The sequence below is a fragment of the Myxine glutinosa genome, chromosome 2 (genome assembly GCF_964187855.1).
Source record: "Myxine glutinosa chromosome 2, kmMyxGlut1.1, whole genome shotgun sequence".
Taxonomy (NCBI): Eukaryota; Metazoa; Chordata; class Myxini; order Myxiniformes; family Myxinidae; genus Myxine; species Myxine glutinosa.
This window is the reverse complement of record NC_136262.1, coordinates 99,816,898-100,105,255: the sequence shown is the minus strand read 5'-3', so window position 1 is coordinate 100,105,255 and position 288,358 is coordinate 99,816,898. Positions and strand designations below refer to the sequence as shown.

Below are 288,358 nucleotides of genomic sequence, written 5' to 3'. Positions count from 1 at the left end.
GCAATGGCAAACCATTCAGTATAACCCTTGCTCAGGAAGCTGCTTCGGCATGGTACATCAAATATGAAGTAAAAATAACGGCTGAATAAAGAAAGTGGAAAAAACCGGAGAAGGAAATTAAAGCCGTTTAAAAAGGATAGAGCGTGGACATATAGGGAGGGGGAAGAGGAGGGTGGAATGGGAAGTGTGGGTAGCGAAGGAAGTGGCCAAGAGGGAGGCAGGGAAGAGGAGAGGGTGGAGAGAGAGGAGAAGAGAGTTGGGAAAGGAGAGGAAGTGGGAGAGATGCTGAGGGTGAGATGGGGAAAGGGAAGGATGGGGATAGGGAGGAAGAGTGAGGGGAAAAAGTTTCGTTCTCTATCCATCCTGTCCACTCCATTCCCCCACACCCAATGTTTGTCCAAATGTCCCTCTATTTTGTCCTTCAACTCCACTGTTGGTGTACCCCCTCTCTCTGCTGTTCATTTTGTCCTGTTGCGTCCTGATCCGTTCCGTGCTCTCGCTCTTCCACGAACCTTGACTCTGTATACAAAAAAACATCATAGGTTGGCAACCGTTGTGCAGGCTTGATGGGTCGAATGGTCTATTTCTGTGTTCAAGTTGATTGGAAGGGCAGTCGTCTATTATATATTGTGAACTGTGGTGTCTCTCCATGCGTTTGGCTGTCTCCCGTTTATGGAGGCCGCTTCCCGTGCTGCTTTTGAAAAGCTGAACATTCACTGTTGACATTATGGGAGAACAGGCGTGAATAATGTTGATACCAAATTTTATTTCGCAAGATGGATATTTTGCCCTCTTTTTTATACAAATTGAACCTCCGCTGCCCGATGTTGCACCACCATTTCATGGTGGGCGGTATAAATAGCTCAGAGCTTTGGCTCTAAGTGAAACCAAAAGTGTTACACGAATTAACCTTTTAAAAGTCCATGAAATTATTTAAATTGATAGATTAACTTGAACTGTTCCCGACACTGCGGAGTGTGACTTTTGCGTCTTATCCACACACAATTTACTTCATCTACCATTTACTTATGTTATACCTATTTATCATTTACTTGATCTTCAACAACATGCTGCACATGTTTTTATAATCAACTTAGATATCCCTTTTCAAATCTTGGTATAGAATTTAGCCAGAGTACCAGCACACAACGCCCTACTCATTTTGAGATACCCAGGGATCACAAACACGCACACCTTAAAGGCCTACCAACCTGTTGTTCCACAAGCCGATATTTTGTATGGGACAGCCGCCTTTATGTTCCCATTCAAAGGACTTGATGATGCAACGGCCCCTGCCGTCCAAGTTGATGATAGCATCATTGATAATTCATAATCAACTGGAAAAGCTCTCAGCCCACGGCTTGATGCTCTTGCGAACATCTTGCCATTGTAAAATATGGGTTCTGAAAACGACATATTATTAATATTAAGGTACATATTGAAGTATTTAAGCATGATTCTGTTTCCCTTAGTACTCAAAGCCAGGCTCATGGTCACCGTCTGTACGTGCACTGGAGTATGTGCCGGACGGAGTACATGGTGGAGTATGTGCCAGAGTACGTACCGGACGGAGTATGTGCTGGGGTACATGCTGGACGGAATAGGTGCCAGACGGAGTTCGTACCGGACAGAGTACGTACCGGATAGAGTACGTGCCAGACGGAGTACGTGCCAGACGGAGTACGTACCGGACGGAGTATGTGCTGGAGTACGTGCCGGAGTACATGCTGGACGGAATACATGCCAGACGGAGTTCACGATGGACAGAATACGTGCCAGATGGGGTACGTGCTGGACGGAATACGTGCCAGACGGAATACGTGCCAGACGGAATACGTGCCAGACGGAGTACGTGCCAAACGGAGTACGTGCCAGACGGAGTACGTGCCAGACGGAATACGTGCCAGACGGAGTACGTGCCAGACGGAGTACGTGCCAGACGGAGTACGTGCCAGACGGAATACGTGCCAGACGGAATACGTGCCAGACGGAGTACGTGCCAGACGGAGTACGTGCCAGACGGAATACGTGCCAGACGGAGTACGTGCCAGACGGAGTACGTGCCAGACGGAGTACGTGCCATAGTACATGCCGAACAGAGTAAGTGTCAGACGGAGTACGAGCCAGACGGAGTACGTGCCAGACAGAGTACGTGCCGGACAGAGTACGTGCTGGACAGAGTACGTGCTGGAGTACGTGCCGGACAGAGGATGTGCTGGAGTACGTGCTGGACGGAGTATGTGCTGGAGTACGTGCTGGATGGAAGAGGTCCCAGACGGAGTACATGCCAGACGGAGTACATGCCGGACGGAGTACGTGCCGGACGGAGTACGTGCCGGACGGAGTACGTGCCGGACGGAGTACGTGCTGGACGGAGTACGTGCTGGAGTACGTACTGGATGGAATAGGTCCCAGACGGAGTACGTGCCGGACGGAGTAAGTGCCAGATGGAGTACGTGCCAGACGGAGTACGTGCTGGACGGAGTACGTACTGGATGGAATAGGTCCCAGACGGAGTACATGCCGGACGGAGTAAGTGCCAGATGGAGTACGTGCCAGACGGAGTACGTGCTGGACGGAGTACGTACTGGATGGAATAGGTCCCAGACGGAGTACATGCCGGACGGAGTAAGTGCCAGACGGAGTACGTGCCAGACGGAGTACGTGCCAGACGGCGTACGTGCTGGACGGAGTACGTGCTGAAGTACGTACTGGATGGAATAGGTCCCAGACGGAGTACGTGCCGGACGGAGTATGGCTAAATAAAATACGTTCTCGTCTGCTGGCCTTGAGTGGCCACAAGGTTAGTATTGGGGTTGGAACTAGAGATATCGAACCCGTATTGTAACTTCTACTTAGACCCAATAACTGTTCAATGTCAATTTTGGAGTTTCAGTGACACCCGTGCACGTTTGCTCCATTATGGTAATATTTATATTTTATTGATAGCTTCAAGTTCGAGGCTGCAGAAATGGTCCAGCTTTGTAGATTTTGTCACCGGACACGCCGTTTATTTGTCCATTTTTGCCTGTATGTTTTTTTCCAGGTATGTTTCAATACGATATAATCTAAATACGTCACATAAAACCCTCCATGGCTTAGTCTCTGTCCTTTGCACTTTGGCGATCATTTACCTTTAATATACATGCATGTGTCACGACCGATCTTCCATTCCTCCGACCTCCCTGTCAACCTTTTACGACAACGTCTTTATTACCAGGTGAATTAATAATGTGACCATTGCAAACAGTGCTGTGCATTCCCTCAATTGTAGAGTAGTCTATAGGAACTAGCACCCCTATATCGAAATTATATATCAGCCACAATGATAATTCATGGTTGAATGCCCGGTCAAATACACATTCCCTCAATTAATTAAATCAAAACCTCCTGAAACCCTTTTGACCTCACCTGCTTCATCACATCAGCCCGTTTTTGCATCAGCAATGCTCCGCCCATTTCCTTTACCACGCCCAGTTACGCCCAGTTACGCCCACACTTCACATCTCCCCGCCTAACGCATTTGTTCATTGGCGTAAAGCAAAAACCTTCAGCCACGTGCTCGCACTGCTTACAGGCGTCGTCATGGGTACGGCTCACCCATTGGCTGATGGGACGAGGCCAGCTGCTGACGGGGAATACTGATTGGCTGGAGGCTCCGGCAGGGCAAAAAGGGCTCCGTAGTACGACGGGTACGCGCACAAACGGGGTTCGGATGATGAGACCGGCGCATCGCCGGAGCCGGCAGCCAGTTGGTGAGTTATCCATAAAGGGTCAGCCCGTTATTGGAGGTGAGTGAGGTTTGTAAAGATCAGCAATTGTTCGGAATCGAATACATAATGTTGAAATAAACCTGGAGTTGTGCAAAGCAGAATTCTGTGACGGAATCATATCGTTTGATGTGAAGAAGATTAAAATCATGAAATCGCATCGGGATTGCAATAAGGTCTGATAGGAGTTGAGAAAATGATTAAATGTGGTATTAATTTGGGAATTTGATCGGGGATGGCAATATTATTGGAGATGGCAATATGATCAGGGATGGGAATATGATCGGGAATAGCAATATGATCGGGGATGGCAATATGATCGGGGATGGGAATATGATCGGGGATGGGAATATGATCGGGGATGGGAATATGATCGGGGATGGGAATATGATCGGGGATGGGAATATGATCGGGGATAACAATTTTATCGAGGATGGCAATGTTATCGGGGAAGGGAAATTTGATCGGGGATTGGGAATATTATTGGGGAAGGGCAATATAATTGGGGAAGGACAATTTGATCGGGGGTGGGAATATGATCGGGAATAGCAATATGATCGGGGATGGCAATATGATCGGGGATGGCAATATGATCGGTGATGGGGATATGATCGGGGATAACAATTTTATCGGGGATGGCAATATGATCGGGGATGAGAATATGATTGGGGATGGGAATATGATCGGGAATAGCAATATGATCGGGGGATGAGAATATGATTGGGGATGGGAATATGATTGGGGATGGGAATATGATCGGGAATGGCAATATGATCAGGGATGGCAATATGATCGGGGATGGCAATATGATTGGGGATGGCAATATGATCGGAGATAACAATTTTATCGGGAATGGCAATATGATCAGGGTTGAGAATATGATTTGGGGTGGCAATATGATCGGGGATGGGAATATGATCTGGAATGTCAATATGATCAGGGATGGCAATATGATCGGGGATGGCAATATGATCGGGGATGGCAATATGAGCGGGGAAGGACAATATGATCTGGGATGGGAATATGGTCGGTGATTGGAATACGATAGGAAGTGGGAATATGATTGGGGATGGCAATATGATCGTGCATGGCAATATGATCGTGGATGGCAATATGATCCTGGATGGCAATATGATCGGGGATGGCAATATGATCGGGGATGGCAATATGATCGGGGATTGCAATATGATCGGGGATGGCGACATGATTGGGGATGGCAATATGGTTGGGGATGGCAATATGATTGGGGAAGGACAATATGATCTGGGATGGGAATGTGGTCGGTGATTGGAATACGATAGGAAGTGGGAATATGATCGGGAATTGAAATATGATAGGAAGTGCGAATATGATCAAATGGATATTGACGATGACTATATGGTAAAATCTGGTTGTTGGGAGATGAAACAGCATCACAGGTGAGAATGTGATTGGTTGTGACAATGTAATTGGAGGTGCAAATATGATTAAATTGGCTGATTCTGGATGGAAATATGATCAGTAATGAGAATATGATCAAATGGATATTGACGATGACAAATATGATCAAATCGCGAGTGAGAATATAATCGGTGGTGACAATGTGATTGGGGGTGACAATGTGATTGGGGGTGCGAATATGATTAAATTGGCCGATTGGGGATGGAAATATGATCAGTAATGAGAATGTGATTGGGATTCAAATGGGGAATTTGTATGGTTGGGAATGAAAATGTGCTCAAATGGGAATATAATGATCGGGGGTGAGTATATGATCAAATGGGGACATTGCATGGGGCTGGGAATATGATTAGGGATGACAATAATAATATAAGCAGAACAGGATGATTTGATCAGATTTGTGATGAGAATATGATTGGCAGTGAGATTTGAGATCTGGAAATCTCTTCAATATTGATAAGATGAGCACTTTGCACACTCCGTGCTGCACATTCCACGCAGTTAGAATCCATGCAATACAGACATGTTCAGCATTCTCCATGCCACCCACATTGTGCAGCACACTCTGTGCACACATCCCGAGCACCTTATCCAGAATGGTGTACTCTACTGCACAGATTCATCTTCAAAATATTTCTTAAATTCGCTTACGACATTTTTTAAAGTTTTCTTTATTTATTCTTGTGAATTTGGTCAATATTCATAAAAACACATTTCAAAGATGCCTTAATTTCTGTTTGAATGGCCCGTCTTTGCTTCATCATCCTATTGCACTTTTTTTTTTTTTTAAGCTTTTAAGATGTCTTTTTCTATATAATCAAAATGCTTAAAAGGATGTTTTCCGTAGATCAATAATCACGGTCTGTAATTGTGGAACATATCACATGGTTCGTGTACGAATCACAAGCAGGTGTTTACGATACGCTTGACTCTATGAACGCCCGTTCAAAGCACCAGAATGACCCGGCTTGATCAGTAAGTGCATGGCCTGATCTCAAAGTAGGAATTATTGCTCAGTTAAATCTAAAAGCTAAAACTCAGATCTAAAAAGAAATTATTACTCAGTTAAAAAGGTGAAATTATTGTACAAGACATAGAGTGGGTATTAAAAAAAACAGTTTTGTCCTGTGTTAATCACACTTGCTAATGTCAGACAGAGGACCATGAGTGTATGAGGTGGGTCTGCATGGACAGCAATGAGACACAGATGCAGGTTTAAATGATGTTTCATATGTTCACATGTATATATTTGTATGATTTGTGCATGATTCGTGTGTGTGTGTGTGTGTGTGTGTGTGTGTGTGTGTGTGTGTGTGTGTGTGTGTGTGTGTGTGTGTGTGTGTGTGTGTGTGTGTGTGTGTGTGTGTGTGTGTGTGTGTGTGTGTGTGTGTGTGTGTGTGTGTGTGTGTGTGTGTGTGTGTGTGATAATATGTATGTGTGTATATACAGTATATATATAATATATATATATATTTTTTTCCGAAGCTTGGACGAAGCTATCTTTATCTTTCCACACAAAATTAAGGTTTATGAACTGGAAAGACATTGTTTTCAGTATAATGAAGACAATGCTACCAAATAAATATGATTTTAGGATACAAAGTCACATGACAGGCTATTTATCTGGAATACATCATACATGTATGAAGAGGACAGACGCAAGTCCGTAGGATGTGAGTTTGAATACTTTAGAGACAAAGTCTGATTCCTTGTGATGCTCACGAAGATGTGCAGATTTTACATCGTTTTGTTTTGAGCTCATTCATCCCGTGCTGAGATGAGTATCATGCTAAACCACGGTTACATGATAAACCTGGTGTCCTAGTGTGTCCAAGATGTGGTCTCCAGCTGCTTGGTGCCCTGGAGGTGCCCTCTAGTGGTCTGTCGCAATTATAATTGGAACATTATTTCATCACCGAAGTCCCGTGGAAAACACAGCTCACCTATTTGCGTAATGTGTAGATGCCCCCAAAATGTTTGGTGATGGCACGGCATTATAGTGGGCATTATAGTGGGCATTATAGTGGGAATTATAGTGGGCATTATAGTACCTTAGTTCCCATCCTTGACTTTACCCCTTTAATTAATGTCCAACTTGCGTCAGGTGAGCTAGAATATTCATATTTCCAAATTATCATTTGATTCTGTTCATAAAGTTTATGAATTTGATGAAGTCTGGGAGTCGGAGCACAGACACCTCAGTCCAGCAGAACTAACCCTTCTTACAGAAAGAGTCCTGACACCTGATAACTAACACCTGTATGAAATAGCATTATCTGTCCATGGAGGAGCTGTCCATATATTCATTGATTTAATTACATGGTAATCTTCTGCAACCCACATCGACATTCTTTTACATACAAGAACTGCCTGAATTATTCACCACAGAATTATCTCACGCAAATATGCATGGACACGCGAATGCAAATCGACACATACACGGATGAGACAAAACATACCGACAGATACTCGTGAGCCTGAAAATGGTATTTTATTAAAGCCCTTGATCCTCCATAGCAATGTCCACCAAATGTCATCGAGGTGTATTGATAAAACTAAAAAATAGAACGGTGGTTGGAAATATTCGACGTAAATCCTAGAATATAGATTTATTGGGGAACCTGATTCAACTATGTCGGCTGCTGTCCAACTGCTCTGCAGGCCGGCGTTGCATCACAGAGCATGACCGACTTCAAAGGTGACGTGAAACATGTCGGTCATCACTGTGTGTCTTTTCTTGGATGAATTTCTAACTGGGCGTGTCATCTGCCAGCATATAGTTGGTCGACATGAACGATACCACGGTATCCTTTGCGAGGAGTAGGCAAGTTATTGTCGGCAACATGAACAAATTCCAAATTCCTGTCACCTTCACCCAATGTCATGCCTGGAAAGCTGGTTCGTGAAAGACTTAGGCCAATAACGTTAACTGACTGACCTCATAAGCCACGGCCACATAACCTATGTTACCCCCCAGACAAAGTTGTATTTGTACCCCGAGTGAAGTATATAAGTGTTTATAGCTGGAGTACCCGGCGTTGCTCAAGCGAAAAAGAAACGGTAACATATTTGAAATTAGGGCAAATATAATGGATAAGCAATTATATCCAAATCCGAATCCATCACAAATGTCAAATCATCAATGTACCGTTGATCACGTTTCTGAGTTAAGTATGATGACATTCACGAAGAAGAAGCAAAAGCCTTACCACAAAGTTTGACCGCTTCTGGAATCATTTTATTATTTAGGTTCAAATGTCTGGTGATTGTTTTGTATTTATTTATGCGAATGTGTACTTGTATATAACTGTCATTAATCAAAAAGGATTCGGCACTATAGAGCCAAAAAAAAAAAAAAAATTCAAATTTTTTTCCCAAAAACAATCCCAGGCACTCACTGATGAACCTCTGAAAGTTTGATGAAGATCCGTTCAGCCATTTCTGAGAAAAATGGCGACACACACAGACCAACTGCTTTCTTATATAGTAGATGTATGTGTATATATATATATATATATATAATAGGAAAGTTAAGGGTGAAAAATACACGGTTTTTAAAGAAAAAAATTTGGTTCTGTTAAAATGGTGTATTTTTTAACACCCTTGTCTTTCTTTTATATTTCACCAACGCAGATTATCTATTATATATATATATATATATATATATATTATATATATGAATACATACATACACACACACGTTTTTTGTTTTTTTTTCGTTTTTGTTTTTTTTGAAAGAAGAAAGTTGCATCCAACCAAAAAAGTAACTCGATCTACTCGGTAATTTAAGTAATTAGCCAAAGCAGACCTGGCTGGTACCCGGTGACGTTTCACGCACTTCTCAACAAGCGTCCTCAGGCCAATAAACCCCGCGTCTCGGCATGTGTCCACTTTTATTACCCAAGCGACCACTCACTTCCGGTCACTTGCACGAGGTCAATGAAGGAGCGTTTCTATTTTGCCAAACCTCTCAAATTAACGTCAAATCGCATCATTCACTGGCTGTTCTGATCTTTTTACAAGTATTACTGACTCGTGATCTGGTGTTGTTTGAGTCATTGTGAGTCTGCTTGTTGTTTTTGTGTTTCCGGGGTATGAACATGGCTGGTTTCTACTCGGGGTTGGACATGATGAATGATGATGAGTGGGTTGCTTGATTGGCGGAGTGGGTGTGGTGTTAGGGACCGAATGCTGTTTTGTTCCTCACCTTATCCAGTGGCTTGCACCATCCATCTTTTGCCATTTGTATCAGAGGTGTTTATTTGTGTGTCCACAGCAGCAAAGCAGCCTCTGCATCAATGATGCGATTTGACATTTATTTGCTTGAGGTTTGGCAAAATAAAAACGCTCCTCCATTGACATTGTGCACCGGCACATCACCAGGAATGAGTGGTCGCATCGGGAATAAAAGTTGACATGTGCCGAGACACGGTGTCTGTTGGCCTGAGGAAGCTTGCTGGGGAGCGGGTGAAACGTCACCTGAGACCTATCTGCTGTTGCTTATTACTTAAAGCGGCACAGTACCTGCCCTGTGGGCGACCTTGTTCCAAGCATGCAACTGCAATCTTGTTCCAAGCGTGAACTGTAGTAAGGATTCATGGAGTAGTTCTCGTTACCTTTTTGGTTGGATGCACCTTTCTTTCTTTTTAAATGTACAATCCCAGTTGTTGCAATGTTATATCGCGCGCGCGCGTGTGTGTGTGTGTGTGTGTGTGTGTGTGTGTGTGTGTGTGTGTGTGTATTATATATATACACACACAGAGCCTATATAAAGTCTACACCCCCTTTCAAAATTTTCACATTTTGTTGCCTTTTAGCCTGGAATTAAATTGCATTAAATCAGACTTTTCCACCGTTATTTACACATCGTAACCCACAACTTCCAAGTAAAAAAAACAAATTCTACAAATTTCAGAAAATTAATTAAAAATACAAAACTATAATTTCTTGGTTGGATAAGTGTCCACCACCTGTGAGGCTGTTGGGATAGGTCTCCGCTATCTATACACACTTTGATTGGGCAATGTTTGCCCATTATTCTGTACAAAACTGTTCAAGCTCAGTCAATTTGCATGGGGAGCGTTGATGGACAGGAATCTTCAAGTCGTGCCACAGATTTCCGATTGGATTTGGGTTGCGGCTCTGTCTGGGCCACTCAAGGACATTTATCTATATGTTCTTTAGCCACTCCAGTGTAGCTTTGGCTGTGTGCTTCAAGTCGTTGTCATGCTGGAAGGTGAACTTCCCTCCCGATTTCAACTTTCTTGCAGAGGGCAGCAGGTTTTCCTCTAGGATTTTTCTTTATTTTGCTCCATCCATTTTCCCATCTATCCTGACAAGTGCCCCAGACCCTGCCGATGAAAAACATCGCCATAACATGATGATGCGCCAAACATCCCCATAACATGATGATGCACCATGGGTTTGTGCCAAACATAACATTTTGCATTTAGGCCACAAAGTTCCATCTTGGTTTCGTCAGACCACAAAACCTTTTGCCATTTTTTTATGTTGAAGGCTACAGTCACGGACCATATAGTCCTCATAGAGGCCAAGCCTTAAATTAAATAACTGCATTGATAAATGTGAGGAAAGAGAAATAAAAGAGAGAGAATGTAAAGGGGAGGAGTGAAACTGAGTAAGAAAAGTGTATGTTTGTTTGCAAGAAGAAGAGGTTAAAGTTAGTCCGGTAGCTGTAGTTTGAGAAACCCTTTGCCGAACAATTAATGATGATCACATCAATGCTCGAGTCGCCGTTAGTCTAGTAGGAAGACTAGGTCCCCCTATACCCCCCGGAGATATACTTCTAATCAGTGTTTCTAGATTGGAAAAAATGTGTAGAAAATGACTAGCTATGGCCCCAAGCTGAAAAAATGTCCCACATACCATTTTTATGCAAATTACTGCTGCCATTATCAAAAAAACGATTTTTGACATATCTCAGCCAATATTGCAGATAATTGAAAAATGAAGGTGTCTAGACCCATGTTTTGAAGGGCATAGATCATGATAGAACTATTCATAACATGATTACATGTGTCTATGGTATACTAGTATGCTAATTAGTGCTTTATTTACAAAATAATCAGTTTTACGAAATAATAGACTCATATTAAGGTCCGTCTACACAGACGTTAACACAAAGTTTTATTTTTCTAAATATTACAACTGTCAAAATAGTCCTAGCACTCAATGTGACCACTCTTCTCTTGCTTGTTTTAGATAAACATCATTAGCATTAGTGATTCTACACTGAGTCAGTCATCATCATTTTCATCGAAATCGTCAGAGTCAAACTCTTCTTCTCCTTCCTCTTCCTCCTCCTCTTCGTGCTCTCCTGTGTTCAGAAGATCCACCAGTGAGGTTGGTAGGATGGGACCACTGGACCACATTGGTTTCAACAGTCCTTCATCAGTCCTTATCCATCCTTGCTCCTCATAAGGTTTTGGCTTTTCGATGATAGGTTGATCGGCTCTTTTGTACAATGCTACGCGGTGGTTCACACGCTGGATGTGCGGCTTCAGGGCAGACTGGCATGGAGGAAGGCGAGCCAGATCAACCTTGGACTTGGATGTGAGGGTCTTGTCCTCTCCCACCATTTTTCGTAGCAGCTTGGCACGGACAATGTCCACTGATGACTCGCGACTCTGGCCGTACATCACACAGGTGAATTTTTCTAACTGCCTCTCCACCTCAGGGTTGGCATCCCAGTTGTCACCCAGTTCACCGAATGCCCTGTGAAACCTGGGATTCTTCTCCAGCTTTTTCAAGGGCCCGACTTTTCCCTTCCCTTTGAAGGCACTGGTGCAGTCTTCTCCGCTGAACACATAGTTGGTAGAACACAAGACCAGACGCTTCACCTTTTCTGTCTCGATGCCCTCCTTGCCAGTCATTAGCACGCTGAGAAAGCGGACAAGGTCTGGAGGTAGGATGTCTTCAGGATTGAGCTCCATGTCTTCAGCTGTTGGTGGCCATGGTTGGTCTTTACACTCTCTGAAAGCCTGTAGAATACCCTGGCGAAGTTGGAGGGCAACATTTTGGTTCTTGTTTGTGCTTCCGAGTGTGAATGCTCGTGCGAGAGCATTGGAAACTGTTATGTTTGAGCTGTGCACAAGCCAGAAAGAAATGACATCACATTTGTCATGATCAACCTTCGTGAAGTGGATATGCTCCTTGATTGGGTCATTCTGTAGGCGTTTCAGTAGTTTCTCTGACCGATAATTTGAGTTCTCATATCCATTCAGTTTCAGTTCCTCGACATAGAGCAAGCGCAAGGAAGAAAGCTGTAGAACTTTATTCTGCTGGATGACCTGGGTTTGAATGTGTTCCAGTACTGAGTTGAATGCCTTTTCATGGGCGGCTGACATGCAAGCCTGCTCCTTTGGTGCTTCGGCTCTGTGAATCGCACGCTCATAGTTGTAGAATGCTGTGCGGAAAGCTTTAAAACATGACGGATGGTGTTTGGCCTCACATGCAAAGAGGTCTTTGTTTTTCACCTTTCGATGGAGTCGATAGAGACCCATTTTCTCAGCCCGTGTTTCGATTTGCTCCCATGCATTTTCTTTGTTTTTAAAGGATGGGAAGGTTGTAGGCCTCTCAGTATTGCGATGAGCATCTTTGGTCTCAACTTTCTCACAAAATATACACTCTGGCGGGAAGATGGGTTCAGCAGAACCTCCTGGTTTACGAGGAGAGTGATGCCATGATGAGGTTGATGGCCCTGGTTCTGTATCATCTCCCAGACGATGAAAGTGGCGGACAAAGTGCTTATAACACTTGCTGTGATATCCTACTCTTTCTAGGTCATCAGGAAGAGTTGCCGGGATCTGATCACATACTGATTGCATACGACATGGGGAGTCATGCGGTTGGTTGAGACGTCTATCCCGGATCTTTTGAAGCAGTTGCAGTTTTTCTGAAGCAGATCCTTTAATTTTACGGAGGGGCGTGAAATCCCCATGATCAGACATGGATGGTACATGAAGGATGCATGTAGGAGGAGAGCTTTGGGCTGCAGGTTCTACACTCCGTTTTCTTTTGGGCATGCTTGCTGTCGATGTCTACCATCACTGTTAAATGACAAATAAGAAATCACGAATGATGTTAAAAGTGCCTGTGAAAGGAGGCTCTGAGTTTTCAGTGAGGTAACAGAGGTTCTGAGTCATGTTCTACACTAGGGTACTTTTTAGCTGACTAAACCATGTTTAGTGGCATCAAAAGTGCTAATAGCTAAAACATCTAAATTCTTCCACACTAACGTTAGCTATCTAGGCCAATGAAACATTGTGCTAAGTTACTGTAGCTAGCTCAGCTGTCGTGCCTCTTTCTGGTTCAATTCATATACAGAAGTCAACAGATATGTCTCATGTTTGGCATTAACAAAAGTTTAAGTTACACCGACATTAGGAACATACTGTACATAGATGAGGCTAGCTTTAACGTTAGCTAACATGGTGCTAGCTGGCTCAGCTGTTATTCTGCCTGTTTATGATTTCATGCAGAAACTGAAGTCAAGAGTGTGAGTAACATTATAGTTAGCATCTTACCTGGCTAGATTGGAGGATGAATACCAAGAACAACACACAGATGGAATGGAAGACTGAACTTTCAACTGAGGTATTCAATAACATCAACGTTACCAATTGATACGAGCGCGCGACATTACCAATTGATACGAGCGCGCGAGCGCGCATGTTACATGGATGGAAATGTAAAATGGCAGCTATAGCAGCACTAATTTGGATCTCTAGTCTGTCATTTCTGCACTGTGATTGGATAACATAAAAAAATATGTTTGGGAGTTAACAGCAGGAGTTGGTAGATTTTACGTGGGCTGGGTGAGAAACCTTTAAATAAGCAAGTGAAAATCTCTCGCAATACAAAGTCAATGGTGGGAAGAAAAGTTGAGTGGTACCAATGTTACTGCCAATGTCCCGCCCCTATGCAAGACTCAGGAGCATCTTGTTGACATTTAACCTTGAAAATACCTGGGTTTAGACCCCTTATGTACCATGTTAAGTTATCTGCAGTATTAACGTATCCTTATCATTTGTAAAACTGATTATTTTGTAATTACAGCATTAATATGCATACTAGTATACCATAGACACATGTAATCATGTTATGAATAGTTCTATCATGATCTATGCCCTTCAAAACATGGGTCTAGACACCTTCATTTTTCAATTGTCTGCAATATTGGCTGAGATATGTCAAAAATCGTTTTTTTGATAATGGCAGCAGTAATTTGCATAAAAATGGTATGTGGGACATTTTTTCAGCTTGGGGCCATAGCTAGTCATTTTCTACACATTTTTTCCAATCTAGAAACACTGATTAGAAGTATATCTCCGGAGTGTGCAGGGGGACCTAGTCTTCCTACTAGACTACGTGCACATTCTTTAAATGCTTGAATATCCACTGGAGGAACCTCTTCCACAGTAAAAAAAAAAATCAATAACTGTTGTCTGCATCGTACTCACACCTATCGGGGCAGCCATTTTGAAAGTGTGGAATGATGTTATCATGTGATCAATTACAATACTGCTCAAATTAAAATGGGTGGATGATACAAACCTTTCATTGTGATCTTATGTAGCTTTCCTACTACGCTTTGGTTACAAACTGAAAAATAAGCGGCGTTACCTTCGTACCGAAGTGTGTGTGTGTGTGTGTGTGTGTGTGTGTGTGTGTGTGTGTGTGTGTGTGTGTGTGTGTGTGTGTGTGTGTGTGTGTGTGTGTGTGTGTGTGTGTGTGTGTGTGTGTGAATGCGCGGGGAAATGCGCAGCACACTGAGCAGCAAAGCATGAAAATTCTTTATTGTTGCCTGACTTTTCAAGAACATAGTAGGTCCCTTCCACAGAGGTGGTAATTGCAGTGTCAGTGTGACATCACGCTAATTTATGATGGGAGTGACAGCGTGTTGTGAATTGATCGATGTCCACACCAAGCATGGTGTGTACTTCTTGTGTTTGAGTCCTTGTGTCCTGGTCCGGTGTTGTGAACGTTCTCTTGCAGTGATGCAACATTGATGCCAGCAGTGTCTGTTCATTTTGGCTTTTGTTGGCGTCAATGATGTTCAGAACATAGGAACTCAAACACGAGAAGCACTGTGATTGGTGTGTAGATGTAGACCAATCCATGACAGTCATTCCCAGCGGAAGTTAGCGTACTTTCCACCTCTGAGGAAGGAACTCGTCTGGTCTTGAAGCATAGGTAACAATACAGAATTATTCTATACCACTCAGCATGCTGCTTTTTCCCACAAGGATATATATATACCGTATAGTTTTTTTTGTGTTTTTTTTTGTCGGGTAGGAAATCACAATTTCTGACCTCATTAATCGAAGAAGAAAGCCGAGTTGATGTTTCACAGTAAGCATTGTTATATGAGTGGACTTACCTTTGCATCTCAAGTCTATATTTCAGCATTTTAACTCGCTCCCTCCTTTTCCATTCACTCCTCATTTCTCGCTCAGTCTTGCATCCTTTTCTAAAGGAGATAAATGTACTACTCTTTTCTTCCCCACCCCTCTTTTTAAAATAAATTTATCTTTGCAACTCTGTAATAATAACAATGTATTATTAGTATTATAAATGCGTATGACAGCCTAGAGGTGTGTGCACCTGTCTCTGGGCTATCTTGCCTGGGTTCCAATCTCGATCCAGCTATAAGCTTTCATCCTGGTGTTTAGCAGATAGGGCGAGCCATCAAAGTGTGCATCATCTCTCAGATGGACGAAACAGATTTTCCCGTCTGCCAGTGTTAGTTGGTGGACATTGATGATTGCACGGTATCCTTCGTGAAGAGTAAGTGTGTTATCACCGGCACTCTGAACAGATTCCAAATCAACGTCACCTTTGATCGAATGCTCGGCCTTTATTTTTATTGTATTTTTTTTGTATACAAGATCGAGGCTCGTGAAAGAGCTAACATTAATCACACAAAAAGTCAAACCGACACATACAACACAAAATAAGGGGAGCGGTAGACAAGATGGGGACAGAGGAGGAAGGACACAAACACAACATTTGAGAGCAGGGACATCGAGAGAACTGGGCGAGGGAGAGGGCTTGGGGGGAGGTGGGAGAGGTCACGGAAGTTCGGGGGAGAAGGGAAAAATCTAAGAACCAAGCAAAAATAGCGAAGGGAGGAACTTAAGTGAACAAACTTCGACGGGGGAAGCCTCAGGCTACAAGGCCGCACATGCGGAACAAACAGAAAACGATTCATTTATTACGAGTTACAGGAAATTCAAACCAAAACGACCTAGAAACAAACAATAACGCATAGACGATAAAATAACGAGTGGAAATTTGACAAACACACGAATGAAAAAATAACAACTTTGGATGCCCGGAGAGAACAAAAGTTACCACCTCGATCGAGAAACCGGAAGCGGAAGACCAACGGCCTGGAAGAAACCGGAAGCGGCCTGGTCGACTGGTTCCTGAAACCCCCTGGCTGGCCAAAAACGGTCCCCAGAAGACCTCACAATAAGTTGGAAATAATTGGGCCCTTTAAAGAAGCGGTAGATTGAAAATGCTTTGTTGTACTGATCTAACCAATCAGGGTATAATTGTCTATCACAATATCGGTGATGTACTGCATTTTGCAAGAAGCGAAGGACCCGTGGAAAAATAGAGTTGATCATTGTGGCAGGAGCATCATGCTGTTTGACTTTTATCATATTTTTTGGGCAATCCAGCAGCGTTTCAGGACTGGAAGGTGATTCCATGTAATTTGGTGTAAAAAAAAGAAAAAGAAAAAAAAAAGGCTGCTGCCACTGAACAGTGATGAGAAGAGCAAGAGAGAAGAGTCCATCTGTACAACAACATATATTAAACTTGGCCTACTGATTTAACCACAAAACTTTCCTCTAGGTCTCGGGGTTCATTGAGCTTGAACATTAAGCTTGAAGCATCGTGTTTATTGCACTTCAGAACCGGAGAATAAGGGATGGTTTTAGACGTCCAGGTCGATTTTTCCTTATTGATCAATTGCTGAGTTGTTGCTCATGACATTGGCAGGAGTATGAAATTCCAAAATGAATGTAATTAATGAAAATCAATATACTTATCAAAAAGGCAACAAAAACACACTTGAAAAGCACCCATTTAACCAATCACACCTCAAAGCATTTTTTTTTTTTTTTTTAGTTTATATCAAATTTTTCGATTTTCAAATGGAACAGCAATACTGACTGTAAATAAATAAATATATAATCTGTCCACAGCTTTGTCCCATGCATTGCGTGCAACAGGCAGTGTGAGTGGCTGTATCATTGTCGTGCGTGTTTCGCACTGCTATTCATCTGTAAGTAGTGATTGGCAGGGTAGAGGATCCTAAGCCGTGATTGGCAGGGAAAGGATCCATGACGTTGATGAACTGAATGTGAGATGGGGAGATGTCTTGCAGGTTGTTATTTCGCGTGTCATCCCTCTCTTGCACGCTCGTTGTAGGCTTATAGCTTGTCTTCGCTAGAACTACTATTTTAGGTTTACTCCCAGCGTGCTCTTCGACATGCTGTAAACACCATTAGGAATCTCACAGGCAGAGAATTCTGGAAAAACTATACAGAATTTACAATGAGTTATATACACATCCCCGCCACCCACCTCCCCCCAACCCCCTCCTCCCCCAACCTTATCTGCTTCTGCCTCTTCTTGTTTTTCTCCGATTCCTCCCCATTTTATATCTATTTTAGGTCATCTTATCTCGATTCTTGAAGAGATTAGCTTATAAAATTGGTCGTGATGTCCGGATGTCTGTCCGTGTCCAGTCGTCTATCTGTCCGTCCATCCGATAACTTTTTGTTATTTTTGCTACTCCCCCATTATCACCCGGCTGATTGTTGTGAAACTTGACATGTGAATACAAGGCAGTAGTCCGCACAATTGCTCAGTCTTCGATTTTTCGATTTCAGATCAGGGAGCTCCCAGGGGCGGTTCCCCCAAATCAGCAGATGTATGAACTACAACCTCAAGCGATGACCGTCAGCCCACTCAGAGGGATTTTTATTTTTTATTATTCTTCCTCTATTGTTATTATCTTTTTATTGTTATTCTTCCTAATTTTCTTATTAGTATTACTGTATTATCATTATTTTCCTCTTTAAAAATATTCTTCCTTTCAAAAGCCATCCTTTGACCCTGGGTCATGCAAGCACAGCTGAATTCCAATTGCTGGTCTAATCCTGAAACTGTAGTCTGAAACCAGTTATTGCAAGCAATAAATAACAAGAGAAAAATGACCACAGTGTGGTCACAAGCTGCAACATGTAGAATCATGAGGATATCCGTTGCAATATGCGCTACCAAATTCGACCAGTCATTAAATTATACACATGCACTAGCGTCTTTTTGTCTTTCAGCTAAATTTATTCTGGTTTCTTCAAACAAATCGCAATTTTAGTGTGCGATGTTCTTACCTCATACCAACGCACGTCCGAGTGTATGCGCATGCGCTATTCAATAATTACACCTAATTTGTGTCAAGTTCTGTGAAACGAGATTGATTTGAAAACATTCATGTTGTCTTTGTTGCTAAATTTATTCTGGTTTCTTCAAACAAATCGCGATTTTAGTCCGCGATGTTCTTACCTCATACCAACGCACGTCCGAGTGTATGCGCATGCGCTATTCAAAAATGACACCTAATTTGTGTCAAGTTCTGTGAAACGAGATTGATATGAAAACATTCATGTTGTCTTTGTTACTAAATTTATTCTGGCTTCTTCAAACAAATCGCGATTTTAGTCCGCGATGTTCTTACCTCATACCAACGCACGTCCGAGTGTATGCACATGCGCTATTCAAAAATTACACCTAATTTGTGTCAAGTTCTGTGAAACGAGATTGATATGAAAACATTCATGTTGTCTTTGTTGCTAAATTTATTCTGGCTTCTTCAAACAAATCGCGATTTTAGTCCACGATGTTCTTACCTCATACCAACGCACGTCCGAGTGTATGCGCATGCGCTATTCAAAAAGGCACCCCAACAACAAGAACAACAACGCGGTCCTCTCATAGAGCTGGTCGTCGCAGCTAAAAATACCGGTACTCAAAACATAACTGAGTCATGGACTCTTTTATTTATTTATTTATTTATTTTAAAATCCGATTCAAGAATGTGATTCATCATCCATCACATGATTTAATATTGGTTGCAAAACAAAAGCTACACTGGGAAACTACCCAAGCATGGACCCCTTTTGCTATCGATACTTTTAAAAACCTTTTTTTTCCATTTGTCTTTCTAGTTTATTATTTACCTGCTTGTTTATGTCCCTATTTTTTTTTTCTGTCTTCCTACCTGCCTGTAGCACGTGGCCACCTGTTGTGTTTCTAAAAAGGCATTCATTGCACGGCAGGCCCATGAGATCGGTAAATAGATGCTCGGTCTCATTATACGATAAGGGCAAACATTACTTTGCAGGCCTTTTAGCTATCTGTTGACTGTCAGGCTAATTGGCCAAGTGGTGTTGGCAAGTCCTGATGGCTCTGCCTATCACCAGCACGTTGTGGGAAGTGCGTTTGTGTCGCACTGCGATGTCATGTCTTTCCCACTTTACTCCGCTCCGCTGACAAACCGCATGCCAGATATCCGCGACCGACCTACAGTGTACCTGGAGTAAATGGCTTTCACTACGAATTGCTTACGGCTCAGCGCAACTCCAAAATTAGTGCAGTTCGCTAAATGCCGTTTTTTCTTCAACCACGATCAAGATTGAAAACCGCACACCTTGTGCTGCCTTTTGTTTGCTGTTGTCCATGTAGGTAAACATGATGAATGTTAATTTGGAAGATTAATGCTATGCTATGCCTTTGCTCGACAGTTGCCACCCCGACATGGCAGAACGTGCAATATGATTTGGAGAGATTTATTTATTTATCTATAATTAAATAAATACTGCTCAACATGCTCCCATTACATCATGCACGAATGAACTGCTTTACCACCATTCTCTACACCTTGCTGCTCACCACTCTCTGCTGTTCACACCACTTACTGCTCATCACTTTCTGCTCACCTGCACCATTCTCCACTCACGGAGTCACGGTACGTGAGCACAACCCCATTTATGACTTACAAGGTTTCAACATTTTTGCAGTGAATTAGGTCTGACCTTGGCACTGAGCTCTGAACAAGTGGGGGCAGTTGTGGTTGAGTTCAGTCTTTTGACAGAGTGTTGGGGCGCTCAAGACAAGTTGTGAACACTTTGAGGCTAGACTTAATCCTTGACAGGTCACTATTCTTTCATAGAAAGTGGGAATCAAACTCAAATTAGTGAGTGCAATGCAACAAGACTTTACCCATTCAACCACCAAGCCTTTTTGGCCAGGATAAGGGAAGTTGGTTATTGAAAGGCCAAGCACTTGCATAAAAATGGTGATATTTTTTTCTAGGTCTTATTTGCTAACCAATATACAGGGAGGAGGGAAAATAACTATGGGGTTGGAAGTAAAAAATAATAATATTTGATTCAAAGGAGAGCAATATTGATGAGGTAAAGGCCACATATTTGTTATCTACAGTAGATATGATGACCCAGATAGAATCAACATTGAAGTTTCAGGATTGTTTTCCTTTTTGTTTATTTCAAGATATCCCAGTCACCTGTAAAATGGCTGAGCATTGTGCCAGTGCACATACTGGGCTTTTAGGCCATTAGTAAAGAAACATGTCGCTAGGGTGATGAAATGACTAGGCAGGCATCACTCACTCGCTTGCCAAAGGGGGGTTGGAGCAAGTGGATTGTAGGAAATCGTGAAAGTGCAAGCATTGGCCAAACCGTCTTAGGCTGGTTTAAGTGGAAAGTCATTGTGGGATGAGATATGCTACAGGCAGTTTGTGTTCCAGTGATTTGAGCAACCTGTGTAAGACGATTAGATAGAAGCGATAATGGGATCTGAAAGGGAAGGAGCTGGTTCGGCGCTATTAGCCCCTTGTATGAGATTGCATTCTAATTTAAGGACTCCAGCTTTTTGAGGAGAGAGAGAGCTGTGCTGCACTCATATTGTGTGTGTGTGTGTGTGTGTGTGTGTGTGTGTGTGTGTGTGTGTGTGTGTGTGTGTGTGTGTGTGTGTGTGTGTGTGTGTGTGTGTGTGTGTGTGTGTGTATATATCTCTATATATAAAGGAGGAGTGTCTGTCTGTCTGTCTTGATGTCCGCTTATAACTCAAGAACTACACATCGGAGAAAAGTTTTAGACACAGATTCGGAATCAGCATAAAATCCTGGTGGTTATAGGCTACTTTTTATTTTAATATCAAAGGTTTAAAAAACTGGGCCAGCTGCAATTCCGTGGTGTAGTTTGTGGCGGCGCTATTGCCCCTTTCCGATCCCATGATGCATTGCGATTCCGATTCGCGATGAGGTCTATGCGCTATCACCGACACTTTTCCACCTTTTCCATACCTTTTAATCAGATTTACCTTGTCGTCCATCGTAACCACATTATGCTTGGAAACACTAGCATTATCCTTCTTCGGACCCATGGCTAACACAGACAGAGTAAAGGAATACTTTACGTCGCCTCTGTTGTCAATGTGAAGCAGCGGTTGCGCGTACGTACAGTATACTGTACGTACATATTTATATATTTTTAATGTGCTTTTTATTGTATTTTAAATTGTTTTTTAGCTTCTTTTATTATTAATTTATGTACTATTTTATTTATTTTAAATATATCTTTAAGGAAAACAAATGTTTTCACGTCCGTAGGAGTGACGTAAAGTCGCACATAATGACAAAATGCGCGCCATATTTTCGCGCCAAGAACGAATAAACGGTTTTTTTTTTTGTTGAGATTTTATTCGAATTAAAATTTCATTAAATTCCAACTGTTGGAAACAATAATTATTTCAACTGTTGGAAATATTTTTTTGGTTAACCAACGACGGTCGATTTAATCTCGACCTTCCCCAAATGCGGAAGAGTGTGGCGCTGCAGGAGCGCAGGTGAAACCCAGGAAATGCACGTTGGTGTTCACAGTGGAAATGCCCATGGACGGCATCGTGGTTAACGGCATCGTGGTTAACGGCATCGTGGTTAACGGCATCGTGGTTAACGGCATCGTGGTTAACGGCATTGCTACGAATTCCTTCTGGGAATCTGACCCAAGCCACAATCTCCCAAACCCATATCCGTGCAAGTCCTTCTCTCCCAGACACGGTAATGACTAACGTACCCTCCGACCTCCCCTCATCCTGCTTCCAGGCCCTGGGCTCCTCTGGCTTTGCCGATTGTGAGAGTCCAAAGCTTTTTAGCTCCAGTCAGAGCTGACTCGGTGCTGCAAAGTCTGCCATTTCAATAGTTGTGGGACGGGTCAGGTGTTGTGGGACGGGTCGGGTGTTGTGGGACGGGTCGGGTGTTGTGGGACGGGTCGGGTGTTGTGGGACGGGTCGGGTGTTGTGGGACGGGTCGGGTGTTGTGGGACGGGTCGGGTGTTGTGGGACGGGTCGGGTGTTGTGGGACGGGTCGGGTGTTGTGGGACGGGTCGGGTGTTGTGGGACGGGTCGGGTGTTGTGGGACGGGTCGGGTGTTGTGGGACGGGTCGGGTGTTGTGGGACCGGTCGGGTGTTGTGGGACCGATCGGGTATTGTGGGACCGGTCGGGTATTGTGGGACGGGTCGGGTACTGTGGGACGGGTCGGGTACTGTGGGACGGGTCGGGTACTGTGGGACGGGTCGGGTACTGTGGGACGGGTCGGGTACTGTGGGACGGGTCGGGTACTGTGGGACGGGTCGGGTACGTGGGACGGGTCGGGTACGTGGGACGGGTCGGGTACGTGGGACGGGTCGGGTGTTGTGGGACGGGTCGGGTGTTGTGGGACGGGTCGGGTGTTGTGGGACGGGTCGGGTGTTGTGGGACGGGTCGGGTGTTGTGGGACGGGTCGGGTGTTGTGGGACTGGTCGGGTGTTGTGGGACGGGTCGGGTACGTGGGACGGGTCGGGTACTGTGGGACGGGTCGGGTACTGTGGGACGGGTCGGGTACTGTGGGACGGGTCGGGTACGTGGGACGGGTCGGGTGTTGTGGGACGGGTCGGGTGTTGTGGGACGGGTCGGGTGTTGTGGGACGGGTCGGGTGTTGTGGGACGGGTCGGGTGTTGTGGGACGGGTCGGGTGTTGTGGGACGGGTCGGGTGTTGTGGGACTGGTCGGGTGTTGTGGGACGGGTCGGGTACGTGGGACGGGTCGGGTGTTGTGGGACGGGTCGGGTGCTGTGGGACGGGTCGGGTACTGTGGGACGGGTCGGGTACTGTGGGACGGGTCGGGTACTGTGGGACGGGTCGGGTACTGTGGGACGGGTCGGGTACTGTGGGACGGGTCGGGTACTGTGGGACGGGTCGGGTACTGTGGGACGGGTCGGGTACTGTGGGACGGGTCGGTTACTGTGGGACGGGTCGGGTACTGTGGGACGGCTCGGGTACTGTGGGACAGGTCGGGTATTGTGGGATGGGTGATGTTGAAGCGATCGTCAGAACGATGTTGTATCGAGACCAGAATCCCGCTCGGTTGACAGTCACACTGCCAAAGATAGGCAAAAGTGTCCTCAAGAGGCGGCTGGGAAATCACACCTTCGGGTATGGACGTTCAACGGCTCCCAATCGACGAACCGCAAATTCCCACTCAGAATCCACGTTACACACACACACCAGATTAACGTCTGAATGGTTGTGGAAATGGTTGAAGCGAGGTGAAGAACCTGGAGCGATGCGAAATCAGGCGCGAGACAAAACGGCCAACGGTCCGTTCTCGAGACGTAACGGCACTCTAATGATTCTCTTCGGAATCGACCGCAAAACCTGTCACGCAGGTTTATCTGTCACAGCGATAACAACTCTGTCGCAGGAATCCCTTTCCCAGGAAACCCCAAAGTTAACCAGAAATGTATACCAAGAGGTTTTGAGAAATTGAAAATTGACAAAACGTCATGTAGGCAATGTACTGTGATATTGCTCTAAAATATACATGTTCTTTTCATCATATATTTGTCTTATTCTTATTCAACCCGGGCGAAGCCGGGTACCTCAGCTAGTATATATATATATATAGACACTACATCACCAAAAGTATGTGGACACCCCCTTCTAATTAGTGGATTCGGCTATTTCAGCCACACCAAATTGCTGACAGGTATATATAATCAAGCACACAGCCATGCAATCTCCATAGACAAACATTGGCAGTAGAATGGGGCGTAGTGAAGAGCTCAGTGACTTTCAATGTGGCACCGTCATCGGATGCCACCTTTCCAACAAGTCAGTTCATCAAATTTCTGCCCTGCTATGGCTGTCCTGGTCAACTGTAAGTGCTGTTATTGTGAAGTGGAATGGTCTAGGAGCAGCAACAGCTCAGCCGCGAAGTGGTAGGCCACAGAAGCTCACAGAACGGGACCGACGAGTGCTGAAGCGTGTCGCACATAAAAATAGTCAGTCCTCGGTTGCAACACTCACTACCGAGTTCCAAACTGCCTCTGGAAGCAACATCAGCACAACAACTGTTCGTCGGGAGCTTCATGAAATGGGTTTCTATTGCTGAGCAGCCGCACACAAGCCTAACATCACCATGCGCAATGCCAAGCATCACCTGGAGTGGTGTAAATCTCGCCACCATCGGACTCTGGAGGAGTGGAAAAGCGTTCTCTGGAGTGATGAATCAAGCTTCACCATCTGGCAGTCGGACGGATGAATCTCGGTCTGGCAGATGCCAGGAGAACGCTACCTGCCCGAATGCATATTGCCAACTGTAAAGTTTGGTGGAGGAGGAATAATGGTCTGGGGCTGTTTTTCATGGTTCGGGCTAGGCCCCTTAGTTCTAGTGAAGGGAAATCTTAACGCTACAGCATTCAATGACATTCTAGACGATTGTGTGCTTCCAACTTTGTGGCAACAGTTTGGGGAAGGACCTTTCCTGTTTCATCATGACAATACCCCCGTGCACAAAGCGAGGTCCAAACAGAAATGGTTTGTTCAGATTGGTGGAGAAGAACTTGACTGGCCTTCATAGAGCCCTGACCTCAACCCCATCAAACACCTTTGGGATTGATTGGAACACCGACTGCGAGCCAGGCCTAATCGCCCAACATCAGTGCCCGACTTCAATAATGCTCTTGTGGCTGAGTGTAAGCAAATTCCCGCAGCAATGTTCCAACATCTAGTGGAAAGCCTTCCCAGAGAGTGGAGGCTGTTATAGCAGCAAAGGGGGGGGGGGGGGGGGGGGGACCAACTCCATATGAATGCCCATTAATTTTGAATGAGATGTGTGATGTTCGGGTGTCCACATACTTTTGGTCATGTGTTTGTCCAGAGGTCAACATTTAATTATCAGGCCAAGATTGCATTAACTACACTCCAAGTCATGCAGATGAACAGTCCCTTCATCACAATATCTCAATCTCAAGATGATGAGTTCCTTCAGCACAGTCTCTGAATTCTGAAGCCAGGAGCAGTGGTCATAGTGTGTGAGCATTTTTGACATTACATTTTTGAACATCTAATGATAGACTTGATGGTGCAGTGAGCATTTGCAGTTACAAGAAATTTATAACTAGTACGGCACTCAGTAGAGCGCATACCTCAGCCAGGCTGAAGTTTATGTTTTTTATCCCACTGATAGGCCGGATCTGGATTTGGACCTGAACCAAAATCTAATCAGCTTGTTCTTGTCACCTAACCAACTTATCCACCAACTTTAGTCATAACTCGTCCACAACTTTTTGAAATATGTTATATATTGCTTTCACCCGATCTCTCAATGGTGAAGAATCACTTCAAAAAATTAAATAATTCTCGTATGCGAATCCATATTCAGATCTTCACCAAAATCGAATCGATTCGTGCTTGTCACACACCCAACCTGCCCAACCAAGTTTTGTCCAAATCCGTCCATAACATTTTGAGATATCATGCTATACATCGGTTTTAGTCCGATAAGTCAATGGTGAAAAATCACTTTAATAATTCTACTAGCCGGATCCGAACCAGGTGAAACGGTCGTAACCCAGGCAGGGGTGAAAGCATAACCTGCATCAACCTTCGGTGGTGGAGGTAATGAAGGCACTTGTGAAGCAAAGGAGAACGCTGTGAGCAGATATGGATGTTATAACTTGTGAATCATAGTGATGCTAAAAAAAACTCCTTTATTTAGCATTTGTTTAGAAAGTGTCTGTGTTTAACACAATTTACAAATAAGAATAAAACTAGTAGTTTGTGAGGCAGAAGTGCGGAGGCGGATGAAAGTGAAGGGTTTGATGGCGGCCAGGAATATATTGAGGATGTTGAAAGGGAAATTATTGAGATCGTGGGTAACGCCACACCTATATGGTCTGGAGACAGTGACGTTGACAGAGCAGCAACAACAGAGGCTGCAGTTCTGTGAGAACAATTGTCGAGGATTGCAGGAGTGAAGAGGGTGGATAGAAGGAGGATAGCCAAACTGTGATGATGTGATGAGATTGGTGTGCAGATGAGCTTGACGCGAATATTGGTAAAGAGCCAGCTGAAGTGGGCAGGCCACCTGGTACAGATGGAGGAAGGTGTATAATTTCAAAGGGAGCTGATTTGTTGAAAGTTCGAGGCAGAAGAAAAAGAAAAAAAAAAGAGATGGGCCGTTGAAATGGGAGAATTGTGTGAAGAGGGGTGTCAGAAAGGTGGAGGTGGATGGAGAGTGGAGGAAGATGTATGGCTAGTGATAGAGGGTGGTGGAAAAGTGTTGCGGACAGAGCAGAGAAGCAGTTCAGTACCAGTCGACTTCCCTGTATTAAAGGGATTTTAAGGAAGAACGTGTATCCAGGCACTCCTCGTTATACGCACTCCTGGTTAATGCATTTTTGCTGATACCCAATGAATAAAGAAACGAACACTTTTCGCTATACACCGCATCATTTCGCTGATGCACATTTTTTCCCACCTTCTCACAACTACATCTAAAGGGGTGCGACCGTGATAATGGAAAGGGAAGCTTATGTGCTCTCGATGATGACGGAAAGTCATTATTTCATTGTAATGTGTAGGGTATGAATATAATACAATGCTATTGTATTGTAAATTAACATCAATTAAATAAATGGAGTGCCATTAAATGAGTTTATTTTAATCTGCACGTAGCTCCTTCTTCGTTTTTAATCCGCACAACGTACTGTACATTTCAGACTGCACTGAAAAACATATTTGGACGTCATAATGGAGTGGTATCAAGTAACTTTTGGCATCAGTAATTTTAGTAAAACTTTCCCCAAATCCCACAATATGAGTGAAAAACGACCTGCATCTATTCCATCAAGCACTCATGGTAAGAGGTCTAGTCACTCTATTACTTTAGCTGTGAAATTAGATGTGGTAAAAGGCATGAGTGTGGAAGTGCTAGGTGGATATTTGTCGTGTGCAAGGCCTCCATCGACTGTACGAACAGTTCTCAACAATGGCTGCCACCAAGAATGCAGATGTCTTCAGCCAAGGAAGCAGACAGTCCTAGCCTCCCCACCTCCCCCCCCCCCCCCCCCCCCCCCCACTTCCCCTCCCACTCTCCACCCACACATCTGCAGGTCTTGACACACTATCTCTTCTCCTATTTATTGGTGAGTACAGTACTCATCTCTTTTTCTTCTATGTTGATGTATTCATTCATTCATTCATTTAATCACATTTAGTGATGCTCTGTATTGATTTTCTGAGTTTTAATGTCTTCTGTACTTAGTTAGGTTAGGTTTGGTTGCACCAAATTCCATCCAAATCCGTCCACAAACCTTTTGAAATATCTTGTTCACAGACAAACAAACAGATGTAATGGCTGAGGTAATAATCAGTGTGACCCCCTTTTGTTTTGAGAACTGCTTCAACTCAATTTGGGATTGATTTAATTAGTTTATGGATTATGTTTGGGTCAATATTTTCCCAACAGTGTTGCAATGCACTCCAGCGCATAGTCAGACTGCTCACATAAATTTTATCTTTCTCTCGAACTTTTATTTTTATTTGTATACAAAGTCGAGGCTCGTGTAAGAGCTAACACATAAAACACAAAAGCATAACATAAACAGAAACACACGAACAATAACAAAGGGAGAAGGAGACAAGAAGGGGAGAGAGAAGGAAGCACAACAACAGTGGAGAACAGGGACATCAGGAGAACGGTGGAAGAGAGAAGGCTTGGGCGGGGTACATGGGATAAACAAGATGGACACTACAGGGACTTTCAGGAAAGAAGTCAGAGATTGAAAAAGGTGGATTTTGGGTGTATTAACGGCGGTAGAAAAGATCAAGGTTTTGGATGGGGGAAGATAAGAGATGGTGGTTAACAGCTGTTTTGAAGGCCTGGAGTAGTAGGGTCATTTGCTTGGAATCCGTGACCATTTTGTTCCTACCTTTTTCTCTCGATGGATTTGACAACCTGAACCATTTTAAAGGAAAATTAGCTCCTATGCCCCTCTGAAAAATGACGGCTAACTCTGCTAGAGCCCAATATTCAAAATGGCCACCAACGCCATCTTGAAAAACATGAATGAGATGCACTAGAAGTAAGAATGAGGTTTTTTTTTCCACTAATGTTTGCATGACACTCACTCATTCTAAACTACATACTAATTGTACATACTAATCTGCCACTTCACTGTCACTACATGATTCACTGTATGAGCCACTATCAGAATCACTGTCCTCACTTTCACTGCTATCATCACTGTTGTTCTCTGCCTGCGGATTTGTAGGTAGTGGTATGGATGGGGGAAGTGGGGGCTGGGTTGAACGGACAGGCAGACATAGGCCATTTACAAGATGCCATCCATGGCCGATCGGTGAGGGGTGACTTTGGAGCTGGTAATGCTTTTGCAAATATGCAAGATAGTTTGCACGCTCCAAGTGTGGACGGAGACTGTCCAAGTCAGGCACAAGTCGGATAGTGCTTTTTTTCTTCTGAGCTCTCCACTTCGCTGCCCTCGCATCTCCCAGGGTCTTGCTTTTGGTATCACCATAGACATATCGAATGACAAACCGCTCCAAATCACTGATGACCTGTTCTGTGACTGGGAGCTGTGTACCACATGCTGCTAGCAGGTCGTGTGCCTCTTTAGACTTCTCCAGACGATCTGTGATGAGCTTCTTGCTTGCTCCATAGAAGCCAGAGTTGTGGTCACACCCAGTGAGGACATGAAGTTGTATGATGGATGCAGCCATTGCCTCACTGCACAAACATCGGGCATCGATACGCTGCCGTTTGCGTTTCACACACAGGATTCCTGTTGTCTTCTGAGCAATATATGCCGCTTGCATGTAGTTGTCTGTGTCCTCTGTGTCAAGAACGACAGCTGCTGTGTAGCTGTCTGACCGGAGCACACTATATAAGCCGTGGTCCCAACCCGCCGTACTTGCAAGTGCATGCTGTCTACTTGCAAAAACGTGGGCAAAATTTGGGGATCCGTACGTGGTGAGTACCACCTCAGTACGGATTTGTGAGCACGCAGACATGCCGTAGCACTTTTAGTGCATGAGGAACTTTTGCTGCGTTCGGGATGCGGTCGGGCTACGGATTCACCCCAGTACGGGTGACGCGCGTGCCTTCTACAGCCAATGAGCGCACAACGCACTGACTCCGTGAGTCTTTTAAATTTTTCCCACGGTCACTTGCTCTACAGACGGCGCACTTCCACGCACTTACAACATGCGAGTGAGTAAGGCACCGTACGTGAGCAGCACGTGTAAGTACGGCCTCCGTACGATAACGTGGCAATCGCACAGAGATCGTACGTTGTAAGCAAGTTGTAAGCACGTACAACTCACTTACCACGTGTGCAACGTACGATGCACGCAACCGCTCACGGCCAGGCGTGGCGTGCGGGCCACGTACTTACACCTTGCGCAACCGTGCGAGTGACGTGCGTTGACGTACTCTCTCCCTACTCTTGCCACTCCCTCCCCACGTTTTCGGAAAAACGTGGCGGCCGTGGCCTCCCCAAAAAACGTACGGACTAAAAACACGCACGGTGGGTTGTGACCGGGCCCATATGGTGAGCATTGCCGTATCTGCCTCTGCATGGGAGCATGTGAGCTCTGGCACAAGCTTGCCTGTGGTGAGATTCTTTGCAGTGCTGCCAACTACACAGCAGATGATCTCGGTGCTAGTTGTCGCTGCTGTTCTCTGGAATTCCATTTGAAGAAATGCCTGAAGGCGGATTTTGTTCTCAGGTTTACCCAGGAGAGCATGGAAAACTTTACTAGAAGGAAATGTATCTTCTGTCTTCATGAAGACGTTGCTGATTGGCAGGTTTTTTTGGCGCAGTATTCTCTCACTGTCCTTGATCGTGTAATTCTGATCATATGAATCATTGACGCAAATGATGCGCTCAGCATGCTTGTGTCTCGTTAGAACGAAGTGCACCAACTTCTCTGCATAATCTCCCCAGGTATACTTGGTACCGTCTCCCTTCTCTCTGTCTTCTATGGTAGGAGTTGTTAGGCGCCAGATGAGGCCCATATCAATAAAGACGTGTATACATCAGGCTCTGGAATGACAGTCATAGTTAGTTTTTGTTGAAGCTTGCTTTTCTGTGCCTTACGGATGGTTCCATTGACGTTGAAGATGGAAAGGCACTCGTCTGTAACACGATGTTGCAGGAATTATTGAAGTTTGAGGGCACCACTCGTTTCAACCAGTCCGAGAACAGAGGCCAAGGCATTACGCTCCATTTCCTCAGTCTTTCCCTTCAGGTTCTCACCATCTGCTTTCTTCAATTCCTGAGTTGAAAAGTTCAAACGCTTGCTACGGGGAACTCTGTCGTTGAGAGACTTGGTCTTGGAATACACTCTCTCATTCAAGAACTGCTTCAGTTTGCTTGTGCCATCCTCCTTTGCCGATTTCAAGTCGGCAGCGAGAGCGTCTGAGGCTGGGATTCCTGACTGTAGGGATCGAAGTGTCTTGTTTGTATGGTCAAATGGATCACACTTGAATTCAGTGAGACATGCGCTTATATCCTGTACAGCTTGTTCATCCTTCTTCATTTTACTCGACGAGCAATCAGCATGCTTCCCTTTTCCTTGTTTCTTGCGATTAGCATGGCGATGGACCTTTGTTCTCACCCGATTGATGTTATTCACATTCCGAGTGTTTGAAAGGAGCTGCTTTTCATTGTTCAGAATGGCCAACCAACCAGACTTCAGCTTAGAGCCCTTATTCATTGTTGACTCAATCCATATGTCGAGGGCGACACACGAATATGGTTTTCCTGTCATTGACTGTGCAAACATACCACTCTCCATGAATGCAGCCTGATCGACAGGAAGGGTATCAAGCACTGCGGTGAAATCGGGGAGATGCCGACCATAGTTGTTATTATCATAGATTTGCATCAAAGGAAGCATGAGCTTGAGTGAGGACTTGAACTCAGTCCAGTTGCTTGTTCTGATTGCATGGATATTTTGAGTTAGAACCTCAAACATTTCCATGAATGACATCCAGTATTCTACTTGTGGGGCACCCTCAAAGTCCTTGAAGAGAGCATCAATGAGGTCCTTCAGCTCAGCATTTCTCTCTAGCTCTGCATGTTCATCTGCAAGTTCCTGTGCATCAATCGGATGTCGAAGCTTGGCAAGGGATGCCTTTACTTCTTCAGATAGAGGGGAATCTTCCAAACGTTTGTCTATGACATGGTGGACCAGAGTCTCGTAGAATAGTCACAAGCAGCGAACCCCACGCTTAACATGTTTTCCACAAAGGGCCTGATCAACAGACCCGTCTGCTATAACACCAGCTGCCACCAACACATCTGAGATGCCAGATCCCTTAAACCTCTTGTATATAGTGTAAATGAACGACATTTGGATGTGGAAGGGTGCCATGAATGGTAATATTTTGCTGAACAGCTCAGCATTCTCACTTTTCAACTCTAGCATGAGCACGTAGACAGGATGATCACCAACAATTATTGCAAAAGGCATCTTTTTTTCTTCGATTGGTTTTGCAAGCTTACACATCACATCATTGAGAATTGTCTTACTGGGTGGGTTGGGATAGGTCATGTGGTGTATTGCTCGACTCTTCTCATCTGCATTTGACATGCTGGCGTGAAACCCTGAAAACCCAGGCACAGTCTGTTCTTCTGGCTTAGGTCTCGTTCGGTCATCTTGCGCCCTGGCCAATGCATGAATCACACCACGAATTATTTGCACCGATGTGTCAGGAGGAGGAGTACTTTGTTAAGCTGGTGGCTTCCTGAGAGGTGGTTCCCCACGCTTCGCTGTCTTGTATGGGTTGACTTTTTGCATTTCACTTCCGAGCTCTTTGAGAATTGTCGAGAGGTTTGATGCAAAGTTGGCACCGGGAACTGGTCTATCCTCGTGATTCTCGGAAGGAAGTTCTGTATCAAATGATTCTGGCTGCACAAACATGACATTAGTGCGGTGTGACTGGCCAGCACCGGTCAGTGTGTCGCTCTTGAAGTCATCGTTGTCGACTATAGCGATAGCAGGCTTACCCTCAGCTAGTTCGAAGGGGCAATCAGATGAGCACTTGAGGTCATTGACCACCCAAAAATCTCGCAGCATAAGTACGTCATTGTAACTGATGCCCAGTCCATCTTTGTGCATTATGTCGACTATCTCCCTACTCTTGGTCAGTCCATGTAGCAAGACAGAGATATTTATCTCAAATGCAGTGCGTTTTCCAGTGATGTAGCTTGTGAGGATAGATGCAATCGATCGGACGGATGGACTGTCATCAATTGCAGACTTATTTGGGTGTTTCAGCCATGTGAGCAGCTTCAGCAGGAGCTCACTGAGGTCTTCTTCTCTCTCCAACTCGTGTATATATGGGAGCCAGGGAATAGTATTTGTCCTGATGACTTGCTCTTTGAGTCGTGCCGCAACATTCATCACCAACTGATCATTGCTGACACCCAATGAAGATATTGCCGCCTCGATGTATGTACCTGCTGCTGTTGTATCATATACCAGTTCACTCACATTCTTTTGAATGCGTTCATGAAATCCGATGTCTTCCCCAAATTCATTGACGAGAATTTCCTTTAAGTAGCTGGATTTTACTACTGAGTTATGTCCGTGATTTGAGATAATGCGCTTATAGTCCTGCAGCAGGCCTTGCAGTGTGCAAATTTCATGGTCTTTGAAGATGACTTGACGAATATGATGAAAGAAGAGAGCTTGGGTCTCTCGGAGGTTTACACGCTGCAGATGTTGAGTGCTTTCATCTGAAAGGGGCTTGTGGTCGCTTAGATATTTGCGCCAGCATGCACGATGGTAGCGGATTTCCAACCCAAATGCTGTTTGACTATCTGGGATGGATGCAATCAGAGTGTCAAGTCTCAATCTCATGACCTCATCTTCCAGACGGACAGTATGTAACTTGAATTTAGTCCAGGCATCTACTGTTGATAGGAGTAAAATATGCTTGTCACGATCACTACTCTTGTATGCCCCTTTCATGCACCACACACATAGAGTCTTATCGTGAAGGACACCCATACTGGAGCGGAGCCTCTTAGGTGCACTGGCCTCTGGGGAAGGGTCTTGTTGATCTGATGCTTCATCTCTTTCAAGACGTTCCTCGGATTTGTGTTTGCGTTTTTCGGCTTGAGAGAGCTTGCGCTTGCTGGATAATGATGCGTAACAAGTGCTATGCATGTGGTGACCCTTTGGTCCCTTCTCCCAATCCACATTTTCATGTATATGTTGAAACTTATCAAGTTCTTTCCATTGTAAAGACTTTTCCTGGATGGATGCCCACTTCTCAGGTGTAATGTTTTCCAAACGATCATCTGCGGTACATGGCTTACCACAGAGTAAAATGCACTCGTATTCATTTAATGTCTTGTCTGGTAACTCTTCACTCTCTCTTCTATTATCCATTATTTCGGTCACTTCACAAGTCTGCGATTTTCATCAGATGGGCATGCGATGCATCTGAAACAGTAAAAAAGTAATATTAGATATACACTAGATTTTTTCCCCACTTCGCCGTATCGTGGGCATGCGATGCATCTGAAATAATATAAAAAGTAATATTAGATATGCTAAAATTAGTGGAAAACAACTCACATGCCCATCTAGCTTATCTTGTGCCAGAGATATTGAAGGAGCCCGTGCTCCAGCATGAGACGGACAAAATGACGGGCAAGACACAAACTCGTCCGAGAAGATATTTATTGTAAAAACCAACTCGGGAACTCTAAAAAGCCCGTTTATCGGGCTGCATATATATCACAACCAGAAAACATACCCGAAACCGAAAGCCACGCCTCTCAGGCGAGGCGTGCTTCGGTGGTCACGTGACCGACAGGTGTAAAGGATTATAACCGCACGCGCGGCACGCTTTGGTGGTCACGTGACCAGCCACCCCGGCGCCACGGTTCCCCGCCGGTGACGTCACCGGCTGGAGCAAGGAGATTCTGCTGCTGGTCTCGCTTGGGGGACCCATGGGTCGCTACAATATTACATTTCATGTTTTTCAAAATGGCGTTGGCGGCCATCTTGGATTTAGAGGTCAGAATGATCCCTAAACTCTACAATAACCATTCCAGTGGATTTGTAATGCCAGAATTAGTGAAAAAGGACACCTCATTCATCCTTGTAGCTCATCTGATGCCAGAGATATTACATTTCATGTTTTTCAAGATGGCTTTGGTGGCCATTTTGAATATTGGGCTGGGCTCTAGCAGAGTTAGCCGTCATTTTTCAGAGGGGCATAGGAGCTAATTTTCCTTTAAAATGGTTCAGGTTGTCAAATCCATCGAGAGAAAAAGGTAGGAACAAAATGGTCACGGATTCCAAGCAAATGACCCTACTAGAGGGAGGAGTGGGATTGAAGAGAGTGTGGGAGTTTGTTCCGGAGGAGCGAAAAAAGAGGAATGAAAGAGTGAACGTAAGCAGAGGGTCTTGATTTTGGCAGTTTCCCTAGAAGAGGGTTACTACTGCCAGGTGTTGTGCGTCCTGCAGGAATATTAGGGGGACAGAGCACAGACAGAGCAGGCAGAACTAGGCCGGAGAGGAGTTGGTAGAAGACAGAAAGACCACCAACCTGCCTGTGGTGAGAGAGTGAAAGGCGCTCAGAATCAACTTCATCGCGGGAGATTCCAATGATTCTGAAAGCTATGGTTTCAACAGCGTGAAGCCGAGCTAGGTGTGAGGCAGGAGCACCAGCCCAGAGGGGAGAGCAGTATTCCATCAAGCTGCGGATGAAAGCTTTGTTTGTGGTGAGGAGCTCAGAAGTGCCAAGAAAAGACTTCGTATGACAGAGGATGCCCAGTCGGTTACTAGCTTTGGAGGCCAGATTTGAAATGTGGTTTTCCCAGGAAAGATCATGGCAGTTAGTGAGACCCAAAAGCTTGAGTGACAGAACATCTTTGAGAGGACTGTTGAGAAAGTAGATGGGTGGATTTTCCAGACTGTCCTTTTGGAGAGACATAATGAGAGTGTGAGATTTGTCAGGATTGAAAGACTTGTTCCTCTTGTGTGACCAGTCTGTGATGTTATCCATGTCTGCAGAGAGTGAAGAGCCTGCAGCCTGCTGATCTGAGGGTTGAGATATGGAGTGGCAAAGGGTGGAGTCATCAGTAAACAAATGTTTTCACCCTTCATTTATTCTGTTAATACAAAGTGTCAATAAATAATAACTATAATAAATCGACGAATATGGATACATATCTTGAATATTATGACAAATTGCTTGAAATAATGATTTGAGATACTTTGCCATTTATTCAAGTGGACTCGTACTTTTGCAACCCACTATACGTATATATACTGTCACTCCTCGCTATACTAACTAGACATTTTACATGAAAGTAGTGTGTATAGCAAAAAAAAATTCCCATAGACATGGTGTTGTAAATCAAAGATATGATCCCAGAGGAGGGGAGAGGGTGGGGTGGGCCCTCAAACCCCCATGTGAGGCTGCGGCTGCATAGTCTATGTTACCCCAAACACAAAGTTGTATTTGTACCCTGAGTTTAGAGTTTGTAACTTAAAAGATGTGGCCATGCATCAAACACATAGAAACACACACACACACACACACACAGAGAGAGAGAGAGAGAGAGAGAGAGAGAGAGAGAGAGAGAGAGAGAGAGAGAGAGAGAGAGAGAGAGAGAGAGAGACACAGACAGAGAGAGAGACAGAGAGAGAGACAGAGAGAGAGACAGAGAGAGAGAGAGAGAGAGAGAGAGAGAGAGAGAGAGAGACAGAGACAGAGACAGAGACAGAGACAGAGAGAGAGAGAGAGAGAGAGAGAGAGAGATGGAGAGATGGAGATATATATACTTTAAAAATACACCTGGTTGCAAGTGTGCCTCGCTGACCGGGTCTTCAGTCAAAGCCCTCAGCATCATCCCGTTTCGGCCCTTCAACATCGATGCGGTCAGCTAAAGTCGGCAAGCAGGGGCACATACGTACACCTTCACATTTGCAGAAACTACACTTGGATGCGTACGTACCTCCAAGCCCAGTCAGCAAGAACACAAACTACAACTACAAAACACCAGCTTCCACTCGCATATGAAGTTTGGTTAAAAAGGCATTTTAATGATACTGCAGGCATGTGGAGAAAGGTTTTTGTGGACAGACCAGCCAAAAATTTAACTTTTTGGTCTAAATTCAAAGCTTTACGTCTGGCATGACCCTAACACTGAACATCACCCAGTCAACACCATCCTTACTATCGAGCATGGTGGTGACAGGATCATATTATGGGGCTGCTTTTCATCAGCAGGGATTTTTTTTTTTTTTTTTTTTTTTTTTTTTTTGTATACAAGATCGAGGCTCGTGAAAGAGCGAACATTAATCACACAGAAAGACAAACAGACACACAAAACAAATAACATTGGGAGCGGTAGACAAGATGGGGAGAGAGGGGGAAGGGCACAAACACAACATTTGAGAGCAGGGACCGAGAGACATGGAGACATCAAGAGAACTGTGGGAGGGAGAGGGCTTTGGGGGGAAGGCATGGGAAGGGGGGGGGGGGGGGGGTGGGAGAGGTATAAAACATATGGACACTGCCAAGACTTCCAGGAAAGAAGTTGGAATTTCAAACAAGGTGGATCTGGGGTGAATTAGTGGGGGTAGAAAAGATCAAGGTTTTGGATGGGGGAAGATAAGAGATGGTGGTGAACAGCTGTTTTGAAGACCTGGAGGGAGGAGTGTGATTGAAGTGAGTGTGGGAGTTTGTTCCAGAGGCGGGAGAAAAGAGGAGTGAAGGTGAGCAGAGAGCCGAGATTTCGGCAGTTTAACCATCAGAGGGTGGCTGGCAGATCTTGTGCGACCTGTAGGAATATTTGGGGGTCAGAGCACAGAGAGAGCTGGGGGAGCAAGGCCGGAGAGGAGTCGGTAGAAGACAGAAAGACCACCTACCTGCCTGCGGTGAGTGAGTGAAAGGCCCTCAGAGATAGCTTCATCGCGGGAGATTCCAATGATTCTGAAAGCTTTGGATTCAACAGCGTGAAGCCGAGCCAGATGTGAGGAAAGCTTGTCAGGATAGAGGGAACACTGAACCATGCAAACTACTGAAGAAACATTGATGAAAGACTGCTTGAGTCAGCCATGAATTTGACACTGGGTAGGAGATTCACATTTCAGCACAACAATGATCCGAAGCATTAAGCTAAACCACACTGGATAAGAAGCTGAATAATAAGAAAAAATGAATAAAAATATATATTAAAAAAAAATATGAAAAAAATGAATGAAATTGCTGAATAAGAAGAAAATAAATAACTTGAGTGGCCTGGTCAAAGTCCTGACCCGAACCCAATTGAACATTTATGACGAGCATTTATCCAACCTCAAGAATGAACTTTTTGTTTCCTCCTTTAAAACCTGGTAGTTCCTTGTCAAGTCTGTCTCTGGTGTATTAGTCAGGTTCACTATGTTAACAAATATAATTTCGTTCAAAATTTTGGTAGATTAGCAAAACTATACATTTTTGGAATATTCAGAGCATGAGGAATCCAAAAATTAATGTTTACATTTGCGTAGACACCTTTGCGAAAATGACACTCAGGACAGTGATGAAGATAGTCAGGTTCACGATGTTAACAAATATAATTTCTTTCAAAATTTTGGGATTAGCAAACCTGTACATTTTTGGAATCTTCAGAGCATGGAGAATCTGAAAATCAATGTTGGCATTTGCACAGACAGCTGCATGGCCGCCATTTTGGATTTTGAAAATGGCCGCCATAAAATACATATTTTGCGCGATCTCGGCTTCTAGTCAACCTAGAGACTTAATTAAATATGCTAATCCTATGTTTTCTGGGTCGAGGAATCCAATAAAGGCCTCAAAATAGTGCTCAGGATTATAGAAAAGCAACAAACAAAGGTAATTGAAAACCATTGTCTTTATATTTGTGATATAACTGTATTACATAATACATGATATTGCAAGTCCTTTGAAGTTATAGGTTGTTATAGGAAGTTATAGGTAGTATCAGATTGAACTATAAGTCCTATACACAGGATCTACGAGGTCTATACCGTTCAGGAATATGCTTTTACAGATCTTCATCACTGTCCTGAGTGTCATTTTCGCAAAGTTGTCTACGCAAATGTAAACATTAATTTTTGGATTCCTCATGCTCTGAATATTCCAAAAATGTATAGTTTTGCTAATCTACCAAAATTTTGAACGAAAAAACATAGTGAACCGGACTATATGCTCCTCTACTATTCATTCCTTCTCTTCAAATGACAAAGGGCAACAGCCGACTGTGCTCGTAAGAAGGCCAAATGCCTCAATTCTGTGTTTGCTTCCAAATCTTATGTCCCCAATCTTTCTGTACCAATCCTTCCCTGGCGTTCCCAACTTTTCGTGGACTTAACTCCATATCTTTGCACCTGAGAAGGTGGAGAATATTATTTCAACTCTCTACTCTGAGTCTGCAACTGGACTGGACGACATCAGCTCACCTGTTCTAAAAACCTGCCTGCTGCTCTTACACATCCTCTGTCTATCTTCTCAACTTATCATTTACCCCAGATCATGTTCCATCCTCTTGGAAATCTGTCAACATCGCTACATTACATAAAAAGGTGCAAAAACTGATCCCCTTAACGAGAGACCGATTAACTTGCTTCCAATCATCAGCAGCGTCATGGAATCTATCATCGCAGTGTTCATATGCAATCCTTCCTTTTCTCCAACAACCTCGTCTCAGATCATCAATTTAGTTTCAGATCAGATCACTCTACCGTGGACATGCTGCTTCTACTCACCCAACAATTGATGGAGGCCCTCAATGTCAGAGATGAGATCAGGACCATCTCTCTGGACATACACTACATGACCAAAAGTATGCGGACACCCCTTCTAATTAGTGGATTCGGCTATTTCAGCCACACCCATTGCTGAAGAGAGGGACCAACTCCATATGATATGAATGCCCATTAATTTGGAATGAGATGTGTGATGTTCATGTGTCCACATACTTTTGGTCATGTAGTGTATCTTGTGCTTTTGACACAGTCTAATATCCTGCCTTACCCTCCAAACTTTCTGCCTATGGCATCCACGTTCATTTCCGAGCATGGCTTCCTGACTTCCTTTACTTTCATAGCCAATGCTTGGCTCTCAACGTAATCCTTTCATCTCTTCTCCCTGTCAAGGCTGGAGTGCACCGAGGCAGTGTTCTGGGCCTGATCCTATTCCTGATCTTCATCAATGATCTCGCTGACTCTCTGGAAAAATCCCCTTTATCTATTGGTTGATGACTTCGCCCTCTGCCGTGAAATCCTTCATCCTTCAGACAGGCAGGCTGCAGTCTCTTCCCTCTCTTCAGACCTTGACAAAATCACAAGCTGGTCAAGGCCCGAGCCTAGATGTACTGTAAACTATATACCCCACAGAGGATAATAACATAACTCTTCCTGCTTTTCCTGTTTGGAGTGGGTGCACTAGTTACCTGAAACCAGACCCAGCTGTCCGTCAGACTCGTAATTGATATTGAACCAAACTGTGAAGACCCTCAGAGTGGAATTGTATAATACCTTCAACACCAAGGATGAGGAAGTTGAGTGGACAGAGGAGGTGAATATATATCGACGATGTGTATATATATATATATATTTCATGTCGCAGGTTGTGACCACAGTGCGGTCATTGTTGTTTCTCCAAGTTTACAACAAGACAACTTCCTCGATTCTATCGAACAAGGCCTTCGGGTGTTTCAAATATTCATCTCGTGTATCATTATACACCAAGTCATCAATAATGTAAGCAGCACAGCTGTCAATTAGTTTGGTCAGGCTGCCTTTTCAAGTTTCTGAACTTTTGCCTGTATGCCTTGGACACCACCTCATAAGTCATAAGCAATTAAAATAGCACCCAAAACAGTCTGATAGTCAAGTGACTGCTCTTCAGAGATTTAAACTTAGGATACTTCCTGAGCCTTCCCTACCAACACTTTGTAACAAAAATCATGTAGTATTTTACTGGCCATTCTAATTTGTTAGCTATTTTCTTAAATAACAAAAAATAGATTGGAACCTCTTTCTCTCTAAACCATGGGACGGACCACACACACATTCCAAGCTTGGTCAAAATCAGGGGATTCACGACATGGCTTACCACCTGACCTAAGCTCATTCACGTAACCTCAACTCAAGTTCCATTCTTAATTTTATTCATTCAAAATGACTTTGCCGTTCTTCCACCTGTAGCTTTAGTTTTTCCCTTGCAAACTCCACCTAATCACTCACACAACTATGGACTTCTTCCCTTAAAGGGGAACCCAAATGCATTTTTCCTGAAAACCAATGAAAATCATTAATCACGGTGTAATTTGAAGGAAAACGAGTACAAAAAGTTTTAATTAAAACAAAAGCCGCGTCGATGTTACACAATGCCTAGATGCAGCTGTGCCTATAACGTCGATGTTATAGGCACGGGACATTCCTATTGATTCGATTACTTGATGTTATTTTTGTGCAAAGTGAAAATATATCTCGGCAATTTCCCGTGTGTGGCGACGAATTTTTAATATATCTCGGCATTTTCCCGTCTGTTATTTCAGGCGGTGTATGACTGACCATGCCGCGATTGAAAAAAATATATATCTCGGCAATTTCCCGTGTGTGGCGACACGTGAACGAAGCTATGCTCCTCTCTCCACATTATTGTGACGACGTATAAATTAAATATTTCATCGTGACGATTGTCATCAAATGGACGAATTTTTAATATATCTCGACATTTTCCCGTCTGTTATTTCGGGCGGTGTATGACTGACCATGCCGCGATTTAAACAAAATATATATATATCTCAGCATTTTCCCGTCTCTTATTCCGGGCGGTGTATGACTGACCATGCCGCGATTTAAAAAAAAATATCTCAATGGACTTGAAGTTACAGGCCTTTGAGAATTCATTTCGTTCTATAAAGGGCAACTTTCATCGGATTTTCTTCCCGTTTTTTTTCAACCGAGTCTAAAACTACGTTAGCGACTGTGAAAAATGAAATGATATATCGAATTTGATTTGAAATAAAACTGTGTGAGAGAGGAAGACACCACGGGCCTACAAAACAGGCCTCAAAGCTATGCGAGTTAATAAAATGGTGGATATTTGTTTATATGAAGGCTCTCCCAGAATGGGTGGAGCTATGGTTCCCAGAATGGGTGGAGCTTTGAGGTTTTGTCTTCTCTGCAAGAACAAGAAGAAGAAGAAGAACAACAACAACAACAACAACAGCAGAGGGCACTCTATGAGCAGCGTCTGCGACGTGGCTAAAAAGAATTGAATTTTTTTTTGCCAATCACAAAGTGTCGAAAAAGCCCGAGAATTTCGATTTTCGATTTTGCCAGTGACGTCACACAATGAACTCACCTTGATCCAAATGGTGGTTTTACATAGAGAAACGGTGCATGTCGAGCTCGGATTCTGATACTGATTCCTCCATCATGCGCAACTCTAAAGGTGCTCAGTATGTTGAAACTGATCAGTGGGATTGTGAAGAAACTATTGGAGACAAAATTAGTGATGGAAATGCTTTCGGGGAAATTGCAGAGCTTTATCGTTTTGAGGCTTGTGTGAGCGATTCAGACGAACATTGTGTTGGTGAAGATTGCAATATTAAGTTCATAGGCAGTCGCATGTTCACTACAGAATTGGTGGGTTTTGTTTTTACCTTCAATTGACGGTTTATTAGGGATTTTATATTACTTGATAAATCAAAGGGAGGCACAAAGTGCCCCTCCCTTTATATAAGTGATCGTTTCTCTGTATGCAGTTTTAACATGGGGACTGAAAATACTGAAATTTGGAACATATTACCTCAATGTACAAAGCATTTATTTCTGAAATTTGCAGCCGATTTCATCCAGTAGAAGTCGAGAAATAAAGGGGTGCCCTACATCTGGCAAATAAAATAAATTTACTTCTTCATGCAGGTTCTTCATGATACGGTCTGGCACCCCGCTCTGCTCACTAAACTCTCCTCCTATGGCATCCATGGAAATCTCCATGCATGGCTTGCAGACTTCCTCTCTGGTCGTAGTCAACGTGTGGAACAAACTCCCTCACTCTCTTCAATCCCACTCCTCCCTCCAGGTCTTTAAAACAGCTGTTCACCACCATCTCTTATCTTCCCCCATCCAAAACCTTGATCTTTTCTACCCCCGTTAATTCACCCCAGATCCACTTTTTTCAAATACCAACTTCTTTCCTGGAAGTTCAAGCAGTGTCCATGTGTTTTTTTTCTCTTCTCCCCCTCCCCCCTTCCCACGCCTCCTCCCCCCAAGCCCTCTCCCTCCCACAGATCTCCCGATGTCCCTGCTCTCAAATGTTTTGTTTGTGTGCTTCCCCCTCTCTCCCCATCTTGTCTCCCGCTCCCTTTGTTATATGTTTTATGTGTCCGTTTGTCTTTTTGTGATCAATGTTAGCTCTTACACGAGCCTCGATCTTGTATCCCTCCCCCTCCCGCCCCCCCCCCAAAAGATGAATGAATCAAATTGGTGCCCCCTTTATATTAACTTTTCTAGAGCATTACTTGGTTCCTCCTAAGGACACAAGGGTAGTACAGCATGCACAGGAGATTTTTTGAATGTCCCTTCTTTTCTATTGTTCGACATTTTCTGCAAGCTATGGAATGTCCCTTCTTTTCTCTACTTTGCCACATGGCACATACCCTTATATAAAGGGGCCTTTTCTATGCCCCTTGCATTTTACCCAAGAATCAATATCAAAATTCAATATCAAACGGTTGAGTGCCGTTTCATGTCCGTGCTGTTGCCATGCCATGCTGTGTTGTGTCTGTCATGTCGGTGTCATGTTTGTGTCGTTCCGTGTCATGCTGTGAGATGCTGTTACCATGCTATCATGTCCGTGCCGGGTCGTGCTGTCATGCCATGTTGATGTCCCGCCACATGGGAGTTTGAAGTGGTGCTATGGGGGAGGGTAGGTGTGGGGTGGTTGTGGGGATTCTTAGCTATGGTTATGGTTGATGGTGGATTGCAGAAGGGGGAGTGGTGCTGGCTAGTCTTACTTTTGAGCGACGGATGTTTCTTATTTTAACATGAGGGTGGAAACCTCTTTCAATTGTGGTAGACAACCACAATATATAGCCATCTCTGTTATTTCATAACAGTGCTCTGTAAAATATTCCAAGCACTAAAGCAAGCGTTTTGTAGGCCCGATCCACACTCGGGTATTTCGTACAAAAAATTTCGTCCAATTTCTGGCAACCTTCGGATCTTTCGGCCATTGGTGTTGCATGAAACCGTCTTGGTTTGTATTCGGACAACCACCAAGGACACATCGATCCAGCATAGGTGGTCTGAGATCCGGTATATGCAGTAGATCCGGCATAGTGTCGAGGTGGTCTGAGAGTCTGGGTTCCCCTTTAAGACCCATGTGGCTAGATGGTGCCTAAATTGTTTCGTCTTTTGTCATGCTGGATGTTATCCCGAGAAGTACACCGTCTGTGATGACTGCTTAACTCGACTTTCTTCACTCTTTATGCATAAACAGTCGTGGCCAAAAGTATTGGCACCCTTGCACTTTTTTCAAATAACTCACAATTTTCTCTAAAAATAAGTTGAAATTGACAAAAGTATTTGGTCTCCACAATTCTTTATTTCACTGTTAATATTACAGAATCTTTGTTTTCGATTCAGAACTTAATATTTCCTTTTAAATCAGAAAATTAAAAGAAATTTGATTGACAAAATTATTGACACCCGAGACTTCATATTTGGTAGCACGGCCTTTGGACAAAATAACTGCAGTCAAGCACTTCCTATAGCCATGAATATGCTTCCTACACCTCTCCACTGGCAGTTTGGCCCATTCTTCTTGTGCAAACTGCTCCAGTTCTCCCAGATTTGAAGGGTGCCTTCTACCAACTGCTGTTTTCAGATCTCCCCACTGGTGTTCAATGGGATTTAGATCTGGACTCATTGATGGCCACTTCTGAAGTGGGGTCCTCCATAGAACCCATTTTCATTGAGTTGGCGACGTATGGTGTGAGTTGAAAATGTCATACCTTGTGTCTGAACGTCAGCTTGAATCTGTTTGCCAGTTGATTGAGGTGCTTTCTCCACCATTCGAACAATCCTTTGCTGCAATCTTCAATCAAGTTTTCTCTTGCAGCCACATCCAGGGAGGTCGGCTGCAGTGCTATGGGCCTTAAACTTCCTGATAACATTGCGTACGGTGGACACAGGAACATCTAGGTCTCTGGAGATGTGCTTGTAGCCTTGAGATTGTCCATGCTTGGCTACAATCTTGTATTTGATCTCCTCAGACAATTTTCTGTTTTTCTTTCTTTTCTCCATGCTCATTGTGGTACACACAGTGACGCAAAACAGCAGAATGACTCCTTTTCTCTATTCAAACTGGTTGAATGAGTGATTTTATATTGCAGGCACCTGCAGCTCACTGTAGGTGAGTTCAATTCCAATGTAAAGGAGAATCACCTGCTTGAAATCGAATTATTTCTAACAACTTCTAAAAGGTGCCATAAATGTTGTCCAGGCCATTTTAGGATTTCTGCGTGGAATAAGCTAAGATTTAGCATTTTTTCAGCTTTTTTTGTTTTGTTCCACTGCAAACCAAAGAAATACAAATGTGGATACCAAAAGATTTTTTCATTTCAACAATTTTCTGGAAGAAATGGTGCATTATTTGAAAAAGTGCAAGGGTGCCAATATTTTTATCCACGACTGTATGGTTGGAGAGATCTTATCTTCACCAGAAGTATCGGCCTCAACTTCAAACTAATTAGCTATAATATACACTGCAATAGTAATTTCCACAATTGTGAAACTTTGCTTGACTAAATACACTGTGAAAACCATAAATATCCTGGGCAAGCCCCCCATTATGTTGCAGTACAATCCCGGTAAAAAAAATACCACAATCACAACACATGCACAAAAATACTACATCACGTGCCAACTTGGGTATAATATGAATGAATGAATGAATGAATGGGTATAATATAATGTCGATAAAAGCAAAGATCAGTGATCAAGCCAGTATACAATGATACAATGGGTGCTAAGTAATCGCAAGTAATTATACGAGGCATATAATATGATACAAAAGAACTGAGACACTTGTGTGGGCATTGGTTAGCCTTTACAATATTTGAAGGTGATGCCAAGAGTATACTCAGTGGGTTTGTATGGTCAATAACCAGTCCACTGGGTTTGATGCAGTGGATTAGTTGAACAATGAAACTTAGGCCTGGACTTTGACTCAGACTTGTACATTAGGCACATCAGAGCAGCTGAACTGAGTTTGAAGCCAGAGATCCCATGCAGTGCAGTGGTGCTGAAGAGCAGGTGAATTATTCAGCCCAATCCTAAGCCTGAAGCGCTCCATGCAGGTGTGTCATAGTCGGGGATCCCAAAGTGCCATGAGCAGATTCCCGATCAAAAACAAGGACTCGTATATTAACTAAATTTACCGGACTTCGAGCAATGAAGTGGGCAAGTACCGAGGCTTATCACAGCTGGGGATTGCAGACAATCACAGATGATGTACCTGACATTGGTGACAATAGGTGTTTCAATCGCCTGGCTTCCTGTTCAATCTTGGGGTGGTAATGCTGAACATGTGTTTCATCTGTGGTGGTGGTACACAAGAAAAATGCATCACCTTCCTCTTCGTCTTACTGGAGAAGACTCAGGGTATAGATGCAAATGCTTGCGTGTTCATCAGTTGGTGTTTTTGAAAACCACCTCGCACTCTTTGGGGAAACCTAGGTTATTATATGTATTACTGTGTGTACTGTGCTATCAGACAGACCTGCGATGGCAACTATCTCATCACATGTTCCTGTGCGGTAGCAGATGCTGGTCACTCAGGCAGTTGTTCATCGCATACTCTTGTGCGTCCTTTATTTTTGAAACCCTTTTGCACCATTCGTACACATTATTTTCTGTGGCACGCCGTTCATACCATATCATTCCACTATGATTGTCACACAATTCGACAACATCACAATGCGGCCTTATCATTGCTCCATAATGGGCATCCTTGTAGTGGGGCAGCCATTTTTATAGCATGATGACTAGCACCGCGTGCAGGGAAGTCATAAACTAAGTGGTCATCAAATGATTTACACTTTTCTGTAATATCGCACACTTTACAATTGTATTGCGCATTTCCATTATGTGTGTGTGTGTGTGTTGGTTTTAAGCCACCGATTCCCTCAGTTCGATGGGTGGAAAATCCTCACGACAGTTTTGCAGAAAATGGATCGTCGTTTGTGCGCCGCTACGCACGGTTGCCATCTGTCATTCCAACCAGGCTGTCAAATAGGCCGCAATTACAGAGCGAGGATGCAGCTGAAAGATTACAAAGCCCAGGCACCAGCTTGAAAAATTGACTCACCAATTAGCTGCTGAGTGACCACAAATCAACATTCGAACCCTGAGAGAAGAATTACTTGAGTAGCCCTGATCAGTGGGCGATGGGCTGGCAAAGAGGTGGTGTTTTGGATGGGCACCCATTGGCCTTCATGTGTAACACTGTCAGGTGTGTTTGCCTCAGAGAGTTTCTGATACGACTCTTCTGTCACGTCAACATTTGTGATCTGTTCCTGCTGGACTTTACAGTATGAGATAGTCATGTATGGGATATTGGGCTGGCACGACCACGCATTAGTAGCATACTCACCTTTGAGCTGTCCAATCTGAATTTTATTTCCAGCCCGATTATTAAATTGTCATGTGGTGCTTTACAGGCAGGGTGTGTGTGCCTCCAATGAGTGTGCCTTGTTTTGGAGTGGACATTAAACCTTCTGTCCCATCAACTACCATTTTCTGGCGACCCTTAAATATCCCACCCACGGTGCCTTTCAAAAAGAACACCATGTGCCGGAACTTCGAACAAATGATAAATTAGTGCCTTGTCCTATGTGTACATCTAATATATAAAGCTCTTTGTAACCACTGAATGACTGACTGATATTAATATTTGCTATCTTCCGGAAACCGAATCATGGTATCATAGAAAGCTAAAATTTGGCGTGTTGATTGACATCGAAGCTGCTACACTGGAAAACGTCACATAATCATCGGAAATCGTCCGTAAATGAAAATGTACATTAAAAAAAAAACATAAACGCATATGTATAAAAACCTCAATGTCTAGCGTTTGAAAATTGTATTTTCTTTAAATATAAACTGTGAAAAAAACATGACAATAATGTCGGTAAATGAAAATAAGAAAAAGGTGTCCGTAAATGAAAATTTACGTTAAAAAACCATAAACGCATATGTATTTTTAAAAACCTCAATATCTAGCATTTGAAGATTGTATTTTCTTTAACTGTAAACTGTGAAATAAACATGACAATAATGTCCGTAAATGAAAAAAAGAAAAAGCGTCTGTAAATGAAAATTTACGTTAAAAAAGCCATAAACGTGTCCGTAGTAAAAAAACCTCAAAAAAACCTCAATCAATATGTAGCAATTGAAAATTATCATTTCTATGACTATAAACTGTGAAATAAACATGACAATAATGTCCGTAAATGAAAAAAAGAAAAAGCGTCTGTAAATGAAAATGTACGTAAAAAATGTAAACGCGCCCTTTAAAAAATATGAAAAAACCTCAATATGTAGCAATTGAAAATTGTAATTTATATCTTACGATAATTCACCAAATGTCCGTCTGTCTGTTCAAAGGTACCGTAAAAACTGCTGAACTGATCGCAAAGATATTTTGGGTGGGTAACCCTGGGACCCCTGGGAGTAAAATAGGCTATTTAGTTTTCCCAATTTCAACTTTGGTCCCCAGCATTCTCAGGTTTGGACTCCCGCATAACATTCGCGTTCGCATAACGTTCATTGTGACGATGTTCTCATTGTAACGATCTTACTATAATTCACCAAATGTCCGTCTGTCTGTCTGTTCGAAGGTACCGTAAAAACTGCTGAACTGATCTCATCGATATTTTGGGTGGGTCCAAGTAAAATAGGCTATTTAGTATTCCTAATTTCAGCTTTAGTCTCCAGCATTCTCAGGTTTGGACTCCCGCATAACATTCGCGTTCACATAACGTTCATTGTGACGATGTTCTGACGATGTATATGTTCATGGTAGTGTTTGACGTGACAGTGTGAATGTAATTTGGTAATGTTTTTCGTTTCATAATCCTTTAATGAACGTTTAATGTTTAATGAATGTTTAATGTTTGATGAACGTTTAATGCCCTTCGATGTTCGGGGCCGCACGCACGCTACACTGGACGGGCCAGCGTGTACCTTGCCCTTCGCCGTCAGGCTCGGGTAAACCGCTGAGCCCCATCCATGATGGGGACTGGGGCTTGAGACAGTGTCCCACAAACGAGGAATTCCCAGTAAGCGCAGGTCATCAGCTCACGTTGATTAAGTCCCTGCCCACCGCCCGTCGCTACTACCGATCGGACGGTTTGGTGAGATCCTCGGATCAGCCCCTGCACGGGCCGTTCTCGGCTCGTGCCGGTGCGCCGAAAAGATGAGCGAACTTGACTGTCTAGAGGAGGTAAAAGTCGTAACAAGGTTTCCGTAGGTGAACCTGCGGAAGGATCATTATCGGGACAACATAAGAGCGAGCGAGACGCAAGAAGTAAGTGGTACGTGATCGTCCATGTACTGTTTAGTCATGTGCTGTTTAGATTTTGATGATTTGCGTGTGATATGATTAAACGGATGTTTATATGAATCGTTTAAAATAAAAAAAGCCTTCAATTTCTGATATTTTACCTTTTCATTTGGGCTTCCCAACTGAAGCCCCGCCCGTAGGGCGGTTACCGTTGCTAGTTACTATAAACTGTGAAATAAAAAAAATCTCAATTATAGCAGTAAAAATGTAAAAACAGTAAAGCATCTGTAAAATAAATAAAGAAATAAATCTAAATTGATATCTTGCAGCAGGTCGTTAATGCTTGCCTATAATCATAAAGCTTCTATTTATTATGTACCTAAATACGAAGCACGGTTTGTTATTGCTTACACAATGTGTAAGCATATACCTAGAGTATATTAATGAATGTGCAGTCTATGTATGTACCCAAACGTACTGAAGATATCTTTCCACAATTTAGAGGACCAAGCACGGATGGCCATCACAGAGCAGTTATGAATGGTGCGAAGATGTGCTTTCAACTTCCTTTGGAGCCGAGTAAGAACATGTCTTGCAGACACTTCATACATTCAATTGCATAAAACCGTGTGTCGAAACGTCCGGGACGTGCTTGTGGATATGTCAGGGCCTAGTTCTGCCTATTGTGGTTCATCTCTCGTTAAGCATCCTTTCAAACTGTGACTTTCTGTTAGAAATGTAGTGTTATTGATTTTTGGCCAGAGGTTCAGCCATGTGGCATGTCCGCTCAGGGGTTGAAGGCGTGTCTGTGCACAGGGGAATGAAAAAAACACACTCAGGAAAAAACAAGAAAACGTGTTTGCCGTGCAAATCTCGCTGCCATTTCAAGCCTAAGCAATGTAACCAGGCCACGCCAGGAAGCTGTGTTGATTTTAACAAGTTTCTAAGCCTCGTAGAGGAGCTTTCATATTATTAATTTAGGTGTAGATAAATGGACATAAGATTGTACTGTACCTATAAAAAATTTTCGCGATTCTGATTTTGATGTGACATATTCTGTTACAGAGCATCGCTGCTGCCGAGGCAGTTTCTTAACAAGTGTTATACTGGGTGTTTGCCATTGCCTTTCCAGCAGTATTTATGGCATTTAAGTATCACCAGTCGTAAGGAATTTGGAAGTAGTAATGAATTTAGTTCAATTCAGCAGTAGTAATGAATTTGGGATTTGTTCATGGTACTGGCGATAGCTCACCGACTCTTAGCGATGGACACCGTAGGATCTTTAACATCCACCAACTAATCTAGTGAAACACCTGGACGACAGTTTGGAGCTGTGTCGGGATTCAAACCCAGGATAGACAGCTTGGAGGTTGTTGTGCGTACCTCTGGGCTGTTCTGCCAACCCTTTTCGCTAATAATAAGTATAAATCTTACTATAATTCACCAAATGTCTGTCTGTCTGTCTGTCCGTCTGTTCTCAGGTACCGCAAAAACGACTGAACCGATCGCAACGAAATTTTGGGTGGGTAATCATGGGACCCCCTGGAGTAAAATAGGCTATATTGTTTTTCCAATTTTTTTTCGAATTTACAGTTTTTCCAATTTTCCAGTTTTTCCAAACACTATGGAATAATATTTACCAATATGAACAGTGATGTGGCTTTTATTGAAATTCTACAAATACTGTTTAGATTTTGATGATTTGCGTGTGATATAATTTAACGGATGTTTATATAAATCGTTTAAAGTTTAAAAAAGCCTACTATTTCTGATATTTTGCTTTTTCATTTGGGCTTCCTAATTGGAGCCCCGCCCGTAGGGACCGTAGGGCGGGTACCGTTGCTAGCATCATTTAAAGCACAAAGTTTCTTTCTCCACATGATTATTACAGGTTTGTACATTGGAAATGGCAAATAGCAAGACGGTCTTTAGAGGGGAGTGGAAGGTAATTTATCAACAGTAAAGCAAACGGAGTTTTCAATGCCAATCCCAGAATCACTCTGAACAGTTGGTCCACAACCGTGTGTGTGTGTGTGTGTGTGTGTGTGTGTGTGTGTGTGTGTGTGTGTGTGTGTGTGTGTGTGTGTGTGTGTGTGTGTGTGTGTGTGTGCGCGTGCGTGTATGTGTGTGTGTGTATATATGTGTGTATATATACAGTGTGTATCAAAAAAAAGGTAATCCGAATTCAAGGGGTTAATATGCAAAGGTTATTTAGTTTGACAATTCACATGTGGTTTACCAATTATGATGAGATCCTCAGCTTTCCATTGATGCCTTTCATGCACCATTGCTGTCACACATGACCGAGTACATGTTCATTGCAAATGACAAGTTCAAATCGCATTTTTACAAGTTTGGCTAATCGGTGCAAAACAGTTTTAAATGGACACATTACTTGTCGACTGCCAAGTTGATTATGGAAAATTGTTAAGCTGGTCTGGTAATCGTCTGTTGCGTCATCCTTTGTTTAAGATGGGTATTTAAGATGGGCCTACAGTGAATGAGTTTAGAGACAGTCTGAGTCATTGAAAAGATGGTTCAACTTGCGACTGTACAGCGGACCTTCGTGGTTACAACCTTTCACCAAACTGGAAGTTTGCAGCGAACTTTGATGCGTTCAGGGAACGTTTCCCAGAACGGGAGCCTCCAGCAGCCAAAACCATCTGGGCGAATGTTAGAAAATACCAAGAGCAAGGCACTAGCCTCAACCCGCAACAAGGAGAATTCTGGTAGGAGGCGCACTGGGCGATCGGAAATGAACATTGCAGCAGTAAGGCAGCAAGTTTTGGAGCATCTTAGGGATACCAGCGCAAGACGAAATGGGACGGGATTGCCTTCGGCAACATTCAACCGAATCACAAGACTGGACCTCCACCAATATCCATATCGGATTCACATCCGGCATCAACTTACGCCAGGGGATTTTGCCAGGAGACTGGTGCTTGCTAGATGGTTGATAGCACGTTGCGAAGCAGATGTCAATTTCCTGCGGTATCTCGTTATCGGCGACGAAGCTGCTTTCGCCATGGACGGCAAGGTCAATACCCATAATGTTCTTGAATATGCACCGACAGGACAACCCCCGGAATTTAATTTTGACACCAACATGAATCGACAAAAGTGGACTGTTTGGTTGGGACTTTGTGGAAGTGGTCAGGTGATCGGACCATTTTTTTTTCAAAAGAATGTCAATGGTAACAGGTATCTGCAGATGATCGATGATTAAGTTTTACCGCAGCTGTAGGAGAACTTTGAGCGACAGGTTCGTGGTTTCTTCAGATATCTCTGATGGGCCCAAGACGGCGCCCCAGCACATCGTCTTATCGCTGTCCGAGATCGACTGAGGGAACTCGTTGGAGAACGAGTCATCGCCCTCAACCATGCAGTGGAATGGCCGCCAAGATCACCTGACCTCACACCATGTGATTATTTCCTTTGGGGACATTTAAAGAACAAGGTGTTCGTAACTCCTCCCCGTGATCTTGACGAATTGCAGGGCCGTATTCGACATGGTGGATGTTTTGTACAATGACCCGGCTATGGTGAGACGAGCAGTTCAGGGCATGCTCTGCCGCTGTGAGCTTTGTGTTGAAAGGGGAGGTGGACATGTTGAAGGTGTGGTGCATAAAAGCCAATCATTCCTGAGAAAAGTTCACATCTGACATTCATTTTGCACCATTTATCCTGACTTGCATCGATTAGCCAAACTTGTAAAAATACGATTTGAACTTGTCATTTTCAATGAACATGTACTCGGTCATGTGTGACAGCAATGATGCATGGAAGGTATCAATGGAAAGCTGAGGATCTCCTCTTAATTAGTAAACCACATGTAAATTGTCAAAATAAATAACCTTTGCATATTAACCCCTTGAATTCGGATTACCTTTTTTTGATACGCACTGTATATATATATATGTGTGTGTGTGTGTGTGTGTGACAGACAGAGACAGACACAAAAGCCATAAAATGCGAACAAAATGGAGTACTTTTTTCCGTGTAGGTCGCTCCTCAAGAGACGGAAAAACATGTACGGGCCAGGTGAGAGCGGTCCAGGCTGCTGTTACGTGACAAGCACTGATTGCCACGGGCCCTTTAACCCACCGAGGCAGGTCTGGGAGATGGGGGAAAACCCCAAGAAGAGTGGCCTCTCTGTCACGGATGTGACCAAGAGATGAGTCGATCATCGCAAAAGGTCTCGTCGCCAGGTGAGCGCGGAACACGCCGGAAAGTTTTATGCCCGAAAGCACATCATTTTAATGAAAGGTTCGTTGTTCATTGAAATATGTGTGTGGTTAAACGTGCAAACAACCATGCGTTTATTGTTCTGTAAACAGTTCTCGTCGTGCTGTTCAAATGAAATCTATTCGTGGAGCTTCATTGCTTCATTAGAAGGCCCTGTTATGGCTCGGAGATGTTGCCTATCAAAAGGTGTGTAATTTTAAAACACACACAAAAGGCAGGACAATTTTCCGGATGATGACCCTCCCACCACCCCCTTACACCATCCTCCCTACATTTGCATACCATTTCCTTAACCTCGAACCTGATCTGCTTCATGAATCCCAAACTGCTTCTGCATCACAAGGCAAATAGCTCAGACCCGGTGCTGTTGTAATGAATGTGCCTTTTGATCGCCTAGGCCCTAGGCCATCGTATGTGCCTTTTTCGCACTTGTGTGATCCCACTCCTCCCTTAAACACCAGGAAACAATCTTCTTGTTAAAAAATCTCCACGTACACTGATTTGAATACAAGGACCCATCAGGCATAGTGGATTATTTTTTTATTAATTATTTTTATTATTATTTATTGACATCTTGTGATTATTTTTTTTAATGGCCTGATTGTAAGTTTTTTACTTTACCGCGGTAGGTTTTCTGAAATAAGATGTTCTCCTCCTCTCCCACTGCGATCTAATTGGGCTCATCAAATTGACCATGAGGTGGACCTTTTCATATCTCGTGTACTGGCGGAGGACTTTAAGAAAGATCAGTGTCATTTAACATGAATTGCAACGATGCTGGTAGACAATGAATGCATCCAGTAGCGTATGGGATTCGAACCTGGCATCATTGCTCAGATGGGAATGGCAAACAAGATGACTATCTCTGGAACCATATTGGGTCTTTGTCTTATTGGAAGAAAAAGACCAATATGGTTCCAGAGATAAGTTGAGGAGCCTGTGGCTAAATTCTTTCAAGATCACGCCAAGCGCACGCTTTCACTCGCACCATCATGTTCCCAATGTCTCCGCTCTTATCGCAAAAGGAATTCCATTGAATCCCATTTTCTGGTGCCACACTAATGGGATGCAGCATTGTAGGTAAGAAAATGATCCAAAAGAGCAAAAAGACAAGGACAGATTAGAACATGCACGAGCACAACAGAATTTGGTTCTCTGTGCAATGATGGCCTTGTTTTCAATCAAAACGTTTTCCGCTGATTGGATCTTCTTTGGAACGTTGCAGGTAGCATATGGTGGTGTAGGGATGCAATCATGTGTAGGCACAATGAAAACGGTGGATGTTTGAACTTCGGTCTTTGGTGTGTGGGTGACCTTTGGGTGCTTGAAGGTGCTAGCTGTGCCTTTGGTATCAAGTTTGTCTGTGATGTGTATTTGGTGAAGAAGAAGAAGAATAGGAAGAACATCAACAACCACAACAACAATTATGTCATCAATCCAATACCTCTTTTTCTGCAACATGATCTTCCAGCACCATCGTGGCCTTTCACAACCATCGTGATGTTGCACCACCAACGGTGCCTGGGCTTTGTCACATGTTTGCTCACGTGCAGCTGTGTCACATGTTTGCTCACGTGCAGCTTTGTCACATGTTTGCTCACGTGCAGCTTTGTCACATGTTTGCTCACGTGTAGGTTTGTCACATGTTTTCTCACGTGCAGCTTTGTCACATGTTTGCTCATGTGCAGCTTTGTCACATGTTTGCTGACGTGCAGCTTTGTCACATGTTTGCTCACGTGCAGCTTTGTCACATGTTTGCTCACGTGCAGCTTTGTCACATGTTTGTTCATGTGCAGCTTTGTCACATGTTTGTTAATGTGCAGCTTTGTCACATGTTTGCTCATGTGCAGCTTTGTCAGAAGTTTGCTCATGCGCTGCTTTGTCACATGTTTGCTCATGTGCAGCTCTGTCACATGTTTGCTCACGTGCAGCTTTGCCACATGTTTGCTCATGTGCAGCTTTGTCACATGTTTGCTCACATGTAGCTTTATCACATGTTTGCTCATGTGCAGCTTTGTCACATGTTTGCTCATGTGCAGCTTTGTCACATGTTTGCTCACGTGCAGCTTTGTCACATATTTGCCCACGTGCAGCTTTGTCACACGTTTGCTCAGGTGCAGCTTTGTCACATGCTTGCTCATGTGCAGCTTTGTCACATGTTTGCTCACGTGCAGCTTTGTCACATGTTTTCTCACGTGCAGCTTTGTCACATGTTTGCTCATGTGCAGCTTTGTCACATGTTTGCTGACGTGCAGCTTTGTCACATGTTTGCTCACGTGCAGCTTTGTCACATGTTTGCTCACGTGCAGCTTTGTCACATGATTGTTAATGTGCAGCTTTGTCACATGTTTGCTCATGTGCAGCTTTGTCAAATGTTTGCTCACGTGCAGCTTTGTCACATGTTTGCTCACGTGCAGCTTTGTCACATATTTGCCCACGTGCAGCTTTGTCACACGTTTGCTCAGGTGCAGCTTTGTCACATGCTTGCTCATGTGCAGCTTTGTCACATGTTTGCTCACGTGCAGCTTTGTCACATGTTTTCTCACGTGCAGCTTTGTCACATGTTTGCTCATGTGCAGCTTTGTCACATGTTTGCTCACGTGCAGCTTTGTCACATGTTTGCTCACGTGCAGCTTTGTCACATGTTTGCTCACGTGCAGCTTTGCCACATGTTTGCTCATGTGCAGTTTTGTCACATGTTTGCTCACATGTAGCTTTATCACATGTTTGCTCATGTGCAGCTTTGTCACATGTTTGCTCACGTGCAGTTTTGTCACACGTTTGCTCAGGTGCAGCTTTGTCACATGCTTGCTCATGTGCAGCTTTGTCACATGTTTGCTCACGTGCAGCTTTGTCACATGTTTGCTCACATGTAGCTTTATCACATGTTTGCTCATGTGCAGCTTTGTCACATGTTTGCTCACGTGCAGCTTTGTCACATGTTTGCTCACGCGTAGCTTTGTCACCATCCACACACCAAGATGTGGTTGGTTCTGTTTTCAGAAAGTGGACCTATTGGAAATATCCTCAATTACAAGATGCCCGAGGCGACACATCTAATGAACATAATTTGAGTGAGGGAATATGGGAGACTGCGGGATGCTTTGCGAGGGGATGGACATGCCATTTATTCGCTGCAGTTAAATATGTGAGCACAACTCGCCCAGGTTTATCCAATCAACCTGATGATAATTCTTGTGGGAAGTAGAGATTGATTATTTTAATATCGTCCCTGCATTCTTTTAAACTGCAGGCTTTGTGTGAAAAACCTTGGGATTTTCTCCTCCCCTATTCCTACACGTCCCTTGACCTGCCCTTCCTTTGTCTGTTTGTATGCATCCAAGCCCTCCTTCAACTTTTCCAGTGTATCTAATTTGTAGATCATGCCTTAGTGAGTTTGAGCTTTTGTTACCTGTGCCACGGGAGGTGCACGGAGGTTATGTTTTCACACCTGTCTGTCTGTTTATTTATTTTTGTCTGTCCGTAGATAGGATTTCAAAAAGTTGTGGACAGTCGGATGAAATTTGGTGCACATGTTGGGTGTGTGTGGTGCTAACTAAGTTTTTCGATTTTGGTGAACACCCGGATATGGATACGATAATTTAAAGTGATTCTTCACCATTGAGAGATGGGGCCAAAAACGATATATAGAAAGAAAGAAAGAAAAATGATTTATTGAAAGCATGTCTGACAGCGAATGGCTGAATCACACATGCATACATATTCATAATTTGCAATTAAAGATTTCTTACAAGATAAAAAAATATATAATTAAAATGGTGAATTCGCAAAAACAATGTAAAATTAAAAAACAAACATGGCATGTTTCAAACAGAAGAAAAATATTAAAAAATAAAATTAAAATGAATTGTGACTAAATATTACAGACTATTAAAAATACCAATTAAAAATCGCAATGTAGCAGGAGATCTAAAAATGTTGTGGACGGATTCAGCCGAAACCTGGTGGAGAGGTTGCATATGCGACGAGGAAGAATTGAATAAATGTTGGTGAAGATTCAAATCCGGATCAGAATATTTTTTTAACATTGAGTGATATGGCTAAAACCGATGCATATAGCACGATATCTCAAAAAGTTATGGACGGAATTTGACGAAACTTGGTGGACAGGTTGGGTGTGTGACAAAGATGAATTGATTACATTTTAGTGAAGGTTCAAATCCGGATCCGGATCGGAGAATTTTTTAAGTGATTCTTCACATTTAGGCGATCGGGCTAAAATCGATACATAGCACGATATCTCAAAAAGTTATGGACGGAATTTGACGAAACTTGGTGGACAGGTTGGGTGTGTGACAAAGATGAATTGATTACATTTTAGTGAAGGTTCAAATCCGGATCCGGATCAGAGAATTTTTAAAGTGATTCTTCACATTTGGGCGATCGGGCTAAAATCGATACATAGCACGATATCTCAAAAAGTTATGGACGGAATTTGACGAAACTTGGTGGACAGGTTGGGTGTGTGACAAAGATGAATTGATTACATTTTAGTGAAGGTTCAAATCCGGATCCGGATCAGAGAATTTTAAAAGTGATTCTTCACATTTGGGCGATCGGGCTAAAATCGATACAAAGCACGATATCTCAGAAAGTTATGGACGGAATTTGACGAAACTTGGTGGACAGGTTGGGTGTGTGACAAAGATGAATTGAATATATTCTGGAGAAGATCTGAATATGGATTCGGATACGAGAATTTTTTTTTAAGTGATTCTTCACCATTTAGAGATCGGATGAAAAGCGATATACAACGTGTTATTTAAATAAAGTTATGGACAAGTTATGACTAAACTTGGTGGACGAATTGGGTAGGTGACAAGAACGAGCCGAATCGATTTTGGTTCAGGTCCGAATCCAGATCCGGCCGATCAGTGGGATACAAAATGTAAACTGTTCGCCAGGTGGAGGTGTGCTCTCTACTGAGTGCCCTTCTAGTTACCTATGCATTTATCTCAATAGTTATTTGAACATAATTTTAAGGTTTTTTGTGCATTTGTGTGACAAACGACCTCATTCCCAAGCACTCCCTTTTTCCAGGTTATTGTGATACCCCCCCTCCCCCCCCCCCCCCCCTCTCACGCTCCTCCTTTTGTTTGTTAGTTGTCGTTTGGTTTGTTCCCTTTCTGGTTCATCTCCGCTTTCCCCTTTCTCTTCTTACTGTGTTTCGTTCAGCTTGTGTAAAGCTTGTTCACCCTCATGTGTCCTTCTCCCCCTCCCTTTGCTCTCACTCTCACTGCCACTTCCACTCTGCTGTTGCTGTTCCCCCTTTCAATTTTGTTCCATTTCCTTTTTGCTCTAGCTCTTCCATGAGCCAAAATCCCAACAAGCCTCGGTGTTGATGTGTGACAGCCGGCTTGCTGTTTGTTCGTTTTTATACCTGCACTGATTGCATTAACACCAGGATATCTTAATTCAGCGTTAGCTCGGCATGAGGTCATCATATTAATGCATATATATGCCTCCAATTCCACTGTCCTCACCCGAAAGAGCGCAGTTAAGCACGTCGCTAGGGCTTCAAATGAAATTTGTACTGTGGAAAAAAAAACCCCTTCCATTATTTCCGCTTCAGGTTTATTGCGTTAAAAATGCTGTTGGCTCTAGCACAATAAACTTTCATTGCTTGCGGGGCAAACGCCGTTCCGTGAATGCTGTAACTCTACTCGGCCTTTCCGTGCAAAGTCCTTGTGTCCAGTCTACCCTCCACCCCCTATTCCTATCCCTTCCCAGTTTCAATGGTAAGAAAGAAATGTTGAACAAAGCCTCGTCCTCATTTTTTGATAAACCTCCTCTTTGTAGATTTCTGCCTTCTCCGCAGACATTCCTACCTCTAACCATAAACGTGATGCCCTTGTTCTTGCTGGAATGTCATATGTGAGCTTCTTTGTGAAGCTTTAGTCATTGTACACCTGATGGACATCGCAATACGTCTTTGTCTTTCCTTGCACAGGTAAATGTATATGTAAATAAAGATTGCTTTTGCCCATGCCCACGTATATCTAACAGGTGCACTGTTCTCCATCATTACACTTTACCCCGTAATATAGGATTGTTTTTTTGCCCGAATCGATGCCTACGAGCACGAATAATGCTACACAGGGAATCGGTGCCAATGTAAAGGCTAAGTTCCCAGGGACCCCTCACTCACATTCAGCCCGAGTCCTTGAGCGCACGAAGAATAATGCGAGACCCTGCTCTCTGGGGCTTCGACACCTTCGAAGCATCTCCTGTTCCGGTTGTGCTGTACTTTGTGTTCCGTGCAGTGTGCGTGCTGAACTTGCAGCTAAAAGAGTACCGTGACCTCGTTAAAGCATTGCATCTACTCTTTTGTGCGAATACACTACAGTTCTGAAGGACTCGTTGCGAATACTGAAAGTCCCAAATTTTTTTTTTAAATATTGCTTCTGTTTGTGATGACGTCATCAATGTCATCATGTGATGACGTCACCACTTCTACTACGGCCAAAGCTGAGTATTTAAAAACGATTTGCATAACGAAATTCAAAAAAGAAAAATCATTCGCTTTCAGGCATGACGGGACAACAATTTTGGTTTCTTATTAAAAAATGAAAAGACCAATGATGTCACAGTATGGCCGATGATACTATGCTAAATGCATGTCTCGGTGTTGAAAAACCGGGTTCCAAAACAAATTATGCTTTATTTGCAAATCTTAAATCTATTTATTCATGATTGCTTGTTCCTGGTTCTCCTTTATAGGGAACAGGTGTATGTTTTATTTAAAAATTATTTTAGATCTGCACACTTGCAGGTGATTTGCAGGTTAAATTATTGTTAAATCAAGAATATTTCCATCCCCGAACTTTCAAGAAAAAATGTGGTTATCCTATTATCCTTCATGTTTTGTGTAATTCCAAAGTTGCTAGACTATCGTCGTTTTCCTGCAGATCATGGCATGTGGTAAAAAACGTGGAGGTTTTATATTCCAGACATACGTGCGCATGTTGTACAATCCCGGAATACATAACATTCTCCAGGGCAATCAAAATGAACTGACATCGCTGCCTTTAGAGACATATTTTGCATTATTCATGACTTTAGAGACACATCAGAAACACCATCAGAAGACGACTTTTTGTCATCTAAAATCGGCTTTTAAATCACCAAAACTTGGCTGCATTGCGAGCAAAAGACGATATTTCTCCTCCACTGAAATGTTCAATAAGATTTTATTCGGGGCATGGAGGAACAGTGAGGTTTGTTGAGTTTGTTTGTTGAAAAAACCACATATATATATATACATACATACATACATACATACATACATACATACATACATACACACACACATACACACACATATATAATAAATTAATTCCTCCATAACTTGGTGAGGTAGTGCGGCACACATCAAGTCCCATAACATTAAATGCTGCATGACCTGTTAGCGACAAGCATTGTCTCCCACACAAATGTATGGTATCTGCCCTGCTGATCACCAGCTAGTGGGTGAGGTTGCGGTCAAGCAAGATAAAATAAACCAAAAATGACTCTTCCGACCCTGAATGTGACATGACGCTGACATCACGCTGACAATGTGACATCACGCTGACAAATCAGAATAATGTCGCATTCAGAGTCTGAAGATATATATATATATATATACTAGCTGAATGCACCCGGCGTTGCCCGGGTTCTTTCTGAATGAATTTAATCTTCTGTACATAGGTCTGACGCGAGCCCAGTATCAGTTAGTGCTCAACCATTCCTTGTTCTTTCTTCTGTCGGGCCCCGCGAGAGAGAATTTTGAAAGTATGTGATGCAATCAGTCAGATATTCCTATTAAGTGCAAAAGTTGTCTTCAAGAGCATTTTGAATGAAGAAGAAGAAGATTTATTGCGAAATGGGCCGAGCCTGGCCAAGGCGGCCTCGACCGGCCTCGCCACCTTCCCGGGGCCCTTCCCGACATTTTTTGTTTCAGAGGTTTCCTCCTATCTTTCAGGGTTCAGGAGATTAGCGCGTGCAGACAAACAAACAAAAACTTTCATATATATATATATATATACATACACACACACACACACACACACACACACACACACACACACACACACACACACACACACACACACACACAGACTGAATCCTCTAACTTGACGAGGAAGCAAGGCACAGATTGAGTCTCACCCCAGCAATTGCTGCACAACCTGTTAGCAACAAGTGTAGCCTGCCATGCAAATTCATTGTCTCCACCCTACTCATCTATATTGGTATAATTTATGCACATGACGTCAGCATCATGTCATTGGGTCAGCGTGCTTCTTTGGTTGAATATATATATATATATATATATATATATATATTGCAATGTTTGGATGTGAATTGTTCATCGCGGAAAAAGAAGATTGTAAATTCTGAAATGTTGTGTTGGAGAGGAATGTTGAAAAACCCTTGGACTGCAAAAAGAACAAATAAATCATCAGTTGAATAAGTTCGACCACCATGTACAATGTACATTCAAAGCGCTGATGCTAAAGCAGAAACTGTCATACTTTTGACACATCCTGTGTGCAGAAAACGAAAGTCTAGAAAAATCACCCATGCTGGGTAGGGTTGAGGGAAGAAGCGGAAGATGCAGGCCTTGTGCATGGTGAATGGTTGCGGTAAAGGCTGCAACTAAGCCCACTCCCTGCCAGCGATTCAGGAAGCAGTGCAGGATACGGATGTTTAAAGAAATCTGATCATGAATGTCACCAGAAGGCGGCCTTGACTTGATGGAAGTAAATAACAAGAAAGACCAATCAGAGATTGCAGACCCTTGCCAAGATGTGTTTGTGTGGTTTTGTCCTTTGTGGATTTTGGGTCCTTGGGGTATTTTGGGTCCTCTGGGTCTTGTGGGTCTTTAAGGGTTTTAGGGTTATAAAGTATCTTCGGAGTCTTAAAGGATCGAAAGGGTCTTCAGCATCTTAGGGTTCTAAAGGCTCTAATGAGTTTTCGAGGTCTTTGGGGGTCTTTGTGGTCTTTCGTGTCTTTGTGGTCTTCATGGGTCTTGGGGTTGTAAAGGGTCTCTAATTTAATTAATATGCATACATTCTGTGTGGACAAACAAACAAACAAGAAGACGTCATGCGGAGCACGATACTTGCAAAATCCGCCCCCCCCCCCACCCCCAAGAAAAAAAATTTCATTGATACAGCAAATTGTCCATTTCATCAAGATTAAAATTGACAATCTTGATTAAAGCTTGGGTCAACAGGAAGAAAAGTGACGATTTTTCAGATGAAAAATGATGATTTTGTAAGGTTGACCTTGAGTTTACCTTTGACCTTTTGACCTCAAAAATATTTAGTTTCCCTATTTAGTGACTCGATGTGCAAATGCTGTTCAATTTTCAAGTCAATCGGATGAACTTGGCCTTTGTTGCTTGGAGGATTTTAGCTTGGAAGATCTTGGAGGATTTTAAAAACTTGGCCTATGTTGATCTTTTGGCCTATGTTGACCTCAAATATACTTGGTGGTTGAATTCAGTGACCTGATATGCAAGTCCTCTTCAAATTTTAAGTCAATTGGATGAAAATTGAGGATTTTAGAAATTCGGCAAAGTTGGTGACCTTTGGCCTATGTTGACCTTTTGACCCCAAAAACAATAGGCTTCTCAATTGGGACGACCTATACAACGTGGTGAAGTTTCGTGACGATCGGTTTCGAATTGTGACCTGTAGGCCGGTGACAAACAAACAGACAGACAGACAGAACCACAAATGCAACCGACCAATATACTTGAAAAATCTTCGATTTTGCATGTAACAAGAAGGCGTCATGCATAGCACGATACTTGCAAAATCGCCCCCCCCCCCCCCCCCCCAAAGTTTTCCATTGATACAGCAAATTGTCCATTTCATGGAGATTAAAATTTACGATCTTGATCAAAGCTCGGGTCAACAGGATGAAAAATGATGATTTTAGAAGTTTGACCTTGAGTTGACCTTTGACATTTTGACCTCATAAATAGGTGGTTTCCCAATTCAGTGAGGCACTACACAAATGCTGTTCTATTTTCAAGTCAATCGGATGAAAATTGATGGGTTTTCAGATGAAAATTGATGATTTTGGAAGTTTGACCTAGAGTGGACCTTTGACCGACTGACCTCAAAAATAGTTGGTTTTCCTATTTAGTGACACAATGTGCAAATGTTGTTCAATTTTCAAGTCAATCGGATGAAAATTGATGGTTTTTCAGATGAAAATTGATGGTTTTTCAGATGACAATTGATGATTTTGGAAGTTTGACCTTCAGTTGACCTTTGACCTTTTGACCTCAAAAATAATTGGTTTCCTAATTCAGTGAGGCAATATGCAAATGCTGTTCAATTTTCAAGTCAACCAGATGAAAATTGATGGTTTTTCAAATGAAAAGTGATGATTTTGGATGTTTGACCTTGTGTTGACCTTTGACCGACTGACTTCAAAAATAGTATGTTTCCCAATTTATTGACTCGATACACAAATGCTGTTCAATTTTCAAGTCAATTGGTTGAGAATTGACGGCTTTTTAGATGAAAATTGATGACTTTTAAAATTTGACCTTGTGTTGACCTTTGACCTTTTGACCTCAAATGGTTCATTTCCCTATTTATTTACTCGATATACAAATGTTATTCAATTTTCAAGTCAATCGGATTTAAAATGGCGATTTTAGAAATTTGACCTCCAGGTGACCTTTGACCTCAAAATCAATACTTCTCAATTGGGACGACCTAGACAACTTGGTGAAGTTACGTGACGATTGGTTTAGAATTGTGACCTGTAGGCTGGTGACAAACAGACAAATGAAAAATCACTCACAGAGCGACACTTGGAAAAACAGAACAAAGTGGAATGGCACTCAGTAGAGCATCCTTTTAACCTCAAAAATAGTTGGTGGTTGAATTCAGTTGGCTGATGTGAAAATTATATTCAAATTTCAAATCAATCGGATGAAAATTGAGGCTTTTAGAAATCTGAAAAAGTGGTTGACCTTGGGCCTATGTTGACCTTTTGGCCTATGCTGATCTCAAAAATAGTTGTTGGTTGAATTCAGTTGACTGATGTGTATATCCCATTCAAATTTCAAGTGAATCGTATGAAAATTGAGGATTTTAGAAATTTGAAATTGTTGACTTTTGGCCTATGTTTCTCTTTTGGCCTATGGTGATCTCAAAAATAGTTGGTGGTTGAATTCAGTTTGCTGATATGCAAGTCCCATTCAAATTTCAAGTGAATCGGATGAAAATTGAGGATTTTAGAAATTAAAAAAAGTGGTTGATCTTTGGCCTATGTTGACCTTTTGGCCTACGCTGATCTCAAAAATAGGTGGTGGTTGAATTCAGTAAACCGATATGTAAATTCTATTTAAATTTCAAGTCAATCGGATGAAAATTGAGGATTTTAGAAATTTGAAAAAAGTGGTTGACCTTTGGCCTATGTTGACCTTTTGGCCTATGCCGATCTCAAAAATAGTTGGTGGTTGAATTCAATTCGCCGACATGTATATCCTATTCAAATTTCAAGTCAATCAGATGAAAATTGAGGATTTTAGAAATTTGTAAAAAAAAAGTGGTTGACCTTTGGCCTATGTTGACCTTTTGGCCTATGTTGATCTCAAAAATAGTTGGCGGTTGAGTTCAGTTCGCTGATATGTAAATCCTATTCAAATTTCAAGTCAATCGGATGAAAATTGAGGATTTTAGAAATTTGAAAAAAGTGGTTGACCTTTGGCCTATGTTGACCTTTTGACCTTTTGACCCCAAAAGTATATACGATTTTGTCGGACCACGAACTTTACCATTTGGTAAAGTTTCGTGAAGATCGGTTTAAAATTGTGACCTGTAGGCAAGTATAAGTGAGCGGACAGACAAACAAACCCACAAACTGGAGTGATCAACAGTAACCTAAAAAAATTTTTTTTACCAAGTAACAAACAAACAGACAGACAGAACCACAAACGCAACCGACCAATATACTTGAAAAATCTTCGATTTTCCAAGTAATAAACTCGATGGTATTCATAGAATACTTACCCCACACACTTGACAAGGACTTGGTGCGAACCAACTGTTCTGTTTTTTAAGGTTTCTTCTTTCTTTGATACAATATGGCTGCCAGACCAATGATTGATTATGGCACTTTTATCGAGCTATATTTCCCATGGGTAGTTGGTCAGTTAGTTAATGTTTCGCATTAATCGGTTAAGTGGTTACAGAGAAGAAGATTTTCGAAGATTTTTGCTTAGCTCTAATATGGCTGCCCAACCACGTGACCTATGACGTCATAAATTTACACTATATGCAGCAATCGTGTCAGATGATATTTGGAAAGTTTTGCATCGATAGATTCAGCTGTTTCAGAGAAATATATAAATACTGCATATTTTTTTCCTTTGTTCCAACATGGCTTCTAGACCATGTTACCTATGATTTATTCATGAACACCATGGTATCCCCAAGACTTGGGAAACGTGTGTGAAGGTTTTCCTCGTTCTATGGTTTTAGAATGAATGTAATATGGCTGCCAGACCATGTGACCTTTGATTTATTCATGGACCACCCGATATTCCCCAAGACTAGTAGTTCATCTGCATGACGTTTTGCATCAATCTGGTCAGCCGGCCGTTGCGGAGAAGACGGTTTAAAAAAAAATTTTTTTTTTTCAATCCAACCCCAAAAAAATTCATACTGATCGGATAAAGCATTGTACTTGTCGAATTATGACGTCATAATGCAGGTACCAATGACATCATCATTAACATATCTTATTCCTCATGGGGAGTACTTGACAATGAGCCACTTAAAAAAATTAATTTTTCCACGGAGCGGTTTCGGAGATATAGAGGTGCAAAGTTTTTTTTAGGGTTTTTCCAAGATGGCGCCTGTACCATGTGACCGATGACATCATAATTATTATTTTTTAAATTCTACAGGAAGAGGCGCTCCTATGGTGAAAATTTCGTGTCAGTCTAACTAACGGTTCCCCAGAAAATGAATTTTTAAAATGCAGACACGTACATATGTACAACATATGTACATACGCACCCGATCACTTAACTCCTCTTTTCACTTCGTGAGTGCAGGGTAACAAACAGACAGACAGGCAAACGGACCCAAATGCAATACCCTCTCCTCTGGCGAGGGTAACTAGATAAATTATATTATTTAATGGCCCCAGTTATTCCCACCTCTTTGTGGGATAGGCTGGGGGGGGACGTTTTGAGCCCAAGTCTTTCACGAACCTAATGACCAAGCCTGACGTTTTGCTTGAAGATGACAGGAATTTGTTCATTGTGTCAGTGATAATTGATCGACCCACAGGAGCACAGGGCAGCACAGGACACCGTGGAATATTTCGTGTCTACCAACGTAATGCCTGCAGACAGGACACAAAGTTTTATATCTATCTGAGGGATCTGATGTGTATCTGGTGCACACATCGATGCATCGCCGTGCATCAGAAACACCGAAGTTTCATTTGAGCCAAGATTCAAATTCAAACCCCGACTAGATAGCTCTGAGGTTTGTGTGTGGCTGCTATCTCCACACGTGGGTGGGTTTCAAGAGGCCCATTATAAATTTGGCACATTATACCAGCACCATATTCACACCTTTACACTCTGATGTACTTCAGGTAGTGTTACTTGCAATACTAACCACAAACATGGAAGTTGGCCAGTATCCAAACATGCAAGGGTTATCCGTTATTGAAAGATATTTAAAGTGCAGCTGGGACAGCAACATTTACGTCTCCAATCTCCATCTACGTTTACTATATCTTCCGAGATGCAGCATCCCCTGCAGACAAGGCAATTCTATGGCGAGCGTTTTACCAACTGAGTTATCATGCAATTTCAAAGACAAGAACAGTACAAAGATTATACAATTGGTAACAAAGTCTACACATTATTCTGATAATTCCCTGGTATGGTGAAATCCTACTCTGCTGTGTCACATTTTGGGGCTTGTAATGCTTTCATTTTTTTTCGTTTTTCAATCTCCTTGTAAACTAGAACTGCACTTGGTGGAGCACATACCTGCGCCAGGTGATAGAGAGCATACCTCCGCCAGTTTACGTGTCGTATTCCACTGATATGCCGGATCTGCATCCAGACCTTAACCAAAATCTAATCGGCATGTTCTTGTCACCTACCCAACTCATCTACCAAGTGTTGTGGTAATCAGTCGATAACATTTTGAGATATCGTGCTATATCCACACATGGGTCGGTTTCAGGGGATGGAACGGAGACCGACCAGGTCTCAAAGTGTGTGTGTGTGTGTGTGTGTGTGTGTGTGTGTGTGTGTGTGTGTGTGTGTGTGTGTGTGTGTGTGTGTGTGTGTGTCTGTGTGTGTGTGTGTGTGTGTCTGTGTGTGTGTGTCTGTGTGTGTGTGTACACACACACAAGTTATTTTATCATTTTATTCATAGTTTTTATTATCATGCTATTTATTGTTTTTGTCCCATCTCTCAATGGTGAAGAATCGCTTAAAAAATTCTCTTATCTGGTTCCAGATCCGGATTTTCACCAAAATTGAATCGATTCGTCCTTGTCACACACCCAACCTGTGCACCAGATTTTGTCCAAATCCGTCCATAACTTATTGAGATATCCTGCTCACAGACAGACAGACAGGGGTGAAAACATAACCTCTGTCCACCTTAGGTTACAGCGGTAACAAAGGAAGATCATAATAATTATCAATGATGTAATATATAAGTAACTAGATGGTATCCATAGAAAACGTACCCTGCGCAGTCAACTTGTTGCGAGCAAACTCTTCTGTTTTTGAACATTTTTTTTCTTTGATCCAATATGGGTGCCAGATCACGTCAGTGATGACATCATAATTTTATATTCTCTAATATAATTGTTGCATAGATCACGCTCAATACATTTTAAACTGATCAGACTAAGCGTTGTCCCTGTCGAATTATGACGTCATAATTATGGTGCCAATGACGTCATTGTTAACAACACCTATTCCCCATACGGAGTTCTTTACAGTGAGCCATGTTTCAATTTTTTCCATGCAGCGCTTTTGTAGATATAGAGGTGCAACGTTTTTCGATTTTTTTCCAGGAGGCGTCTGTACCACGTGACCTATGACGTTATAATTATCATTTTTAAATTCTACAGGAGCCGCACATATTCTGAAAATTTAGTGTCCATCGGACTAACAGTTGCAGAGTAATTTTTGTTTTATTCATACTGATCAGATCAAGCATTGTACTTGTCGAATTATGACGTCATAATTAAGGCACCGATGAAATCACCATCAACACGCCTTATTCCCCATGGTGAGTACTTGACAATGAGCCATGTTGGGGAAGAAGACGACAGCCTCTCTACAAGTCCAAGTAGGACAGAGCCTTCCCTACAAGTAACAAGTATTGTGAAACTAATGTCGCCACACAATCATCGAGCTGGCAGGCCAAGGTACAAGCCAAGGTCAAGGTCAAGACCAAGGCATAGAACGTCCTTTTCAGCACGGGTGGCCATTCCGACCGTCGAAAACCAAGGCCTGTCAGTGCTCCAACTCAATGTCGAGGGCCTCACCACCTTCAAGCTCAAAGTCATACGACACCTCACCGACTTCAACAAGGCAGCAGTCGTTCTCCTACAAGAGACACACTGTGCAGCTGACGACAACCTCAAGCTGCTTGGGTTCCTTCTCGCTGGGTCCATCCACAGTAAACAGCACGGAATGGCAACCTTCGTCAGGACTGAACTAAGCTGGACAGCCATTAGCCAATCTCCACCAGGCTCCAACATCGAGTGGCTGGTCACCAAAATCCAGGAAACATCGGTCGTCAACGTATATAAGCCTCCTCCATCAGCGCTGATGGCATCATCACTCCTGTCCGTTACTGCACCCGCCATCTATGCAGGTGACTTCAACTGTCAACACACAGACTGGGGTTACAACTACACAACACCAGACGGAATGATGCTGAGCGACTGGGCCTCCAACACCGATACACTGCTGCTGTTCGACCCAAAAGAGCCTCCAAGCTTCTTCTCTGCGCACTGGAACACCTACACCAATCCGGACCTGGCCTTCGCCGTGTGCCGTACCAACGACCCGAAGCCTGAGAGACACGTCATTGACAGGTTCCCCCGCTCACACCACCGACCGTCCATCATCAAAGTGCCATCACTGGTGCAGCCGGTCGGTAGCGGGCAGACCTGTCAAGAGATGGAACTTCCGGAAGGCTAACTGGCAGTCGTTTGCTGCAGAGACGGAAAGAAGAACAGCCGGTCTCCCGAACCCAGAAGCTGATGATGTGGACGCCGCATACACAGCCTATTGTAAGGTTCTCCTAGGTGCAGCAAAGAAAAACATCCAGCGTGGCTTTAACAAGAACTACATCCCGGGTTGGGACGAGGAGTGCAGCCATCTCCTGCGTGACCATCAGCAGGCTAGCTCCAGGGAAGAAGTGGACGCGACTGCAACAGTACTACTCCAGAAGCTGGATGCCACCTGTAGGACCAGATGGACTGAAATAGTTGAGTCGATCGATTTTACCCACTCTAGTCGCAAGGCGTGGCAGACCATCAACCAGCTGACAGGCAGAAATACAATGCCATTCAGGTGCCCGGTGACAGCAGACGCCATTGCGTCCCAGCTCCTGAAGAACGGTCGCTTCCCGGATGCAGACAAAAATTTTGCCCGCCTGACGTTGCGTGAGGTGTCTTCTCTATCCAGGGCGGCCAGCGCCGATGCCAATCTCTCTGGAGACTTCACAGCAGCCGAGCTCCGTGCGGCCATGAGCAAACTCAAGCCGGGTAAGTCACCAGGCCGTGACAACATCCATTCGGAGTTCGTCATCCACCAGAGCACAACAACATCTGGTTGGCTGTGTTCGTTCTTCTCGTCGTGCCTCCGGAGGTCCAAGCTCCCAAAGACTAGATGTGGATGCCCTAGAAGACTAGATGCCCGGCTCAGGCGCCATGCTTCCGTCATAGCCCTGCCGAAGCCGAACAAAGCTGCGGAATATCCCAAGTCCTACAGACCGATCTCGTTGCTCTGCGTCCCATTTAAGATTCTGGAGAGGATGATCCACAGCCGCATCGACCCAGTGGTGGACCCACAGTTCCCGCGGGAACAAGCCAGTTTCCATCGTGGCAAGCCAACAGTGGACCAGGTAACATTACTCACACAAGATATCGAAGACAGCTTCCAGGACAATGAGAAAGCTGGCGTAGTGTTCCAGGACCTGACAGCTGCATACGACACCGTTTGGCACCATGGACTCCACCTGAAGTTGCTGAGGACAATCCCGGACCGGCATATGGTGAACTTCATCATGGAGATGCTGTCAAACCGCAGCTTCGTCCTACAGACCAGCGACGGCCAGCGCAGCAGGCTCAGAAGACTGAGGAATGGTGTCCCGCAGGGTTCTGTTCTCTCGCCGATGCTGTTTAACATCTACATCTACAGTCATGTGAAAAAGTAAGTACACCCCACATAAAGTTTTGACTTTTTCAACATATTTCAACATACAGCTATTTGATCTTCATTTCAACAATATTGATAGATAAAGGTAATATAATATAACAAATATCATGAAACATTTACATTTTGTAGTCCATTGTATAATTTAAATAAACATAAATGCAAATTTCACGTGTGGAAAAAGTAAGTACACCCCTACATTTATCACTACTTCAAATACCTAAAATTAGAATCGGGTGCACCAGCTCAGGTGCAAATGATTAGAACATCGTTAGAGAGGATCTTGGAGGAACCTGTCTTATTTAAAGCTCAGACATTTAGTTTGGTTTGCTCTTTGTTGTTGAAATGTGTGGCGTCACCATGCCTAGATCAAAAGAGCTCTCTGAGGCCTTCAGAAAGAAGGTTATAGATGCCTACGAGTCTGGGAAGGGATTTAAAAAGATCTCCAAACAATTTGAAATCAATCATTCGACTGTCCGGAAGATCATCTTCAAGTGGACAAGATTCCAAACAACTGCCAACTTGTTCAGGCCAGGCCGCCCCAGCAAGTTCAGCCCGTGAGCAGACCGCAAGATGCTGAAAGAAGTCTCTAAGAACCCCAGAATGGCATCACGGGACCTACAGGTAGCTCTTGCCACTGTTGATGTCAAAGTGCACGAGTCTACCATTAGAAAGAGGATGCACAAATTTGATCTACATGGGAGGTGTGCCAGGAGGAAACCTTTACTGTCCAGAAAGAATATCAGGGCAAGACTAAAGTTTGCCAATGAACACCGAGGCAAAGACCAGCACTTCTGGAACAATGTGCTCTGGACAGATGAGTCAAAGGTAGAGCTATTTGGCCACAGTACCAGAAGACATGTTTGGCAAAAACCAAAGCCAGCATTTGACCACAAGAACCTAATACCAACTGGAAAGCATGGTGGTGGAAATATTATGGTTTGGGGCAGCTTTGCTGCATCAGGGCCTGGGCAGCTCACCACCATATAATCCACTATGAATTCTTCATTGTACCAGAGGGTGCTTGAGGATAATGTGAGGCCATCTGTCGGAAAGTTGAAGCTCACCCGAAGATGGACCTTGCATCATGACAATGACCCTAAACATACCAGTAATGCCACCATGGAATGGCTGAAAAGAAAGAAATGGAGGTTTCTGGAATGGCCAAGTCAAAGCCCGGATCTAAATCCCATCGAGATGTTGTGGGGGGATTTTAAACGAGCTGGGCATGCAAGAAACCCCTCAAACATCGAACAGCTGAAAGAATTCTGCATGGAGGAGTGGGCAAACATTTCTCCCATTCGATATCAGAGACTGGTAAACACTTATAAGAAACGCCTACTTGAGGTTGTTTCTGCCAAAGCGGGCAATACCACCTATTAGAGCCAAGGGTGTACTTACTTTTTCCACATGCGAAATTTACATTTATGTTTATTTAAATTATAAAATGGACTACAAAATGTAAATGTTTCATGATATTTGTTATACTAGGGCGTGCCCGTACGTGGGTGCAAAAAAACATGCGTGCAAACAACAACAACAAAAAAAAACTTTGAAACCACGTGGCAGTAACGACCACAGAACCCCCCCCCCCCCCCTCTATTTACATGAAATGGTTTGGTCCATTCGCAAAGCCAAAGCGAACGGCTTGCGAGTACGGTAGAACCCCCCCCTCTATTTACATGAAATGGTTTGGTCCATTCGCAAAGCCAAAGCGAACGGCTTGCGAGTACGGTGACCATACCTTGGGAACCACTTGTCCGATTAATTTCAAACCTTGAAAAGGCACATCCTCGGGTCCCCAGCAATATACCTGGCAAGTTTCAAGTATATCGGACCCGTGGTTGTCGAGAAACAGCGGTCACAGACAAACACACAGACACACACACATACACACAGAGATTACTGGAATTATAGATAGATTATATCACCTTTATCTATCAACTAGGGCGTGCCCGTACGTGGGTGCAAAAAAACATGCGTGCAAACAACAACAACAAAAAAAAACTTTGAAACCACATGGCAGTAACGACCACAGAACCCCCCCCCCCCCCCTCTATTTACATGAAATGGTTTGGTCCATTCGCAAAGCCAAAGCGAACGGCGAACGGCTAAATCGCCATAGCTCGGTAACTACTTCTCCGATTAATTTCAAACCTTGAAAAGGCACATCCTCGGGTCCCCAGCAATATACCTGGCAAGTTTCAAGTATATCGGACCGGTAGTTGTCGAGAAACAGCGGTCACAGACAAACACACACACACACACAGACACACAGAGATTACTGGAATTATAGATAGATATTGTTGAAATAAAGATCAAATGGCTGTATGTTGAAATATGTTGAAAAAGTCAAAACTTTACATGGGGTGTACTTACTTTTTCACGTGACTGTACGACCTGCCGGATACAACATCCAGAAAGTACGGTTACGCAGATGACCTGGCCATCATGCTGCGACGACCAGCATGGAAGGCGATGGAAAACGGTATCAACCAAGACATGGGCACCTTGGTAGCCTACCTCCGGAGGTGGCGTTTGCAGCTCAGCATTGGTAAGATAGTGTCAGCGGCATACCATCTTAACAACAGAGAAGCAAAAAGGAAACTGGACGTGTTCGTTGACAACAAACGCCTGGAGTTCCAGCAAGCCCCAAAGTACCTCGGCATATGCCTAGATCGGATACTGTCCATCAAGCAACACCTAGAAGAGGTTAAGGCCAAGGTGACATCAAGGGTCTCGCTTATCCGACGTCTTGCTGGTACGACCTGGGGAGCCTCTGCCAACACCCTACGAATATCTACGCAAGCCCTGGTCTTCTCTGCAGCCGAATACTGCGCCCCAGCCTGGAGCAGAAGCCCACACGTGAGAAAGGTTGATGTAGCTATTAACAACGCCCTCCGCATTGTCGCTGGTTGCTTGAAGCCCACCCCGGCATTCCACCTGCCAGTCTTAGCGGGAATCGCCCCTGCCGGCCTCCGACGGGAAGCTGCTACCCTCGCCCTGGCAACGAATGCCCAGAAACATGACTGGCACATCCTACACAACACCACAACGATAGTGGCGCGTCCAAGCAGACTCAAGTCCCGCCATCCCTACAACAAGGCGGCACAAGAGATGCTCAGTTCTATCCCTGAGGACCTGTCTAGAAGCGCATGGCTGGTGGCATCTTGGAAGCAGTTTAGTAGTTGTGGGATAGTTGTGGGATACGGCCGGGCACATCCGCATCCACCGCTACATCTGGGACCCAGGAGGTGGCGTCGTAGGAGAAGAACTACCATGCCTGCAATGGACCTTGCTGAACCGTCTACGTACGGGCGTCGGCCACTTCAAATCATCGCTGAAGATGTGGGGCCTGGCAGACAGCGCCGCGTGCGAATGCGGCGAGCCTGAGCAGGCTGCCAAACACATAATTACCACCTGCCCCCTATACAGACCACCTTCAGAAGCCGGCCTCTTCGACGTAGGACCAGAGACGAGGGCATGGCTGCACGACACTGAGCTGGCCATCTGATGATACACGAAAGAAGAAGAAGCCATGTTTAAATTTTTTCCATTGAGGGGTTTGGGAGATATAGAGGTGTAACCTTTCTCCAAGATGGTGTCCGTACCACGTGACCTATGACGTCATAATTATGACTAAATAAATTATACAAGCGGAGGCGCTCCTCTGGTAAACTTTCGTGTCAAGCAGACCAACGGTTGCCGAGAAAATGATTTTTTTTTTTATGCAGACACGTACGGCACACACACGTATGGCACACACACGTTTCGTAACTGAATGCTTAACCCCGCTTTTCGCTTCGCGAGCGCAGAGTAATGACAGATGGAATGGGAAAACGATTTTTTTCATATATATATATATATATATATATATATATATATATATATATATATATATGTATATATATGTATGTATATGTATATATGTATGTATATATATATATATATATATATATATATATATATATATATATATATATATATATATATATATATATATATATATATATATATTTCAACAGTACAGTATAAACAATTGTCTGCCTATTATGACAAAGTTCAATTATCATTTCACATAAGCTGTACAAATTATGATCAGGTTATAAATGCATGTTTGGTAAACGACAAGATTTAATAAACGACCAGATAAACATGAATGACCAGACTAAATAACCAATCTAAATTCAAACTTTCGTTCATTTTGAGATGTCTCCATGCTTTAATGAATTTATAAATAGTTTTCTGTACTCATCAAAATGCTCAACCTGGGTGTTGGCTTAGCGGTTAGGGTGCCGGCTTGGGATCCTGGGTTCGAATCCCGGTCGATCGCTGAATTAACGCCAGGGGGGTTGACTCAACCTGTCATCCTTCCGAGGTCGGCAAATTGAGTACCAGCTTGCTGGGATGAATGATTACGGTGTGTACCCCAATTTAGAATAGGTACACCGTATCCCTGTGCATCGTAAGAGGCGACCAAGGGTTGGCGTCAGGAAGGGCATTCGGCCATAAAAACATTGCGTCAAACAGGGAACCATGATTGTCATGGGGCCCGCAAGGCTAACCCCCGCTCGAGCGGGGAAAATGGCCTTAAAGCGATCATTCATTCATTCATTTTCACTCATCAAAATGCTCGTGTGCACAACATTCGATGGCATTGGTTCAAACAATTGTATACTTGTGAAAGATTAGACATTTATTCGAGCTCGGCCACGTCTCGCTATTTTACGTCGAGCGATTGATTACTTGAGTACATGATGTGAATATCTCGTAATTTCGAACTGTAGTATCCCGTCCATCTTATAATTTATTTCCACATTCTATACATCTTATTCTATTCCCTTTGCATCTTTGTATTCTGAAAATAAGGAGAAATTAAAAACCAAACGAGTATGGAGCTGGGAGTGCGGATTAGTTTGTGCAAAAGAGAAAAAGAAAAACAATTTGATATGCCATTCTTCATTTGCAATTCTTGATTCAATTCGTTTATTCTCCCTCGTAATTTGATTTGTCTTGCCTAATCATGTGCACACAATTCGGAGATAAAATATCAGGGAAATAATAATAGGGAAAGTTTTCACCGCACAATTGAAAAGCAGATTGTGTCCCAAAGGTGCGTTGTGTCAATGCATGATCGCAGCCAAGCAAGAGAGAAGTTTGAAGCCTCCATTTCCAAGGCCACAGTTGTTGCTTGCCAATAAGTCTGCCGAAAGCAACTAACATTCCGTCTGTTCTCACTTCGTGGACTGCAAAGCTTATTTTACTTTTCACCATTTTCTTTCTGCACATCCTTCAAAGTCCTTTTCACGCCAAACCAATCTTTGGAGCAGCCTTGACTCAATCATTCAGCAACATGTTTACATCATCTCATCTCGTTTCAAGAATGCTCTTTGCACAGGGCCATTCTTCACTCTCATCCTCTTTTTCTGCTTTTATAATCCTTCATCCTTTGTGCCCCTTTTGCCACATTTATATTCTCACTTTTGTCTCTTATTGGTATTCTTCTAATGTTTCCAGATAATGATTGTGTGAGCGTTCTTTGGAGATGTTTGTCTTATTGATCATAGCAAAACAAAATTGCTTTGGACATGTATGCACTCGTGTAATGCAACTCGCGTAATGTAATGTAATCGGCTAGCAGGATGGCCTAGAGGTATGCACGCTCACCATTCAGCCGTCTATTCTGGGTTTGAATCCAGACCTAGCTATAAAGTGTCATCCTGGTGTTTCACAGGCAGGGTGATTCATCTACGTGTGTTCTGTCCCTCGGATGTATGTTCAACTTGGTGCCCCGTCTGCCGGCAGCATTAGTTGGTGGACATTAAAGATCCCATGGTGTCCTTCGCTAAGAATAGGCAAGCTGTTTTAATCAATCATTTTGTGCTAACACCTTCCCCAAACGAATTGATTGTGTTAGCAGCAGCTACCGTGGTTATTAGGACGAGGGAAGGAAAGATAAATAAATGGGGAGTTAAAAGGGGGAGTCCCCTGCCAAGCTTATCTATGGACCTGGCAATGTTGGAGTGGGGTAGAGGGGTTTTGTTTGCTTGTCGATTTTAAATAATTAGGATGATATGTGGAAGTAAAAATAAAAGGATGAAATGCATATTTGATAACAAAATTGAAGAAATAGCCACCAATTTAAAGAAATAGCCACCAATCATTTTGAATTTCACTACGGTGGTGGCCATTTTTGCTGACATATGGAGGTGTTCCATATTGCAAGCAGTTTGCATCCATATCCATTCATCTTTTCCCCTTCTCCCAAACATCTTCCATCTTCCTGAGTATGTTGTCTCATGCTCTTCCTTCCAGATCTTCTGCCTCCTGCACACTAACATGTCTGTCTCCTGCACACGAACATGTCATGGTCTTTCCCATTTCTTCCTGAGATTTATTACAATTGTTATGACCCTGTTCTCATTTCATTCACAGCTCATCTCCCCATGGATTGATGCATCCATATGTTTGGCTTATCCTCCTGTTTGCACCCTGTATTTCATTTTCTATGGACATCACATTGATTGATAAGGAAGAATGTACAGGATATGGTCACAAATGTTCAAATCATAATTCGTCTAATATATCTATCTACACTATAATACAGTGTGTCTGTCCATCCATTCAGGAGGGTCTTCACCCGTTCAGGGAGGGACTTCAAAATTAAATCTCCAACATTTTGTTTGCTCCGCATAGTTCTGAAACGGAGGTCTCATAAGCCTCTTTTGTAAGCCTCGTGCTTTCTGACTCTCTCACAGCTTTATCTCAACTCTAATTCGATATCTGATTAAAATTGTCATAGTCACTAAGATGGTTTAAGACTTAGTTGCAAATAACGGGGAAAAAATTGGACAAAGTTAGCGTTTATAGACAAAAATGCATTTAAAATTAAGTTAAGCCCTGTAATATAAAAGTCCAATGAGACTCCCTCACAGCTTTATCTCGACTCCAATTCACCTGATTGAAGATCTACTAAGGTATATATATACCTCACAAGGTTTAATAACACAACCCTTTCTGCCATTTCCATGGAGTTCTTCCAAGGCGTTTTTCATGGCATTTTTCCAAGGCCACTTCTTATTTCAAAAATAATAACCACTGATTGGCTGGACCTGCATCTAGTCCTTCACCAAAATCTAATTAACTTGTTCTTGTCACCTACCCAACTCATCTACAAAGTTTTGTTATAATCAGTCCACAACATTTTGAGATATCATTTTTGGTCCTATCTCTCAATGGTAAAAAAAATCGAACAGACAGGTGTGAAAACATAATCTCCGTCCACCTTCGGTGTAGAGGTAATAACTTTGATGCCAAATTTTATTTCGCAAAAACAAAATCAACCTCCATCACCGATGTTGCACCACCATTCCATGGGTAGCGGTACAAGTAGCTCAAAGCTTTGGCTCTGATTGAAACCCAGAGTGCAACACAATTAACCTTCTTAAAGACCATGAAATAATTTATATTGATAGATTCACTTGAACTTTTCCCATCACTCAGAACCGACACTTTCGCTTGCTCTTTCCATCACTGGGGTGGGTACTTTTGCTAGTATCCTACAATCTAAATATTCCAGCTATCTATATCAAAATCTATCAACCACCCAATTAATTTTTTTTGGCAATTTTGATTGGCTCCTGCCTGCAATTTTATTCCCAAGATAATTATTCACAAACTTAATGCACCCTGGTCCATTGGCGATGGTTTTGAAGTTTTGTATTGATCAGATCTGCTGTTCAAGAGAATATCTTTGAAATTATTTTGAAAAAATTATAATTCATAAATCCAAGATGGTCACCAAGACTTTGGACCAATCGGGTTCACTGAAGGATCAGATGATTTGGAACTATCCTGTGAAGTCAGGTTTAATGCTGTAGTGGTCCCTGAGAAATAGGATAGATGACCTTTAGTTCAAACAAAACAAGTCAGGAGACGACGATGGTTCACGAGCAGCGAGCGGTATTCAATGACAAAGGACGGACTATACCCGAAACAGGCCCGGACAGGCCAGGCCCGGAAATGTCAAAACGAAGGTATACTGACCTTGAAATGAGATATAAAATAATGTATAATCAGTTATGAGGTTAGTTAGCTACACAATACCGAAAATTCGGTGAAAAATGAAATGAAAAAAATGAAAAATGACAAATCGAGCTCCGTGGGGCTAGACACATGACATTGGCCGAACCAAATATCGAAATCCCTGTCAGATTCCACCAACTCCCTCGGAGAAGATGCAGCTTGAACTCGATTACCCCCTAAAAAGACATCTTTTTCGGGCGTGGCTCCGCCCACAATGGGCGCAATACGCCCACTCTAGGCAGGACACAACTCGATCATGACATCAACCTCCCACCCAAGTTTCATCAAGATCGGATGATATCATCGGGTAGTTATGCTGCGGACAGACACACACACACACACACACACACACACACACACACACACACACACACACACACAGACGCACACACATGACGAATATAGTGGTCACTTGATAACTCGTGAACCAATAATAATAATCTCAGCAAGAACAATGGGTTTCCAGGTTACAGCAGATAAACTGAACGTTTTCATACATTCACATCCTCCTTCCTGGTTAAATCATCATCATAGTAGAGTTCATAAAAGCCTGGTGTTGGCTTAGTGGTTAGGGTGCCGGCTTGGGATTCCTAGGATCCTGGGTTCGAATCCTGGTCGATCACTGAAATAACGCCAGAGGGGTTTACTCAGCCTGTCATCCTTCCGAGGTCGGCAAATTGAGTACCAGTTGACTGGTAATTCCCTGCGTGTTGAAAGAGGCGACTAACAGGGTTGGCGGCAGGAAGGGCATTCGGCCGTAAAACATTGCTTCAAAAAGGGGCCCACGGTGCCCCCAAAGAGGCCAACCCCCGCCCTGTGGGGAAAAATGGCCTCTAAAGGCAGTTCCATAGTCGAGTTCATAAAACACCTCACTCCACACAGCCTTGAGAAAAAAGGACATTGGCGGGGCCTGCAAGCAGCAAATTTAATCGGTCGAGATGATGTAAAATGCTGTAATATTTTGTCCAAGAACTGCTGAGCTAAAGATTTTTGAAAGTGTTAATGCGGTGATTTGTGTTCCACAGTGGTCAAGGATATAAGTACATTGAAATTAAATTAGGATTTAAATAGGTTGTCGATTTTTTTTCCGGAAGTTTACCGCCGTTGATGCAGCGTCTTTTACACCACCTTATTGAACGTGTTTTATTAGTTTTTCGGGCCTGTCGTTTGTGTCGACGTCCTTAAAAACAGGAAATTTCCTGTTTGGATTGTTTTACAATTTCGCTTGCCTCCCAGACAGGCAGACATAGTAAATATAACATTGAATTGAAATTTAGTTGGTCCTCGATCATAAACTGACATTGGTACACAGAAGGACTAACAGAGGTGATGAGATCATGTGACTACATTAGGACAGCCAATCATGATGACTGGTACAACACAACCATTCAGCAAAAATTATGGATGCCACCACTAAAAGGAAAATTTTGGAGGCCCATGGGATTATATGTAATATAACATTCAATTGATATTATGTTGTTCCTCGATCATAAACTGATGTTTGCGGACAGACAGACAGACAAAGTCTTTGCTTTAGTCAATTGCTTCACTCAGCTTGCTTTTCACTTTACGTGTCCGGGGTAAAAATACGCAATTTGGTGTCTGTCTGTTTGTCTGCCATGATGTATTCAGTCGTTACTTATCCAATTTTAACGAAACTTGCCTGGGGGGGGGGGGGGGGGGGCAAAGGGTCCTACAATGAAGGTTGTAGCGACTTGATTTGCTCCCCCACCCCTAGGGGTTTTCCGCCATGGACAAACTCCATGTGAAGGTGTATAGATAACTTATCATGGCGTTTTGTGGGGCACACCGACCAGAAGTAAAATATATATATATATATTATAACCACAAATTATTTAGTTAATTCCGTCAACAATGAATTCTTTTTCGAACAGATGCTAGTATACCAAAGATACAACACACAACCATCTGCACCCCTCCCATTTTCCTCCACCTTTCGTTGTTCGTATGTAGTAAGGAGATGGATGTCCAAGATAGCATTATACACATACTGTCTATTTGACTTTCAGTGTTTCGGCTTCAAGCAGATTTTAATTTATTTATTTTTTCTCTTTGAATGTTTTTGTGAGATGTTTATGAACCATTTATATGCAAATGGTGACGGTGAATGGAAATGCGTTTTTCCAAGTCATTTTGAATGTAACCTGTTCAGCAATTTTACAATCTGTGTTGCTCGGTTTCCTCGACGATGTCTGCGTATGTTCACTGTCCCCCATAAATGCTTTTGTGTTATTTCCCTATTGCACTGAAATCCACTCCCAAATCACCACCACCTCACTCTACCCCATCGCGATTCACACAAGTCTAGCAATTTGTGAAATGGTCCTGCCAGTTGCTAACTCTGGCTCTGCATGGTTAGTTTGTATATAAATTATTTAATCTTGTATCTCATGCTGTTCTCGTGAAAATTTCAGGAATTCGGGAGCGGCGGGCTCTTATCGTGCCTGCATCTGCTGCAAGTGCGCTTTGTCGGAAACTTGCCCACCCTTTATGTATGCTTGAGCTGGCAGGATGGCCTAGAGGGACCCACACTCGTCTCTCAGCCATCTACCCTGCTTTTGAATCCCGGCCCAGCTATTAACTATCATCGTGGTGTCTCGCAGGCATGGAGAAGCATCGATGTGTGTGCTGTCCCTCAGATGCACGTTCAACTGCTTGCGGTAGAAAGGCCACAGTAGTAAGGTAAGGGTCTTTCACTCCCACTGCCACCGCAGGTGGCCGGAGGTTGTTTTCACCCCCTGATTGTCTGTCTGTGAACAGGATATCTGAAAACGTTAAGATGGATTCGGACGAAACTTGGTGGACAGGTTGAGTGTATGACAAGGACGAATTGATTCGATTTTGGTGAAGATCTGAATACTGGAATTTTTAAATGTAATTCTTTACCATTGAGAGTTGTGGGTAAAAATGATATTTAACACAATACCTCAAAAAGCTTGGGATGGGTTAGGATGAAATTGGTGGATGAGTTGAGTAGGTGACAAGAACAGCCAGATCCGGATATTATAATTACCCCACCCACGCAAAGCGAAAAGCGGGGTTAAGCAATTGCTTCAGGTCCGTCTGTCCATCTGTCTTGTAAGTTTATGATCAAGGAACAACTTATTTAAATTGATTGTTATATTTTGAACTTGAATTGGAAGACAAGTTTGAGGTTTTACAGTACTTTGGCTCTGAATTTGGCCCGATCGCACAAGTGCAGAGAGAACTTTTACTTTGTGCGCCCACCTGGCTGTCACGCAACATTGTAAATCAATCAAACAGGAAACTTACTGTTTTTAAGGACATCTTGCATGAAGGACATATGGAACATTACGAATAACTCGTGCAACATGTTACATGGGGTGGTGTAATAGACTGTAAAACGGTGGTAAAACCCGGAATTGATCTATTTATTCGCTGTTAAACCTCTTTAAACCTTTATTTAATATATCATACATACTTGAACACTGTAGAACGAACAGAAATCACCTTCTTAATACTTCCAATAACCTCCAGGTTTTCAGTACTTGGCCATGTTCTATAGGGTGGTGTATAAGTGTGGTTGGTGATAAGACTGCTTCAATAGTGATAAACTTCCAGATTTTTAGCCGCGTCGCAAGACGCTGGTCATAGAGTGCCCTCTGCTGTTGTTCTTGTTCTTCTTCTTCTTGTTCTTGTTGTTCTTGCAGAGAAGACAAAACCTCAAAGCTCCACCCATTCTGGGAACCATAGCTCCACCCATTGTGGGAGAGGCTTCATATAAACAAATATCCACCATTTTATTAACTCGCATAGCTTTGAGGCCTGTTTTGTAGGCCCGTGGTGTCTTCCTCTCTCACACAGTTTTATTTCAAATCAAATTCGATATATCATTTCATTTTTCACAGTCGCTAACATAGTTTTAGACTCGGTTGAAAAAAAACCGGAAGAAAATCCGATGAAAGTTGCCCTTTATAGAACGAAATGAATTCTCAAAGGCCTGTAACTTCAAGTCCATTGAGATTTTTTTTTTTTAAATCGCGGCATGGTCAGTCATACACCGCCCGAAATAACAGACGGGAAAATGCCGAGATATATATATTTTGTTTAAATCGCGGCATGGTCAGTCATACACCGCCCGAAATAACAGACGGGAAAATGCCGAGATATATATATTTTGTTTAAATCGCGGCATGGTCAGTCATACACCGCCCGAAATAACAGACGGGAAAATGCCGAGATATATTAAAAATTCGTCCATTTGATGACAATCGTCACGATGAAATATTTAATTTATACGTCGTCACAATAATGTGGAGAGAGGAGCACAGCTTCGTTCACGTGTCGCGGGAAATTGCCGAGATTTTTTTTTTTTTTATCGCGGCATGGTCAGTCATACACCGCCTGAAATAACAGACGGGAAAATGCCAAGATATATTAAAAATTCGTCGCCACACACGGGAAATTGCCGAGATATATTTTCACTTTGCACAAAAATAACATCAAGTAATCGAATCAATAGGAATGTCCTGTGCCTATAACATCGATGTTATAGGCACAGCTGCATCTAGGCATTGTGTAACATCGACGCGGATTTTGTTTTAATTAAAACTTTTTGTACTTGTTTTAAATGATCTTTAAAATCATTATTGTGTTAAAATTGAAGTATAAACTTGAACACTGCTTGGGGTATCAAGTTCTATTATTTTTCTACTTTTTAAAGTGGTTCTTCACAATTGAGACATCGGGCCAAAAACGATATACAGTGCAGTAGTTTGAGTTTGGGTTTGATATACAGTTTGATATACAGTGCAGTAGTTTGAATTTGGGTTTGATATACAGTTTGATATACAGTGCAGTATTTTGAGTTTGGGTTTGATATACAGTTTGATATACAGTGCAGTAGTTTGAATTTGGGTTTGATATACAGTGCAGTAGTTTGAATTTGGGTTTGATATACAGTTTGATATATAGTACCGTTTTTTGAATTTGGGTTTGATATACAGTTTGATATACAGTACAGTAGTTTGAGTTTGGGTTTTTGATATCCAGTTTGATATACAGTACAGTAGTTTGGGTTTGGGTTTTTGATATCCAGTTTGATATACAGTACAGTAGTTTGAATTTGGGTTTGATATACAGTTTTATAAAGAGTACACGAGCATGATATTTCAAAAAGTTGTAGACGAGTTATGACAAAACTTGGTGGATGAGTTGGGAAGGTAGATCATGCTGATTTTGATTTTGTTTCAGGTCTGAATCCAGATCCGATCTATCAGTGCGATCTAAAACATAAACTGTTCAGCCTGGCGGAAGTATGCTCTCTACCGAATCCTGTTATGGTCTTTATATGGAATAATGGTCTCCCTGGAAAGGTAGTGGCAGCAGAACAGTAGATCAGTTTAAATTGGAACTACATCGGTAGCTCTCAGCATTGGAGATAGGGGTACAGGGATATTGGTAGGATTTGTGGGTGGCTTGAATATGGATGGGTGATTGTGAACATTTGTGCTGCTGTCTGTGACAGGGTCTCGTCAGTGTTGTATATTCTCCACCCTTTTTCCAAACCTCCCCCTTCCATCCTCCAAAAAAGACGAAGAATAATTTAAAAAATCAATTTGTATTTTTAACACTAGTGGTGTCCGTGAGCATGCCATACTTTTATCATCGCCACTCTTCCCACCCATCCCCTCAATGAAATTGAGTCATTAGCTTGACAGATTTGTATAATACTAGCAGAAGTACCCGGTGTTGCCGGGCAGGGCAGGGGAGGGGGGGGGGCGAAGAGGGGAGAGGGCGGAGGGGGGGGGGCGAAGAGGGGAGAGGGCGGAGTGGGGACGAGGAGGGGAGAGGGGGGGGGAGACTGGAGAGAAAGGTGGTTCATATATATGCTGGTGGGTGAATGTGGCGTTCATCACGTTTCGGAGTTAAGTGTGATGCCGATCAGGAAGAAGAAGAAGCCGTACTACCAAATTCGTACACTTCCGGAATTGTTTGATTTATATGTATTCAAATGTCTGGTGATTGTTTTGTATTTATTTATGCCAATGTGTACTTGTATATAACTACCATTAATTTTAAAAGGTTTAGGCACTATCGAGCGATTTTTTTTTTTAACTCCAAAAAAAATGACCTTTTTTTTTCCAAATTTTTTTTCCTTGTTGTTGTTGCCTAAAACACTCCCAGGCACTCACTGATGAACCTCTGAAAGTTTGACGAAGATCCGTTCAGCCATCTCAGAAAAATGGCGACACAGACAGACACACAGACCAACATCTCTCTTATATAGTAGATGGTGTTGGTGTAGTGCAGGCATGATGGGCCGAATGGCCTCCTCGTGTAATAAATTTCCTTGTTGTTAACTGGGTGTCTCTTCTCCCAGCATTAGTTGTTGGATGTTAAAGATCCCGCGGTGTCTTTCGCGAAGAGTGGGTGAGCTATCGCACCCTGAACAAATGACAAATTTCTGTTCTAACCTACAGGGGGCATTGATTCAGCAGCACAGCCGCACCCTCAGCCACTGATGCTATCCCGAAGCCTTGCGTTGCATACGGAAGAGGAAGAAGAAGACATTCTTTCCAATCTGTCGATCTGAAATCCAACATGTAGATCATTATGCTACTCCCATTACAGCTTCTTTCCCAGGCCCATTTATTATCGCCTTGTCATGGAGTCTGCCAGGGGAATGCCCCTGGCCAGGGTCTTTCATGAACCGGAAGGCCAAGCCTGACATCCGGCTGAAAGCGGTAGGAATTTGGAATTAGGTGCAGGGTGCCGGCGACATACGAAGGGTGATCAGTGAGTCTGTGGTAGAGCACAGGTAAAAAATAATGTGGGAAAAGCAACAGTTTTGCGAATTGGCTTCTTTCACCAAGGTCCATCTTGCCCGGTTGCTTAGTTTGGTCAGACGGCCAAGTCGAGGTAGAGTCTGGATAGTTCCATATTCTTTCCATTTCCTAATGATGGAGCTCTGTGTGATCTTGGGAACTTTCAACATTAGAAATTGTTTTATACCCTTCCCCAGATCTATGCCTCCTCATAATATTGTTTCTCAGAGTTCTACTGACAGTTCCTTGGACTTCATGGTAGAGTTTCTGCTCTGACATGCACTGTCAACTGTGGGACCTTATATAGAAAGGTGTGGTTTTTTTTTAAAATCATGACCAATCAATTGAATTTGCAACAGGTGTACTCCAATCAAGTTGTAGAAACATCTCAAGGATGATCAAGGGAAATTGGATGCACCTGAGCTCAATTTGAAGTGTCATAGCAAAGGGGTGAATACTTATTGACTCAACACATTTCAGATTTTCATTACCTCCACCACCTGGCTTAGCGGTTAGCGTGCCGGCTTGGGATCCTAGGATCCTGGGTTCGAATCCCGGTCGATCGCTAAATGAACACCAGGGGGGTTGACTCAGCCTGTCATCCTTCCGAGGTCGGCAAAATGAGTACCAGCTTGCTGGGATGAATGATCCCGGTGTGTACCCCGGCCTAGAATAGGTACACCGTATCCCTGCGCATCGTAAGAGGCGACCAAGGGTTGGCGTCAGGAAGGGCATCCGGCCGTAAAAACATTGCCTCAAACAGGGAACCATGATTGTCATGGGGCCTGCAAGGCTGACCCCTGCTCGAGCGGGGAAAATGGCCTTAAAACGATCATTCATTCATTACCTCCGCCACCAAAGGTGGATGGAGGTAATGTTTTCACCCCTGTCTGTTTGTATGTTTGTCCGTTTGTTTGTGAACAAGATATCTCAAAAAGTTGTTGACGGATTTGGACGAAATTTGGCAGAGAGGTGTTGTATGTGACAAGAACGAAATGATTAGGTTTTGGTGAAGATCCGGATTCGGATCCGGCTATAATAATTTTTAAAGTGATTCTTCACCATTGGTAGATAGACAAAAACGAAAAAAAACAATACATAGCCAAAAACAAAAACAAAAGCCAAAAACAATACAGAGCAGGATATCTCAAAAAGTTGTGGACAGATGTGGACGAAACTTGGTGGAGAGGTTGTATGTGTTACAAGGAAGAATCGATTAGATTTTGGTGAAGATCTGAATATTGATTCGGATATGAAGTTATTTAATTTTTTTTGTGATTCTTCACGATTGAGTGATCGGGCTAAAACCAACATATAGCAGAATATCTCAAAACGTTATGGACGAATGTGTACGAAACTTGGTGGACTGGTTCTGTATGTGACACGGAAGAACCTGTTTGAATTTTGGTGAAGATCCAGATCCGGCTCGTATAATTTTTGTCCCCCGTCGCACCGCGGAGCGAAAGGGGGACTATGGTTTTCCGCTCCGTCCGTGTCCGTCCGTGCGTGCGGGCGTGTGTGCGTGCGTGCGTAAGCGAAGGACCGCATTCGAATTTGGTGTGTGGGTGCAACCCACGTCAAAATCCAAGATGACCGCCGCCATGTATGTCTGATGCCATGTATGTCTGAACCTTGTGAGCGGAATATCTTTAAAAATAAGCGAAGTACCAACTTCTAATCTGGTGTGTGGGTGTATCTCGGCATCAGGAAGAACCCTATTGAAAATTGGGTCGCCACGTCAAAATCCAAGATGGCCGCCGCCATGTACGTCTGAACCTTGTGAGCGGAATATCTTGAAAAATCAGCGAAGTACCAACTTCTAATGTGGTGTGTGGGTGTATCTACACATAAGGAAGAACGCTATTGAAAATTGGGTCGCCACGTCAAAATCCAAGATGGCCACCGCCATGTATGTCTGAACCTTGAGCAGAATATCTTGAAAAATAAGCGAAGTACCAACTTCTAATCTGGTGTGTGGGTGTATCTAGGCATAAGGAAAACGCTATTGAAAATTGGGTCGCCACGTCAAAATCCAAGATGGCCGCCGCCATGTATGTCTGAACCTTGAGCAGAATATCTTGAAAAATCAGCGAAGTACCAACTTCTAATGTGGTGTGTGGGTGTATCTACACATAAGGAAGAACGCTATTGAAAATTGGGTCGCCACGTCAAAATCCAAGACGGCCGCCTCCATGTATGTCTGAACCTTGTGAGCGAAATATCATATCATAGCATGTTTTCTGCGTCTTCCACTTTGTCAACTCACATCACTTCCCCGACAGGGGACCTAGGCGTAACGCTCGTTTTAAGTGATTCTTCACCATTGGGAGATGGGGCCAAAAATGATACAAAGCAGGATATCTCAAAAAGTTGTGGACGGATGATTTTGATTAAATGTGATTGTGGTCTACTCTGGGTATTGTGATTTTATGGTGAACTCTGGGAACACGAGGTAATTGGGTCCAGAACACGAGGTAATATTTCCAATTTTTTTTCCTCCTCCATTTAGATAACATTCCTCCAGGAAGAAAAGTTTGAAGTCGTATTGCATTGATGGGTTGAATGTCTGCCTTGATGTAACTGAGGTTGTGGATCTATTGATCTAGGTAATCTACTGATGTGGATCCATGACCGAGGTTGTGGATCTGATGTTTGGAGAGATCCTGGGCTGAAAGGATCGAAACCTCGAGGAAGAACGGTGTCCAGCTGATGATCCGTGCAGTCGGGAAACCAGTGAATTGCTTACTTTAGGTAAGGGAACTATGTTTTGAGGTTTACAATTTAAATAAAGTTGAATATAGGATGTTGTGAAATTATAAGGATGAATATAGGATGTCCATCCCTTCACCCTTTAGACCTTTTATACCTTTTATAACCCTTGAACCTTTAGACCCCTTACACCCTTCAGACCACTCCCTTTATTTATTGTATGTTTTATGGGTCTGTGCCTGTTCTCGTGTGTCATGTGTTAGCTCTTACACGAGCCTTGACTCTGTATACAAATAAATAAATAAAATTTTTTAAAAGCACCTTACCAGTGAAACACCAGGATGACAGTTTCTGGGTCGAGATTCAAACTTAGTCCACTACACGTAATGCTGGGAGACAACTTAACGGCGAGTGTGTGACGTACCTTTAGGCCATCTTGCCAAACCTCAGATATAGTGAGATTAAAATGGTAAATTGGACATGGGTTTAAACTCTCGTCTTGGCCAATGATGTGCCGGCATGACTGAGAAGAGGAGGTGAAGACAAGATACACGAGCTAGCCCTTGTGGAAGACTAGTGATTTTGTTGTTGAGAGCAGAACGACAACAAGTCACAGTCTCCTGCATGGCCCAGCCCACGTCGTCTGCATCGATAGGATAGCACGCAGGATCACCAGAATCAATGAAGGAGTTTGTCAGTTTAGCAGCTGTTCGAGACTCATTTTGCCATGGCTGTGTCATCAGCCTTTCGACTTTGAGTGGTGCAAACCCACAGTGAGCAGGTCTTTGATGTCAACCTTGCATTCCTTTTAAAAAGACGTTTTATTGGGGGGAGTTGTTGGGTTGGGGAGAAGCAGATCATCTTTATATCCATCGCAATTAATGTTACAGCATTGCTCGAATTAAATTGGATATTGGCGATTGTGCGCAATTGTACGGTATATATATATATGAATGAATGATCGGTTTAAGTCCATTTTCCCCGCTAGAGTGGGGGTTAGCCTTGCAGGCCCCATGACAATCATGGTTCCCTGTTTGAAGCAATGTTTTTTTTTTATGGCCGGATGCCCTTCCTGACGCCAACCCTTAGTCGCCGCTTACAATGCGCAGGGATACGGTGTACCTATTCTAAATCGGGGTACACACCGGGATCATTCATCCCAGCAAGCTGGTACTCAATTTGCGGACCTCGGAAGGATGACAGGCTGAGTCAACCCCCCTGGCGTTAATACAGTGATGACCGGGATTCGAACTCAGGATCCTAGGATCCCAAGCCTGCACCCTAACCGCTAAGCCAATTATACGGTATGTTGCAGGCAAAGCGATTGGACGGGTATGTCTGCCTTCTGCCATTATGAGCGTTGGCATAATTGCATCCCTGAAATAAAGGAAACCATCTTTCTTTCTCCCACTCCCGAGATTCGATTCACAAGTTACTGCATGCCTGATCTCCCTTTAATGAAACACACTCATCTCATCCGCCAGACCCCCTGCTGCTCTCGCTGTCTCCTCGAACAATGATTGACACGTGCCTGGCTCGCACACTGTAAAATAAGGTCACCGTGGCTCGATGCGGGTCACGGTGAATGCAAATGAGGAAGAGGCGTCGATTAAATGGACTTTGAAGCCGACATCCTTATGCCTATGAATACTTCATACCTCTCAAATGCCGTGTACAAGATATACTGGCATCCCGCGACACGTCAACCTGTACTCCGCTAGGTTCCGGGGAGTGGTTTAGGCCACGTTTTTCATCTACCTTCTTGTTTACCTGCAACCAGCGTGCTATTGGCATAGAGCGAGCACGTGGTGTATCCGCTAAATTAGTGCAGAGCAGGTTGACAACACGATGCGGTTGCGCACAGTACAGTCTTGCGACGTTTTCTTTGTCGCGTTTTTTCTTGTAACCTTCCCGTGTGATTCCTGCCCTACGTTTATATCCATGTGCAATAGCCGGTGCTTTAAGGCGCACGTGATGCCTTCGGGGAGAGGCAATAACAAGGTCGAGTGTTTTTGCTTTGCCAACGGGAGTCTGCGGTCAGGTGGGCAGGAAGATGAGCGGGACGCGATTCACACCTGGGACGCCCTAACGTCCATTAGCAGCAGATGTCTACGTTCAGCTTGAGGTCATTGCGATGTCTTAGTGAGATTTGGTCAGTCGTGGAAACCTGACAAGCCTTGCTGTTCCTTGGATGAACTGTTTCAAGGAGCAGCCTTGCAAAAATCCTTTTGAACATTTCCTTTTATCTCCTTTACAAGATGGAGATGCATGGCTTTATTAGACCACCATCCAAAATGGTGAGTTTACAGGCTGAAAAGGCCACAAACTGACAGTGGGACAGTTGTTTGGACACCATAAGCAAAATAAGGAGAGAGAGAGAGAGAGAGAGAGAGAGAGAGAGAGAGAGAGAGAGAGAGAGAGAGAGAGAGAGAGAGAGAGAAAGAGAGAGAGAAAGAGAAAGAGAAAGAGAAAGAGAAAGAGAAAGAGAAAGAGAAAGAGAAAGAGATTGAGAATTTGAACACTGTTTATTTCCAGAAAATGCACAAGCAGGTCAATCCATGCAGCAGAGGGAAAATCAGGAGTGTTTACAAGCAGGGGGAAGAGAAAAAAAAAATACAAGGCACAACAAGAACAAAGCATCACACTCTTGATGCAATTCTTAAAACATTCATTCAAGACCAATTTAAAAGTTCATTAAAACCACATTCCTAAGGGAAGACAGTCCTAAAACACCATAAATAAAAACATTGTAATTGAAGAGAGAACCGAGTTTCACAAAGCGTTCCTGGAGAAAGGTAAAAAGAGGTTGCAATCGTGTACATTCAAGGTATATATTATGCGGTAAAGTTTCAACGGATACACAGAAAGGGCACAGATTAGAATTCGCAGTAGAAAACCGGTTCAGTAAAACATTATAAGGTAAAATCCAGTGTACAAGCTTCCATTGAATATCTCCAACATACTTTGGAGTAGGCAAGAGATAAAAACTTTGGGACAGTTGGGGTATATTGTGGGTAAAAAGAATCCCGTCATAGAAGCCTCGGGTGCTCAGAAAATGTGTTTGCATATAAAAATTTAACGTACGCGTTGTACAAAGTTTTCTTTGGAAAGGAAGGCAGTGATAATGCAGTATCATCAGGGCTGTTCAGGCCAGGGGACAGATTAAGTGGCGGGCTGAAGACCAGAAGTTTAGGGAAGTCACCTGTTGTTTCCTCGGGGGAAGGTCCAAGTTCCTCGCAGGTATTACGATATGTTGTGGATATCCCTTGAAGGAAACGAGAGATGATCCTGACAGATTTTATATCCAGTTTTTTGTGCCACAGCAGCAGCACTCAACCAGCGGCTCCCAGACTCTGTCATGAGGTCTTTTACTCACAGCAGCTTGGCATCAACAAAACGTTGAACGAGTCCTCTATTATTTAAACTGTTTTCCAGGAAGGGGTTGTAGCATAGGGGTTCATTCAACAACATTCCCATGTTGTATGTTTCCATTTCACGGGAAAAGGACAGGGCTTGCCAGGCGTTCATCACCCCTTGGTAAAAGGTGGGCAGCAAGGATAAATCGATTTGATGAGGGTTCATCAAGAAAAGTTCTCGGCAGTAGCCCAGCTTGCATGCAAGCTGCAATATGCAGTTAGCCAGAGACCTCCAGAGTAGGGCTTCATCTCCATATAAAAGTTGATGGACAATATGAAGCCGGAAGCCCATAATCCGGCAACAGATGTCAATGAGACCTTGGTAAGTGGTAAGTATGCCACCGCGGGTTGGAGCCAGTGTTTCCCACTCCAGAAAAAAAATCAACAATGCTTTTTTGGAGTGTGATAAGAAGGTTCCCAGGCAGTTGTAGGCATATCATCTTATGCCATAGCATAGATGCGACGAGATTGTTGATGACAAGAGTTCTTCCGCGGTAGGAAAGTTGAGAAATAAGTCCTTTCCAACGGGCTAATTAGTCCATTACCTTGTCCGATAATCCGATCCAGTTCTGCTGCTCAAAGTTGTTGTCTCCTAGGAAAATACCGAGGTATTTGATGCCATTTTGCTGCCAGTTCACCCCTCCTGGCATGACAATTGGCAGGCAAGCTCCAGGTCCTATCCAAAGGGCTTCACTCTTCCAGTTCACCTGGCCTGAACAAGCCTGACAATATGTCTTTAATGCCTGAGCCACCGCAGTGACATCAGCATTATTTTTTACAAAAATACAAACGTCATCTGCATAAGCAGAGACTTTTAGCGGTGTGGTAAGAATTGATCCAGTGAAACCAGAAATGTGCATACGTAATTGGAGCAGAAGAGGTTCGATGGCAAGAGAGTATAAAAGTCCAGATAGCGGGCAACCTTGCTGTACTCCCCGTTCCACAGCAATGGGGCTACACAATACTTGATTAATTTTAAGAACACTGGATATATTACAATACAAAAGCTTAACATACAAGATAAAAATAGGCCCAAAACCGAAATTCTCCAAAACTCTACAAAGGTACATGTGGTCAATACATTCAAAGGCTTTTCCTTGGTCAATAAAAAACAGACCAACATTCTTGTTAAAATTGTTACAAAACTGAATGGTATCACGGCTAAGAAAAACATTATTAAAAATAGTACGTCCAGAGATACAAAAGGATTGATGTTCTCCTATTAGTACATTCATAAAAGGTTTCATTCGATTGGACAAGGCTTTGGCTAAAATTTTATAATCCGTACATAAACAGAAATAGGACGCCAATTCTCAATAAGTTGAGTGTCTCCTTTCTTAGGAATTAAAGTGGTGACTGCTCTCCAGCAACTCCACGGCAGTTGTCCGTCCTCTGAACATTCATTCAAGACCTGCAGTAGGTGAGGTCCAATGGCGTCCCCAAAACACTGGAAAAATTCGCTAGTCAACCCATCCAGTCCAGGGGCTTTATCAGGTTCCAAGGCCTTCAAGGCAGCGGTGAGCTCGGGTAAACTAATAGGATCCTCCAACTGCTGCTTCTGATCCTCCGCCAATGTTGGAAGGTTAGAAATAAGTTCAGATATTGCCTCATAGTTAATGTCGTGCCACATAAATCGTTGCTCAAAATGTTTCCGGGCACATTCCCTGATTCTGCCATCTTCATAAAGAAGTTCACCATCATGCAGCAAGCGTGTAATCACTGACGTAGAGGCCTCCCTTTTAAGGCTGAAGAAGAATTTCGTTGGAGCATCAAGGTCGTGTCTGTACCTCATCTTCAGGCATAAGAAAGCATTTTGTGCTCGCCCTTTCAGATATGGAATTCAGCAAGGCCGTTTTTCCATGAATTTGCTGCCTCATTTCCTGGTAGCTCACACTTGCGGTTCCCTGGAGCTGTTCCTGTAATTCCAGGATTTCGTCTTCAAGTAAGGTTGTGGTTTTTTTTTTCGTCTTGAACACCATACGCATGGCATTGCTGGCAGAAATGTCTGATGTGCATTTTGGCATTATCCCACCATTGTCTGAGGTTTGGGAAATTCCCTTGGGAGGCAACCAGGATATTCCAAATTTCAGGAAAAAAGTCCTTAAAGGTACTATCATCAAGCAAATTGTTATTAAATTTCAAAAAAGCACTCTTGTGTTTCTGGCAAAGGGCAGAAATTGAGAAATGTTGCGCTGTGGTCCGAGAATCCTGATGGGCAAATTTGGGATGACAGAACAAGGCGTTCATGTGAAGGATTAACATAAAACTTGTCCAAGCGAGCAAGTACAATATTATTTTGAATGCATCAACACCATGTGTATTGCCTGATTGATGGGTGCTGTACCCGCCATACATCTAGTCAGGTTCACTATGTCAATAAATTATATTTCGTTCAAAATCATGGTAGATTAGCAAACCTATACATTTTTGGAAAGGTTATAGCATAAGGAAACTAAAAATCAATGTTTACATTTGGAGAGATACCTGTATGGCGGCCATTTTGGATTTTTTAAATGGCCACTGTAAAATACATATTTTGTTCTATTTCTGCCTCTAATTACCCTAAAAACTTTTAAAAATATACTAAACCTATATTTTCAGGGACAAGGAATCCAATGAAAGTATCAAATTAGTGCTATGGGGAATGGTAAGACACGAATCAAAGGTTTTGAATTGCAAAATACTGTCTTTATATTCGCGATAAGTTGCATAATCAAATACATGTTATCATTTTGTACAGGCAGTTAATAACATCAAAATGTGTCACAATAATTCATATCACCAAACATACACAGGCAGTCAGCAAAATCATACATACACATGCAGTCAGTATAACTTCACATCTACACAGGCAGTCAATGACAAAATATACACAGGCAGTCAATGGCATCAAACATACACGATTACAGAATATGCCATTTAGAGTTCGTCATCACTAGACTACGGATTTTTATGTTAAGAAAATAGGCCTTTTATGTTTTGAAAAGCGGAATTTTTTTTTTTTTATGTGAAAAAATCCCGAAATATTTTTTTCCCCCGTTTTATTCATTTTTTATTATTACCAAGTTTTTCAGAAATCAGTCAAAAAAAGAACAAAAAATGGTAAGCTTTTTCCTGCACAACATTAAGCACTCTGGGCTAGTAAACAGGTAAAAAATGACGCTCAGGTACCTTTATTGCAACCGCATTGTTTGAGAAGTAGAGGACTAGAAGAAATTGACAAGATTGCCTTTTAAGAACCCTTTTAGGAACGGTTAAAGTAGGTGTTTGAAATCATTATCTTGGTAATGTTCTCCTTGGTGAGGCGGTGTCGGCGGTCGGTGAGGACGTTTCTGTAGACGGAGAAGGACCTTTCCACGTCGACGCTGACGATGAGGCAGTACCTCAAGAGGGGGATGTCGGCAAGCCTGACTCCAGCCGGCACACCAACCTCAGATCCGTGCTGATCTCCATCCAGGATCAAAGCCACTGTCCTCAGCACACCAATGTCGGGATTGCGCTGCAGCACCGCCTTGAACTTGGTGAGCAGGATCTCCTTACGGCAGCCTCGGATCTTTTCGAGCTCTTCCTTGGCCTGATCAAGGAGCTGGAAGGCCTTGACCAGCTCCATGCCGGCCTCCTCCAGCTGCTTAAGGATCTTCGGGATGAACGATACATGGGCATTTAAGAAGACCAAACTGAGCTTGATGTCCGCCTTTCCGAACAGGTCCTTGGCACTCCGGATTGCCATCGTGTCGTCATCGTTCAGCTGGTCCACAATGTCCTTGACGGCCTCGAAGTGCTCGGCGTAAAACACCGCGGCGTCGATCCACGTCCCCCACCGAGTCAGAATGGGCTCCGGGGGGAGAGAAAGATTGGGCTGCTGCTCCTTCCAAAGGACAACACGCGACGGGGCTTTGACGAACACCTTCTTCGTCGTGGCAATCAGGTCGTTGACGTCCTTGAACATTTCTCGGACTGTCTCGCAGACACGGTGGAGCGCGTGGGCAACGCAAGTCACATGCAGCAAGTCCGGGAAGAGTTCCTTCAGGGCATGGCCGGCCTTAATCATATAGGCCGCGGCGTCGCTGACGAGGACCTTGAGGCACTCCGGCTTGAAATCAGGCCAAAGATAGCGCAGCGTGTCATTGACTGCGCGCACGATCTCCCCGGAGTTGGTCTCCTCCAGAAACATGCACTGGACGAGGTGGGGACGAAAGTACCCCTCCTTGGACAAGCGTCCCGCGATGATGTTGGCCACATATCGACCTGCTGAATCGGTCGTCTCGTCGACGGACAGCCAGATGGGCTGCTGTCCGAGGTCGGCACGGATCCCCGGCAAGGCCTCGTCGTAGCACTTGTCGAGGTAGTGCTTTCGAATCCAGCTTTCATCGGGGATCTGGAGAGTGATGTGCTTCTCCAGGAACGACCGGAGGGCAGGGTTTTCCAATTTCGACCATGGGATGCCAGCAGCCAGCATGGCCTGGCACAGCTCCTGAGCCACGGCGTCGCACTTGTGCCCCTTTCCGCCACCAAAGTCCTCGATGGTGGCTTGCATGACCGTCCTCTTCTTCTTCAAGGCCAAGTTGCTCTTGTGGCGGTCTCCTCGGACATGTTGGGCCAGCTCAGACTTCTGCTTTGCCCGGAAAGTCTTTTCACAAGCTCGACAGAAAGCCGTGTCACTCGACACGTACTTGAAGGTGGCCCCATCGCCGCCAGCGTTGAATTCCTTCAGCCACTTGTCACGAAGAGCAGCACTCATCTTGATAGACTTGTTCACACTTTGTGTACACTCTCTCACTGTAGTACACCGCCTCACTGCTGTACACGCTGGGGACGCAACGCACGCAAGTGGACGCAACGTTTTGTTTTTGAGATCGATCGCAGTTAAAAATTTCGATCGCAGTTAAAAATTTCGAAAAATTCCCCAATTTTTTTTAGCGTTGCCAGACATTTTCGACCAAAAAGGGCATTTTATTTTATTTTTCCCGAAAAAGGGCGAAATATTTTATTTCTCCGAAAATAGCAAAATAATTTTTTTGCGCACAAAAAAGCCGTTTTATGTGAAAAAATATTTTTTATTTTTTCACATAAAAATCCGATGTGTAGTCATCACTGTCCTGTGTGTCGTATCCGACAATATAGTCTGCATCGTTTTCACACCGTTTCGTTTTCACACCGTTTTCACACGACAATATAGAGGCGTCGAGACACCAGTGCTCCCACCGGTGTTGGTTCCACGACATACAGAGATCCCTGCAGACATTCCCAAGCTGGACGACTACGCCACCTCGATTCCCGAAAACACAAACTTCCCTGTTGGCCTGGAGGCCCAGGGAAACTACATACCAGGTGAAAACACAACACCAAAACTTCGTTGTCCTTTGACCTCCTTCCAGGAGTTATCTGTGAAGCTTTGGAGATGTGTGCACATTAGCGTTTGCTGGGCACCCACACCGAGCACAACCACAATTAAGGCGATTGTCGACAAATACTGAAAATGATGCCCTTCCACACATCTCCCTGCTCTCAAATGTTGTGTTTGTGTGCTTCCCCTTCTCTCCCCATCTTGTCTTCCGCTCCCTCTTTTTATATATTTTGTTTGTCTGGTTGATTTGTTTGTGAAGTAAATGTTAGCTCTTTCACGAGCCTCGATTCAGTATACAAAAAAAAACAAAAAAAAAAACAGTCCGTTCCACACAAGCAAAGGTCGGTCAAATTGATTGGCAAATCGAATTGGTCGAATGGTCGATCGAATCGAATTCGATGAATCGAATCGAATCGATCGAATTGGTCGAATGGTCGATCGAAGCGATTGGTCGAATGGTCGAATTGGTCGAATGGAATTGGTCGATTGGTCGAATTGGTCGAATCGAATTGGTCGGAATTGGCAAATGTAAACATTGATTTTCAGATTTTCCATGTAATAACGTTTCCAAAAATGTATAGGTTTGCTAATCTACCATGATTTTGAACGAAAAAACATAGTGAACCTGACTAATCTGTGAAATTCATTTGTTTTAAAAATTTGGTGAGGGGGGTTGTGGAGGGCAGAATGGGGCTCTGCACTGTTCCTGTCTAGCTGGGGTTGGAGGGTGCAATTAAAATCTCCACTAATACAAATATGATTGTCTTGGTCTTTTAGGGCATTTTGGCTATCAAGGGAAGTTAGGTGTGTCCCAAGGTTATTTTTAAAATCTCGCCGAGCTACAGGCATACTTGGGGCATAGATATTAAAAACAGTATAAAATTTTCACAGAAGTGGATTCTAGGGATGCTAGATATCCCTTTTGTATTTCGTTAAATTTAAGCAATGAAGGGGAAAAGGAAGGGCTAAGAATTATTGCGATACCGCCTTTACGGGAGTCACTGTTACTAAAAAAGGAAAGGCCAGGGAAGAGCCTACACCACTCTGCGACACAGCAGTCGTTGGCTTGGATCTCTTGTAAAAGGGCAATGTCAACTTTCTTCTGTCATAAAAAATTTCTCACTTGAACTTTACGGACGGAGCTACATCCCCCGTTAATATTCAAGCTACAAATCGAGAAACTCATTACAAATACAAGGAGGAGTGACAACCACTCAATTTTTTGATAGCTCATTCTTAGCTTTTTGTATACACTTCTTTAACCGGTGATGTTGGGAGGAATTGAAATTAAAATCATTGGGCCGTTTTACCATCAATCTAGCGGAATGTATAAAATCAGGTAGCTCCGGAAAATAGGTTCCGATGACGATATTCCTTTTACGGAATGTGCCCTTAAGAAACCTTTTTATCTCAGAGGGAGGGATTGGAGGGGTTCCTTCTTCTTTAAAGCCACCACATTCACTAACAGAGTCATCTATATCAGATGGCTCAGATGTTGTGTCATACTGCTTTTCATCATTTACTTCCTCACCATCATCACATCCCTCCACATTATCGGATGGGACATAGTCCATCGAGGGAGGGGGTGGGGAGGCAGAGGAATCAATCATCTTCAGGGGAGGGGGGGTACTAATTTTTGCGGCTCAGCCATATCAGTTTCTGGGTCAGTCGGCAAGGGCGAGAATTCATCCACATCTTTGTCCTCCAATACAGAGAAACGATTTTCCGTGACGAGGGACAAATCTGGGGCTGTCAGTTTTCAGTTGTGGGTTTTTTAAAGAGTTGACCACTTTCCTCTGTTGTTTGCAAATGTCTTTTTCCTTTTGGGCGGACTGAGATTGCAAGCTGTGATTTAATGCTGTGGCCTGGGGGTGAGGTCTATTATTGACAAGAGATGGCTGCAATTAGTTCCTGCAGTAGGGGGAGTGTCCCCCGTTTCAAGGGGAGGGGAGGGGAGGGGTTTATGGCGGGGATGTTTGGATCGGTGGTAGGAAGGCTTGGGTCGGTGGTGGGAAGACTTGGGTCGGTGGTGGGAAGACTTGGATCGGTGATGGAAAGGCTTGGGTTGATGGTGGAAGGGTTTGCGTCGGTGGTGGGAAGGCTTGGGTCGGTGGTGGGAGGGTTTGGGCCGGTGGTGGGAAGGTGGAGGTCTTGCTTATTCCCAGTATGGAGGGAGGGTTGTACTTGTGGAGAGTTCTCTTTCCGGGGACAGTCATGCTTAACATGTCCGAATTGTCCGCAACCAAAACATTTTAAAACGTTGGTGGACACGTAAACTGTATATTCATTCTGTTGATGTTTTAATTTTACTAGAACATTTAAATCCTTCTGGGAATCTTTTAAAATCATAAACACTTGCCGCCAGAATGAGACCACGTGTCTTAAATCGTTGTTCCGTGACCCGAAGGGAATCATGGAGATACGAGACACGATGGTACCATATCAGGATATAAACTCTTTAATTAATACATCGTCGGATACAAATGGGGGGCAATTGGATATCACGACTTTTATTGCTGGGCTATCAAGTGGGGAAACCATAACAAATAAACCTGGATCGATTGTCAAACCCTCTTCGACAATTTGTGGGACACAATCCGAGTCAGACCAAAAAATAACGATCCACTTGTTCATCCGTGAAGCAGCAACAATCTTGTCGATCCCGACAACACGACCAGCCGCAAGGACGACGTCCTCGACACTAACCTCACGTTCCGGAGGTACAAAAAATAACCTGTGCTTATGGGTCAGGCTCTGAAAAGCTGTAAATCGAGACAGTGCAGCTGCCATGCTGGAACAGCTGCATTTATATATTCACTCTCCCCGAGTCGGGGAGGGGTTGTAACATAATCTTCCCTACCCGAACTCCGGGGATGGGAAGTAAACAAACCACCCCGATTTCCCTAACTTCGGGAAAGGGGGGGGGGGGCAACAAAACAAACTGAAAGAAAGATAAACGAAAGGGAAAAAAGGAAATAGAGGTTTAAGATGAAAAAGCAAACACCGATAGGACGACGCCCAAAAACGACGAACCCTTACCAGCAATCACCCTGTGCTCTCCGGCTCTCTCTCCCGTCTCAACATATATGGGAATCACGGGGAAAAACCCACAAACAGACACAGGGACACAGAGGGGTGAACGGGGGGTGGGGAAGGGAGCAACAACACAGAGCACTCATGGGCCTCCACAAGCAGATGCCATGACAGTACAACCAGCACACAAACGGCCAGCAGGTGGCGACAGAGAGAGAGAGAGAGAGAGAGAGAGAGAGAGAGAGAGACTTGACCTGACTTTTAAGGTCTTTTATTACAAAAGTATAAAAAAGCACAACAAACCAAGTAATTCAATAGCAGTCAACAAAATAATTAAATCAAGGAATTGAAAAACATGACATTAATTATAATTAGAGCAGCAAAAAAAGTTCATCTCCCTCCACCTTGCACAGGATTTCAGCTTTGCACCATTTTTGAACAAAGTGATCAAGCCGAGAACTCTCTCGGTAAAAATTAAATTAAATTTTAAGGCGGGCAGACACAAGGCCTTTAAAGGCTAACAAAATTCTGCATTCCGGTGAGCTTGTCCCAGAGACCCGACTCTTCCGCGTAATATATATCGCGAGTTTCGCCTCGGCAAGTAAAAAATTAACGATTTGAGAACCGACATTCTCGTTAGACACAGGCATGCAGTACACAAAAAGATAAGAAGAAAAACAAAAACCGAAATTCTGGAAGACATATTTCAGGAGTTGAAAAAGTGGAGCCAGCCTTTGGCATCCGACATATGCATGGAAAGTGTCCTCGGAGTGATGGCAAAAAGGGCAGTCATCAGATGTCACGAGGTTCAGTCGTTTAAGAAACGCGTTGGAAGGCAAAGAATAGTGTGCAAGCCTCCACTGTATATCACCAGCACGTTTAGACACAGGTAACGTGTACATCGACGACCAGGTAGGAGAGGATGGAGCCCCTGCAGGTAGAAGCTCTTTCCAGTGGGTGGTCAGTGGGCTATTGGGGTTAGCAGAGATGACAACATTAAGACATTGCACATACAAAGTAGGCTTTGCACAGGCTTGTAGAGGCTTTGTGGAAGGAGCACCAGAAAAACAAAAATCAGGGAAGTCAGGGTGCATTGTTTTTGTGTTCTGAACATCATGCAGTAGAGGCCATGATAAATTAAAAGAGATGAACACTTTAACAATTGAACGAAGAAGTTGTCCAATTAGTCGGGCTGAGGTAACGTTGCATACTTCCGAAATCTGGTTGGGGGTCTGCCATCCAGAATAAGTATGATTAACAAAATCCTTGACAAGAAAAAAAACAGATTCGATAAAAGATTGAATTAGGGACCTACTTTGGCAATCATGGCAAAATAGGCTGTTGTAGAAAACGGGTTCACACATTAAATTCCAAAATTTATATGTATCCTTGTTTCGTACTGGGAGGAGGCACTGACCGGCATTCATGAGACTTCGATAAATGGAGGGCAGCAAGGAGATGTCTATTCGCTGCAGATCGAGTAGAAAGAGCTCGGGGCCACACCTGAGCTTACCCGCTTGCTGCAACAAGCAAGAAGCCAGGGGCCGCCAAGACAGGACTTCCTTGTAGAGAAGTTGGCGCAAGGTGGTTAGTCGAAAAGCCAGTATTTTACTGGTAATGTCCACAAGTCCTTGACCTCCTTTATCCAAGGGGACACTTAGAAGATCAGCTCGGAGCCGGTGCATACCGTTCCAGAAAAAATTAACAAGGATACGCTGCAAGTTAATGACTAGCGATTTGGGCGGTTGTAAGACAGTCATCCGATGCCAGAGTTTGGAAGCAGCCAAGTTATTAATTATCAGCACTCGACCTCTATAAGACAGTAGGCTGGACAATCTTTTCCAACAATTAAGAATATGGGAGATGTGATCAACCATCTGATCCCAGTTCTTTAAGGAAAAGGTCTCATTTCCAAGAAACACACCGAGATGTTTAACGCCATCATACCTCCACTGCAAAGCATTAGGCAGGGAAGGTGGGATAAATGACCCAGAAGGACCAAGACACAACGCTTTACTCTTACTCCAATTGACAGTAGCAGAAGATGCCAAATTGAATTCACATAGAGCACTTGTGAGGGTAGCAATGTCAGACTGAGTGTTAACAATCACACACAAATCGTCAGCATACGCAAGCACCTTAACAGGATTAGCAAGAGGTGTCACCAAGAACCCAGAAAGTTTGTGGCGTAAGTGAATCAGCAAGGGTTCAATAGAAAGTGAATACAGGTACCCGGAAAGAGGGCAGCCTTGTCTAATACCTCGCTGAATAGGAAAAGGTGAACATAAACTGTTGTTAATGTTCACCAAACTAAAGTTGTTGTGATACAGCAGCTTGATACAAGAAATAAAGAAGGAACCAAACCCGAACCCCTTCAAAACTTCAAGTAAATACAAATGGTCAACACTATCAAAGGCCTTTTCCTGATCTAAAAAGATCAGCCCGGTGTTAACATTCTGACAATGACAAATCGAAATCAAATCACGAACAGAAAAAATATTATCAAATATCGATCTGCCGGGAATACAATAAGACTGGTCGGGGGATACAACGTACCCAATTAAGGTTTTTATGCGATTAGCGAGTAACTTAGACAGGATTTTGTAATCAGTACAGAGTAGAGAGATCGGGCGCCAGTTCTCAACAAGTTGAAGATCTCCCTTTTTAGGGATTAATGAAATGATGGCACGTCTGCAGCTCAAGGGAAGTTCACCAGTTTGTATACTTTCTATGAAGACAATTAGTAGACATGGTCCCAGCAAATCCCAAAAGGTGCTGTAGAATTCCACTGGCAACCCGTCTAAGCCAGGTGCCCTGCTGGTGGGCAAGGTCTTTAAAACACTAGTGAGTTCGTCCAATGTTATTTCGCCTTCAGCAGTCGAATTCTGTGTCTCAGTAAGTGTAGGCAAGGATGCGGTAAATGAATGTATGTGGTTTGAGAAAGTGTGCTTAGAGGAGTAGAGGTGAGAAAAGAAAGTCTTAATAGTAAGTTTGATGTCACTTGGATCAGTCAAAATCCTTCCGCCAGCAGAACGCAAGGACAATATTTGTTTTTGTTTTTTTGAGGCAGTTTCCAGCTTGAAGAAAAGTCTGCTCGGGTTATTTAGTTGTTGCAAATGAGTCATTCTCATCCGAAGGAGTGCACCCTTTGCACGTTCGGCCAGTAATTCATTTAACAGGGCTTTCTTTTCATACAGCATCTGCTGCTGCCCATTATTATGAGAGGATGACACTTTGTTTTGCAAGTGAAGAATTTGTGTCTTCACCAGATCTATATTTACATCGTGATCCCGAGTACTGTGTCGTGAGAAATTTTGACAAAAAACTCTAATTTGAGCTTTAGCGTTGTCCCACCACTGACGTAAACACGAGAACTCTTTATCCATCGTGATGTAATGTGCCCAAAAGGCCCTAAAGGATGCAACAAAGAATTCGTTTTGAAGAAGTGTTGTGTTGAACTTCCAATAAGGGCTCACCACCTTTATGAGTGGCAACTGAAAATGCATAGTGATGATGTGGTGATCGGAAAACCCAGATGGGAGAATAGAGGTGTTTAAGACGAGGTTGAGGAAATGGACAGAAACGTACAATTTATCAAGTCGAGCTAGCGACACTAAGTTGTTAGAGCAGCGACACCAAGTAAATTGTTGCTGCATCGGATGTTGCAATCTCCAAATGTCTGTCAGCTTGAATCTTGAGATTGAGCGAACGAGAGGTCTTGTACTGGCTGCATGTGGCTCAGCTCCATTCCTATCAAGGGAGGGGTTAAGTGTGCAATTGAAATCTCCTCCAAGACATAGAAAGTGGTCAGGGGGAACACCAGCAAGATACGAGTCAAGACAGTCAAAAAAGGAAGATCTTTCAGCATTTGTACTTGGTGCGTACACATTGATTATTGTGAAAAGCTGCTGACCAACAGAGAAAGTCAGCGAGGCTAAATATCCCTTCACAATTTCTTTAAAGGAAACCGAAGTCAAGGGAAGAGTTTGCCGAAAGAAGATGGCTATCCCAGCAATTGGGCTTGATAGATTGCTAAAGAACCAATGCCCTTTAAGAAACAACTCCCACTCAGCTGAAGAACCTTCAGTAGAATGAGTTTCCTGCAACAACAAGATGTCAACCTTGTTGCACTCGATTAGTTGTTTAACTTGCACTTTACGAAGAGACGTGCGACCACCGTTGATATTAAGGCTGGCAATGCGTAGTTTCATTGTGATGGGGCACCGGCAGGACATCAGCCATTGTCTTTGAGTTCGCTCCGAGCACGACTTAGAAATTTCCTTAACCGGTGACGTTGAGGGTCTGCAACGTTGTACCGATCCGGTCTAGAAATCATTAGTCGAGCCACTTTTTTTTTTTTTTTTTTTTTTTTTTTTTTGTATACAAGATCGAGGCTCGTGAAAGAGCGAACATTAATCACACAGAAAGACAAACCGACACATAAAACATATAACATCGGGAGCGGTAGACAAGATGGGGAGAGAGGGGGAAGGACACAAACACAACATTTGAGAGCAGGGACCGAGAGACATGGAGACATCGAGAGATCTGAGAGAGGGTGAGGGCTTTGGGGGGGGGGGCATGGGAAGGGGGCGGTGGGAGAGGTATAAAACATATGGACACTGCCAGGACTTCCAGGAAAGAAGTTGGAATTTCAAACAAGGTGGATCTGGGGTGAATTAGCGGGGGTAGAAAAGATCAAGGTTTTGGATGGGGGAAGATAAGAGATGGTGGTGAACAGCTGTTTTAAAGACCTGGAGGGAGGAGTGGGATTGAAGGGAGTGAGGGAGTTTGTTCCAGAGGCGGGAGAAAAGAGGAATGAAAGAGTGAAGGTGAGCAGAGAGCCGAGATTTCGGCAGTTTAACCATCAGAGGGTTGCTGGCAGATCTTGTGCGACCTGTAGGAATATTTGGGGGACAGAGCACAGAGAGAGCTGGGGGTGCAAGGCCGGAGAGGAGTCGGTAGAAGACAGAAAGACCACCTACCTGCCTGCGGTGAGTGAGTGAAAGGCCCTCAGAGATAGCTTCATCGCGGGAGATTCCAATAATTCTGAAAGCTTTGGTTTCAACAGCGTGAAGCCGAGCTAGGTGTGAGGCAGGAGCACCGGCCCATAGGGGAGAACAGTATTCCATTGAGCTGCGGATGAAAGCCTTGTATGTGGTGAGGAGCTCAGGTGTGCCGAGGAAGGACTTCGCACGACGGAGGATGCCCAGTCGGCGACTGGCTTTGGAGGCCAGCTTGGAAATGTGGTTTTCCCAAGAAAGATCATGGCAGATAGTGAGACCCAAAATCTTGAGCGACAGAACTTCTTGGAGAGGATTGTTGAGAAAGTAGATGGGAGGGTTGTCCAGTCGATCTTTTCGGAGAGATATAGTAAGAGTGTGAGATTTGTCAGGATTGAAAGACATGTTCCACTTGTTTGACCAGTCTGTGATTTTGTCCAGGTCTTCAGAGAGTGAGGAGGCAGCAGACTGCCGATCTGAGGGAAGAGGAATGGAGCGGCAGAGAGTGGAGTCATCAGCAAAGAGATAGAGAGGATTTTCGAGAGAGTCAGAGAGATCATTGATGAAGACCAGAAAAAGCACGGGGCCCAGAACACTGCCTTGGGGAACTCCAGCCTGAACAGGAAGAGGAGATGAGAGAAACCCATTCAGGGCCACACGTTGACGACGACTAGAGAGGAAGTCCGCCAGCCATGCGTGGAGATTTCCATGGATACCAAAGGAGGAGAGTTTGGTGAGCAGAGCGGGGTGCCAGACCGTGTCGAAGGCACGTGATATGTCGAGGGAGACAGCTCTAATTTCCTGTTTGGCATTGAGGACCTCCATCCATTGTTGAGACAGCAGAAGCAGCATGTCCAGAGTAGAGTGACCTGGTCTGAAACCAAATTGATGATCAGAGATCAAGCCATTGGAGAAGAGGAAAGATTTCATATCCGAAGCAATGATGGATTCCATGACTTTGCTGATAATTGGGAGAAGGCTGATTGGTCTGTAGTTGCTAGGATCTGTTTTTGCACCTTTTTTGTGCAAAGCGGTGATGTTGGCTGATTTCCAAGCAGATGGCAGTTGACCTTGAGCAAAAGAGAGGGTGAAGAGAACAGAGAGAGGGTGAGATAGAGCGGCAGAGCAGGATTTTAGGACCCGTGGGCTGATGCCGTCGGGTCCAGTTGCAGAATCAGAGTCGAGGGTTGACAGAAACTTTTCCACCTTGTCAGGAGGAAAGGACACGGAGTCCAGGAGCAGCAGGGTATGACTGGGTATGGTGGGTACAGAGAGGGATGGGTTTGGGACACAAGATTTAGAGGCAAACACAGAGTTGAGGCATTCAGCTTTTTCACGTGCGGAGTCAGCTGTGTAGCCGTTTGAGGTAAGGGAGGGGATGGAGGGGGAACAAACACCAGAAACGGATTTGACCAGACGCCACCAGGATTTGGAAGAGGGAGACAGATAAGAGAGTTCGGTCTTGAGAACGGAGAGATATTGTTTCCTGGCTCTCCTGAGGGTGGACACACACTTGTTTCGGGCTTTGTGAAAGGAAATGAGATTTCCTTCCGTTGGATTTGCTTTCCAGGAGACGAAGGCAAGTTGTTTCTGGGCAACAGCCTCACCACAAGATTCCGTGTACCATGGACGGGAGGAAGGGTATGACAACTGAAGACGAGATGGGATAAATCTGTGCATGAGAGAGAGCAATTTACTTTGGAAGAATTCCCAGGATGAGTTGATGTCAGAGGTGGTAGAGATGGGAGACCAGTCCAGATGATTGATGGCTGCTTGAAGACCGTGCCAGTTGGCCTGAGTGAAATGCCAGACTCGTCGACGCTGAGCAGGCTCCCTGAGGATGGTCAGAGAGATGTCCACTTTAACAAGGACATGATCAGATGATCCGATCGGAGCAGAAGAAGAGCAGCAGACATTTTCAGGGAAGTTAGTCATAACCAAGTCCAGAAGAGAAGATGTTCCGTTGACTGAGATCCGGGTCGGGAAATTGACAGATTGTGTCAGTCCCAGTGAGTCGCAGAAGTCCTTTGCTGAAGAGCCATGGCTGGTGAGAGAGGTACCCACACCCAGCCAACTGGCATGGTGACAATTGAAATCACCACATGAGGAAGAGAGAGTTGGGATGAGTAGATAGAAGTTGGTCCATATCATCAGACAGCGAGATGTAGATGGAGTCACATCACTGTTTGGTGGACGGTACAACACACATATGAACAAGAGGTGGGAGCGAAGGGGAAGCCGTAGCCAGAGGTATTCCTGGGGGTGAGGTGGAGAGAGTGCAGTGCAGGGCGAGTGAGGAAGAGAGTTTTTGATAAAGATAGCAACCCCGCCTCCAGGACGAGGCTCAGGTCTATCATACCGGAGGAGGGAGTAGCCCGGGAGAGATACTATGAAATCAGAGACATCATAAAGGAGGAAAGTTTCTGTTAAGCAGATCACGTCTGGTTTGACAGAAGCAACCTGTATGGAGAGATCAGTTAAGTTTGAACGAAGGCCCCGGATGTTTGAGGTCCATACCGTTAATGAAGAGGAAGGGGGAGCATCAGATACAGAACAGGGGGGAGGAGGGGTAGGGTAAGATGTGGAAGAGGTGGAAGAGATAGGGAGAGCTGTTGAAGGTGTGTCAGAGATTTCAGAATAGCTCGGAGAAAGGGAAGGATGGGGCGGACAAAAGGTTTGATGGTGATTGGGTGAGCCACAATGAGGTGTTATTTGAGGAGGGGGAAGAGCGAGGCAGAAGGTTGGGGGAGATGGAGATGAGAGTTTGAAGGGGGAAGAAGCGGGGAGGACGCTTTGAGGAGGGGGAGTGAGAGGGGGGAAATTGAGAAGCAATGAGGGTGGGGAGATTTGAAGGGGAGGGGTGAGGGGGGAGTTTGGGAGGGAAGGGACAAGGGGAGGGATTTGAAAGGGATGGGATATGGGGGAGATTTGGAGGGGAGGGGTGAGGCAGGAGTCTAGGAGGGGAGGGGCGAGGGGGCGTCTTGGCGGGGAGGGGTGAGGGGGTAGTTTAGGAGGGAGGGGGCAAGGGGGGAGATTTGAAAGGGATGGGTGATGGGGAAGATTTGGAGGGGAGGGGTGATGGGGAAGATTTGGAGGGGAGGGGTTATGGGGAAGATTTGGAGGGGAGGGGTGAGATTGGATTTTTGAAAGTGTACGATTTATGGGAAACGAACATTTATTGCAAAATGAGTTTCTTGTGACCTTCGAGTTAAAAATACGTTTAAGGACGCTGGATGGAGGATGGAGTGCAGGAGAGTTTAGGGAATGTAGAAAAAAGGCACTATCGGAGATGGATATTTTTTTTGGGATGAATTGATTTGGTGAGCAAGTCGAAAGCAGCCTTTTAAAGAAGAAGAAGAAAAAGGTGTTATAAAATATGACGGAATACATAACTTGAGGGGAAAGTGTAAACATTGAAGGTTAATGAGTGAAAACTATCTGGGGAAATGGGGGAGAAACACGTGGTCGAAGAACGAACGAACGAATAAGAATGAATAAACGAATGAGAACAGAGAAGGAAATGTTTTTTTTTTGTTTTTTGTTTTTTTTTTTGAGTTGAGATTTACACAAGGAAGTAGGCTATGGGTGAAAAGCCTGGGAATACAGAGAACGAAAGTTATTGGATCACAAACGACGGACCGCTGAGAGAAAAACAAAGCCTCAAGGTTGTACAGTGCACACTGTACAAGGCCTCAAGACACGACACGGCAAACAGACGATCAATTTATGAAAGATAAACACCGAGAAACAACCAAAGTTGCACACAATAACTTCACACACCGAAAGATAAATACAGTTTCGACAAAATACAATTGTGAACAGACTTAACTTCGAAAAACGTGGAGACCGTGTGGAGCTTCGAAAATCCCTCCCACCGTCTCCGAGATCTCGCGATCTCCAATGAAATGAAATCTTCTAGGACTTGAATCTTCTAGGTTCACTTGAATGAAATCTTCTAGGACTAGAAAATGATCTTTAATTTTGACCCCCTTTTTGCGAAAACTTTTGTGTAAGAAGGCGTGAACGGCATCGGGAGATACTGAGGAATCAACCTCAAGGTTGTGAGGAGGAACATCGCTGCCTGTGTCGCTTAAGGTCGAAGCAACAGAAGATGTTCCATCAGACTCGTAACCCATGCTGTCAACCACAAGTTCCTGCGGTTCTTCAGGAGCAATTTGTTCAGATGCTGCAGGTACAGCCACCTCCAGATCACAATCAATTTGTACATCCGGTGCATCGATTTTAACTGTGGCATCTGTGCATGGTGGGGGTTGGGAGAGGGTCTCATCGACTCCACGAGGGATCTCCGGTTCATCAAGCACAGTGGGAGTAACAGTTTCATGTGTACTCACAACAGGAGTGCAGGGCTGCTCAGGAGGTGAGTCCATGGGAATGGGTTCAGGTGATTGTTTGGCAGGTGTTCTTACCACTTGCGCATAGGAAGGAGACCTCTTGGGTTTCACTTGATTGTCTAATTTGGTATCAATTGCTCGCTTCTGTGCTTTATTCCGGGTTACAACTGTGAAGCCATCATCTGCATCATTCGTCCCTCCTGGGTGAGCATTTTGCGAAGGAAGTGATTCCTGTCCCTCAGGTGAAGAAGAAGAGTCCCGTCTTTCAGGCGTAGGAAGAAATTCCTGTCCTTCAGGTGGTGTGGTGTTCTGATTGGACGCTGAATTGGCATCAGGGAGATTATTCGGACAATCCCTCCGCAGGTGTCCATGCTGATTACAGGCATAGCACGTTAACACCTCTGTTGTTGCATACATTTGATAATTGTAGTTATCATGTTTCATCGTGAATTTAACGTTAAGGTCACGACGGTTTTCGTTCAAAATCATAAATAATTGACGCCTGAAGGAATAAACGTGTTTGTAACGATCGTCACGGCACCGTAAGGGAACCATTGAAATGCGGGACACGACTGTGCCGAAATTACGAAGAGCAAGCTCGACTTTTTCGTCCTCCAAGAATGGCGGAATGTTGGAAACCAGAACTTTTACTGATGGCGAATCAAACGGTGAAACTGGGATGAAAATATCGGGCTCGACGGATAAACCCGATTCCACAACACTCGCAACCATTGCTTGTTGTAGCACGAAAACAACAACTTTCTTGTTCATTCTCGAAGCTGCAAGAACATTTTCAGCTCCGATAATTTCACCGACGGCGATAATAATCGCCTCGACCACAACATGAGCTGGAGGGACGCATGTGAGGCCATGCTTCCTGCTCAACGATCCGAACGCGGTACTGCGAGAACGGACGCTCGTCATGCCGGCCTGGGCCGTGATAAGGATGGCGACGGCAAAGTGAGAATGTAGTTAATTCAAAAAAACAGTTCTCGTCACTTTACACGAAGCGATAAGAACATGCGGATGCAATGGAAAGCAACAAACTCACTTACCATCACCCACCGCATGCGCTCTGTCTCTCTCTCGTCTCAAGGAAGGGAAGGGAGGGAAAAGGTATTACAGGGGAAAGGTTTGAGCACAGGGGAGGAAACACGAATACGAATGAAGTCATGATATGAGAACACCGGGGGGTCGTGGGGGCGAGGGAAAGGTTGAAATAATAAGGGAAAACAGCCGGAACCCTCGACAGCCAGAGCAACTCACACCTCCCTGAACTGCACAACCGCCATCTTGCCACGCCCAACACACGAACGGCCAGCAGGGGGGGGCGAGAGAGAGAGAGAGAGAGAGAGAGAGAGACAGAGAGACAGACAGACAGACAGACTTTTTTGACTTTTGAAGTCCTTTTATTATCAAAATAATACAAAAAATGTATTTATATCTTTACACCAACCATAAATACATGAAAAAGCAATGAAACGAAAAGGTTACAGAAGTATCACGGCACACAATTTGCCAAAATAAACCATTAACTTTATACAACCTACAAAAATATTACCAGTTGGTTCTCACGAACCTCACACAACCCTTCATGACACCAAATATTGGTGAATTCATCAAGATTGTTTGAATCCTTATAGAAACAAAACTCTAGTTTAAGTCTTGCTGACACAAGGGCATTGAAAAACACCATTACATTGCATTCCCCGGCAGGTTTACCGTTCAATTTCTCCCTTCTTGAGAGATATATTGCCAGCTTGGCTGTTACGACAAGAAACCTCATTAACATATTTTCCTTGCTTGACTTGGCATTAAAGCCGAAAATAAAAGAACGCAACGAGAAAACAACCTTCATTCTGTGTGCCACAAGATTAAACCACCAAAACAAAGGAACCAATCTCACACAATTAATGAAGGCGTGGAACACGTCCTCCGTACATATGCAGAATGGGCAACATGTGGATGTAGGAGAGAAATGGTTGATTAACTTATTGGAGGGGACTATCCAGTGGATCAGTCTCCATTGGAGATCACCAGATCTTTTACTTACGAGCTTGCTATACATGGAGTTCCATACAGGTTCAGGGGGGGGTCCCACAGGCAACAGTCTCTTCCACCGGATTACTCCATTTAGCGGCGTATCCCCCAGCAGTAACTTGACACATGACTTGTATAGCTCTTTACTGCTAGTCTCTTGAAAGGGGCTTATCCCCATGCTAACCGGGGGTACGTCTTCCAACCTGAAGTGCACCAGTAACCCAGGAAAAACCCACTCATCGTGCAATGGTTCGAGCTCGTGGGACCAGCATACTCTCAGCCGTACCCCTATTCGTATCACCTCTCTCAACACTTTTGCAGTCACTCTTTCGGACCGAATTCCTGCTAGCTCGGCTACTTCTCGAGCTGATTTCCACCCGCAACCTGAAACTTGCCGGAGGTGCCATACTTTTGTGATGCCGGCAATTATGAAATGCTGGCAGAGGTCCCTACTTTTGGGTATGTTTGGGAAAAGCCGATTGCAGAACAGAGGCTCTTGTGCAAACATATGGATGTCGTAGTTGTCTTCTTGACGGCACACTGTGAGGTTCTGCCAAGCATTCAACACACTCTGATAAAAAACAGGAAGAGGAGATGTGTCAACTTGTTGAAGCAGGACCAAGAAACATTCGCGGCCATATCCCAGCCCGCCAGCTTGCCGCAAAATGTGGGTGGCCAAAACATGGTTTGGTAATTGCTCTTTCACCAAAAGTTTTTGCACAGAGCATAGCCGAAAGGCCATTATACGGCTCCTGATGTCGACCATACTCTGGCCACCCTCGGCCAATGGACGGCATACAACGTTTGGCCATAACCAGTGATGCCCTCCCCAAAAGAACTCCAACAGTTGCCTTTGCACTTCCTTCACCAAGCCTTCTGGTGGTTGCAGGCAGATGAATCTGTGCCACAAGAAGGAGGCGACGAGGTTCTTGACTACCAAAACGCGGCCCTTATACGAAAGGTGAGGCAGGGCTCTCCTCCATCTACTCAATCTCTTTTTTACGCGTTCAGCAACACCTTCCCAGTTTTTCTGGCCGTACTGTGGGGATCCAAGGAACACTCCAAGATAGCGAACACCTTCATCCACCCACTTTAAACTTGCAGGAAGGTGTATTGGCGGGTCTTGCGCCATTCTAGATGCACTGTCCCTGACAGAGGGAACCCATAGCGCTTTGCTCTTTTCCCAGTTGCACTTCAACGAGGAAGCTAAACCAAACAAATGTAGGCACTTAGCTAGAGCTGCAATGTCGTTCTTGTTTTTAACAATGATTGCAACATCATCAGCATACGCCGATACGACAACTGGAGATGATCAGGAGATATACTCATTCCAGAAACGTTATTCCTTAGTAACACGAGAAGTGATTCCATTACAAGGGTGAACAGTAAGCCGGAGACAGGGCAACCTTGCCTTACCCCCCTTTGAACCTGTATGGGAGAACAAAGCTCATTGTTCACCTTAACTAAACTGAATATATTGTTGTACAATAAAGCAATATAAGTTCTGAAATTATCTCCAAATCCACAGGCTTCAAGCACATGATTCAAAAAGACATGATCGATGCTATCAAAAGCCTTTTCTAAATCAAGAAAAATTATACCAAAGTCATTCTGCACACAGTTGCCATCTATGAGATCTCCAATGAAAAATATGTTATTGTGGCGGACACGAAAGCCCACTGGCGTGGTGACATCATTCCGCGCACCAAGTGGGCGGCGGCCACGCCCGAGGGGTAGGCGTGGCCTGAGGATATACACGGGGCGCGCAGCCCGGAGCGCGCTAGTGTTACAGTGAGCTCCTGAAATAAAGACGCTTATAAGTTACCGCTTGTCCGCTTCCTCCTTGCTCGCAAGCAGCGCGCGTAACGCCGCGCTTTACTGGTGACCCTCGACGTTGGATCTGCCAGAGCGATCCTTCCACACACGACGCCATTGCCATGGCCAACTTCATCAAACTTCCCGAATTTTGGGAGGCCCAGGCCGAAGTCTGGTTCGTCCAAGCCGAAGCCCAATTTCAGCTTCGGCGCCTCACCGGCGACGACACGCGCTACTGCCACGTCGTCGCCTCCCTCGGGCCCGGCACGGCCGCTCAAGTTGTGTCCGTCCTTCGCCACCCACCGGACAGCCACAAGTACGAGGCACGCAAGCGGCTACTCCTAGCCACGTTCGGCCTCACGGACGACGCACGGGCCGACCGCCTCCTGGATCTCCCCGAGCTCGGCGACACGTGCCCGTCGGTCCGAATGGACCATATGCTGTCACTGTTGGGCGACGAAGCCCCCGGTTCTCCATTCCGGGCGCTTTTCCGTCGCCAACTTCCAGCGCAGGTTCGCCTCGCGTTGGCCGGGACCGTGCTAACGGAACCCCGAGCATTGGCAGCCGAGGCGGACAGGTACTTTGCGGGCGTCACGGACCTCGAGGCTGATGCTGCTGATGATGCTGATCCACAGCATCAGCTTACACAGCATACGCAGCATGCTGATACGCACCTCGTGACCGCCGCCATGCCCCGCCCACCGCCGCGGCGAAAACCGCCACCGCGGGGAAACCCGCCAACTCCACCGGCCTGGCGGAGCCAGCCGCGCTCCTCCAGCTCCACCACCTGGTGCTGGTTCCACGCCAAGTTCGGCCACGAGGCTCGGCAGTGTCATCCGCCATGCTCCTTCAACAGGTCGGGAAACGCCCGGGCCGGCGCTCAATAGTGGCGATGAGCGCCGGCCGTTCGAGCAGCCTGCTGTTCATAACGGACACCTTATCCGGGCGCCGTTACCTGTGCGACACGGGAGCGCAGGTGAGTGTCGTTCCCGCCGGTACGTCAGACAAGCACGCCGCGGGCGGGGGCCCCGCGCTGCTTGCCGCGAACGGGACGCCCATCCGTACGTACGGAAAACGCTGCCTCTCTCTGCGGTTCGGAGGGCAGGTTTTCCGATGGACGTTCGTCACCGCCAACGTGCCCATGGCACTGCTTGGCGCGGACTTCCTGTGCGCTAATGGGCTCCTGGTCGACGTAAAGCGCAGACGTCTTGTCCAGGCCGAGACGTTCAGCTCGCTCGCTTGTGCGCTGCCCAGCTCGTCGAGCAGCTCAACGAGCAGCTCAACGAGCGGCTTGCCAAGCGGCTTGCCGAACGGTTCGGTTCCGGCCACGTTGATCTGTATGCTTCCGGCAGCGGACGCATTCACCCGCCTCCTCGCCGGCTTCCCGGCCCTCACGCGGCCCACCTTCTCGACGGGGGCCGTCAAGCACGGGGTGGCCCATCACATCCCCACCGTCGGGCCACCGGTCTACGCTGCCTCTCTCTGCGGTTCGGAGGGCAGGTTTTCCGATGGACGTTCGTCACCGCCGACGTGCCCATGGCACTGCTTGGCGCGGACTTCCTGTGCGCTAATGGGCTCCTGGTCGACGTAAAGCGCAGACGTCTTGTCCAGGCCGAGACGTTCAGCTCGCTCGCTTGTGCGCTGCCCAGCTCGTCGAGCAGCTCAACGAGCAGCTCAACGAGCGGCTTGCCAAGCGGCTTGCCGAACGGTTCGGTTCCGGCCACGTTGATCTGTATGCTTCCGGCAGCGGACGCATTCACCCGCCTCCTCGCCGGCTTCCCGGCCCTCACGCGGCCCACCTTCTCGACGGGGGCCGTCAAGCACGGGGTGGCCCATCACATCCCCACCGTCGGGCCACCGGTCTACGCTGCCTCTCTCTGCGGTTCGGAGGGCAGGTTTTCCGATGGACGTTCGTCACCGCCGACGTGCCCATGGCACTGCTTGGCGCGGACTTCCTGTGCGCTAATGGGCTCCTGGTCGACGTAAAGCGCAGACGTCTTGTCCAGGCCGAGACGTTGGCACGCCGGCACGCCGCCTCGAGCCGACGAAGCTGGCGGTGGCAAAAGCGGCGTTCGCTTCCCTGGAGCGACTCGGCATTGTTCGGCGCTCGGAGAGTACTTGGGCGTCGCCACTGCACATCGTGCCGAAGCCCGGCGGAGGATGGCGACCGTGCGGGGACTATCGCCGTCTCAATGACGCCACCACTCCCGACCGCTACCCCGTCCCCCACATTCAGGACTTTTCCGCCCGTTTGGCGGGCATGTCCTTCTTCTCAAAGGTGGACCTCATACGGGGCTACCATCAGGTCCCCGTCAGGCCGGAGGACGTCCCAAAGACAGCGGTCATCACGCCATTCGGACTCTTCGAGTTCCTGCGGATGCCCTTCGGTCTGAAGAATGCGGCTCAGGCGTTCCAGCGACTGATGGACAGCGTCCTGCGCGACTTGGATTTTGTCTACGTCTACCTGGACGATATCCTCGTCGCCAGCGCGTCCCGCGAAGAGCACGTACGCCACCTCCGCACGCTCTTCGAACGCCTGGGCCAGCATGGCCTGATTGTGAACCCCGCAAAGTGCCGGTTCGGCGTCGCCGTAATCGATTTTCTGGGGCACCGTGTCACCAGGCACGGAGCCGTCCCCCTGCCGGCCAAGGTGGAGGCGGTGAAGGGGTTTCCGCGCCCCCGCACGATCAGAGGGCTGCAGGAGTTCCTGGGCATGGTGAACTTATACCATCGGTTCCTGCCCCGTATCGCCCAGCTCCTGCGCCCCCTGCACGAAGCTCTCCGAGGTAAGCCGGGCAAAGGCGACGTTACCTGGACCGAGCAGATGGACACGGCGTTCATGGGCGCGAAGCTCGCCTTGGCTAACGCCACCATGCTCGCGCACCCGGCGCCCGATGCACCGATCGCCCTCACCAACCGACGCCTCGGACTACGCGGTGGGCGCGGTGCACGAGCAATGGGTGCGTGGAGCTTGGCAACCGCTGGCGTTCTTTAGCCGGCAGCTTCGCCCGCCCGAACGCCGTTACAGTACCTTCGACCGCGAGTTGCTCGGGCTTCACTTGGCGGTCAGGCACTTCCGCCATCTCCTCGAGGGCCGTGCGTTCACGGCCTTCGTCGACCACAAGCCGCTGATCTTCGCGATGGGCAAGGTCACCGAGCCGTGGTCGGCCCGGCAGCAGCGTCACCTCTCGGCCGTGTCCGAGTACACGACGGACATCCGGCACGTCGCGGGGAAGGACAACCCGGTGGCGGATTGCCTTTCCCGGGCCGTCGCCCACGCAGTCCACCTCGGCATCGACTATGCCCGGATGGCAGCGGACCAGGCCGCTGACCCCGACGTCCAGGCCTTGCGGACCGCTGTCACGGGCCTCCGCGTCACCGAGGTGCCGTTCGACGGCGCGGGCGCAGCCCTCTTGTGCGACATCTCCCTCGGGCGGCCTCGCCCCATCGTGCCTGCGGGCTGGCAGCGCCAGGTGTTTGACGCCATCCACGGCCTGTCCCACCCGGGCGCGAGGGCCTCCCAAAGGTTGATCGCCGACAAGTTCGTCTGGCATGGCCTCCGGAAGGCCGTCCGCGGCTGGGCCAGGACGAGCCTCGCGTGCCAGCACGCCAAGGTGCACCGGCACACCCAGACCCCGTTGGCCCCGTGCACGGTGCCGGAACGCCGGTTTGACCACGTCCACGTGGACCTGGTGGGACCTCTGCCCCCCTCGCGGGGTTTCACCCACGTCCTCACCATGGTGGACCACACCACCGGTGGCCGGAGGCCGTGCCCTTGGCGTCGACGACGGCGGCGGACGTCGCGCAGGCTTTCATCGCCACCTGGGTCGCCCGGTTCGGCGCCCCCTCAGACATCTCGTCCGACCGCGGCCCCCAGTTCACCTCGGAGCTCTGGGGGGCGGTCGCGCAGGGGCTCGGGGTCCGGCTGCACCGAACCACGGCCTACCACCCCCAGGCTAACGGCCTGTGTGAGCGATTTCACCGCTCATTGAAGGCCGCGCTCCGGGCCACCCTCCGCGGCGGCGGCTGGGTCGACAGGCTCCCCTGGGTCCTGCTAGGCCTCCGGACGGCGCCCAAGGAGGACCTGCGCGCATCCGCGGCGGAGTTGGTCTTCGGGCAACCGCTGCGGGTGCCGGGCGAGTTCCTCCCCGACTCCACGGCACCATGGTCCGCGGCACAGCAGCCCTCCGCTCTGCAAGAGACCGCCCAGAGGTTCGCCCCGGTGCCAACGGCATGCCACGGGCACCCACTGACGCACGTCGCCCCGGAGCTTCGCACGGCGGAGTACGTCTTCGTCCGCCACGATGCCCACCGGACACCACTGCGGCCCCCGTACGACGGGCCTTTCCGCGTGCTGGAGACCGGGGCGACGCACTTCACCCTGGACATCAGCGGTACTCCTGACCGCGTTTCTGTAGACCGCCTCAAGCCGGCCCACCTCGACGTGGACCATCCACCGCCAGTGGCCCGACCCCCGCGTCGGGGCCGCCCCCCTGCGGGCGGTCCCCCAGCACCGCCCAGCCCCGCCGCCCCCCGGTCCTGCACCCATCCCAGGGGCAGCCAGGGGCATCCCACCTGGCATCCCTGCACCCCGGACGCCGCCGATCGCCAGGGGGCGCTTCGGCCGGGTCATCCGTCTGCCCCGCAAACTGGCCCTCCAGGTGCGCGGGAATTCTGGGGGGGCGCGTGTGGCGGACACGAAAGCCCACTGGCGTGGTGACATCATTCCGCGCACCAAGTGGGCGGCGGCCATGCCCGAGGGGTAGGCGTGGCCTGAGGATATACACGGGGCGCGCAGCCCGGAGCGCGCTAGTGTTACAGTGAGCTCCTGAAATAAAGACGCTTATAAGTTACCGCTTGTCCGCTTCCTCCTTGCTCGCAAGCAGCGCGCGTAACGCCGCGCTTTATTATCATACATAGATCTACCTGGAATACAATAACTCTGATCAGGGTGAACCAAATCACAAATTACCCTTTTAGCTCGATTCGCCAAAACTTTTGAAAGGATTTTATAATCAGTGCATAGTAGAGAAACAGGTCTCCAATTCTTCATGTGTCGCAAATCACCAGCCTTTGGAAGAAGGGACATCACCGCTCTTCTCAAACTTAAAGGCAATTCTCCATGAGTCAGTGATGATTCAAGAACATGCATCAGTTCTGAACCTAATAGTTCCCAAAATTCCACATAAAATTCAGCCGGCAGACCATCGATTCCAGGGGCTCTTCCCGAGTCCATTCCGGCCAGGGCTTGCGTTAACTCCTCGAGCGTAATTGGTGAGTCCATATCCAGCCGCTGGGACTCAGTTAACGAGGATAGGTGAGAGGTTAAAAGTCTCATTGTTTCATCACAAACAACCTGTTTTGAAAACAGTTTGGAAAATAAGTCTTGAACACATAACCGTCTGTCTCTGGGATTTACAACGACAGCTCCGCCAGGATTAATTACAGAAAAAATGTTCTTGGGTGCTTTACTGACAGAGTCCAGACGAAAAAAAGCTTTACTAGGGGTATCTAAAACCTTTAAGTTCTTAACCCTTAGTCTGAGCAACAACCCTGCTGCTTTCTCCTGGATTAACTCTCTCAGCTGAGTCTTCTTTTCTAGTAATAACTGGAAGTTTCTTGCATTATTCTTTTTAGCAAGTTTACCTTCGAGCTGTACAATGTCAGCTTCCAAACAAGTCATTGTTATATTCTTAACATTTGTAATGTTTGCTCTAAACTGTTGACAAAACACCCGAATCTGGGCTTTCGTATTGTCCCACCAAAGATTAACTGAAGAAAAAGAGGGCTTTCTTTGGATTTGATTAGCCCAGAAAACTTGGAAGGCTTCTTTAAATAGACCATCTTCTAGAAGACTGGTATTAAATTTCCAGTATGCACTTTTATTTATTGACTGAGGAAAAAGAAACCCCATGGTTACTAAATGATGGTCTGAGAATATTGACGGAAAATAATCTGGAGAGACTATAGCGTTTCTAAAGGGTGAGTTTATATACCATCGGTCGAGTCTCGCAAGGGACACTCTTCCTCTGGTGATACGGCTCCAGGTAAACTGAGGTTCATTGGGGAAAAGTACCCTCCATACATCTAGCAAACCAACCCGAGAAAGGAAAAGGGATAAATCAATACATGATTCGGGATGAGGTTCTGCCGAGTTCCTGTCCATTACAGGTTCAAAGGTACAGTTGAAATCACCCCCGATACACACACATTGGTTTAGATCAACTGTCTGCAGGTGATTAATCACAGACGCAAAGAAAGCTTTCCGTTCTGTGCTCTCACTTGGTGCGTACACATTGAATAATGTGAAATGGAAATTATTAACCTCCAGTTCAAGAGAGCTGAATCGGCCTTTAATGATCTCCTGGAAGAGGATTGACTCAGGTATTAGCCCTGGTCAAAGTACGAAAGCAACACCTGCCGAAAAGGAAGACAGGTTGCTAAAAAAGCACTGTCCCCCAAAAACGCGACACCAATCATATTCTACGTTTTGGGTGATGTGCGGTTCCTGCAATAAAAGTACATCGACATTTTTGCGCCGAAACAAACTTTGCACTTGAGTTTGGCGGTTTGGGTTTGCACCTCCACCGTTAATGTTCAAGGTGCCAAAGGTAATTTGCTTCATTCTTTATCAAAAGGTTTGATTGGGTGTTGCGAAATCTCAAGACTGGCTTTTGTAATAAATTTCCTGAGTCGGTGAAATTGTGACCTTGTTAGTGGAAATTCTTTGCCCTTTCTTGTTATTTCCTTTGCTGATTGAATAAATGGACCTAAATCAGGAAATGTATCCCTGATAACTACATTTCGCTGTCTGTAGGTTTCATTCAGAAAGGAGAGTACGAGTTGAGGAGATATCATTGGCTGACTCAACTGAGACTGAGACAACTCGGGCACCTCGTCATTCTCATCAGATTCCGACAAGTCTGACAAGGTCCCTCCAGGATCGAGGATGTCGGCCTCCGTGGTCACTATGGGAATTGTCAGTATCTCTGGGGATTCGCTGGAGAGCTCCACTGTGCAATCCACGATGCCATGGTGATATTTGTGCTCGTCAGAAGTTGAAGCCTCGGTTTCATCCTCTTGTGGAGCACAATCTACCGAATCGATGAGCGACTCGGTAACACAGTTTTGAATCTGCCTCGGTAGAGCAGCACTGTAGAGGGATGAGTCAGTCACTGTCTGCTCGTTCACAGTGACTGATGTCAATGATCGTAATGGTTCGTTCGAGGGTTTATCAACGTATTCAGCGTTGCAACTTATTTCACCCATATAGCAATTTGCGTCCACAGAGTTTGTACACAAACTTTCAGACATATTATCCTCAATTGCAGCACCCGATTCACCATCCTTTTTTTCAAACCAGATGGAAGCATGAGGAACACATTGAGGTGTGTGTTCAGCTACACTGGCCTTCTCCAATACCACCTTTTTTGGATTACTGGTAGAAAAATTATCAACCGACGCCCTTCGTTTTTTAGAACCAATAATAGGGTCCTCCTCCAATCTCCATTCCTTCACTGCATGAGGGAATCGCAGCAAAGGTTGTGCGAGTTGGAGTCACTTCGGTTTCTGTGACAGGAAGTGAAGTGCGATCGTTTTCTTGACTCGGGATATGCCTAGAGTCCCTGTATATAGAGAGTTGTGTCAACTCAAATTTGGACGCCATTTTGTGTCTAAGTGTGTCAGATTAGATATACATGTACATTCGCGATATGGGGTGATATATTCTAAACCTGCTAAAAAAAAATTTACTACACATATTTAGTCTTATTATTACATACAGGTGATATTTGTTTTGTCAAAAACTCAGCTATTGCCGTGAAAAAGAGCTGTGTGGTGATATTAAAAGTGGTATGGCAATGCATATTACAAACCAACACTGCATATAAGAGCTAACATTATAAGTAAGACAAACCAATGCTGTCGTTCTCTGAATTTTAATAACTTTTAGAAAGGAGTGTGGGCATATCCAATATTTTTTAAAGGGTGCCGAGAGCAATTCCGGTGTAGGACTTCCAGCCGACATATAGTCTAATAAAGCGCGGCGTTACGCGCGCTGCTTGTGAGCAAGGAGGAAGCGGACAAGCGGTAACATATAAACGTCTTTATTGTAAGACTACACTGTAACACTGAACTCCTCCGGGCTGGTCGCCCGGTGTATATCATGAGGCCACGCCTACCCCTCGGGCGTGGCCACCGCCCACTTGGTGCGTGGAATGATGTCACCACGCCAGTGGGCTTTTGTGTCCGCCACACGCGCCCCCCCAGAATTCCCGCGCACCTGGAGGGCCAGTTTGCGGGGCAGACGAATGACCCGGCCGAAGCGCCCCCTGGCGATCGGCGGCGTCCGGGGTGCAGGGATACCAGGTGGGATGCCCCTGGCTGCCCCTGGGATGGGTGCAGGACCGGGGGGCGCCGTGGCGGCGGGGCTGGGCGGTGCCGGGGGTCCGCCCGCAGGAGGGCGGCCCCGACGTGGGGGTCGGGCCACTGGCAGTGGATGGTCCACATCGAGGTGGGCCGGCTTGAGGCGGTCTACCGAAACGCGGTCAGGAGTACCGCCGATGTCCAGGGTGAAGTGCTTCGCCCCGGTCTCCAGCACGCGGAAAGGCCCGTCGTACGGGGGCCGCAGTGGTGTCCGATGGGCATCGTGGCGGACGAAGACGTACTCCGCCGTGCGAAGCTCCGGGGCGACGTGCGTCGGTGGGTGCCCGTGGCATGCCGTTGGCACCGGGGCGAACCTCTGGGCGGTCTCTTGCAGAGCGGAGCGCTGCTGTGCCGCGGACCATGGTGCCGTGGAGTCGGGGAGGAACTCGCCCGGCACCCGCAGCGGTTGCCCGAAGACCAATTCCGCCGCGGATGCGCGCAGGTCCTCCTTGGGCGCCGTCCGGAGGCCCAGCAGGACCCAGGGGAGCCTGTCGACCCAGCCGCCGTCGCGGAGGGTGGCCCGGAGCGCGGCCTTCAATGAGCGGTGAAATCGCTCACACAGGCCGTTAGCCTGGGGGTGGTAGGCCGTGGTTCGGTGCAGCCGGACCCCGAGCCCCTGCGCAACCGCCCCCCAGAGCTCCGAGGTGAACTGGGGGCCGCGGTCGGATGAGATGTCTGAGGGGGCGCCGAACTGGGCGACCCAGGTGGCGATGAAAGCCTGCGCGACATCGGCCGCCATTGTCGACGCCAAGGGCACGGCCTCCGGCCACCGGGTGGTGCGGTCCACCATGGTGAGGACGTAGGTGAAACCCCGCGAGGGGGGCAGAGGTCCCACCAGGTCCACGTGGACGTGGTCAAACCGGCGTTCCGGCACCGTGAACGGGGCCAACGGGGCCTGGGTGTGCCGGTGCACCTTGGCGCGCTGGCACGCGAGGCACGTCCTGGCCCAGCCGCGGACGGCCTTCCGGAGGCCATGCCAGACGAACTTGTCGGCGATCAGCCTTTGGGAGGCCCTCGCGCCCGGGTGGGACAGGCCATGGATGGCGTCAAACACCTGGCGCTGCCAGCCCGCGGGCACAATGGGGCGAGGACGCCCGAGGGAGACGTCGCACAAGAGGGCCGCGCCCGCGCCGTCGAACGGCACCTCGGTGACGCGGAGGCCCGTGACGGCGGTCCGCAAGGCCTGGACGTCGGGGTCAGCGGCCTGGTCCGCTGCCATCCGGGCATAGTCGATGCCGAGGTGGACTGCGTGGGCGACGGCCCGGGAAAGGCAATCCGCCACCGGGTTGTCCTTCCCCGCGACGTGCTGGATGTCCGTCGTGTACTCGGACACGGCCGAGAGGTGACGCTGCTGCCGGGCCGACCACGGCTCGGTGACCTTGCCCATCGCGAAGATCAGCGGCTTGTGGTCGACGAAGGCAGTGAACGCCCGGCCCTCGAGCAGATGGCGGAAGTGCCTGACCGCCAAGTGAAGTCCGAGCAACTCGCGGTCGAAGGTACTGTAACGGCGTTCGGGCGGGCGAAGCTGCCGGCTAAAGAACGCCAGCGGTTGCCAAGCTCCACGCACCCATTGCTCGTGCACCGCGCCCACCGCGTAGTCCGAGGCATCGGTGGTGAGGGCGATCGGTGCATCGGGCGCCGGGTGCGCGAGCATGGTGGCGTTAGCCAAGGCGAGCTTCGCGCCCGTGAACGCCGTGTCCATCTGCTCGGTCCAGGTAACGTCGCCTTTGCCCGGCTTACCTCGGAGAGCTTCGTGCAGGGGGCGCAGGAGCTGGGCGATACGGGGCAGGAACCGATGGTAAAAGTTCACCATGCCCAGGAACTCCTGCAGCCCTCTGATCGTGCGGGGGCGCGGAAACCCCTTCACCACCTCCACCTTGGCCGGCAGGGGGACGGCTCCGTGCCTGGTGACACGGTGCCCCAGAAAATCGATTGTGGCGGCGCCGAACCGGCACTTTGCGGGGTTCACAATCAGGCCATGCTGGCCCAGGCGTTCGAAGAGCGTGCGGAGGTGGCGTAGGTGCTCTTCGCGGGACGCGCTGGCGACGAGGATATCGTCCAGGTAGACGTAGACAAAATCCAAGTCGCGCAGGACGCTGTCCATCAGTCGCTGGAACGCCTGAGCCGCATTCTTCAGACCGAAGGGCATGCGCAGGAACTCGAAGAGTCCGAATGGCGTGATGACCGCCGTCTTCGGGACGTCCTCCGGCCTGACAGGGACCTGATGGTAGCCGCGTATGAGGTCCACCTTCGAGAAGAAGGACCTGCCCGCCAAACGGGCGGAAAAGTCCTGAATGTGGGGGACGGGGTAGCGGTCGGGAGTCGTGGCGTCATTGAGACGGCGATAGTCCCCGCACGGTCGCCATCCCCCGCCGGGCTTCGGCACGATGTGCAGCGGCGACGCCCAAGCGCTCTCTGAGCGCCGAACGATGCCGAGTCGCTCCAGGGTAGCGAACTCCGCTTTTGCCACCGCCAGCTTCGTCGGCTCGAGGCGGCGTGCCCGGGCGTAGACCGGTGGCCCGACGGTGGGGATGTGATGGGCCACCCCGTGCTTGACGGCCCCCTCCGAGCAGGTGGGCCGCGTGAGGGCCGGGAAGCCGGCGAGGAGGCGGGTGAATGCGTCCGCTGCCGGAAGCGTACAGACCAACGTGGCCGGAACCGAATCGTTCGGCAAGCCGCTTGGCAAGCCGCTCGTTGAGCTGGGCAACGCACATCCGAGCGAGCTGAACGTCTCGGCCTGGACAAGCCGTCTGCGCTTGACGTCGACCAGGAGCCCATTAGCGCACAGGAAGTCCGCGCCAAGCAGTGCCATGGGCACGTCGGCGGTGACGAACGTCCATCGGAAAACCTGCCCTCCAAACCGCAGAGAGAGGCAGCGTTTTCCGTACGTACGGATGGGCGTCCCGTTCGCGGCAAGCAGCGCGGGGCCCCCACCCGCGGCGTGCTTGTCTGACGTGCCGGCGGGAATGACACTCACCTGTGCTCCCGTGTCGCACAGTTAACGGCGCCCGGAGAAGGTGTCCGTTATGAACAGCAGGCTGCTCGAACGGCCGGCGCTCATCGCCACAATTGAGCGCCGGCCCGGGCGTTTCCCGACCCGTTGAAGGAGCACGGCGGATGACACCGCCGAGCTTCGTGGCCGAACTTGGCGTGGAACCAGCACCAGGTGGTGGAGCTGGAGGAGCGCGGCTGGCTCCGCCAGGCCGGTGGAGTCGACGGGTTTCCCCGCGGTGGCGGTTTTCGCCGCGGCGGTGGGCGGGGCGTGGCGGCGTTCACGAGGTGCGTATCAGCATGCTGCTGAAACTCAGCGTGCTGTAGAAGATGATGCTGTGGAACAGCAGCGTCGAAGGCCGTGACGGCCACGCCAACGCTCGCCCGCGTGTCCGAAGCGGCGAAGTACTTGTCCGCCTCGGCCGCCAATGCTCGGGGTTCCGTTAGCCCGGTCCCGGCCAATGCGAGGCGAACCTGCGCTGGAAGTTGGCGACGGAAAAGCGCCCGGAATAGCGAACCGGGGGCTTCGTCGCCCAACAGTGACAGCATATGGTCCATTCGGACCGACGGGCACGTCTCACCGAGCTCGGGGAGATCCAGGAGGCGGTCGGCCCGTGCGTCGTCCGTGAGGCTGAACGTGGCTAGGAGTAGCCGCTTGAGTGCCTCGTACTTGTGGCCTTTCGGTGGGTGGCGAAGGATGGACACAACTCGAGCGGCCGTGCCGGGCCCGAGGGAGGCGACGACATGGCAGTAGCGCAGGTCGTCGTTGGTGAGGCGCCGAAGCTGAAATTGGGCTTCGGCTTGAACGAACCAGACCTCGGCCTGGGCCTCCCAAAATTCGGGAAGTTTAATCGCCATTGACTTGTCGTTGGCCATTGCAATGGCGTCGCGTGTGGAAGGATCGCTACGGCAGATCCAACGTCGAGGGTCACCAGTAAAGCGCGGCGTTACGCGCGCTGCTTGTGAGCAAGGAGGAAGCGGACAAGCGGTAACATATAAACGTCTTTATTGTAAGACTACACTGTAACACTGAACTCCTCCGGGCTGGTCGCCCGGTGTATATCATGAGGCCACGCCTACCCCTCGGGCGTGGCCACCGCCCACTTGGTGCGTGGAATGATGTCACCACGCCAGTGGGCTTTTGTGTCCGCCACACTAACACACTTAAAACAAATTCTGTACGTGGTATTGCCATATTTCTATAGTGTACAACTTTAGTTTTATCGACATTTATATTCAATTTCCATTGTAATGATTTAACAAGCTGCAAGTCAGCTTCTATCTCTGACATAAGGAAAACGTCATCGGCATCTAGTAAGATTGAAACGTTCATTTATTACTACACCCTTGCCCAGAACTCTGATGGATATTGCCTGATCGATTAATATGTTTCATAGCTGGCGACTTAATTAACACTTAATTTTCGACTGCGCCAAGCCGTAATTAAACAGAGAAAAAACTTTTAAAAATACCTGCAGTGTGCACGGTTCGTCTAGTCGAACAGATATGGAAAAGCACAGATAAGACGTCGTATTCACCATAACTTGTTTAATTTCACCAGGAACACGATGAGGCCAACACAGTAAACATTCAGTACAAAACTTGGTTCATACATTCAGTACAGAACATGATTCATACATTCAGACCGTAAGAAAACTCTGCCCGTAATACAACACTCTGACCAGACCAACACTTCATCCCACTACGTTCACTCCTCACAAGTGAAACTCATCACTACTCCGTTCACTCCTCACAAGTGAGACTCATCACTACTCCGTTCACTCCTCACAAGTGAGACTCATCACTACTCTGTTCACTACTCTCATATTGTATGTTTTGGGAACGATAGCTGTCACCAGGTTAAATATATAGGGATTGTCCAATGTGCAAAATCTTCCATCACTACAATTTGGCCATAAATCCCGGGGTGGGAAATATTTGAGCAAATATGCCACAAGACGCATGAGCACTGTACAAAGCAAACAATAACTCGTCAAATTTTGGACGTATGGATGGCTGCACAACCCGCAAAAAAATTGAGCAGGTCCCCCCCTAAAATTGCTTTTATGATTGCCGATTAGACTAAAGATTTTAAACCAAAAAAATAACTTGCCTCGGAATAAGTTTTGAATGGACGGACAGACAACTGAAAACAAAACGGACCATGGGTTTCCCACCCCTATAAAATCAAAATTAATTCCCTCTGAAAAAGTGCAGTGACATTGCCCGCAGACTACCCAACCGCAGACTACCCAACCGCAGACCAGGCAATGTCACTGTACCGGGACATTTCATCAATCAATGACAATATGCGGGCCGCTAGGACTACCCGAAAAAAATTGAGCAGGGTTCTTCCCACGGAAATGCATTTTTGGTCAGCTCCTTGAAGATTATAAACAAACACAAATCACTTCCCTTTAAAAGGGTTTTCAACGAACAGACAACCAAAAAAAAACCGAGCAGATAGAATTGCTTTTGAACATCGATCATCAAGCGGCGTGGGCCTACCTGGCAGAGTCTCGAGGAGTCGATCGCTTTCCAGCTCTTTCGTCTGACTTTCGCTTCCCAAATTTGTCTTCTGACTTTATCACTTGGAAATCTATACATCTTATATTTCCCAGATTGGTTTGAACAACCAAAAGCAGAACAACCAGTCATTTTGTTTGGCAATAAACAACATTCCCGTACCAAGCTGACGTTCACGCACGGTGAAGTTAGACACAAAATGGCGCCACGAAATCACGTGACCAGAAATCTTGGGTCAGCGCATGGCGCAACTCTCTTTATACAGGGACTCTAGATATGCCCATCGATGCTGCTATTGTTCGTCTCACTGCAGGAGGGAACAGCAGGAACCGGTAAACTCACAGGATTAACTCCAGTCGGTTGAATAGGAACATGAGTATTATCATTTTTACAATCGGTGTATGCGTGGCCATTTTCCCCACACTTTGAACACGAAACCTTGGGACAAAAACGTTTAACGTGACCAAAGGCTCCACAGTGAAAGCACGTTAGTGAGGCTGACGAGGCGTACATTTGATACTCCCGATCGTCGGATTTTACTTTAAATGAAATATTTAACCCTGTATCATCACCACGATCGGGAAGTACCATGTAAACTTGGCGACGGAAACTCATAACGTGTTTTATCCTCTCGTCTCGGCTCTTCAGAGGGATCATGGACATTCTCGACACAGCTGTTCCATAACGAGAAAGGACTGACATTAGTTTGTCGTTTGATATCAATGGTGGTACGTTTGATACAACGATTTTCATCGCTCGAGTATCCATGGGGGACGCTAACATAAAAACACCACCTTCTGTGGTTAAACCTGCACTCACGACGTCGTGAACAAAGTTTTCTTCGGACAGGAAAATAACAACTTTTTGATTCATTCGTGAGGCAGCTCGGACATGCTCGCACCCGATTATTTTCCCCAATGCGAGTACCACATCCTCAGTGAGGACTCCTTCTGGTGGAACACACACAAATGCATGCTTCCTCGTTAGGCTATCGAACGCCTCTAACCGAGAGCGTGCATTCGCCATACCAGCGAATTTAACACCCCCCACTTGTCCGAACCGGACAAGAAGGTATCAAACCTAAATAATCGAACTAAAGTAAGTAATAAACGTGCATTATAAGCACAAAAATGGCTTACAAAACGCCGTCAAAGCCAGTAGGCCGCACCCAAAATGGGCCCGCTCTCAATCCTCTCTCGAAGACAAAGGTGTAGAACGGATGAAAACAAAATGCCAAAGTACACAGGATGGGAAGGAGAGGGAGGGGGGGGGGCAGGGGAGGGCAGGAGAGGGCAGGAGAGGAGGAAAACTCACAAAGAACTCACTACAACACAGAGCAGTTGCTCACAGCCGCCATGACGCCACACCCACCACAAACGGCCTGCAGGGGGCGACAGAGAGAGAGAGAATGAATGAATGAATGAATAGTAACATGCAAATAAGAGGGTAGGATTATTGGGAGTAGAAAGGAAGAGTGGGATTGAACATCTGATAGTGAAGGAGATTACACAAATGGGAGCAAAGAGGAACAAAAGAATGGAGGTGTGCTAGTTTATCTGGGGGATTGTACGACCGATGCAGCAGGGCAGGTAAGACCAGAGAACAGAAGGTAAAAAAACCCGAGAGAGCACCAACCTGCCTGCGATGTGAGCAGCAGGCATTGTGCTTTGCCCTCATCACATGGGAGATTTCAATAATTTTGACGGATGTACCACTGAGCTATGGACAGAGACCTTGCAAGCTGACAGTAATTCTGATTATACAAGGAATGCCTTGGAACACGCTCAGAGGTGTGCATGCTATCGCCGTCAGCAGCCTTCAGAGGTAACGTGCACATCTGTAATTCGTCCATAACTTGTGCAAGGCCATTTTGAGATTGCTAGGAAACAAAAGCACGAGGCTTTTAGGAGTTGATGGTCGTCTTGGTAATCGTGGTCATAAAGTGCTCTGACTCCAGGCTCTGCGTTTACAGTCTAATTTCTGAGGAAAGGAGTCGAGGTGTATCCACCTGCAAATGTTGGCAATAAATAAACTGGAACGGCACTCAGTAGAGAGCATACTTCCGCCAAGTGAACAGTTTTTGTTTTGTATCCCACTGATAGATCGTATCTGGATCCAGACCTGAAACAAAATCTCATCAGCTTGTTCTTGTTACCGAAGGGGGCCTTTACACAGGATGGCGACCTTTGTGCCTTCCTTGTGCGACCATAAAATTTGCCAGGTCGCCGTTGGAGGCTCAAAGGAGGCAGAATGGTTGCCTAGGTCGTTCAAAGGTGGTACACAGGAGGGTCAGACATCGCCCTGGACGCCATGGTCGCCGTAAATTTTTGAACATGTTCAAAACAGTCGCACAAAGGTCGCCGAGGAGGTTGGTTGCTCAAAGGTGGCTCAAAGGAGGCAGAAGGGAGGCACAAGCATTGCCGTGGTTACAGAATGGAGGCACAGTGGTCGCCCAATGGTCGCCAGGTAATAGATGCGTTCTGCTGCAAATTTTCCTGTCAATCTGGGCGATGCTTCTGCCTCCCTTGTGCCTCCCTTATGCCTCCTTTGGGCGACCAATAGCGTGCATTGAACGATGACTGTGGCGACCGCTGTGCCTCCATTCGGCGACCATGGCAACCCTTGAGCCACCATGGCAAAGCTTTTGCCTCCCTTCTGCCTCCTTTGAGCCACCTGTAGTGCCTCCTCAGCCTGCCTATAAATAGAGGGCTGGTACCTGCAGTGGTTCATTGTGTTTGCAGTGAATGGTGAACAACTCGACTCAAGAAAGTCTCCAGACTCAACAGGCACAAGACATCATGCCTCCCAAGAAGTGCACAAGACCAAGGGCAAAGAACCGCAGAGGTGCCAGGACTACTGAAGAAGAAGGTCCTGCTGGCCATGGTGATCGCCAAGAAGAAGTCCCTGCTGGCCAAGGTGGTGGACCTGATGGTGGAGCGCATGCTGCCCAAAGTCAAGAGAATAAAGGTCCTCAAGACCAAGGTGAAGGGGATGAAGATACCCATGTTGATGGCCAAGGTGATGGTGATCAACAGGCCACAAGTGCCCTACAACCCTCCTGTAAGAAGAGGAAAAGAAAGGAAAAGGCAGCTTTGGCAGCTCGGATGAAACTGATGGAAAAGCGCCAGAATCAGGGCATATATATACCCAGGCACTCCAGGTTGCCCAGCAGTCGCCAGGGGTCGCCCAAACAATGCTCAAGGGTCGCCTAGGAGGCAGAAGCATGGCTGAATGGTCGCCCAGTGGTCGCCGTTAGTTGCCGTTGGTCGCCGATGATGGCACAGAGGAGGCTCAATGGTTGCCCAAACATTGCTTGGGGGTCGCCTATGTAGCTTCTAATCGCGTTGGTTGCCGTAGGTTGCACAGGGGAAGCAGGCAGGTGGCGCAGTGGACGCACTGGTCGCTCGTAGATCGCCATGAAAATGCCCGAAAATTGCATTTTTGGTGGTTCAAGGGAGGAACAAGGATCGCTGGAGCAGTTACATAGAAACAGGATTTTCTGGGTTTAGGCGACCATTGAGCGTCCTGGCCATTTTTGGTCGTTCAAAGGTGGCACAAAGGTCGCAGCCCTGTGTAAAGGGGGTCTAACCAACGTATGCACCTAGTTTTGTCAGAACTCGTCCATAACTTTTTGAGACATCCTGCTCTATACATCGTTTTGGCCCAATCTCTCAATGATGAAGAATCACTTAATTCTTATATCTAGACACAGATTTTCACCAAAATCGAATCGATTCGTCCTTGTCACACACCCAACCTGTCCACCAAGTTTCGTCCAAATCCGTCCACCAAGTTTCATCCAAATCCGTCCACCATTGAGTGATAGGGTTAAAACCGACATACAGCAGGATATCTCAAAAAGTTATGAAGAATCACTTAAAAGATTCTACTAGCTGGATCCAGATCTGGATCTTCACCAAAATTGATCCAATTCTTCCTTGTCACATACCCAACCTCTCCACCAAGTTTCATCCGAGTCTGTCCACAACTTTTTGAGATATCGTGCTATATTGTTACATTTATGGGGGGTAGGTGAAAGGACACCATAGGAGAGATCGGATTGTATAATTAGTAACATGGGCCGTGTGACGCCGAAAAGCTTTCTCGATGTAGTAAGTAGGGAAACTGTAGCTTAAGGTTGTTTAATTGTGCATCATGCGAGGGGATGTTGCAATGCTAATTAGTCATGCTAGGGGATGTTGCAATGCTAATTAGTGGTAGGGTTTAAGGATAATTTTCCCCAGTGCATGTTTTCCCTCTGTATAGTAAGGGAAACATATGAAAATCTGTTAACTGAATTGTTACCAAAAAATTTCTTCACCAATATGTTTGTAAAGGTGTGTAATAACATGTGTTAAAATGTTGAAGGTCAACTCCCGTGGGAAACCCAGAACAAAAGCTGTTGAATTCGGGTACCGAAAAATTATTTTCGAGAATTTTTATTTTTTTTAATCGGCCCTTAAGTAACTTATGAGGGGTCAAATAAGGGTTTTTCATGATTCTGAGTTGATTGTTAACATTTATATTTCACCACAGACACTCCTTTGTGGAAAAATAATTTCTAAATATATCTCATTTTCTACTTTGCAGGACATGGAGTCCAGCAATATGGATGAAGACGTTACTCCACCTGTGCTCAATTGCTTCATCTGTGCACGCTCGGATACACCAGCTGAAAGGCTCATACAGGCAACTCCAAAGGGATACTCAACTTTATTGAAACAAGCAGAAACTGTCGAAAATGTTACTGTTGGGGAACGTATGAAGGAGGCTCAAAAGGAAGGAAAACTGAGGTACCACCAGAAGTGTAAAAATGATCTGTACAACAACTTTGTTGCAACCACCAAGAAGTCAGCTCAAGCATCAAAGGCAGAGAAAGAGTCATCAAAGTTGAAGAGAAGACGCACTACTTGTGAGTTCAGTTCATCAACTGGCTGCAGTTCTAGAAGATCACAGTCAGTTGACCTCCTGTATAAGGATGTATGCATTCTTTGCAACCAACCAGCCCAGCTCTACAAAAATAATCCAGCACAAGCTAGAAAGAAATACAGAGTGCCAGATAATTTGACTGCAGATACACTGAAGGCAAGCTTGCTGAAGACAGCACGGAGTCGCGGGGATGACTGGGGCACTGAAGTCACTGGACGCCTGGAAGGGATCAACGACTTGGTAGCAGAAGAAACACTGTACCATTTGCGATGCAAACTTATGTTTGCGAGAGGTGACAGTTTGTCCAAGACTGATGAGGAAGGAAAAAGGAAGAGAGGACAGAGGAGTATTGATGAGGAGCGAGAGGCAGTTTTTATTGAATTCTGCGAATGGTTAGACTCAGAATTAGAGCATGGGGTAATGAACATGGACCAAGTCCATGAAAAGCTGCAGGAGTTTGATCAGTCACCAGAGAAGAGCCTTTCTTATTCAAAGCATTGGCTAAAGATAAAACTTCTAGAGAAATACTAAGACACCTTGTATTTCACAACACAGGAAAGAAGGGCAGATGTACTCTGTCTCAAAGATGGCACCGACAATATTCTGCGAGGGCATCATGCTAATCTTGACCATGGAGATGAGAAGACTCAGATCATAAAGACGGCACTCAAGTTCATATCCAATGATATTGCCTTGATTGATTTAGGTCCAAAGTCATACCCCACCACACACAGTATGACTGACATCGATAGTCAGCTGACACTTGTTCCTGCAAGCCTTCAGATGTTCTTGAGACCGATTGTCAAGACAGACGAAAGAGTTGCCGTTTGGGGGCAGAATTTTATTAAGGCCTGTCGACCTCGGTCTGGAGTATTGCTACACCAAATGGGGCTTGCCATACAACTTGATCATAGATTTGGGTCAAAATGGATGCTCAACAAGTTCCACCGGCTGGGATACACTGAGTCTTACACGGAGACACAAAACTACAAATACTGCTTCCTTAATAGTAGGAGTGGAGATGATGTTCCAGATACTTCTGGCACTCTTGACACCATTGTGGAGGAAACCGATGAACAGATCAATGATGAGGTTGCGGTTGATGCTGCGCTTGAGGATCAATCAGTGATGACAGCCAAAGTGCCAGTTGCCTGTATGAGCCTTTCAGCTGGTGTATCCGAGCGTGCACAGATGAAGCAATTGAGCACAGGTGGAGTAACGTCTTCATCCATATTGCTAGACTCCATGTCCTGCAAAGTAGAAAATGAGATATATTTAGAAATTATTTTTCCACAAAGGAGTGTCTGTGGTGAAATATAAATGTTAACAATCAACTCAGAATCATGAAAAACCCTTATTTGACCCCTCATAAGTTACTTAAGGGCCGATTTAAAAAAATAAAAATTCTCGAAAATAATTTTTCGGTACCCGAATTCAACAGCTTTTTTTCTGGGTTTCCCACGGGAGTTGACCTTCAACATTTTAACACATGTTATTACACACCTTTACAAACATATTGGTGAAGAAATTTTTTGGTAACAATTTAGTTAACAGATTTGTGAAATATCTCATAAAATGCCCTTACTAGTAGTTTTCCCCTTACGTTTTTACACACCTTTCTATTACATTTACCGATTTACCCATTTACATATACCGATGTAATTTTCCCCTTATGTTCCAATTCCGACCGGCTGGTCGGACTAAGCCCCGCACCCCAATGTGCCTAAAAGGGGAAAGCCCCACCCACGAGAGGCGGAGAATAAGGGGGCAGTCAGAAAGGCCGTCAGGCCATGCCCTGAGGGACGTGATTGGACGGAGAACGTGGGCAGGGCGAAATGGGAGGAAAACTACCCGATTGGCTATAGAGAGTGAAGAAGAAGGGCGGGTCGATCTGTCTCTCATTTTTGGACAAGAAGGAAGCGCCATCTTTGTGGACCTGGTGCTGGTCGAGTTGGGGCGCATTTTGCAAAGAGCTCTTGGCTGCGTTGCCAGCTATTGAAAGGAGGCTTTGGAGACTGCTGGGCTCATGTTGGACTGAAGGCCGTGCTGTTCGTGGGAGAGACGGAGAGAGAGCGAGAGAGAGCCGTCTTCACAGCTCACTTCGCGACTCTGTGTGATCTCGCCATTGTCGGGCCAGTGCCATTTTTGGGCGCTCCGGTGCGGGAGGCATTGGACCTCACCATCTCTTCTACATTCTCTCGAAAAGGGCCACTTGAGGCCAAAGCTAAGTGCCAGCACGAAAAGGGAGAGTTCATTTTATTTTATCTTTCCCCTGTGTCCATGTTTGATTCCGTGTATGGAGGTACCTCAGTTAGGAGATTAATTTACCGCACATTTCATTTTTCATTCCGAACCTTTATTTTCATTAAACTCAAAGGCGTAGTTTGACTTCTCTATTTGGGGAAGCAAGGGCTTAATATTAATAATGGGTAGCTCAGTCTGACTTCCAAAATTACTGTTTGTTAGTGTAGTTGCAGTGCACGTGAAATCACAAATACAGTTTACGTTAATTATTGTTACTCACATTTAAATATGGGATGTTTTTATGTTAATGGTAAACTACTGAAAAAATTAAAGGTGGGGGCATTGCTCCTCCCTGCCCTACCCCCAAACTCCACCGGTGATTAAACTATTTGATTGTTGAATTTACCATCTTGTTTACATGTTTTGTGGGTTCGGGAATAAACCCGTGTTTCTTTTTGTTCAGATAACCTCCTCGCAGCCTTACTTCTCGCGCGCTCGATAACCGCCATAATTGGGTGCCGCCTCTGGAGTTAAAGCTGGTTCAGTTATCCATCAACAGACGGTCTTAATTGCCAGTGACGTGACAATACATTGTTTTTGTCCCTATCCCCCAATGGTGAAGAATCGCTTAAAACATTCTCGTAGCTGGATCCGAATTCGGATCTTCACCAAAATGTAATCATTTCGTCCTTGTCAGATACGCTACATCTCTGCCAAATGTCATCCAAATCTGTCTTCACCTTTTTGAGATATCTTGTTCACAGGCAAACAAACAGACAGACAGGGGTGAAAACATAACCTCCATCCACCTTCGGTGGCGGAGGTAGTAAACTCGAACGACACTCGGTAGAGAGCATACCTCCGCTAGGCTGAGCAGTTTACGTTTTGTATCCGACTGATAGGTTGGATCTGCATCCGGACCTGAACCAAAATCTAATTGGCCTGTTATTGTATATCGTGTTATGTACCTGTCACCTAACCAACTCATGGACCATGTTTTGTCACAATCCGACCACAACTTTTTGAGATATCGTGCTATACTGTATATCATTTTTGGCCCCATGGTCTAAACTGCACCCCCTGCTGATACAAGTGTAAGGTCTAAACCCCACACTCTGCCTTTTTTGGCTGTGTTTGACTGCATCAGAGAGTGCTGCATTGTGGTGATCACGAGCCATTCTTTTGAGGGGAAAATAGGAAGCCCTGTCTGTGGATGTGAAAGTACAGTATATGAAATGGTGTCGCTCTCAAGTGGGAGCTTAAATTTGTGGAATTTGTGGAATTTGTCTCAAGTGGAAGCAAGTAGTATGCAAATGATAATTATTTTAATAAGTATATTGCTGGAATAAGTTAATTTCTAGGTTTGTTCATAAAATCAAAGGCTGAGCAGTCATAGCAGTGAGAATAGGACATCAGTACGATGCAAATAGCCCTTAAGTTACCCACCCCGTGCTTAGTCATGCACATTGATACATTAATGGCCCATTCCCACTGGCTCGTTAAAACGGGATCGCTGCACAGTGAACGGGGTTCTTTCTTTCTTTCTTTTAAACGAGGCACAATTTTCCTTTTGTGAGTGTTGATCATCATCATCCTCCTCGAATCCATTCGAAACCACGGCCTTATCCACCACCAGGAAGGAATTCAAACGCCCGTCTTTGGTGTGACCCACGACCTCTGCAGAATGAAGATTTATGTTTATTTTAGTAAAATACACGGTCGGTGTTTACTTTTACCAATTCAGGAATGCTATTTTTCCAATGGAAGTTTAAATGGAGCTTAAACTCCACCCTATACTTATGCGGGTTTAAGGTCTAATGCGCATTTATGGTCTAAACTCGAAACAAACTAACCCATGTGGTTGTGTTTAATCATGTGCCATTATGATCTAAACTCCACCCCCTGTCAATGCAAATTTAAGGTCTAAACGTCACTCCCTGCCTCTGCAAATTTAAGGTCTAAACGCCACCCCCTGCATATGCAAATTTAAGGTCTAAACGCCACCCCCTGCCAATGCAAATTTAAGGTTAAACTCCACCCCCTACTGATGCAAATTTAAGGTCTAAACGCCAACCCCTGCCAAATGCAAATTTAAGGTTAAACTCTAACCCCTGATTATGCAAATTTAAGGTCTAAACTCCACCCCCTCCCGATGCAAATTTAAGGTCTAAACTCCACCCCCTGCCGATACAAATTTAAGTTCTAAATTCCACCCCGTTCCAAAGCAAATTTAAGGTCTAAACTCCACCCACTGCTGATGCAAATTTAAGGTCTAAACGCCACCCCCTGCCTATGCAAATTTAAGGTCTAAACTCCACCCCCTGCCAATGCAAATTTAAGGTCTAAACTCCACCCACTGCCGATACAAATTTAAGTTCTAAATTCCACACCCTTCCAAAGCAAATTTAAGGTGTAAACTCCACCCACTGCTGATGCAAATTTAAGGTCTAAACTCCACCCGCTGCCGATGCAAATTTAAGATCGAAACTCCACCCCCTGCCGATGCAAATTTAAGGTTAAACTCCACCCACTGCTGATGCAAATTTAAGGTCTAAACTCTATCCCCTGCCGATGCAAATTTTAGGTCTAGACTCCACCCACTGTCGATGCAAATTTAAGGTCTAAACCCCACCCTCTTCCCAGGCAAATTTAAGGTCTAAATGCCACCCACTGCTGATGCAAATTTTAGGTCTAAACTCCACCCCCTGCTGATGCAAATTTAAGGTCTAAACTCCACCCACTGTCGATGCAAATTTCAGTTCTAAACTCCACCCACTGACGATGCAAATTTAAGTTCTAAACTCCACCCACTGTCGATGCAAATTCAAGGTCTAAACTCCACCGCCTGCCAATGCAAATTTTAGGTCTAAACTCCACCGCCTGCCAATGCAAATTTTAGGTCTAAACTCCACCCCTGCTGATGCAAATTTACAGTATAAACTCCACCTCCTACTTATACAGGTTAATAGTCTGATGCACATTTATGGCCTAAATTCTAAACAATTCCACCCGTGTGGTTGTGTTTAATCATGTGCTATTATGGTCTAAACACCACCACCTGCCAATGCAAATTTTAGGTCTAAACTCCACCCCCTGCTGATGCAAATTTACGGTATAAACTCCACCTCCGACTTATACAGGTTTATGGTCTGATGCGCATTTATGGCCTAAATTCTAAAAGTTCCACCCGTGTGGTTGTGTTTAATCATGTGCTATTATGGTCTAAACTCCACCCCCTGCTGATGCAAATTTAAGTTCTAAACTTCGGGTCGGGTTTCCCACAAATTTTCTTGCTGATCATATTGACGTCAGCTCCCATGTCAATCTTGAAGTTCACTCTTCTGCCACGTATCTCAAGGTCTACTGTCCACCGTGGTTCATCATCGGTTTGTACAGACTCATCGGAAAATAGTGTATGTGCTCATGGTTCAGATACATCAACTTCATTTACTCTCTTTGCCCTGCATACTCACGCAAAATGTGAAAACTTCCCACATATAATGCACTTCCTTCCTTCTGCTCGGCAAGAGTCTCTCTTATGCACATAACCACATCTGCCAAAGGTTGAACTTTACCTTCACGCTTATACATGTATGTGTCACTTCTGCGTACAGGTGCACTCTTTAGGCATGCCGCACATGCTGCATCTACAGACAACCCCCTCTGTTGCTGAATCTGTGATTTGACCTGTTCATACTGCTGAGCCATAGTCACTGCCATGGTCAAAGTCAAGTCACTCTGCAACTGAAGTTTTTCTGAGTTCTTCATCATTTAATCCAAGCACAAGCCTAATCTCGAATACCCTCTTCTTTGTTTGCAATCTCACCGCATAGAGAGAGCTCATATAAACTTTGCACATATTCTTCAACACTTTCCCCATGCTTCTGGTTTCTTTGATAGAAGGTAGCTCTCTCATGAATCACGTTTCTTTTTGGTGTGAAATGATCATTTCATTTTCCCAGCACTGTGTTGAAATCATCAGCATTTTCATCTCCAGAAAACCTTAATTGACTTAATATCTGCTCGTTTCTGCACCCATTGGATACAACAGAGTACTAACCTGTACATTCCCTTGTTCCTTGTCAAACCCCACCGCCATTCTATAGAGTATAGATGATGAATCTCTGGCGCCATTCTGGCCAAGCCATCGGAATGCAAAAAGGAAGACTTTTTCGGTGGTTTGGAAGTCATCGTTCAGTAACTACTCTGTACTTCAAATCAATTTTCTGTTATCAAACTGTGTTCATTTCTCAGTTTTACTTCTGACACCATGTCACACCCCGATGGCTCTCGTGTGTGTACTTATCGGCTGGATTGCTCACACGATCCACAGAGAGTCTGACAACACGCAATGCTCCAGTAAACTAGCAGGGCCCCTTTTACTGCACATGCGTGAAGATCTCGCATATCACCAGGGAGTTCCCAATCACAGTACCTGGAGTGTTACATGCCTTTTACTATTAACTTGTTATACTTGTGATCTCAACACATACCGTTGAAATCACACAAGTGAACTTGATGGCATATTCGAATACTTACCCTGCAGTGCACAATCAACTTGGTGCGAGCCAACTCTTCTGTTTTTGAACGTTTATTTTTTCTTTGATCCCATATGACTACCAGACCACGTGAGTGATTACATCAATTTATATTCTCTAATATAATTGTTGTGTAAATCACGCTCAATAAATTTCAAACTGATCGGACTAAGCGTTGTCCCTGTCAAATTATGACGTTGAAGGAGCTGCGCTACAACGCGAGTCGAAAGAATTGACGCGACCAAAGACGGAATTCGTCCGAGTTGCTTTATTGAAACAAAACAGCTCAGGTATTCTGACAAAAGCCCGTTTATCGGGCAGCAATATATATACACATTTATGTCGGGAAGTTTGCCCGGCAAAAGCTATACCGGGCATGCCCGGGTGTCAAGGGCGAGCCTTGGAAAGGCGAGTCTGGACCTGCCCGGGCGTGTTTGGCTGTGGCCTGGCAAGTCGAGGCTGGGCGTGCCCGGGCGCTCTGGACGAGCACTGGAAAGGCGAGAGCGGGCATGCCCGGACGCTCTGGGCGAGCCCTGGAAAGGCGATAGCGGGCATGCCCGGACGCTCTGGGCGAGCCCTGGAAAGGCGAGAGCGGGCATGCCCGGGAAAGACGAGACCGGGCGTGCCCGGGAGGTTCGGGCGTGCCCGGGAACAGTGAGTCCGGGCATGCCCGGGAGAGGCGCGTCTGGCCGTGTTCTGGCCGGTGCAAGGCGATTGTGTGCATCCAGCTGTAACCGCTACACACGCCCCTCCAGAATCGACCTGCACCGGCAGGGTCAATTTAAGGGGGGTCCGGATGACCCGGCCGAAGCGACCCCTGGAGGGTCGTGGGGAGGGGTCTGACGTGGTGGTGGGTGGTCGAGCGGGGGGAACTGTGGACGGGGGGCGGCCTCGCCGCGGAGGAAGGGCCAACCGTGGTGGTCGGTCGACGTCCATGTGCGCCGGTTTGAGGCGGTCCACAGAGATCCGGTCCGACCGGCCGCCAACGTCGACGACAAAGGACTTGTCGCCCCGTCGCAGGACCCGGAAGGGCCCGTCGTACGGCGGCCGGAGTGGCCCCCGGTGCGCGTCATGACGCACAAAGACGTACTCCGCTGTGCGAAGCGCCGGGGGTACGTAGGACTGGGGGCCACCGTGGCGGGACGTTGGCACGGGGGCAAATCGGCGGGCGGCCTCCTGGAGGTCCGAGCACTGGTGTGCGGCGGACCAGGGACTGGTAGCGTCGGGCACGAACTCGCCCGGGACGCGGAGCGGCTGGCCGTAGACGAGCTCGGCGGCGGACGCCCGGAGGTCCTCCTTGGGGGCCGTGCGGAGGCCCAAAAGGACCCACGGCAGCCGGTCGGTCCAACCGTCGTCCTGAAGGCCGGCCATGAGTGTGGCCTTCATGGAGCGGTGAAACCGCTCGCACAACCCGTTGGCTTGGGGGTGGTAGGCCGTGGTGCGGTGCAGCGTGACCCCCAACGAGCGGGCGACCGCGCCCCAAAGTTCGGACGTGAACTGTGGGCCGCGGTCGGACGAGATGTCCGCCGGTGCGCCGAAGCGCGCGACCCAGGTGGCGATGAACGCCTGCGCCACGTCGGCGGTGGTGGTGGAGGTGAGGGGCACGGCCTCCGGCCACCTGGTGGTCCTGTCCACCATGGTGAGCAGGTGGGTGAACCCCCGCGATGGGGGCAGGGGACCCACCAGGTCCACGTGGACGTGGTCGAAACGCCGTGCAGGCACGGTGAAAGGTGCCAGCGGGGCCTGGGTGTGGCGGTGGACCTTGGCCCGCTGGCAGGCCGTGCAGGCGTTGGCCCAGTCGCGGACGTTCCGTCGAAGGCCGTGCCAGACGAAACGCTCCGACACCAGCTTCTGAGAAGCTTTCCGGCCCAGGTGAGAAAGGCCGTGGATGGAGGCGAAGATGCGGCGCTGCCAGGAAACGGGCACGATGGGGCGAGGCTGGCCCTGGGAGACGTCGCAGAGCAGGACGGTGCCCGCGAAGGGGATGTCGGCCAGGCGGAGGCCCGTGTCCGCCGCCCGGAGGGCCTGCACCGAGGTGTCGGTGGTCTGGTCGGCCGCCATGAGCGCGAAGTCCACGCCGAGGTGGACCGCGTTCGCGCTGGCCCGAGAAAGACAGTCGGCCACAGCGTTGTCTTTGCCGGCGACGTGCCGGATGTCCGTGGTGAATTCCGACACGGCGGAGAGGTGGCGCTGCTGGCGGGCCGACCACGGCTCCGTGACTTTGGCCATTGCGTAGACCAACGGCTTGTGGTCGACGAAAGCCGTGAACGGGCGGCCCTCCAGGAGGTGTCGGAAATGGCGAACGGCCAGGAATAGACCGAGCAGCTCGCGGTCGAACGTGCTGTATTTTAACTCGTTCGGCCGGAGCTGCCGGCTGAAAAAAGCGAGTGGCTGCCAAACCCCGTCCACCCATTGTTCATGGACGGCGCCCACCGCGTAGTTGGAGGCGTCCGTAGTGAGGGCGATGGGCTCGTTGAGCACCGGGTGAGCCAGCAGCGTTGCGTCGGCGAGGGCCCGTTTTGCGCTCGCGAAGGCCGCGTCCATGGCCGCGGACCAAACGATGTCATGCTTGGCCGGCTTGCCCCGGAGGGCCTCGTAAAGGGGCCGCATGAGCTGAGCAGCGCGGGGCACGAATCGGTGATAAAAATTCACCATGCCGAGGAACTCTTGTAGGGCCTTGATGGAGCGGGAACGTGGTGATGGCCTCGACCTTGGTCGGCAGCGGCACGGCCCCGGGCTTGGTGATGCGGTGGCCCAAAAAGTCAACGGTCGTCGTGGCGAAGTGGCATTTGGCCGGGTTGACAATTAAGCCGTGCTCGCTGAGGCGACCGAACAGTGTTCGGAGGTGGAGGAGGTGCTCGGCGCGGGACGTGCTGGCGACGAGGATGTCGTCCAGATAGACGAAAAGAAATGGCAGGTCACGCAGCACGCCGTCCATTAAGCGCTGGAACGCCTGGGCCGCGTTCTTGAGGCCAAACGGCATCCTCAAAAATTCGAACAGGCCGAACGGCATGATGACGGCCGTCTTCGGGACATCGGCCGCCCGGACAGGTACCTGGTGGTATCCCCGTATCAGGTCAATTTTGGAAAATATGACCCGTCCCGCCAAACGGGCGGAAAAGTCCTGGATGTGCGGGATCGGGTACCTGTCGGGGGTGGTAGCGTCGTTGAGGCGGCGGTAGTCGCCACACGGGCGCCATCCGCCCCCCGGCTTTGGCACGATGTGCAGTGGTGAGGCCCACGCGCTATTGGAGCGCCGCACGATGCCGAGGTGCTCCAACGCGTCGAACTCGGCCTTTGCCACGGCGAGCTTGGCCGGGTCGAGGCGGCGGGCCCTGGCATAGACCGGCGGGCCCGTAGTGGGTATGTGGTGCTCGATCCCATGCCGCACTGCGACGGCCGAAAAAGTCGGCCGTGTGAGGGCCGGGAATTCCGCGAGCAGGCGAGCGAACTCGTTCGCCGTCGGGAGGGCGCACGCCAGTTCGGTCGGCGCGGAGCTGCTCATCGTGCACGCCAGGGAGCTGAAGGTCTCGGCGTTGACAAGGCGACGACGTTTGACGTCGACCAGCAGCCCGTGCGCGCAGAGGAAGTCGGCGCCCAGCAAAGCCATGGGGACGCAGGCGGTCACAAAGGTCCACTGAAAGCGCTGGCTGCCGAAGCAGAGGGTGACGTTGCGCGGGCCGAAAGTGCGTATGGCCGAGCCATTAGCAGCGACCAAAGAGGGGCCGCAAACGGCGTCCCGCCTGTCCTGCTCGGAGGCGGGTATGACGCTCAGTTGGGTGCCGGTGTCACAAAGGAAACGCCGCCCGGACGCTTTGCCTGAATAAAAAGCAAGTTGCCCGAGTGGCCGGCGCTCATGGCTGGGAATGAACGCCGGCCCGGCCGTTTCCCGACTTGCCGAAAGTGCACGGGGGTCGGCACGTCCGAGCCTTGTGTCCGAACCTGGCGTGGTAATAACACCACGCCTGGTCAGGTGGAGGCCCCGGCCGTCGTGTCGGAAGCGGTCGGTGCGACGTGGCGGCCGCCAGTTTCACCGGCAGTTCGGCCTCCAACCGCGCAGGGCGCTCGGGCGTCGTGGGCGTCGCCTCGGACGGCGACAGGCTCCAGGTAGCCGCGCCGATGTGTTGGCCCGCCTAGGAGATCTTATCGGCTTCCCTGGCGAGGGCGCGGGGATCGGTGATCGACGTGCCAGCCAGGGCGAGGTGTACCGGGTGAGGCAGCTGGCGAAGGAACAACTCACGGAACAGAAAATCCGGAGAGTGCTCACCGAGCAACGAGAGCATATAGTCCATGCGCTCGGACGGGCGCGTGTCGCCGAGCTCGGGCAGGTCGAGCAGGCGCCGTGCGCGTGCCGCCGGTGAGAGGGCGAAAGCGTCGAGGAGGAGCGTCTTCAGCGCGTCATACTTGTCGGCAGCCGGCGGGTGCTCGAGGAGGCTCAGGGCGCGGGCCGCGGTGGCGGAACCGACCGCTGCCACGACGTGGTGGAAGCGGGTGTCGTCCGCGGTGATGCCTCGCAGGGCGAACTGGGAGTCCGCCTGGGCGAACCAAACAGCCGCATGAGCCTCCCAGAAGGTAGGCAGTTTAAGAGTCACTGCCGTGTCCATGTCGGTAGGTCACCAGTGAAGGAGCTGCGCTCCAACGCGAGTCGAAAGAATTGACGCGACCAAAGACGGAATTCGTACAAGTTGCTTTATTGAAACAAAACAGCTCAGGTATTCTGACAAAAGCCCGTTTATCGGGCAGCAATATATATACACATTTATGTCGGGAAGTTTGCCCGGCAAAAGCTATACCGGGCATGCCCGGGTGTCAAGGGCGAGCCTTGGAAAAGCGAGTCTGGACCTGCCCGGGCGTGTTTGGCTGCGGCCTGGCAAGTCGAGGCTGGGCGTGCCCGGGCGCTCTGGACGAGCACTGGAAAGGCGAGAGCGGGCATGCCCGGACGCTCTGGGCGAGCCCTGGAAAGGCGATAGCGGGCATACCCGGACGCTCTGGGCGAGCCCTGGAAAGGCGAGAGCGGGCATGCCCGGGAAAGACGAGACCGGGCGTGCCCGGGAGGTTCGGGCGTGCCCGGGAACAGTGAGTCCGGGCATGCCCGGGAGAGGCGCGTCTGGCCGTGTTCTGGCCGGTGCAAGGCGATTGTGTGCATCCAGCGGTAACCGCTACAACGTCATAATTACGGCACCAATGACATCATCGTTAACAGCACCTATTCCCCATGTGGAGTTCTTTACAATGAGCCACGTTTCAATTTTTTCCATGGAGCGGTTTTGGTGATAGAGGTGGAACGTTTTTTTTGTAACATAAGTTGTAACGTTTGTTTTGTAGAGTTGTAACGTTTTTCCAAGATGACGCCTGTACCACGTGACCTATTGCATCATAATTATCATTAAAATATTCTATAGAGGGAGGCGCTTCTTCCTTGAAAATTTTGTGTCCATCAGACCAACAGTTGCAGAGAAAAAAAATTCATAGTGATCGGATGAAGCGTTATACTTGTCAAATGATGACATCATAACGAAGGCACTGATGACATCATAATTAACATATCTTATACCCCATGTGGAGTACTTGACAATGAGCCGTGTTTAAACTTTTTTCATTGAGTGGTTTGGGAGATATAGGTGTAAAGTTTTTCCAAGGTGGTGCCTGTACCACGTGACATATGACGTCATAATTGTCATTCAAATATTCTACAGGAGGAGGTGCTCTGATGGTGAAAATTTCGTGTTAATCGGACCAAGAATTGCAAAGAAAAAAATTCATATTAATCGAATCGAGCATTGTATTTGCTGAATTATGTCGTCATAATTAAGGTATCGATGACATCATCATGAACATATTATTTCCCATGGGAAGTTCTTTACAATGAGCCATGTTTCAATTTTTCCATGGAGCGGTTTCAGAGATATAGAGGTATAAAAATTTTCCAAGATGGCGCCTGTACCACGTGATCTATGACGTCATAATTATGAGTAAAAAACATCCACAGGCGCAGGCGCTCCTATGTTAAAAGTTTGTGTCAATCGGACCAACGGTTGACGACAAAATATTTTTTAAATTGCAGCTATGGAATACTGCTCTCCCCTCTGTTCTGGTGCTCCTGCCTCACACCTAGCTCGTCTTTACGCTGTTGAATCCAAAGCGTTCAGAATCATTGGAATCTCCCGCGATGAAGCTAACTCCAAGGGCCTTTCACTCACTCACCGCAGGCAGGTTGGTGGTCTTTCCGTCTTCTACCGACTCCTCTCTGGCCTTGCCCCCCCAGCTCTCTCTGGGCTCTGTCCCTCAAATATTCCTACAGGTCGCACAAGATCTGCCTGCAACCCTCTTATGGTTAAACTGCCAAAATCAAGACTTTCTGCTCACCTTCACTCCTTCATTCCTCTTTTCTCCCACCTCTGGAACAAACTCCCTCACTCTCTTCAATCCCACTCCACCCTCCAGGTCTTTAAAACAGCTGTTCACCACCATCTCTTATCCTCCCCCATCCAAAACCTTGATCTTTTCTACCCCCGCTAATTTCGGTCCCCTTGTGTTTTATACCTCTCCCCCCCCCCCCCCCCCTTCCCACGCCTCCTCCCCCCAAGCCCTTTCCCTTCCACACTTCTCCCTGCTCTCAAATGTTGTGGTTGTGTGCTTCCCCTTCTCTCCCCATCTTGTTTTCCGCTCCCTCTTTTTATATATTTTGTTTGTCTGGTTGATTTGTTTGTGAAATAAATGTTAGCTCTTTCACGAGCCTCGATTCAGTATACAAAAAAAAAAGGAAAAAAAAAAAGGATGTACTCATTCGAATGCCGAACCCTGATTTTCGCTTCGCGAGCACAGGGTAAAAATCACCACATATGCGGCCGGTAATGCAAGTTAAGGGGAGGTGGTGTCATGTGCAGTCAACATCTACAGACTGGACTTGTCAGGTTCAAATTGTGCGCAAATACAGGTATAGTCGAAATTACACGTCGTTTAGTAATATGCATTAATGGTCTAAACTGCACCCCATATTTAGTAATGTACATTTATGGTCTAAACAACGCCCCGTGTTTAGTAATGTGCATTAATGGTCTAAACTGCACCCTGTGTTTAGTATTGTGCATTAATCGTCTAAACTGCACCCTGTGTTAATTAATGTACATTATTGGTCTAAACTGCCTCCTGTGTTTAGTAATGTGCATTATTGGTCTAAACTGTACCCCGTGTTTAGTAATGCGCATTAATGGTCTGAACTGCACCCCATGTTTAGTAATGTGCATTCATGGTCTAAGCTGCACCCCGTGTTTAGTAATGCTCATTTATGGTCTAAACTGCACCCGTGCTTAGTAATGCGCACTAATGGTTTAAACTGCACTCTGTCTTTAGCAATGTGCATTATTGGTCGAAACTGCACCCTGTGTTTAGTAATGTCCATTATTGGTCTAAACTGCACCCTGTGTTTAGTAATGTGCATGAATGGTCTAAACTGCACCCCGTGTTTAGTAATGTACATTATTGGTCGAAACTGCACCCCGTGTTTAGCAATGTGCATTATTGGTCTAAACTGCACCCTGTGTTTAGTAATGTGCATGAATGGTCTAAACTGCACCCTGTCTTTAGCAATGTGCATTATTGGTCTAAACTGCACACTGTGTTTAGTAATGTGCATGAATGGTCTAAACTGCACCCTGTGTTTAGTAATGTGCATGAATGGTCTAAACTGCACCCCGTGTTTAGTAATGTACATTATTGGTCGAAACTGCACCCCGTGTTTAGTAATGTACATTAATGGTCTAAACTGCACCCTGTGTTTGGTAATGTGCATTATTGGTCGAAACTGCACCCTGTGTTTAGTAATGTGCATTATTGGTCGAAACTGCACCCTGTGTTTAGTAATGTACATTATTGGTCGAAACTGCACCCCGTGTTTAGTAATGTACATTAATGGTCTAAACTGCACCCTGTGTTTGGTAATGTGCATTATTGGTCGAAACTGCACCCTGTGTTTAGTAATGTACATTATTGGTCTAAACTGTGCCCCGTGTTTCGTGAAATGCATTTCTGTTCTCACACCCTCCACCATTGTTTATTTATGAATGCGCATTTATGGTGATGATACTTATACTTTCTACTACTAGTGTAATTACGACTGCACATACTGGTGATGATAATGTGCTCCGCTGATGTATGCTACTTTCTGATGCAAATAGGAGTTCCCTTACAAGGAACTTCAATACAGGAGGCCGTGAGGCCCTTTAAGCCTGAGCAATGTATGCCAACCTAGACTTGTCCGTGCTCTGTCCTTTTGTTAATGTTGAGCATCAAGCAAGGAAGCAGGACGTACCATTTTTCAAATCTTTAGTATGACTGGCCGAGGTGGGGTTTGAAACCCTCCCCTCCCAGACACCAATTACGCCACCAAGTTTGGTGTAATGGTTAGAGTGTACATTTTGATGTGCTGTATCAGTGTATTTCTGCTTTCCACCTCATTTTTTGATATACAGCCGCTTCATCATTGCCACACAATGTTCATGCTGCGTAAGTTGCTGTGCTTTCACACTTGAATTCTATAATGGGCTGAATGCTGCAAGCTGAACATCATCCTGTTCTAACAAATGATTTGCCTTCTCTTGTTCTGGAACCTGATTTGTTCAGGAACCTGATACAGTCCATGCTCAGTACCTTAAACATTTTATTGTTTTCTGCATCACAGGTTTTTTTTACACAAGACAATCCCTTTTCTGTTTCAAACCCTACCCATATTTGTCTGCAGCTGCAGACTGCACCCCGTGCGGACTGCACAAGTAGTACATGCCTGAGAATCACAATGTAAATGTAAATATCTATGTATATGTCAATATATATGCATATACACAGTCACGTGAAAAAGTAAGTACACCCATGTAAAGTTTTGACTTTTTCAACATATTTCAACATACAGCTATTTGATCTTCATTTCAACAATATTGATAGATAAAGGTGATATAATATAACAAATATCATGAAACATTTACATTTTGTAGTCCATTGTATAATTTAAATAAACATAAATGCAAATTTCGCATGTGGAAAAAGTAAGTACACCCCTACATTTATCTTCAAATACCTAAATACCTAATACTACTTCAAATACCTAAAATTAGAATCAGGTGCACCAGCTCAGGTGCAAATGATTAGAACATCATTAGAGAGGATCTTGGAGGAACCTGTCTTATTTAAACTTCAGACATTTAGTTTGGTTTGCTCTTTGTTGTTGAAGTGTGTGGCATCACCATGCCTCGATCAAAAGAGCTCTCTGAGGCCTTCAGAAAGAAGGTTATAGATGCCTACGAGTCTGGGAAGGGATTTTAAAAGATCTCCAAACAATTTGAAATCAATCATTCGACTGTCCGGAAGATCATTGACAAGTGGAGAAGATTCCAAACAACTGCCAACTTGTTCAGGCCAGGCCGCCCCAGCAAGTTCAGCCCGAGAGCAGACCGCAAGATGCTGAAAGAAGTCTCTAAGAACCCCAGAATGTCATCACGGGACCTACAGGTAGCGCTTGCCACTGTTGATGTCAAAGTGCATGAGTCTACCATTAGAAAGAGGCTGCACAAATTTGATCTACATGGGAGGTGTGCCAGGAAGAATCCTTTGCTGTCCAGAAAGAACATCAGGGCAAGACTAAAGTTTCCCAATGAACACCCCGGCAAAGACCAGCACTTCTGGAACAATGTCCTCTGGACGGATGAGTCAAAGGTAGAGCTACTTGGCCACAGTACCAGAAGACATGTTTGGCGAAAACCAAAGACAGCATTTGACCACAAGAACCTGATAACAACTGTAAAGCATGGTGGTGGAAATATTATGGTTTGAGGCAGCTTTGCTGCATCAGGGCCCGGGCAGCTCACCATCATATAATCCACCATGAATTCTTCATTGTACCAGAGAGTGCTTGAGGATAATGTGAAGCCATCTGTCGGAAAGTTGAAGATCAACCGAAGGTGGACCTTGCAACATGACAATGACCTTAAACATACCAGTAAATCCACCAAGGAATGGCTGAAAATAAAGAAATGGAGGGTTCTGGAATGGCCAAGTCAAAGCCCAGATCTAAATCCCATCGAGATGTTGTGGGGGGATTTGAAACGAGCTGTGCATGCAATTGTGCATGCAGCGCAACAAGTTTTTGTTGAATAAATTATTGCAAAGTCAATTTTTCATTGTTTTTTGTTGAATTAGATCACCTTTACCTATCAATACTGTTTAAATGAAGATCAAATATTGATATGTCCACATATGTTAAAAAGATTTAAAAATCATTTCATGGGGTGTACTTACTTTTTCCACATGCGAAATTTTCATTTATGTTTATTTAAATTATACAATAGACTACAAAATGTAAATGTTTCATGATATTTGTTATATTATATCACCTTTATCTATCAATATTGTTGAAATGAAGATCAAATGGCTGTATGTTGAAATATGTTGAAAAAGTCAAAACTTTACATGGGGTGTACTTACTTTTTCACGTGACTGTACATACACATATACATATGCCTGGTGTTGGCTTAACTATTAAGGTGGCTGGCTTAAGATCTCAGTGTCTTGAGTTTGAGCCCGTTATGCCATTGAAATAACACCAGATGGATTGACTCAACCTGTTATCCTTCTGAAGTCGACGAAATGAGTACTAGTTTACTGGGGTAATAAACTGTCCAAGTATCCTGCGTTGGAGTGGCGACTCATCCAGAATTGTACTCCTCAGCCAAATGAAACTGCCTATGTGCCTCAATGCATGAAAGGAATGGTCATTTTAAATATACTAGGGCATGCCCGTACTATATATATATCTAAAATTATATCCCCCCCCCCCTCTATTTACATGAAATGGTTTGGTCCAAAGCGAACGGCTTGCGGAGTTTGGTAAAGAAATCGCCATAGCGTGCACAAATGCGCAGGAAAGCGAAAGAATCGCAAATTAGTTTTAATTAGTTTTAAAACATAGTTTAACGCCAACATAGCTTGCCAACGTGAAATAAATGAATACGCTCTCAAATGTGCCGTCCGAGGCAGAGTCTGTTCGCCACGTTCGGCACACGTGATAGCTCGCTGCTCTCTGATTGGTTGAATCGTTTTTTGGACATAGCTCGGTAACTACTTGTCCGATTAATTTCAAACCTTGAAAAGGCACATCCTCGGGTCCCCAGCAATATACCTGGCAAGTTTCAAGTATATCGGACCCGTGGTTGTCGAGAAACAGCGGTCACAGACAAACAAACAAACACACACACAGACACACACACACACACACACACACACACACACACACACACACACACACACACAGAGATTACTGGAATTATAGATATATATATATATATATATATATATATATATATATATATATATATATATATATTGTTGTGGATATGAGAATTGTGTTTTTTTATATTGTGTAGTACATTGTAAAGACCACCCTCCTGCCTCCATTCTGTGTATAAAGGTCAAAGGGCGTCCCTTAGTTAGGTCATATACCATCACGTAGCCAAATCATAGATTTCCTCCCTGTTCAGTAGTTATTTCCTTATTCTGTGTATTAGGTTAAGGCTTTGTCTTCCATTAATTAATACTCCATTGCACCGAATTCAAATCGATAGATCCCCTTTCATTCCCATTCCCAAAGCCTCTATTGCCAACTGCATTCGCCGCCATTGCCCATGTGCTCCAACTCGGAGAAGAAGGGCGTGGCCCGCCCATCGTCATCAAGAGGTGGAGCCAAGAAGCCCCTACGACCAACCAAGAATGAGTGGGTATGGCTCAAGAGGGCGGGGTTATAAAACCCGTGGCATCAGCCCCCACCGAGAGTTGCGCTAGAGACGGTAGATGAGTCGAGACGAGCCCTCGGAGAGAGAAGGGAGACGCGTCCTGAGGTGAGCTAGAGAAGCAGCTTTGGCTCCACCAGCAGTTTTGGCTCCACCCATAGTTTTGGCTCCACCAGCAGTTTTGGCTCCACCAGCAGTTTTGGCTCCACCAGCAGTTTTGGCTCCACCAGCAGTTTTGGCTCCACCAGCAGTTTTGGCTCCACCAGCAGCTTTGGCTCCACAAGCAGCGTTGACTCCACCAGGCAGCGTGGGCTCCACCAGGCAGCTTCGACCCGTTACCCCGCGGGAGCCAGATTGCAGTGGCATCGGTGGCCGTCGAGGTCCAGCCCGACGTCCCGTGCGGGATCAAGCTCCAGCCAGCTCCGTGCCTTCCTCCCCTTCTCTGCCATCCCAAACCATTCCAGCCAACCATTCCTGCCTGCAAATTCCCCATTCGTGTGAGTCCGTCTTTGTTTGTTCTGTCCTGGGTATTAATTAAGACTGCATAGGTAAGCTAAGTTTCACTGTGTCCTTCTGGTCCGTCCCTCTTTCTGCCTTTATTTTATTATCCTTCCTTCTCCTTGGTTTCTTTTGGTTGTAAATAGTAATAAATCCTATTCGTATTCCCTACCTCTTGTCTTCTTCTTCTTCACATCCGTCGTCTTTGTCTTTTCCCAATTGAATACCTGTGGCACGATTTGGCCAACGTTCAGAATCGGGTCTAGTCTTTGCTAACGGTTCGGGCCGCGGCTGCCATCCGCTCGGCAAATTAACATCTTATCCGCGGTCACGAACGAAGCTGCTCACCGGCCTTTCCGGAGGTCGCGGTGCAGCTTCAGGGACCACGTCGGTCAGTGACAAGCGAGGGGACTAATCCCCCCTCAAAGGGGAACCATAGGCCGACGTTGGGTTCCGCAACAATATATATATATATATATATATATATATATATATATGTATATGTCAAGTAGTAGATTTGTTATTGCCTAAAGTTCAGTTATAGACGTTGGGTGCTAATGTGTTATGATTTATATGATGTCTAAAAATGCTATTTCATAAAGTAAATAAAGGGTTTTTGCTTCGTTTTAGTTTTGGATGAGGAAAGGCTTAAAATGAGGTCATGCTGAACAAATTGTATACGTGTGCTTTTTTCGAGGCTGGTCGTAAAACCACGCCCACATGCGCTTGTTTTAGCGTAATGCTAGTAGAATGACATGATCGTTAACCATATATATTTTGTTTTAATCTCAGCAACGCATGACTCTGTATAAACATGCTTTGGATTACTCATGTACACAAACCCATAAAATATATGGGTTTGTTTGGCTAAGCATACACTCTCCTCATTGTGAGTTACATTTCTGTTTTCTCGGAGCCCAGAGAAACATTTGGTCCAAATGATAAGGACGGGCTGACTCCCCCGAATGATAACGGTGGGAGGAACCTCTCCCAGTGTTGTTTGTTCCCTCGGAGATTTCCTGATAAAACGTGTCCCTATATAAATGGACTGGGAATCAATGTGTTTTCAGGAAGGCTTGACGTGGCATGAGACTGGCTCTTGCTATAGATGTCTTGGCCTCCTCCGGATCTGTATAAGTTGGTTCTTTAATAAAGCTGCGCCATTCCAGGCTATTGTGGACTTCTTTGGCAAAGGAAGAGCTGATTCTTCACAGATGGTACCAGGAGTGGGGTGTCAACAGACGCGGAGGACGGGAAACGGAGCCCGAGGGACAGGAGGAAGGCTGACCTGAGGCCGGCGCCGGCACGTTGATTTGATTAAAGGTGGGAGTTGTTTTATATCAGAGGGCTATTATTCCAAATTCGTACCTTCCTCCTTCGAGCGGGTTCGGTCTCCTTGTCTTCCGCGCTGTCTGCACTCGAACAGAAATTGTAAGTAGAGGCTCATTTAGGCCTCAGAATGGCGTAGCTTTGTTAAAGCCAGGATAAACAAGTAAGGATAAACCAGGAAGGACTTAACAGTAAGCTTAAAGTTACAGTTAGCACCAGGAGGGGAAAATGAGGTCGGACAGCCATATAGGTTGAAACCAGGTGGCCAAGATTTTTCCAGGAAGGAACAGCCCAGAGACAAGATGGGGTATGCCATTGCATGCCAGGGAACGAAGGGCTGTGGCTAACTTAGGTAGAACTTAAGAGGGCCATAGGAACATGGCCAGTAAAAGGATTTGCGCAGGATATCGGTGAAGATAACGTTCGGTAAGGGTAACGTTATAACTTAACAAGGGAGAGGGGAAAATGAGGTCGGACAGCCATATAGGCTGAAACCAGGTGGCCAAGATTTTTCCAGGAAGGAACAGCCCAGAGACAAGATGGGGTATGCCATTGCATGCCAGGGAACGAAGGGCTGTGGCTAAACTTAGACGGCCAAAGGGACATGGCCAGGAAGGGTGAAATGCGTAGGTACCAGGTAGGTTTGACAAGAAGGTAGTGACAACTACGAGGTCAAGCCAGGAAGCTCTAGACTAAGTTCTAGACAAGAGGTCCAGATAAAGCAGGCCAGGATCTGGTGGACAAGAGAAAATAAATAAGCTCACAGGAAATGGGCCAGGTGGCCACAGGGTGAGAAGGACAGGTTAGGTTTTGAAATATTGAAAATTGAAGCAGGAGCTGCATTGTAGGAATTTGAAGCTTCAGAGCCAAAGGAAGCAAGTTCAGGAAGCAAAGTTCAGGACAAAACAATTAAGGAGGTAGTTAAACAAGTAAAACAGCGAGTGATGCCGCTGGACCAGATGCCAGACCAAGACCCCCCAACCCCCCCAAGACCTGAGCTCAGTCCCGGGGCTCTAGGCAACACCCCCCACCCCCCCAAGACCTGAGCTCAGTCCCGGGGCTCTAGGCAACACCCCAACACCCCGCCCTGCCTCCCCTTTCCACCTCAACCCACCCCCCGTCCAAACCCGTCCCAAAAAATCCTTTTCCTTGAATGAGAGACGTAACATGAATGAGGAATGAATGTATATTGGGATGTTAATTGACGTGTGTGTCTGGCCAATGTGTTTGTCTGTGTGTCAAGTGCAAAGCAGAGGGTTTCGGTGTGAAGCTTTGTAAGTGATCTGCTCGACTTGGGGGAAATTCAGGCCGGGAATGTCCATTTTAGCGTCTATCCGAGAGAACAGGCGAGGTCCTGAACTGAGTCCGGATTTTCATCTGTTTGGGAGTTGTTTGGGAAGCGAATTGATATAAATCGGGTCAGGAAAGCACCCGGAGTGCCCTTGTCGATCTACTGTTGATATGAAGCGGTTTCTTGGAGATGGTTGCAGAATTCGAATCAATATGTGTGTTTTACTTGAATTGAAGAGTTCATTCAATGGCAGATATTGTGTATTGTATGTGTGGGATGTATCGCTGAGGCAGCTCACCTTTGGAATTGGTGTCATATAGTGCATTTTGGGGTCGGGTGCGATGAGGTTGCTCAGAGTGCCGGCGATAACTCGCCCACTCTCAGAGGAAGTGTGTGCCCAAATGCATTGTGGGTCATTTCGACTTTGCTGGATGTCGGACGTTCACATGTCAGTATCTTGTCAGAATCTTCTTCTTCATGTCATGTCCTTCATCCTTCATCTTCTTGTCAGAATTAGACATGAGTCATGAGCCATGTCGGAATAGTGGCCGGCTGCGACATATATGCCAGGCAATGTCACAGGACGAATACGTTATTTAAGATGGATTTATAAGATGGATAGATGGATGGATTTATTTAAGATGGCTAAAATAAACGATTTCAAGACAGAGTAATTAATTTCCGGAGTCAAGTTCCAACAGGAAGTCTTGTTCATACAGTAAGGTACAGTGCGGAGTGGCGGCTGGAAGATGCATCGATGCATTTGTGTTGATCGATGCGGACACAGATTTAGTACGCTGGTAAGGTTGTTATTAAAACACATATGGGTCTGAGGGCAGATAATGTGGGACAAGCTGCCTCACGGGCGCTGCAGGGAGAGTATTTGGAAATTCAATAATTTGAACAGAAATGTCACGTTTTCAACAGAACGCTGATCCGAGGAAGGAGGACGGTCGAGGTTTCAACTGTCGGTATGTGGTGTGGCTTGTGCCAAGGTGTGGGCGCGAGGAGGTGTGTTGATGAAGCGTTGTGCGAACGAGGAAGGATGTGCGAAAGGTGTGCACCAGGTAGAGAGGTGCTGCATTGTAGAGCACGTACGGAAGTCCCTGGACGGATTGTGACGGTTGTTGGATTCGTAGGAGCTAGCATTTTGCGATGTAGAGCCTCAATAAGGGTCATTTGTCTGTCTGGATGTGGTTCTTGCAGGGAATGACGCCGGACTTGTATTATTTGCGGAAAAATAAAGCGCTGGTTACCCCAATTCGAAGTTTGACCTTTTAAAGTTTAGTTGACCTTTGTTCAAGATATGCAAGGGAAAGGTCAGAGGTAATTCACTAACCTTGGAAGAACGACAGGCGGAGTCAGTCTACAGGGTGTTGCTTTAACGACAGGATATATAGGACTTAAATCTGGAGAATATCGGGACATTATATTGTGGGTAAAACCAAAATCATGTACATAATTAGTGGACAGAGAATATCGAGTTTTTTGTTGTTGTGGAAGCGTCAGTCAGGTACAGTACGCTTGGAATTTAATTTAACCGGGTCGAGTACAGTAACGTGTTCGATCGAGCTGTGAGGATGAAGAGATGCAAGTAACGTGGATTAAATTGTGGTATCACGAGTTGGGTGCCAGAGATATTGTGGTTATTATAACTCACTGATTATAGGGGGCGCCGGGCGCACCGAGTACAGATCGGGTTGCATGATGGAGCACGCATGCATGGATTTTGGCTTTGCGAGGCTCCGGATCGAAATTGGCATTTCGATGCTGTGGATTATATTATGCCTGCCCGGAAAGGGGATGTCCTGTGCTGGGGCTGGCGACATGCCTCCGTTATTTGTTTGTCTGTCGGTCTGATTGTAAGTCTTTGGTACTGGGAGGGCTAATTGAGTGCTCAGGCGTCATTGTTCCATGGAGGCAGGAGCTGTGAGTCACAAAATGTAAAATTATCCATCAAGGACGGGGAATAATGTGCAGTGTGATTGGGTAAGAGGTAAAGGCCATAAAACACCAACCCCATGAGGAACGAAATAAATGGAGAGATGTTGGGATCACATGATGGTTAGGATTGAAGAACAACCTACTGGGATTTCAAACCTGTGTTTGGGTCTGGGGCAACTGGGTGATGGGCAACAGTGTATGAGTGAGTAATTATGATCTGTTTAAGTGTAAGAGGCGGTGGAGAAGAAAGGGGTGATGAAAAGTTATTTGTTTTAGTGTGAAGTAGGTTGGTTGCTTATTTGTCACAGTAAGATGAGAGTTGTGTTTTTAAGCTTGGTCTTTGAATGAATTGTTGCTTGGAATGTGTTGATTGGAAAAGTGATTTCTGATCGCTGATCCGATCTGGTTTTGAATGGTTGATTTAATTTTGAATTGATTGGAGGTAATAAGGATTTGTGTTGATTTCCTGATTTGAGTTGACCTGGAAACAAAGACAGATGGGATTAATGTGTATATCAGGAACATTTTGGAAAAGAAATATGGATATATGACATTACTAAAATATAACCAAGCAATTGAGAGTTCTTGGGTTAATGGGATATAAATAAATGCATCTACAAGTTGATGGTTTATAAAAAAATTTAGTTCTGGATGATACTTAAACGATGAACAATGTTGGCAATATACAAAGAATGTGACTTGTTTTTTGGGGGGCAAAGTTATGAGTGGTTGTGGGCAAACGAAGATTAATTTAGATTTATCATAGTTAAGTTCGAGGAAGTTGATTTGAAGCCAGAATTTTATTTGGATGCCAGAAAGGAGAAAGGAGATGCTGAAAGCCAGAAAGGAGATGCTGTTGTGGCGGTATCCAGGGCGCTGAGGAGTTTTGTTCACGTTGTAAAGTTTGTTTATTTAGTTTGTTTATTGTAGAGAAGAGTGCTTTTGGGATTCCGGAGCCAGAGTGGATAATTTGAGAGTAGTAGGTGGTCCATGTGAAGCTTGGGGGTGAACTAATTTGGGTTTAATAGGCACAAGCTGGTCTAAACAGGGTGAGGAGGATGGTGTGATTGATGATGTCAAAGGAGGCGTCGAGGTGAGGAGGATGAAAATGTTGAGGTTGCCGGCGTCAGAGGAGAGAGAAGGTCGCTGGTGATTTTGAGGAGAGCAGTTTCAGTACTGTGGCTGGAGCAGAATCCGGATTGGGATGTTTCATACAGGTTATTGGCAGAGTGGTGATGTTTGAGTTGAGTGGCCACAGCACGTTCCAAAACTTTTGACAGAAAGGGTAGATTGGAGATGGGTCTGAAGTTATTTAGGGTGTCAGGGTTTAGTCCAGGGTTTTTCCAAAATGGGGGTGAAGTTTCACGAGTTTTTGGGGAAATCGGTATGTGAAGCTGGATTAAGTTGGAACTGCTTGATGAGCCATGGAGATGGATTGGGTTTTGTTGTTGGTTGTCTGGGTGTTCGGTTGTTGCATTGCCAAAGGTTTCTGTGTGGTGGACACACTCGTTGGCTGTTGTCTTGTGTGACGTGGATGGAGATGTATGTGGCTGTGTGTGGCTGCCTGGAGGGGAAGGCGGCTACAGTGGTTGATATTGGTTGTGGGTTGTCCGGGGTGCTTCGATTTGCATAAGGGGTGAAGATTGGGATATTACATTATTTTGAGTAAGTATTGGCATAAGTAATTACAGAAGTAATTATGAGTTATTATGAGTAATTAGTGGTATGAGTATTAGTTATGAGTTCCAGGTGTTGAGCTAGTTATGCTAGTTATCCAGCTAGTTATGAGTAAGTGATTATTTTAGTAAACTTACATGTTTCGCTGTGTTGTGGATCTGGGGACAAGCTAGTTTGATGGGTACCCTGGGGTCTTCAGCGTGTCTATGTGTTTGTCTGGCTGTTACACTAGACTCTGGGATGTGTTTTCATGAGACGAATTTCAGAATTGATGACAATTCAGTGAGTATGGTGGACAACGTGAAGTGGCTGGTGTGAAGGAAGGGGTTGGGAAAGATGGACCCCCTTCACGAATACCCAGTAGGGTAGCTTAATTTCAGACATAACAGTGAGAATCTATTGTGAGCGAATCACAGTGGGTGAGGAAAACATTGTGTGTGACCAGACACCAGAACTGACCAGAATTGAAATTGGAAGTAGACCAGGTTATTTCTATTATTTGTTTATTCGTGAAAATAAATAAATAATAGGGGGAGGTTCATGGAGGTTAATGGTGGTTTGTTTGTATTAATCGAGGTTAATGGTGGTTTGTGTTTGTGTTAATGGAGGTTAAAGGTGGTTGGTTTGTGTTAATTCTAGTTGAAACTCTCGCTGAAGTAATTTTCGTTTATTTTTATTTTTTGATTCGATTTGAGAGTTGAGATGATTGATTTTTTATTAATTTTATAATTTTATTTTTATTGATGTTGGAAACAGGTAATGGGATGCTGAGAGAAGGATTGAATTTAATTTGAATTGGACTGGATTAAATGGGATTGAATTTAAAAATTGAATATTGGATAAAATTGGATCCACTTGAAAAAAAGTGGATTAGGAAATTGGAGACCTGTAGACCAGGCGCTCCCAGGAGACTTGTGGACCAGGTGTTCCACCAGAGGAAAAAGACCAGGTGTTCGTGGAGCACTTCACCTGCAAGAACGCCTTGGAACCAAGGTGGAAGGGACCAGTCCAGGTGTTGCTGACTACACCAACGGCAGTCTTTTGCGAGGGCAAGACTTCGTGGATCCACGCCACGCACTGTAAGTTGGCCATACAAGCACCAGACACCACACCCCCAGAACACAGTAAGGATGGGCCTAATCATAGGTACAATACTATTGATAGCGACAGCAGCTAGGGGAAATTCCGATTCCAATAGATGCGAAAACGAAACCCGACACCTCACCGTAACATGGGGACAAAGAGTATCACCACCATGTTTCGAACAGAAAGCCCTGCACACAAATTGGGTGAACATAAATTGGCTAGCACTGTCGGCAGGGCCTGGACGCGTTGGCATGATACTACAAAAGCAACGAGAGTTCCGGGAAGACGGGCAAGCTAGCATTAAGACCTTGGCCCAACCAGGATACCAATGGGGAACCCCTGATTTTAAGCTACAAACACGCACACGCCTAGGGAAAGACATGACCATGCAGGTCCGGTGCAGCGTCTGGACCCCTGGCGCGGCCGGTGGCGAAAGGAACTACATACCATGCATCGAATACATACTCACGCCACAACCCCAGAATAAGGCCCCAAAGAAGGGTGAAAACACATATTGGAAAGTGGCCAGGGAGGTGGCAACAATTCAAAATAGGACACACTGCTGGTCGTGCATGCGCTTTCCCCAAGCAGGCACCACAGGAATACACATGATAGTGCTACCTCTGTCCCTCAATGACCTCTGCTCACAACCTATCGATTCCCCATGTTTAGTCACCACGCTGGAAAGAGAAGGGGTTGACAACGGCAAGAGTTGCAATCGACAATTTAATTATCGCCCGTCAATGATTGCCCATGTGGCCGAGAGGCCTGCCCCCGTCTGGGTCAAACCACAGAAAGGGAAGGTCCGCCTCCAGGGTTCCGGCCACTTGCGTATGGGAGAATCAGAATGCGCCTACACTCTCCCCGGAAAGCTGGGACAAGGGAGCTCGGGGATTACATTACGAATAGTACTGCAAGATAAACACAACCACAACATAACGGCTATAACATTCTCTAGGGGGGTTAGTAGGATTAATGGGGTGGTAAAGGGACTCCAGTGCTTATCCACCCACCTGGTCCCACCCCATGGGACAATGTTTATATGCGGCGACAAGGCTTACCCCTATTTACCAAATAATTGGGGGGGCACATGTTATCTGGGTTCAGTCCTTCCTGACGTTGAGATACTGGATGAGCTAGACCCAAAGTCCTTGGACAGGCGTTATAAGAGGTCAGTCATGAACGAAGATGGAACCACTAAACTACACGGGAGCCTAGGGGAAAAGGTGTTTGGTTTCTTCTTCCCAGGAGCGGGCACAGTCATGGATAGTTTCCGGATAGATAAATTGGCTTTGGCCCTAGAAAAGGTGGCAAACGACACCGCTACGGCTCATGACATACTATTGGATCGATCGGATCGCGCGCGAAAATTCTTATACATTTAGCTGGCTCACTGACTGGTTCCAGGGATGGACGGGCACCATAGTGAAGTGGTTATTGACCGCACTGGCTGTGATAATCGGGGTAGTAATTTGGGGGGCACTAGTGAAATCTCTAGTCCTCCTCTATATGAGAAAGTATTTTACAGGATGGAAAGTGAAGAAGCCGCCGACAACAACTATGGCTCTGACCACAGAGGCCGTCGACCTGAACGGGTCCTTCAACAAGGCAGTTGCGACCAGCGCTCCAGAAAATTGTATTGAATTTTGTGACGACTGTGATACTTGTGTGGATCCCATGTGGGAACTGGCTGCTGCCTGTAACGGTGTATGTGATGACTGTGATACTTGTGCTATAAACCCCTTGCGTGTACTGGCTAACGCTGCTTATGTATTACAAGCTGACAGCTGCACGCCCCCTTCCGACCCAACTATGGATCTGATTGCGACACTGGGTCTGGCGGTCGAGGGACCCGACGTGGATATCCTAGACCCGCAAGCCGACCAGGCGCCCATGGGAGACTTTGACATAAAGGAAGTCCCTCTCTTTTCTTCAAATGTTTCGGATCTCTTTGATCCAAATGTTTCGGATCTCTTTGATCCACATGTTGCGGATCTCTTTGCTTCAAGTGATTCGGATTCGGATTTTTACGCTCTGTACCCTGACCAGGAAATTGAGACACAAGATACTGACGACATTTTGTATTCCCCAGAACAGCAACACGTGAGGGACCTCATGGGCATGACCGTTGATTAACTTCGAAGATCTGCAAGGACTGCGTCTGCAAAGGGTGGGGGGAGCCAGTTCCGCAGGGGAAGTGATGCACCCTCTGGCGGAGCAGAACCTCATCTGGACCAGACGTCTTCGTTGTGGATCCGAAACGTTAATGAACTTTCATGTTTTGAGCCCTCAGGCTCCGAGCACGCACCACACGACACGTTCGCCAAATGCACGGGCGAGGCGCTTTGGGCGCACGATATGCCCTTGGGAGATACCCGCATTACACAATTATTTTTTCAATACCCGCATTACACAATTATTTTTCAATAAAGCCCGATGTGGCACGTTGTCTCTTAAGATACTTTGTCTCGACGAGACAAGAGGAAGGAATGTCAAGTAGTAGATTTGTTATTGCCTAAAGTTCAGTTATAGACGTTGGGTGCTAATGTGTTATGATTTATATGATGTCTAAAAATGCTATTTCATAAAGTAAATAAAGGGTTTTTGCTTCGTTTTAGTTTTGGATGAGGAAAGGCTTAAAATGAGGTCATGCTGAACAAATTGTATACGTGTGCTTTTTTCGAGGCTGGTCGTAAAACCACGCCCACATGCGCTTGTTTTAGCGTAATGCTAGTAGAATGACATGATCGTTAACCATATATATTTTGTTTTAATCTCAGCAACGCATGACTCTGTATAAACATGCTTTGGATTACTCATGTACACAAACCCATAAAATATATGGGTTTGTTTGGCTAAGCATACACTCTCCTCATTGTGAGTTACATTTCTGTTTTCTCGGAGCCCAGAGAAACATTTGGTCCAAATGATAAGGACGGGCTGACTCCCCCGAATGATAACGGTGGGAGGAACCTCTCCCAGTGTTGTTTGTTCCCTCGGAGATTTCCTGATAAAACGTGTCCCTATATAAATGGACTGGGAATCAATGTGTTTTCAGGAAGGCTTGACGTGGCATGAGACTGGCTCTTGCTATAGATGTCTTGGCCTCCTCCGGATCTGTATAAGTTGGTTCTTTAATAAAGCTGCGCCATTCCAGGCTATTGTGGACTTCTTTGGCAAAGGAAGAGCTGATTCTTCACATATATATATATATATATATATATATATATATATATATATATATATATATATATATATATATGTATATACATATATATATATACATATATATATATACATATATATATATACATATATATATATATATATATATATATATATATATATATATATATATATATATATATATATATGTATATATATATATATATATATACACGACTGCATGATAAGATCTCCAACCTTTAATTGAACCAACAATGACTCAACGTTTCGGTTAACAACATGTGAAAAACCACATGCATCCGATAACCTTCCTCAAGTGATAAAATCATCTCAAAATCCCCTTATATACTCAAAGGTGTAAGTGGGCAGATCTGGACAGCCAATCAAAACACACATCACATCGCTCTCGTGAACTCAGAACAGTTATCACCAAATTTAAAAATTAACAGCAGCTTAACGGTTCAAAACCAAAACATAAATAAAACTGGATTATAACCCAAATGTTTAGATACACTCCGGAAAAATCGGTAAAATTTTAACAAGTGATCATAAGTTAGTGTAACCCTCATAGTTAGTGAGATGAAAGCACAAAATAAACTTGGAATGGTATCAATATCAGCACATGGCCATATGCGGTAAAGAGGTGGGGAGAAACAAAGGAGGGGGGGTGGGGGGGGAGGGGTGGTTTGGTGGATATTTGTCCCGATTAAAACCTTGGATATTAACATTTTGTTGAATCTCTATTTAAAGTCGGGGAATCCCCGCTTCGTTTCCACAAGAGTGGATCAAATGCTAACAGTAAGTCAATCACCTCTTGCGTGATCGACGTAACAGTTTCTTCCATGTGCCAAGCCTCCAAGATACGTCTTTTGGTCCTGTTAGGGGTAGAGATCAAAATATTAACCCTATCCCACAAAGGTGTGTGTCCTTCCTGAAGACCGTGTTTGGCAATAGCAGATCTGTTGGGATAATTACATTCAAATGCCTTGTGGTGTTCAGCAATACACTGACCTATGGTTCTCCCCATCTCTCTCTCATATTCGGCTCCACAAACAGGGCACAGTGTACACCACACCTGCCATATCCTTCCTCGGAAACCTGTCCTTGACCCTCATAAGAGCTCGTCTAAGGGTGAAACCGGTTTAAACTAACCCTCACTTCTGCCGATTTCAAAACTCCTGACCCTCTGTGAAACCCCCGGTATAAAGGGCAGAACACAAACCCCCCTTGGTTGTTCTTTCTGTCTCAGCCGGTTGTGTGGTGCATCCATGATAGTTTTCCTGTTTGGTAACAAGCTGTCAGTGTAACCATTTGCCTTCAACACATTCTGAAGATTGTCTAATTCTCTCATCTTGTCTTCGAAGGTAGATGGTAACTCACCTGCTCTTTTTGAGAAAGTGTGCACCACCGATCTTTTGTGTTCCATTGGATGGCAGGGATGCTATTTTACTTCGGCCTCCGCACTTTTCACGCAGCAATTTCAATCTGGACCAGGAACAACAAAAAGCTTTACGAGAGCTGTGCAGTATGGATGACGTGGTGTTCTTACCGGCGGACAAAGGACGTGCAACGGTGCTCATGGATCGGCTCGTATTCACTAATAAAATGGAAGATATGTTGGCGGATCCAACTACTTATGAGTGGTTAATCTCAGATCCAACTAAGAAGGAGGAAAGAAGGCTGAACTTATTCCTTGCCAGAATGAAAGCACCTGAAAGACTGTCAGCTGTGGTATACAGATGCTTATACAGCAGCAATGGAGTGGCTCCCATGACGTACAGTTTACCAAAGGTGCACAAAGAAGGAATCCCATTACGATTAATCGTCTCTTGTAGTAAAGGACCATCCTATGCTTTATCGAACATTTTGGCCGACATTTTGAAACATTTGGTAGGGAAAACAAAGCGATCCTCACACAATATGGGAGTGGGAGCCACTCCATTTGAGGTCACGTCTTTTCGAAGCTGTCCATGCTCTCACGCTTTCGAAGTTAAGTAATTGTTCACAATTGTGTTTTGTCGAAACTGTATTTATCTTTCGGTGTGTGTACCGACAGTGTGTCCTTAGGAAGATTCTCGGTGTTAATTTTTCATACCTGTATAGAAAATCATCGATGAATTCGTGTCGAGTGTTTTAAGGCCTTGTATGCTACCGTGTCCTACCTTGAGGCTTTGTTTTTATCTCAGCGGTCCGTCAATTGTGCTCCATCTACTTTCGTTCTCTGTTTTTCCCAGTCTTTTCACCCCATCCGTCCTTGTTTAAAATCTCAACTCAAAATAAATGAATAAATAAACCAACAAAAATATTTCCTTCTTTATTCTTATTCGTTGTTCTTATTCGCTTATTCGTTGTTCCTATTCGTTTGTTCGTTCTTCGATCAAGTGTTTCACCTCCATTTCCCCAGATAGTTTTCACTGTTAAATTTTAAAATGTTTAAACTTTCCCCTGAAGTACTGTATTCTGTCGTATATTATAACACCTTTTTCTTCTTCTTCTTTAAAAGGGTGTTTTCGACTTGCTCACCGAATCTATTCATTCCAAAAAAAATTCCCTCTCTTACAGTTACTTCTCCCACCCCCCTCCCCCTTCCCACGCCTCCTCCCCCCAAGCCCTCTCCCTCCCACACATCTCCTGATGTCCCTGCTCTCAAATGTTGTGTTTGTGTGCTTCCCCTTCTCTCCCCATCTTGTGTACCGCTCCCTCTTTTTATATATTTTTGTTTGTCTGTTTGATTATTTTTTTTGTGATAAATGTTAGCTCTTTCACGAGCCTCGATTCTGTATACAAAAAAATAATAATAACTAGAACTGCCACTTTAAAACTGCTGGCAGTGATGACCGGTTTACTCGCACCCACTTTTGATACACCCCCACTTTTGATACAATCCCACTTTTCATACAACCCCACTTTTGATACAACCCCACTTTTCATACAACCCCACTTTTCATACAACCCCACTTTCATTGGACATGCTTTGACACAACCCCCTTGGATACAACCCTGACACACACACACACACACACACACACACACACACATCACCATCCCTCTCCCCCTACCCACACCCACACCACACCACCCTCCCCCACACGCACACCCCTCCAAACACACACACACCCACACACACACATCCCTCCCCCCCACACACACACACACATCCCTCCCCCACACACACACATCCCCCCTACACACACACACACACACACACACACACACACGCACACACACACACACACATCCCCCCTACCCCCTCCCACACACACACACACACCCACACCCCTCCCCCCACACGCACCCCCCCTCCAAACACACACACACACCCACACACACACATCCCTCCCCCCCACACACACACACATCCCTCCCCCCCCCCCACACACACACATCCCCCCCACCCCCACACACACACACACACACATGCACACACACACAACACACACACATACACACACACACATCCCCCCTACCCCCACCCACACCCCTCCCCCCAAACACACACACACACACACACACACACACACACACACACACCCCCCCCCACCTACACACACACACACACACACATCCCTCCACCCCCACACACACACACATCCCCCCTACACACACACACACACACACCCCACCCCCAACACACACACACACTTACATATCCACACACACACACACACACACAAACGCATGCACACCCCTCCCCCCACACGCACACACACACACACAAACGCACGCACACCCCTCCCCCCACACGCACACACATATCCAGACAAATGCACATCCCCCTCCGCCCCCCTCCCCCCCACACACACACACACACATCCCCACACACACACACATTCCCCCTACCCCCCCCCCACCCACATACACACACACAAACACATGCACACATCCCCCCACCCCAACACACACACACACACACACATCCCCCCCACCCTAACACACACACAAACACACGCATACATCCCCCCACCCCCAACACACACACACACACACACACACACACACACACACACACATCCCCCCACCCCTAACACAAACACACGCACACATCCCCCCACCCCCCCCCCCCAACCCTAACACACATGCACACACACAAACACCCCCACACCCCTCCCCCCACATGCACACCCCTCCACACGTTTCATTCCTTTGTTAATATGCCTGCCCGATTGATAAATCTGCAATTTGAATTTCATTTGAGGTTGAAATGACCACGGGAGATCGCGTTATAGTGATGATGTCTTGGATGGACATCTTCTTCCTCAGGCGCTCACAACTTTGAGTGAAATACGATCGAGTTAAAAATAGTCAGAATTTGAGCAAATCTGTTTCATTGGTTTGTTAATATGCCTCATCTATTGACAAATCTGCAATTATAATTTTTTTTGAGGTTGAAATGACCGCGGGAGATCGCGTTATAGTGATGACTTCCTGGATGGACATCTTCTTCCTCAGTCGCTCATAACTTTGAGTGAGATGCGATCGAGTTAAAAATAGTCATAATTTGAGCAAATCTGTTTCATTCGTTTGTAATATGCCTCCCCGATTGACAAATCTGCAATTATAAATTTTTTTGAGGTTGAAATGACCGCGGGAGATCGCGTTATCGTGATCACGTTCTGGAAAGACAATCGGTGTGTTTCTTCTTCTTTCAACAATAAAGACTTATAGCTTTGAGACGGTACATCCAATCATCTTGAAATTTTGCACACTTGTTCCCCTTGATGAGAGCTACATTGCATTAAACATTCAAGTCGATCCATGCAGTGGTTCAAGAGTTACAATCTTTTTAAAATTTAACTTCCATTATTTATTGCGGCCAAACCATGTGACTTATCAAAACGTCTCAAGTAACGATGAAACAGCCCCCCATGAGGAACATTTGTTTAAAGTTTCCACTCGATATCTCCACAAATTATGGAGGTGATTCCATTTCTAGTTTGAGCTTTAAAACGTCATAACTCTGAAACCATGTGTCGGATGACGTCGTGCTCGCTGACTTTTTTGTTCGTCATGGGTATGCGAATACGCATGCCAGGTTTGGGCTCGATCCGTTCAGCCGTTGCGGAGAAAAAGGGGTTTTTGTGTTTTTTCACGGAAAACAAGATGGCGGCCGAACCATGTGACGTATGACTTCGAAAATTTTTGCATTCTGAGTTTTTTTTAACTAAGCATCTGGGAAAAAAATCCCATTTTCGGGGGAGAAAATGTTTTGTTTGACGAATTCTTACCTCTTAACGTTAGCATTTTTAATATACTCGATACACATATCTTTTGTTCCCATTGAAGAGTTCTTTAGAATGAGCCATTCCTCAAATTTTTCCATTGAGCCGTTGCGGAGATACAGAGGGGAAAAGTTGAATTTGTTTTACAAGATGGCGCCCACACCACGTGACCTATGACGTCATAATTAGCATGAAAAAATTCTCGGAGCCGAGACGATCATTTGATGAAAATTTCCTGTCAATCCGACCAGCGGTTGCTGAGAACATTAATTATGAAGTTTTCGGAGGTGCAAAATAGGGCGGAAGAATAATAAGAAAAACTCTAGCAGTAATAATAGGTTACTCTCCATTTCATGGAGAGTAAACCTAATAATATCACCACCTTTGCTGAAAGAGTGAAACATCTCACAATCGAATCACACGAGACCATGGTATCCATTGTATCTATGGTATCGTTTGAAGTTGTCTCGTTATTACCAACGTGCCCATAGCCCTGGCGATCGAGGTGGAGAATCGACGATTGATGGAAGAAGATGGTGGAAACAGACTGTGGGAGCTTTAAGTTCTATGGACGAATGTGACATGTGCTTTCTCCTCGCCTCTCTTCCACCTACTTTGTGTTTAATGGGGTATATTACAAACAGGTATTTGACACCGCCATGGGTTCCCCAGTATCAGCCATGATTGCTAACAAGGTGATGGAGGATTTGGAGGAACGCACCATTCCATCCCTACTAGTGCAACCACGTGTTTGGTTCCGGTACGGGATGACACATTTGCCACCTGTCCCTCTGATAAAGTGGACACCACACATGACGCCATGCTCAAATAATACATTTTCCTCCATTAATTTCACCCTTGAAGAGGAGAGAAATGGAACCCTTCCCTTCTTGGATACACTGCTCGTAACTAGGGATCTCAAAAGAGCCCTAAATGTAACAGCGTATAGAAAACCAACTCACACCGATCGCTACCTTGATTTCAATCCCTGCCATCCAATGGAACACAACAGATCGGTGGTGCACACCTTCTCAAAAAGAGCAGGTGAGTTACCATCTACGTTGGAAGACAAGATGAGAGAAGTAGGGTAATCTTCAGAATGTGTTGAAGGCAAATGGTTACACTGACAGCTTGTTACCAAACAGGAAAACTATCATGGCTGCACCACACAACAGGCTGAGACAGAAAGAACAACCAAGGGGGTTTTGTGTTCTGCCCTTTATACCAGGGGTTTCACAGAGGGTCGGGAGTTTTGAAATCGGCAGAAGTGAGGGTTAGTTTAAACCATTTTTCACCCTTAGACGAGCTCTTATGAGGGTCAAGGACAGGTTTCCATGGAAGGATATGGCAGGTGTGGTGTACACTGTGCCCTGTGTTTGTGGAGCCGAATATGAGGGAGAGATGGGGAGAACCATAGGTCAGTGTATTGCTGAACACCACAAGGCATTTGAATGTAATTATCCCAACAGATCTGCTATTGCTAAACACGGTCTGAAGGAAGGACACACACCTTTGTGGGATAGGGTTAATATTTTGGTCTCTACCACTAACACGACCAAAAGACGTATCTTGGAGGCTTGGCACATGGAAGAAACTGTTACGTCGATCACGCAGGAGGTGATTGACTTACTGTTAGCATTTGATCGCCTCTTCTGGAAACGAAGCGGGGATTCCCCGACTTTAAATAGAGATTCAACAAAATGTTAATATCCAAGGTTTTTATCAGGACAAATGTCCCCCAAACCACCCCTCCCCCCCCCCCTCCTTTGTTTTTCCCCACCTGTTTACCACATATGATCACGTGTGCTTTCATCTCACTAACTGATGGGCTTACACTAACTTATGATCACTTGTTTAAAATGTTACTGATTGTTCCGGAGTGTAGCTAAACATTCGGGTTATAATCCAGTTTTATTTACATTATGGTTTTGAACCATTAATGTGCTGTTAATATTTAAATTTGGTTACAACGGTCCGAGTTCATGAGAGCAATGTGATGTGTGGTTTGATTGGCTGTCCAGCTTTGCCCACCCCCACATTTGAGTATATAAGGAGATTTTGAGATTATTTCATCACTTGAGGAAGGTTAACGGATGCATGTGGTTTTTCACATGTTGTTAACCGAAACGGTGAGTCATTGTTGGTTCAATTAAAGGTTGGAGATCTTAACATGGAGTCGTTTGAATTTACTCCCAACCAATTTTACGTCTTTGCTTGTATATACAGACTTGGCATTTAATATGGAATTTTTTTTTTTTCTTGACTTGGGTTTACTTTCTGAACTCAGTATATCAATCTGGTGAGTTTTTTTTACCCTTCCGTGATGTCTTTGTTGAAAAAACCATGTCACTGAATGTCTTTCGCAGCAAGAAGTCAATAACAGGATGATATCACAGGTGGCGTGACAAAATGTAAGGACAGGTACATTTGACGATTGGCTTCACAATCGGGTATACAAGGGTTGTTGCGTTCTGCATTAGTGGAAAACAACTGCTGCACATCTACAAAAGTTATTGCCGCTTCCTCTGGAGATGGTCCGTCAACTTGACAATGCTGTTTGTCATGGAGTGGTGGCTTTACGAAATTCTGGCATGACACAGCGTGCTATTGCTCGGCAGTATGGCATCACTCAAGGTCAGGTGTCAAAGATCCTGAAACGAAATGCTCAGAGGGGTGTCCCTACTCCAATACCGAGGCCAGGATGTCCACGCAGAACGACAAGGAGAGATGATCGCCAGCTGCACCGGTTAGTCTGCAATGACCGTACCAAGTCAGCTAATCGGCGTAGGGCTGAGTGGCATCAACTGACAAATGTGCCTGTATCCAGAAGGCTAGTCAACCAACGACTGGTTCAAGCAGGCTATCGTGCCAGGCGTCCCCTGAGAAAGCCATGCCTGACCAGACAACACAGCCAGCGCCGATTGCAGTGGGCCAGAGAGCACCGTCAATGGCAGCCAGGACACTGGAATCACGTGACCTTCAGTGACGAGTCTAGATTTCTGCTCTATCGTCAAGATGGCCGCGTCCGAGTGCGCAGACAAGTGCATGAAGCCCACAACGAAGATTGTATAGTGCCAAGAGTCCAAGCTGGAGGTGGTGGGGTGACCGTTTGGGCTGCTTTTCATGCAGGGGGCAAAACTGACCTGGTTGTTCTGAATGGAAACCTGAACCAGTTCAAGTACAGGGTCATTCTGGAAGAAACATTGCTTCCATTTGCTCGTGCAGCCTTTCGAGGAAACTTTGTCTTCCAAGATGACAATGCACGGCCTCATCGTGCTCGCATGATCCAACACTTTCTTGCTGAACGTGGTGTAGAGCATATGGAGTGGCCTGCCATGTCCCCGGATATTAATCCGATAGAGAACTTGTGGGCAGAATTAACGCATCAAATCGACAACTTGGACCAGCAGCCGACCTCTGTGCGTGAATTGCAGCAGACTATTGTCACTGCATGGCAAGCGATTCCTGTCCAAACCTTGGCAAATCTCGTGAACAGCATGCCTCAACTTGTACATGCTCTCCTCAATGCTCGTGGGGGTTACACGAAGTACTGAACTGTAATTTTACTGTCCGTAATCCCAGTCATAATTTAGCTTTTGTTTTTGTTGAAATTCTTTTTTGGCTAATGTGAAAAATAAAGAGATACTTCTGGAAAACGTACAGAAGTTTAACACAGTACTGTCCGTGAATTGAGTTCGATATCAGTTTACATCACTTTCGAGGATCAATTTATTTGCTTCAAAATGTCAAATGTGGTTTTTGTTTCTTTTAAACGTCACATTAATAAAATCTAGAATAATTTCAACATAATTCCAATGAACTTTTGGTTCTAAGTCGTCTTGAAAAGTAAGTTCACCCCCACAAAAAAAAAAATTCATATTAAATGCCAAGTCTGTATATATATATATATATATATATATATATATATATATATATATATATATATATATATATTGTTACGGACCGCGGATTGGATGTTATTTACCGAGCGGAGGTAACCGCGGCCGAACAGTTGCTCCCCGTTTCTTCCCTTACACTCACCCGATTCACCCAGACATTGGCCAAATCGCGCTATGCTAAATCAATGATGGAAAGGACACGACGACTGGGAAAGAGGAAACGACGCAAGGGGGGTACAGTTCTCAAGACCTCCGGAGGAGGGTATAATTACAGTGGTGGAGAAAAGGGGGTAGATTACAAGGCAGAGTGAGGTAAAGACACAGAAGAGATGGGCACTTAAATGCAGTCTTATCTAATCCCCGACAGACCACGGACAAACGGACAAGGTAGACTTACACAGGGATTGATGGCAGGAAGGGACAGGTAGGTCGATGGCACAAGGTGCACCTTGGCTCGGGGACAGGATAAACACAGTCCAAAGATGCAGGGAGGTGTCACAGCGCTCGGAGGGGACGTCTTGCTTTCTCTCAGCTCGGCGCGCATCTGACGTCACCTCCCTCTCACTGCGCATGCTCAGCGGGGAGTGACACACCCTCGGCTGGTTGGTTCCGCCCCACTGGGGCCGGTCCGCCGCTTCCATTGGGTGCGGGGGTTACCGGGCTCCGCCCTTGACGAGGAGCCGACAGGGAGCCCCTGTTTGGTAACCCCGTCGAGCACATGTCCGATGGCGGCTCGTTGGGAAGGCCTGGTGCCCTCCCACCACCCCTACCAACCAAGCCGGAGTGAGGACGCGCACTCCCTGCGCTCATTGTTGTTGTTGTTGTTGTTGCTGAACTGTGAGGAAGAGCTGCGGGGAGGTATTGGGAGGTCCTAAACTTCCTAACGGTGCCATACAATCACATTCTGGTACAACGAAGGGTCAGAATTAATGGAAACGAATCCTTAACTGACATAGACTAAGAATAACTAGCAAGATGTCCTATAGTTGTCTTACATGAGATGCGGTGAACCTGGATGCGACATTTAATGGGGGAAATAGGGGGAGGTCGGGTCTACAGAGTGTTGTTTACAGAAAATGGGACTAGGGAATGGGGGATTGGGGAGAGTTGGGAAGTATTGAGGAAATAGGGGAATATTTACAAGCGGATATGGATGGATGCAAATCCCATATCCGCAACACTGCACCCTGCTCGACCTCGGGGCGTCCCGACCCGATAAATTTTTACCTACTTTAGTGTGGCACTCAGATGTAGTTCCCTCTACTATTAACTCAACCCTGAGTGCGACAGTTTTACAGATGTTCACAAATGAGTAAATATGTCCCCCTGCGACGTTGCACCCTTCTCCTAACAGAAACACACCCACAGGATAACCGAATCGCGGAAAGCATCCTCAAACTAAACATACAGCCGGTAGGGAGTATCATTTATACAAGACTACACTGATATTTACACTACGATCCAGGACCTGTTCTTTGAGGAACACATGCAGATGTTATGCATAGGGAGAGCACGCATGCCAGCATCGATACACCAACCCACGAGTGCCCTGTGGCCCTACGGCCTTTAATAATGTGCAGAGCACCACTTCCAAGCACCAAAAGCACCACCCCATTATGCACAGTCAGCACCATCCGGTGCACCAATAAAGTGTTCATAAAAATGCACAATCAAGTGTCCATGGTCACCGGTGGTGTCGCAGCCGGCCGATGTTCTGCCGCTGGTCTTGCCTTCATGGAGTGCACTTGGCCTTCTGGCTTCTTTAGAAATAAAGAAAGGCGCCAACCGCGTCCATTTCTGAATTGTGCCCGTCAGGGGGCCAACTAAAAGTGGTTCACCTGTATGGCATAGGTGCCACGTTGACCCAGAGGTGGTGCTTGACCGCAAAAGAACTGCGGTCCATTGTGGGCGGCCACAAAAATTGCGGTCCAGATGGTGTATCGATCCAGGCAGCAAGCAGCGGAAGTACAGGCCCACAACTGCGGAGCCAGCACCTCTCTCTCCTCTCTCTCTGCCCCAAAGCCACATCCTCGGAGGTGGGAGACAAAAGAAGACAGTGAGTAAGGTGGTAAGGGCGCAAAAGTGCATGCAATATAAGGTAATGCACACTGGGGGCACATGGGAACCAGGTGAGACAGGTACGTTCCTACCGTACGCCCCCCCCCCCCCCCCACCAGGTAACCTACATTGCCCCTCCCTTACCCCTTACTGTATCCACAAAACACAACACTACCCATAAACATCTACTTTACATCAACAAACGTCCCTACTGTCTTCCCCGTTCCTCCCATAAACCAAATTCGTCTTCTCTCCCTCCTACCCAATCAAATTTGCCATTTCCAACTCTCATCAAAATTTGCCATCTCCAACTCAACATCAAAATTTGCCATCACCAATTCATCATCAATCCCTCCTAAGGAGGGAGAGATGGTACCACCCCAATGTCTCATCCACGTCGTGATGCGTCTCACAAATCCAAACAGCAATTCTCATTTCCTGCAACACAAAACAAAGAAAACACAGGTGTGGAGTCATCATCATCACCTCAGGTAAGTGGCTGCGTATGGTGCGACAGGTTCATCAATCCTAACTATTTCCTTAATGACTTTAACAACTTTACATTAACCGGGGTCTTTCTCCTGCCAAACCATTGGCCCTCATTACTCTATGTGGTTCGAAGAACCAAAATCCCATTGACCATCTGTGGTGCTTCTCAATTTGGGGTCTCACTCCCCCGATTCATCTCACGGTGCCCTTGCACAATTTCTGGGCTGTGACGTGTAGCTCTCCCAGCAGGTCTACCCACCTGCACACCTCCACCACTGTAGTTGCCACCCGAGCTTACCTAGCTCCTCACCCTAACCTAACTAACTGGGGAAGGCCCCTCCTGGCTCTGTCACCCCACTCGGTGCCCTCTGGCACTGGGCTACCCAGGTCCGTCCTCCGGATCCTCGGGCCCCATCCACAACAACACTACCGGCTCCCAGAGCCCACCTGCGGCCTCACCTGGCCGACATCCTCACAGTGGTGGAGTGCCCAAACTAACTACACACACTAACAGGCTACACGCCCAGCCATTTCCACAACACTAATGCACCCATCCAAATACCATTCTCTCACCCGCACCACAAATGCCAATATCCAACCACAATTTACCTATACCTTCTAACTACTCTTTAAACTACCCTCCCCGGGTACTCGTGAAAGGGGTCCACTCTTCCCCCATCCACACCTTCGCACCATGCACACCACTCCGTACCACTTACTCCAACTCTCCACACCACTCATTCTCTGCTCCATATATTCCACACACCTGTACTTGCACACCTGTGCTCTCATACTTGGTGCCGCCTGCACCCTTCTCTCCCCCAAGCGCATTCGCGCTGATCCACAACACTCACTACTCACCATGACACTCATCCGCAATGCTCTCTCATTCATCACATGTACACTCACACACACCTCGGAGCATTGCCTCACCGATGCCTCATTTGAAGCTGCTCACCAGCACTTCCATTCATACTGCATCATCTGCTCTGTCTACTCCCTTCTAAAACTCGCGCTCCTCCGTCTTCCCTTACACTCAGCGCTCCCACGTCATTATCAAACACGAAGCTACTACGTCTCCACTACAGGTACCAAGTCTCCTACTTAAATCTTGTCACCTCTTGTCACCTCTAGTCCCTATCAATATAACCAAGCCCTCCCTGGCTTGGTTGTCATAGCCACCCCATAAACTATAGCGCATTTGCCCCCCATTGTGAGGGATGACAGAGTTGCCATCCCACCACATCGGGCATCTCCCACTACCAATTTTGCACATCAAATTTCAACAAATCAAAAATTTGCCAATCACTACCCATCATCTGCCAATCATTACTGCCAATCCTTTGCCAATCATCAAATTTTGCCTTTTTCTAATTTTGGGTCCAAAACACTAACCTCATCACCCGTCTACTTACTAGATCCTCTCGGTGCGCCAATTCACTTCTAAAGCTCGGCTACGTACAGCCGAGCAATGAATGCGGGTTCTTTGGTGCCGGCGGCTGGATGCGTCCGACACTCGGTGCAGGGAAGGACGCTTACCCAGGCCGAGATCCCACGCACCACATCGGCACGGAGCCATCCCATGGCCCGATCTCGACCTGCCGGAACGCCTCAACAAAAAGGGGTCGCCATGACGACCCTCCCTATCGGGCTGCCCGCTCCGCTTAATGGAGCACGGACGCGGCCGTTCAAAGCGCGGCCCGGCGTGGATCGCGTACGGCGGTTCTTTCGAAACCGCCGTGGTTCGGATCCCCGCTGGTCCTCGCGGCACGCGAAGCTGCTCAGCGCGCACCGAGGGCCCGATTCGGCTAAATGTCGTTATAACCGCTAACCCGGTTACCGTCGATGCCTCACCTGCATGCTTACACCCCGCAGCCCGTTCCTTGCTCATACATCCAGCTGTTCCCATGCTCCTCGTCATTGCACCTTCTCTAACACACCCAGGTACACTCATTCCGCTCACAGACTTGGTCACACACCTGACCACCGAACACCTTGGCACACATTCGTCGCTCGCACACCTCACCAACACACCTCTTCGCGCCCCCTCCTCGGTCACCTCCTCTGTGACAATCACAGGTGTGCTCTCACTCGCACACCCAACCACGTGCCTCACGACCAATTCCAGCGTGCATTCCCACACACGCTCTACCATTCCAGGTGTGCTTCCTTCCATTCCAGGTGTACATCCTCTCTCACCTGTCACAACCAACTCACGCTCCGTGTCACTCTTACTACTCTCACCTCCACTCTGGACAGCGCACTCACCCTTACTCTCGACAGCGCACTCTTTCCCCATGCACCTGTCCGTTACACACCTTTCTCGCGCACACCCTTCCGTTACATCCTCTGTAACACTCACCACAGGCGTGCATTCTCCCTTACTCTTGACAGCGCACTCTTTCCCCATGCACCTGTCCGTTACACACCTTTCTCACGCACCCTCTTGCGCACACTCTCCTGTTACATCCTCTGTAACACTCATCACAGGCGTGCATTCTCCCTTACTCTTGACAGCGCACTCTTTCCCCATGCACCTGTCCGTTACACACCTTTCTCGCGCACACCCTTCCGTTACATCCTCTGTAACACTCCTCACTACACGCTTCCATGTGCTCCCTCGCACACGCGCTACGACCGACTCACTCTTGACAGCACACTCACTCCTTGGCGCGCACTTTTTCCTCACACACCCCAGAGTCGGACTTTCTCGCACACCTCCTTTTTCGCACACCAGACCTGTCGCACACTTCACCAACGGCCTCTCACGAACACCCGGGTCCATCTCGACCCCCAAGCTTATTAAATCACCTGGCGCATCATACGCACGACCATATTGGTCACCACTTACACCGGGTCCTCTTTCTCTTCGCTTCTCCTCCATCACCTGCGAATCCCTCATCCGGTTAATGAGCACATCATCACGATCCGAACACAGACTTTGGACCAATTATTTTACTTCCTCTTTTATCTCTTTCTTATCCTCTCTCCGTCTTCTTAATTTTGCTCACCCCTTCTTCCACTTCTTCTAATTTCTGCTTCACCTCCTTCATCTCCTCGTGCGCCCCCTTAAGTTCTTCCTCTAACTCCACCTTATTTTTTTCTATGTGCTCCCGCACCTCCCGCTCTTTAACCTCCATCACCTCTACCACCTTGTTCATTTTCCTCGTCAGGTCCTCATGTACCGTCTGACACTCTTTTTTAATTACCCCTACGTCCTTTTTCATCTCCTTCTGTGTTGATTTTAAACCCTCTATTACCGCTGTGTTCTTCTTTACCTGGTCCCCCAACTCCTTTTGTCCCACTGTCAGCTGTTCTACTCCCAGCGTCAACTCCTCTATACCACCTTGCAATTTTACAGTCCCCTTTCTCACCTCCTTCTCCATGCGCTCCTCACAGTGCCTCACCTCCTCGCGCACTCCTCCGACCTCCTCACTCACACCTCTTCTGATCTCCCCTCCCATCACTTGCATCTCCTGCCCAGATGCCACCCTCATCTGCTCCATTTCCTCCCTGTGAGCATCCAATTTAGTTTCTACCCCCATTCTGACCCCCTCTATCTGCTGCCCCATTTGTTTAACTTCCCTTTCCGCTTGGTCCCTCATGTCCCTCAATTTTCCTTCCATACTGTTTTCTAACCCCTCTAACCCCTTTTTCATCCCTTCCATTTGATTCTCTTGAGCGGCCATTCTGTTTTCTACCCCCGTTAACCCCTCTTTCATCCCTTCCATTTGATTCTCTTGAGCGGCCATTCTGTTTTCTACCCCCGTTAACCCCTCCTGTATTTCCCCTAATCTATTGTCTAATCCCTCAAATTTGTTGTCTAGTCCCTCAAATTTGTTTCCGAATCCCTCTATTCTACTCCCTAACCCTCCGATCTGGGCCCCCATGTCCTCCCTCAATTTCTCGCTATTGGACCCCATCCTTTTTTCTAACCGTTGGCTATTGGCCCCCATGTCCTCCCTCAATTTCTCGTTATTCTGGGCCAACAGGGCCCCTATTTGCGCCATGAGGACTTGCATGTCCATCGGCGGCACGGGTACCGCGACCGCAATCCCATGCGCGGCGCCGACCTGTTGTTCGCGCTCCTCTTCCCCATGCCTAGCGCCGCCATTTTGCGAACCTGCCGCCCTCACTGCTTCGCTCTCCTCATGTCCCTCAATTTGGTCCTGGATCGACCCTGCCTCACTCTCCTCTACTGGCACCCAGCCGTCTTGATCTCCCATAGCGCGACTTTCAAAATTCGGGTTTTTGTAAAACAAAAGCAATTTCGGTACTTTATAATTTTGACCAAATTTTGTCTAGATGTTTTTTTTTTTAAATTTGGTTCGGGCCTCGTATCTCACTCCCCGACACCAGTTGTTACGGACCGCGGATTGGATGTTATTTACCGAGCGGAGGTAACCGCGGCCGGACAGTTGCTCCCCGTTTCTTCCCTTACACTCACCCGATTCACCCAGACGTTGGCCAAATCGCGCTATGCTAAATCAATGATGGAAAGGACACGACGACTGGGAAAGAGGAAACGACGCAAGGGGGGTACAGTTCTCAAGACCAGGAGGGTATAATTACAGTGGTGGAGAAAAGGGGGTAGATTACAAGGCAGAGTGAGGTAAAGACACAGAAGAGATGGGCACTTAAATGCAGTCTTATCTATTCCCCGACAGACCACGGACAAACGGACAAGGTAGACTTACACAGGGATTGATGGCAGGAAGGGACAGGTAGGTCGATGGCACAAGGTACACCTTGGCTCGGGGACAGGATAAACACAGTCCAAAGATGCAGGGAGGTGTCACAGCGCTCGGAGGGGACGTCTTGCTTTCTCTCAGCTCGGCGCGCATCTGACGTCACCTCCCTCTCACTGCGCATGCTCAGCGGGGAGTGACACGCCCTCGGCTGGTTGGTTCCGCCCCACTGGGGCCGGTCCGCCGCTTCCATTGGGTGCGGGGGTTACCGGGCTCCGCCCTTGATGAGGAGCCGACAGGGAGCCCCTGTTTGGTAACCCCGTCGAGCACATGTCCGATGGCGGCTCGTTGGGAAGGCCTGGTGCCCTCCCACCACCCCTACCAACCAAGCCGGAGTGAGGACGCGCACTCCCTGCGCTCGTTGTTGTTGTTGTTGTTGTTGTTGCTGAACTGTGAGGAAGAGCTGCGGGGAGGTATTGGGAGGTCCTAAACTTCCTAACGGTGCCATACAATCACATTCTGGTGCAACGAAGGGTCAGAATTAATGGAAACGAATCCTTAACTGACATAGACTAAGAATAACTAGCAAGATGTCCTATAGTTGTCTTACATGAGATGCGGTGAACCTGAATGCGACATTTAATGGGGGAAATAGGGGGAGGTCGGGTCTACAGAGTGTTGTTTACAGAAAATGGGACTAGGGAATGGGGGATTGGGGAGAGTTGGGAAGTATTGAGGAAATAGGGGAATATTTACAAGCGGATATGGATGGATGCAAATCCCATATCCGTAACAATATATATATATATATATATATATATATATATATATATATATATATATATATATATATATATATATATACTGTATATATATCTGTGCAGTGTCTGTGTCGTCACAGATCTACTCCCTCAAACTTTTGTGACATCGTACGAAACTTCTGGTATGCACATATCTCTCCCGTTGGTATGTCCTAGGGGTATTTTTTTGAAAAAATTCCTATTTTTGGGGGGGGGGTTTTGGGGGATTTTTTTCGAGGAAAAACATTTTTTTCAACTTCAATTGTTTATAAAAGGTAATATCACATATATTACAAATACATTTGTGCAAAATAATTGTTTGAATTATGATTGGTGTAAACCATGACAAAACAGCAACTCGGGTAGTCATTTATCTATATATCTACACATCTCGGCAGTGTCTGTGTTGTCACTTAACGACTCCCTCAAACTTTTGTTTCCGTGGTTGTGAAGTGTTTTTAATAACGTGGTGGTGGTTTTGAATCACGTGGTAGTGAGGTATTTTGAAATATGTGGTGGTAAGGTGTTTTTAAATGACGTGGTGGTGAGGTGTTTTTAAATCACGTGGTGGTAGGTTTTGAATCACGTGGTGGTGAGATATTTTGAATTATGTGGTGGTGACGTGTTTTGAATTACGTGGTGGTGAGGTATTTTGAATTATGTGGTGGTGAGGTGTTTTGAATTACGTGGTGGTGAGGTATTTTGAATTATGTGGTGGTGAGGTGTTTTTAAATGACGTGGGGGTGAGATATTTTGAATTATGTGGTGGTGAGGTGTTTTGAATTACGTGGTGGTGAGTTATTTTGAATTATGTGGTGGTGAGGTGTTTTTAAATGACGTGGTGGTGAGATATTTTGAATTATGTGGTGGTGAGGTGTTTTGAATTACGTGGTGGTGACGTATTTTGAATTATGTGGTGGTGAGGTATTTTGAATTATGTGGTGGTGAGGTGTTTTTAAATGACGTGGTGGGGGGGTGTTTTTAAATCACGTGGTGGTGCGGTGTTTTTATTACATGGTGGTGAGGTGTTTTTAATTATGTGGTGGTGAGGTATTTTGAATTATGTTGTGGTGAGGTGTTTTTAAATGACGTGGTGGTGAGGTGTTTTTATTACGTGTTTTATGGCTGTGTGGTGTTTTAAATTACTTGGTGGTGAGATGTTTTAAATTACTTGGTGGTGAGGTGTTTTAAATTACTTGGTGGTGAGATGTTTTAAATTACTTGGTGGTGAGGTGTTTTAAATTACTTGGTGGTGAGGTGTTTTAAATTACTTGGTGGTGAGATGTTTTAAATTACTTGGTGGTGAGATGTTTTAAATTACTTGGTGGTGAGATGTTTTAAATTACTTGGTGGTGAGGTGTTTTAAATGACTTGGTGGTGAGATGTTTTAAATTACTTGGTGGTGAGATGTTTTAAATTACTTGGTGGTGAGGTGTTTTAAATTACTTGGTGGTGAGATGTTTTAAATGACTTGGTGGTGAGATGTTTTAAATTACTTGGTGGTGAGATGTTTTAAATTACTTGGTGGTGAGGTGTTTTGAATTACTTGGTGGTGAGATGTTTTAAATTACTTGGTGGTGAGATGTTTTAAATTACTTGGTGGTGAGGTGTTTTAAATTACTTGGTGGTGAGATGTTTTAAATTACTTGGTGGTGAGGTGTTTTAAATTACTTGGTGGTGAGGTGTTTTAAATTACTTGGTGGTGAGATGTTTTAAATTACTTGGTGGTGAGGTGTTTTAAATTACTTGGTGGTGAGGTGTTTTAAATTATGTGGTGGTGAGGTGTTTTGAATTACTTGGTGGTGAGGGGTTTTAAATTACTTGGTGGTGAGGTGTTTTAAATTACTTGGTGGTGAGGTGTTTTGAATTACTTGGTGGTGAGGTGTTTTGAATTACGTGGTGGTGAGGTGTTTTAAATTACTTGGTGGTGAGGTGTTTTAAATTACTTGGTGGTGAGGTGTTTTAAATTACTTGGTGGTGAGGGGTTTTAAATTATGTGGTGGTGAGGTGTTTTGAATTACTTGGTGGTGAGGTGTTTTGAATTACTTGGTGGTGAGGTGTTTTGAATTACGTGGTGGTGAGGTGTTTTAAATTACTTGGTGGTGAGGTGTAATCGTCCCAAACTTCCAGTCTGCACCTACCCCTCCCCTATGTGTGTGCTGAGGGGTTCTTTCTTGAAAAAAAAACATTCAACCTAAATTGCCTATAAAAATGTAATATCACAAATACAACAAATACATTTGTGCAAAATAATTGTTTGTATTATGATTGGTGTAAATCATGACAACACAGCAACTCGAGTCATTATCCTCAGCTAAAATAAGCCTGTCCCTCAGTAACGACGCTTGGTGAGGTGAGCGCAGCGAGCCGAGCCAAGCTAGAATATATATATATATATATATATATATATATATATATATATATATATATATATATATATATATATATATATATATATATATATATATATATATATATATATATATATATATATATATATACATATATATATATATATATATATACATATATATATATACATATATATATATTGTTGCGGATCCGCCACCGGCCTTCTCCCCTTATAGTCCTTGAGCCAGACCAAAAGTAATGCTCCGGCGGGGGGAGTAATTCTCATTATGATTTTCCATTAGACCAATGTCTCAAGTGTCAGAAAAGGTGTGATGGACATCTGAGAACGGTAGCTTAGTGCCCGGATGGACGCCATCTTTGAAACCACCCAGCTCGAAAATGCCCATTTGGTGGGGTACATTGTTGCACGTGTATCTGGACTTCTATACTAGCTATCGATGTGCGGTTGACGACTAAATATACGTCCGATGTGTACCGTCTAAATAAAAAATAATATGAAGCATTTTGTTTTAGATTAATTATTATAAAAATCAATTATCGAAAAAAAATCATATATTTTTCAATATTTTATTATTAGACTTGTACTTTTTTTAGTGAAACAACACTGGTATGATTTTCCAAATTATGCATTGTGCTACACCGTTTATCTGTCTATAAAAATAACTCAAAAACTAAAACATATCATCCACCACGAGTTTACAACAAATAAATGTAAAGAGGCATAAAATGACTTAGGCCGCCGCTGGCATTATCTATTCTGACGATAACGCAAGTTAGGAATGTCGTACGGAGAGGATTTTAACACCATACGATATCTAATAAGCAGGCGGAAATTGTTACATAGGAAATCTGCACTTTGGTGGCCATCTTGGATTTCAAAATGGCCGCCAATTATATTAATTATTCATTACTAGAGTTTGGAAAGACGTATGGAGCTGATTTTAACACCATACGATGTATATTCCTAATAAGCAAGCGGAGGTATCATTGAACATGTCATGTTTTAGTCAAATAACACCGGTATGATCTTCCAAATTATACATTTTGCTAAACCGTTTATCTGTCTATAAAGATTTTCAGGCAATTTGGCCTGCATTATAATAGAGAACAACATATGCTATACAATATACAGTGCACACAAAGTTAATCATCAGAGTCGCCATCAGAGTCATTGGCATCCTGAGCCACGATAGCATCATCCTGCACCATGTTGGAGCATCCCTGCAGCTTACACACAACAGTGCACTTCAACCCATTCAGTATGCAGGAGCAATCTGACGGTCGACACGTCCTTCTGCATGTGCATGAGATGAGATTCAAGACGACATCTGGAGCTGGTAGACCCGCCATCCATCGGATTGTGAGCGAACCGCCATCATCGAGTTCCCAACCATGTCCTGCTGATGGTGTTGGGACGTCTGGTAGGTTTTCAAGGCTGCGTCGCCAGATAGCCGCCTGATAGTTGGCCCTAAGCGTATGCTGCATCAAGGAGTCTTCACAAGGCGGCAATTGTCCAGATTCGATCTGGCCCTTCTTTGCACAGAACATGTGATAACGGAGCGAATTAACACCGACGATCTTCGTGTTCTTGGCGTACAGCTGACACGTGAAGGCCTGAATGCTATTGAAGACGTCTGTTGGTACATTCCACGAAGATCCCAGATCTGTGAATGCTTGAAGATACAGCTCATTCGCTTGCACAAGCTTCAAAGCCTTTATCTTTCCTTGGCTAGCCAGAGCACTCACAGTGTCACACCCGCTCCATGCATGAAGCCCTGGCAATGCACTGCAAACTCCAGACCCCAATACCGCAGCCAACTTTCCAACGTCGATCATTCTGACTCGAACCTTTGTTCCTCGTCTGATGAAGAGCTGACTATCGATGGTTCTGCTGAGATGAAGACTGATGATCAGAACGTCGGTGTCATCTGCCACTAAGATGATCGTCTTGTAGTGGGTAGCGGCGTGCTTTGCGTGGAGAAACATACGCGTGTCTGCTTCCTCGTGGCTACATTCGAGTGCTTGCACCAACTTCCACCTATCGCGGGTCAGTACCAGACATTTTTCACCACAGATGACATACAGTGTTCTGTTGCCTAGCTTTTCGCGATTTGTTTCATGTTTCCACGACTCCGCCAGAAACACAACCAGTTTCTCCTTTGTCTGGCTGCAAGCAAGGAGACGCCGCCAGTTCATGATTTTGTGTGCGGGTCTGATCTCGCTGAAACTGATGCCTTCATTTGAACCGCGGTTCACACGCTCAGCTGCTTTGATGGATTCTTCTGTGTATGTGTCAAAGACAACATCGATGCGCTCACTGCCTTGACCAGCGTGAAGCGCTGCAGCAAGGATGCGGTCAGATAGTTCTTCGAACGTGTCGTTCTCGCCATGCATCTTTTGTATGAGAGCCATCGCATCAATTATTGTTGCACTTCGCTTGTCAACGCTCTCGGCTGGTTCCACAAGACCTTCCATGTGTTTCGCAAGTGCAGCTTTGTTCGTTTTTTTCATTGACCCATCAACGTTTGCCAAAGACCATGGTAACGGCCCTAGTGGGTGACAAAGGACAAGTTGCATGTCGAGGTTCCTTGTCTTGGCGATGAGTATCATGGTGGCAAACAGTTGTCTGTCAGCTCTCAGGACGATCTCCTTGTTTGTGCCCTTCACAACTTTCTGCTTGATCTTACCAAAGGTCTTCAAGTTTAGCTTGTTCAATGTGTCATGAAAGCCTGTTCCCTCTTCAAGACGTTTCTGGAAGCTTTGATACGCCGCTTCCCCCTTTTGCAGGGTGTTGAGTAGGTCATTAGAAACGTCCTCCCTCGCAGCCGCTCCGGTAGATATACTGAGAAGACATGACGGATCATCGGCGAATGGATTGGTCCAGTCATTTTCCAGTAGATCACAGATAGCTGTGACGCCAGACTCATCACGTTTGATGCGAGAAGTAGACAAGTCAGGGTGCTTGGCGTGAGATGTGTCGCTGCCATTCACAAGGATAGTTTCTCGTAGTTGCCTCAGTGCAGTAGCCCGATTTTCTGCAGTTAGATAGTATCGTGACACAGCCCCTTGTCGAAGACTAAAACCTCGTGTTCCTCCAGCTGTTTGCGTATCTTTGTTTACTGTTTCTTCTGTTGTCTGATCAACAGCGATTCTGGCAAATGGATTCCCTGGTCTAAGCTGTACGGAGAAGTAGCCTTGATTGAAATGCCTGTACAACTCGGGGCATGTTTCGTGGAGTTGCGTCATCTGTGCATAGTACACTGGTAGATATCTAGCATAGTTCACCTTGTTCATTGCGAAACACCAAGGGATCACTCTTCTGACACAAGCCAAGTGAAGCATCCAGTCGCCTTCTCTATCCGCACGAATCAACCCCAGCAGGGTCTCTACCATATCAATATACATCATCCAGAAGCGAGCCAGGTCTCCATGTTTGGTTCGCAGAAAATGTAGGTATTTCGCGAACATGTCAAAGCTCTGTACACATGAATCATCATCGAGAGCAGCAGCGAGAGTCTCGTGGCAAACATCCTCCTTGATGCTGCGAATTTTGAGGTCAGTGCTTCGAATCTGGGGTTCCTTGTCAGGATGATTGCTTTCTATCCACACCTGGAAGCCCTTCCAAATGATGCGCATTAGTGCCTCGTACATCAACTTGTGGAGTCGCACAGCACGGTTGTATTGCTTGCCTTCCAGAACCCTGTTGATGGAACCTTCAGCGATTACTCCTGACTCAACAGCTACATCCCGAAGGCCTGCATCTCCAAACATTTTCCCAATGCTCGACATGAAGTTACAGATGGTATGGAAGTTCCCCATCATGAGCACGATTCTTCCATATCGATCGACATCTTTCCATGCTATTTCGGTCGCCTTAGCAAATAGTGCCTGGTCTAGCACCACCGGTATACGCTCAAGCTGAAGTGACTGCTTCTTGCTGCACAGGATGCACGTTCCGGACTCAGGTTCAATCTTCGCCCGTTTCGCCTCGACACCGGCCATCTCAGCTGAAAGAACAAAAAGACTGACGTTAGATTACTCCGATATCCGAAAAGCTCGCCAGCTTACATAGACATACTCATCCAAGTCAGTGAACATGTTAGATGGCGCCACAATACAACTCTATAATAGAGTTGTATGTGGCGCCATCTAACATGTTCACTTTTAGTTCTTAAGCCACCCACCCCCCCCCCCCCCCCCCCCCCCTCAGAAATTAATCAGGTCACCGCAACAAATCTCAGACTGAGATATAGAATATAGAATATAGATATAGAATAGACTGACGTCACTTTCGGCACTGGGTTCTGTGGGTTGATTATCGGCGGGAAATTCCAACTGACATAGTTTCGGTTTGTGGAAAGTGCATGCCTTTTCATATATTTTTTGTGTACACTCGTGGTGGATGATATGTTTTAGTTTTTGAGTTATTTTTATAGACAGATAAACGGTGTAGCACAATGCATAATTTGGAAAATCATACCAGTGTTGTTTCACTAAAAAAAGTACAAGTCTAATAATAAAATATTGAAAAATATATGATTTTTTTTCGATAATTGATTTTTATAATAATTAATCTAAAACAAAATGCTTCATATTATTTTTTATTTAGACGGTACACATCGGACGTATATTTAGTCGTCAACCGCACATCGATAGCTAGTATAGAAGTCCAGATACACGTGCAACAATGTACCCCACCAAATGGGCATTTTCGAGCTGGGTGGTTTCAAAGATGGCGTCCATCCGGGCACTAAGCTACCGTTCTCAGATGTCCATCACACCTTTTCTGACACTTGAGACATTGGTCTAATGGAAAATCATAATGAGAATTACTCCCCCCGCCGGAGCATTCACTTCAAAATATGGCCGGTTGGCTCAAGGACTATTACTAGTGAGGTACCTTATTAACAAAAATGCCATGGACCGTTACACTGTGGACAAAAGCACAATTTTTTCACCAAAGCTTTGCCCATGTATAAGGATCAAAAAGAGGGTAAGCTCCAAAAAATCTGATGACAGGAAGTGTATTTAATGACGTCATAATGACGTCACAATAGACTAACAAGATATTAGCGTAAATTAATGTATAACATAAGGTTGTGATGTACTGTGCCGAGATTTTGAGTAATTAATTTAATATTTCAAGAAACAGGTAATTGATATATAAGCCTTTTTAAGCTCACTATGTTGCAGTGATGTCATTACTCAAATGTGTAAAAAAATAAAAAAAATAAAACAAAACAAATGAAAATAAAACATAAGAATTAGGGGATAAATGCAAGGGTGCCCTGTCTCAAATGTGATTTAAGACCATGTTCAAACAATACATTCCCTGGAATATACGCGATCCTCGTCTAGCTGTTCAAATTTAGAAATGCAAGAAACCAATAAAAGTATTTATGAATTTTCTATCAAATTACAGCATTGGAACGTATAATATTGGTTTGGATATTGTACTTTTATGCTTATGTGGACTATTTCCTTTCAATTTCAGGTCATCATGGATTGGAGTGCTTGCATAATCTGCAAGAAAACTACACCGGAAAAACTATCTTGTCCACAGAAAGGATTTAAACGTAATGCCAGAGAAGTATATGCTGCATTCCTGGGAAATGTTGAGGAGTTCAGAAAAAGAAATGCACTGCCAGTTGATGTAGAATATGTAACAGAAGGAACAGTCGAAACTTTTGTGAAAAATAATGCCTCATGGCATCGTTCTTGCAATCAGAAATTCAACAATTCCAAACTCAACAGACAAGTAATGAGGAAAAGAAAACATGAAGCCGAAGCTCTTGAGATGCGACGGTCAAAGCGGCAGTCGGTATTTGATGCCAAGTGTGTGTGCATCTTCTGTGAAAAAACAGGCGACCAAAAATTACACAACTTCCAAACATTTGGTGCTGATCAGTCCCTCAGAAAGATGGCAACTGATATGCAGGATGACCAACTCTTGTACAAAATAACAGGGGGTGATTTAATCGCCCTAGAAGCCAAGTACCACCTGAACTGTTTAACACGATACAGAAACAGACATCGGGCTCATCGCCGTGAAGGTGTTTCTTCCAACACGGAAAGAGAACGAGCAGATGCCAGAGCGTTTGTGTAGTTGGTGTCTTATGTTGAGTTTGCCGTTGAGGATGGGACATACCTGTTCAAGTTTTCAGATCTTCATGAGATGTATGAACGCCGTATTCAAAATCTTGGGCATGATGTGTCAATTAACAAGAGCCGGTTGAAAAGCAGGCTTCTTGAGCACTTTGCCGACACCAGTGTGCAAGAACAGACAGATGGCAAGAACATTGTTCTTGTATTTCCAGAAGGCATGCAACAAATGCTGAAAGATGCTCTGCATGAACATGACTATCAATCAGAAGTGCTACTTTTTGCAAAAGTAGCAAAAATATGCAGAGAAGAAATGTTTGGAGAAACACATTTCAAGTTTTCTGGCAATTTCACCCCTAAGTGCCAGACAATGCTTCTCAGTCTTACACTCCTGTCATCAATGATCCTTTATGGACCAAACTTGAAGAGCGATGTTAATGACACACAGGCTTCTCCAACAATCGCCCAGTTGTTCCTCCACAATTCAAAGAAAAGGTGCACGAAACTGGCTACTCCCAAACGACAGTCTCCTGAGAGAGAACCTCCACTTCCAGTATACATTGGCTTGAATATCCACACATTGACAAGGAACAGAACTCTCAGTGATCAACTGGCTAAACTAGGGTTGAGCATCTCATACAGCCAGGTTCTGCAACTGGAGAATAAATTGTCATCTGCAATGTGTGACCAAATCACTGCTGACCAAATTGTGTGCCCATCTATTCTCAGGAAAGGTCTCTTCACTGTTGGTGCACTGGATAACATCGACCATAATCCCTCTTCCACTACAGCCAAAGGATCGTTCCATGGAAGTGGTATAAGTGTCATCCAATTTCCTACACAAGATAATCTCGGACGTGTTCGGGTGGCAACTTGCTTTCTTCCTGCAAATCCAAATGAGAAACCTCACCTTCTAGATTCGTTTAGCATAATTCAATCAGTACATCTGAAAGCATCAAATACAAGTGTACCAGAGGTCATCATGACACCTGTAAATGGGAGGCTTGAAGAAGCAAAAGAAAAGGAGGAGAAATGGATTCAGCATGCTTCCAAGCTTCTCGACGGAAATGCAAGTGAGAAGGGAGACACTATCTCATGGGCTGCCTATCATGCATCTCAGCAATCACCTCCGCTCGATCCCCCTGCCTTGATTGCTCTTCTACCACTATTTCAAGAGAAGGCAGACTCACCAGCCATGATCAAGCACGCCATGAACATATTGAAGTCCATCACGGAGTTCCTCAACCCTGGCCAGATTCCAGTACTCACTTGTGACTGTCCAATTTTTGCGAACTGCAAGTATATTCAATGGACCTGGCCTGCAACTCACGGTGAAAATAAATTCCTGATCATGTTTGGTGGGTTCCATTTGGAGAAGGCCTTGTGGAATGCACTGGGAGATTTCCTAGATCAGAGTGGCTGGACTGTAGCTCTAACTGATTCAGGTGTAGCAACATCTGGTACAGCTAACTCTTTCATCAATGCCGCTCATGTGACACGGACACGACATGCCCACCAAGTGACTGCCTTAGCTCTATCACGGTTACAACAAGAAGCATTTGAGCAAGCTGCTGTGTCCAGTGACAGTGAGACATTTGAGGCCTGGAGACTGGCTATGGCAAATTAGAGTCCGACTTTCCAGTACTGGGATATAGTGCTGTGAACAGAGATCTTGATCATGATATTCATTCGTGCGCACAGAGAGAAAGACTTTCTTCTCTATGTTGAGTCTCTTCAAAGTCTCATGTTTCTATTTTTTGCACTGGACCACTACAACTACTGCCGTTGGGTTTCCGTCCACCTCCGAGACATGCAATCCTTGCCAGCCGCTCTAACAAAGGACTTCCAGAAGCACTGGGTTGTGAACAAAACACAAAAGAGGTTTTCCGCGCTTCCCATCGACCAAGTCCACGAACAAGAGAATGCCAAAGTAAAAGGCAAGGGTGGAGCCAGGCCTAACCGAAAATCCAGATGCCTTCCGACGCTGGATGATAGCTGGTCCAGAGCAAGCCAGGCTGCTGACACAATTTGAAAGTGACTACCTACCTGAAGAGGACCCTGAAGTAAAGTACCAACATCAACATCATAATAGCTCAGTCTAAATTACTGGGAAAAAATGCGCTAGTGGTGTTTTAAATTATATAACTCAACGGGAAGATTATTATGAACTCTCGATATGTGGATGTTAACTAATCAAACGAATTTGTGTGCAGACGAATCTAATAGTTTTTTTTTTTGCTGGATGATGTCAAAATGATGTCATAAATCTTTTAAACATTGTCTAAGAAGAAAATTGACAATTGCAGTGAATTCCTTGACCTCGGAAACATATATTTCGATGTCAAAATACACTTAATAGCCTAGTTCTAACTAATTCATTTTTTAATTATGATTGCGAAATAATTTGCTTATGACGTCATAATGACATCATAAATCTTTTAAAGATTGTCTAAAATAAAAAATGAAAAGTGCATTGAAATCCTTGACCTCGGAAACATATATTTTGATGTTAAAATGCACTTAACACCTTAGTTCTAAGTCATTGATTTTTTTTTATATATGATTACATAATAATTAGCTGATGACGTCATAATGACGTCAGATATACACTTCCCATCATCATTTTTTTTGGAGCTTACTTTTTTTCTCGAAGGTATACCATGGAGATGCTTTGGTGAAAAAATTGTGCTTTTGTCCACCGTGTAACGACATTTTCATTATGGTACCCCACTATACCAAGGGGGGATTAGTCCCCTTGTCTGACTGACCAGGCGCGACCCGAGACCTATGATGTCCCTTCTGGACAACGCGAAATAGGGTATCAGGACCAAATTCGCTATTACCTAAATACTCGCGCTGCCCTGAAGTGAGGAGACAAGCCTCGCACGAACCATGTGTGATGATACGCCGAGCGGTTGCCTACACGCGATCCGTGCCGGTTAGATGGTGGAACCCGATTCATGCGGTTTTATTCGTACCACGCGTAGTCAATGGAGAAATCACAGGTACGGTCGAATCAGAAAGGAAGAACAGGTTTATTTACACTATACACAATAATTCAAGAGCAGAGACACAGAGCAGGTTATACAGTCTTATTCTTAATCCCAAGGACACGGGCCCGTCACACACACACACTCACATGGGGATTGCTGATGAGCAGGATGATGTTCACCAGCTCGCCCAGAGATGGCCCTCGTGCAGTTCTCTCTGGTCCCTGGCACGTCCTTTGGAGATGGAAGTCGGTGGAAGCAGGAGCTCGCCGCGTGTCGTCTGAACGGAGCGGGTTATCACGGGGCGAAATGGTAGGGAGCGGACTTTGGCGCGGCTGGCGTTTTTTTTGTTTTGTTTTTATTTGGGTTTTTTTTGTATACTGAATCGAGGCTTGTGAAAAAGCTGACATTTACTTCACAAACAAATCAACCAGACAAACAAAATATATAAAAAGAGGGAGCGGAAGACAAGATGGGGAGAGAAGGGGAAGCACACAAACACTTGAGAGCACACAACATTTGAGAGCAGGGAGATGTGTGGGAGGGAGAGGGCTTGGGGGGAGGAGGCGTGGGAAGGGGGGGGGGGTGGGAGAGGTATAAAACACAAGGACACCAAGGACTTCCAGGACAGGAGTTGGTATTTCAAAAAAGTGGAATTGGGGTGAAATTAGCGGGGGTAGAAAAGATCAAGGTTTTGGATGGGGGAAGATAAGAGATGGTGGTGAACAGCTGTTTTAAAGACCTGGAGGGTGGAGTGGGATTGAAGAGAGTGAGGGAGTTTGTTCCAGAGGCGGGAGAAAAAAACCGGAGAGAGACCGGAGAGAACGGTTATTCACTTGCGGCTATGGCCGCGCTCACTCGCATGGGTGAAAAGCACAATATGCGTTACCAGCGTGTCTGGGTGCGCCCGCGTACTTTGTACAGTTCAACGCATCTTCTTCTCTCTCTCTGCGCAAGTCCTCAAACAACGCGCGTATCCTCCGCAAGTCCTTGGCAACGCTCTCCACTTGCGAGTCCTAATCCTTTCGCCACCGCCGTTCAAGTCCTGCTTGTAAGTCCTCCAACGCTTTCCACTTGCGAGTCCTAATCCTTTCGCCACCACCGTTCAAGTCCTGCTGATCAGTCCTCTAACGCTCTCCACTTGTGAGTCCTAATCCTTTTGCCACCGCCGTTCAAGTCCTTTCGAGGGCTTTGCGCAGCGGCTTATATAGGCACGCCCCGCGAACCTTCTCGAACTCACCAGACGCGCTTCACCACGCCCTCTCACGCCATGCCGCTAGAGCTCTGATTGGTTGGTGGCTCTTACCGTCTCCCGCTGCCGCTCCCGACCTCAACGCCGCCCCCACCTTTTGAGGCCTACCTCGTGTTACTCGACTAGTGGTCAGCCGAATGGGGCGCGGGATCAATTACGCTCATAGAGGTAGAATTGGAGGGTGGACGCAAAATGAATGGGGCGTACTCTCCTGTCTCTACACAACGCAGGCACTAAGAGGGGAAATGGCCTGTTCTTACACATACTAAGACATAACTATACTACAAATGGGCCTTTATGTTGCTCGTGTGACTAACTATGGAGGGCAAATCTTTAACCTTTAATGACCTCAATGTGCAAATCTCAAAACCGCAGCACTGCCCCCCTCCCTTGCCAGATTCGTCCCCGAGTCAAACCCACTCAAGTGAGAACGACCGTTTTTTTTGAGAAAGGTTTGGGACTAGTTTTTAAATTACGTGTGACACTTAGATGTGGTTCCCCTCTAACATTTAATCTAACTCCCTGTATGTGACAGTTTTAAAACACTAGATATGTCCCACCTACTGCGTTGTGCCCACACGCCCAGCCATTCACTGACTCATGCACCCATCCAAGCACTTCATGCTACTTCCTGCACCACAGATGTCAATATCCAATAATTTACCAAAACCCTCTACCTAACTTTAAACTACCCTCCCCGGGTATTCGTGAAGGGGTCCATCTCCCACATTCACTCCTTCGCACCATGCATTCCACACCACTCATTCCACACCATTTATTCCACACACCAAGTTCTCTTGCACACCTCTTGTGCTCTCATACCTTTTCTCCACTTGCACCCCATGCAAGTCAATTCACTCAACACAATTCCACTTTTCCTCAATACACCATTCATACACTACCTCCGGTTATCCCCAACCAATGCCTCATTTGCGCCTCAATCTCAAGCTCATACACACAGTGATCCCCATTCAATTCCTCATTTGCGCCTCAAGCCCAAGACACACCCACAATTGCTCCACACTACTACACACACACACACAGCATCATCTAACTAACTACTTCCCTCTAAAACTCGTGCTTTCCCGTCTTCCCTTACACTAAGCACTCCCTCGTCATTATCATCCTTCTAATCTCTCGACGTCCCCTCTACCTGTAACAATGTACCTACTTAAATCTCGTCCCTATGGTCATCTCTAAATCCCTAACAATATCTCAGCCCGCCCTCGGCTAGTTTTCACTGCCATCCCCATAATCTACTGCTCATTTGCTCCAAAATCGAGGGATGGTAAAACGACCATCCCCCACGCCGGGTACCATTCCCCAATACTACTGCCATTTGTCCCCTACACTCGAGCCTCTCGGTGCGGAAATACATTTTCACAGCTCGGCTTCGCAAAGCCGAGCAATGCATACGAAATGTTGTGGATCTGCCACCGGCCTTCTCCCCTTACCAAGGGGGGATTAGTCCCCTTGTCTTTGACTGGCCTGGCGGGACCCGGGACCGATGACATCCCTTCCGGACAGCGCGAAATAGGGTATTAGGACTAGAATTCGCTATTACCTAATTACTCGTGCTGCCCTGAAACGAGGAAATAAGCCCCGCACGAACCACGCGTGTTGAGACGCCGAGCGGTGCGTACACGCGATCTGTGCTGTTTAGATGGTGATCCCGGTTCTAGCGGTCTTATTCGTGCCACGCTTAGTCAATGGATAAATCACAAAAGCGATCGAATTGGAAAAAGGAAGAACAGGTTTATTTACACTATACAATGTTTCCAGAAAAAGGGGACACAGTGCAGCCTTACACAGTCTTACTTAATACCCAGGACAAACGGGCCCATCCCACACACACACACTCACATGGGGCTTGCAGCTGCAGGATGATGGTCCGCGCGTCCAGGGGTGGCTCCCGTGCAGCTCCCTCCGGTCTCCGGTTCGTCCCATGCAGATGGTAGGAGGAGAAGGCAGGAGCTCGTAGCGCGCCGTTTGGACGCACAAGGTTATTAAGGGGCGAACGGTAGGGTGTGGGCTCTGGCAGTTAATCACTGGCAGGTTTATCCGCGTCTACTCGCGTGGCTGAAGTAGGCGCTATTCGCCACCTGTGCGTCTGGCTGCAGCCGTGGACTCGTATCGCCAACGCCTCTTCTTCCTTCCCTCTGGTGCGTACGTTATACTGCGAGGTACAGTTCAAAGCCTCAAAGCGAGTGATGCCTCAAATCCCTCAAAGTCCTTTCTCTGTGCGTTCTCCTCATCCAATCCTGCTGGTAAGTCCTGTCGAGGGCTTTTCGCACCGACTTATATTGGCACGCCCCGCGAACCTTCTCAAACTCACCAGACGTGCCTCTCCACGCCCTCTCATGCTATCCCGTTAGAGCCCTGATTGGCTGGTGGCTCTTACCGTCATCGCCTCTGACGTTCCGCCTCGACGCCGCCCCCACCCCGACCCCGCACCCCTCCTTCTCAGGCCTACCTCGTGTCACTCGACTAGTGAGCAGCCGATGCGTAACAAACTGGGTCGAGCAGCCAATGCTTAACAAACTGAGCGAGCAGCCAATGCGTAACAAACTGAGTCAAGGCCAAATGGGGCGCGGGATGGATTCTGCCCATCGAGGTGGAATTGGAGGGTGGACGCAAAATGAACGGGACCTAATCTCATGTCTTTACACAACGCAGATATTAATAGGGGAAATGGCCTATACTTCCGCATACTATGACATAACTAATACCACAAGTGGGCCTACGTGTTGCTCGTGGAACTAACTATGGGGGGCAACCCTTTAACCTTTAATGATCAATATGTGCAAATCTCAAAACTGTAGCAATATATATATATATATATATATATATATATTTGCTGTTTTTGAACCTTTGATCCACCAACGTTTTGATTGCCTATCATTTATTCTTCCATCACTGCTTGAAGCTTCATGATAACTTGGTGCAGTTACTTTGGCTGCGTGACTATTCGTGACATATGGTAATCTCCTCTCATCATGATGTGCACAGGACGTGGTACTTTGACCACGTTGATTCATAATATGTGAGGCATACACGTTCCCCGGCTGCTCCGCACTGCTTGATCCATGATACACTGCACTCGCTGCCTCAGCCCCCATGATGCACGGGACACTTCTCTTGTCCGATTATGCTTTGTGACATACCAAAAGAGCAAAGCTGCCAGCTGACCTTTAACCCATCTCAAGGGCAGACTTAACGGCCTAAGAAAAGGCAAATGTTTGCAGCGAGCAATGGTATGGGCTCTCAGCAAGTAAATAATATGGAAATGTGGATGTGCCAGCTTTTCTATCTCCTGGGACCACATTTCAGACGCAATTGGATAACCTCACCATGTCCCCACCCAAAACTCCCCTCTCTGTCCTGCTGCTTCATTTTAGTTTTATAACCATCGGGTGCAATCTCTTACAGTGCCAAGGATTATCTTTCGCATCACGATCTCCCTTCTGTAAGTGCCACCACTGATTTGCATTTGGCATTTGATGGTGTGCGCCCCAATTAGGATGAGACACTTGGATTTTCTTTATATGCATAAAACAAGCCTGATTTCAGGACCACGAAAGAGGAAGGTTGATAAATATATGCATGACTAAATAATTTGCAGTATGCACTGTCAGAGACTCAGAACAACCTTCCTTATGTCGGCTTTCTCCAAATGCTCAGACGAATCACGTAAAGAAGAGCATTAAGTTTATCACACAATTGAATGACAATGCAGCAAGTGGGGGCTGGATGTCTGCCTTTAAAAGCAGCTCCCTCCCTGCCTTCCTGAATGCTTTTCTTTACCTTTTTTTAAAACAATGTGCAATGCTTTGCTCACTCGCCTCCTGCAGTCGCTGCCTATTACACTGCAATATCAAAAATTATCCCCTGCTGGTGGTTTCGACCACATCATCCTCATTCAGGAGACGAGCACAGGGCATCGACAGCTGTGTGTAACCGAGCCAGTCTGGTCAGGGTGTTTGGGGTATAGGTACTATACAAGCAGCAAGGATGTACTCTTGCCCGAATAAGCACAGGTCAGGAGGAGCACAGATCCAGCTAAAGAAGTGTTAGTCCGGGCTAAGTAGAGCATGGATGTAGGCCAGTAGATACAACAACAGGCATATTAAGGCCATTTTCCCTGCTAGAGCGGGGGTTAGCCTTGCGGTCCCCATGACAATCTTCTCCATTTTGCCCTATTTTCTGCATCTCCTTGTTAACCCCCTTGCCCACATTTCTTCTTCCACCACCTTTAGCCAAGTCTTTCTCGGTCTTCCCCGTCCTCTACTTCCTTCTACATTCATTTCCATCACTCTTCTCAACCAGTCACTTTCATCCTTCCTCAACACATGACCAAACCATCTCAACCTGTTCCTCTTCACAGCATCAATCACAGGCTCTATTCCCATCATCTTTCGCAATTCATCATTTGTCTTCCTCTCTCTCAACGATACTCCGCACATCCACCGAACCATTCGCATTTCCACCCTTTCCAGCCTTCGTTGCTGCTCTACGTTCATTACCCATGTCTCGCTCACAAAAATCGTAACACTTCTCACACATGCAGCATACACCTTTCCCTTCAGCTTCAACGGCATTCCCCTCCCATACCTTTTGGAAGGCATCCAGTAGATGTACAATGCATTTTAATTAAGACTCTACAATGACTGCTCTCTACTCCGGTTGATCTTCATTCTCGTCACATTGTGTGACGGATTAATTGTAGAAAAATCATCGTCTTTGCATTCAAAGGGCTTCCATCCCATCCAAGATGCCTTCCAAAATACATGGGGGAAGGGGTTCCCTGCTGGCCTTGACAACACCGATTGAAACTATGAAATGGGATTAGTTCCTAAAATCTTCTTTAAATGCACTGATCTTTTTTTCACGAGAGCGAAACACGTGTGTGCGAGGTGTCAAACATCCCTTCGATCGATATGAAAGAAAAGCATCTGCCAAAATAAGCGGTTTAATGAAATTATATTGCACCTAAAATCATTGCTACATGTGTAAAGCCTCTTGTGACCCAGCACCGATTTGACCATTAACTTGGTCGTTCAATAATGGAAATGCTACTTTATCATTAAAATTGATTGATGCCCTGAAACCTCGTGTGAGAGGACAGGCCATTCTCTACAGACATATTGTGCACAATTGACAACGTATGCCTAACCCTGCTCACAAAGACAATTGTACACCTGAATCAAAGTTCATACCTGGCTGGGAGCTTTCCTCATTATTGCAAGGCAATGGGTCCATTGGTGTGAGGTCTTTGATGAGGAGGGGAGTGTCGTTGAAGCTGAAGGGAAAGGTGTATGCTGCATGTGTGAGAAGTGTTATGATTTATGGGAGCGAGACATGGGTAATGAACGTAGAGCAGCAACGAAGGCTGGAAAGGGTGGAAATGCGAATGGTTCGATGGATGTGCGGAGTATCGTTGAGAGAGAGGAAGACAAATGATGAATTGCGAAAAAATGATGGGAATAGAGCCTGTGATTGATGCTGTGAAGAGGAACAGGTTGAGATGGTTTGGTCATGTGTTGAGGAAGGATGAAAGTGATGGAAATGAATGTAGAAGGAAGTAGAGGACGGGGAAGACCGAGAAAGACTTGGCTAAAGATGGTGGAAAAAGAAATGCGGGCAAGGGGGTTAACAAGGAGAGATGCAGAAAATAGGGCAAAATGGAGAAGATTGTCATGGGGACCGCAAGGCTAACCCCCGCTCTAGCAGGGAAAATGGCCTTAATGCATGTTGTTTTTGTTTGTTGTTGGTGTGAGGTCTGGTACAAGGTGGCTTACCCTGCTCACAAAGACAATTGTACACCTGAATGAAAGTTCATGCCAACTGGGAGCTTTCCTTGGTGTCTGCAAGTTATTGGATCAATTGGTGCTACCAAATGTTCCACTTTTTTCCGCTGGGAGATTGCATTCCTCAAAGCAGTGTTGCTGAAGCAATCCCACACCCCATATACATCATTAACGTCTGTCTCCTTGGAAACCCTTTGTAGCACTTTGCCCCTCAAAAATAATCCTTTTCTGTTGGACAGTTCTGCTTCTACACTACATTCCTTTGGCTGTATCACTCTTGGCTCATCTATAGAAAAGATCACAAATTGGTCAACCAATTGGAACATAATCGCCGTACAAATGAGGCCTTTGGGAGAAATAATATGATCTGTTTGAGGAATCTCATATCGACGTTATAGATACGTCCTAATGAGGTAAGACGGTCAAAGCATTACCTGACTCGTAAAGAATACTTGGATTTGTCCATGTGAATAGACAAAGGTACCATAACATAATTCGCAAAGTATAATAATGTGGGATCTCTATTGTCTTCATTGTAAATGCTACAGTCAGTTTTAGGGTCGGCGTGCTCCACCATAATATGGTGGTCCTTGTAGTCGCTCCACGAGGTGGCAGTTTAAAATCGCACTCATTAATTCCGTTTGGAATGAAATTGTAAACAAAGGCCTTTAATATTACTGGAATCTCCGTGGCCAATATGAAAGCTGAATGTTCAACGGTTTTTGAAATATGGCGTACGCAAGCCAAGTTACAGAGATGGTTGCCAATTGCCATGGCAACATAATTCAGCCAATCATGGCCGTGATCTAATCAGGTTGAGATAATGGCATGAGGAATGGATCTCTGCAATATGAAAGGTAAATGTTTAACGGTTTTTTGAAATATCACGGACACAAAAGTCCATGGGCAGACGATTGGGTATTCGACGGAGCTCTTGCAGTGTTGTTTGCACCCTCCTCTACTCTCCTTCCCTATATTTTATATTTACAAATCATAATGTACCTTTGGGCTGGCAGGATGACCCAGAGGTATGCCCACTGGCCTCGAAGCTGTCCAGCTTGTGTTAAAATGTCGTCCCAGCTATTAACGGTCATTCCGGTGTTTCACAGACAGGGTGATTCATGAATGTGTGTACGCCATCCCTCGAATGGATGTTAAGCTGGGCATTCCATCTGCCAGCATTAAGTCGTGGACATTAAAGATGCCAGGGTGTCTTTTACGAAGAGTAGGCCAGCAATCGCCGGCACCATGAACAAATTCCAAAATCCTGCCCTGACTTCCTGAGACGGAGTGTCAACCCGACCAGGATTGTGGCCCAAGTCATAGAAACTGCTTTGGCAGCACAATCCCTCTGCATAGGGCATGATACAATTGATACATGATGATGATTAATGCACTTATAATGATGATTCATGTAAAGATGCATTTGTTCAATAGACAAACATAATCTCTTTAAACAAACCAAGAGTTAACCTTTAATATGCAGATAGATAGCGATTTATTTCAAATAAACAGAACTGCAAAGCTTACAGTGGTATCGCTTCAATCAAATTATGGGATTGCACTGTATTTCCGAGTGTAAAACTTACATTAATATCCATTCAAATGATGGAATTCCACTGTATTTCATACTGTAAAACTAACAGTAATATCCATACAAATTATGGAACTCCACTGTATTTCATACTGTAAAACTTACAGTAATATCCATACAAATTATGGGACTCCACTGTATTTCATACTGTAAAACTTACAGTAATATCCATACAAATTATGGGATCCCACTGTATATCATACTGTAAAACTTACAGTAATATCCATACAAATTATGGGATTGCACTGTATTTCATACTGTAAAACTTAGTAATATCCATACAAATTATGGGATCCCACTGTATTTCATACTGTATAACTTACAGTAATATCCATACAAATTATGGGATTCCACTGTATTTCATACTGTAAAACTTACAGTAATATCCATACAAATTATGCGATCCCACTGTATTTCATACTGTATAACTTACAGTAATATCCATACAAATTATGGGATGGCACTGTATTTCATACTGTAAAACTTACAGTAATATCCATACAAATTATGGAATCCCACTGTATTTCATACTGTATAACTTACAGGAATATCCATACAAATTATGGGATCCCACTGTATTTCATACTGTAAAACTTACAGTAATATCCATACAAATTATGGGACTCCACTGTATTTAATACTGTATAACTTACAGTAATATCCATACAAATTATGGGATTCCACTGTATTTCATACTGTATAACTTACAGTAATATCCATACAAATTATAGGATCCCACTGTATTTCATACTGTAAAACTTACAGTAATATCCATTCAAATTATGGGATTGCACTGTATTTCATACTGTATAACTTACAGTAATATCCATTCAAATTATGGTATTGCACTGTATTTCATACTGTATAACACAGTAATCCATTCGAATTATGGGATTGCACTGTATTTCATACTGTAAAACGTACAGAAATATCCATTCAAATTATGGTATTCCACTGTATTTCATACTGTATAACTTACAGTAATCCATTCGAATTATGGGATTGCATTGTATTTCATACTGTAAAACTTAGTAATATCCATTCAAATTATGGGATTGCACTGTATTTCATACTATATAACTTACAGTAATATCCATTCGAATTATGGGATTCCACTGTATATCATACTGTGAAACTTACAGAAATATCCATTCAAATTTAGGGATTCCACTGTATTTCATACTGTAAAACTTACAGTAATAGCCATTCAAATTATGGGATTGCACTGTATTTCATACTGTAAAACCTACAGTAATATCCATTCAAATTATGGGATTGCACTGTATTTCATACTATATAACTTACAGTAATATCCATTCGAATTATGGGATTGCACTGTATTTCATACTATATAACTTACAGTAATATCCATTCGAATTATGGGATTGCACTGTATTTCATACGATATAACTTACAGTAATAGCCATTCAAATTATGGGATTCCACTGTATTTCATACTGTAAAACCTACAGTAATATCCATTCAAATTATGGGATTGCACTGTATTTTATACTATATAACTTACAGTAATATCCATTCGAATTATGGGATTCCACTGTATTTCATACTGTAAAACTTAGTAATATCCATTCAAATTATGGGATTGCACTGTATTTCATACTGTAAAACTTAGTAATATCCATTCAAATTATGGGATTCCACTGTATTTCATACTGTAAAACTTAGTAATATCCATTCAAATTATGGGATTCCACTGTATTTCATACTGTAAAACTTAGTAATATCCATTCAAATTATGGGATTACACTGTATTTCATACTGTAAAACTTACAGTAAAAGCCATTCAAATTATGGGATTCCACTGTATTTCATACTGTAAAACAGAGTAAAAGCCATTCAAATTATGGGATTCCACTGTATTTCATACTGTAAAACTTAGTAATAGCCATTCAAATTATGGGATTGCACTGTATTTCATACTGTAAAACTTACAGAAATATCCATACAAATTTAGGGATTCCACTGTATTTCATACTGTATAACTTAGTAATATCCATTCAAATTATGGGATTCCACTGTATTTCATGCTGTAAAACTTACAGTAAAAGCCATTCAAATTATGGGATTCCACTGTATTTCATACTGTAAAACTTAGAGTAAAAGCCATTCAAATTATGGGATTCCACTGTATATCATACTGTAAAACTTAGTAATAGCCATTCAAATTATGGGATTGCACTGTATTTCATACTGTAAAACTTACAGTAAAAGCCATTCAAATTATGGGATTCCACTGTATTTCATACTGTAAAACTTACAGTAATATCCATACAAATTATGGGATTCCACTGTATTTCATACTGTAAAACTTACAGAAATATCCATTCAAATTTAGGGATTCCACTGTATATCATACTGTAAAACTTAGTAATATCCATTCAAATTTATGGATTCCACTGTATTTCATACCGTAAAACTTACAGTAATAGCCATTCAAATTATGGGATTGCACTGTATTTCATACTGTAAAACTTACAGTAATATCCATTCAAATTTCGGGATTCCACTGTATATGATACTGTAAAACTTACAGTAATAGCCATTCAAATTATGGGATTCCACTGTGTATCATACTGTAAAACTTATTAATATCCATTCAAATTTAGGGATTCAACTGTATTTCATACTGTAAAACTTACAGTAATAGCCATTCAAATTATGGGATTCCACTGTATATCATACTGTAAAACTTAGTAATATCCATTCAAATTTAGGGATTCCACTGTATTTCATACTGTAAAACTTACAGAAATATCCATTCAAATTTAGGGATTCCACTGTATTTCATACTGTAAAACTTAGTAATATCCATTCAAATTATGGGATTGCACTGTATTTCATACTGTATAACTTACAGTAATATCCATTCGAATTATGGGATTGCACTGTATTTCATACTGTATAACTTACAGTAATATCCATTCGAATTATGGGATTGCACTGTATTTCATACTGTAAAACTTACAGTAATAGCCATTCAAATTATGGGATTCCACTGTATATCATACTGTAAAACTTAGTAATATCCATTCAAATTTAGGGATTCCACTGTATATCATACTGTAAAACTTAGTAATATCCATTCAAATTTAGGGATTCCACTGTATTTCATACTGTAAAACTTACAGAAATATCCATTCAAATTTAGGGATTCCACTGTATTTCATACTGTAAAACTTAGTAATATCCATTCAAATTATGGGATTGCACTGTATTTCATACTGTATAACTTACAGTAATATCCATTCGAATTATGGGATTGCACTGTATTTCATACTGTATAACTTACAGTAATATCCATTCGAATTATGGGATTGCACTGTATTTCATACTGTAAAACTTACAGAAATATCCATTCAAATTTAGGGATTCCACTGTATTTCACACTGTAAAACTTAGTAATATCCATTCAAATTATGGGATTGCACTGTATTTCATACTGTAAAACTTAGTAATATCCATTCGAATTATGGGATTGCACTGTATTTCATACTGTGAAACTTACAGTAATATCCATTCGAATTTTGGGATTGCACTGTATTTCATACTGTAAAACATAGTAATATCCATTCGAATTATGGGATTGCACTGTATTTCATACTGTAAAACTTAGTAATATCCATTCGAATTATGGGATTGCACTGTATTTCATACTGTAAAACTTAGTAATATCCATTCGAATTATGGGATTGCACTGTATTTCATCTATCTATAATGCCAGTAATCTCTGTGTGTCTGTCTGTGTGTTTGTCTGTGACCGCTGTTTCTCGACAACCACGGGTCCGATATACTTGAAACTTGCCAGGTATATTGCTGGGGACCCGAGGATGTGCCTTTTCAAGGTTTGAAATTAATCGGACAAGTACCTACCGAGCTATGTCCAAAAAACGCTTCAACCAATCAGAGAGCAGCGAGCTATCACGTGTGCCGAACCGTTAATGCAATGCAAGCGTTAATGCGTTAATGCAAGGCTTTTCTTTTTTTCCCTCTTCTCTTTCTACTTTTCCTTGCGATTAAATTGCAAACAGCCAAAATACGTTGGCGCTAATTGAATAATTGGCCATTAACACTAAAATAATCGTAACTGCGATATGCCAACTTCCGGACAGTGCAGCCTTCCCTGTTGTTGTTGTTTGCAGCAGCTGTTTGCAGCAAGGCAAGGCTTTTCTTTTTTTCCCTCTTCTCTTTCTACTTTGCCTTGCGATTAAATTGCAAACAGCCAAAATACGTTGGCGCTAATTGAATAATTGGGCATTATGTTTTACAACTAATAAAAACGAATTTGCGATTCATTCGCTTTCCTGCGCGTTTGTGTACGCGATGGCGATTTCTTTACCAAACTCCGGAAGCCGTTCGCTTTGGACCGAACCATTGCATGTAAATAGAGGGGGGGGATTGTCACCACTCGCAAGCCGTTCGCTTTGGACCAAACCATTTCATGTAAATAGGGGGGGGGATATAATTTTAGATATATATATAGTACGGGCATGCCCTAGTACTGTAAAACTTAGTAATATCCATTCAAATTATGGGATTGCACTGTATTTCATACTGTAAAACTTAGTAATATCCATTCAAATTTAGGGATTCCACTGTATTTCATACTGTATTGCCTCCTCCAGATTTTTCTAGCCATAGTCTGTCTGAGTCTGCATAGCTAAAACTTCAGAAGGTGGAATGGAGTCTTCCCAGGTCTCAAAGTGTGTGTGTGTGTGTGTGTGTGTTTGTGTGTGTGTGTGTGTGTGTGTGTGTGTGTGTGTGTGTGTGTGTGTGTGTGTGTGTGTGTGTGTGTGTGTGTATTATGTGTGTGTGTGTGTGTGTGTGTGTGTGTGTGTGTGTGTGTGTGTGTGTGTTTATGTATGTATATTGAACATATGTATGTATTGAACATGAACGTATTGTGTGAACGTATTGAACGTATTTTATGTATGTATGTATTGTGTATGTATTGTGTATGTATGTATATTGTTTGTGTGTGTGTATGTATTTGTGAATGTGTATGTATATTGTGTGTGTGTGTGAATGTGTGTGTGTATTATATGTGTGTGTGTGTGTATGTATATGTGAATGTGTGTGTATATTATATGTGTGTGTGTGTGTGTGTATGTGAATGTGTGTGTATATTGTGTGTGTGTGTGTGTGTGTATGTAGTGTGTGTGTGTGTGTGTGTGTGTGTGTATGTGTATGTTGTGTGTGTGTGTGTGTGTGTGTGTGTGTGTGTGTGTGTGTGTGTGAATGTGTGTGTGTGTGTGTGTGTGTGTGTGTATTATATGTGTGTGTGTGTGTGTGTATGTATATGTGAATGTGTGTGTATATTATATGTGTGTGTGTGTGTATATTATGTGTGTGTGTGTGTGTGTGTGTGTGTATATATGTGAATGTGTGTGTATATTGTGTGTGTGTGTGTGTGTGTGTGTGTGTGTGTGTGTGTGTGTGTGTGTGTGTGTGTGTGTGTGTGTGTGTGTGTGTGTTGTCTCATCTTTAAAAAAAATCTAAAGGAAAAGCAAGGTTGAGGTACCTGGCCCAAAGTGACTATCAACAGTACACAATGGTACTTTTTGGATCCTATAATGATTGTAAAAGGCAATGTAAGACGAGCAAAGAGTCGAAGGTTGTGTGGGTTTTCTGTTTTTGTTGCCTTTATTCTTTTTTATTAGCGTCATGATTTATTCTTATTTGCTGTCATCCAATAATTCTCCACTCTCTTATCCTGAAATGCAGCGATCGGAGTGATGCCTTCATTGCCTTGGCAGCTTCACAAGAGACATGGTGGTGGATCTGCTCGTTTAATCAAAAGCGAGGGTCACGGGTCATGATAAGCCTGCATTCCGAGGTCCATGACAGCACGCGTCTTGATCTGCAGGATTGGAGAGCTGAATGGATGAGGTAGATAGAGCCACATGCACAGCTCAGCTCAGCACAACACGCACTCTGCAGGCCCCGTGCACACCATACCGTACACTGCTGTATTATAAATAAATATACACACACCTACACTTGCACACACACACACACACACACACACCTACATTTGCACACACACCTACAGTCCTACACGCATACCTACACACACCTATACACACACACATGCACACACCTATGCACACCTACACACATGCACACGAATCACTGCACATGCATATACAAACACACACATCACATGGGACCCCAATGGAAGAAAGCTCTAGATTAAAGACATTTTTTGGCCATCATGTCATGCCACCTTTTATTTTGTGCAAAACATATTCTGCAGATTTTTTGCAATTACCTGTGCAGTGCAAATCATGAGGGATACGTTTTTGGGGTGAGGTGCATCAGGTTGGTTGGGGGAAGTGTGCTGATGGAAGTTGAATAAACCCTTCGTTCTCCCACAAGGGATCTCGAGTGTTCGTCCTGCGGCGGTCACTGCGAGATAGTACAATCACCCAGAGTTTAGTATGCATCATGGGTAGTTGTGAGCTTGGGTGTTTCATGGCAGTGTGCGCATTCAGGCCTGGGGTGGGCAAGAGGGGGGGGGGCTTGTTATCCCAGAGACGGCTCCCACTCGTTTCCCATCATTTTGGCCTTCAGCTCGGCACTCCAGCATCCCTGCACGGGTTCGACGCACAATAAGTGCCTCTACCTGGGGTTGATGTACGGTATTATGATGGGGAAAGGTGCTGCAATGAGGAAATATTTTTCACAGTTAGTCAAAGGCACAAATCCTTGTGGTTGCGACACGTCCTTGTGAACTGTGAATATTTCATTTGAGAATATGGGAGAGATATTAACATGAAGGTGGCAACGTTAAACCCTTGGCGAATTTCGAGCAAAGTTAACAACAGACGAACACTATTATACATAGAAACCTAAATTATGCAGATTAATGTCTTGCACATCATTCCTGATTTGAGATTCAGATTTGAGATCTTGACATGCAGGGGGCACCGCATCAGCGGCACATCTGCACCCACAGCAAATGATGCAACTGGCATCCACGGACTGTATGTAAAGGGAGTAGAAGAAGAAGAATCTTTATTCCCTTTTCCCATCGACCTCTTTGCCAGCGTGCTGATTGCAAGAGTTGAAACTTTTCAAAGGTTTGTTCCATTTGGCTTTTTAATTTTGGCAAACTTCAGTAATTTTTGTGATGTCCTTGATAATATTTTGAATATATTTTAAATAACTCGCACTTGCAAAGTTTCTCGTTCACGCACCTGTAACGTAGTTCCGGGGAGCTCGTGGAATGGCGCTTCGTTCATCCGTCCGTCTGTCCGCACACACTACTTGAAACTTCTTCTCCGAAACTGCTGATGGGATTGTGACCAAACCTGGATAAAATGATGTTTGGTATGCTGGAACTCAGGTTTGTTCAAGGGATTTAAAAGATACGGAGTCTAAGGGGGTCTAATGGGGGGTCAAAGTGGGTCCAGGCTTGACCCCCCCCCCCCCCCCCCACCACCCCCTAAATGGTGTTTGCTTTCTTCTCAGAATCTACACACACAATTCCAATAAAACTTGACAACAACCTTCATCACCTGTGATGTACCAAAGTTTGTTCATGGCATTAGAAAAATCGGGCTCTAGGTCGAGGGTATCTACTGCAGGTGTGGGGGGATTAGAAAAATCGGGCTCTAGGGGATCTACTGCAGATGTGGGGGCATTAGGAAAATCGGGCTCTCGGGGATCCACTGCAGGTGTGGGGGATTAGAAAAATCGGGCTCCAGGGGATCCACTGCAGGTGTGGGGGCATTAGAAAAATCGGGCTCCAGGGGATCTACTGCAGGTGTGGGGGCATTAGAAAAATCGGGCTCTAGGGGATCTACTGCAGGTGTGGGGGCATTAGAAAAATCGGGCTCTAGGGGATCTACTGCAGATGTGGGGGCATTAGGAAAATCGGGCTCTCGGGGATCCACTGCAGGTGTGGGGGATTAGAAAAATCGGGCTCCAGGGGATCTACTGCAGGTGTGGGGGGGATTACAAAAATCAGTCTCTGGGGGATCGACTGCAGGTGTGGGGGGGATTAGAAAAATCGGGCTCTGGGGGATCTATTGCAGGTGTGGGGGAATTAGAAAAATCGGGCTCCAGGGGATCTACTGCAGGTGTGGGGGATTAGAAAAATCGGGCTCCAGCGGATCTACTGCAGGTGTGGGGTTCATTAGAAAAATCGGGCTCTCAGGGATCTACTGCAGGTGTGGGGGCATTAGAAAAATCGGGCTCTAGGGGATCTACTGCAGGTGTGGGGGCATTAGAAAAATCGGGCTCTCGGGGATCTACTGCAGGTGTGGGGGCATTAGAAAAATCGGGCTCTCGGGGATCGACTGCAGGTGTGGGGGCATTAGAAAAATCGGGCTCTAGGGGATCTACTGCAGGTGTGGGGGCATTATAAAAATCGGGCTCTAGGGGATCTACTGCAGGTGTGGGGGATTAGAAAAATCGGGCTCTATGGGGATCTACTGCAGGTGTGGGGGAAGATTTTCCCCCCAAAATAGGTATTTTTTTCTTTGTTTGTATAAAGTCTTATGAATTACGTTAGTATGATTCCACATGCTGCCCTGACTCAGAGCATCCATTGAAATTCATTTAAAATACCGTGATACTGTTTAAAATACCTTTAGTCGGTGTATTACACACCCGAATTTATTCTACCAGGTAGTATTGGCCCTATTATTTTTTTTGAAGACACTCACAGTTCTATGTTGTCGTGAAACTAAGGCTCACTCTCGTGTCCTTTATTTCGGGATATTTTCAATGTGATGAGAGATTTCGATTTTATAGAGAGTCGTTCATTAGGCAGACGCTTTAAGACTGATTGGTGGTTTTATTGGTGTGTGATTTGAAAAGCGATTGGTGAATAATATAGGGATGATTTGAAAGGTGATTTGGAGGGTAATTGGCGAGAAATTTTGGTTTTTGATTTAGAGCTTAGTTTGTGAGTACAGGTTGTGGACGGAGGTTATGTTTTCACCCATGTGCATCTGTTTGTTTGTCTGTGAGCAGGATGTCTCAAAAGGTTATGGACGGATACGGACAAAACTTGGTTAGACAGGTTAGGTGTGTGACAAGGACAAATAGGTTCAATTTTTATGAAGATCCTAATTCAGATCTGGATACTATAATTTTTTTTATTTTTTAAGTGATTCGTCAACATTGAGAGATAGGGCCAAAATGATATATCTATCTTCTATCTATTCTAAATAAATAAAAGAAAGTTTTTGTTTGTTTGTTTGTTTGTCTGCGCAAGCTATTAATCTCGTGAACAGTGAAAGATAGGAGGAAACCTCCAATACAAAAAATGTCGGGACGGGCCCCGGGAAGGCTATAGGCTAGATGGCGAGGCCGCTTCGGCCGGGCTGGGCCCATTTCGCAATTAAAAGCTGAGCTGAATTATAGTAGTCAATCTTCTACGGCTGCGAGTAAAAGCCGAATTATAGTAGTAAATTCATTCAATAAAGAACCCGGGCAACGCCGGGTGCTTTCGGCTCGTCTACTATATAAGAGAGCTGTTGGTCTGTCTGTCTGTGTGTGTCGCCATTTTTCTCAGAGATGGCTGAACGGATCTTCGTCAAACTTTCAGAGGTTCATCAGTGCCTGGGAGTGTTTTAGGCAAAAAAAAAAAATTTGTTTAAAAAAAATATCCTTTTGGATTTTTTTTTAAATCGCTCGATAGTGCCTACGCCTTTTTGATTGATGACACTTATAATTATTATATACAAGTACACATTGGCATAAATTAATACAAAACAATCACCAGACATTTGAACACAAATAAATCAAACAATTCCGGAAGTGAACGAAGATGGTAGTAAGGCTTTTTCTTCTTCCTGATCAGCATCACACTTAACTCAGAAACGTGATGAACGGCACATTCACCTGCATATTTTCAACGAAAAGGTAAAATGATTATTTGACGTGATGGATTCTGATTTCGATGTAATTGCTTTTACATTATATTTTCTCTCATTTCAAATAGGTTAATGTTTCTTTTTCTCTTGAGCAATGCCGGGTACTCCAGCTATAAATGCTGATATACTTTACTTGGGGTACAAAGACAAATACAACTTTGTCTGGGAGGTAACATAGGTTATGTGGCCACGGCCTCGTGTGGGGGTGTGGGGTACCGGGAGAGGGGCGTAAATTATTTATGTAAATGTGTACCGTGTAGCGCCACCTGATGATGGTGGCAGAGGGTATTACAATTTCCTTTTTTTTACCGAGGCAACACTGAGGTTAAAGCACTCTTGGCACGGGTAAAAATTTTATCCTTCTCATTCCTCCTCCCCCAAAACGGAGGGGCCTGTCAAAGCCACCCCCCCCCCCCCAAAAAAAGATGTATATGTAATATATCCCCTCCCACTCCCCCCACTCCCTTCCTCACCCCTCCCTCTCCTGCCTCCTCCCCCTCCCCCACTCCCTCCCCCCCACCCCCCGTGCCCGCCGCAATGCCGGACTCCTGCTAGTAATATGATATTTCAAAAAGTTGTGGATGAGTTATGACAAACCTTGGTGGATGAGTTCGTTAGATGACAAGAGCAATCCGATTAGATTTCTGTTAATGTCCAGATCCAGCCTATCAGTGAGATCCAAAATGTAAACGATTGTGGAGCATGGCGGAGGTATGTACTTTACCGAATGAGTAATTACCTCCGCCACCAAAGGTGGATGGAGGTTATCTTTTCACCCCTGTCTGTCTGTCTGTCTGTTTGTTACTTGCGGAAATCGAAGATTTTTCGAGTATATTGCTTGGTCCTGTGTGTTATTCTGTCTGTCTGTCTGTATGTCAGTCGCCTACAGGTCACAATTTTCAACCGATCTTCATGAAACTTTACCAAATGGTAGAGTTGGTCATAAGCAAGAAGCCTATCGTTTTTGGGGTCAAAGGGTCAATAGGTCAACGTAGGCCAAATGTCACCAACGTTGTCAAATTTCTAAAATCCTCAATTTTCATCCGATTGACTTGAAATTTGAAGAGAACTTGCACATCTGGTCACTGAATTCAGCCTCCAAGCATTTTTGAGGTCAACATAGGCCAAGTTTTTAAAATCCTCAATTTTCATCCAATTAACTTGAAATTTTAAGAGGATTTGCATACCTGGCCAATAAATTCAACCACCAAGTAGTTTTGAGGTCAACATAGGCCAAAAGGTCAACATATGCCAAATTTCTAAAATCCTAAATTTTCATCTGATTGACTTGAAATTTTAAAAGGATTTGCATACCAGGTCACTGATTCCACCAACCACCAATTATTTTTGAGGTCATCATAGGTCAACAACTTATTTTAGGGATTTCGCAAGTATCGTGCCATGCATGACATATTTCTTGTTTGTTCGTTTGTTTGTGAACAAGACATCTCAAAAAGTTGTGGACGGATTCGGACATAATTTGGCAGAGATGTAGCGTATGAGACAAGGTCGAAATGTTTAGATTTTTGTGAAGATCCGAATCCGGATCCGGCTACTAGAATTTTTAAGTGATTCTTCACCATTGGGAGATGGGGCCAAAAACGATATATAGCAGGATATCTCAAAAAGTTGTGGACGGATTTGGACGTAACTTGGTGGAGAGGTTGGGTGTCTGACAACGACGATTCGATTTTGGTGAAGATATGAATATGAATGCGGATATGATAAAAAAATTTTTTAAAGTGATTCCTTACCATTGGGAGATAGGGCCAAAAACGATACAAAGCAGGATATCTCAAAAAATTGTGGACGGATGATTTTGATTAAATGTGATTCTGTATTGTGATTTTCTGGTTTACTCTGGGATTCAAAACGTAAACTGTTCACCTGGCGGAGGTATGCTCTCCACTGAGTGCCATTGTAGTTTAGTTATAATTTGGGTTGTGTTTAGTTATGATAGTTATGTTTAGTTTATTTATGATTAGTTTAGATATCAAGATTAGTTATGTTTAGCTGTGATAAGAAAGGTGGTTGAATTTTTTTTCGATATTTGAGTAATTTGAGGAAATATCTCGATATTTGAGTGAGTAATTTAGTAATTAGTAAGTCATTTGGTGAGGTTTTATCTAGAAGTTGATTTTCGAAGGCTGATTCACAAGTACTTTGTGATATTATTTGGGGATTGATTGGTGAGTAACTTAGTGTGTGATTTGGAGGTTGATTGTTGAGTAATTTGGTTTTTCATTTGGAGGTTAATTGTTGAGTAATTTGGTTTTTCATTTGGAGGTTGATTGTTGAGTAATTTGGTTTTTCATTTGGAGGTTGATTGTTGAGTAATTTGGTTTTTCATTTGGAGGTTGATTGTTGAGTAATTTGGTTTTTCATTTGGAGGTTGATTGTTGAGTAATTTGGTTTTTCATTTGGAGGCTGATTGTTGAGTAATTTGGTTTTTAATTTGGAGGCTGATTGTTGAGTAATTTGGTTTTTCATTTGGAGGTTAATTGTTGAGTAATTTGGTTTTTCATTTGGAGGTTAATTGTTGAGTAATTTGGTTTTTCATTTGGAGGTTGATTGTTGAGTAATTTGGTTTTTCATTTGGAGGTTGATTGTTGAGTAATTTGGTTTTTCATTTGGAGGTTAATTGTTGAGTAATTTGGTTTTTCATTTGGAGGTTGATTGTTGAGTAATTTGGTTTTTCATTTGGAGGTTGATTGTTGAGTAATTTGGTTTTTCATTTGGAGGTTAATTGTTGAGTAATTTGGTTTTTCATTTGGAAGTGGATTGTTGAGTAATTTGGTTTTTAATTTGGAGGCTGATTGTTGAGTAATTTGGTTTTTCATTTGGAGGCTGATTGTTGAGTAATTTGGTTTTTCATTTGGAGGTTGATTGGTGAGTAATTTATAGTGTGGGATTTGGAGGCTGATTGGTGAGTAAGGTCGAGATGATTTCGGTTATTGGAAGGCAGGTAGCTGAGTAATTGTGTGTGTGATTGCTTGGAGAATATCAAGCTAGTTACTTTTCCGTGCAAGGATCCATACAATGTTGTAGAGTTTAAGGAAACTTCAACACTGACGGTTCACCAATCAAGACATTCATGTCTGCCTTGGTTTTTCCTAAAAACAATCGCACACCACTGCTGAAGGTGTGCGATCTATCAACAGTGACACTTGTGAACCTTTTCATGTATGTACGACCAACTTGCATCATCTCAGGCCTTGCTCCGCTCTAATAGAGGTCGTTTCTCAAACGAGTTGTAGACATAAATGATAAAGTCCTCTTTATCGGATGTTTCCCATCACGATCCCATTCACGTGTTTTATTACACCGCACAAATGAAGCGAACGCGGCGTTAAGCAATAATTGCTTCATGTGTGTCTGTCTCTCCGTCCATTTACAAATGTCAGTTTATGATCGAGGAACAACTTGTACAAAGTTCTTCCTTGGCACATCTGAACTCCTATTCACATACAAGACCTTCATCCGCAGCTTGAGGGAGTACTGCTCTCCCCTCTGGGCTGGCTCCCCTGCCTCACATCTTGCTCAGCTTGATGCTGTGAAAACCAAGGGCTTTGATGTCCTTGGAATCTCCCGCGATGAAGCCAAGTCTGTGGGTCTCTCACTATGCTGCTGGTCTCTGTCTTCCACCACCTCCCTTCTGGCCTTGCACCCTCTGCTCTTTCTGTGCTTTGTCCTCCCAGGTTTCTGCATGTCACTCACGGTCCTCCATCAACCCCCCTCTGGTGAAACTACCTAAATCCAGGATCACTGCTCACGTCCACTCATTTGTTCCTTTTTCCCGCCTGTGGAACCAACTTCCACATTCTCTTCAATGTTCTTCCATCCAGGTCTTCAAGACGGCTGTCCACCACAACCTCAGATCATCCCCAATCCAAAACCATGATACTTTCGGCATTCTGACCGTGATCACGCTGCCCTAACGAATCCGAGCAGCAGAGAAGAACGGGAAAGATTTGGCCCCGACTTGTGTTGGGAGGGGGGGTGGGTACAACCACCGCGAAGGGTCGTCCCCAATAGTTGTACCTAGACATATTATAAAGGGTGGTATATAAGACCGCATCACCGCCACTAAACTTACTCAATTTTATTAAACAACATTTTAAATAATTATTTTATTTCAATTGAATTATAAACTTGAACACTGCGTGGACTAACGTGGTTTTAAGAATTCTGTAGTTTTGTTATTTATTTATTTTCCCCAATGTCTCTCAAAACAAACTCTTTTCTCGGCAATTAGAGCTCGGGAATGCAAATCCTTCCCAAGAGAAACTCCTTAATAGCCGAGGGCCTTTCATGGAAAACATCAGCGTTTTGTTTTTAACGTCTGTAATCACCTGCCTGTTCAATGCGCTCACAAAAAAAAAAGAAATAATGGAACTTTTGTTGTTCCCACGATTTTTACCACATTAATTATACGTTTCCAGGTTATTAATGGTGCAAAGTTTGACGGCTTGTAAACGAGACGCCATCAGCTGTGACAGCAGGAAGTTGCTCGTACGTGAAATTGCGTGTCACAGATTAATGAAGGTGCGCCGAGCGCTCGTTTGAAGGGATTCCTTATTTCATGTTGACAAAAAGCTTCGCGTGTTTCGTGCTAGAAAGACACCGTTTAGCAGTGGGGGAAATATTGCTGCAGATTAGCCGAAGCTCTCTGAATCCATCTGCCGATATACGGACGACGAGCCACAGGTTCCTCGGAGAGCTTCCTGGTGCTTTGAGCGGTTTCTCTTTGGTGCCTTTTGTTGTGACAGACACGACTGATGGTTACAAACACGAACCCTCGTGGGCTTTGAGTTCTGCATTCGTTTCCTTGTCATCGGAAGCTTGGCTTAACTATATAGTCCTGTATTACTACATCTTTAAGTAGTAGAAGAAGAAGCACACTCCTTCCACGTCTTCAGACAATATGGCTGCCGAGGCCGTTTTTCCTTGTTTAGTGGGCACAATCCTGGAGAGATCGCCACTCCGAAGCATGATACTCGGACAGTATGGCTGCCGAGGCAGTTTTTCCTTGTTTAGTGGGCACAATCCTGGAGGGATCGCCACTCCAAAGCATCATACTCGGACAATATGGCTGCCGAGGCAGTTTTTCCTTGTTTAGTGGGCACAATCCTGGAGGGATCGCCACTCCGAAGCATCATACTCGGACAATATGGCTGCCGAGGCAGTTTTTCCTTGTTTAGTGGGCACAATCCTGGAGGGATCGCCATTCCGAAGCATCATACTCGGACAATATGGCTGCCGAGGCAGTTTTTCCTTGTTTAGTGGGCACAATCCTGGAGGGATCGCCATTCCGAAGCATGATACTCGGACAATATGGCTGCCGAGGCAGTTTTTCCTTGTTTAGTGGGCACAATCCTGGAGGGATCGCCACTCCGAAGCATCATACTCGGACAATATGGCTGCCGAGGCAGTTTTTCCTTGTTTAGTGGGCACAATCCTGGAGGGATCGCCATTCCGAAGCATCATACTCGGACAATATGGCTGCCGAGGCAGTTTTTCCTTGTTTAGTGGGCACAATCCTGGAGGGATCGCCACTCCGAAGCATGATACTCGGACAATATGGCTGCCGAGGCAGTTTTTCCTTGTTTAGTGGGCACAATCCTGGAGGGATCGCCACTCCGAAGCATGATACTCGGACAATATGGCTGCCGAGGCAGTTTTTCCTTGTTTAGTGGGCACAATCCTGGAGGGATCGCCACTCCGAAGCATCATACTCGGATGGCTCGTTCTTCCCTGTTATCTGGTACTCGTTTTTCCGACATCGGAAGTATTGCAGGCTGAGTCAATCCACTTGGTGCTGTCTTAACCACATGACAAGATCTCTCAAACTCAGGACCAGTCATGTTAACCGTTAAGCCAACACCAGGCTTTTACATCTTCAACTACTCTAAATTAGTCCCAACTTCTTACTGAAACTTCTTATTGCCCTAAGTCTTTCACGAAACTACCAGCCAAGCCTAATGTCCGACTGAAGTTCGGAGGAGTTTGGAATCTGTTAATTGGGTGTGGGTGACGTACATGTTTATATCCATCCTAGGGACGGCACACACATTGATCTATGCGAAACACCAGGACGACACTTTATATCTGGGTTGATATTCAAACCCAGGAGAGTATGTGTAAAGGCCTAGGCTATACAACCAGCCCAGACGCTTCACTTGTACATGTTTACACTTAAATGAATCTTCGTAGCCGCAGAAAACATGCGTGGAATGAAAAGAGCGGACGGAAAGAGGGTTTGATGTTTGGGGAGAATTTACTGATATATCGGGGGTTGTTAAGGAAGGTACTGATTTGTGCATTGGAAGAGGCAACGGTAACAGTTAATATACCTCACAAGGATCGAATCGGCTTGTTCCCGTCACCTTACCAACTCATCCCCCAAGTTTTGTCATAATCCGTGAGCAGCCTTTTTGAAATATCCTGCTATATATCGTTTTTTGGCCCTATCTCTCAGTGATGAAGAATCACTTACACAATTATAATGTATGTATCTTCACCAAAATTTAATAAATTCGTCCTTGTCACACAGCCATCCTGTCCACCAAGTTTTGTCCGAATCCACAACTGTAACATTTTTAGATATCCCGCTCACAAACAGTCAAACAGACCGACAAACGGGTGGAAACATAACCTCCGTCCATCTTCAGTGGCGGAGGTAACTACCCTGTGAGTGGTACACCCCTGCCTTAACTTTCCTCTCTCCGTTATTGCAGACGTTTTGGAGGATAGCATGCAGGAGCAGGATTGATGATGAATTGTGGATAAGGCGCTTAACTGGGTACAGAATCAGGCCGCGGGACTCTTTGGATTGACGAGCAACATGAGCGTTGTGTTGAAAACACGATGTGGGTAGAGCACGCGATATGCTGGGAAGGAAAATGAAAGCACGACGTACGGAATCTGTCGGACATACTCTGAAACAGACAATCAGCACTGAGGATCTATTCCACTGAATCCTCAGCTCAAGAAAGAGGAAAAATGCTTTGTAAGACGTTTTGCCCTTAATAGTCAGGTTCACTATGTTTTTTCGTTCAAAATTTTGGAGATTAGCAAAACTATACATTTTTGGAATATTCAGAGCTTGAGGAATCCAAAAATTAATGTTGGCATTTGTGTAGACTCCTTTGTGACACGCAAGACAGTGATGAAGATCTGTAAAAGCATATACCTGAACGGTGTAGACCGAGTAGATCCTGCGTATCGGACTTATAGTTCAATCTGATACTAACAAGGCTGCTTTCTTGCTTTATAAACCCATACCGATAACTTCAAAGGACTTGCAATATCATGTATTATGTAATACACTTTTATCACAAATATAAACACAATGGTTTTTTTTGGGGGGGGGGGGGTTTGTATACAAGATCGAGGCTCGTGAAAGAGCGCACAATTAATCACACAAAAAGTCAAACCGACACAAACCGACACATAAAACACAAAATAAGGGGAGCGGTAGACAAAATGGGGAGAGAGGGCGAAGGACACAAACACAACATTTGAGAGCAAGGACATCGAGAGAAAACAAGGAATGTATGGGGTGAAAAGACTGGGAAAAAACTGAGAGAACGAGAGTAGCAGGACCACAATCGACTGCTGAGAGAAAAGAAAGCCTCCAGGTAGGAAGCTTAAAGAACAACAAGGCCGCAATATATCGCGGCACGAAATACTCGACCACTCTATACAGGTATGAAAGATTTATTATTATGAAAGATAATCTTCCAAGGGACGCACTATAGGTACACAAACGTAAGATAAATACAGTTTCGACAAAAATACAATTGTGAACAATAATTACTTAACTTCGAGCGTGCGTGAAGGTCGGGACAGCTTCGAAAAACCGTGACTTCCCGATTACCTTTGTTTGGTTTTCAATGGTTTTCAGTTACCTTTGTTTGTTGCTTTTCTATAATCCTGAGAACTACTTTGAGGCGTTTATTGGATTCCTTGACCCAGAAAACATAGGATTAGCATATTGAATGAAGTCTCTAGGTTGACTAGAAGCCGAGATAGCGCAAAATATGTATTTTATGGCGGCCATTTTGAAAATCCAAAATGGCGGCCATGCAGGTGTCTGTGCAAATGGCAACATTGATTTTCAGATTTTCCACGCTCTGATGATTCCAAAAATGTACAGTTTTGCTTATCCCAAATTTTTGAACGAAATTATATTTGTTAACATCGTGAACCCGACTACCTTGAGAGATGAGAACAAAATGATGATCCATTTAGGTGGCGAGGTTAAACGGAAATGCCGTTTGATTCAAATATGTTTTCTGGGAACTGATTTGCTGAAGGAACAAACTGTGCAGACTGAGGTCAATTCAATGTTCTTATTGGAATTATATTAAATAAATAAAGAATTGAACATAAGACCAGGAATACCTGGCTGTTACCTGATGCAATATTTGAAAGGTTTTCTTTTTCCTGCTAAGAGTCAGTTGTCGTTCATTTCTTCTTGACACCCGGATATACTTGTACTCGGTGAGCTCGGTGAGCAAGACGTGGAATTGACAGTGGAAGAAATCTGTGATTGTCTCTTCGAGTGAAAAGCAACTTGTGTAAGACGAGTTGCATCGAAATTGAAATGGTCGGCTGTGACTTGAATGCTCAAGTGGCACAGGGAAACCGGAAGTATGGATGGACACAAGTTACAATGGTGAAAAAGGGGTTTCTGAAAGTCCAGGAGATCGCGTGTTGAAGCGTCTGTTCCTCAGAAACAGGGCAGCAACGTATCGTGATTTGAAGTGGGCCTGGAAAGACAATTCTGGATTTAATGTGAGCAGTCGTACTGTCAGACAGGAAGTAAGACAGGAAGTGAGTGTGATCCACTGATCAGACAGGAAGTTGGTGTGACTCTGTTACGTTCTAAGGGAGATTCAACCCTATTTGGCCTATATAAACAGGTGTTTGTTTGTCGATGTGCTGGAGAAGATATTCCATTCTGACTGGGTTCGTATGATTCCCTCGGAGCATGGCCGTCCTGCTGATGCAGTGCCCCCTGTAGCTGAGAGCAGGAATTTGTAAGTAATTCGTGGCTGCAGCGATAACTCGCCTCCGTCCTTCCGACAGACGACACTCACCTGCATGGAAGCACCAGGACGGTTTATAAGTGGTCGAGATTCAATTCAAACCCAGGCTAGATTGACAAATCGGTGGTGAGTGTGACCTGGTGCCTGCTATACATTATTATTATGCTTTTATATGCAACCTGCTGCTGGCTGCATCATCGCTGGGAATGCTGCCGTGCCACTGATGCAGTGTTCCCTGTTTTCAGTAAGCTGTTACTCATTTTTCCGACCTCGGAAGGATGACAGGCTGAGTCAACCCACCTGGTGTTAGTTAATGACACAACAGGGGCTCGAACTCATGATCCTAATACCTTAAGCCAGCCACCTTAACTGTTAAGCCAACACAAGGCTTACCTGCTATATATGAAGGTGATTTCAATCACCAAAAACGTTTCATTTCACATCCATACAAATTTTTTTTAGTACAAATGCACAATTTTTCATCTTCACTGATGTACATCGTCCCAATTATGGTGAAAGACTACCTGCGTGATGTCAATATTCACAGGCTCCCTCGGTCTACAAACAGGCCTGAACTCGATGCAAATGACAACTTCTGGAACATCATTGGCCAAAAAGTGGCTGAAAAGAAACCAATAACTATGATTGGGCTTCAGAGCCCTTTAATCGGAGATGGATCGAAGAAATTAAAGGAAATTCTTTTTCTTTTTTAGAACGTCACAGGTCCAACCAAGTTAAAGCTGTTTATTTTTTATTCCTATTATTAATTGTGCCTATAGTAGGTCTACACCCCACTTTCAAATTTTTCCCCTTTTGTTGCCTTATATATCCTGGCATTTAAATGCATTAATTCAGACTTTTCCACCTTTATTTAATTAATTTTCTGAAATTTGTCGAATTTGTTTTTCCACTTGGAAGTTGTTGGTTACGATGTGTAAATGAAGGTGGAAAAAGTCTGATTTAATGCATTTTAATTCCAGGCTATAACGCAACAAAAGGTGAAAAATTTGAAAGGGGGTGTAGACTTTCTATAGGCATTATATATACTAGGGCGTGCCCGTACGTGGGTGCAAAAAAACATGCGTGCAAACAACAACAACAAAAAAAAACTTTGAAACCACGTGGCAGTAACGACCACAGAACCCCCCCCCCCCCCTCTATTTACATGAAATGGTTTGGTCCATTCGCAAAGCCAAAGCGAACGGCTTGCGAGTACGGTAGAACCCCCCCCCCCCCCCCCTCTATTTACATGAAATGGTTTGGTCCATTCGCAAAGCCAAAGCGAACGGCTTGCGAGTACGGTGACCATAGCTTGGGAACCACTTGTCCGATTAATTTCAAACCTTGAAAAGGCACATCCTCGGGTCCCCAGCAATATACCTGGCAAGTTTCAAGTATATCGGACCGGTAGTTGTCGAGAAACAGCGGTCACAGACAAACACACACACACACACACACAGACACACAGAGATTACTGGAATTATAGATAGATAATTATGTTGTTGTTGTTGTTGTTGTTGTTGGCATGCTCTCTTCTTTTTTTTCTTTTTTTTTTTACTGTTTTCGTGAAGCAGTTCGAGTACAAAGCGGACACAGACGGGCTTTGCATTTTGAAATGCTTTATAGTCAGCCCGTCCCCTGTGCAGTGGGAGACATGATTTTGCAATCATGTGTGCGTGCGTGTGTTTGTGTGTGTGTGTGTTCAGGCCATAACCTTTTAACCATTTGAGCTTTTCTCATCAAATTTTCAACAAACCCTTATTTTGATAATATGGAGAAGATTAATTAATAATTGAGTCAAAATGTCAAATGCCAAAGTCACAGTGAGTACAAATAGGCCTTATCAACCCCTCCGCTGCGCAGCACGAGATGGCCGGGTTTTGTAATTGCTTCCATGTTTATATATTTTAGGTGCTTGCATTTTCAGATTTTCTAGTTTTCTATTTTGAGCGTTTGCCATCAAATTTTCAACAAACCTTTAGTATGACAATATGAAGAACACTAAATAATAAATTTTATATATTTATTTTTGCTCTTGTTTTCGAAAAGTTTCGTTTCAGGTCAAAGCAGACGCAGATCCGAGCATTGCATTTTGAGATGTGTTCTAGTTTTATCTGAATTGCCTTGCTGTCATCAAGGTTACAGGTCCAACCATGTACAAATGTCAAAGTAATTTTGGTTGTGAAGCTCAATCTTGTTTGTGCAATCTCAAGTCAGTTGGAGGGTGTTTCCTTAAACCTGTTCACTATGCAAATGAAAATTGATGCTTGTATGTCTGTGGCAGTAATTACTGTCTAATATCGGAAGACTAAAGCGATTGTTTATTTCATTATAATGAGTTTAAAATTTCACCCGTTTATTTTGTTATGTGTTCTCGACCGAGCTATAAACTGCTTACCTGGTGTTTTGCTTGCAGGAGGGCGAGGCATCGATGTGTGTGCCATCCCTCAAAATGGACGGACGTTAAACCACAGTACCCAACTGCCAGCACTGATCGTTGGTGGACATTAGAGATCTAAGGCACTGTCTTTCGCGCAGAAAAGGTGAGTTGGCATTAGCACCCTAAACAAATTCCAAATTCCTTCCCTGACTGAATGTTGGGAATTAATGCAATGGCAAACCATCCAGAATAACGCTTGCCCAGGAATTGCTTTGGCAGCACAAACACTCTTGGTATGTTACGTCTCATTGAATTGTATTCTTATAAACCAATTATCCTCACAAAAAATCCACATTGATTTAAGAGTCAAAATAGATAATAATAATATAAAAATTGCAGGAAATGCAAAAAATATGGTGATAAAAAAACATAAATTCCACCATGATATGTTCAAGGAATGTGTGCAAAATCCGCTCCTTTTCCGTATTCGCCGAGTACCTCCTCGTACAAATTACCTTCCATCACATTATTGTTCTTTTTGGTTGGCTTTTTTGTACACAATGTCGAGGCTCATGGAGGACCTAGACATGTTTGTGTCCACATGTTTTCTTTGCATTCCCATCTGAACTTCATACGGTATGGAGAAGCCAAGTAAAAACCCCACATCCTGTATGTTTGTCAATATTGTCTACGAAAGCCTTGTGATGCATGTAAGGTACACAGGTGTCTGCTAATATCCTTGCCTTCAATGTGAGTACAAGCTCCTCCCTGAGCCGGAGATCATTCTACAAAGGAAGTAACATTTTAATTTGGTGCATTTATCCCAAAGATATTATCATTTCGATGCGTGTGATGGAGACTCTATTAATCATGTCTCACCTCCTGCAGTGAGAGGAGACGTGTTATCTTTTCTTTCTTTCTGTCATTTTTTTTTTTCCAGCGATTACAATGACACATCTTTCCTTCATTCCAGGGCCAATCCTCTTCAAATTTCGCATGGGGTACCTTGATCCACTATACCCAGACCCCAAATTTAATATGGAAGTACCATCTTGGTCCAATATACCCTACAATTTGGCATGGAGGAACGTTGGCTCACAAAACGCAGACCCCAAATTTGGTACCTTGATTCAGCACACCCAGACCCATATTTGGTACTTTGGTCCAATACACCTAGACCCAAATTTGACATGGAGGTACCTTGGTACACAATACAAGACTCCAAATTTGGCATAGAGGTACATTGGCACACTATACCCAGACTCCAAATTTGACATGTAGGTACATTTGTCCACCACACCGATCCCAAATTTGGCATGGAAGCACTACACCCAGAACCCAAATTTAGCATGGAGGTACACCGAGACCCAGATTTGATATGGAGGTACACTACATGACCAAAAGTATGCGGACACCCCTTCTAATTAGGAGATTCGGCTGTTTCAGCCACACCCATTGCTGACAGGTATATATAATCAAGCACACAGCCATGCAATCTCCATAGACAAACATTGGCAGTAGAATGGGCTGGACTGAAGAGCTCGGTGACTTTCAATGTGGCACCTTAATAGGATGCCACCTTTCCAACAAGTCAGTTCGTCAAATTTATGCCCTGCTAGAGCTGTCCCGGTCAACTGTAAGTGCTGTTATTGTGAAGTAAAAACGTCTAGGAGCAACAACAGCTCAGCCGCAAAGTGGTAGGCCACACAAGCTCACAGAACGGGACCGCCGAGTGCTGAAGCGTGTAGCGCGTAAACATCATCTGTCCTCAATTGCAACACCCACTACCGAGTTCCAAACTGCCTCTGGAAGCAACATCAGCAAAACAACTGTTCGTTGGGAGCTTCAGGAAATGGGTTTCCATGACCGAGCAGCCGCACACAAGCCTAAGATCACCATGCACAATGCGAAGCGTCGGCTAAAGTGGTGTAAAGTTCGCCGCGATTGGACTCTGGATCAGTGGAAACGCCTTCTCTGGAATGATGAATCACGCTTCGCCATCTGGCAGTCTGATGGACGAATCTGGGTTTGGCGGATGCCAGGAGAACGCTACCTGCCCGAATGCATAGTGCCAACTGTAAAGTTTGGTGGAGGAGGAATAATGGTCTGGGGCTGTTTTTCATGGTTCGGGCTAGGCCCCTTAGTTCCAGTGAAGGGAAATCTTAACGCTACAGCAGAAATGACATTCTAGACGATTGTGTGCTTCCACCTTGGTGGCAACAGTTTGGGGAAGGCCCTTTCCTGTTTCAGCATGACAATGGCTCCGTGCACAAAGCAAGGTCCATACAGAAATGGTTTGTTGAGATTGGTGTCGAAGAACTTGACTGGCCTGCACAGAGCACAGAGCCCCCATCGAACACCTCTGGGATTAATTGGAACGCCGACTGCGAACCAGGCCTAATCACTCAACATCAGTGCCCGACCTCACTAATGTTCTTGTGGATGAATAGAAGCAAATCTCCGCAGCAATGTTCCAACATCTAGTGGAAAGCCTTCCCTGAAGAGTGGAGGCTGTTATAGCAGCAAAGGGGGGGGGGGGGGTCCAACTCTATATCAATGCCCATGATTTTGGAATGAGATGTTCGATGTTTGCATGTCCACATATTTTGGTCATGTGGTGTACCTTAGTACACTATACACATCCTCCAAATTTGGCATGGATGTACAGTCATGGCCAAAAATATTGGCACGTTTGCACTTTTTTCGAATAATGCACCATTTCTTCCAGAAAATTGTTGAAATTAAAAAATATTTTGGTATCCACATATGTATTTCTTTTGTTTGCAGTGAAACAAAAGGAATAAAAGCTGAAAAAAATTCTAAATCTTTGCTTATTCCACGCAGAAATACTAAAATGGCCTGAACAATATTATTGGCACCTTTTTGAAGTTGTTGGAAATAATTAGATTTCAAGCAGGTGATTCTCCTTTCCTTTGGAATTGAACTCATCTGTGGTGAGTTGCAGGTGCCTGCAATATTAAAATCACTCATTCAACCAGTCTGAATTGAGAAAAGGAGTCATTCTGCTGCTTTGTGTCACTGGTGTGTACCGCAATGAGCATGGAGAAAAGAAAGAAAACTAGAGCGGCACTCAGTAGAGAGCATACCTCCGCCTGGTTGACCATATCACTCAATGGCGAAGAATCACTTAAAAATTTATACTAGCCGGATCCAGATCCGAATCATCACCAAAATTGAATCGGTTCTTCCTTGTCACACACACAACTTGTCCACCAAGTTTCGTCCAACTCAGTCCATGACTTTTTGAGATATCCTGCTACGTATAGTTTTTGGCCCTATCTCCCAATGGTGAAGAATCACTTTAAAAATTCTACTAGTTGGATCCGAATCCAGATCTTCACCAAAATCTAATCATTTCGTCCTTGTCACATATGCTACATCTCTGCCAAATTTCGTCTGAATCCATCCACAACTTTTTGAGATATGTTGTTCACAAACAAACAAACAGACAAACGGACAGACAGGGGTGGAAACATAACCTCCATCCACCTTCGGTGGCGGAGGTAACCAGAGAATTGTCTGAGGAGGTCAATCCCAAGATTGTAGCCAAGCATGGACAATTTCAAGGCTATAAGTCCATCTCCAGAGATCTTGATGTTCCTGTGTCCACCGTACACAATGTTATCAGGAAGTTTAAGGCCCATGGCACTGAAGCCAACCTCCCTGGACATGGCCGCAATGGAAAACTTGATCGAAGATTGCAGTGAAGGATTGTTTGAATGGTGGAGAAAGCACCTCGATCAACTGCCAAACAGATTCAAGCTAACCCTCTGACAAAAGGTATGACAGTTTCAACTCGCACCATCCGTCACCAACTCAATGAAAGGGGGTTCGATGGTAGGAGACCCAGGACTGAGAGAGACACATAAAAAGCCCGACTGGAGTTTCCAAAAAACACACGTGAACAAGCCAAAATCCTTCTGAGAGAATGTCCTGTGGACAGATGAGACCAAATTATAGCTAGGTGTAAAGCACATCCATCATCTCTATGTTTACAGAAAACAAAATAAAATCTTCAAAGAAAATAACACTTTCTCTACGGTCAAACATGGAGGAGGTTCAGCAATGTATTGGGGTTGCTGTGCTTCCTCTGGCACTGGGTGCCTTGAACGTGTGCATGGCATCATGAAATCAGGAGATTACCAAGACATTATGGAGTGCAATGTTTAACCCAGTGTCAAACAGCTGGGTCTCTGTCGAAGATCATGGGTCTTGCAGCAGGACAATGACCCCAAACACACTTCAAAAAGTACCCAGGAATGGTTCAAGACAAAACGCTGGACTGTTCTGAAGTGGCCAGCAATGAGTTCAGATCTAAATCCCATTGAACACCTGTGGGGAGATCTGAAAACAGCAGATGTGAGAAGGCACCCTTCAAATCTCATTTGAAGATTCTCTTCTCATTTGAAAGAAGGCTCATTCATGGCTATAGGAAGTGCTTGACTGCAGTTATTTTGTCCAAAGGCAAAATCCATCCACAACCATTGATCATTCCATTGATAAGGTGCCAATAATTTTGTCAATGCCATTTCTTTATATTTTCTGATTTGGAAGGATATATTAAGTTCTAAATCAAAAACAAAGGTTCTGTAATATTTACAGTGAAATAAAGAATTGTGGAGACCAAATACTTTTGGCAATTTCAACTTATCTTTCGAGAAAATTGTGAGTTATTTGAAAAAAGTGCAAGGTTGCCAATATTTTTGGCCACGACTGTACCCTGGTCTATTACATGCAGACCCCAAACTTGGCATGGAGGTACCTTGGTCTACCACACCGATCCCAAATTTGGCATGGAGGTACCTTTGTACACTATACACATACTCCAAATTTCCCATGGAGGTACCTTGGTACACTATCCTAGACTCCAAATTTGGCATGGACGTACCTTGGTCTATTACACACAGACCCCAAATTTGGCATGGAGATACCACCTCGGTCAAATATACCCCAAAATTTGGCATGGAGGTACCTTAGTCCACTATACCCAGACCCAAAATTTGGCATGGAGGTACCTTGGTCTGCCACACCGATCCAAAATTTCGCATGAAGGCACTACACCCATACCCAAAATTTAGCATGAAGGTAACACCTTGGTCCAATGTACCTCCAAATTTGGCATGGAGGAATGTTGGCTCACAACACCCAGACCCTAAATTTGGTACATTGATTCAGCACAACCAGACCCATATTTGGTACCTTGGTCCAATACACCTAAACCCAAATTTGACATGGAGGTACCTTGGTCCAGAATACACCCAGACCCCAAATTCGGCATAAAGGTTCCATCTTGATCCACTTTACACTTAGATCCGAATTTGGCATGGAGACACCTTTATCCAATATACCAGACCCTCTTTTCCGATTTTGCCCCCACCCCCCATTCTGATTTTAAGGGTTCAAAGGGGAAACACTAAAAATCTCACCCTTGTATTTGTATCGACAACGAAATTTGGTGCAAGGTTGCTTTCGAACAGGCCCTATAAGGAGGCGCATTTTGGATCGGAGATGTTTTCAGAGATGTACAGAAGGTAATGATTGTTTGCCAAAGTTATGTTATTGGCATGGCAAGCCTCTGTATTTCAACTAATTCAGACAAGCATGACCGAGAACAAAATTAACTTGCCACTGCCCGTTCAAACAAAAGGAGGTAAACGTTGGTGGACTGTCTTCCTTTTGATTTTCTTCACTCATGCTCCCCACCCCTCCTTATTTAGATGCTGTATTTATCATATTAATACCTGCTCCCTTGCAAACCCCATAAGATTTTACTTTAATTTCTTTTCCAGCGAGTGAATTATAAATAATAAAAATAACTAAAGCAGCTTCTCTTCGCAAATTAAAAGCATGACTCGCAATATATTGACTTCGAAATTTGTAGAATTACAAACTCTCACCGTGACAAGCTAAAAGTCTTCTGGGAATTCCAATGGCCGATGTAATCTTCCTCCAGCTTTGGTGTCCGTTGCGGACGCATCGTTTGCTTTTTGTTCACGGATTTTGCCAAACAACGGACCTGATGGACGTCTGTGTGCCCACGTGGGAGTTCCTCTGTTATGAAAATGTAGGCTTTGTGCATTCGATTTGTTTCAAACTTTGCGTCAAACAGTAAACTGATGAGAGCATCGAATCGGAAACAGACCTGCACAACCGAAAACTTTTTTTGGGGAATCCACATCAACAATTTGGACACTGCCCCTTTTACATGGTAACCACTGGTACTGTTGCACAGACATGTCCCTCTCTGCTCCTTCTGCCATTGCTCATTAAGGTAGCTTGGAGTGTGTACACTTTCCCTGAGTTTTTGATGAACCAGCTGGCCCTGCCTGACGTTCGACTGACGCCGGCTGGAGTTTGGCCAGGATTCCCATAATAAATAACTCTGCTAATTTTTGCTGAAAGACATGGAATCTCTCACGACCACCAGCTAATGCTAACAGACGGATCCCCAGCTTAACTTCCATCTGAGGGACAAAACACCTTGCGATGCAACGCTCTCCTTGGGGGCACCAATCCGATAATTTGTAGTCGGATCGAGAATCAAATCCAGACTAGACGGCTCAAAGGTAAGTTCCGTGTATCCTCCATGTGCACCATTCCGTCAAACTCCTGGACATTTGCCCTCTAAACCTAAAAAATGTCTTCATTTTCCTGACCGAAATTATTGAGTCAGTTTGTATCTGAGGCTGAAAATGTTAAAAACGTTTAAACCAAAGGAAAAACATACCCAAAATTAATGTATCCAAAACGTGGACAAGTTTGAAAACTGAAGAAGAAAGACATGCAGTTGATGCAGGTACATTGAGGTTAGATAGAATTAAACTGTGCAGTGTGCACACATCCTGGTGATGGTCAACCTGTCTGTTTGTGTCATTACAGGTCAAGTCCAGTAAAGGATGAATGTGGAACTGGCTGCCATATTTGGTATTGTTATATAATCCTGATTATTGGTCGTTTGACGCAGTGAGGATGCCTCGCCGCCTCGGGGGCCACCACTAGAATGCGATCAGCATGAATCCCACATCCAACAAGTAATGTTGGCAGACAGAACCCCTCGTGTTTACACCACATCCTGTGAACCTGCGAGCTCAGAGGTTAGATGTGGTGTGAGCGATTGGATTTATTGATGTTGTACGTAATATGTAGACGCACTGATTTTACTTTATAGAATGTGCCTCATGTGCTTGCTCCTTGAAGTTATAGCATCCTTTTACCTTGTCTGCCTTTTCGTCTTGTGTCTGGATTTTACTGTGCAGAAAAAGAAGAAGGCAATCAAATGTAAAATGTGGGGAAAAAATTCCACTCATTGCCTCTGCGAGCTCCACAGCCAGGTGTTCGTGAGGTGTGATGCGAAAATGATTATTCCTTCAATGGAGAGGCAGCAGTTGTTGCTTTGGAATGAGCTGGATAAATATGAACTACAGAAGGAATTAAATGCTCCTACTTTACTTCTCCAAGATCTCAGCCGTGCTTGCAACAACGAACCCCTCCTTCCTCCACAACTACACAAAAAACACACACACACATTCTCCATGCTCTGTAAATAATAGGGTCATAGGATAGGCAGGGGCAAAGATGACATAATAATGAAGCCACACTTGCATCTCTGATTGGCTGATTTTCCAATAAAAGAGGATCCTCATGCAGCAGTCGGATAGGTAGCCGACACAGAGGTGAGACAGAGCTACGGGAGGACCGGGCAGTCGTATTTGGAATGGTCACGTGTAGAGCATGGGTGTGGCAGAAGGAATGAGTGGGTTCGACCACCTGTAGTTACAGCCATGCTTAACCAGGACAGTGACCTGACAGATAATTGGACCCACCGGTGGCATTTCAGCTATATGAAAACTCTGGGAGATGGCGCCAATTGGACTAAGAACAAGAACACTGTTGCATTCATTAGAGAAACTGTAAGCGGTGTCTCTCCATTTCATTCACCTAAACCCAGCCGAAGTGTGTTGGATTGGAGCCACAAATGGTCAACTTGCATGGTCCAGCTGGGAAAGGAGTTCACATTTACAGGATGCTCCAACCGAACTTTCGTGTGTGCTTTATGTCTTTTGTGTTCTGTTTGTATCTCTATGCACAGACTTAGGGAAACATGAGACCTCTTTGTGGTTTATTATTTTATTGGATTGAAGGATTTTAAATCTGTTGTGGCCTGTATAATCATACCATCTATGTTCACATGAGCAGTCGTCAAATAAAGTAACTCATTTATGTGAATGTGTTGGCTCTGTCCTTATATGTGTATCCATGGTAAATGCTTTAACTTGCTGAAAATACATTTCTGCTCACAATTAGAATGGCTTATCCAGCTAATCCTTATGATTGGATTACAATGAGAAGGTATTGTCTCGTTCCCGGGGTGTACACCCCTGGGGACGAATAGCCGAGCAAGCTTTACACTCCGAGGCGTTCAATTCAACTATTGCGGAGTTAATACGCGTGGGGGAATGAGGCAGCGAAGGGGAGCAAAGCTCTTACCTTCACGGGCCCCACTGGACGTCTTCGAACCTGGATAATCAACTCAAACCCGACACGGAATTAAAATGTACAATAAAAACAGGTTTAATGAAAATAAATGCCAGGGAACATGAAATGCACAGTAAACCAAGGTTCCTAAAGGGACCCCCCCCCCCCCCCCATACAGACTCGTATACAACACAAGGGGAGATATAAATGAACGAAAGTATTTAAAAAAAAGTATTTTGGTACTTAGCTCTGAGCGGCTCCTCAACCCCATCGGAAATCATCACAGGCTCCGTGTCTCCGCACGGGAAAAACATAGAGCCTGGGCACACAATCCATGCATGGGAAACACACAGACCCTGGGCACGCAATCCGCGCATGGAAAACACACAGTCCCTGGGCACTCAGTTTGCTCACTCCAGCCTCCATGCGCGAAATGAGCAGGCAGAGGTCCCTCCCCTTCATCTGCTCCAAACAGCACCACGGTCTCTCTGGTTCACTCACACGGTCCTCAGCCGTCACGAAGCTACGGGCCAAGCGCACCAGAGTCCATGAGCCACGACTGCCCCTCCTCACCATCGCAGAAACTCAAAGCCAGGGATATAAAATGCCGTCTCCAATGTCCCTGGCGCAAGAGGAGTAGATGTCCATGTCTGCTCGCCACCAAAGCCAGGACCAAAGAGGACAAAATGTCGGGACTCTGTCTTTTATTCCCAAGGCTCTGACATCATCCGACGATCACCGTGCGTGCTCCTATCAGCGGGTCCCTCTCATCGCTCGACAATACCGGACCAATCACTGCTCTTTGGGGCGTGGCCTCACGGACCTGCCTGCTTGATGTTGTGATGTGGCAGGTGGCAGGTGGCGGCGCCAGCGTTATTGTTCAATGTCCTGTTCGGGTTGGTTTTATTTAATGTTTATAATGCACGATTGCTTGGCTTGGCTATGTGTGTGTGCTGCAGTGTCATTAGGAACACAGGAAAAGATAAAGGAGGGATTTACATACAGGGGATTTACCATTAATCCCTATCTAATTAACATAACCCCACCCCTCCTCATGGGGACAAAGATACACTCTTACACGACATCCGGTCTAACGGATTCCCTACTTATGGTACATGGGGGTTCTCTTCTTCATCACGACATTCAGAGCATGGGAATCTATACACTTCTACCTGGACTAAGGTAATCCATTGCATACACCCCTATAAACGTAACAGTATTTTAGACCGTCGAGGCTATGATCATAATTCCTCATCAGCGGCAGCTACAAGGTGGTGGGGTTGTGGGGGAGGGGCACACCCGGCGTGCAGCTTCTCTAAACCCCTTGGGGGCACATCCCGGCACTCGGCCTCCCTAAACCCCTCGGGGGCGCACCAGGCGTGCAACCTCTCTAAGCTCCTCGGGGGCACACCCGAAGCGCATCCTCCCTAAACTAAACCCCTTCCCTTCAAAAGCGATCGATATTTTTCATATTTATTGAAGAAGAAGAATACGATTGACATGCACATAACCGAAGATGTGGTCTCGGAATGTGGGAAACTGTCTCGTGCAGTACATATTTCTAAAACTTTCTACTGTAAAGACTAAATATATAATAAGGAAGGTAAGCCTACCTAAAATTGCATCATGTTTCAAAAATGTAAACGTAAAATCTGCAACAATTACATTTCAAAAAATGCTTAAAGAGTTTAATTATGTTAACGTTTTTGAAGTGTATTGATAAATTATGTCAGAAATCAGGGTCTGTTAGTTACTAAACGTTGTTGAAAAAGATAGCTAGGTATCACCGTGCCATTGGGTCATTGTAGTTTCTGTTATTGTCATTTTAATTTCCTGATTGAGCAATGAACAACAACATTAACGACAACTTCAATGCTTTGTTGTTGTTATATGTGCACATAGATATTGATTAGTTCAACAGACTTGCTTTGAGCTCAGTAGTGTTTGCAGGAGTATAGGAACATCACTGACAGCCTCAGTCCTGGACTTGCTGGGCCTTGTGCCATCAGCACTGACAATATGACCAAGAAATTCCACTTCTGGCAACACAAATCTTCACTTGTCACTTTCAGCAAGACATTTGAGAACCGCCTCAAGGTTACCCAAGTGTTCAGGCTCAGTGCGGCCGGTGATCAAAACATCATCTTGGAAAAACTACAACATTGGGAATTGTTTTTAGGAGATTCTCCATATTACGTTTAAATATGGCAGCGGCCGATTTGATGCCGAAAAGACAGCGATGATGCACAAACAACCCCTTGTGGGTGTTACAACATGTACGTATAATTATTGGAGTCCTCATCTAGTACCATCTGAATGTAAGCACATTCCAAATCCAGGCAGTGAAACGTCTTTCCACCAGAAAATGTTACGAGCAAGTCAGCTGTGTTGGACAGACGGTAATGGTCCTACCTGGAATACCTGTTGATTGTTGTTTTATAATTACCACAAATCCGAAAAGTACCGTCAGATACAGGGACAATTGGACATGCCCAATCAGTGAACTCAACAGGACTGATACCACCTTCCTTCTGCAGGTGGTCGAGCTCTGCCTCGACTTGAGGATGCATCATGTGTTTGAGTTTTGGGATGTTTCACCATTCTCATCCACCTATATTTTGGCTTTAACATCTTTAAAGGTGCTGATACCACCTTCAAACAAGGAGAGGCATTTGGCAAGAATGGCATTGTGATTAACATCACGAATGATCACTTTGATCGCAGGCCAATCAAGTTTGATGCATTCAAGACAATTATGCCCTTGTTAAAATTCTGTATCAATCGGACCAACGGTTGCCGAGAAAATTCCTTTTTAAGATGCAGACATTCAGGTATGCCACAATTGCCACACGTATGCACTCACTCGATCTCTTAACCCTGTTTTCGCTTCGTGAGTGCAGGAAAACTATGACTAGATAAATATTAGAATATTTTTCAAAAACGGGGCGTTTGATGCATCCTAACATTCAGCGGTAAAGGGGAAAAGTGTACATCACATATAATACTAATTTTATACACAAACATTACAATGTCGATGTACACACAATAGTCCTTGTGAACTCGAGTTTATTATTATTAGGCTCCTACCAGGAGGAGACAATACCGTCTGTCCGTCCCACCTGTGTTTTCTTCACTTTTTTCCCCCATACCCTTTAACATATTGAACTGAAACTCGGCACATTACTTGGGGTGTTTCAAGTTTGAGTTTTGAGGTGTTTCAAGTTTGAGTTTTGGGGTGTTTAAAGTTTGAGTTTTGGGATGTTTCAAGTTTGAGTTTTGGGGTGTTTCAAGTTTGAGTTTTGGGATGTTTCAAGTTTGAGTTTTGGGGTGTTTCAAGTTTGAGTTTTGGGGTGTTTAAAGTTTGAGATTTGGGGTGTTTCAAGTTAGAGTTTTGGGGTGTTTCAAGTTTGAGTTTTGGGGTTTTTAAAGTTTGAGTTTTGGGGTGTTTCAAGTTTGAGTTTTGGGATGTTTCAAGTTTGAGTTTTGGGATGTTTCACGTTTGAGTTTTGGGGTGTTTAAAGTTTGAGTTTTGGGGTGTTTCAAGTTAGAGTTTTGGGGTGTTTTTTAGTTTGAGTTTTGGGGTGTTTTAAGTTTGAGTTTTGGGGTGTTTCAAGTTTGAGTTTTGGGGTGTTTCAAGTTTGAGTTTTGGGGTGTTTCAAGTTTGAGTTTTGGGGTGTTTCAAGTTTGAGTTTTGGGGTGTTTCAAGTTTGAGTTTTGGGGTGTTTCAAGTTTGAGTTTTGGGGTGTTTCAAGTTTGAGTTTTGGGGTGTTTCAAGGTTGAGTTTTGGGGTGTTTCAAGTTTGAGATCAGGGGTGTTTCAAGTTTGAGTTTTGGGGTGTTTCAAGTTTGAGTTTTGGGGTGTTTCAAGTTTGAGTTTTGGGGTGTTTCAAGTTTGAGTTTTGGGGTGTTTCAAGTTTGAGATCAGGGGTGTTTCAAGTTTGAGTTTTGGCGTGTTTCATGTTTGAGTTTTGGGGTGTTTCAAGTTTGAGTTTTGGGGTGTTTCAAATTTGGGTTTTGGGGTGTTTCAAGTTTGAGTTTTGGGGTGTTTCAAGTTTGAGTTTTGGGGTGTTTCACCAATTTTAACTGAGTTATGGCCTTTTTGCTTGGAACAAGAACATTCATTGGAACCGGTAGGGGACACGTATTGCAAAGCAATTCTCCCTCTTGTTTCGTATGCAGTTTGTGGCTTTACTCTTGTTTTCATTACAGATGTAGATCAATATAAATAATTATATTTCTTTCTCCAAAATCATATCTCTGTTCTACATCTGCTTAGTTGTTTTCTCTATCTCTCCATCTCTCCCTCACTCGTCCTTCCGTTCTCATTATGCCATATCCTTGGGGGTATTTGTCTACCTTTTGTATTTTCATAATTTTATGATTCAGTTTTGTGCTGCACAATGCCGCCATACTGCGGAGTGAGCCGCCCGTTCCATACTCTTTGTCCCTCTCTTCGAATTTTTGCAATCTCGCATTCTCTTTTGTTCGCTGCTGCTGTTGTTTTCTTTGTTTTCGGCCTTCGTTATGTCGATCCTTTATCATTTTTGGTGTATTTTGGATTTTGCAGTATAGGAATGTGACGGCTGCGAAAATGGGTCTTTCTTTTGGTGAATTTGTTTGCAACATGAATTTTGATTTTCATCGACATTTTCACAAATTACAAATGGCTGAATAATATGCATCTGAAGGCGGCATTCATTGACTTTCTTCGGGTCCCTTCCAAAATTTGAGAACTGATCATTTCCATCGACTAAAACGAACGTTTCACTTTTATTAAATTTTGTTGTACACTTTGCAGGTTGTTGATGAAACTACGTTCAGGATTCGTTTCTGCATTGGATTTATCATCAACAATAACGGATTCTGTCGTGAAACTTATTCACAGGGATCGAGATAAGCACCAATTGATAGCAGAGAACTTTGTAAGAATTATGAATTAACTGCTTGCGCAGGGCTGGGGTAAGTCTGGGAATCGGTCCCTATCGTGGTGCGAAATCTGCTTATGTGATTTGCGGATCGGATTGCTGGATGGGAATTTAAATTGCTGACGCACGCTGTATAGCTGAAAGGAAACGGCACTGCAGTAGAGAGGAGATAGAAAACAATGTCCACGGGGGGAATACAAAAGGAATCTTAACACTGAGAAGGGATAAGTCAACAAAGGAGTTTTTGAGATAGAACACTGTATTTTAACCAGTAGAATTTTAACCTCCATAGTTATTGCTAAAGGAGGTGTGTGTGTGTGTGTGTGTGTGTGTGTGTGTGTGTGTGTGTGTGTGTGTGTGTGTGTGTGTGTGTGTGTGGACCGAACCCACAACATCCACATACATATCCATTTATTACACCTTTTTTTAGCCCGACGTCCTTGAGGCATTCTATGCTTATCAGTTATCACCTCCCACACAGACATGTCTGAACTGTCTCGACTTGCTAGGTCTCTAGGTAGACCGCAATGATCTTTACCTAATAAAGGTGCTTTAATGACTCTTTAGTCTTTACGCATGAATGATGTATCCCATTGCCTGTCAACCTTTTCTCACCATAAAATTATATGTCGACTGTATTCGGATTACTATTTTGTATGCAGCCTGCGCCTGCTGGTTGCATCATTGCTGGGGGTGTGGCTGTGTCACTGATCCAGTGCCTCCTGTTTCCAGTAAGCTGGTACTCAGGAAGCCTGAGAGGCTGAGTCAACCCACCTGGTGTTATTGTATGGGGTGACAGGGACTCAAACTCAAGTCCCGAAGATCTTAAGGCAGCAACCTCAACCATAAGGCAAACACCAGGCTTTGTATTTGGATTGTTTATTATTTATATGTATTGGGGCCTCATATCTGATTTATCCTAGCCATGGCTTCAAGTGTGACTGCAAATATTGCTGCCGCCAACCCTACAGCCCAAATGTGACCTGCATAAACACACTCCTAATTGTTTCTAGCATTGATTAATACTCACATGAGGGAAATTTGGAGAAAATTTGACATAATATACATATACATACACATGGGCGGGATATCGGCTGAGAGTCGCTGGTCCGCACACATACCGAAAACAAAAATTATTATAATCATAATTGTTATAACCAGTGGCTGACTTCTGGTGACATTCATGATCAGATTTCTCTAAACATCAGAGAGAATTGAATTAGGATCTTCCCCCCATATTGGAACCCTTCCCCCAGATATGTTACCCGGACAGAAACTATACTTGGGGTACCCTAAGCCGAAATACAAAATCTGATTGGATTTGTGTCAGCAGTTATTGAAGCAAATATAAACAAGTAGAGCTACATTCAAAGTACACCACCCCCATGCCAAATAAAGAAATAACATATCCTCCAGCACGTGACACTGCTGCAGTGCAGCACCTGGAGACGGAATTGGGAGGGAAGGGTGTACAATAATAGATTGATTAATTGTGTATTTAAAATAAAAAAATAGTAATCGTTAAATTCTTAATGAATTGGTCAATAGCATACCAAAACCACCACAATTTCATCCGAATCTGTAACTTTTAGAAAATTAATTAATCGAAAAATTAAATTATCAATTGATTAATTAATTAATCCAAAAAAAAACTTTTTTGCCAAAGCACGTGCTCACTATTGTTCCCAAATTTCAGCTTCCTAGCTCAAAGGATGGCTGAGATATCACCCAGACAAACAAACAAACAAGACGACGTCATGCAGAGCACGATACTTACAAAATCCACCCCCCCCCCCAAAAAGGTTGCTATTGATCCATCAAATTGTCCATTTCATCGAGATTGAAAGTGACGATCTTGATGAAAGCTCGGATTAATGGGATGGAAAGTGACGATTTTTCAGATGAAAATTGATGATTATAGAAGTTTAACCTTGAGTTGACCTTTGACCTTTTGACCTCAAAAATAGTTGGTTTCCCTATTTAGTGACTCAATATACAAATGCTGTTCAATTTTCAAGTCAATTGGATGAAAAATAGCGATTTTAGAAATTTAACCTCCAGATGACCTTTGACCTCAAATCAATAGGCTTCTCAAGTGTGACGACCTCTACAACTTCGTGACGTTTCATGACGATCGGTTTAGAATTGTGATCTGTAGGCAAGTGACAGACAGACAAACAGACAGAATGAAAAATCACTCAGAGCGACACTTGGCAAAACAGAACAAAGTAGAATGGCACTCATAGAGCATCCTAAAAAATTAGTGGTTGAATTCAGTGACCTGATATGCAAATCGTCTTCAAAGTTTAAGTTAATCTGATGAAAATTTACAATTTTAGAAATTCGGCCTATGTTGACCTTTCTGCCTATGTTGACCTCAAAAATAGTTGGTGGTTGGTTTCAGTAAGCTGATATGCAAATCTTATTCAGATTTCAAGTCAATCAGATGAAAATTGGGGATTTTAGAAATTTGAAAAAAAAAGTGGATGACCTTTGGCCTATGTTGACCTTATGACCTATGTTGATCTCAAAAATAGTTGGTGGTTGAATTCAGTTAGCTGTTATGAAATTCCTATTCAAATTTCAAGTCAATCGGATGAAAATTGAGGATTTTAGAAATTGGAAATGGTTGTTGACCTTTGGCCTATGCTGACCTTTTGGCCGATGCTGATCTCAAAAATAGTTGGTGGTTGAATTCAGTTAGCTGATATGAAAATCTTATTCAAATTTCAGGTCAATCGGATGAACATTGAGGATTTTAGAAATTTGAAAAAAGTGGTTGACCTTTGGCCTATGTTGACCTTTTGGCCTACAGTGATCTCAAAAATAGTTGGTGGTTGAATTCAGTTAGCCGAGATGTAAATCCTATTCATATTTCAAGTCAATCAGCTGAAAATTGAGGATTTCAGAAATAAGAAAATAAGAACCACTCGGTTGACCTTTGGCCTATGTTGACCTTATGACCTACGTTGATCAAAAAAATAATTGGTGGTTGAATTCAGATGGCTGATATGAAAATCCTATTCAAATTTCAAGTAAATTGGATGAAAATTGAGGATTTTAGAATTTGAAATGGTTGTTGACCTTTGGCCTATGTTGACCTTTTGGCCTATTCTGACCTCAAAAATATTTGAATTCAGTTGGCTGACATGTAAATGCCATTCAAATTTCAAGTGAATCAAATGAAAATTGAGGATTTTAGAAATTCGAAATTGTTGTTGACCTTTGGCCTATGTTGACCTTTTAGCCTATGTTGATCTCAAGAATAGGTCGTGGTTGAATTCAGTTCGCTGATATGAAAATCCCATTCAAATTCCAAGTCAATCGGATGAAAATTGAGGATTTTAGAAATTCGAAAAAAAGTGGTTGACCTTTGGCCTATGTTGATCTTTTGTCCTAAGTTGATCTCAAAAACATTTGGTGGTTGAATTCAGTTAGCCGATATGTAAATCCTATTCAAATTTCAAGTCAATCAGATGAAAATTGAGGATTTTAGAAATTCGAAAAAAAGTGGTTTACCTTTGGTCTATGTTGATATTTTGGCCTATGGTGATCTCAAAAATAGTTGGTGGTTGAATTCAGTTGCAAAGTTCATCCCTACGCCGTATAGAATCCCGTGTGGGAACTGGACACGAGCAACTTGCTTGTATATATAACAGGCTAATGCGATCTGTCCCAACCTGAAAAACAGAAATGCTCCTAGGAAAAAAAAACTAAGTAAAAGTTGCTTCAAATAAACCAAACCTATGGAAAAATTACATTTTTTCAATAGGACCAAAAAAAAAAAAAAAGGTTGGAACCCGGGCGGTGTATAGGTAACAGACTGCTGCCTCAATCGCTCACGAAATTTTTTTTTTTTCTTGAATGTTAAGAATTATATAAGCCTTTATTTTTGAGCTCTTTCAACTAGCGCAGGAATAAAATGCTTCCTTTTAATTTTTTCAAATTGCGGTATTATTTTTACCACATGCCGATATGCTACTTCCAAGAATATTTGGCTGTAAGTGCTTCTTTCAGTCCCTCTCTTGCACAAAAATGGCGCACAAAACCCAGAGGGAAACTCAAGGAGATAACCAAAACAATCTTGACATCATGGCATGACACACAGACAGACAGGGATGTGATGCCAATAGTCCCTCTTCTTCTTCATAATCATTACTTGGCACATGTTCCAACTGACTAACGATTTTTACCTGCGATGGATGTGTCGCACGTCTACAAGCAGGGCCGTCTTAAGAGCATTGTAGGCCCTGGGCAAAGCAATCCACTGGGGCCCCTCGCCCCTTCCCACCCACCCACGGGAATAAAAATGTAAACGGTCAATAAAATTACCGGTAAACCTATAGATTTATTGGTACTTTCAACAAAATCAATGTTTAAACATAAAAAAAACATGCTGTAAAGCGAGGATTAATCAACACAAACTTTTGAACAATATAACATAAGCCTTGAAAAAAAAAAACATTTCAACATATAAATGATAATAATTGGTACACCGTACAGACGGAGATGATACAGTACAGTATGAATAATTATTTATTATAATGCAAACGTTTGCCAAATTTCTTTGCAGAGAATTGATTTATAATTGGCTTGGAGTCGATGGTCTTCAGGACGTCATTTTCCATGCACATGAGTGAAAGCCAGTTCAAACGTTGCTGCCGCATTGTGCTGCGAAGCTGATTCTTTGTAAGCTTCAATCTTGAAAATGAACGTTCCCCTGTACAGTTGGTCACCATCATGCACATGAACACTCTGAGTGCAATTTCAACATTGGGAAACACACATTTCAAGTTGTCCGAAATAATTTTTCTGTCCAACGCAGGGAGAGTCTCACAATTTTCATCAAGAACCATATAGTTCTTGAGTTGCTGGCATTCATTGAGAAGGTCACCATAATCAAGGTCTTTGTGATACACATTATCCAAGTGCTCACACTTTTTTGTTTAACTCATCAGAACCAATCGTTTTCAATTGACTGAAGAAGGAAAACAGATTTCCAATCCATGAATAAGCATCTGCACGTTTTGTCAGGTCAGAGTTCAGAGAGTCCAGAACAGGAAGGAATGTTTCCACCCTGAACTTTTCACTTTTGTTTAGAAGTATCTCTTCTTCTGATCCGTCATATGTAGTAAGACGTACCCTTCGCTTTCGCACCCATTTATTCACATCGCTGTAATCCGAATCTGGACACCTACTCCTGGCCTTCAGTTCATATTCACTAAATTTGTCTCTAATTTCCTGAAGATACATTTTCAGAGACTCAAGAAGATTCATGGCAACAAGTAAGTCCACATCTTTTGACTGTAGGACCTTACTTGTTTTGCTCACTCTTTCGAGAATGTCGTTCTAAAGAATTGTCAGAAAAATCATTTCCAGGTTTGTGGCGGACACAATGCCAGCGGGTCATAATTCCGCGCACCAGTGGGTGACGCGAGCGACCGGGCGTGGCAGCAAGGCTCGGGCCATGCCCGGAGCAAAGGAGTCATGAGGCTCAGGGTTGAACTGGATTACATGCCCCGCCTTTCGGCCGACCGGCCACGCCCGAGGGCAAGGCGTGGCCTCGGGATATATACGCGGGCTCGAAAGTCGAGCCCGCCCAGTGTGCTTACGTGCGAGCAGAGAATAAAGTGTTTGGTTTTGTTCAACGCATGGTGGCCTACCTTCTTGGCAAACGAGTTGTGTGTGCATAGCACCACACTGGTGACCCCGACTGGTTCAGCCGTAGCTGACCCCTGAACGCGCCATGGCTACCAACGCTGTCGCCGTCAAACTCCCGGAGTTCTGGGAAGCACAGGCCGACATTTGGTTTGTGCAGGCCGAGGCCCAATTCCAGCTCCGAGGCATCACAGCGGACGACACCATGTACTTTCACGTGGTCGCCACCCTCGGGCCCGGCACTGCCGCCCGCGTCGTGTCCTTCCTTCGGCACCCGCCGGGTGCCCACAAGCACGCGTCGCTCAAACGATTTCTCCTCACCACGTTCGGGCTCACGGAGGCCAACAGCGCCGACCCGTCTCCTTGACCTTCCCGCCCTCGGCGACACACGACCGTCCATTCGGATGGACTATATGTTGTCCCTTCTTGGAGACAAACGCCCGGATTTCCTTTTCCGAGCGCTTTTCCTCCGCCAGCTACCTGCGCAGGTGCGGCTTGCGCTGGCCGGTTCGGCCATAACGGAACCCCGCGCCCTGGCCAGAGAGGCGGACAAATTTTTCACGGCCTGCGACACGCGGCCGACGTATAGTGCTGCCGTAGTGGATCCCGGTGCGGAGGCTTCAGCGCCCCCTGATTCCCTCGTGGCCGCTGCTCCGCCCCGCCCACCACCGCCATCACGACCGACGCGGCAGCCACCATGACCGGGGCAAACCTGGTGCTATTATCATGCCAGGTTCGGCCGCAAGGCCAGGGCGTGCCGCCCGCCGTGCTCTTTCGACGGGTCGGGAAATGAGCGGGCCGGCGCTCACTTGCGGCCATGAGCGTCGGCCATTCCGGCAGCCTCCTTTTCATCACAGACACCTCGTCTGGTCGTCGATTTCTGTGCGACACTGGAGTGCAGGTAAGCGTCCTCCCTGCCTCCGCGTCCGACAAGCAAGCCGCGGGCCTGGGCCCCGCCTTGCTCGCCGCCAACGGAACTCCCATCCGCACATTCGGGAAGCGTTGTCTCTCGCTGCGGTTCGGGGGGCAGTGCTTCCAATGGTCTTTCGTCACCGCCAGCGTGCCAATGGCCCTGCTCGGTGCGGATTTCCTTTGTGCGCATGGGCTGTTGGTGGACGTTAAGCGCCGACGCCTCGTCCAGGCCGAAACCTTCAGCTCGCTCGCTTGCTCGCTGGGCGGCTCGTTGAGCAGCTCGCTGAGTGGCTCACTGAGCGGCTTACCAAGCAGCTTGCTGAGCGGTTCCGTCCCAGCGAGGTTGGTCTGTACGCTTCCGGCAGCGGACGAGTTTACCCGCCTCCTCGCCAGTTTCCCGGCACTCACGCGGCCCACCTTTTCAGCGGTGGCTGTCAAACACGGGGTGGAACACCATATTCCCACCGTCGGACCACCGGTCTACGCCCGAGCGCGCCGCCTCGACCCAACGAAGCTCGCCGTTGCGAAAGCGGATTTCGCCATGCTGGAGCGGCTGGGCATCGTCCGGCGCTCCAACAGCGCATGGGCCTCACCACTGCACATTGTGCCCAAGCCCAGCGGCGGATGGCGGCCATGCGGTGACTACCGCCGGCTCAACGATGCCACCACCCCCGACCGCTACCCGGTCCCGCACATTCAGGACTTTCCGCGCGGTTGGCGAAAACGACCATTTTTTCCAAAGTGGACCTCATCCGGGGCCATCACCAGGTCCCCGTAAAACCGGAAGACGTACCGAAGACGGCCGTTATAACACCTTTTGGCCTCTTCTAGTTCTTGCGGATGCCTTTTGGGTTGAAATATGCGGCCCAGGCGTTCCAGCGGCTCATGGACAGCGTCTTGCGTGACTTGTTCTTTGTCTACGTCTACCTGGACGACATCCTAGTCACGAGCGCGTCTGGGGAGGAGCACCTGCTCCATCTCCGCATGCTCTTCGAACGCCTGGGCCAGCATGGCCTGATAATCAACCCCGCGAAGTGCCGGTTCGGCGTCACCGCCATCGACTTCCTGGGGCACCGCATCACCAGGCACGGGGCCATCCCATCCCAAGGTGGAGGCGGTCAGGAGTTTCCTGCACCCCCGCACGATCAAGGGGCTCCAGGAATTCCTGGGCATGGTGAATTTTTATCACCGCTTCGTGCCCCGCGTCGCCCAGCTCCTGCGCCCCCTGCACGAGGCCCTCCGGGGGAAGCCGGGCAAAGGTGATATCGCCTGGACGGAGCAGATGGACGCGGCGTTTGCGGGCGCGAAGCTGGCCTTGGCCAACGCCACCATGCTTGCGCACCCGGAGCCCGATGCACCAATCGCCGTCACCACCGACGCGTCGGACTACGTGGTGGGCGCGGTGCACGAACAATGGGTGAATGGTGCTTGGCAGCCACTGGCGTTTTTTAGCTGGCAGCTCCGCCGGCACGAACGCACCTTCGACCGTGAGCTTCTCGGGCTCCACCTGGCGGTCCGACATTTCCGCCATCTTCTCGCGGGTTGCCCGTTCACGGACTTCGTCGATCACAAGCCCCTTGTTTTCGTGATGGCCAAGGTCGCCGAGCCATGGTCGGCCCGGCAGCAGCGTCACCTCTCTGCCGTGTCCGAATACACGACGGACATCCGACACGTCACGGGTAAAGACAACCCGGTGGCGGATTGCCTTTCCCGGTCCGTCGTGCACGCGGTCCACCTTGGGATCGACTATGCCCGGATGGTGGCGGACCAGACCGCCGACCCCGGCATCCAGGCCTTTCGGACCGCCATCACGGGCCTCCGCGTCACCGAGGTACCGTTCGACGTCGTGGGCACTGCCCTCTTGTGTGACGTCTCCCTCGGCCGGCCTCGCCCCATCATGCCCGCTGGCTGGCAGTGCCCGGTTTTTGATGCCATCCACGGCCTGTCCCACCCGGGCACGAAGGCCTCCCAGAAGCTTGTCGCGGCAAAGTTCGTCTGGCATGGCCTCCGGAAGAACGTCCGCGACTGGGCCAGAACGTGCCTCGCGTGCCAGCGCGCGAAGGTCCACCGCCACAACCAGGCCCCGTTGGCCCCGTTTACGGTGCCCAAACATCGGTTCGACCATGTACACGTCGACTTGGTGGGACCTCTGCCCCCCTCGTGGGGTTTCACCCACCTCCTCACCATGGTGGACCGCACCACCCGGTGGCCAGAGGCCGTGCCATTAGCGGCGACGGCTGCGGCTGACATCGCGCAAGCTTTCATCGCCACTTGGGTTGCCCGGTTCGGTGCCCCCTCGGACATCTCGTCCGACTGCGGCCCCCAGTTCACCTCGGAGCTCTGGGGAGCGGTGGCGCAAGGGCTCGGCGTCAAGCTGCACCGCACCACGGCCTACCACCCCCAGGCCAACGGCCTGTGCGAGCGCTTCCATCGCTCGATGAAGGCCGCGCTCCGGGCCAGCCTCCGTGATGGCAGCTGGGCCGACAGGCTCCCCTGGGTCCTGCTGGGCCGCAGGACGGCGCCCAAGGACGACCTGCGCGTGTGCTTGGCGGAGTTGGTCTTCAGACAACCGCTGCGGGTACCGGGCAAATTCATCCCCGACTCCACGGCGCCTTGTTCCGCGACGCAACAGCGCTCCACCCTTCAGGAGACCGCCAGGAGGTTCGCCCCGGTGCCAACGGCACACCACGGTTGCCTGTCCTCACACGTCGCCACGGAGCTTCGCACGGCGGAGTACGTTTTTGTCCGGCACGACGCCCACCTGGCACCGCTGCGGTCCCCGTACGACGGGTCCTTCCATGTGCTGGAGACCGGGGACAAGCACTTCACCGTGGACATCGGCGGTACTCCAGATCGCATCTCTGTGGACCGCCTCAAGCCGGCCCACCTCGACCTGGACCACCCCCCGCAAGCAGCTCTGCCTCCGCGTCGAGGCCGTCCCCCGGCGGGCAGACCCCGGCACCCCCCACCTCCGCCGTCCCGCCACCCCCCAGCCCTGCACGCATCGCCAGAGGGCGTTTCGGCCGGGTCATCCGGTCTCCCCGCAAGCTCACCCTTCAGGTGCGTGGGAATTCTGGGGGGGTGCGTGTGGCGGACACAATGCCAGCGGGTCATAATTCCGCGCACCAGTGGGTGACGCGAGCAACCGGGCGTGGAAGCAAGGCTCGGGCCACGCCCGGAGCAAAGGAGTCATGAGGCTCAGGGTTGAACTGGAATACATGCCCCGCCTTTCGGCCGACCGGCCACGCCCGAGGGCAAGGCGTGGCCTCGGGATATATACGCGGGCTCGAAAGTCGAGCCCGCCCAGTGTGCTTACGTGCGAGCAGAGAATAAAGTGTTTGGTTTTGTTCAACTCGTGGTGGCCTACCTTCTTGGCAAACGGGTTGTGTGTGCATAGCACCACAGGTTCTCCATTTTCTCCTCCTCAATCCTTCCGCCTCTCGCCTTGTGTTCACTTCCTGGTCAGTGTCAGCTGATACCGAATCCAGTGCATGTTTAATTTTCTCGAAACCTCTATGCAGAGCATGGACAGCATCAAAATGTGACGACCATCTCGTGTCAGACAGACGCTTGTACAAGAGCTCCGCATGGTTGTTGTTGTTGTTGTTGTTGTTGTTGTTGTTACCTCCTCCACTGAAAGTGTGGAGGTTTTGTTTTCACCCCTGCCTGTCTGCGTGTGTGTCTGTCTGTCTGTCTTTCTATTTGTCTTTCTGCCTGTTTGTCTGTCTGTCTGACTGTGTGTCTGTCTGTTTGTCTGTCTGTGTTTGTTTATCTGTGTCTATTTGGGTTTTTTTGTCTGTCTGTCTATTTGTCTGTCTGTTTGTCTGTCTGTCTGTCTGTCTCTCTGATTGTCTGTTTGTCTGTCTGTGTTTGTTTTTCTGTCTGTCTATTTGTTGTTTTTTTGTCTGTCTGTCTATTTGCCTGTTTGTCTGTCTGTTTGTCTCTCTGATTGTCTGTTTGTCTGTCTGTGTTTGTTTTTCTGTCTGTCTATTTGTTTTTTTTTGTCTGTCTGTCTATTTGCCTGTTTGTCTGTCTGTTTGTCTGCCTGTTTGTTTGTGAAGAGGATATCTCAAAGAGTTGTGGACAGATTCAGACGAAATTTGGTGGAGAGTTTGGGTGTACATGTGACGAGGACGAATTGATTCGATTTTGGTGAAGATCTGGATCTGGATAGTTGAATTTTTTTGCTCATTATTCGCCATTGAGAGCAGATAGGCCGATTGAGCCAAAAACGATATTTAGCAGGATATTTCAAAAAGTTCAGGACGAATTCGGCCGAAATTTGGTGAACAGGTCAAGGTGTGTGACAAGGAAGAATTGATTCAATTTTGATGAAGATACGAAACCGGACCCTGAGCAGATAATTTTTAAAGTGCTTCTTCACCATTGAAATGGGGCCAAAAACTAAATACAGCACGATATCTCAAAAGATTGTGGATGGATTATGACAAAACTAGGTGGATGAGATGGGTAGGTGACAAGAAGAAGCTGATTAGATTTTGGTTCAGGTCCGAATCCAGATTCAGCCTTTCAGTGGAAAAAAAATTAATGTGAATGTGCTGTATGTACAGGGTGAGTCGTAAGTCCCAGGACACGGTTTTAGCTGCTTATACAGTACAATATTTTTCATACCATCGACCAGTACCAGGGTGAGCCATAAGCCCCAGGAGTAATAACAAATTACAGTAATGACACCTGTAGATTAGTAATTTATATATACTTGAGTGCTGGATGTAGATGTGTGTAGATTACTGTATGTACATGCTTGAGCGCCGCCTACTGGGCAGCACGCATGTGAAGAACCACGACACGAGTCATAAACCACGTTGCATGCTTGCACTTCCGGCCTAGTCTCGTCTCCCGTTACTCCTATTGTCAGGGAACTCCACAGGAAAATGTTCATCCTGGTGAAGACACTCTACCGAGTGCACTTCGAGCTGTTGCTATTCGCGTTGTGGTTCTTGTTGGGGGTCGATTTTTGAAATGTGAACCCATTGGTCGGACAGCTTCCTGACCCCACCCACATTTGTCGCTTGACTCCACCCACCAGATCCGTAACAACTAGACTCAATAATATGGACGCCATCTTGCTTTTTGGGTCGGTCTAAAAACATCAGGCCTATGCTGATTATACACCGTCCGGATTTGTTGAGTCAGATTTCCATTGGCTTTGTTTGGCTTGAGTTTTACTCATGATGAGGTAAGTCTACCACGAAAAATATAATCATATTTGAAATAGAAATTATTCTTGTTGCGGTCATTCTTGTTCAATTAGGAATGAGTGTGGACGAGGCCTTAGAAATCCGCTTTATTGACCGACGTGCAATTTTATCATCCGATAGATTTCTGATCAAAACAAGGGGTGAAGAAGATGACGCTAACTCCGAGGGCCTTTCACTTAATCACCGCAGGCAGGTTGGTGGTCTTTCCGTCTTCTATCGACTCCTCTCCGGCCTTGCTCCCCCAGCTCTCTTTAGGCTCTGTCCCCCAAATATTCCTGCAGGTCGCACAAGATCTGCGTGCAACCCTCTTATGGTTAAACTGCCAAAATCAAGACTCTCTGCTCACCTTCACTCCTTCATTCCTCTTTTCTCCGGCCTCTGGAACAAACTCCCTCACTCTCTTCAATCCCACTCCTCCCTCCAGGTCTTTAAAACTGTTCACCACCATCTCTTATCTTCCCCAATCCAAAACCTTGATCTTTTCTACCCCCGCTAATTTCACCCCAAATCCACTTTTTTGAGGTGACTTTTGACTTCTTTCCTGGAAGTCCTTGGTGTCCTTGCGTTTTATACCTATCCTGCGTTTTATACCTATCCCCAAGCCCTCTCCCTCCAAAAACATCTCCCGATGTCCCTGCTCTCAAATGTTGTGTTTGTGTGCTTCCTCCCCTTCTCTCCCCATCTTGTCGACCGCTCCCCTTTTTATATACTTTGTTTGCTTGTTTGTTTGATTTGTTTGTTTGATAAATGTTAGCTCTTTCACAAGCCTCGACTCTGTACACAAAAAAAGAAGAAAAAAAAGAAAAGAAAAAAGCTGCACAACAGCAATGACATGCAGAATAAATGATCGAAGGTGTCATGTATGAAGCTGCAAATATTCACCGTTGTATCCCTACACCGTGACTGCATTGTATCCCGACGCGCCAGCTCGGATGGCGCTGCAGTTAATCGGGCCTGTATCGGCAGAGTCAATAAACGTGTGCTACAATCAATCGTAGTTTGTCGAGATACCTGACATGGCGACGAGGATAAACATCTAGACCATGACTTCTTTCGGCCATATCGATGAATTCGACCCTCATGAGGGAGATTTTGACACGTATTCTGAGCGGTTGTTTTTCTACTTCGAGGCAAACGGCATCGCGACCGAAGCCCGGATGAAGGCCGTCTTCCTGTCCGTTTGCGGAGGTGAGACGTTCACACTCGTTAAAAACCTGATTCGTCCTCGGACAATCCAGGAGCTCATGTATGCAGAGCTCAAGGCCGCTTTGAAGGAACATTGTAATCCATCTCCTTCAGTCATCCTGTGTCGGTTTAATTTTTACATGTGCAGACAGCAGCAAGGTCAGTCAATCGCAGACTTCATTGCACACCTCAAAAAACTATCACATCTGTGTGAGTTTGGGGACACGATTGACGACATGCTCCGTGATTTGCTGGTGGTTGGCATGTCCGATGACCGCACTCGTAGACGCCTGCTTGCTGAGAGAAGACTGACGTTCCAAAATGCCAGAGACACCGCCATTTCCATGGAAAGTGCTGAACGCAACGCTACAAGCATCGGTGCCACTCGCTCGTCTGGTACCAGCCCTGCTGTGAATCGGTTGGATCATGTTCAGCCAAAACGTTGGAACAAGTCTCCTCGTCAGAAGCCAGTGCAGTCTCAAACCCACAACAAATGTTTTCGGTGCAACGGAAAGCACCCTCCGGAGACGTGTCGGTTCAGAGATGCAACCTGCCATTTCTGTTCGAAAACTGGCCACATTGCTCCAGCTTGCATCACTCGCAAATCGGGAAAAGGAAAAGCTGCTGACAAGATTCATCAGTTTATCGGTTCGGAGGAACCTGAGTTTGACCAGGTGAGCTCTGTTTCCGACAACTCAGAATCGTATGACCTGCTTCATGTTGATTCTCACCATAAGTGGGACCCTCTTCTTGCCACTGTTGTCGACAACAATCGACCATTGCAAATGAAGGTCGACACAGGTGCGGCCGTCTCGCTCATCAACCATGCTGTTTTCACAAACCTGTGGAGTGATGCTGACCGACCCCATCTGAAACCTACTACCTATGGACTCTCCACCTATACTGGTGAGAAGATTGTCCCCTGCGGTACATGTGACGTCACGGTGGGCTACGATAACCGTGAGTTTCACCTACCCCTGATCGTCATTCCTGGAAAGGGCCCTTCCTTACTCGGCAGGAACTGGTTGAGCATAATTCGACTGAAGTGGAAAAGCATTCATCAACTCCGGGCAGCCAACGTTTCTCCTACCGCAGCATACACACTCAAAAATGTGCTGGATACGTACCCGGATGTCTTCAGGGATGAGCTTGGAACCTTGAAAGGACATACGGCTAAACTCAGTGTTGACCGGGATGCCAATCCTATATTTTGCAGAGCTCGCTCAGTCCCTTTCGCCCTGCGTGAGCGGATTGACAAGGAACTGGCTCATCTTGAAAATCTGGGCATCATCGAGCAAATCCAGTATGCCGAATCCAATGTTCAATGTTCCGGTCATAAAATCGGACCAGTCCATCTGCATATGTGGACATTATAAAATGACCGTGAACAAGTGTTCTTCATTGGATAAATATCCAATCCTGAGGATTGAAGACCTCTATGCTCGTCTCACAGGAGGCAAGACTTTTACGAAACTCGATCTCAAATCCGCCTATCTACAGCTCCGCTTGGACGAGAATTCGAAACAGTATCTTACCATCAACATGCATCGTGGGTTGTACAGGTACCACTGACTCAGTTTTGGAGTGAAATCTGCACCTGGAATTTATCAGCGTGTCATGGACAGTTTGTTTGCCGCCGAACGCAACGTCGTATGTTACCAGGATGATATTCTGGTTACTGGTCGTACGGACGCGGAACATCTACAAAACCTGGATAGAGTTCTGAAGAAGATTTCGGACTCCAGCCTACGTTTGCGTCGAGTCAAGTGCAGGTTTATGGTGCCATCAGTCACGTACCTGGGTCATACGATTGATGCCGAGGGTCTACACCCGACAGATGAGAAAGTCCGAGCTATCAAGGATGCTCCTGCTCCACGAGACGTGACTGAATTGAAGTCATACCTCGGTTTGCTTCAGTTCTATGGTCGTTACATCCTGAATGTGACCGACGTTTTGGGCCCCCTTTATCGGCTTTTGAGGAAAGGAGACTCCTGGAGCTGGGGGTCTACTGAACAATCAGCATTCCAGACCTCTAAGGATCTGCTCAAATCGTCCAATGTTCTCGTTCATTTTGATCCAGAGAAGGATCTTGTGCTGACATGCGATGCCTGTCGGTATGGAGTGGGGAGTGTATTATCACACGTGATGCCAGATGGTACGGAAAGACCTGTTGCATTTGCATCCAGAACGTTGTCCCCGGCAGAGAAGAACTATTCCCAACTTGACAAGGAAGGATTGGGAATCGTTTTCGGCATCAGCAAATTTCGCCAGTACCTTCTTGGACATCATTTCACGATTTGCACTGATCACAAGCCGCTGATCAGTCTGTTTGGTCCAACTAAGGCGACATCTGACACACTACCGCCCAGGATCATGCGCTGGTCCCTGTTTCTCGCTGCTTATGACAACACCATATGTTATAAGCCCGGTTCGTCTATCACAAATGCAGATGCCATGAGTCGGTTACCCCTTCCAGAATCCGTTGATGATTCGCCTACACCAGGATCCATTATCGCACTGCTGGATCATCTGGAAGATTGTGCTGTCGATTCCGGCCAGATCCGCACTCATACTCGACGAGACCCCATTCTGTCCAGAACTGTCCAGGCTGTACAGCATGGATGGCATTTGCTACCTGAGGGTGACCCAGATTTTGCGGCTTTTAAAGCACGTAAAAACGAACTCAGCGTGGAAAATGGTTGCCTACTCTGGGGATGTTGTGTCGTGGTCCCGGAAAATCTGCGTTCCAGGGTGATGGATGAAATCCATGACTGTCACCCCGGGATTGTGAAGATGAAGTCACTCGCTAGAAACTATGTGTGGTGGCCGAATCTTGATGCTGATATCGAACATCATGTTCGACATTGTTACCCCTGCCAGAGCACCCGGAATACACCTGCGAAAGCGCCACTGCATCCCTGGGAATGGCCCAGCGAACCGTGGCATCGCCTACATCTCGATTATGCCGGGCCTATTAATGGCAGCATGATTCTAATAATTACGGACGCGCACACAAAATGGATTGACGCCTATGTGACGCATGGTACTACGTCAGCCATTGTCATCGAAAGACTCAGACGCTGTTTCGCCACTCATGGTCTGCCCAGGATGATCGTGAGTGATAACGGTTCGTGTTTTTCCAGTACCGAGTTTGCCGAGTTCACACGTCGGAACGGCATCAAACATAAGTTTGTCAGCCGACATCACCAGGCTTCAAATGGCTTGGCCGAACGATCCGTGGGAATCATCAAATCCGGATTGCAGAAACTTCAGGAGGGAACCCTGGAAACAAAGCTGTCTCGTCTCCTGTTCAAATACCGCATCACGCCACAATCAACAACCGGTGCAGCTCCGTCTGAGTTATTGATGAAACGACACTTGAGATCGACACTTGACAATCTCAAACCAGACATATCATCAAATGTTTATCAGAGCCAGCTTAATCAAAAGTTGGTGCACGATAAGACGTCCAACAGTCGCTGTATCAACATTGGAGATCCAGTGTTTGCCCGAAATTTTGGTGCAGGTGCGACGTGGCTACCGGGGGACATCATCGAGAAGCCAGGTCCACTGTCCTGCATGATTCGCCTGCAGGACGGCCGCGAAATTCGTCCGCTCCAGCCGCTCCAGCCGGCTCGGATGCCCCGAAAACCTCTGCGAATGCTGCACCCTTCGTGGAGACCAAAGGGATCACCTCGGACTCTGTATCCACTGGTGCACCGCGACCCAAAGGGATCACCTCAGACTCTGTATCCACTGGTACACCGCTACCCAAAGGGATCACCTCAGACTCTGTATCCACTGGTGCACCGCGACCCAAAGGGATCACCTCAGACTCTGTATCCACTGGTACACCGCGACCCAAAGGGATCACCTCAGACTCTGTATCCACTGGTACACTGCCACCCAAAGGCATCACCTCAGACTCTGTATCCACTGGTACACCGCCACCCAAAGGGATCACCTCAGACTCTGTATCCACTGGTACACCGCGACGCTCAATGCGTGAGATAAAAGCACCCGACCGGTTGAATCTTTGAAGATGTTTTTTTGCACATTGACACATGTTATATTTTCACATTGACACACGTTCTATTTTCACGGTGACACATGTTATATTTTCACGTATTTTCATGATTCTCATAATCGTTTGCACACATATTTTCACATGTTTTTGGAAATGTTACTTTTGAAATGTCAATTTTGGAAATCTAGCACGTATTGCTCTTGGTAATTTTGGACTTAAAGGGGAGGATGTCATGTATGAAGCTGCAAATATTCACCGTTGTATCCCTACACCGTGACCGCATGGTATCCCTACGCCCCAGCTCAGATGGCGCTGCAGTTAATCGGGCCTGTATCGGCAAAGTCAATAAACGTGTGCTACAATCAATCGTAGTTTGTCGAGATACCTTACAGAAGGTGAGGTAAATTGAATGATAAACCGATGCCAAGTACGGGATTTTCTATTTGTGGCTCAACCCCTCATCGAAATACGTGAAACTTCCTCGATGGAATATATTTAGGATGGCTTGACATTCGCTCAAAAAGACTTCATAATTCCTTGAATATTCCCCGTATTTAATGGTTTAAGAGAACGCAAGAATGCATTAAATAAATATTTATTTCCTGTGAAGGATCATCCCCCGGAAGGGTTCCTGCTTTTGCTGCCTCAGTGCTAAAGGGACCGCCGTACGGAAAGGTTGAAAACCTCGGCTCGAAAGGGTAATCTTGAGAAGCACCTTGGGTTGCGAATGACTGAGTATTTTTTTTTTTTTTTTTTTTTGTATACAAGATCGAGGCTCGTGAAAGAGCTAACATTAATCACACAAAAAGTCAAACCGACACACAAAACACTAAAAATAAGGGGAGCGGTAGACAAGATGGGGAGAGAGGGGGAAGGACACAAACACAACATTTGAGAGCAGGGACAACGGGAGAAATGTGGGAGGGGGAGGGCTTTGGGGGAGGTGGGAGAGGTATAAAACATATGAACACTGCAAGGACTTCCAGGAAAGAAGTTGGAATTTCAAAAAAAAAAAAAAAAAAAGTATCTGGGGTGAATTAGCGGGGGTAGAAAAGATCAAGGTTTTGGATGGGGGAAGATAAGAGATGGTGGTGAACAGCTGTTTTAAAGACCTGGAGGGAGGAGTGGGATTGAAGGGAGTGGGAGAGTTTGTTCCAGAGGTGGGAGAAAAGGTGAATGAAAGAGTGAAGGTGAGCAGAGAGCCTAGATTTTGGCAGTTTAACCATAAGAGGGTTGCACGCAGATCTTGTGTGACCTGAAGGAATATTGGGGGGACAGAGCACAGAGAGAGCTGGGGGAGCAAGGCCGGAGAGGAGTCGGTAGAAGACAGAAAGACCACCAACCTGCCTGCGGTGAGTGAGTGAAATGCCCTCGGAGTTAACTTCATCGCAGGAGATTCCAATGATTTTGAAAGCTTTGGTTTCAACAGCGTGAAGCCGAGCTAGGTGTGAGGCAGGAGCACCAGCCCAGAGGGGGGAACAGTATTCCATTGAGCTGTGGATGAAAGCCTTGTATGTGGTGAGGAGCTCAGATGTGCCAAGGAAGGACTTTGCACGACGGCGACTGGCTTTGGAGGCCAGCTTGGAAATGTGGTTTTCCCAAGAAAGATCATGGCAGATAGTGAGACCCAAACGCTTGAACGACAGAACTTCTTGGAGCGGATTGTTGAGAAAGTAGATGGGAGGGTTTTCCAGTCGGTCCTTTCGGAGAGACATTGTAAGAGTGTGTGATTTCTCAGGATTGAAAGACATGTTCCACTTGTTTGACCAGTCTGATTTTTTCCAGGTCTGCAGAGAGTGAGGAGGCTGCAGACTGCCGATCTGAGGGATGAGGAATTGAGTGGCAGATAGTGGAGTCATCAGCAAAGAGATAGAGAGGACCTTCCAGAGAGTCTGAGAGATCATTGATGAAGACCAGAAATAGCACAGGGCCCAGAACACTACCATGGGGAACTCCAGCAAGGACAGGAAGTGGAGATGAGAGAAATCCATTCAGGGCCACACGTTGCCTACGACCAGAGAGGAAGTCCACAAGCCATGAGTGGAGATTACCATGGATACCATAGCAGGAGAGTTTTGTGAGCAGAGCTGGGTGCCAGACCGTATCGAAGGCACGTGATATGTCAAGTGAGACAGCTCTGATTTCCTGTTTGGCATTGAGGACCTCCATCCATTGTTGAGACAGCAGAAGCAACATGTCCAGAGTAGAATGACCTGGTCTAAATCCAAATTGATGATCAGAGATCAAGCCATTGGAGGAGAGGAAGGATTTGATATCCGAAGCAATGATGGATTCCATGACTTTGCTGATAAATTGGAAGCAGGCTGATTGGTCTGTAGTTGCAAGGATCTGTTTTTGCACCTTTTTTGTGTAAAGCGGTAATGTTTGCTGATTTCCAAGATGCTGGCAGATGACCTTGAGCAAAAGAGAGGGTGAAAAGAACAGAGAGAGGGTGAGATAGCGCGGCAGAGCAGGATTTTAGGACCCGTGGGCTGATGCCGTCTGGTCCAGTTGCAGAATCAGAGTCGAAGTTTGACAGAAACTTCTCCACCTTGTCAGGAGAGAAGGACACAGAGTCCAGGAGCAGTTGGGTTCGACTGGGAAAGGTGGGAACGGAGAGAGATGTGTTTGGGACACAAGATTTTGAGGCAAACACAGAGTTGAGGCATTCGGCTTTGTCACGTGCAGTGTCAACTGTGTAGCCATTTGAGGTAAGGGAGGGGATGGAGGGGGAACAAACACCAGAAACGGATTTGACCAGACACCACCAGGATTTGGAGGAAGGAGACATGTTTGAGAGTTCAATCTTGAGTGTGGAGAGACAGTGCTTCCTGGCACCCCTGAGGGTAGACACACACTTGTTCCGAGCTTGGTGGAAGGAACTGAGATTGCCTTCAGTTGGATTTGCCTTCCAAGAGGCAAAGGCAAGTTGTTTCAGGGCAACTGCCTCGCCACAAGATTCAGTGTACCATGGACGGGAGGAAGGGTAAGACAACTGAAGACGAGATGGGATAAATCTGTGCATGAGAGAGAGCAGTTTGCTTTGGAAGAATTCCCAGGAAGAATTTATGTCAGAGGCAGTAGAGATGGTTGACCAGTCCAGATGATTGATGGCTGCTTGCAGACCGTGCCAGTCAGCCTGAGTGAAATGCCAGACTCGGCGGCACTGAGGAGGCTCTCTGAGAATAGCCAGAGAGATGTCCACTTTAACAAGCACGTGATCAGAAGAACCGATTGGGGAAGAAGAAGAGCAGCAGACATTTGCAGGGAAGTTAGTCATAACCAAGTCCAGAAGGGAAGATACTCCATTGACTGAGATCCGGGTCGGGAAATTGACAGATTGTGTCAGTCCCAATGAGTCACAGAAGTCCTTTGCTGATGTGCCATGGCTGGTGAGAGATGAACCCACACCCAGCCAGCTGGCATGATGACAGTTGAAGTCGCCACATATGAGGAGGAAGAGAGAGTTTGGATGAGTTGATAGAAGTTGGTCCATGTTGTCCGACAGCGAAATGTGAATGGAGTCATCACTGTTTGGAGGACGGTACAGAACACATATGAACAAAAGGTGGCTCTTGAGGACCGTGGATACGTCGTGGAATAGTTCCAACCGTGCGTGCTTCACGTACACTTTGACCACTTCATATCGAGACCCCCATGTGAAGAAGAAGAAGCACGTAACTTGCCTTCTCCACTTCTTACAATCATGGTGTTTAAAACTTTTAAGTCATTTTAAATTCTTTTTGGAGAAATAGTCAAAAGGTTGTGACATCTACGACTTGTTTATTTTCATATAAAGCACCAACCAATGCAATTTGGGATTTTATTTGATATTTACCTGGTAGTCTAGTCAAATTTCTGGGAAACGTGAATTCATGAGGCATTTTTGAGTAAAAGCAAGCAAACCACTTTTTCTGGGGTAGTTTTTCGTGCTGAATACGAATCTGTTGTTTGCCAAGCCCAAAAATGCGTAATTAGGTCACTAATCAAGGTCAAAGGTCAATGAGTGCAAAATTCAAAATTTTTGAAAAAATGTTTTATTTTACATCACCTATCTGTACATTTCAATTATTTTACAGTATTTTGTCTGGTAAGGTTACTACAGCTTTTCACAATTATGAGAGTAAAGGGAATTGTGAAGGGAAAAAATCAGATTTTTGTGAATATATCCGTAATGAAGCAACTTTTCGTTTTTTGACATACTGTTTTAATTCACTTGAATTGTTGCCTTAAATACCATCAGTGAAGTGGTTTACCTGAGTCCTATATAATAGCAAGATTGTTTTCTACACAATGTCAATATTTGACTTATTAGCCACTTAATTAAGGCTAACGGTCACAAGGCGCAAAGTGCACTTACATGGCACAAGGCGCAAAATGCACTTCATGGCAAACATGTTTGGAGTGCAGGCAGTTGATCATTATCACATGTATTCTTAATTAATCCTGAATCAATTGCAGTCTGTCAGACTGATTGGCTGGAAGGAGGAGCCATCCAGGGGAATGCCAATTAGCTTAACTGTGTAAGCTCTGACCCCCCCCCCCCCCTACTTTGGCCTGTTTCGACATGGTGTTTCACTGGCATTGCACTTGCATGCCTCAGTGCAGAACTGTTTCCCCCACTTCCGACAAGAGCAACTATCAGAACTGCAACCTTTCTTGCAACCACACTGAGTAAGTTCTCGGCATCCCTTTGGAATTGACGGTAAAGTTGTAAGAACCGGTGACAACTTGTCATCAACGAGTTTCCATCCACAATCAGTCGGCGGTGGCAGATCTGTCATTGGATTACTGGCCTCTCTCCAAATGAAACTTTGGTAGTTTGCACGCTCTATGTGGAACTTTGCTGCATCACTAGATGGAGGTAGGGTCTCCGTTGCATGGCATTTGTTGAACAGTTTAATGCGGGCTTGATTACAGTTCTCAGATGGTTCCTTGTAGATATGGCAAATCAACTTTTCAGCATCTTCTGTGACCTTCTTTGATGGTGTCGGAAACTGCTGTTGTTGGATCTTTTCAACTGCTGTTGGTATATCCAACGTTGACGTATTGGATGGTTTGATGTCTCCAAGACCGCTTTCAGCAGATGGCCCCCTCTGCCAGGCAGCTAACTGAGTAGCGTGAAATGTATTTTTGCCATCTAGGGTAGAGTCATTGATGTCAATATTGTCGCCAGAAAAATGCACAAATCGTCCCGAAACCAGGTTGCTGGTAACAACTGCCCCAGTTTCTTGATCAAGCGCTTTCAGAGTGTTTTCAGCCATGGCAGTGTCATACCTAAGAACCCGGTTATAGCTGATTATGTGCCCAGCATTATGGAATAGCTCAACTAATTTCTTTGATCGAGTTGACTGGTGCAGCGTCATACCCATTCCAACGTGTTTAGGCGGTGCCTTCTTGTCTCCACATACACCATAGACCATGTCTTGTCCAATGCTAAGGACCCTTGTCTTCTTCACCCAACCAGTTTCAGACATCTCACTTTCGTCAAACTCAGCATCGACACTACTTTGGCCTCCAAGCAAGATATTCACAAACATGAGTACAGATGGTGGTACACTTGCCAACTCTGCTTTTTCGCTTACATCGCAACCTTCGAATGCAGGATGTGACATGATATCACTGCGGAGTTGCAGAGCAACGTGCACTAAAGACAGAAAATGATCATCCTGTTGTCTAAATATGGGAATATAGTCTGCACTGTTCTGACCGCACACCATTTCTGAAAGAGGTATGTGACTGAAATGTCGTGGAAGAAGCAAAGTTTGTTTCTCTGAAGGCGCCAAATTTCTTAGCACAAGAAATTCATAAATGTCCCCAATGCAATTCGACAAAGTTTCTTTAAAAGTCCCCAGTCTACTAAGATACGATGTAGGAATTGTGCCGTCGCACTCACTGGCTAACTCTTTGTACCTCTCGAACACTGCAGATAGTTCAAATACGTGCCCTTTCTCAGCAGAGTGACGCAGCTCTTGACACAACCATGATATCGCCATGTCTGCTGATTTGCTTTCAGTTTCCGCCCTTTTGACAGCCCTAAAGAATTTACTAAGACAGTTAACATGGTAACATGCCTCAGCTGAGATTAAATCATTCTCATTTGCAGTACGGACTAAGATGTTATGTACAAATTTAGCTTTTTCCGTAATTTCATTACTCATTTTGAAGGTTGTGACACGACTTGTCTTCTGCTTCTTGTCAAAGTTCTGGCAGAACATACACAATGTCCAGTTCATCTTAGTAGTACTACTGCGTAAAAACGGACATGCTTCAGCCGAAACACTCTTTCTTTCAGGATCTTTTTCGTTTTTCGATTGTTCCTTGGCTAGCTTAGCATTTATTTTCCCCTTGTGTGTGTATGCAGAGTAACATAGCTTATGCCATTTAAGTTTGGGGAGACTTTCTGGAGGCTCTGCAAAGAGAGTCGAAAGCCTGTCCACGGCTGATCGAAATTCATAGTGTCTAAGTTTGCATCGGAGCTCGGTCGCCTCTCTGATGGCAGCAATACCCTGGTTTGTCTGGTTGAAAATCGTATCTTTGACCTGGCTAGTTCCCTGACAAATGATACAAAGTTCAAACGACACATCCTCACGCTGTCGCTTGAGGCTGGCAATAGGTTCCATGGTTGGCCTGAGGGGAGAAACAGAAACCAAACTAAGCACCAGGCACGCATGTTCTGACCATGAAAACTACAACGTTGTATGATATACTGCAACAGCCCTTAAATGATCGAATAAGCGCAGGCAGTGTTGGCCCGGGTTTTAATCTTATTCTCAAAGACACAAAGTAAAGCTTCTTCAAGACAAAACATCTAACCGATATCACTAATTCATTAGTGGTAGATGCATTAGGCACTCATCGTCAATGCCCATGCCCTGCCTGTCTTTTTGCTACTGTTAGGTAAATGTACATGTATGTAGGCCTGCCTATGATGTGAGATGTCAAGCATACATTACACATTTGTATGTACATGTATCTCACCAAAGAAGAATGCATTCCTTTACTTTCATTTGATTTTATATTTCATTTTTTAACAATCTTAAAAAGACCCTTACCTGTACTCCTGAAATGTTTAATGCCTGATGCCTAGGGTACGAACTAGATGGCTTATGCTAGGCTATTAGATTCATTCTTCATCATTAAGGGTCTATTGAAGAACACCCTGCTCTGTCTGAATGGAAATGATTTGACAAACATGGCAAATGCATTGGGGTCAGAAAGATGAAGCCACTTTCACTGTTGAGTGAAAGGGATGGTTTCAAGTGCAAGTAACTGTTACGTCATTGCAAGACTTTCGCACTCATTGACCTTTGACCTATGTTGTTTACCGGTGACATTTAGATTCTGTCTTTATAAAATCTATCTCTAGACCATCAATAGGAGCATAAAAACTCTGCCCCATTGTGCATTTAGAGGTTAAACTGCAAGCAAATTACGCAAAAACTAATTGTCGCCCCTTACAGAGATAAAGGCAAATGAGCATAGATGTGTCCTCACGTTTTCCTTTAAAAATAAGATTTTGAAAAGCTTTAGCAACCTTACTAGACAAAATATTGTAAAATAATTGAAATGTACAGATAGGGGATGTAAAATAAAGCATTTTTTCAAAAAAATTGAATTTTGCACTCATTGACCTTTGACCTTGATTAGTGACCTAATTACGCATTTGTGGGCTTGGCAAACAACAGATTCATATTCAGCATGAAAAACTACCCCAGAAAAAGTGGTTTGTTTGCTTTTACTCAAAAATGCCTCAATCATTCTATAAAGGCACATTTTCAGATTTTTTGACTAGGCTATGGATGATTTCACTTAATTGCCAGCACAAGGGTTAAAATTAAATCGTACAACATGCGCCTTCTTTATAAAACACTAGCAGGATTAGGGGGGGGAGGAGGAAGCAGGAGAGGGAGGGGTGAGGAAGGGAGTGCGGAGGGGAAGGTGGACAGTGGGATTGGAGTGGAGGGGAAAGATGTACTACATGTACATCTTTTTGGGGGAGGGGGTGGGTGGCTTTGACAGGCCTCTCCGTTTTGGGGGAGGAGGGGAAGAGAAGTAGGAAATTTTTCCTGTGCAAATAGTGCTTCATGACCTCAGTGTTGCACAGGTAAAAGAGGAAATTGTAATACCCTTTGCCACCATCACCAAGTGGCGCTACACGGTACACATTAACATAGAGAATTATACCCCTCTCCCGGTCCCCCACACCCCGAATGAGGCCGCGGACACATAGCCTATGTTACCCCCCCCCCCCCCCCCCAGCCAAAGTTGTATTTGTCTTTGTACCCCGAGTAAAGTATATGTGTTTATAGCTGGAGTACCCGGCATTGCTCAAGAGAAAAAGAAACATTAACATATTTGAAATGAGAGAAAATATAATGGAAAAGCAATTACATCCAAATGAGAATCCATCACAAATGTCAAATAATCATTTTACCTTTTCGTTGAATATTTGCTGCTGAATGTGCCGTTCATCACGTTTCTGAGTTAAGTATGATGACGTTCAGGAAGAAGAAGAAACCTACCACCAACTTCGACCGCTTCCGGAATTGTTTTATTATTTGTGTTCAAATGTCTGGCGATTGTTTTATATTTATTTATGCAAATGTGTACTTGTATGTAACTGTCATTAATCAAAAAGGTTTAGGCACTATACAGCGATTTTTAAAATTTAAAAAAACTAACTTTTTTTTGCCGAAAACACTCCCAGGCACTCACTGGTGAACCGCTGAATGTTTGACGAAAATCTGTTCAGCCATCTCTGAGAAAAATGGCGACAAACACAGACAGACAGACCAACAGCTCTCTTGTATAGTAGAAGTCACAATTACGGAAAGGCAGCTACACTATTTGATTTGTGCCCCTGAGTTTGAAGCTCTCTCGGTTTATCTTTGCCAAGAGGCATGGTGGCGTGATTGACGTGTCTGTGCCTTTTCTTGGGCCTTTTGTACCATGGGATGGGATGTCATGGGATAGACGGAATGCTTTCAGCTTGTTCGTGAATTAATGCATGAGATTTACAAAAGCGCGCAGTGAAAGCAATGTAACGGTGATGCCTTATGCCTCCCTCCCCCCACCCCTCCCCTCCCCCCCCCCCCAACAACCCCCAGCCCTCACCACCATTACCCATGTGTGGGTCGGACCCATAGATGTTTTCCCACCACCATCAACTCACGGTCCCACCACGTGTTCTCCACTGACGTTTGCCTACCACCATCCCATCACGTGTGGACCCATGTGCGTTTACCCACCACCACCATCCCACCACGTATGGACCTATGGATGTTACACGTGGACCCAAGGAGGTTTGCCCACTGATACCACCCCCCCACATGTGGATCCATATACGTGTGAACCCCGAACGCCTGAAGTCAATGCGTTTGATAAGTCATCAAATTCACTCGTTTAGTCTTTCCACCCCAACTTTGTATGCAAAATATCAATACATGAAATCAATCGCTTCTGCTTTTCTTTTCGTTTCTACGTGTGCTTTCGCTCGCCAATCAGGAGGACGCTTTGCACACGAAATTTCTAATGTGTATTGAGCGATGAAAATTGCAGAGTTCAAAATAATACAACATGCATTGCTTTGAGCAGAAAACTCCATCCACTGTTGCGATGTCATCATCACTTTTGCACTTCAGTTCAACCCACTGCAACACCCACCGAACTATAAAGGCATTACTACGCTAAGTAATTTGGACTACTAAGCAATGTCCCATCTCTCAATGGTGAAGTCTTTTATAAAAATTAAAAAATCCTAGCATGTATTCGGATCTTCACCAAAATCGAATCCTTTCCTCATTGTCATTGTCAATCCATTCCTGCGTTTTTGCCTGAGGAAGTAATGCTGAAATCTATCTATCTGGGTTCTTCCCAACATCTTTCTAGGGCTAGGAGTTAGGGCTAGGAGTTAGGTAGGGATATTTGTTTCTTTCACATTTCTTTCTACTTTTTCACATTTGTCCTTATTCATTCCAATTCTTGCTTGTTCTTTCTTTTTCTCTTTCTTCCTCTGTCTGCCCAAGGAGAAGTGAGTTCTTGCAGAGATTTTCTGGAAGGCTCGCTTGGATGGGTTTGAGGGTTGTGGAGTAACAGCTGAAACCCGAATCCTATCCAGGTTCCTCCTGATGACTCCTCATTTGCTCTTTGCTTATTCGGGTTCCTTCTGATGACTCCAAGGTAGTATTTGGTTTTCCATTTCATACACCCAATCTGTCCACCAAGTTTTGTCCCAATCCGTTCATAACCTTTTTAGATATCGTGCTATATATCGGTTTTCCCCTGACCCCTTTAATTGTGAAGAATCACTTAAAATTCCAAGTATCCGGATTCAGATCTTGACCAAAATTTTAATCTATTCTTCGTTGCTACACACCCAACTTGTTTCGTCTGAATCCGTTCGTAACTTTTTGAGATAATGTGCTCTATATTGTTTTTGTTTTTATCTCCCAATGGTGCAGAATCACTTGAGAAATTCTAGTATCCGGATCTGGATCTTCATCAAAATCTAATCATTTTGGCCTGGTCACACACCCAGCCTCTCCATCAAATTGAAACCATGCACATATTTTTGAGATATCTTGTTCACAGAAAAACAACCAAGAAAGGCGTCGTGCAGAGCACGATACTTGCACAATCCATCCCCCAACCCCAAGAAAAGGTTGCCATGGATACATCAACTTGTCCATTTCATTAAGATTAAAATTAACGATCTTAATAAATGCTCAGATCAATCAAATGAAAATTGATTATTTTTCAGATGAAAATTGATGATTTTAGAAGTTTGATCTTGAGTTGACTTTTGATCTTTCGACTTCAAAAATAATTGGCTTCCCAATTCAGTGATTCAATATACAAGTCCTGTTCAACTTTCAAGTCAATCGGATGAAAATTGAGGATTTTAGAAATTTGACAAAGTTGTTGACCTTTGGCCTATGTTGAGCTTTTCGCCTATTTTGACCTCAAAAACAATTGGTGATTGAATTCAGTAATGTGATATGCCAATCCTCTTCAAATTTCAAGCCAATCGGATGAAAATTGAGGATTTTAGAAATTCCACCTCAAATTTTTGATCTTTGGCCTATGTTAACCTATTGGCCAATGTTGACCTCAAAAATAATTGGTGGTTGAATTCAGTGACCTGATATGTTAAATCCTCTTCAAATTTCAAGTCAATCAGATTAAAATTGAGGATTTTAGAAATTGGACAAAGTTGTTGGCCTTTTGACCTAAAAAAAAAAATCAATAGGCTTCTTCCTTATGACCAACTAAACCGTTTGGTGATATTTAGTAAAGATTGGTTTAAAATTGTGACCTGTAAGTGATTGACAGACAAAAAAACCAGAAAACATCATCCAGAGCACGATACTTGGTTTTCTTTGCCCACTGATACCGTCCAAACTCAATATGCAAATGCAAAATCCACCCTTCCCAAAAATAAAAAGTTGCCATAGATACATCAAATTGTCCATTTCATTAAAATTAAAATTGACGATCTTAGTCAAAGCTCAGGTTAATCGCATTAAAATTGATGATTTTTCAGATGAAAATTGATATTAGAAGTTTGACCTTGAGCTGACCTTTGACCTTTTAACCTTAAAAATAGTTGGTTTCCCAATTCAATGAGGCACTATGCAATTGCTGTTTATTTTGAAGTCATTCGGATGAAAATTTATGATTTTAGAAGTTTGACCTTGACTTGACCATTGACCTTTTGACCTCAAAATAGTTGATTTCCCAATTCAGTGATGCATTGTGTAATTGCTGTTTATTTCTCAAGTTAATCAGATGAAAAGTGATGATTTTTCAGATGAAAATTGATGATTTTAGAAGTTTTACCTTGAGTTGACCTTTGACCTTTTGACCTTAAAAATAGTTGGTTCCCTAATTCAGTGGCTCAATATGCAAATACTGTTCAATTTTCAAAAAAATTGGATGAAAAAATGACAATTTTAGAAATTTGACTTCCAAATCAATCGGCTTCTTCCTTATGACCAACTCTACAATCTGGTGATGTTTAGTAAAGATTGGTTTAAAATTGTGACCTGTAAGCGATTGACAGACAAACAAACCAGAAGACATCATGCAGAGCACGATACTTGCAAAATCCAGACAAACAGACAAAGATCCAGAATAATGCGCAAGACCAACCAATATATTTGAAAAATCTTCGATTTTGCATGTAACAAACAAACAGACAGGGGTGAAAACACAACCTTCACCCACCCTAGGTGGCAGAGGAACATTATGAAGAATTAGTCTTGCAAGTGAAGGTGAGTGTCGATCTGCATCAGTGGCCGTTGGCCGTTGATTGAGGTATGCCAACCTCCATTGGAAGCAAGAGGAAGCTGACATTTCTGGTGTCAACCCTTAGTCCTTTTCTGCTCCGACTAAGGGTTAACACCCAAAACATCAGCTTCTCCTTGCTTTCCGCGTCGGTAAAGATACCTCGATAAAAGTTTTGTTGATTTCATCCATTTTTCAAAACTGAGCAGTTCAATTGCTTTACGATACACCTTGTGCAATGTTTAGTGACACATTTAGCATGGTTTCAGTTCTTCCAAATATACATTTACCACCTTTTCTCTTGTCTGGTGTGAGAGACATTATGTCTGGTAGTGTAAGTCTGTGCTGGTGTTTTGGAATAGATAGAGGAATTTGTTTTGGGGGAAGAGGAGGTTGTGAAAGTAGGTTTTTGCATCTACAACAAAACGGTAAATCGATTTTTGAAACTTGTAACGTCATCAGAGGAATAGTGAGAGAGGGAGGAATCTTACCTCACACAGACGAGATCTGGGGGACCTCCCTGAGAAATGTTTTACCAAATCAAGATGCAGTTCAGTGCAATAGGGATGACCAGGGCAGCTCAGAAGTGGTGTTCTTTCTGGGTTGGACTCCAGACCTGACCAGTAAAAAGTAAAACACATTGTTCTGATGTTCATAAGATAACTAGTGGGGAATGCTGGCATACTGCAAGCAGATACTGGTTGTATACGACACTGCTGCGAAAGTTAGTGTACGAATACTGTGAGCAGATACTGCAGAAGGGCAGGGATTTAAAACTTATATGTTTGAAAGTCAAAAGTTAATAAAATTGTGACTTACATTTTCATGGTTTGTGAGGCAACGCCAGCAGGTGCAGTTTATGATTGTAAGCCGAAAAACGTTCAATAGTAGAACATATAAATGGAGGTCGACTCGCCACTGAGCTGTCCATAGCCTGGGTTTAAATTGTGACCCAGCAATAAACCATCATCCTGTTGTTTCACAGGCAAGGTCTCACTTGCACCATCGCAGTAACACATAGGTCAATACTCTTTTGGTTGTTTTTTATTGCAACAGGGAATGGGTGTGTAGAAAGGGGGGAGAGGGTATAATTTACACTCCAAGACATTTATACCTTCTTTAAGTATAGTGTACATGAGTGTAGATGCAATCAAAGAAGTAAACGGGCTTCGCCGAGAATACAGGGGAATACCTGAGTTCCTCGTTGAACCAGGACCCCAAAGTATACATGACCAATGTGGATTCTGTTTAATTTGCTTGCAATTAGTCCAGGAGAAAGGACCTGAAAAAAAAATGATATCGTTCAACATCCACAACAGAAAAGGTTTGACTTTACCAGGGTGTACTCTAAAAGATGCGCATCGGCCTAAAATGGCCAGGACTACTGATGGATAATAATATGTGATATGCGGTGGGTATTTGTTTCCTTCATGTTGCATTGACAATATTGACAAGTAAAGGTAACCTAATATTTTTAGGCATCTCCATTTGAGAGCCATGCAAGTAAAACGGTCAGAATATTCGATTTGTTACCTCCACCACCAAAGGTGGATGGAGGTTATGTTTTCATCCCTGTCTGTCTGTCTGTTTGTTTGTGAGCAAGATATCTCAAAAAGTTATGGATGGAGTTGGACGAAATTTGGCCGAGAGGTAGTGTATGTGACAAGGACTAAATGATTAGATTTTGGTGAAGATCTGGATCCGGCTGCTATAATTTTAAAAGTGATTCTTCACCAATGGGTGATTGGGACAAAACCAACATATAGCAGTTATATCTCAAAAAGTTATGGACGAGTTATGAATATACTTGGTGGACGTTTAGGTGACAAGAACAAGCCGATTAAATTTTGGTTCAGGTCCGAATTCAGATCCGGCCTATCAGTGGGGTTACAAAACTAACTGTTCAACCTGGCGGGGGTATGCGCTCTACCGAGTGCCGTTCTAGTGTGTGATTTTTTTTTGAACCTCTAGTGCTGGGGTTCTTAACCTAGGGTATCCATACCCCTTGGGGGTATGGGAACCAAAATTTGGGGGTATGGGACTCGTAATAAATTATAATAATAAATTGTAATAAATTCAATGAAATATCAACTTTAAATATATATATTTCAAAACAAATTATATTTGTATAATTATATTTCAAACAAATATAAATTCAATTTTCTGACAACGATTTAGTGAAGGATGATTTGATCGAGTTCCAAGAAGATCAAAGAAAGAAAGCTGATTTTGGAAAGGCTGGGCTTGATTTTAAGCAGTTTTGGTGTGAGCAGATAGCAGCATACCCTAGCTTGGCGAAGAGGGCAATGAATGTGTTGGTTTCCTTCACAACTACGTTTCTCTGTGAAACAGGTTTCTCTGCATTATTGAACCTGAAATCAAAGTGGAGAAATCGACTTGATGTGTCCGATGATATGCGAGTGGCAATGTCATGAACTGTGCAGCAGCAACAATCTCACTAGATTAGTAAAACGGCTTGCATAAAACTTGCTTGTTTTCGTTTGGTTTAGTTTGTTTTGTTTCTTTGTTACCAAGCAAAGAAACAAATAGGGATAAAATCCTAATGATTTTCTTTCCTGTTCAGTTCCTAATTATCCAAATGTAAAACTAACCCATTGAGATATTTTCAAGTCACACTGGAACCTAATGGGACTGGTAATGAGGCACGGATCCCCGAACTTGGCCCATTTTCTGGGTAATAAGTTACCAATTTTCATCCAAACAAATAGGCAATTAAAGTAAAAACACCCCTCAGAATGCACCACAGAGCACCTAGAAATCAAAAAAATTATAAGGGGACATGCCCCTACTCCCCCCTAGCTAGGGTGCGCCTTGGTCAGCAACAGTCTGGCGAAGGGGGTAAGGGGACATCGTGAGCAATCCGTTGGGGGTCTTTACAGGGAAAAAGGTTAAGAACCCCTACTCTAGTGGTTGTCTAATTCAATGAATATTCACATTGTTGTATATCTATCTATAATTCCAGTAATCTCTGTGTGTTTGTTTGTACGTTTGTACGTTTGTACGTTTGTCTGTGACCGCTGTTTCTCGACAACCACGGGTCCGATATACTTTAAACTTGCCAGGTATATTGCTGGGGACCCGAGGATGTGCCTTTTCAAGGTTTGAAATTAATCGGACAAGTACTTACCGAGCTATGGCGATTTAGCCGTTCGCCGTTCGCTTTGGCGTTGCGAATGGACCAAACCATTGCATGTAAATAGAGGGGGGGGTTCTGTGGTCGTTGCGAATGGACCAAACCATTCATGTAAATAGAGGGGGGGGGGGGTTCTGTGGTCGTTACTGCCACGTGGTTTCAAAGTTTTTTTTTGTTGTTGTTTGCACGCATGTTTTTTTGCACCCACGTACGGGCACGCCCTAGGATGTTTACACACACACACACCCCTACACAAATTTTTTTTTTTTTTTTTTTTTGGCAAGGAACGGGCACCCACGTACGGGCACGTCCTAGCTTATATATAGTACGGGCATGCCCTAGTATTCTAAAAGAAAATTATAATGCGAAGCCATTGATACCTCAACACTGAAAATTAGTTAAGTCTGGACAAAGATATTCACATTTACGTTACCCATGCCCCCTAGTTTTTAGCGGCGTGCAGTGACGGACCCTTGTCATGTATTAGAGTGCCCTGTAGAATATTAATGAAACCGCAATTTGAAACCACATACTACCTGGAGGTGCTCTAGACTCGAGAGGGCCTATTCTAACACACTCTGTCAAGGCAAACATTTTCTGTAGGATGTGTTGAATGACTTTTCTTATTTGGCCTCATGTGAAAAATGTCTCCTGGACTAAATCACACATCTAACACTGCGGGAAACATAGCAATGAGAAACATTAATGGTGTTTGTTCGAGCCAAGTTAACATGCAGTGAAATTGGGCTGATAGTTGAATATCCACTGGGTAATCAGCATTTGGACAAAACATCTTACTCCGCATCCATTTGTAAAGCTTTTCACTCTTTTTCTTCTCTTGAAAATTGCTTCCACATGTCCATCCAATCATTTTTTCCCCTCAAATCCTTCACGTCCTTTCAGATGACTTTCTATATATGATGACTGCTATCTATATAATAACCCTCCTAGCCCCCCTTCTTACCTAATTTGTGTTTTCTTCATCTCTACATCTGCCCATCGTTACCCTGTTTACCTATCCATAACCTCGACCTTTCCGTTATTCATTTTCTTTCACACAAGCCTTGGTATCTGTAACATAAAAGCTCAATTATTGCACCTTTCATTGCAAATGAACAAAAACATGTCGGAATGAAAGGAATGAAACCGGACAAAACGTATTTCGTGCTGCAGGAAAGCAATTGCAAATACCGTAAAGAGATAAAGCAATAGCGAATAAGTGGGCATGAGATGTTAATGGAAATATTCATGAAATTATATGTGAGTTGAAATTTAAAAGAAAATCCACAAGTAGTTCATTTTACACCTATTCCAACAAATGTTAGTCTCATTATCTAAATTCTAAAGCATCACACTAATTATAATATGATTGTACGACCATCACACTGGTGCCTTATTTGTTCCTCCACTCTTGAAAGATAGACATGATGGACTTAATTTCTTCAATCTGTTTTTTTGTTGTTGAAAAGGCTAAAATCCTCGACCATCCTGTGTTCTTCCTACCACTCCTCCATTCAGCAAACTCCCTTCATCATTCAACTTCATCAGTGAACTTCCCTCCTGCAAAAGTGGAGAAATTCCTCACCACTCCTCACTCCTCTACTACTAATGGAGGTCACATATCATTGATTTAATAGTCAAGACTTGTTCGTCTGCCATGTTTACTGCTCTTTCTGTGCTCTTTACCAGTTCTTCCTCTGAAGGTCACCTGTCTGCATCACGGAAAGTCACCAAAGTTTCCCTAATTTAAAAGAACGGTGCCAAAGCTGACCTTCTAAACAATAGACCAGTCAACCTTCTCTCCATCATAAGTCTTGAAATCGATCATTGCAGGAGAGCTCAAAAGTAATCTCGTCTTGAACTCTCTGATCTCCAAGCATCAGCTTTGCTTCTGCCAGATCATCCCACCTTGGACATACTGTTTCTTTTATGTCAATAATGGATTGCTTCTCTCAATTTCAAGCAATATGTCAGGGCCATCTCATTAAACATCACCAATGCTTCTGATACTGTCTGATACAATGTCCTTATATCCTAACTATCAGCAGATGGCATCCCCACTCATCTCATGGACTTGCTCTAATATTTACCTCTGCCACCAAAGGTGGATGGAGGTTATGTTTTCACCCTCCGCAAGTCTGTCTCTCCGTTTTTGAACAAAATATCTCAAAAAGTTGTGGACGGATTCGGACGAAATTTGACAGAGAGGTGCGTATATGACACCGACGAAATGATTAGGTTTTGGTGAAGATCCGGATTCGGATCTGGCCAGTAGAATTTTTAAAGTGATTCTTCACCATTGGGAGATAGGGCCAAAACGATACATAGCAGGATATCTCCAAAAGGTGTGGACGGATTTGGACGAAACTTGGTGGAACGGTTGGGTGTCTGACACGGACAATTCGATTCGATTTTGGTGAAGATCTGAATATGGATTCGGATATGATAATTATTTCTTTCTTTTAGTGATTCTTCACCATTGAGATATAGGGCCAAAAACAATACATCGCAGTATATCTCAAAAAGTTATGGATGGATTTGGACGAAACTTGGTGGACAGGTTGTGTGTGTGACAAGGAAGAATCGATTCAATTTTGGTGAAGATCCGGATCCAGCTAGTCGAATTTTATAAGTGATTCTTCACCATTGAGTGATATGGCCAACCAGGTGGAGGTATGCTCTCTACAGAGTGCCGTTCTAGTTCTTCCCTGTTTCAAACAGCCGGTTGCTTTGAATTGTATTATCTCCCGTGCTATATATTTACAATCTGGTATCCCTCAAGATAGCATGCTTGGAACAACCCTGATCTTTGCATCAACGACATCCCTTTGTCATTGGAAAATCCACCATATCTTTTTGCAGATGACTTTATCCTGTGCAGGAGCCTTCGTTACTCCTCTGCCAGGCAGACGATGGCAGAATTACTTTCCACTGATCTTGAGAAAACGAGCCACTGGGTTTTTTTCTTTCTGACTGTTAGGCAGTGTATTGGTTGAACAAGTCCTTGAACAAGTCTTTGCAGGAAAAATGCAGGAAAGTTGATTAATCTTTTCATCATTTTAAATGTTTTTTACGATTAATCTTTTCCTTTTTTCAAATGAATTACTCGATTCAATGTAGGGACGAAAGTAAATGAATCTATTCATCCACTTTAATATTTTTAATGCAAATTTCATCCTTTTAAATACAATAATATTTAATATTTATCTTTTAGGGAAAGTATTGTTGTGTGGAGCCTTGGATTAACACCGACCACTGGACGAATGGACTGAACTCGCTTTGTGGGTGTGGGTACCGCAAGAAACACAGGATTTTAATGGGTCTATCCCCCTTTTACAAATACCAGAGGAAGAGTAGAACATGATGGTGGGGTACTGTGGTGGGATTGGGGATAGGTGGAGGGAAACACACATTCACAAAAAACAAGGAGAAAAAGATATAAAATGTCATAGCCCCCTTGGTTTTAGTAATTTTGCTGTACAGAGATAAAGGGCTAGCTCATATTTATGAGATTATACTGTTACAGACGCGGTTGTGGATGTTGGTTTACCGAGCGGTTTGGTATGACCGCGTCTGCACAGTTTACCCGATTATACTCGAACGTTGGCCGAGTCGCGCTACGCTAAATCAATTGAGGAAAGGACACAACGGCTGGGTTAAATGACACGACACCCGGGGTACAGTTCTCAAGACCTCCGGAGGAGGTTATAATATTTCGGAACGTTGAGATTACAAGGACAAGAGGGACAGCATAGGAAGGTAGGCACTTAATCACGGTCTTATAGTAACCCCGACAGACCACAGATAAACAGGACAAGACTGACTCACACCGGGATTGATGGCAAGGAAGGGCAGGTAGTCGGTGGACAGCACAAGGTGCACCTTGTGCTCAGGGACAGGATAGCGCGGCCCAAAAGATGCAGGGAGGTCTCTCAGCGCTCGGAGGTGGCGTCTGGTTCTCTTCACTTCAAGCTCGGGGCGCATCTGACGTCACGTCCGGTAAGTGGCTGCGTATATCCGGCGGGGAGTGACACGCCCTCGGCTCGTTAGCTCCGCCCCAGATGGAATCGGCCCGCCGCTTCTTATTGGGTGCTGGGGGTTACCGGGCTCCGCCCTTGACGAGGGGCCGACAGTCAGCCCCTTCGTGGTAACCCCGCCGGAGCACATGGGCAATGGCGGCTAACCAAGCCGGAGTGAGGACGCACACTCCCCGCGCGCTGTTGTTGTAGTTGTTGTTGTTGTTGTTGTTTCATGAGGAAGATGGGAGGAGGTATGGGGAGGTCCTAAACTCACTACTGGTGCCATACAATCACATTCTGGTGCAACGAAGAGTCAGAATTAATGGAAACGAGTCCTTAACTGACATAGACTAAGAATAACTAGCAAGATGTCCTATAGTTGTCTACGTGAGATGCGGTGAACCTGGGCACGACATTTAATGGGGGAAAAAGGGGAAGGTCGGTTCTACAGAGTGTTGTTTACAGACAATGGGACTAGGGAATGGGGGATTGGGGATAGTTGGGGAGTATTGGGGAAATAGGGGAATATTTACAAGCGGATATGGATGGAGGCCAAATCCCATATCCGCAACATTGCACCCTTCTCTACCTCGGGGCGTCCCGACCCGATAAACTTTTACCTACTTTAGTGTGGCACTCAGATGTAGTTCCCTCTACTATTAACTCTACCCTGAGTGCGACAGTTTTACAGATATTCACAAATGAGTAAATATGTCCCCCTGCGACGTTGCACCCTTCTCCTCACAGAAACACACCCACAGGATAACCGAATCGTGGAAAGAATTCGCAAACTAAACATACAGCCGGTAGGGAGCATTATTTACACAAGACTACGCTGATATTTACACTACGATCCAGGACCTGTTTTTGGAGGAACACATGCAGATGTTATGCATAGAGAGAGAGCACGCATGCCAGCATCGATACACCAACCCACGAGTGCTCTGTGGCCTTACGGCCTTTAATAATGTGCAGAGCACCCCTTCCAAGCACCAAAAGCACCACCCCATCATGTACAGTCAGCACCATCCGGTGCACCAATAAAGTGTTTATAAATCACCGGTGGTGTCGCAGCCGGCCGATGTTCTGCCACTGGTCTTGCCTTCGTGTGGTGCACTTGGTGTTCTGGCTTCCTTCAAAAATAAAGAAAGGCGCCAACCGCGTCCATTTCTAGATTGTGGCCGTCTGGTAGCCAACTATTACTGGTTCACCTGTATGGCATAGGTGCCACGTTGACCCATAGGTCCATCCACGGGTGGTGCTTGGCCGCAAAAGAACTGCGGTCCATTGTGGGTGGCCACCAAAATTGCGGTCCATATGGTGTATCGATCCCGGCAGCAAGCAGCGAAAGTGCAGGCCCACAACTGCGGAGCCAGCACCTCTCTCTCCTCTCTCTCTGCCCCAAAGCCAGACCCTCGGAGGTGGGAGACAAAAGAAGAAGACAAGTGAGTAAGGTGGTAAGGGCGCAAAAGTGCACGCAATACAAGATGATGCACACTGGGGGTACATGGGAACCAGGTGAGACAGGTACATTCCTACCGTACGCCCCCCCCCCCCCCCACCAGGTAACCTACATTGCCCCTCCCTTACCCCTTACTGTATCCACAAAACACAACACTACCCATAAACATCTACTTTACAAATCAACAAACGTCCCTACTGTCTTCCCCGTTCCTCCCATAAACCAAATTCGTCTTCTCTCCCTCCTAACCAATCAAATTTGCCATTTTCAACTCTCATCAAAATTTGCCATCTCCAACTCAACATCATAATTTGCCATTACCAATTCATCATCAGTCCCTCCTAAGGAGGGAGAGATGGAATCACCCCAATGTCTCATCCACGTCGTGATACGTCTCACCAATCCACACAGCAATTCTCATTTTCTGCACACAGAACAAAGGAAAACACAGGTGTGGAGTCATCATCATCACCACAGGTAAGTGGCTGCGTATGGTGCGACAGGTTCATCAATCCTAACTATTTCCTAAATGACTTTAACAACTTTACATTACCCGGGGTCTTTCTCCTGCCAAACCATTGGCCCTCTTACACTATGGGTTCTAAAAACCAATTCCCATTGACCAAACTGTGGTGCTTTTCAATTTGGGGTCTCACTCCCCCGATTCATCTCCCGGTGCCCTCGCACAATTTCTGGGCTGTGGCGTGTACCTCTCCCAGCGGGTCTACCCACCTGCACACCTCCACCACTGTAGTTGCCTCCGAGCTTACCTGCTCCTTACCCTAACCTATCTACCTGGGGAAGGCCCTCTGGCGCTCTCCCCACTCGGTGCCCTCTCTGGCACTGGGCTACCCGGGTCCGTCCTCCGGATCCTCGGGCCCCACTGACACTAACGGCTCCCAGAGCCCACCTGCGGCCTCACCTGGCCGACATCCTCACAGTGGTGGAGTGCCCAACCAACTACACACACTAACAGGCTACACGCCCAGCCATTTCCACAACACTAATGCACCCATCCACAATACCATTCTGCAACCGCACCACAAATGCCAATATCCAACCACAATTTACCTATACCCTCTACCTAACACTTACACTACCCGCCCCGGGTACTCGTGAAAGGGGTCCACTCTTCCCCCATCCACACCTTCGCACCATGCACACCACTCCGTACCACTTACTCCATGTATTCCACACACCTTTACTTGCACACCTGTGCTCTCACACCTGGTGCCCACCTGCACCCTTCTCTCCCCAAGCGCCTTCGCGCTGATCCACCACACTCACTACTCATCCATTGCTCCACACACCTGTCCAGTTGCACACCTGTGCAATCACACCTGTTCGATCACACCTGTTCAATCCTCACCTGTTCAATCCTCACACACACGGCATCATCTCAGCTAACTACTCCCCTCTGAAACTTGCGCTTCCCAGTCGTCCCTTTTAACTATTGCGCTCCCACGTCATTATCATCCACACTAATCTACCTGCGTCCCCACTACAGGTATCAGTCACTAACTAACCTTAACGTCACCTAATGTCATCTTCGCTAGATCCCTATCATTATCCAAGCCCTCCCGGGCTAGTTTTCACTGCCATACACCCCATAAACTATAGCGCATTTGCCCCACTATGGGAAGGGTGGCAGGGATGCCACCCTTACCCACCGTCATACGGCGCGAGTGGGACCTTGTGGGACCGCCTCGTATGCAAGTCGTTGCCCGCCTACCGGACCCCGTGCGTCGCCCCTTGCGGGGTCAGCGCGGGGCCGAACCGGCCGGGCCCCCACAGTACATTACCCCCAAGGGGCTCTCGTGCCTCCCCGGTCCCTCCAACAACTACCCCTGTTGGTGTCGATGCATGGGTCACACCTCCGCAACCCGCTACCCATTCCATACCACCACAACCTTGCTCACCCACACCTCGCACCTTTCGTTCCATACCCTCCGGACCAGCCATACACCTCACTCTTGGCCTCTCATGAACATCCGGGTCTATCTCGACCCCCAAGCTTATTAAATCACCTGGCGCATCATACGCACGACCATATTGGTCACCACTTACACCGGGTCCTCTTCCTCTTCGCTTCTCCTCCATCACCTGCGAATCCCTCATCCGGTTAATGAGCACATCATCACCATCCGAACACAGACTTTGGACCAATTCTTTTATTTCCTCTTTTATCTCTTTCTTATCCCCTCTCCGTCGCTTCTTAATTTCGCTCACCCCTTCTTCCACTTCTTCTAATTTCTGCTTCACCTCCTTTATTTCCCGGTACGTCTCCTCAAGTTCGTCCTCCAAGGCTACCTTGACCGTTTCCATGTGCGTCCTCACCTGCCGGTCCTTCGTCTCCATTACCTCTGTCACCTCGTCCAACCTCGTTGTCAGTCCCTCACGTACCATCTGACATTCCCTCTTCGTCGCTATCAAGTCATCTTTTAGTTCTTTCTGTGTCGCTTTTAACCCTCCTAATACCGCAGTGTTCCTTTGAACCTGCTCCGTTACTTCTTTTTGTCCCTCCGTCAGCTGTTCCACCTCCTGCGTCAGGTCCTCTATGCCCCCTTGTAACTTTACAGTCCCCTTTCTCACCTCCTTCTCCATGTGCTCCTTACAGTGCCTCACCTCCTCGCGCACTCCTCCGACCTCCTCACCCACACCTCTTCTGATCTCCTCTCCCATCACTTGCATCTCCTGCCCAGATGCCACCCTCATCTGCTCCATTTCCTCCCTGTGAGCATCCAGTTTGGTTTCTACCCCCATTCTGACCCCTTCTATCTGCTGCCCCATTTGTTTAACTTCCCTTTCCGCTTGGTCCCTCATGTCCCTCAATTTGCCTTCCATACTGTTTTCTAACCCCTCTAACCCCTTTTGCATCCCTTCCATTTGATTCTCTTGTGCGGCCATTCTGTTTTCTACCCCCATTAACCCATTTCTCACCTCTTTTATCCCGTTGTCTAACCCCTCAAAATTATTGTCTAACTTCCCAAATTTCTTGTCTAACTCCTCAAAATTATTGTCTAACTTCCCAAATTTCTTGTCTAACCCCTCACCGGTACCCCTCGCTTCATCCCTCATTACCCCCAATTGGTTTCCCATTACCCCCAATTGCTCACTCCGAGCCCTCGCTTCGTCCCTCATTGCCCCCATTTGGCCCTCCAATCGCTCACCCAATCGCTTTCTATTAGCCCTCATTTCCACAATTTGGTTTCCCAATTGCTGACTATTAGCCCTCATCTCGTCCTTCATTTCTTCACCCGACTTAACCATAAAGGCCTTTATTTGTTCAAGAAAAAGGTTCAAATCCACCGGTGGCGCTACCACGGTCGCGGGCGTGGGCGCCGTGGCCATGTGCGAGGCGCCATTTCGCGCGCCCGTAACCACGTGCGCGACGACGCTATTTTGCGAATCTGCTACCCTCACTGCTTCGCTCTCCTCTTGTCCCTCAATTTGGTCCTGGATCGACCCTGCCTCACTCTCTCCTACCGGAACCCAGCCGTCTTGGTCTGCCATAGCGCGACTTTCAAAATTCGGGTTTTTATTTTTTTTTGTAAAACACAATTAAATTTCGCTGTTATAATTTCGAGCGCGTGAAACGCGCTCCGGATCGAATCCCACTTCCCGACACCAAATGTTACAGACGCGGTTGTGGATGTTGGTTTACCGAGCGGTTTGGTATGACCGCGTCTGCACAGGTTTACCCGATTATACTCGAACGTTGGCCGAGTCGCGCTACGCTAAATCAATTGAGGAAAGGACACAACGGCTGGGTTAAATGACACGACACCCGGGGTACAGTTCTCAAGACCTCCGGAGGAGGTTATAATATTTCGGAACGTTGAGATTACAAGGACAAGAGGGACAGCATAGGAAGGTAGGCACTTAATCACGGTCTTATAGTAACCCCGACAGACCACAGATAAACAGGACAAGACTGACTCACACCGGGATTGATGGCAAGGAAGGGCAGGTAGTCGGTGGACAGCACAAGGTGCACCTTGTGCTCAGGGACAGGATAGCGTGGCCCAAAAGATGCACGGAGGTCTCTCAGCGCTCGGAGGTGGCGTCTGGTTCTCTTCACTTCAAGCTCGGGGCGCATCTGACGTCACGTCCGGTAAGTGGCTGCGTATATCCGGCGGGGAGTGACACGCCCTCGGCTCGTTAGCTCCGCCCCAGATGGAATCGGCCCGCCGCTTCTTATTGGGTGCTGGGGGTTACCGGGCTCCGCCCTTGACGAGGGGCCGACAGTCAGCCCCTTCGTGGTAACCCCGCCGGAGCACATGGGCAATGGCGGCTAACCAAGCCGGAGTGAGGACGCACACTCCCCGCGCGCTGTTGTTGTAGTTGTTGTTGTTGTTGTTGTTTCATGAGGAAGATGGAGGAGGTATGGGGAGGTCCTAAACTCACTACTGTGCCATACAATCACATTCTGGTGCAACGAAGAGTCAGAATTAATGGAAACGAGTCCTTAACTGACATAGACTAAGAATAACTAGCAAGATGTCCTATAGTTGTCTACGTGAGATGCGGTGAACCTGGGCACGACATTTAATGGGGGAAAAAGGGGAAGGTCGGTTCTACAGAGTGTTGTTTACAGACAATGGGACTAGGGAATGGGGGATTGGGGATAGTTGGGGAGTATTGGGGAAATAGGGGAATATTTACAAGCGGATATGGATGGAGGCCAAATCCCATATCCGCAACAATACTTTATATTATATATTAACGGAGCTAAAGAGCTAGCCCATATTTACGAGATTATACTTTATATTAATTTGGTCAGATTACAAAACAAAATCTTCTGTATATATATATATATATATATATATATATATATATATATATATATATATATATATATATATATATATATATAAATATATATATATATCAGTCACTATGCGACCTTCATATCATCAGTGGAGAACCGCCAGCAAGGTGTCCCATACAGCTGCTGCTGCACCTTGCTGGGAGCGATACGCACCGCCTGCCACGCGGTGACGTTATCTCTGGTATCCACTCATCATATGGAGTCGACCTGGTTGCGGTTGGGAGTTACTAATAATGGTATCTGTAATCTGGTTCTCCAACCTAATGAGCGGACAACATCACGTCATCGCCTGTGTTCGTCTTGTATGGGACACCTTGCTGGCGGTTCTCCACTGATGATATGAAGGTCGCATAGTGACTGATATAAAAACCGAAAGGGTCACAGAGTTACAAGTGTATGGAAAGCCTCACTGCGTTGCCCTGATGAAGCCCCAACAAGGGCGAAACCAGGTCGGTAACTGTGAGTTTTGCATGCACTTGTGACAGTATCTGTATTTATAATCCGTAATGACGCACTGCTAGATGGTTCCTCTGGAACTTTGCAGGCAAGGCGGACGTGCATGGCGATGACGTCATGTTGTCCGCTCATTAGGTTGGAGAACCAGATTACAGATACCTATATATATATATATATATATATATATATATATATATATATATATATATATATATTGTTACTGATCGCGGATTAAGATGTTATTTACCGAGCGGTGGTATTGCCGCGACCGTTACAGGATCCCTGACTCACCCGATTCACCCAGGACTTTGGCCGGATCGCACCGCAGCTGCTCAATGAGGGGAAAAGACTAAAACGACGAATGCAAAGAGGAAAAGGAATAAAACGAATAGACGGACAGAAGAGTAATTGGATTTATTATTTACACAAGCAAAAAGGAGCAATCAAGGTTTATTTACAACACATAAGACGCAGGTGACACAGTGCAAATTTTAGCTTACCTACAGACTTAATTAAATACCCAGGGACAGAACAAACAAAACAAACTCACGTATACAAGAAGGGTGGAAAGGCAGGAGGTGGATGGCTGGAGGGAGAGGAAAGGTCCAAGGGGGTCCTGCAGCTCAACCGGCGCGTTTAGCAGCCGCCGTTCCTTTACGGTCCTGCTCCAAACCGCCGTTCAGGCCCCCTTTGGCTGTTGGGTGTTCTTGCTGCCGCGGCCTCCGCTGCGTTCCCAGGACTTGTCTGACTCGTTGGTCCACACCCTCAACTCTTTCTTGGTCCCTCACTCTTTACCACCGACTCCTCACCGCAACCAACGCAACCACTTGACCACCACCTATACTGACTGACTCTTCACCACTCTCCACTTGACGACCGACTCTCAACCAACTCAGACCAACTCACCACTCACTTCCGTTCGCGCCTTTTATAGCGCCTCCAGCGATTACGCCGCCGGCGTTTTGGACACGCCCATCGGGGTGCTCACCTCGGCCCTGGTTGGTCGCGCGACCCTCGGGCTCCCCCCTCGATGACGACGGGCGGGTACGCCCCTCCTCCCCTCTATGACGAGGTGGAGACACGCCTTTCTTCTCCGACCCTGCCTCGTGGTCAATGGCGGTTATTGAAGGGGAGGTGATTGGGAATCGAGGGCTCAGCAATGACGAGAGGGGATGTAATTGGCAATCGAGGGTTGGCAATCACGAGAGGGGATGTAAAAGGGAATGGAGATTTTGGGGATGGGAAGGAAAGGGAGATTTTGAGGATGGGAAGGAAAGGGAGATTTTGGGGATGGGAAGGAAAGGGGATCTATTCTCTTTCACTGTTGCAATGGAGTACTTCAATTAATGGGAGACACAGCCTTACCCTAAAACACAGAATAAGAGATAACTATCAACAGGGGTATTCTATTATTTGGCTGATGTGTATGCTTGTGGACTAATTATGGGATGCCCTTTCACCTTTACACAGCTCCGGAGGTAGGGGGGCGCAGAATAAACAATAATAATAATAATACAGCACACAATCAAAAAATATACAGTCCTCATCTCCGCAACACTGCACCCTCCTCCTCTTAGGCACGTCCCGGGCCTACAACTTTTACTTTTAGTGTGACACGTCGGTGTAGTTCCCTCTACTTTTAACCCGACCCTGAGTGCGACAGTTTAAAAACATAAATAAATGTGTCCCGCTGCTCCATTGCACCCTGCCTAACAGACTTACGCCCACAGTTAACCGAATTGCGGAATGGTCTTCAAACTATACACTGACGGTGGGAAGCATTATTTACAATGATGCTATTTTTATTTACAAAACTAACCCAGGACCTGTAATTGTTCTTTCTGGGGGGGAGACAGTCTGCTCTGCATCGACGCACCATTAAAGCACCCAAAAACGCACCAATACACACCCAAGCACCAATCGGTGCAGTCACCATAGTTCATCAGTGTTCCATAAAAATAAAATCAACAACCCCTAACCCTGCAGGTGATCTCTTGCTCTTCGGCTCCCTCTGCTGGTTATTATTATTTTCCTGGTGTTGTCATCTTCCCTTGCTGGCGGCCTATTTGCAATAAAAGAATGCACCTAACGTGTCCGTTTTTATTTTATTTATGGCCCACAGGGGCCGACTATGTGTGGTTCACCTGTGGGGCATCGGTGCCCTGTGGCCAAGGTCCGCCAGCAAGATTTCGGGCCCTCATGGCCGGTTCCAGCAGAGGGGCCATGCCCCAACCCATGGGGTCCATAAGTGGTGCTCGGCCACAGACATGTGGTCCATAATGTGGTGCATCGATGCAGACAGCTGGTTCTGGGAATTTCGGGCGCACAATGGCCGACCCACGCACGCTCCCCTCGGCACCCAGTGGCGCACAGGTCATGTGGGAGACAAAAGGGGAAAGACAATTGAGCGAGGGGTAAGGTCACAAGGGTACACATCAATAAGGCAATGCAAGGCGAAATGCGTACGGAGGGCGAAGTGAGAAAGCTCGTCCCTACCGTACGTCACCCCCCTGTCACCTACCCTACCCTTGCCCTTACCCCATATGTACATAAATCTACACATTTACAAATTCGTCACTACTGTCACGTCTTCCCCATATTTCCCCTATACCAAATTCGTCTCCACAATCCCTCTACTTCAAAATTTGCCATCACCAAACTCATCATCAATCCTCATAAGGAGGCAGAGATGGAACATTAAAGCACAATGTCACACCCACGTCATGATGCGTCTCACAATCCAAACATTTGCACAGTAAAAAAATAATTAAACATGGCATGGTGCGGAGTACCTGTCACCTCAGGTGAGTGGATGCAGATGGTGCGAGGAGACTTCATCCTAACTACTTTCTAAATGACATTAACACACTTTACACTACCCGGGGTCTCTCCCTGCCAATCCATTGGCCAACTTACACTATGGGTTCTAAAAACCAATTCCCATTGACCAAACTGTGGTGCTTCTCAATTTGGGGTCTCACTCCCCCGATTCATCTCCCGGTGCCTCGCACAATTTCTGGGCTGCGACGTGTAGCTCTCCCAGCAGGTCTACCCACCTGCACACCTCCACCACTGCAGTTGCCACCCGAGCTTACCTAGCTCCTCACCCTAACCTAACTAACTGGGGCAGGCCCTCTCCTGGCTCTGTCACCCTCTGGTGCCCTCTGGCACTGGGCTACCCGGGTCCGTCCTCCGGATCCTCGGGCCCCATCCACAACTACCGGCTCCCAGAGCCCACCTGCGGCCTCACCTGGCCGACATCCTCACAGTGGTGGAGTGCCCAAACCAACTACACACACTAACAGGCTACACGCCCAGCCATTTCCACAACACTAATGCACCCATCCAAAGACCATTCTTTCACCCGCACCACAGATGCCAATATCCAACCACAATTTACCTGTACCCTCTACCTAACACTTACACTACCCGCCCCGGGTATCCGTGATGGGGGTCCACTCTTCCCCCATTCACACCTTCGCACCATCCACTCCACTCCACAATTTCCACCATACTCACTCCACGACCATCCATTCCAATACTCCATTTATTCCACACTACCATTTATTCCACACAGCCACATACACCTGTTGTTGCACACCTGTACCCTCACACCTGGTGCCACCTGCACCCTCCTTTCTTCCTGGACCATTTGGTCAGCACAACACGCAATCACCACTACTCCCTCATACACTGCTCCATTCACCTGTTCAGTTGCACACCTGTGCAATCACACCTGTTCAATCCTCACACACACGGCATCATCTCATCTAACTACTCCCCTCTGAAACTTGCGCTTCCCAGTCGTCCCTTTAAACTATTGCGCTCCCACGTCATTATCATCCACACTAAACTACCTGCGTCCCCACTACAGGTATCAGTCACTATCTAAACCTTAACGTTACCTAATGTCATCTTCGCTAGATCCCTATCAATATAACCAAGCCCTCCCTGGCTCGGTTGTCATAGCCACCCCATAAACTATTGCGCATTTGCCCCCATCTGTGAGGGATGGTGGATTTGCCATCCCACCACATCGGGGGTCTCTCCCTATAAATTTTGTTCGTCCAAATTCCAACCAATTCAAAAATTTTCCATTTACTGCCAAATCTACCCACTATTATAAATTTCGTATCAAATCACTATCACTATCACCATCACCCGTCTACTTATTAGGTCCTCTCGGTGCGCCAATTCACATCTACAGCCCGGCTTCGTACAGCCGAGCAATGAACGCGGGTTCTTTTGTGCCAGCGGCTGGATACGTACCGCATTCGGTGCAGGGATGGGGGCTTACCTGTGCCGAGATCCCACGCACCACCTCGGCGCGTAGCCATCCAATTGCCCGATCTCGACCTGCCGGCACGTCTCAATAGAAAGTGGTCGCCATGACGACCCTTCCTATCGGCCTGCCCGCTCCGCCTAGTGGAGCCCGGACGCGGCCGTTCCAAGCGAGGCACAGCGTGGATTGCGTACGGCGGTTCTTTCGAAACCGCCGTGGTTCGGATCCCCGCTGGTCCTCGCGGCACGCGAAGCTGCCCGACGCGCACCGAGGGCCCGATTCGGCTATAAGTCGTTCTAACCTTTAACCCGGTTACCGTCGATGCTTCACCTGCACGCTTACATGCATACGCTACCCCTTTCTTGCTCATACATGCAGCCGTTTCCATGCTCCTCGTCGTACCTCTTCTTACACACCTCGGTACACTCGTTCCGCTCACCGACTTGGTCACACACCTGACCACCGAACACCTTGGCACACATTCGTCGCTCGCACACCTCACCAACACACCTCTTCATGCCCCCTCCTCGGTCACCTCCTCTGTGACAATCACAGGTGTGCTCTCACTCGCACACCCAACCACGTGCCTCACTACCAATTCCAGCGTGCATTCCCACTCACGCTCTACCATTCCAGGTGTGCATCCTTCCATTCCAGGTGTACATCCTCGCTCACCTGTCACAACCAACTCACGCTCCTTGTCACTCTCACTACTCTCACCACCACTCTTGACAATGCACTCACCCTTACTCCCGACAGCGCACTCTTTCCTCATGCACCTGTCCGTTACACACCTTTCTCGCGCACACTCTTGCGCACATTCTCCCGTTACACCCTCTGTAACACTCACCACAGGCGTGCATTCTCCCTTACTCTTGACAGCATGCGCTTCCCCCATGCACCCGTCCGTTACACACCTTTCTCGCGCATCCTCTTGCGCACACTTTTTCGTTACTTCCTCCGTAACACTCACCACACCGCGCTTCCCTGTGCTCCCTCGCACACACGCTTCAACCAACTCGCTCCTGACGGCACACTCACTCCTCGGCGTGCACTTTTTCCTCACACACCCCATGGTCGGACATTCTCGCACACCTCTTTTTTCGCACACCAGACCTGTCGCACACTTCACCAACGGCCTTTCACGAACACCCGGATCCAAACCAATCCCCAAGCCAACTGAAGCTTTCCTCACATCATATACATTGCCACTCACCTCCGTACCTCGTCGTCGCACCTCCTTTGCCACCTGCAAACTCTTTATTTGGTTAGTGAGCATCACATCATGAGTTGAGCACCGACCTTGCACATATTCCATTACCTCCTCCTGGATTTCTCTCTTAGTTTCTGTCCGTCTCTTCTTAATTTCACTCACCTCTTCTTCCACTTCCTCTAATTTTTGTTTAACCTCTTTTATTTCTCGGTGCATCTCTTCAAGTTCGTCCTCTAAGGCTACCGTGACCGTCTCTATGTGCATCCTCACCTGCCGGTCCTTTGTCTCCATTATCTCTGTCACCTCGTCCACCCTCATTGTCAGTTCCTCACGTACCATCTGACATTGCCTCTGTGTCGCTATGAATTCGTTTTTAATTTCTTTTTGTGTCGCCTTTAACCCTCCGAGTACTGCAGTGTTCCTTTGAACCTGCTCCACTAACTTCGTTTGTCCCTCTGTCAGCTGTTCCACCTCCTCCGTCAGATCTTCTATGCCCCCCTGTAACCTAGCCGTTCCATTTCTCACCTCTTTCTCCATACGCTTCTCACCTCGCTTTACCTCCTCGCGTAGCCCCGAGACCTCCTCACCCACACCTCGTCGTATCTCCTCCTTCATCTCCTCCCTTTCTTTTGTAGATGCCGCCCTCATCTGTCCCAATTCATCCCTCTGAGCATCCAGTTTGGTTTCTACCCCGATTTTTACCTCCTCTATCTGCTCTCCCATTTGTTTAATTTCTCTGGCGGATTGCTCCCCTATCTCCCGCAATTTGCCTTCCATCCTGTTTTCTAACCCCATTAACCCATTTTTCACCTCCTCTAACTGATTCTCCTGGGCAGCCATTCTATTTTCCACCCCCGTTAACCCATGTTTTAATCCCTCACCGGTACCCCTCGCTTCGTCCCTCATTACTCCCAATTGCTCACTCTGAGCATCCATCCGGTTCCCCATTACCCCCATTTGGTTTCCCAATCGCTCACCCATTTCTCTTCGCTCTCGGGTGGACTTATCATTTTGGGCATCCATTTTTGCCATCATTTGAATCATAAAGACTCGCATGTACTCTGGCATCTCTGGCTCGGCTGCCGCGACCACGGGCGCAGCGCAATTTGGTGCCGCTGCACCCACGTGCGCGAGGACGCCATCTTGTGCGTCTGATACTCCCTCAACCGCCTCCTCATTGCTCCCCTCCATCTGATCCTGGGTTACTCCTAACCCCTCCTCTAGCTCTCCCACCGGCATCCCGTCGCCTTGACCAGACATGGCGCGATTTCAAAATTCGGGTTTTTCTTTAAAAAAAACAAATTTCGGCAGCTCGTAATTTTGACCAAAAATTTTTTTCTCTATTCCTTTTAAAAATTTGGTTCGGGCCTCGAATCCCACTCCCAGACACCAATTGTTACTGATCGCGGATTAAGATGTTATTTACCGAGCGGTGGTATTGCCGCGACCGTTACAGGCTCCCTGACTCACCCGATTCACCCAGGACTTTGGCCGGATCGCACCGCAGCTGCTCAATGAGGGGAAAAGACTAAAACGACGAATGCAAAGAGGAAAAGGAATAAAACGAATAGACGGACAGAAGAGTAATTGGATTTATTATTTACACAAGCAAAAAGGAGCAATCAAGGTTTATTTACAACACATAAGACGCAGGTGACACAGTGCAAATTTTAGCTTACCTACAGACTTAATTAAATACCCAGGGACAGAACAAACAAAACAAACTCACATATACAAGAAGGGTGGAAAGGCAGGAGGTGGATGGCTGGAGGGAGAGGAAAGGTCCAAGGGGGTCCTGCAGCTCAACCGGCGCGTTTAGCAGCCGCCATTCCTTTACGGTCCTGCTCCAAACCGCCGTTCAGGCCCCCTTTGGCTGTTGGGTGTTCTTGCTGCCGCGGCCTCCGCTGCGTTCCCAGGACTTGTCTGACTCGTTGGTCCACACCCTCAACTCTTTCTTGGTCCCTCACTCTTTACCACCGACTCCTCACCGCAACCAACGCAACCACTTGACCACCACCTCTACTGACTGACTCTTCACCACTCTCCACTTGACGACCGACTCTCAACCAACTCAGACCAACTCACCACTCACTTCCGTTCGCGCCTTTTATAGCGCCTCCAGCGATTATGCCACCGGCGTTTTGGACACGCCCATCGGGGTGCTCACCTCGGCCCTGGTTGGTCGCGCGACCCTCGGGCTCCCCCCTCGATGACGACGGGCGGGTACGCCCCTCCTCCCCTCTATGACGAGGTGGAGACACGCCTTTCTTCTCCGACCCTGCCTCGTGGTCAATGGCGGTTATTGGAGGGGAGGTGATTGGGAATCGAGGGCTCAGCAATGACGAGAGGGGATGTAATTGGCAATCGAGGGTTGGCAATCACGAGAGGGGATGTAAAAGGGAATGGAGATTTTGGGGATGGGAAGGAAAGGGAGATTTTGGGGATGGGAAGGAAAGGGAGATTTTGGGGATGGGAAGGAAAGGGGATCTATTCTCTTTCACTGGTGCAATGGAGTACTTCAATTAATGGGAGACACAGCCTTACCCTAAAACACAGAATAAGAGATAACTATCAACAGGGGTATTCTATTATTTGGCTGATGTGTATGCTTGTGGACTAATTATGGGATGCCCTTTCACCTTTACACAGCTCCGGAGGTAGGGGGGCGCAGAATAAACAATAATAATAATAATACAGCACACAATCAAAAAATATACAGTCCTCATCTCCGCAACAATATATATATATATATATATATATATATATATAATATATATATATATATATATATATATATATATATATATATATATATATATATATATATATGTGTGTGTGTACTCTCATTTATTGTCTGTGCCAAATTTGAACAACATCGGTCCATGCATGTCGAGAAATGGTTGGGGACACATTTAACCCTCTGGAGTCTACAAGCTGATTCTATCAGCTTCGTAAATTTGAATGCAGTTAGAGCCGATAAATTCGGCTTGTAAACTCCAGACCAGAGGGTTAGGTAACAAAATGTCCGCCAGTCAGCCATCTTGAATCTGATCTAGAAAAACATGATGTGCATATGTAAGCCATCATTCATTATCTGGTGCGCCAAGTTTGAACAAGATTGGTAAATGCATGTCCGAGAAAAGTTCGAGGACGTGTTCAATATCGGGTTTTTTACAACTAATATGGCCGCCAGTCTACCAGTCGGCCATCTTCAATCAGATCGCAAAATAAGGTGAGGTGCACATGTATGCCATCATGTACTGTGATTGTACCAAGTTTGAACAAAATCGGACCATGCATGTCCGAGAAATGTTTGGGGACACGTTTAAGTAGCGAAATGGCCGCCAGTCAGCCATCTTGGATCTGATCTCGAAAAACGTTGACGTGCATATATAAGCCATCAGTCGTTATCTGTGTGCAAAATTTGAACAAGATTTATAAACGCATGTCCAGGAAATGGTTGAGGACGTGTTCAACACCAGGTTTTTACAACTTAAATAGCCACCAGTCGGCCATCTTTGATCTCAGCATGAAACAAAATGATGTGCATATGTATACCATCATGTATTGTCTTTGTGGTGCTATTGAGGTGATGGAATTTACGTTAAATTTAGAACAGATGGCGGTCTTTTCAATATTTCGAGGCTTCGTGCAAAAAACAAAATCCACCAACAACTAATCAGCAACCTCCTGTTCGCTGATGACTGTGGCCTATTTTCCCACAGCGAGGAGCAGCTTCAGTCACTCATGGACAATTTTTTTCTACTGCAGCGAAACACTTGGGACTCACCATGAGCAGTGATGATGGTCAATTGGATTGTGAAATGTCTAGTTGTATAGCAAAGGCTCGTACATCCTTGGGCCGTCTCTACTATCGAGTCTGGAACAGTCACGATATTAAAATGATTACTAAAATATCAGTCTACAGAGCTGTGGTTGTGAGTACATTTCGAGCAATACTACGCTAGAAAGTTGTGATGTTGACCCGGCCAAGTGGGAACTCCAAACTTCAGATCGCTCATCTTGGAGAAGAACTGTCAACAAAGGTGTCACAAAATTTGAGGAGGTGAGAAGTGAGCGTATCCACCAGGCCCGCTTGAGGAGAAAGAATCTGGACCAAGTGGCATCAACCAGATTTCCGTGCGACACGTGTGGGAGATCATGTGCAACTGTGGCTGGCCTCGCTGTGCATTCTCGTGCTCGCCACAAGATGTAATATGTAATAACCCAACAGTCTTCGTCGGACTCGACGTAACTTTCATCATCATCATCAATGTCTTTGTGCCAAGTTTGAACAAAATCGGTCCATATATGTCCGGTATATGGGAGCGGATGGACGAACGCATGCACAGACGGACCCAACTTCACGTGTCACAAACGACTTAACCTGACAGGTCCCTGTTACATGTCAATCTAACAGCTACTCGAAACACATGGACCATACTACTCTAGACACGGTCTAGCTATGGAACCCCCCGCCCCCTTTCCATGTATCTATACCATAAGAGAGGCATTTGTCTGTGTGTGTGTGTGTGTCTGTGTGTCGCCATTTTTCTCAGAGATGGCTGAACAGGTCTTCATCAAACTTTCAGGGGTTTTTCAGTGAGTTCCAGGGAGTGTTTTAGACAAAAAAAAGATTTGGGGGGATATTTGGGGGGAAAAGGTCGATTTTTTGGGGGATTAAAAAAAATCGCTCCATAGTGCCTAAGCCTTTTTGATTAATGACAATTATATACAAGTACGTACACATAGGCATAAATAAATACAAAACAATTACCAGACATTTCAACACAAATAATCAAACAAATCAGATTTTATCAATCAATTCCGGAAGCGGTCGAAGTTGGTGGTAAGTCTTCTTATTCCTCCTGGATGTCTTCAAACTCAACTCAGAAACGTGATCAATGGCACATTCACCAGCAAATATTCAAGGAAAAGTATTTAACTCCACTTCTAAGGTGACAACAGGACAGTATTTACCACACGGAGAATGTAAAAATACCAGTAGAGTATTTACCACACGGAGAATGTAAAAATACCAGTACAGTATTTACCACACGGAGAATGTAAAAATACCAGTACAGTATTTACCACATGGAGAATGTAAAAAATACCAGTACAGTATTTACCACACGGAGAATGTAAAAATACCAGTACAGTATTTACCACACGGAGAATGTAAAAATACCAGTAGAGTATTTACCACACGGAGAATGTAAAAATACCAGTACAGTATTTACCACATGGAGAATGTAAAAATACCAGTAGAGTATTTACCACATGGAGAATGTAAAAATACCAGTAGTACAGTATTTACCACACGGAGAATGTAAAAATACCAGTAGAGTATTTACCACACGGAGAATGTAAAAATACCAGTAGTACAGTATTTACCACACGGAGAATGTAAAAATACCAGTACAGTATTTACCACATGGAGAATGTAAAAATACCAGTAGAGTATTTACCACATGGAGAATGTAAAAATACCAGTAGTACAGTATTTACCACACGGAGAATGTAAAAATACCAGTAGAGTATTTACCACACGGAGAATGTAAAAATACCAGTACAGTATTTACCACATGGAGAATGTAAAAATACCAGTA

The 288,358-nt window shown here is 45.4% G+C and overlaps 1 long non-coding RNA gene across 4 annotated transcripts; it reads left to right on the top strand.

Annotated features, from left to right (window-relative positions):
• The first annotated feature begins 49,776 nt into the window (after positions 1-49,776).
• On the top strand, positions 49,777-228,867 carry LOC137421518 (uncharacterized). 4 transcript variants are annotated; one of them, XR_013622326.1, is made up of 6 exons: positions 49,777-49,829; positions 53,254-53,458; positions 205,025-205,189; positions 220,660-220,783; positions 227,521-227,735; positions 227,898-228,867. It is a non-coding gene; the product is annotated as an uncharacterized LOC137421518 (long non-coding RNA). The 4 variants fall into 4 exon arrangements; XR_013622328.1 differs by lacking the exons at positions 49,777-49,829; positions 53,254-53,458; positions 205,025-205,189 and adding an exon at positions 206,347-206,382; XR_013622325.1 differs by lacking the exons at positions 49,777-49,829; positions 53,254-53,458; positions 205,025-205,189 and adding an exon at positions 206,526-206,648.
• Positions 228,868-288,358: the final 59,491 nt, after the last annotated feature.